Source organism: Betta splendens, chromosome 8 (genome assembly GCF_900634795.4).
Source record: "Betta splendens chromosome 8, fBetSpl5.4, whole genome shotgun sequence".
Classification (NCBI taxonomy): domain Eukaryota; kingdom Metazoa; phylum Chordata; class Actinopteri; order Anabantiformes; family Osphronemidae; genus Betta; species Betta splendens.
Genome location: NC_040888.2, coordinates 5,701,984 through 5,980,682, shown reverse-complemented (window position 1 = coordinate 5,980,682; position 278,699 = coordinate 5,701,984). Strand labels below are relative to the sequence as shown.

Below are 278,699 nucleotides of genomic sequence, written 5' to 3'. Positions count from 1 at the left end.
GAACACAGGCCTGACACAACCATTAATTCAATTAGTGAGGAACACGCAGGAATTTAATGTTCTTTCTTGCTGCAGTAGTTTTTCAATGACGAGAGTCCACAGTTCTTGTGACACACCGCCCCCTGCTGGACACGCGTGGAACACGAGAGCTTGGAATTTAATCAGTCACAGCGATTTTGACAAACCTGTCTTTATTTTAGCTCGATTAAATGACAATGACAGAAACCTCGAAATCAAACACTTTAGAACAGAACAACAAAATGAAACGGCACAACTAATAAGAAACTAAATATCCACTATACATTTAAGTATGTACAACTTTGATAAATAAACCAATACTGTCTAGAACTGATTGTTTTGCATCTCTCGTTATTTCTCTAGGATTAGTGTAGAGGAGCAGAAGGAGAAGCAACCAACAACAGGCGGGCAGTAAAGACGACGAACAGCAGGCACAGATAAGGGAGACGACGCACAACTCAAAAACTGTACCTGTGTAGTTTTTTGCTGTTTGAACAGATCACGTATCGCTGCTGCAGCGCGACCGCTCGGCCCTGCTGCCTTTGGGTTCATCACAGCACATTCCTGATAAAAGTAGCCGCTTCGTATTGTTTACCGTCGCGCTTCCTGAGAAAGTACAACCCCGCTTCCCTCCGAGTTTAAAGCCTCTCCTGGAGTACGTCATATATTGTCTTCCACGCAAACAACCTGAAGCGCAGCACACTGTACATCAATCAGAGAGGTCGGCTGCTGAACGGTGAAACGACAATTATCTTTGCAACTAAACAGACGCCGCTCTGCTGAGAAAGTCTATTAAAAAAAAGGCAGGAAACAAAGAGAGAAGGTCAATTCTCGTCTGAGGAGCTAAAAGAAGATTGAGTTACTGTTGCCAACCAGCAGCATTTAATCTGCAGCACCAGGCAGTGCAGCTGTAAAGGTTCTAACCAATGGGGTTGAGGATGATGACAGTTTGAGATGAGAGCAAAAAAAAAAAACAAAAAACTACGACCTCACTGGGCGACGGACACTCGCGCACCTCCAGGATGTGGAGACGAGCGTCGTCTCACTGCATTAACACAAACACAGCAGGGGGCGTCCGCTCGTGAACAGGTTCCACGTCGTGGAAGGTTTGGGATCATCGCAACAATCTCCTGAGTGGCAACTTTGTTTTTGGATTATTTTTTTTTTCCTAACAGAAAAAGTGTTTTTTTTTTTTTATAAAAATCACTAACAGTCTGCAAAAATGACGCCCAGCGACCCACTGCCCCCCTCTTCCCCTGCCGCATCGGTTACAAGACCACTTCAATTTACAAAAGCAAACACAAACGAAGGAGAGAGAGCAATGAAGCTGTAAAAATAGACGGAACACGTTAAAGCACATCTTTCATAAAGCAAACATTATTTTGGTTCGATTGCCACACTTGGTTCAGACCCGCTGAGTTAAAACGCCGTGTGCTACGGGGGGATGCGTGAGTGTGTGAATGTTCTGGGGGGGGGGGTTGCAAAGTACAGTGTACGGGAAGTGAGTTCGTAAAGCGTCCGCGAAGGGGATTTTGCATCAGCAAGATTCCCTTTTGGCTTTAGAGGCCAAAAGCACGCACACAAAGCAGACAGGAGGTTGGAGGCTTCGGCCCCGACTCTCGGCCCAGCATGCATCCTGTTTTTGTGGCCCAGACTTAGTACTGTATGTATCCTAGAGAAATCTGCCCCTGGAGAGGTCCGAGGCCCCTGCACCCGCCCACACAGGGCAGACCCCCTGCTGTGACCCCCCCCCCGCTCGGTCAAGTGCAACGTTGGGGAGCGAGGAACAACTCTAGTGCCGCTTTAGGGACGACACCTTCTTCTTCCTGGCTGCCAGCATCTCGTAAAAGGGGTCTCTGCTGATGGCGGCTCTGTGGGAACAGAGAGAGAAGCGTATTACACGTCCCGTTGAATCCCACAAGCCCTCAATCGCACGGCGGCAGCGTCGACTGAGCAACGCCGCACTGGGACTGAATCAGGGAGAGTCGTTTACTTGATGCTGTTCATCCATTCGTCCTTCTCCTCCGTAGTGGGGGCGGAGATGCGGTAGAAGGTGTGGTTCCCCTCCACAACGCGACCATCGGCCTCCGTCTTGCAGGCTTTTATCACCTGGTCCTTGTTGTCGGGAATGTAGAGCTCAAAGCAGTTCTACGAGGAAATGAGTCATCATGAATACGCATGGAGTCAAAATCCAGCAATAGCCGGAGAGGTAAACAGAACTATGTCAATACTGCAAATGAACAGCTCTGGAGAATCCATGTATTTTGAGTGAAATGCTGATCCCGCTGCTGCTCAGTGAGTCGTCCCAAAAATAAACTGGGAGCTGTACTTACAGGCTTCTTATCCTCCACTTCCCTGATGCTCAGGTTCTCCAAAGGGATTATTCCTCTCGGTTCCTTGTCCTGCAGACGAACAGGAGAAATGTAAACATTATTTAATCGCCAGCGCGACGCACCGGGTGGGAACGTGGCGAGCGTCTAAACGGAGCCGTACTCACTGTGGTGTACTCAAAGTAGTAGAGACAGTTGTCGGTGAGGATGAACCACCTTCTCTTCCACGTTTTCACTCGTCCCCCTGTGGAGGAAGCAGCGCGCGTCAGAGGGGCTCGACGAGAGGCGGCGCGAGCAAGCGAGCACCGAAGCGCCGGATCAAGCAGCAGACAGGCAGACAGATGTATGTGCAGACAGACAGATGATGGCTCCACAGGACATCCCATTATTCACCCTGACCCACCGCTGCACCACATTGCATCATGCACCATCACCACAGCTACATAACCCACAGAGATCGGTCTAAAATAACCCTTCTTGCCGGCTTTTAGCTGCTTTCACGCCTTATTTTGCCCTGTTATTGTCTAGTAAGAGCGGCTTGGTTAACTCTGCTCACTCGTAAGTCGTGGTCCCCTGGCCCTCTTTGTCACCCATACTTCCTGTGACGGGAAACCCGATCACAGTAGCAGATGGCGGCCTCGCTCTGGGGCCATGAGTCTGAGTTTCCAGCAAACTGAGTGGGACAGGAAATTCGAGTTCTAGAGCTACGCTCGACTTCAATCTGCCCGTTTTAGCTTTAAGTGAACAGCAGTATCCAGTCGGTGGAGTGAGATAGACTAGATGATAACTAGTGTTAGTATGAAGCTGCACTGTTAAACCTATTTACCAAGAAAGTAGATGCTTTTACACACACATGTGCAACACACTCGTGTTATCATATGACAGCATTAGAGCTGTATATGATACCTCCTTTAACAGGTCAAACGCTTCTACGCTTGTTATTGTCTCCATGTGCCATCGTTGCGCCGCCGGACGGGCGGAGACAGACGACCTCTCGCCACATCTCGGCACAAATAAGCAGACGAACAGTAAACACAGAGACGATGGCAGAATCACACAGCCGGCGGCCTGGGGGCTGATTGGGTTGGTTCCACGGTCATGTCAGGTCAGGTCCTGTCAATCCCACAGAGGAGCTCCATGCAAGAATGTGGAGGACAAGGCGGGATGTCCCGGCACATTGTTGCAGGGGTGTATAGACAGCGCTGGGCCAGAGCGGAGAGATCCCCCATGACGCGTGGGATGATGAGAGAGCAGCTTTTCTTTCCAATAGCAATTCACAAGTACATTTAAGTCAATACAACTATGTGGAATTTAAATGTTTACTTAAGATGCATCTCCTCCGCCCACAGTCTGGCCCAGTCCTGTCTAGCACCACATGGGGCCACAGCCACATTGTTATCCTTCAGATTATTTATATCAGATAAGGAGAGGAGGGCTATGTCATTGAGAAGGTGCAATATTCCCTTTCCATGGAACCAGGGAGCCAATACGGTGAAGGTTCGTGGTCACTTTGTGTTGTGCTCGCTGGATGGAAAAAGGGTTTAATGCAGCTTCCAAAAACACAGGTCGAGAGAGTGGCCACTGCAGCAAACAGAGGAGAGAGGGTCAGGCTGCTCAGTAAAGTGGTCACAAAGCATCGGCTCCCCGAGCAGACTCCGCGGGGTGCCAAATTGCCAAACGCACCCGGTGACTGCCCGGCAACCACCCACAGAGATAAAAGAGTGCGGACGAACCCAGCGACTCAATGAGAGACTGAACAGACAAGTAAACATCTGGAGTTCAAATGAGTCGATGTGGAGACGAACAATAAAAAAAAACGAGGAGAAAATAAACAAACGTTGCAAATAAATATGAAAAGAAAAAACAAATGAGGAAGAGAACGAAAGCATGGCGCACCACCAAAAGCACCTGAGAGCGGAGAAATGGACTGGCGTTAGGGAAGAGCAGGTGTACATACCTCCTGAGGAAAGACAACAGCCAAAATCATGGGAACAAACAAACGAAGAAGAAAAGAAAACAACAAAAAATAAATTAAATGATAAGGAATTACAGCACCACAGTCTTGTTAAAGGTTCCAAGGAGGCTTTGATGCACTGCTTCACAGGTTTGAGTTTAAAGGGCAGATGTTCACCAATCTGCTGTCACCGCATCAGTCCACAAGGGGGCGCCTCGTCCCCGTGAACGTCCTGTGAAGCACTACATGAAACCTGCCTCGACTTGGCTCCACGTGTTACAAGTTGTTCCATCTTCCACCCTGATTGTTTTACTCAAATACGTCAGCTTGGAGAAACTGAAGGAAGGTTCCTTCACTCCGCTGGCTGAGCCCTGATTGTAAAGATTCACAGCGGCGGAAAGGATTGATTTCATTGCATGTACTCATGATCGTTTTAATTACATTTCCTTGTGAATCTGCACAACAGAGAGAAAGCTCAGAGGAAAAGGAGGATGACGGGTTCAGGGATCCGGGGTCGTGGTTTCCTGATGGGATCATATCCGTTCTACATTCCTTCAGTAAGAGAAGTTGGGTGCAGGCACACACTCACATTTGCCTTAACCCTGTCACAGGTCACTTAATGCACTCATATTTATTTCAGTCTTAAATAGGAGCTACCAGTGTGCTGTGATGAGGAAGCGATTCAAAGTTATTCACTGGTGATCCAGCATGTGCTCACTCACCCAGTTTTAGTAGCCAGCCCTCTCTGTCTGGGTTGAAGAAAGTGTGTGTGAGGTCGTTGCCGTCATCCTCTGGGATTTTGAAAGGCTCGTTTTTGATGCTGTCATATAGATTCTACAATAAAAGGACAAATGGCTGTGAACTCAGGCCACGGGCGGAGCGGGTGGCGGCGCGGGTGTAGAGGCCTACTCACTCTCAGCAGGTCCTCCGGTAGGTCCCCTCCGTCATTGATGCCCCTGTTCATGGAGATGAAGCGCTCCACGGTGGGCTTGTCCTTCACGTTGGGGTTGTGGAGGCTGGTGTTCAGCATGATGATGGCGAACGACAGGATGTAGCACGTATCTGGAACGCACACAGACGGAGGGGCGTGAGGGCCGGCGGCGCAAGGGGCTCCTGCTTAGCGTCAGCCGGCGTTTAATGTGGTGTTTAAATATGAATGGGAATTAGCGGCGCTGAAAGGACGGCACTTTGGAGACCGCCGTCGTCCCGCGTTAGCGAGGGGAGCGGGCGGGAGTCAAAGGCTGCGCGTGGGCCGCTAACTATGCATGCGAGGCTGACACAGCAGCACTCTATGAGGCCGTATGGCTGACGAGGACATGCATTATTCACGTCCATCTGCAGCCGCGCTCGTCTGTTCGGTGCATTATTCCCCCCAAAACCAGACGCTCGTCCATTACACACTTCACCCCCAGCAGTCTGTGCCGCTTACGCAGGCACCATGGCAGTGTCGGCGGTTCTAGTCTTTATTTCCACACATTCGCAGCTCCAGGGCCCAGGTTGAAGGCGTGACGGCGCTACCTGTGGACTGGAAAACGCCCGGGTTGCATCGGCAGTAGCGCTGCGCGAACGCCTCCATCATGCGGTCGATCTTCTGAGCTTCTCCCGGCAGTCGAAAACTCCACAGGAACTGTCTGTCCGGGGACAAAGAAAGGCACAAGGAGCTCTCATCAGCTCCACTCTCACACGTGCTTTAAACAAAGCTAGCAACTTCTGTCTTACCTCAGGGCTTGAACAAGGTTGAGGTCGGTGAACTCGTGAAGCTCCACGAAGGCATGCAGCACTTCGATATTGAAGTCATCTCTTTGGAAGACAAAACATATAAACTTTAGCACCTTGACTTCACTGATGCTACAGTGTGCTTGTAATTCACCACCCGCTTCCAAGCTGCTGAGGAATGAAGTGCTAATTGGCCAATTTTTTTCCAGACCTAATCAGGGATGTGTGAGGTCTCGGCTCAGGGGGTGGGTCTGGCTCACGTGGGCTTGAGGGGAAAAGCTGCATTCCAGTCACGCGCCGCAAAAAGAGGGCAAACATCCGACCTCGCCACCTTCCGTTTATCATCCAATCTTGGTCCTGACATCATTCCCGACCTTTTATGCCCTTTAGAGTAAATGATCTGCCCTGAGGGAGCGCGGGATGCTCTCGCTGACAGAGTTATGTCCAGCCACTGTCGTTCCCAATGGAGAAGTGACCAATCATATCACAAGGTTTCAACGCTGGCCTGGCCCCTCCTCACAAAACAAGAAACACTCAGGCGGCTTGATAACAATCAAACAGAGTGCACCCATCAACAGCACACACCCCACTTCTAGGTTGATCCTACAGACCACACCCTTAATGTAACTCTGTCTGCCCTATGGTCCTTGAGCAGTGCATCGCCATCAGATGCATCACCACTTCCTGTATTATGTGCACGGATAATCTCCTCTCTTTAATTCCCCTCACACATTCATTCCACAGTCGTGAGTCTCCCACTTATGAATGAGTAAGATAACCAAAGGCAGATGGAGGCTAGTGAGTAACGGACATCACTCTAAGAGGACGGCCTAAATGTGGAACCCATAAAGCATGTTTGGGAAAGTATGGGCGTGTGTCTGACCAAGAGGAAGGAGAGCAATAGTGAAAGCACCAAGCACTATTTGATATGCTCATCTGGCTGCCGGTGAATGGCTAAAAACTACGAGCTGCGTTTTCTCATAACCTTTCTCCGAGGTAATCTCCGATGGCGGTTTTGTTGAGGCCCTCGCCCTTGTAGAGGAATTGGGCAATGTCGTTGCTTGTGTTCTTCAGCAAGTCGTTCTCAATCAGGAACTGGATCCCCTGGGAAACAGAGAGAGCCCGGGTCACATCTCTCTTAGAGGGACAGGTTGGAAAAATCATACTCAGTTCAAACAGTTACAGAACTTACCTTTTTGGGATCCATGTTGAATTTCTTCCGCCCCATGGCCACCTGTTTATTCCTCTGCATATTTTTCCTGAGACATGAAAATATTGGTTGTTAATAAATTGTTGTTCTTGATATAACCACAATGGTGCATAATGTAGTGAAAGGCCACCTGTTAACATTATAACATGAATATTGTCACATGATACAACATATAGATATTTTTATTTTAAGCTGTCTTCCTGAACACAGAACTATGTCAAAAAGAAGATACTTTTATTTTCATTTAACATAGCATTTGTACAACACACAGCCTGAACGAACGTTGTTTCTCTCCAGCTACTGGAAGTGTAATAAAAAGATGCAGGACAGCGAATTCCTGAGGCGTTCTCTCATCTAAGAAGGTTTAACCCATTACTTTTGCACTTTAGTATTTATTTGTGTGGCAGGGCAAGGTCTGTCTCGTGTTGATAGAGTGTTAAACATCACACATATGGAAAAACCTCATTCCATACGCCTGCAGCTCCCTGGGGGTCAAATAGCGTTGCCATAGTGCAACATCACCATGACTACAACTCCATCACCACCTCACTTTTACTCACATTCCTTTGGCCGTTGTCTGCCAACATCCAACAAGCTACTAAACTATCAACTTAAAAGATAAAGCAGCAGCATGGAGCGATCCTGTACTTTCCTCAATAAAGAGATTATAGGAAACTTAGATCACACGACGCCATTAAGGGTTTGAGATGAGAGTGAGTGCTTTAGCACTATTCTGTAGCTGATGGGATCCCTATCCACTTGAGTAGACCAAACCCAAGCGCTCCCTCTCCTGGGACCATCCATTGTCTGCTCCTGTTTGTACACCCACTGCATTATTCACTGAGGCCTCCCATCATGGGGGTGTGCCTGATGAAACATTTAAACTGCCCTAAAAGCTCAGTCAATTTGGGGGGAGGGAACTCGGAGCGGCCGGCCGATCTGATTTAGCCATCAAACATGAATAATTGACAGCTTCATTTGCCAAGTTAATAGGCAGCAAACAGCAAGCTCATTTAGGCAAAACAGAGGAAAAAAGGGTCTTACCTCTCCTCGGTGGAACCCAGGTTCTCGATCTCGCTCGTCACTTCTGCTATCTCATCCTTCAGCCGCTGCAGGGAAAACAGAACCATCGATATTTGTATATGTATAAAACAAACAAACACAGCTGCTTCTCTATTAATCGGTGACGACAGAGACCATTATCTCTGAATCTGTGTGTCGTCAAAGCAAACAGCACAGAGCAGCGTCCAGCTCTACCGGTAGAATTCGCGTTCACCCTCCCTTAAAGAACCCCGTCATTCAGAATTTGATTAGGGTGGGAAGAATTAGGTAAAACCTCAATACAAACAGAGTAGGAAAGCATAAAAGTGGATTAGATTTTGTGTGGCGTATAAGGGATTAATGGCCATAAAGGCAGCTTTAGTCGATGGAGTCGGGGTTTGCTGGTGCCAGACTGGCCACAACAGAGAGCCGATGTGCAATGATAGACTCTATCAGAAGAGGAGCCATGAACACAGTCAGAGATTACTACTGCTACTATTGAACAGTCCGTAAGTAAAGGTTACAGTAAAGGCTCTCAGACGCAGAGTCCATGCATCATCCACGTCCAAAACACCACCTTCTTATTGGCCACACCACAACTGTGTCTCCAAGGCCTGTGCAATCACAACACATTCCTGAGATGCTTGTCTCAACAAACAAAGTCTGTGCACATACAGGAAGGAGGGTGGCTGTGGTGGGGAGCCATGACATGTAGGCCCGGCAGAGGTGATTGTGGGTGTTAAGTAGGAGAGGGGTCAGTGTGAGGACCACAGAGGAGGAGAAGATAAAGGCAGCGGGGGGAGGGGGTCCGTGATGGTGGTCCGAGCTCATAAAAGCCAGGGCGTTGGACCACACCCCAGCGTTTGTCTGTCAAGGTAGAAGGGCGGAAGATGACTCACCCACCGAACCAAATCTCAGCTGAGTCAGGGCAGCCCACTCCCCCCGTGGGGGGGTTGCTGGGATCTGCTTATCGACTGCACTGACCTGAGAAGCGGGCAAGATTAATCAGATGTGCTCTAGGGTTAAGGCAACAGCTGACTCAAAATGATCATGGATCAGCCATGGACAGGAATCAAATGAACCACTTTAGGGAAATTGAGCCCAGCTGTTTTGAATCCCGGCTCTCTTCGGAAATCAGAGCTTACGTGAGGGATCCTCTAATGGCAGCATGAGCACATTCCTCATAAGAGCATAATCCTATTTGGGCAGTATTGCAAAATCATTTGCTGGTCTTTCTTCTTTAATTCTCCCGGTATATTCCAAACCATATTTCTATGAAACCAACAATGGTGAGATGACGCGTAACTGAATAGAGGCCAGTGTTGGAACGGTAAAAACAACAAAACAAGAATGACTAAACAATGAACAAGTAAGTATTTTGCTAAGGAAGTGAGTATTAGGTGGGAAATACCTCACATTCCACTGTGGGTGAAACGTTCAAGGACTCCCTGGAAAAGACAGCGCTAACAAACGCTACATGCTAGTCTTTCTCGCTAGTCTTCATAGTTCTACCTGAATGTCCTCCAACAGCTCCTGCTTGCGCCGGCGGATATTTTCCAGCTCCTGCTGCTCCTCCGGGGTGAGGTCGTCCGGCACTGGAGAGTTTTTGACAGAAACAATGAAGCGTTAGGACAGCGACAATGAAATTATGTTTGTTGAAGCAAATGTGATGTGCAACGTGAGTCAAACTGAACAACACAGCCGAGCCGAGCCGAGCGGCAGCACAAGCGTGGACAGTTCTTGAAGCGCTGCCAGTTCTGCTGTCACTCAAACCACACGCTGTTATAATTAGATTTATCTGGACAATGTGTATGTGAGTATGAGGATCGCAGGACTCCACTTAAACATAACTCAAACGAGGCAATAATTTACAAATGTACTACTTCAAAGTCATTGTCACTCAAAAAGAAACAATATTGCTCCCAAAATCTGTACCGATAATTTTGTGTTCATTTCGACTAAAGATTCTTGGAGTACCACACGGCTGGTCGGCGAATGTGTGGGCCAAGCGTTAGTCTGTGGCCACACCCTGAGCCTGAACCCGTCATGAGCTGCTCAAGTCCCAGCGGTTATGTTAAAAGATCATTTCTGTAGGCCAAGAGTCCAAGGGGCCAAGCACCAGACCCCCTCCTGTGACCTCTCCTCACCTCATTACCTCAGTTACAGGGCTCAAAGGTTAAACGGGTCAACTGGTAACAAGACAGCGGTTCCAGAGTCACAGAAGTTGAGGACAGAGGAATTTTCGACATAAGGTCTTACGTAACACGTTTCCCAACAATGACCTTTAAACTGTTGTTTCTCTTGCTTCTCCTAAATGACATCACAGACTGATCTGTGGTCCTGTGGGATCTCAATTCCTGTGAATAAGCAATTTGGACATTATTCTTTTAGAAGCTAAAAAACACAATCTCACAATTAGCGAAATATAAAAATCCCTTTACTGAACGAAGGCTTTATTCCAAATATAGAGCTATACAGGAAATACCCTGGAGCCAAAATACATCCATAAAAATTTTAAAAACACTTATTTTAATAACAGCGCGCTTAGTAATGAAAACATCCTGAGGCAGATACCCATGACATTCAGTGGAATGCCTGCTAATATTCAACACGGGGATAATAGGCGAGCAACAAGTCAAGAACAAGAGTTTTAGAACCGCTGTTGAAGTGCTTTAAAGCAAAGCTTTACTGTCTACAGCATCTCTAACCGACCAGAGGAATCCATAAGAAACGCTCTGGGTAGCTGGAGTGCTAGCAGGTCTAAGTCTGAACTTAATAATGCAGAATGCTCATCGACTGGACAAGCTAACGTGTCCCTGAGCAGACGGGGTGGAACAACAGTAATAGACGATGATGGAATGAGCTCAAAGCAGCGAGTCCAGTCTTTCTAGTAACGCGATAGGCTTCCTTTCGAAAGCATAAATAAATTCCATAAGGAAAGCACACGCAAGGTTTGTACCCTACTAACGCCCACACATTCAGACAATCAGGAACATCCCTCCCTGGTTACACCCAGGACGATCGGGGCCCACACAGGGAAGGGAAAGGCCCCGCTCACGCTTGTGCCAGAGGTGTCATTTCCCAGAACACAGCAGAGGGGGGGGAACCCGTTCACTTAAGCAAACGCTGAGATCTGCGGGTTTCCTCCGTGTCTGGGAACGCTGCCTGGCCGTTTTTCAGCAAACCTCTGCCCTGCCGGGGATAATGAAACGAGGCAGTCATCAGAAAAGAAAAAAAAACAGGAAGAGGGCAAGGCAGAGAAAGCAAGTGAGGGATGAGGCAATGTCTATCCGACGCCCTAATAAGATCAACTTCTTGTTTATGTAGTACAATACCAAATAAAGATTGGAAATCAAATGACGTAAGATGAGCTGTCATCGAGTTCAGGTGCCTCTCAGAAGTAAAAGGGACCCAACAGTGATCTCACTGGGCAAAGTCTTTATCTAGACGTTCCCACGGGATGAAAGACCACAGGTCGCCCACAATTTCTTTGTTCTGGGGACAAAAAGGTCATGAAGATAAAATGATAAACGCCTCCGATGCGTCTCCTCGTTGTGTGTCAGCCAGGTAAAATCACACGAACCACCCACACAGAGACGGCCACGGTTGACAGAGCATCTTCCTCTGGGGCTGGAGCACCAGTGCTCAGCCACATGTCTTCTTGTTTCGACCTTACAAAGTTACCACACCCAACTGGACCGTCCATCCTGTCAGAGTCACATCGTTGAGCCATTTATGTATCAAAAATCTAAATATTCTCATGTTCTTCAAAAGGAGAACCACATTGCCTTCGACTGGACTGAGCTTATTTTAGATGTGCCTCCTCCTCCTTTACTAAAGAGTTCTTGGATTGGATTGTAGTGAAGGTTGGGTCAGTATAGACCGCTAGGGAGGCGACATTAAGGGAGATACCAATTATAGCTCGCTCTCCCACAGCAGCAGGGCCGCTAATACACATCGTGACTGCCATCCTCGCAGAGGAGGCACATGTCTCAATCCTGGCCAAATCTGAACTCTCCTTGGAAAAACCCGCATATTAGAATTCTGCACGCTCGTGCATCAGCCTCCCCTTCATGCAGATGTCACCCATTTCTTCCCGCGGCCATGCGAGGACCCCAAACACCACAGCAGAAGATAACTCGGCTCCAAAACCGAGCTGCACGCGCGTCCATTCCTACAGCCACGTGTTTCAATGCGCAGCGGGAGCTGAACCGACTGATGAGGGCAGATGAACGGCGGCGAAAGCAGCAATTACTGCCTGCATGAGGTCAATCATCTGTCCTATCATCATTGGTCGTGCCCCCGCTGCATGTGTGCAGGAGACTCAGCAGCCACTTGCATTAGGCCTCATTACGCTCCTTCCCTGAGCCCCAATCACATCACCACGTTTCTTTTTCGTACTTTTATTGTGGTTCACCTGCTCTTTTACCCCAGTGTTTCTATAGCTGCTGATGCTCTTAGTACCTGAATGGCTCTTTTGAACTTCCTAAAACAAACCGTCCACCTCCAACATGCTCCAAAACAACGTCTAGACCTCACTAATAAAACCATAAAGGAGAAGCAGTCGACATGATAAAATCCTGCAACTTAAAAAATAAAATGTGATTTAAATAAAGATCTTATTCACTTCAGATCTGAGAGTGAATTCCATTACTAAAGCAAAAGCCAAGGAGACTCCTCCTGATATACATAAACCACACACACAGCTTCAATTCAAACCAGGCAGTCCGCAACAAAGCAAAGTAGAGGTGTGAAGGAATGCCAGGCTCTAATGTGGCCAGTGGCCCTAAAAGAACTTCTTCACCTCTGACCTCCCGAGCCGAAGCCGCCACACACAAATAAAGAACCAATAGGTTTCAGATCATAAAGCTACCAAAGGCTCCAACCTGACTCGTCCTGAGGGAAGGGGCAGGGGAGGAGGAGAGAGAGGGGCGAGATTCCTTGAGAAGGAGCCCTGTGTTTGGCTGGGGAGGCGTGGGACAGCGCAGGGCAGGAGAACACAGACAGTGGGAAGAGCGGTGGGACGATCACAGCTCCTCCTTTGTGTCTGCCCGTGGCCTTTTGGGGAATTTCTCAACAAGGCACTGGCTGCCTCAAGCATCCTTTTCTTTACTTCTCCAGGCCCTGTTTACCTTTTGGTTTTGGTTTGGTTTGGCGATAAAGCCCCTATCGCAACCTGAACGCACATTTATTGTGCAGATATATGATCCTGAATGATCAAATTCTACCCTCCCCCCACTGACCAACCTCACCCTCCGACAGCATACGATACTCAATACTCAATCATCTCAAGTGTCAATCAAGGCAGCATCCACACTGTTGTGATGTGTCGCAGGTCAGTCACACACATACCCCCGTTCTACTTGTTTTGGAACCACGTAGAATAAACTACACCAGGCTTCACTGATTTAATGGTCAATACTGCCAAAAGTGTCCAGAGTCCACGAAAACTGGACCGTTCCCACATGACAGCAAATCCAAAAGCTTACGAGCTACAAAAAACAGGCCAGTGCAGCACAACACGGGCCGCTCGCTCAGACACACATCAGCATATTTAAGCGCTAACCTGATTGAGAAATCCTCCAAAGGATCACGTCCGTGTGTCCAGAGAGCGCCCTCGTTCTCATTCATGCGAAAAGAAGAACTCCGAACGTTCCTCCTCCCAAGTCAGATCCTGTTGCTTAATGCTACTGACGTCCACATGCGGAGAAGCCGGCTCCTGCGGCCGCGTGTCCTCAGCTGCAGACACCAGCTCCCAGGCTGCTCACAGGACTCTGACACAGTCCATTTGGGGAAGGAGCCTTAGTGAGAACCTCGCTCCCTCCTCTACCTCCCTCTCTGTCTCTACAGTTTAAATGAAGGCTCCACCCAGTGGCCATTCCCTTCTCTGCCTCATACTCACACAAACAAACACTATGATTAAGAACTGAAAGAAACTCAAATCTAATTATTATTATGATTAGTTCTCGTGTTTATATTTAACATACATAATTTACAGTGACGCCTGAGCTAATTAAATACAAAACACATAAACCCGAATTCGAACACAAACATCAAAATTACATAAATACTTATTATGATAATTTATGTGGACAAACAGAGACAGAGATTACATGGGATATTATGGGATTGGGTCTGGCCTTCTCACTCCTGAACAGTCATACGACCAGTCACACAAACCTCATCATCACCTGCAAAGTCAAGTTCAACAATGGAGTGGGTGTTGAAGACAATTGTTTATTCTCTTGCGGAGGACAGTGCGTGAGCCTTATCCAATGCGCGAATGACCGTGCACGACTCCCAGCACTGGCCTTGGGCTGTGTGACGTCTCGTGCACTCGCCTCGGGTGCGTCTGCAGCATGGGGCAGAAGCGCTACGTCGCGTCGCGTCTGCGTGGAGTCGGCTGAGTCAGGCGTGAGCGCTGGATGCTCCCTGCAGCCCCTCAGCGAGCTTCTCGCTGGCAGGGGACGCGTCACGCGCCAGCCCAGCTGCTCCCGACGATACAAATACCTCCCTGAACGCCGGGCGGGTCCCGCCTCCCCGCCCGAACCAGCTGGACAACCCTGTCGTAGGGCAGGCCAGCGCTCAATCACGCCGGGAACTGGAACAAAGCAAAGGAGACGCGGGAACGAGCGGCTCCGAGCAAACGTGAGTCGCACGGTTTCACGCGAATGAGAAGCAGGGTTTGATCCAACAGCACCTTAAAAGCAACTGCAAAACAAACTTTACCAAATGAATATTAATTAGTGGAAATGATCACAGGGCATTGTAATTCTCCCCTGAGGATTGTAAACTGTTGAACACGCTTTTTGCTGTTACTTCCTGTAACAGCAAACTTCGATATTATTTCCTCATCTCAGACACCAGATTCCAGCCCCCGCTGTCAGAACAAACAGGACCGCTCTCGTTCTGAAACTCTGCCTGAACTCGACCGTGGAGCTGCCGAGCAGGAATGCCGCCGCTCGGTGGGAACTGGGGACGGAGATCGTATAGACGAGCCCATGGCCGTGCAGGCGCGGCGTAAAGCAAACACACAGACCGAGCCACAGCATAAACATCCTGCCACGGCACAATCCGCCATTATAGACGGAAGAAAATGGGTTTTCTTTAATAATCTCCTCGGTTTTATCTGCATTTAACAATGTTAACTGTTTTCATAGGCCAACGTGGACGACTCGGATTGTTTTGCCTTCAAAAGCGGAAGTGCTATTTCTAGGCACAATGCGTAGCTTTGTCCACCGATACCAACTCTGGCTGTGATTCTTATCGGCGCTGTCCTACTGTCAACATCCTCTAACCAGTAAAAAAATGCACCAAAACACACACACACACACACACACACACACACACACACACACACACACACACATCCAGAAACCACATTATGGGAAAACTGGAGAAGAGGATTTTTTTTTACTACTCTTCTGGTTTGTGTTCTGTTTTTATTGTCGTCTTTTGCTTCTTCTTTACTAAACTTGAGAGGGACTTACCCACAAACCCACTGTGGGATCACTTCCTGTAAAGCATATTGTCAAATTCTTGGCTTCCTGTTTGTGAGCGGTTCTCGTACATCAGAGGGAGAGTGAAAGCCTTGACTAAACCCACCCTTCCTGTGGCACAACAGTAAAATACCTCCTTTCTAAATGTAATCCTTTAGCTCTTAGACAATAAAAATCTAAAAAAAGGGTACAAGACCCAGCAGCTGTTGGACTCAGCATTGCTTACCTCCCTCAGAGGATTCTTTACAGACAACTACCCATCTCAGATTAAACTTGTGCAAAGCCTATAATGTTACAGACTGATGCTTTCAGTTTGAAATCCCTTGGCGCCCTAAACAAATTATGCAGGAGTAATGTTGAGCAGACAATGTAAGCGCTACTGAAGCATAACCAATCTCTGAGCTGTGTTTGATAAGCAAATCAGCACAGTCCCTAAAAAAAAACACTGTGTGTGTGTGTGTGTGTGTGTGTGTGTGTGTGTGTGTGTGTGTGTGTGTGTGTGTGCGCGCGCGCAACAGGACTGATCAAGGACTTTCAGCCCGTGTGAAGGAAATGAAACGGTTGCAAACCTGAATGTCACTTGAATCAGTGCTGGATGAGGGAAGACAAGTTTAGCTGCACGTGTAGATAGGACTTCATGTTTGCTCAGTGATGAGAAATGTACAAGAACAAACACAGTGTTCATGCAAAAGAGCCATAACTGTCATCTATGATAACGCTTTGACTTAAAATACTCCTTTCTTCCTGTTAGGCAACGAAACAGAGAGATGTAGTGATGCTTGTGTTAATCAACTTCTCCAACCAACAAATATTAAATGTGAAATCACATAAACAGTACTTTTAGAAATAAAAAAACCTGCGGGTACTAAAATACTTAAAGTTGTTACTTTAACAAGTCAAACTGGTTAGAAAAAAAAAACGACTCCATCTTCACTTGTTTTAATGACTGATGACGAAGCTTAAAGGAATGTCATCAACGCAGCCTATCGACTGTTGCTGAACCGACAAACATTAGCCTCACAACACCACCGCACCGAACAGTGAACACATGCAGTCAAATCGCATTACGGCGGTAAGTACGGTCAGAAACCCAGGGCGGAGTGCAAAGGAGGCCTGCAACTGATGGAACAATGAGGTGGAAACAGGATTACGGAGGGAGAACGATGATTATCAAAGCACTGGGGCATTAGTGCCGGGCGGAGCAGAGCGCACGGTTCTGGAGGGTCCATTAGAGCTCTCAGCACCAGTCATTAGAGCAGCATCACTGACAACTACTTTAGCTCCCCGGACCCGGCATCTCTAAGTGGCAGAGACAAATGGACTCACACCCCCCTCGGCCCGCGCGAACAATGCAGCAGTGTGCCGCACGATCTCCATCTTCCACCTTCATCACCAGACCAAAAAGGAGCGGCCGCGCGTAACCGGATCCAGACGTTCACCAGCGTGATTAAGAGTGACGCAGGTCAGAAAGGTGCTAATCAACGCTGGCAGACAGCACAATGCAAAGCCATGGGTGCTTCCTGCTTTTACCCAATTATACGGCCCCACGCTCATTCATTTCTAACAGATGAGCTAATAAAGTAAACTGATTTACTGTGCTTCTATAATTGGGCATCCTGTTGAAAGCAGTAGACATAAAGGCGACTACATGCTGCCACCACAGAGGCAGAGGGTGAACAGACGCCTGCTCTCACACCTGTTGCTCCTGGAGGCTCAGAAATCAATGTGACAATGAGGAAGACTCTGTTAAACCGCTATAGTTGTTTATACAGACAATGATCTGTAACATGGATTCTGCTGCATAAGCAGATGATGTAATAAACTAGTACTAAAATATAAATGCATTTTTACATTTCTCGACTGTGATCTGATTTTTAAAACACACATAATGCCACACTACTTAGCATGTTTTGTTCATTTAAAAGTCGAAGCCTGAAAAATGACAAACGTGGCGCAGTCGCTACAACAAACAGAGGCGTAAACGCTTGTAAACAAGGCCACAGCGGCCGCGGCGTTCACGCGACGCTGCTTCCTGAGACTTGTTTTTACGCGCGGCCGTGAACGCAGCGTCGCCTGCCTTGAGCCCCCGTGGACACAGTTTTAGCCCCTTAAAAGTCCCCGTGGAGCCGTCCACGTACACCCACGCCGTGTAACGTCACGTCTCCGTGACTTCCCCCACTCACCCACTCCGTCTTCCGACTTCAGCACCATGTTGCCTCCGTGTCCAAGACCCGACTCCGCGAAACTTTCAAGAGGTTCCTGGCGGTCCAAACGCCGACGGGACGCGATTCGCCTGTGACTTCAGCGACGCTGTTTGTCTGTTTACGACCGAATTAATGATTCATCTGGGGCGTGACGTCCTCGGTGAGCGAAGGGCAGCTCCGTCTACAGCTCAAGGGAGTGGTTTGACGAGACGCACGACTTTAACCAATCTTTCCCTGGGCGAGGATCTGCGTCAAGACAAACGGGCTGTACGCAATAAGCTTCCGAGTCCGGTTTTCAAAATAATGGTCAAATGGAGGAAAACGGAGGCGCTTTTAGGTGATGAAAACCAAACATTCTTGCCTGCTTGCAACAGTATCAGATACTTATTATAAGAAAAGACTCATCAGATATAAGTAGCGCACCCAGTAGAAGGTATATAATATGTAAAGGTATATAAAATTTAATAGTATATACTATGTGCTCTTATTTTGAAGATAAAACGCTGTGCCCGCTTCCCTCCTTCGCATGGTTAACTTGACTTAGGCTGGTGAAGGTGCAGCCAATCGGCTGATGCGTTTTCGTCCTGTTGCCTCTGGCTCCGTCTCACTCTCGCACACATACCTTCACACACGTCGCAGTGATTGGGTGGGGGTGGGAATGGGGGCGCTGAGTGACACGCACGCACCTGACACGCACGCACAGACACGGTTCATTACTGCTGATCTTGCGCATAGTGCGCCGTTTCAAACCCCACATCCGGCGACAGCCGACGTGCGTGTGACGTGCGTTACCTCAGAAAAAACATGACACAAAATATACAGTGTGTGTGTGTGTGTGTGTGTGTGTGTGTGTGTGTGTGTGTGTGTGTGTGTGTGTGTGTGTGTGTGTGTGTGTGTGTGTGTGTGTTGAAAATAGCTACAACATCTGTTTGTGGCCAAACAAAATTACAAAACACCTGTTGAAACTCTGAGAAATCAGTCACAACCTATGTTACTTTACTTTCACACTTAATGCCTTTCACACGAAACGATTGTACATAATTTATGTCAATATTTTGAGAGCTGTCAATCTACAGACTATAACTGTAATATGGCACTAGGAATGTTTTTATTACAACACCTACAATTACTTCACACCATCTACACTGCAATAACACACCCTGGTAAGTCCTAACTGGCTCCACAAAATCTTACTCTTAGTGTTTTTGGTTTACCAGATATAAGTATCTTTGTTTCGTTTTTAACATCATGGTATATAGAAAAAGTTCCCGTTTGGAGCTGCCTGTGATGAAAGGTGCATCTGTTCTAGTAGGTCGACATGTCCTGACTGCAAATACGAGGGGAAAAAAGCTTTGAGGGCAAACAGCGGAGCTTCCTAGCTTTTCCATCCTCTTTTTAAAATGGGAATATATAACACCGCTTATATAAAGACTTCACAGCTATGCTGCTGTTGGCTCAAAACCTGTTCCTGCCTGTTGATGAATCCAGGAAATTCAAGAGGAATGTTGTGCTCGCAGCCAAAGAAAGAGGCCAGGTAGAGGGAGGAAACGGCTCCTCTCCTTTTCCCTGTCTCTTTTCTCCCCCAACTTTATTTGATGACCCAAGAGAATGAAAATATACAAAGAGCCGCTATGGACTTCTGCACAATAACTAACACAAGAATCCAATTCAGACGCAAAGACCGACCCTTAGAGAGCGGTAACAATGAAAAGTCAGCAAAGCCACTTCATCTGAGGGGTTCATGCTGTGGCACTTGAATGCCTCGTTTGTTGCGGTTCTGACTGAACAACTGACAATGTGGTCTGTGTGAAGTGAGCCCTGTTCACACAAAGTTTCAATTCACTGTTTCAGGTTCTTCCATTCCCCCCGAGCGTCGCTGCAAATCTGTGGCGAGGAACCCAGAACAAGTGAAACCAGAGCACAGTTTGTCCTTTATAGGAAAAGTTAATATCAACACATGAAGTCCTCTGTTGTCTGCAACTTCCTGATCCAACACAAAGGCCCGAGTCCTCAAACACATGTGACGCTTATGGAGTGTTTATGCAGGCAGCAAATTAAGAGCATGCTGGGCTATTATAAGTGATAATAAGAGACTGATGATGTCAAGTGATTTTACTTGCATGTGGAAAAAAACAGGAACGACTGACAAACAGCTCAAGTAGCTCATGCTTTTAAAAATCACCCTGTAAATTCACTTGTTTTCTCATATTAGCATCTAGAACAATATAACATTCAGCTTTGCACAATCCTGATTAGAACTGCAATAGAACTCCTCACATAACTGTATCTGTTATCATGCAATTGCCCTGAAGATTAACATTTGCCCTTTAAATTAAACTAGACGCAATGCAGATATCATGAGTGACCCCTACTGGACAGTTCAGGAATTACAGTTCTCCTTTAAGAAAGATTAGATGTACTGTAGAAAAAAACTGCTCCACATTTGTAAATATTTCATGAGTTCATGTGAAAACGACCATTGGTCTCATGTTTTCTGTTTTCTCTGCCACCGCATGAAAAATGTCCTTTGCACTGTGGTGGTGTTACCATTACTGCATGAAGGGCAGACATCCCTAGAATAAGCAGTGGTTCCGTGTGTGACTCGGTGCACATGCTGATTATGAAACCACTCCTTTCCCTTCTGCAGGTGCAGCAGAGGTAATAAGACCTCTGGATCAATGCAGCCTATAATTTTCTAGGCGTCACAGTGTAGCCACGGGTTATTAATGACTGGCACAATTCGAATACGAGAATAGACTGGGCTCATGCGTCGTGTTTTTAATGTAGGTGCATGCGGCCGCTGCTCATTCTGAACAAACAGGAAGTGAAGAAGAAGAAGAAGTGAACGAACGCTGATGTCGGTGACATCGCTGATCAGTTTTAGGCACAGGGTGAAACATGGTGGATCACAGCTTGTGTCACCCCGTGGAAACAGACATTGCTTCTAAGTTTCGAGGAAGTGAGACTTTACTTTGTTTCCCTTGAATCTTGTGATTTCTTTCAAGAATTTCCACTTTCTGTTTGTTGAATTCAAAACCTAAAAAGTTAAAATATCAACGTAAACAGTTTCACGCTGCATTTTTTTCAGTCTGTATTTGCTATAAAACCCAAATAATGGAAATATATTGTTATTGAATTGAAGAATACATAACCTTAGTTTTTACCTCGTATGAGGCATTTCAACATCACAGCCTCGTCATATCACCATCATCAACGCCTGACACCACTACTACTCATCACTCCCTTTCCCAACAAGCTGATCTGGCAAGAATCCGTGGACACCTGCTGCTGCTGCTGACGACCTGGTTTCTCGAGGCCAGACCAGCTCGCCGCGGCCCCCGGAGCAAACCCGAGTCAACGCTCGCATCAAGCAACTTCATATCAGAAGTGATTGTTAATGTTGCTGCAGAAACAACGGGAACTTGTTAGACAACCGCGGGATGAGTCACGGCTGAATCACTGCCGTGATTCATGATTAAAAACCGATCCGCCGACGCTCCTAGTTCACCGCCTCATCGCGCTCCGCGCCCGAAATGGAACGCTTGCCATCGAAACACCACTGCTTGCGCTGCGGGTCAAGCGAAGAGGTGGCGCTCGCAGGCGGGCGACAGCTGAAGCGAGGGCTTTGGGAAACACGCCGCTCCGCGTTCGGCCCACAAACCCGGCCGGAACGATGCATATTTAAATCTTTAGACAAAGCACAACTGTGAATGTCAGTCGTTTTGATTGGCCTCAACTCCCTGCTGTCACCAGAACAATTCCAGCAATCTGAATACGTGAAATGACTGAAAGGCCCCTCTTCCCGCACTCGTCCCCGCTGCTGATTCAGGGCTTTTGAAATCACTGAGACAGCACCGCTTCCCCTTGACACGGACTCAAGTCAGCTGATTCACCGCGAGCCGGCGCCGCCGCCGCTCCAGTCGTGTCGACACAGCGTGCGAACAGTCCCCGCGGGAGCCGGGCGCGAGGCTCCACCACCTGACGACCGCGAGCGAAACAGCGCACGGCTCCCGTCCTGCCGTTTCTACAGGGCAACGCTGCGGACGCGCAGGCAGATGGCGAGCAAAGCCTCGAAGAGAGCGCCGCGTTACAGTGAACGCCGCGTCCTTCACTTCCAATTAACCGCGAGGCGCCGAGAGCCGCTCAGCCAGGTTTAGGAGGTTTAAGCAGCGGCACAACAAGGTGTGTGTTCACCTGGGGCCTCAGCGTCGCCATGCGCCACTGTGTGTGGGTGTGGAGCTGCTCCCGTGAATAATAATGTTAGCGCAAACCCTCAGTGTGTGTGTGTGTGTGTGTGTGTGTGTGTGTGTGTGTGTGTGTGTGTGTGTGTGTGTGTGAGCTCAGGGAAGAGGTTTATGCTAAATCACAGAGGCTCCTTAAGCCTCAAGAAACTCCCTCTCTCTATTTCTGTCCAACTGTGTTTTCATCTCTGCTGGACCACACACACACACACACACACGCTGAAAACCAACAGGTTGTATCGAGAAAAGTCAAAGCTGATTGGTTCATTGCAAAAGTACCCTGATTGAGGCGATTGAGGTAAAAGTACACACGCGCCAGCCCCCGGATGCCCGAACCGCTGTGACTCTACCTGCAGCCTGCTGGGGGGTCTTCACAGCTGGACACAGGAACGTCTGGAGACTGGACACACACAGCTCACTCACTGTCCCCATAGCTCCAGCGTGTCCCGCGTGCGCTCCCTCCGTGTCCGAGGCAGAGTTATGAACGCTCCCTCCTGAAGATTCAGACTAAAACGTTAAAAAAAAAAGGGGGAAGGGCCGGTTCCCTCTCCGGCGGCTGCTGGGAGTCACTGTGAGCTCCAGGCCGTTCAGTCCGTGCAGAGACTCCAGCTGGGAGCCTGACTCTGTCACTGTGCTTCACCTAATCCCCAGTCGGGCAGATCCTCTGCGTCGCCGCGGGGCCGGGCTCTCGCTCCCACCTACTTTCTCCTGATACCTGCTTCGAATGTGCAACTGGCGAGGATGCTGAAACCACTTCTGCTTTCTCCCTGTTCCCCTTTTGCGCTAGTGTCTCAGCCTGCCTCCATCCTCTGCTCTCTCTCTCTCTCTCTCTCGCTCTCTCATTTTCTCTCCTACTTACTACATGCTCCTGCTACTTAATCAAGCAGATATTCTTAGGCTGAACAGGCTGCACGCTCACATATAAAAGCCAGGTTGTACTTGAAATTATACATTAATGTGCTTTCAGGTTAAATGTGTGAAACCACACATGTCTCATGAATTTTAAAATGGAAGCACCACTGGAGAAATAAAGCATATAGTGGAATTAAGAAGTTTTACTCAGAGTGACTGTGTTGCTGAACAACCAGCTGGTGCAGTTGTTGTGTCCTGTCAACCAACATCTATTGCTTTTGTTTTTTAGCCACTTAGCAATTTTGGCTCGAAAAGCTTTATACATAAAATCAAGATGTCATTGTTGCTTGGCAACAGGGAAGGAGAAGTGATTTAGTCCTGAGAAAAACTACTGAGAGCCAGCTGATTTGATTAGATTATTTCTGTGCCAATCAAAAGTTATAGTAAGCCACAAAACACACACACACACACGCACACACACACGCACACACACACGCACACACACACGCACACACACACACACACACACACACACACACACACACACACACACACACACACACAAACAGTACAACTGTAAGTCATTAATTCATTATTCAACTCTGCCCTCGCTGTCAATCACGGCATCAAGGGCGGCGCGGCGGCGTTCGGGGCCGCGGGCGAGTCACCGAACGGGATGAGGTATGACATCACGTTTGAACGCTGGAAAGAAGGACTGGTGCTGAAGTGCAAAGTCAGTCCTGGCCGCTTGAAAACGCTGCGACTGCAAATCACCCGCTGGAACAGGCATGACACGAGGGGACGGGCAGCACGGCACAGTGCAGTCAGCGCCCATGAGCCCCTTGTGCTTTCTAGTCACTTTCTAAATGACTCAGAAACACAAAGAGCAACTGGGAACAGTATTAAAACGGAAAACAAGCAGACGAGAGACAGACAGACAGACACTGTTTGTATTAAGAAGTGCTTCTAAGGTTTTGGCCGGCGTATTTACAATCAACGACGGGGGCCAAAGCTGTGAATAAATACAGCTCATCTTCATTTAGCAGCGATTTTATGTGCACGGCGCTTCTACGACGGTTCTGGCCTTGACCTGGGCATTCCTCAGGAGTTACGGACGCCCCCCGGTGGACACAGTGTGCAACTACAGGCCGCCGGCCACAAGCAGCAGACTTCTATCCTGCAGATATGAGGCTGTCAATCACGTATTCACCTTCAGACGGTGAGCGGGTTTTCCCCGGTTTGACACAGTCTATAGAAAAGATTAGATCTATATACAGATGACCTGTGTTGGTGGAACTCCCACGTAACGGCCTAATGTGAGCAGGTGCAGGCAGAGAAACTCAACTAAAGTTACTCATCGAAAGCGCGTTTCACTGTGTGTTTGATGGATTCCTGCACCGTGCAGCCTGGTTTTCATTTAAACTGCGATGAAGACTGAACATCAACGCGTGTCTGTATTAAAAGTCAGTTTATTTGTGGACTGAACTCATGCACGGTTGGGTAACAACCGGAGCACAAGCAGAGCTTTGAAGCGACAGATTTCACCCCCGCCGGTTTTGATTTTCACTTTATCTGGAACAAGGCGCGTCTGCGCGCGTCCGCCGAGATTTCGCCGTCTTCGACAGTTTCCTACGACTCTGCTTTGAACGCGGGAGGAGCTCAGCGACGGCGCAGATCTGTCATCATCACACGGGGAGAGGGTGACAGTTAGAAAACAACATATTGCAGGCCAGTAGCGGTAACGGTATCTCTGGGTGATCAAGGACTAAGCCGAAGGGGGAGAGAGAGAGAGAGAGAGAGAGAGAGAGAGAGAGAGAGAGAGAGAGAGAGAGAGAGAGAGCGCACGAGCTGACGCCCGCAACCGCAGCGACCACACGTACCTGGCGCTGTGATGCGCCACACCTGTTCCTTTGTGTGCGCACATAGTGCAAACCGAAACCGAGCTGCACTGGCAGGTGCAGGTACTGTACTTGGCAAACGTGCACACAGAGACCGAGCTCAAACGTAAAAGGTATCGCGATGGCCTGGCGCTCGAAGCCTTTGAAGTAGGTCTTGAAACAGAGCTGCACCCAATGAATCCCCCACACAGCTGGTTTTGGGTGGCGGCTCCTAACTGGGACACAGTGAAATTAGTTATCAAGTTTACACATCGTGCTCACAAGCCCGGCAACGCTCCACACCAATATCAGTATTACAGCGTGGGTCTAGAATCACAGCCGAACCAAAGACTCCTAATAACACAGTGTGCAGGTGAAGTCGGGTCCTGGCGGTGGAGGGATTACCTCCCCTCAGACGTCAGTTATGGGGGCGGTGAAGTGCTATTCAGGCCTCGGCTGAAGAATAAGTCCAACAATGGGCCGTTATTTGCTGGACTGGAGGAACAATGGATGAGGGTTCCACTCTGGGAGTTGTGTGTGTTCCCTTGAGCAAGCCTAAAATAAAGGCTTCAGGTAAATGAGAGCCGAAATGAATCCATTGTCCTAAACTTTTGTTCGACCCCCCCAAATGAACGAGCATCAATTGAAATCCTGCAATGAGGCCATTGCTGGTGGTGCTATTTTGAGATGCACTGAACTCACAGAAGAACCAAACTGCTAAATTATTGAAATGAAGCTTGTATCATAGCCTTAGATGAGCCATCAACCAAGTCCTCATAGCCTGACATCATCAGAGCAAGAGGGGAAAATCTATACATGATGTCAGGCTATGAATTTACTGCAAAGACGGTTCCTTTGAGCAATGAGGGCATCTTGACAAACAGGCACAATGTGCGTGTAAAGAGTGAGACCGAGAAAAGATCAATAGGTAGTTCAGATGGAAAACTTTCTGGCGGTTCTTTTTCGGGTACATGTGGATCTGTACAGTACAGAGTCCATCATGCTGCCATAGCTGCAGTCAGATGCTCAATAATTCATCATACAGGTCTTTTTATATCTTTTTGGGTTGCGAGTAACACAGGGGCAACTACATGACACGTCTGTTCCCGTTCTGCATTCGAACTGCATGAACACATGGTCGAATATGACATCAAAAAACCTCGGGCATGAGTCTGCAGCAATGTCACGCTGTTATTAAGCAAGCGGGACTGGCATCGAGTATTCAGATTGGCGTTTCCCGTCGTCTGGGCCAGAACAACGCGGACCAACCAGCCAGCAGCGTTATAAAAAGCCCCACGCAGCGTGGGCGGCCCGTGGCTCGGATCGGATCGGCCACTAAGCGCCAAACACGCTGAGGACTGACCGTAATTCTCCCCCTCCATGCCGGCGGTCCTGATGCTGCCGCAGGCGGCGCCGCGCGGGAGGGCGAGCTGTGCCGGGCGCCCGCCGCAGTCCGGATCCCCTGCCTCCGTCCTCCCCCCCGCTCGTCTGCTCCCGGACCGACTCCGCGACGCGCAGCTCGCTCCGGCTCGACGGACTTCTCCGCCTTGTTGCGCTGTAGTTTGTAGTTTGTCCCCAGTTGCCGTTCAGGGTGCGTGCGCGCCGTCGACGCCGACTGGCGGCTGACGCGCATCCAGCCGGGCCGGCGCACATGTCGGCCCCGCCCACACCAGATGTGACGTCACGCGCAACTCTACTTTTAAACCAAACTACTAAAATCTAATAAAATAATGTAGAGCTAAAACTGAGTAACTACTTTAAAATCAGAGCAAAAAATCTAAATTAATTTGTAACTTGCTTTTCCAAAGGTGCTAATTAGCTACTGGATTCTAATTAGGCTCACAAAGCCAGCAGATTAGGTTTAAAACCAGCTTCACTGCGTAATCTGATTTTACTAAATGGAAAAGAACTGCTGTGCATTAACCAGGAAGACAGTTCTAATACATGGGTCTTCTTTTTGCTTCTTCCATGCAGATATTAGCCTTAGAAAGGACCACAGTTGAATTCATGGTGTTGCACACATGAAATAAATGATGCTGAAGCAGCGCTAGCTCAGATTTAAAGTCTACTTTGCTTGACTCTAAATCTGTAATGAAAAACACTACAAAAAGGCAAGAGGACATAGAAAAATGCAACGCTCACAAAAGTCACACCTTTATTGCACCTTTATAGTTAATGTGTGGCAAGATCCGCTTTCATTATGAAAGGTCTCTCTCATGGTCAGAAAAGGTGGCGCAAAGTACAGATCAACCAATGCAAACGTGTGGACCGTCCGTCCGAACTGGTAAAAGTTCCCCCCCTGCAGCTGGAGAGTCGCAACCTACGTCGAGTTCACAGCTAACGAACAGCACATAGAGGAATCAGACCGCAGCCGTTTTACGCAGCCGTACACGCTACAGTGACACAGGGAAGGTCTGGCTGGGAAAAACACGACCCTCTACACAAATGAACAAACACATTTGCAGACAAAGGTTTCAAGTTAACACCCACCAACTGATCCAAGTATTAGTAGCACATTAAAGATCTGCCTTTTCTTTAAATTATATATCGATAACATTAATTCCTATAGTTTTTTTTATAGCCAATTCAAGGCAACATGTCTAGAATGAAAAGAATTGCACGGGCCAGTCTTTACAGCATTGGAGGGAAACACAGGTAGCACAAGACGTACTGTACAGTCTTCTACATCGGCAAAGCATCTTGTTATAACATTAGTTTCTATGCATCTGTGCCCAGATTGGTGCAAGATGATCCCATTGACTCCACACCTGAAATACTTAGTATAAAACCATTTCTACAGGATGTACAGGATGCAAGACATTGGTCCGGGGTGGGGTTTTACTCTGATAGAGTTTGATCGATGATGGGATACGGGGTTTCTGGGTTCCTGAGGCTCAGCCCAGTTTCTAGGTGACAAGCATGTTCATCAGGAGAAATTGCATAGAGATAAAACGGAGGGGGAGGGGGGTGCTAGCACGTGGCAGTCTTATTCTAACACAGTGCCTTGAGCAGCGAGTGTAACCCTTATATTTCAGTACGGAGAACGGTTTGCTATGGGGAATGGAAAGGTCCGATATCTACTGAATGCTGAACGGAGATGAGCTACGTGTTGTAGCGGTTGCACGGCAGAAAACAACACTCTCAGCTGCTCCACTCAACACAAAGTGTTCTGCTAATGCGCGCCAAGCTGTCTGAATGTTTTCCAAGAAAACCAGCGGTAAAATGAAAGGCAGACAGTCAACGGTGTTGTTTACCAATTCATAAACAGTCTGTTTAGAGAAAAAGGAGCACTTTATGTATTGGCATTAAAAGGCAGAACTAAAAACGTTGAGGCCAATTTGAGCCAATTTGGGAACATGGTGGTTTAAAGCCTAATTTTACCAACTGTACGCAGGCAAAATGTGGTCCTTAAAAACAGACACCGGAGCAAAATGAAACAACAGTGAATACAGCATTAAAATAATACAGAAATCTAAAATAATAACAGTTTGGGGTATCTGCAGTTAAGAACTACTGCAGACAGACGTTTTAAAAGGTCACTTTTTTATCTCCTACTTACTGAGCCCTGATGTCTGCAAAAGCAGCATCATCTGCCCTAAGACCGCGTCCAGTTCACAGCTGCAGATAATCAGCTCATTCCCTCGCAAGTATGCTAAAACTATACTTCATTTCCTAATAGGTCAGAAAAGGGTATTGAATTTTTGGGGCATTGCCCAAGTAGCAAAAAAAGGACAACACAGTATTTCATTAGACATAAGTGTGTAGAGTTTCCTATTAAATACTGCATGCATAGAAAAGCTGAAGCCATTTGCTGGATCAAAGGGGATATGAGGGTAAAATCCAGCTGGCCAATGAGGAAACATTTCATTCTGGATAGTTCATCAGATTGCTTGGGTTCGCCAGATAACGCACACTCCTGTGCTGCTTCTAATCCTTGAACTGAACAAGACAAAAAAGTTAAAGGTCTGGCAAAATTTTGTCTTGGTTTCCAGTCTGCACAACCTTAGGCTTTGATATTGGACTCTCAGCGACGGACCCCAAAGCCTCTCTTCCCACCCGGGGTTACAGACCACTTGTTCCTCCTGTCCTGGATCTTCTGAAACATGCTGATGCCACTTGTCCATTTCTCTCTTTTATAGGCTTTTATTTTCTTTACCTGTGAGCAAAGAGATGAGGTTTAATATCTCAGAAGGATAAATATTAACATTGCCTTTTTCAAATTATATTTAATAAGTTCGCGCTCACTTTTCCTCGGTCAAAGTCTTCATCCCACTCGTCAATCACAGTGTCAGTCCTGGAGCGGCGGGCGTCCCTCATTGCATCTCTACTAATAGTAGAGACTTCTCCATCCCAACTAAGAACTAAGATTGGACAAACAACACCTGTTATGTGCATTTACAAAAATTAAAGACAATACACCTGCTCAGCTGTAAACAACAGGCAGCATCTCACCATTGGCGCCGTAAGCTTTATCTGTGGCGTTCCTGAGTAGCTCCTCTACCACACCACTCGTCCTCTTTCCATCCCAGGCTAACGGAGCAGCACGGGTTGAGGCGTTGTCTCCTAATGCACTTCCATTAGCTGCTGGCGCTTTACTGCGCTTGTAGCCGTCCCTCACTTGGCTGTCCCACACCACCACCGCAGCTAGATTTGGAAAACAAGTCAGGCTCTTGCTGTTTAATTGCAATCTTAGAGGCTTTGGTGGTAATTGTCAACAAATCGCTCTGATCAATATATAAGGGGTTGCATGTTCTCAGCCACAGTCTGCATAGAATAAACAAGTGAACTTCATGCATTTAGGTCCAGATTCACGTACCCGTCCTTTGTTCGCTCTTGCCGTTCTCTGTGGTGCTCTTTTTTGAAGGAGGCTCTGATGCTTTGGGCTCATCATTCTGTCCATTTGAACACTCCCTGCTCTCCTGTTCTTTTAGTCTCTTCTTCTTCTTTAATTTCTTTTTTAACAGTATTACTTCGTCTGTGTCATTCTGAACGACTGTGGACCTCATCTCTGAATTGCTGTTGGGACATAATAAGATTCATGTAAAGGGCAATGCTTGATGCAAACAGGTATACGTCTACATGAGTGCGTTCATAGATGAAAGCTAAGCAACGTCTCAAAGCAGAAGCACCTTCTCACCACATTTTTCCACAGGAGGCAGAGCAAATAATTACCAGTGAAAAATTGAAAAACATTTACAATTCTTACAAATAGTGTGAGACCCATATAGAAAACCTAAAGCACCTTTGTGATGCAGAGCGTGCTGGAGTCGGTTCCTGTTGATCCTCGACTTGGTGAATTTTCTTTTTCTTCTTACGCTTCTTCTTGACCACTGGCTGCACTGAGTCCCTTCCCTGGTCCTCGCTTGGCTCGAGTAACTGGCTTTGTTTCTCGACTGGCCCTGCTAACGGTGGCTTTTGCTTAGACTCTTCTGCATCTGGCCGAGGTGTTAGGCTCCACATGCCACCCTGACACCAATCCTCTTCCTGAGCTGATGTGTCCAGATGAGACTGGACACACTTGCGCTGTTTTACTTTCTCTCCATCCTCATTCTCTCTCTTTCGTTTTTTCTTTTTCTTCTTATGTTTCTTCTCGCCAGCTGGTTCCTCGAGTGTGGACTGCGTCACTGCTGCTGGGGACAAAACTGGCTCTGCGTCACCTTCAACCTCACTATGGCGTCTTTTCTTTTTCCTCTTCTTCTTTTGGTTGAACTTTTCTGCTGAAAGTATGTTATTGTCTAGATCTTGGACCTCAGAGCTAAGGTTGTTGGAAGACTTGGGGCTCTTTGGACTGGAACTGTGAAGCCTATTGGTTTTAAGACAAAGGCTGGCGCTTGGTTTTTGCAATGTGGAGGAAAAAGACTTTTGGGGGGGGCTCTGCTCTTTGAAAGATCCACTTGAGTGAACAAAAGGCAATGGCTGGACTTGAGGTGAATGGAATGAATTGGCTCTGAATAGAGAACAGACACCTTGATTATTAACCTGCAGTTGTCACAATACATCGACCAATCTGCATTTCTTAGTCATACCTGTGAGCATGACAGGGTGAGGCAACGGCGAGGTGGTTAAGTTGATTTTGATGTGTGGACAGCTGGCGTGGCAAAGTGGGCAGAGCATCAGTGTTGCTCGGACTCCGGCTGCGAGCCTGCAGTTATCGACATAAATAAAAACTTGGTGGTCTAAAGAAAATAGTTATGAATGTGACAAAAATAAGGAAGAGAATCAAATAAGGAAATGGGGGCAATTAAGGGGTGGCAGGAAAAGATGAGGGGAAGAAAACAAAGAAGGCATGGTAGAGAAGAATTAGAAATGGTTAGAAGAAAGAACAAAATAAAGGAAAAGAAGACAAACTCTAAATAGGTGCTACCATGTGACTGGTTAGACAGGCACAACAGAATTACATGTAGTACAAAAACAAACTAGAGGGAGAGTTCACTAGCTTTTGATAAGTGCTTAATAAACAGCGCACTAAGACACGTGTTGCTGCTGCTCTGGATGAAAGTTCACCTTCTTGGCTGACAGGGCCAGTTTCTTGGCAGGTGGTGGAGACATGGTGCTGGTGGCTTCAGATGTGATGTTGTTGAGAACTGGGGGTTTTATTTTTGCCATCTTTTGCTCATCTGTGCTCTGAGAGCGCTCCACACTCTTGGCCGGAGACGCCAGGCCGTTGCAGCCTTTCCGAGGAGTGGAGGGAGTCTCTCCTACCGGTGCGCTTTTAGGACCCGCCGAGTCCTGGCAAGTAGATTCATAGACTGGTTACCTGAGGTTTGGACTGAAAGGGCTGTTGTAGAAATAAGGTCAAAGTTTCTCACAACAAATATTACCTTTGAGTCAGAGGTGTCGGCAGAGGAAGAGTCAGACAAAGACTTAAATGAGGTAGACGCTGCCATGCTTCTGCCCTCGCCACCCTGCTTCTTATCTCCCTCCGTCCTGCCGACCCCGTTGTTGGAAGGGGCCGGGGTGCTGCTGCGGGACTGCGTTTGGCTTTGAGGAGAGGGCTTTTTGAGCTTCTTCAATGGTTCCTCAATAACCGTGGGTCCACCTGGCAGCTTTAAGGGTCCGTTGGAAGATAAGGTCCAGTTGGATGGTCGTGGTTGAGGCTGGCTGCTCACTCCATTCCTGGAAATGGGCAAACCCAAACCACCATCCACTGACTGGATCTTACGCAGCTGTGCAGGCTCAAGTTTCTGTAAAGCATAGGTGAACTTTCAGCAAACCAAATACTTAGCCAAACGTAAGAACATGTAAAACAGAAGAATAGTATTTGTCTTCTACCTTTGTGACCTGCGGGGATGAGAGGGGTCCATTCAGGTTGGCCCTCTTTATTTGTTCAGACGACACGCTGTTCTTCCCAGAATTCAACACGGCCTGCTTGGTGGTCTGCCCATCAGCATTCTTTTTGGTTTCAGGGATCCTTTAACATAAAAATAAAAATGTTGCTTTATTAAAATACACCCAGAGGAATATGGCACAGCTACTTTGATCTCTGATGAGAGCTCTTGAACCACTTACCTCAGGTAGAAAAGCACATAAGCCTGTTGGTTCAAGACCACTTTGATGTTGCTAGAATGCACCATTGAATCATTCATTTGGTACCATTGCCCATTGCTTGCCTAAAACAAAAGGATGAGATAAACATTTTACATAAAACAGGCCATACATATATCCACATACAGATTATGTTCAAGGTCATCTCACCTTGACATAGCAGTAGTAGTGGCCAGCATGACAACTGTAGCCAGAGTGCACTAGAACGGCATAAAGGCCATACATAACAGGATCGCCTGAGCTCTGAGACATGTAGGGGCGGATGTTCAGAAATTCTGGATACCCAACATCCTAGACGAAGGTGACAGACAACAGCATTAGAAGCGTTTGGTTAAAAATTACAAAAATCTTCGAAGCTACAGGAAGTGCGAGACTTGCGCTAACCTTTGTTATTTTCCCTCCGCTGAAGTTGGCGAACCTCTTCAGCGAGAGGGTGAGGACATTAGATGTTCGATGGACTGTGAACCGCTTGGTTGCTGGCACCTTCTTTTTGCACCTTGAGTGAGAACGGCATGCGTGACGAAAATGAATATGATGTATGTGTTCGACTGTAACTAAAGGACGCTGCCGGAACAGCGGTACTCACTTGGCACACATGTAAGCATTTTCTCCACTTAACACGTCTGGTTTGACGAAGAGCTCCAGGGCTCGTACAATGTTTGCAGCTTGCTGTAAATGAAGAACAGACAACTCCTTTATAGCATTATATAGTAAGTTTAGAGTAAGAACTATATAATGTATATAATATTTTTGTGCAAAAACACAAACTTGCAAACCTTACCCGAATCTCCACAGCTATGTCCAGGTATGGATCATATGTGTCTGACACACTTTTACAAATGGAGCATTTCACTGCAACATAAAAACGTAAAAACAAAAAGGTGGCTGATGTGCATTGATTGATTGAAAAAAAATCTGTTGTCTCAGAGGCTGGTTACTGGAAAGTTTTAAACACAGCTCGGCTTCACTTCCTGTAAACACAAGACACTCAAGAACCACAAAAAAGGATGCCATGTACTTCTGCTGCTCAGGGGAGCAGGGGAAATTCACATTAATCTCTGTTTTAAAATTTCCATCTCAGATGCAGGGGTCAAGGAGTATTTGGTTTGGTAGCAATAAAAGCAAACACCACGGTTTAGAGAACAGCTCCTAGTATTATTTCAAAGCATTAGTAGGATTTTCACTGGGGTATTTTAAAATAGATAAGCCAGAAGAACGCAGCTGTTGAATACCTCTTGACCTGAGGTAACCTCCAAAGATCTGGTGAACCAATGTTGTGGCCTGTGTCTGTCTGTCTAACCTAAAGAAATAGAGAAAAAGAAAAGAATTATTAAAAGATATTATTACACTCAAGTTTAACTAACCCAACACACAATAGTAAAGTCTTACTTGGGATATCCGTTGAGACAGGCTTTCTGCATGGCATCGATCGTGTATCGCAAAAATTCATGAGCGTCCTCCTGGCTTCCGAAGCGAAAATGTCTGGCGATTTCTGTGAGACAGAGAAGGGGAACATTACAGTAGGTGGTTTTAGTGTTTTAACAACATTAAGTTCTTCATTAGACAACACCAGAATAAAATACTTTCCCCGTAATAACAAAAATAAGTAAAAACTAGTGCTGGGCAGCAATTAAACTCCTTAATAGCGTTAACTGAGTTTTCTGCATGAATCGCGATTAACACACTAATATGAGAAGCATTCAGTAACAAATTCAAAAGTAGTATATTGCTCATTTTAATTTTAAAACTACTACTGAGCAACAGTGAGAGCAGCAGTTGGTGCATGTTGTAACGCTGTTGATTTTACAGTCCTCTGCTTTTCATACAACTCGTGTATTCATCTTGTGATGGTGCATCTTGATGCAGGCTCACGAGTGCCATCGTTTGTTGCGATTCTAATAGATCGATCTTTAGATCTTCCACAACACTGATCAGCCTGCAGTTGTAGCTTACTACTTAGCTATGGCATGTGTTCTTTTGCCTTGTTTTTGTTTATACTTCTCCCACACCCTAAATCCAATGTAGTCTGCCGAAGTCTCCCTCTGCTGTTTATTTAGGTGGATGATTTGAGGACATCAACAGTGTGTATTCCATTTAAGTAATACTTCAGACAAGTGCTACAGTGATTCAGATTCAGCTTTGCCATGAATGACTTGTTTCAACGTCCTCCGCCTTTCGGAAGAGATTTAAATTGATAATGTTCAAGTAAGAAACCTTCTATTCAGTTCCAGTTCACTGAGCGGTGGTGATCTTAGGCCCCGCCCTCAAAGGCTCTGATTGGTTGACAAGCATATCTCAGACCAATACTCCTCCTGTGACCCTTTGTTTGTCTGAGTATTCAGAGCCAGTGACTTTCCAAACATTAATAACAAAAATAAACTGCATTTACTGTCGGCGTTAACAAAGTGTAGTGCAAGATTAACGTGTTAACTATCCAGCTCTAATAAAAACACAGATCAAGTCATGTTTACAGCTGTTACTTAAAAAGCCATCCAATGCATATAGTAGCTATAATGTTTAACACAAGGTCCTTCCCTAATTTTGATACATCATTCATCACAGACAAGCACTTTTGCAACGACCCAATAAAAAGCTTAATGATTTCTGATGTCTCACATTAGAGCTAAAAAGGCCCCAAACCCTTCACCACAACAGTTATTTGCTAATGGAAAAGAAGGGGAAAGTATGAGCTCGTAGAAATCTAATGTACTTATTACAACATTCCCAGCATAGCATCCCAGCACATTTACGACAATGAGTCACCTCTGAGTGGAAATGGGAATGAGACACTACACACTAATGACCTGCTCGGGTTATTATCAGAGACAACACCTTGAATATATGAAATGTGTAGCCATTAGCTCACGGTTTTAATTTGTGTACTCTGCTTTAAGATGGAGAATTTTCAGAAACAGTTGTTTTGATTTTCATTTGAACTACATTTAAATTTCTGCTGTGGGAGTATAACGCATGCTAAAGTATATACATCTAGCAGCATCTGCAGTAAATGTAAACTCAAAGTCACACCTGAAAAGAAGGGAAAATGTAGGACTGCACATTTTTTGCGCTAAAACTGCTCCTCTCCTGCCTGCAGTCACAAGGAGACAGGGAGGGCATCTGGGAAAGAGGGAGGGAGTAGCAGGGGAAGGGAGGTGGAGGCATGACTGCAGCAGCACGTAAGGGAGTAAAAGGCAGGTGGGGAGGGTGAGACTACAGCGCAGCACCTCATCATGTCAAAGTACAACTCTGACCTCATCCCCACTCTCTGCGGTGTGTTCATTCACAGCCTACAGCCTTGTCACTCATCTTGTGTGCTGCAGTTACTGGCTATCGTCAAGTCATGGGACAGAACAACCAATGCTCGGTCATCATGCACCAATGCCTCTGGCAATATTCAGTAAGAAAGAAAAACCAAACACAGAAGGTCTGAAGGAAGATAAAAGACTCACTTTTCAGGTCTCTGATGAAGGAGACAGGCTTGATGGCGTTGCCTGTGTTGGCAAAGGCTTGGATGATGTGGTTCTGCATAATACAGATCATACAAAAGCCTGACTGGTGACCTGTGGACAAGAGCAAATGGAATCAGACTCATTCATACAGAAAATAAAAGTACAAGAAGGTTCTATGTTCACAGAAGGGAATATAATTACTTAATCTAACTAAGAAGTCAGTATTCAGAAGGCAACACTAATGGGTGTTTGATGTGGCTCCTTCACAAAAATGATTAAAAAAAAAAAAGAATTACAGGAAAAACATACGGGTTAAAAGAAAAAGTCATTATCAGGCTATTCATGGGAATACTGATACCTCTAATGAAGCACTAAATCTGACTTACGTGCTAAAAATCCTTTACGGTCTCACTGAAGCAAGTATACAAACACATTTGTATGATAGCGATTTAAACTGGGTGAAAACAATCAACTAACTGCTTTATTGAAAAAAAGCTGTGTTGTCAGTAAGAACTGGTGATAAGTGAAAGTGCCTCTACAATTTCTTTATATAATAGAGAATGTGACTAAAATACCATTTGTTTTTCCTTTCACCCACGTGTGTCCAGACAGTTATACAGATATTTACAGTACTCCTGTCAGAGGCATGTCCAAAGCTTAAACCTTTGTGGGTGTGTGTAGGGTTTAGAACAGAGGTTTGTGGATGAAACTGCTGCAAGTCTGGCAGCATTAAGAGCGTGATACTCACAGGCACGGCTGTGCTCCTTTGAGAGCAAGTAGTTGGCAAGCGGAGGGGTGTAGGTGAGACATTGCACTGTGGAGTTCAGGAAGCAGGTGTTTCCCAGGTTGTGGAGGCCGGCTCCCACCCTGTACACACGCTCCCATTTAAGGGTAAGCTTGTTGCCTGGAAAGAGCATCTTCTGTGGGGCAGGGATCCCATCGCTCTGGCCGCCGACTACATTCTCCGAGACTGATATAAGCAGAATACAGTAATGTACACAAGACAATATTTGTGCTTCTGCTGACATGAATGAAACCAAAAAGCTCATTCGGAAAGGGTTTGGGAGCATACCTTGCCTCTTTATTTGCACAGACTCTGTGGCCTTCTGGCCAGTAGCACCCTCGTTTCTTGGATTGAGGATCACATACTTGTTCTTTAGGCTGTCCAGCTGATAGGAGAAGCCCTTACTGGCAGGCTCAAACTCTATCTTTTGCAAAAGCACCTTCTTGGCAGAGGAAGCCAACAGCTTGTTGAGGTCACCCTCATCGCCTGTCTCCTTTCGGCCGGGTTTTAGTGCCTCCTTGAGTTTATCCACTATCGGCATTGTTGGAACATCACTGTAGAGGAAAAACAGTCAGTGCTGTAAATTGTTCTGAGTCATCCTTACACAAAAAGCTGCACAAAAAGAAAACAAAGCTTGTCTTTTGATTTCCCAACGGGAGCAAACATGTCATCCTATTATATCTTGTTTGTTAAGCCTGTTTCTAGGCTTAATGAGACCACAAGCAAAGCATCTGTTAAAACAATTGTTTTTTTTAAATTGTTTCTCATCAAAGTGCTCACTTATGCCACTTCACATTTGTGCTTCAGTAGGTGCCTCTCCAGGTCCCATAACCTGCAATATAAGTGCATCTCGGGAGCCAGCTGGGTCTTGGCAGCTGTCCCCCCCAGTTATGCAAGACTTGGGGAGCATAGATTGGGGTGTGTGTACGAGGTAGTAACATAAGGTGGAGGCAGCTGCTGTCGACTCCCACATCAGGGTCCTGCTCGAAATATTTTTGCTTGCATCAATATTTTCCTTGTTATCTGCCACATGGCATGTTACATCAGTGCAGAACCTTGTTTTATCCATCTGGACTGTCAGTTGACAAGACAACAAATGTGACTGAAGAAACACATTTTACAAGCTTTTTGCGGAAAATGGAAATGTAGAGGCACTGTTTGAGCGGATAAATGCATGCACGGTCCTACAACAACCATCTGCTAGACTCAGCCTAGTGAATGACTTCTGACGCATTATTTTCTACAAAAGGCAGCAGGCTGGCAAAGCGTGCTGAGTGCTGACAGAGTAGTGAGTAAACCAATCACGGTCTGTTATTGCTCAGGATGCAGCCAACACAACAAACAGTCCTGAAAGTGTGAGCGTTACATCATGTAAATGATGCCGAAGCGTCGTGCTCATCAGAGTGGGCAGTGACGTCACGGGGAGGAGGAGGGCTCCACATGAATTATACGCGCAAGGGCACAATGACCTTCACGTTGGTGCTGATACCGATACAACTAATGACACAGCCCGCAGGGACTGAGTTAACCGCAGTGATGCCACTGCTCGACCAGGCAGCAATGTTAAACAATCCCCGCAATGATATGTCTAATTGTCACACAAACACATTGTAATATTTGTGTTTGTTTAATAAATGTCCCAGTTGTAGAACACCATCTGAAATCTAGTCACTAAAAGCCAGTGAGTTATTATATAACCTGTCCTGGTACATATGCACCGACATTAGTGGAGGCCTAAATTGGCAATATTTATGTATGCATAGATGGATAATAATGGCACTGCAGTGTGACTGGTTGAACAAGCAAATGTATCGACATTACTTTGTATTCAGTATAACATTAAATCGGGTGATGGAAGCTAATGAGAAGATGAGACAACTGGCACATCACAGCTGTAAATGTTTCAGGTGTGTATAAAATATAGCATATTATTATATATTGTGGCACATCTTATTGCTTTTTTGATCATTTAGTGACAGTTTCATTATAATAAACAGTTCATCAGGCACATAAACTTGTGACAACCACACAGAAAAGGATTGAAAACTTTGTGGAAATCATCAGCACACAAACTCTCTCAAACGCTCTTCAAACCTGTGTTCTGATACATGTCTACCTGGACAGCACCACCCAGACACACTTGCTGTCGGCCAGTTTTTAGAGGGAGACGTTTACGTGACAATGTATCTCACATAACAGGCTCCATAGAAAAGACCAATAGAACAGTACATTTGTACGGTCGAATACTTTATGGGTTACACTAATATAACTCAAGCACATGTCCAAGAAACAGCAAACGGCTATTTCAGCAACCCGATTTTTTATAATAATAAAAATCAAACATGGATCAAATCGCAAGCTTCAAATCAAGGATCAGAAATACGGGTAATGGACTTTAGGGGGAGCCCCTCAAAGGCGGCAGCAGCTCCCACTACTGCTACCATCTCTTTTTAAACCAAACCAGCCGTTTCATTTGATTTCCGAGTTGCCTTATAATTGGTTTGCCTGCTTAGCCATCATCGTCTCGCCTCCACGGAGCAGCCGGTACCGTCTGACTCTCGTGGTCTCTCGTCTTCGAGTCAGCCACTATAGCATTTAAGCTAATCTCGATCACAGCTAATGTCGACCGAAACGTTCGCGCGCTCAGAGATACAACGTCGACGTGAAGTCAGAAAATGCGTAATTCCTTCGATATGTAATCAGCACTTGCTTGCCGCTGTCGTCTGTATCGTGTTTTACGTTTTTATGCTTGACAACAGCAGATTAGCCAGAGAGCTAACTTAACGTGGCGAGAGCCTCCAGCCTTCCTCAATGCTGCAATGTGGTTAGCATCAGCGTCCAGGTGGCTAGCATCCCCTAGCCGCCGCGTCCTACCTGTCTGTAAACAACGTCGTCCTGAAGTTATAAATATACACACAATTCATGCGTCCAATCGACATTTATTCGCCCACCTTTCGTTCAATCACCCGAAATCGTTGACAATGCAAGGGTCTGCTTCCTCAGCTGTAGCTCTTGGGTCTGGTATTTTCGTCCATGCTGCATTATCCGAGGGCGGCCGCATCGATTACTGGCATCGACCAAGGACCAATCAGAGAACAGGTCACGCAGTCGCTGCAAGGTTCAACCAATCAGCGTTTAGACTGACGTAGCGCTGTAGGGAGATAATCACACGTGACTTACAGCCAGCGCTGTTTACCATTGATGCAGTGAGAATTGATAGAGTCCTGTCATATCATTTATTTTATTATACATTTATAGAAGACGCATATCACATTAATCACATTAGTTTATATAAAAAATCCGAAAAACCGAACTGCTTTTCGTTTACTTATTGCTGCTCATTTTTAGGCTTGTTATAACCGTCAGCAGGTTTAATCGAGCAGACAAAACCGTTTACATACAGGTTTACAGCAATATCAGCACTACTAAAATTTTTGATTATTTCATGTAGTTTTGTGTCCTGTGGCAGTATACGGTGACCAGCTCGCTATTAATTCATATTCATAAATCGTGGGAGTAGCGTTTGATAACTGCACGTGTATTCACGTGGCTAGACCCCTGAATGAATGTCTTTGATGTCAGTCACGTGCTCCGTCCACTAGATGGCAGCAGGTCGCTGTTATTTGGGACAGCACAGTGTACGTCAATATACGTCATTGGTTTAAAATGTTCATAATCCTGTATATTAGTAGGAGGATGTTTTTATGTTAAGTATCTATAATTTCCTGTAGTAAGTAGAAGCTTAAGAATATTATTCCATTTGGGATTCATTTTTCATATACTTTATATTTTCTGCAGTGATGCATCAAAAACAAAGTGCACAGCACATTAAAACTGGTTTGGCTTTTAATATGACAGTCAAATGTACAGTATTGTTTCAGTCAGACATGCATGCAAAACTCATTTTATCCCAAAGGTCATGTGTGAAACCAGCACAAGACATTTTAACTTTTATTAGTTATAAAAGTCACATGACAAATGACAAACACCTTTTTGTTCTGTTGTGTTTTTGAATAAATGGATGATTGGTTAAAATATGTTCATTAATCAACAACCAATGAGCCAGTCAGACGTGTCTATGAGTCAACCTTTAATGAATGACAAATGTGTAACCTTGCTTGTGAACATATAAAAATTGTATTATTTTCCACAGAGTATAAAAACCATAACCTCTTTAAATAAAAAGTGTCATTACATTTACTTCAATCTCTCAAACATTTTTCATTAGAGACAATATGGCGGATGCGACAGTTGTGTTCAAAGTGCATTAAAAAGCATCTATGACGTGAGATCACTCAACAAGCCACACTCTGACTGTGAACAGATGTGGCACAGCCTTAAAAAAGGATGCTGGGTAAGACGTGCCCCTCATTCCCTGCGATGCTGCCACAGACCAGAACGCCGCCCATGTGCCCTGCCGCACTCTGAGTGGCCACACGTGTGTCGCTGGTCACGTTAAACAATCTCTTTGGGCTAAATGAAGAAAGGTGCAATAACAAAAAAAAAAAATACTATTTACAGGAAGACTGAATTGGGATGACTATTCCTTTATTTCAGCTGAAGCTGAAGTGGTTTTGGGGAAGCGCTCTGGTTTTGGGGAGTTCGGGAGCTAAAAAGTGCTGAATTCATAAGACTGGTGGATAAAAACATAATAAGTCCTGCAATAAAAAAAAACATAATTCCACATTTGTTCAACCTCACTATGGAGCACACATGCTAAGGCTTTGTTTAAAAGAACAATAACCATTTGACTTGTGTGTTGTTGTTTTTTTGGTATTTATATCTTTGGCAGCGGTGGAGTTACGGGTCCTCGATGTCTAGGAAGTCCTTTTTCGGCGGCTCGGCGCCTCTGTACCAGGCACAGGACTCGTCACTCCTCTTAATGCAGGAGAAGTGCTTGGCCTGGTTGCCCCGGGCCGTCTTCTCCACTATCCAGTCCGTCCACAGGCACTCCGCCGGGCCGCCGATGACGCAGGGGATGGAGGTGCAGCGGTTGATCTGAGAGGAGACAGCGGGGAGATGAGTCTCCGCGGTTCAGTTCGGGGCTCACCCTACTTTATTTCTATCCGTACCTTGCAGTCGCAGCCCGTTTCATAGCGCTGAACCAGATTCTTCTGCTGGGTCGCCGTCAGGGCCTCCCAGTGCTCAATGAAGTTACACAGGCTGATGTGCATCTTCCCATCGTCGTTCAGTCTGCCTGCGGTGAACAGAAAGTGTGGTCAAGTGATGGAGCGAGTCGCACACACAGTAGATGTATTAACACAATGCTATATATATTTAATATCTATATAGACATGTAGTTGGGGTGATACCTGTGATAAGATACTCCTGGCCATTAGTCTTCAGAGTCACTCCACACACTGAAGATAAGGAAGGAGTGTAGATGGCATCAATATTCTGGCTTGGCCCTTTAAACATCTGGAATTTCAAACAGACAAATAATCTTTTAAATGATGTTTATTCACAACACAAACTGATGCTGAAGACGGCAGTACAGTAGATAACGTACCTTGATCTGTTTAACGTTGTACTTGAAGTGTGTGACTAAGCTGCCGTAGATGTTGTTGTCGACTTTAATGTCTTCTTTTCCAACCACTTTTGCCCTGATAACTGGGGAAAAAGAGACAAAAAAGACACCGTGTTTCAAAAAACACTGCAAAGGAGGCGAAGTAGAGCGCGGCCTGTTGCTCGCCGAGGCCCTGCCCCGGTTTGGCATGCGGCGCTGTGGCTTGGATCCGCGGGGCTCCGCGCGTGCCAGGTGCTGGGAAGACGGGGGCACGTGACTGTTTCATCGGCTGCAATCGGAGGGAGGAATGCGCAGGAGGAAGCCAGTCAGCGCTGTTCAAGAAGCTGAACCGGAACGCCTCGCTCGTACCCGGGCCCCCCGCCGGCCCGTCTCTGCGTCTGGGCAGAGGCGCTGACGTGCAAATCGAGCGCTGCGCGTCCATGTGCTTGGGGAAAATGGACCAGCGCAAGTGGAAAAGTATTATCGGAGCCACACGGGTGAAGATCGGATGCTGAGTGTTCAGCAGAAATGTGACTCACGCTTTTCGAAAACACTGCTTGTTTTAAGTCCATTCAAGTCGAAGTGCATTGGAACGCGCCTCCGCAGTGAACGGGGCTAATGCGAAGCAGATGTTCCCTCTGAAGTCCCCACGGTGGCAGCTACCGACCGCCTCAAATGAGATCAAGCCCCTCTGTTTGCGTTTTCACATGGCGGAGGTGGGAAGCTGAAGCCACGTGTGCCCTGGTTTAACGACAGTGGAGGCTCCGGGAACGTGTCCTTTTAAGGCTGAGGAGTCAAAGGAAAACGGGGAAAAAAGGAGAGAGCGATGGAGCGACGAGTGAGCGGAGCCGCGGCCTTCGAAGACGGGCCTTCACGCGCCGAGGGTCTCCATCTCCGAAATCTCGAGGAAGATGCAGCCATATCACAACACATCAGTCAAATATGATTCAAAACAAGCGCTCCCCGGTCCAAACCCCAAACCAGCGGGTTACTGCTTGAGGTCGGAACAGTGTGTTTCGTGTGTTTTACTGGTTCAACGGCGGCTGTTTGTGAAATTACGGCTTCAGCCTCGCTCCCGGTGTAATTATCGCGGGGCCACGATGGTGATTTACGGAAAGCGGCTGACAAAGTGAGAGAGCGTTCCCATTTTCTAGTGGCTCAAACAATAAACACATGCCGTGTCGCATTGTGGTGTGTGGAGTGATTTAAAAAGAGAAGAAAGCAACAGCATGTCATGTAATTGCTGGATCTCAACATCCATTTTCCTCTATAAATGCCACTAAGCGGACAAAAGGTCCTCTGCAGATCCTTTCTACAGTAAGTAAATCATCCTTCCTTATTTATTGTTCCTTTTGCTGGACTCAAATTTACAACATTAAAATCCATTCCTGACATTTTCATGTTTTGTTGTCAGTTCTGTTGACGCTGTTCACAGCCAAAGGCACATTAAAGCCAGATTTCTTTTCTCAAGCTCCCAAATTTCACTTTTCTCCTCCACATTGCGACACAAGTGCACAGAACAGCTTGGACTGTGAAATAAGCCTGACTCATAGCACCGAGCAGCATTCCTCTGCAGCCAAAGGCCCAAGGGATGCGGTTCAGTTCGTGAGGAAAGTTTGGTTCCTCCTTCGACAAGATAAACGGGACACTGTGTGTTTATAACTAAACCCGATGGGGTTTTAAACTTCTGCATCGTCACCTGACACCTGACTCTGACGTCGGCCTCCGTTGGAGCGTCTCTCCATGGTGCTGAACTAAGAGGGGGGGGGGGGGGGGGGGGGGGGGGGGGTCAGGGTCAGGCTACCCTCACATCTGTCACGAGTAACGAACCAAAGGCTTCTCAGACCTGCTCACACCACCTGAGAGTACGTTTGTCTTTAAAAGCTCATCTCCCAAATTTCCTATTACAAAATTTGGAAACAAACGAGCACTGTGATACAGTAAACCAAAGAAGAAGACAAACATCAGAGTTTCCTTTGCACTTAACATTCCATCCGGATAACGCGGCTCCTTCACCCTCCTGCGCCGTGGAATCTAAAGGTGAAGTGAAACCTTAGAATAAGTCGGCCTCTGTGCGCCCGCCGCCTCGGCCAACAGCAACGACCCCCCAGCAGACCTCCAGTGGAACGGCTCCACAGGCCGGCTACTGTTGGGATCCCTGCGGCCGAGGCGGCAACAAGCAGCGCGTTGTAATACGCAAAAAAAGAGGAACTCTGTGGTCACGACCTCTGAAAAGGCAGAAAACGAAATTGGTGCATGTGAGGAAACAACTCGCTGGCACAATCCTAACTGGAATCACTGTATGTTAGACGACAAACTGCCTAATGATGATAATATTAAACAACATGAGCAGATGATTCTAGAAAAAGAGGACGGCACCACGCTCCAGCCTCCTCCTCTCACTGTAAACACATCTGTAAACGCAAGTGCGCGGATTTCTCCCTCTGCGTATTTGCAGCTGCTCCAGTTGGTTGCGGACTGAAACGGGCACTTACCGACGTCTGCGTTGCAGAACGCCTGCTGAGGATGCGCGGGGACGCAGCTGCAGGCTTCTGCCAGTTCCTCCATTTGCCAAACAAGCAGGACGGCCAGAGTGAGAAAACAGCTGTTCAGCGCCCAGGTCATCTTGGAAAGTGCGCAAAGTAAGACGCTAAAAGGAAAAAAAAAAGCGCTAAAGTAGATCCCGGTTCTAAGTGGATACGATGTGGATGCGCAGCGCAGGAGAGGGAGCTCGTTCCTCGGACACCTCTCGGTCTGTTTTCCTCCGTCGTCCACGGTCACGCGTATTTATGCGCGCAGGCTGCGGGCTCCTCCCCGTCGCGCGCTCGGCCGGGGGCTCCCGAACTTTACGCACGTTCCAACCGCAAGCCTCGTCAGCCTCTGTCACAACGCCGTCGCACCGAATGGGTGGCGAATTTGTTTTTTGACGAAAACAACGGGTCGCACACGCTCGCACACGTGCGTGCGCCCTGCTCCTCTGCAGCTCCTCCCTATAAAACACGCACTGCCACTTAAACAACACATTCACTCACTTATGAGAAAATGACCTAAAACTAGTGCAAACTCATATGTGACGTCATTGCCAAGATATCTTATCTTATTGACTTGGTGAGCAAATATGTGTCCAAAAAAGGAGGCACACAACTATTTTGTGCTTTTGTCACTCGCTAAATAAAGGAAAAATACTAAACTAAACTAAACCATCTCTCATCGTAGCTCAATTTACTGAAGATTTAACCTCACACCAGCCAGAGGCGACCTCCCTGTCCACTCATACAGAATACAGAAAAAAAATACAGAAGTCGTACTAATCTGTCTGATGTTCCTCTAGTTTGTACCTTTACTTCACTCCTGACCCTCCGACCTCTAGTTGATCTCTGTCTACTGCAATACTAGTACTTCTACTGCAAAAATGGCTAAATTTCTTGGGCTCCATTATTGCAATACTTGTTGTATCACTAGAGGTTGGACAGATTTTGTTTATTGTTGTGATACAAGGTTACGGGTCTAAGTGAGTAATTTCAGCGTAATTCAGTGTTTTTACACAAAAGGGGTCACTTTCCGTAACAATTTAAAGGCAATAAGTGATGAAAAAAGTGCAAACGAGGAGCAGCAGGGTGGAGAAGAGTGACATCATCCACTTAATAGATCCAGTCTGGCAGCGTTTTCCAGCAGCGTGGGCTCTTCTGCTGGAAAGTTCACCACTACCAGCTCAGGAAGCCGAGCAGTTCAACAGGTCTGCGTTCGCGGCCTCCTGCGTTGCTGCTGATCACAGCGAGGTCACGGTTGTTCGATGCAGAGGTGACGATAATTCATTAAAGCGCAGAGGAGCGAGAGGTGGCTCCTCGCGCTCCCTGACATCATATTTGGCTACTGACAGGCTTCTGGCCACTCTGGCAAATATTTCCACTCATTTCCACAGTTGAGCATTTTTGCCTGGTTGCATTTCCACAGGTCTCCGGTGTCTGTGTAAGATCAGGCAGCGAGAGACAGAGCAGAGCGGAAACTGGGACGGCTGACTTAATATCAGGCCTGTAATGACTAAAGCCACTTGCGTCTTTACTGAAAAGTGTTTTGACATAATTTCTCTTTTTTTTTAATTTTCTATCTAAGATTTAGGAATGTCAGCAGTTAGAGAAAGCAGAAACTTCCCGCATTGTTGTAAATTATGCAATTACGACTCGTAGGAAAGTGGAAGTTATGCGACGCAGCAGACGTAGCCCGGACATCTGGCCAGATGTTGGACAGACGCACGACAGGAAGTGACACATCGGAGGTGAAAACGGGAAAGCGGCGCTTCCCTCTTCTCACCGAGAGCTCCGACGGGACGGCGGACGCCTGTTTCCGGGCAGAGCCCCCCTCCTCCACGGCCCAGCCCTCTGCGCCCCGTGCTGCTGACTCATGTGGTGGGCTCCGAACGGGCTCACGGCCGTGACCTCATAGCTCCACCATTCGCTGCTCCTGCTCCCACGCTGCAGCTTTCCCCTTCTGATATTGTATCAACATTTGGTTTTAATTTGGTGAAAGAAAGGGGTGGACCTGTCCGAGAAGGGCACCGTCAGCAGCCCCCTGTCTACATTACCCACTTCAAACGCAAAAAAGGGGCTTAGGGGCGACCTAAACCTCCATCGCTTAAATTACAGACCCGTGAGGCCAGGAATAATCTCCCAAGTCAGTGCCCGGTCGGACAGAAAAACAGGGTCTCATTGTGGGAACTGGTGGGTGCTGTGGCAGCGGCCCACATCCTCCGGCATGCCGGCTCTCGTCCCACGCGGGCTGACCGACCGTCCGTGCCCAGCCCAGGGGTAATTCCCGTCGGTTCCGGGCGGGTCGGGGACGGACGGAGCGGGAGGTTTAAAGAGTTCGGCTGTTAAAAGCGTCCCCTTTTGTGGCGCGACGACGTCACAATTAGTCACCGTGAGACTGGGCGTGATGTCTACACGGTGCCCTGCGGTAATTGTCTCGGCTTCATTAGAACTGTTTACTCTACTCACCGCTTTCACATGAACGGTCACTTTTACCTAACCACCGCAAGACGCTCAGACACTCATTTCCTCTGCTCCACAACAATGGCACCAGCGCGTGACTCGTGCGTCTGGCACCAGGCTTGAACCAACAGCAGACAGGTGTTGCGCAAGTATTTATCCTTCTCATCTCCACACGCACAGAGCATCTGGTCTATATTGGCTAAAGATGCTTCAGTTCATATAATACATGCTCTCATTCACCAGCTCCAAGTTTTGATTCTACCTGTGGTCTTTCTGTGGTGACAACGCTCTGAGGTTTTACTAACATTAAGGGGGAACTGGGAAATTTGGAGTCCAACCAGTCTAATCAGATTGCTTAAGTCACATGACTAATTGCTCATGAACTCACTTAGGAGAATTTCAAAATCTTGGGGCAATCCAGCAAAAAAACAACATGCCATGACCTGAAGGTTAGTTATTTTGCGGGTGAAATGACACAGCAGTGAAGATGCAGCCTGATATTAGTCACAGAAGACAAGTCGCCCCTGTGAGGACATACTTTTCCTCCCCGCTCCTCTTCACACGGACGCTCGAAGGGATGCACGGCCCGGAGGCCGACCCGTGGCCGCCTGCGGATGAGTCACCGTCACACAGACGCGGCGTCGCCCCGTTTTCGCGAGCGATCGGCTATTTATTGTCACAGTCGGGCGCCGCCGCGGACAGACGCTGTTCTCAGAAGCCCGTGACTCACCCACGCGGCCCACCTGTGCAGGCACGCAGGTCGCACAGGCACCAGCGGTGAGCCGGACCGGCGGGAAGACGTGTGACGCCTCACACCTGCCTGGGAAGGTTCCGTGATTCACGGTCAGGTCCCGTAAAAGGCCCTCATCCCTCATCGACTCACGCTTCGGGCCTTGTTGGATTTCACTTTTTAGGGAAAGGAGCGAGGACAGTGAAACGCTGGGGGGCGTCCGGTGAAAGCACCGTCCTCGTACCTCGTCTGGACCCTGAGGGACACGTCGCGTGGCTCCGGGGACATAAACACATCTGCCCACCAGCAGCTCCAAACACCAGCGGGCACATGTTTAGTCTGGAAGGTAGAAATGAAGTCCATGTGGGTGCAGGTGGCGTTTAGGTTCACTGTCATTACCCAGGAATTAGGAAACTCAGTAATTCCGTACACATGCAAGTACTAAAAAGTACTCGACTACAATTAGAAGTGCCAAATCACACCACTCTGCTCTTGTTGAAGGAGTTTTGGAAGCAGTCAAAGTCAGACACAGGAAGTGATGCAGAAATCAATTTATTAGCTGGAAACGATACACGATATGATTCAGCTCACAGTCTGATGATACACATGTTAATTAACTAATTCGGAGAAACGTATGAAAAAGACAAATCACCAGCAAATGATTTAGGATCAGCCTGAGCGGATGAGGGACGCTAGACGTACTCCGGTCTCACCACGAACACGTAGGTGTACTTATCATCGGGGCAGGGATAGGAGGCGGCCTCGGTGCCGTTCACTCTGACGTGGGCCTGGTTGTTCTTGAAGTCCTGAACCTGGAAGACGTAGGAGTCCCGGCACTTCAGCAGCAGGCGGTTGCGGTAGAGGACGCTGTTCTGTGGGTTGTTGTAGGTGGACAGCCTCGCCATGGGGAGCGAGTCGCAGCGGATGCCTCGGTTCGAACATTCGTACTGGTTCGAGAAGACAGTCACCTCCCACTGAACCCTATTGTCCTTGAACAGCAGGCTGTTGTGGGCCGGGGTGTTTAAGGACCTAGGCGACCCATATGAAACCCCACCACGGCGTGAATCATAATATTGATTATAACCGCGGTTATACTGCGAAGTCGAAGGAGAGAAAGCGATGCTCCATGGCGCGGCGGTGTAGATCCTTGGCTGGAAGTCGTCGTCTTCCCTGGTGAACTTTGGGTTGGACGACAGATTGGTGAAGAGCAGAACGTTAAACTGGAAGGCCTTCAACATGTTCTCATAGAACAGGTCCTTGTGGGCGCCGAAGAGAGAACTGGACTCAAGCTGATACAGTCTCTCCGCAGGGACCATAGGGAAGCGGATGAGATTGAGGAGCTCGGCCTGGATTCCTGTGCCGACGGCGTCGCCCCTCTGCCCGATCCAGCTCTCCACTGTCTGGAACAGGAAGTACTCGTCTGGCACCACCAGGTCCGAGCGAGCCAACAGGGCCTTGAGCAGCTCCACCGGCAGCCGGCTCCAAGCTGGGGACAGCGTCATGTTTTGGAAATTCCAGGCCAGGTACTGAACGCAGTTCTCCTGGAGAACCAGGTCCTCGCTGTCGCTGGCGTACTTGTAAATGGACACCTGCGTTTGGAAAGAAGAGTCCTCCGGGAGCATTTTAACGAAAAGCCGCCCGGCGTCCTCCATCAGCTGCCTCATCCCAAATTCAGAAGCCATCGAGTGGATGCACTCGGCAGACGAGAAGGTCACCTCGATCTTGCGAGTGTAAATGTACCTATTGAAAGACAGAGTATTACATTTAACATTATATTCAAAACATAATATTAGAGCACAAAGTCCCTCTGCACTGAACCTGAGGAAGGAGGTGAAGTAGGGTTGGCACGACTGGCTGATGTTGACCGTGATGCTACTCTTCGCCGAGGCGTTGAAGAGCGGGACTTGAGAGAGGATCATTTTATGAGCACAGATCACCTCCTCCGTCCCGTTCTCCTGTTTGTCGTCGTTGACGGAGATGGTGAAGTCGCAGCCAACTCCGCTGTCGAAGATTCGGCCCAGGTCATCGGACAGGGTGTAGCTGTGGTCCAGCGAGTATCCAGAAGCATCGGAAGTGGAATTAGTCAAGCCTGGAGACAAATTATTGCATTTTAGGTGAGTGTGAAAAGCAGTGAAAGCACATCTGGACCAGACGTTTGTGCGTCCTGCCTTGTAGGAGCCTGCTTCCTGTATCACAAACGACCCCAACATCCTCTTTGTGGGTGCAGTCAGATGATCCCCAGCCTTTGAAGGCGCAGCTGATCAGACGGGTCTCGGTGCCTTTGCAGTTGGTGTCGTCCATCCAGATGGGCCCCGTCGCCGCTAGATGCCAAAAAGGGAACATGTTGAACATGAACACAGCTCCCAGCTGCCCCCTGGTGGTGGGCGAGAAGAAGGCGCAGTCACCTGGCCCGTAGTTCTGCCCAAAGACGACCTCCTTCGCTCCGGGGAACTTAAGCTGGCGACACAGCACCCGCGCCTCAGCGATGTCCCAGCCGTCGTCACACACCGTTCCCCACCTCCCGTTGTGGTAGATCTCCACGCGGCCCTCTGAGGCCCTGCTGGAGCCAACCAGCCTCACGTCCCCTTCCTGCAAGCGCCCTGGATGCAAACACGCAACTATAATTTGTATTTTTCTTTTACAGTATTGCTACAATAAAAGACTTATTTTTCTCACAAATGACACGAGAAAATGCTTCAGACTCACTGAACAGCTGAAATTTGGTCGCTTCCCCATTCGCATGCAGAAGTAGCAGAAGCCACAGTGTCTGTAGGTTTTGGTGTGTTAGCATTTTTAAACCGCCAGCAGAAAAGTCTAAAACAGAAAATGGCAAAATATATATGTTCAATTTGCTTTTCTTTCCATTGTTGTTTAAATGCATTCTTTAAGTTGGAAAATGAAACTAGAGACTAGTTTTAAGGTGGGAAATGAAACCATCAGTTTCACATTTTCATTAAGCTGGAAAATAATATTACACAACAGCTTTGCGCAATATTAACTAGATAAAATCACACAAAAAGCGCTGAGGTTACATTACATTACATAGAAAGTTACATTACCTTCCTTCCGTTGGTTCCAAAGTGCTGTCGTCCTACGTTGCAACGTTCTGTCTGGTTTAAAGGTGAAACTGCTGCTTCTTTCCCTAAGTTTCGTTTTTCATTTGAAGGAGAAAGGTTGCACAACCCTTGTCTGACTCTGTCTAAAGCTGGGCGAGGACACCGACGCCCCCCTCACATGTAAGTTAATTCACAGGACTCGTGATTGGAAGAACAACTTTACTCAGCTCACCAAAAAAACATTACAAACACTTTGATTCATTAAATCAATTCCCCCCCAAAAAATATTGATCCTGATGAACATGAAAACCTAAATTTTAGCCACTCAAAGAGATGTGGTGTGTGCCTGAATGTTGCTTCTTTAGAATGGGGCAAAGGGGAATAAATGACCTTTGACCTTTTGAGAGTGTACTTTCACATGTAAGCTTCACACCGGCGCTGTCCTGCCGGTTCCTGCACAAACCTGATCTAAAAAGCCGGCAGTAGGTGGAGCGTTAAAACAAGCAGGACGGTGGTCCTCGGGACCTGGATTGGAGAAGCTTTGTTTAGACAAACCCAAAAAAAAAAAATCACAGTCTGGTAAATCAATCTACTGTACATTCATTATTAGAAAGGCTACAGTGTTGCTGAGGGCTGCGTTCTGGTATTGTTCGGTCTGCCTGGCACTTCCCAAGACCCTCATAGCCTTCATTTCTTCTATGTTTAACAAGGGTGATCCCTTAGTGAGTAGAGTTACTTCAACAGTGACTGGATTGTAAACACAGACGAACCACAGCGAGGTGGCCTTGACAGCGAGTCCCTCAGTCCCCGAACCTCCTAGATGAACTCCAGGCCTTCGTATTTCACGTCCCCAATCTTGCTCTCAGGCAAAAGCACGCGTCCGTCGAGCGTGAAGGCCGTGATGTACGTCGCGACCTTCCCGGCGTCTTCTTCCGACTTGAGCGCCAGGATGATCTGGTCGTCTGTGTTGGGGACGAACTTGAAGGAGGAGAAGCCGTGGGTGGGCTTGAGCGGGCCCACCTGGCTCACGAGGATGTTCCTAAAGTCGGGCGAGCAGCTGAGCGCGAGGTTGGTGCCCCGGCGCTCGTCGGCGACCTCCTCGTAGCGCTCCTTGCTGGCGCGGCGCGGCAGGAAGAACCAGCGCTTCAGGGTGTCGCTCCACGCCGCCGACTCGTGGATCAGGTAGCCTGCGCACATGGGGGGGGGGGGGTGGTAAACAGGGGCAGATACTGTGGGAGCAGGCGCGTGTGGGGTAAATGCCTCACCTGGCGGCTCGATCCCGGCGGCAGTCTTCAGAAACTTGTACTTGGGAACCCAGTTCTCGTGGCGGACGTCCCCTCTGAAGCCCACCACCTTCACCCACTCTGGGTTGTTGTTGACGAACTCGCCTTCGGTGGTGGTCCACTCCTTCCCCAGACCACCCACGTACAGGTGCTCGTCCTTCACTGCCATCCACTCGGCTTTGAAACCTGCAGGGAAGACGTGAATTCTCTATTACAAATCCAAACTGAGGTATAAACATGAAAATACTTGAATGAATGCATGCGCAGCCTTTATAACCGACCTTTGGGAACGCTGCCATCGCCGTCGGGTAGGATGACCCAGGGCACGGCCTTGTCTCCGTCGATGTGGTAGACTACGCCCGTTCTGTCATCCACACTGTAGAGCTTCCCGTTGAACACCACCAGCTCAGACAGCTCCATCCCCCTCCCCTTCTCCGACAGGTGGCTCTCCAGCGCCACCCTGTCCGCGTCCCACTCCACCTCCACCCTGTCGCCGCTCTGGGACACCAGCAGGTACCCCCGGCGCATATAGCTGACCCACGTCATCTGCTTCTCGCTGCGAGAGTTCGTGTCCAGGTCGGAGATGACGCCGATGCGGTAGCGGGTGCCCTGCGGCGTGCGCTCCGGGGCGCTGAGCGGGTACGTGTCGTTGTAGCGGGAGCCGGGCTCCTGGGGGCCGCCGGGGCCGCCTCTCCAGCTGGACGCGCTGTAGGAGTGCGGGTGCAGGCCAGAGCTCAGGTGCATGAAGAGCATGAGGAGCAGGAGTACAGAGAGGGCCACGGCCACGATGGGCTTCCACTTGAGGCGGAAACGGGGGTCGGTGGGGCTGGCCATGGAAGCCAACATGGGGAGGCCTCCTACGGAGATACGCAGAGGGTTTACAGGCTCATTCTGCTCTAGTCGGGTGTAGCCTGGGGGAGCAGGCATGGAGGACGGGGGACTGGTTCGACCTGTAGACAAACAAATAGTGAATCAACGTGGGCATATAATGTTCGTCTGCTGATCATTTTAACAGCAGAACTAGAAGAAAGCAAATGAGCTCCTAAAAATTGTTTAACATGTGCTTTTAGCAGTAAACTGTGAGTAAATGTGGTTGGTGATGGGTTTAAGTGTTTAATAAAATAAAGTTATTAATCAACATTGAATGTCTTAGAACCTTTGCCTTTTAAAGCTTTTGTATTTTAAAGGCTTTAGAGTATTTCAACTCTGCTGCTTTGTCTAAGTGTCCTTTAACCCTGTACAACATACAGATTTCATAGAAAAACCCATAACTGCTCGACTTGTCGAAAAAGAAATTTACTGAATGAAAATATTGCTAACCAGTGTTTAAATAGAGTAGGTTGTCTTACAAAAATACTTCTTTAAGCATTTCCTCCTCAGTCAGACAGGACCAACCACATTTAGATCACACAACACTCAACCCTACTCACATACTCTCCATAGGAAAATTCTCTTTCTTCTAAATCAGATCTTTATTCCCGAAGGCAGGTGGGTCATTCATTAAAGCCTTTGTTTTAAATACGGTTGCAAATGAATGGTGAGATGTCACACAGGTAAGTGTGCACCAGGTTAAACATTACACGATAAGCAGCAGGAAGTGGTTCAGCTCTATCGAATAACATGGAGGATGGGAGGAGTCCGTTCCCAGCAGAGAGGCAGTTGTGAACAGGTAAAGCAAGAAATGTGTGTCCAGCAACGTGAAGCAGCACCTGCTGTCACAATGGACAATATTTATAGTATCAAAGTCACAAGGCACAGATGCACGACACAAGTGACGCACAAAAGGTGAAATGAGGCCAAAGTCCAGCGTCTCTGACTGGATCATAGTTTTATTTTCAAACATGCAAAGTTAGAATGTTCTTGAACTAGAGAAGAACCTGTATCCGGTAAAAACTGAGTGGACCCGCGCACCCCCACCTACACCACCAAACACCGCCCACCCATAAAAAAAAAAAAACAAGAACGTGACCTTTGAGTCGGATCAACAATGTGAGATTTCTGCTGCCTCTATACTTAAAGGGTCACCGTCAGAGTCTATAGAGTAAAACCCGAGGAAATTCCACAGACATGTGGCCTCAGGAGCCTCACCCTGAGGCCTGAACCTGGCTGGGGAGCCGGGCCTGAAAGACTCTTTCATTGGGGGCCGGGAGCCAAACAGCGGTCCATTCTGTCAGCACCAGGAGGGCCCTGATTCTGAGGTAAGAAACCCCACCAACAAGTCACTGATGGTTTATTGACTTAGACAGAGTCTGTTTTTTAAAGGGATCAGATGTTAATTTTCAGTTCACCTTCACTGAATCAAAAATAAGAGAACACTCTTACCCCTTCGTCTCCTCCTGGCAGAACGCTCAACCCGGCTCATTAAATTTAACGGACTATAAACGCCACAATAAATCTGAGCTGTCACTTTTCCTCAGCGACGACTACTAGCAAATCAGCCATCAGTACGGGTAGTTACAGCGCTACAATGGACTAGACCCAGATTTGGAGGATTATGGTCCAGTCCAAAGGGACAAACCCTGCAGCAGGTCTTCGTGTCAGCTTTCATCCTTCAAACCTTTGAACGGGCTCGGTAAACAACTAGGTTACACAATGATCCTACCTGTATAAAGGTGAAACGCTGAAAAATCCTGAAGATTCAAAACCAACGCTGCAGCAACCTACAGCACATGTCAGAGGTGACTCGGTGATGCAATCAATAGATTATGGCAGCGGGTTAAGACAGTAAGTGGGAAACAGAACCTTTGACTTGACAAATACAAATATCAGATACTGTAGTTGTTGTACAGTGTGACTGAGGGAGACACATCTAATCTGCAGGGTTGCATCAGTTCACTGGAGCCTGGAGCCAGTCTGATCAAGTTAAGGAAGCTTAACCTGAGATGCTATCACCCACCGAAGGCTCACTTCACCACAGACCTTTGCCTTTTACTGGGATTCTGCTTTTTCTAGCAGAGAATGAGCCTTTGCTTCGTAGTATAAGACGAGACAACGTCATCGCAGATCATCATGGAGATGACGCCAAGTCATGGAGGATCAGACTGACCAACAAAGACTACTATAATATTTGTTAGGAATTTTTAATATGACACATGGAATGACAACTACCATCGGTGTCACCTGGAGGAGTGGAACATAAGGTTCAATATAGCAAAAGCAGATGAAAGGTCTAGCTCCATTCACATGCACATACTCTCATACAAAATGGTTAAAATGCAGCTTGAAGATCTATTATTTTTTAAAGACATTTAGCTTACAATTAAAAAATGGGATAAATCTACAAATCAGAACCAAAAGGGTGAATACATCCATCAATAATTCACTTAATCCCAAACATCTGCACAAGTATTGTCATTAAACAGATGTGAAGGTAAGTGAATGTGATTTACTTCATGGATTAATTGAGGACTATGACAGATACAGGATTCCAGACTAGTCATATTTACGTTATTCTCATGTAGCTAACACAACTTTTCTATTTGCAGGCCTTCGGGTCATGACCTAAACGCCCGCTGCTCCACTACACCTCAGGCTACTGTAACTACCACTAGCTGGATCTGTCATGAACTGTGAGGATAAACTGTGCTTTGTCGTTGCTGATGCCGTCTCTCGACCACATAGGCTCCCGTTGTCGCCAGCAGCGCAGAGGTTAACGCACACATGCCATCACACACTGAGGAGGCTGAGGAGAAACCGCAAACGCCGCATCCCGCAGCGTCGCCCCTCGAACTCACCGCCGCTGTTGAATCTCCAGGTCAAGGTCCGACTGATGCCTGGCGATCGGATGTCATCACGGTGTCGCCTCCTTGCTCGATTCCTTCTCCTCCATTTGCATTGAGCAGACGGTGGGACATGACTTCCTGTATGGAGTGGTGACGTCAGCAGCAGCTATGCGTGCGCGGCCTGCGCTGAGCAAACGCTGCGTTCCAGTGGCATCGGAAATATCATAATCATAAACAAAAATGGCAACCCAGCGTTGTTTAATTGAACAATTATTTATTTAAATAAAACCAAATGAATCTAATATAGCACCTCATCTCATATGCTGCATTGTGCACTCTTTGCTTCATTTTGTAAACATGCGTAGTATGTCCTCTACAAAGAATTATAATCACGTTTTGGCCATGATGACTAATAAAGTTAATTCTATTTTAAAGCATGTGCATAAAGCACTAAGCGGCTTTAAATGATCATGATGTTGGCTACACTTCCCACAAATTCCTCCACACCTATTCACTACTCAAATATTTACCAAGGGAGAACAAGCCTGCACGAAGCCCGGATCCTTCTCTGTAGGAGGATGTAAATCATGAGCTGACCCAGAGTTTCTGACCAGTTTTTATTTGGCAAACCCTGTGTGATACAGAATACTGTAAAAGGCACTTTAATGAGAACCAACCATATACCAGTAAAACTGCAACACGTGTAAAAGCCACAGTATGAAAATACAATGTAGGAAATATATGGTTCGATTGTCATTTGGAATAATAAATATGTAAATTCTGTGAAATCACCAAATTATTAAAATCAAACGTGCGGAATTTGAGGCTTGAAAATATTTTTCTCAGTAAAGGCACATTACACATCTACAGCAGCGAATGCAAATAAATGGTTTGGCTATCTCAAAGCAAAATAGAGTCAAATACTAAACTGTAGTAGTATTACATTCTGAATATTAGCCATTGTAGATCAGCTACTGCTGAAATAGGAAGCTGCTTTCAAAAAAAAGGTTCTCTCAGTGCACAAAAGCCATTCAGTGGTTGATTATTTAAAAAGGACACACAGACCTGACATTGCAGTAGATACAAAGGGAACATTTTCAATGCACCCATTAATTATTAAGTAAATGGGTTTGTTTTCTGTGGAAAAAAGAAGGTAACAAATCATTTCAGAAGTGGTTGTTTGATTATTGCTCCTAAACTACTAAGTTGTATTTGTGCTGAACAGTAACAATAAAACAGTTTGTCCATCTTACCAACAAAACACACAAGTAAATCCCAACCTGCTGATTATTGCCTCGACAGTAAAAGCTCTTAAATTGCATAAAAACAAAAAGGGGCACTGGAGAAACCACGAGTGTGTAGGTGAAAGGAAAATGGCACACAGTCTCTCACTTATTAAAACAATCTTCAACTAACAAAACAATTTCTTTTTTTAAAGTTCAGCTGCTTTATATGGCACTTCCAACAGTGGAACTAACACATCAGTGCACCCAAAACTGTAAAACAAAAAAAAGAAACACTTTCTGCAGGAAGAAAAGAATTGTAGTGCCAAGGACTATCCCAGTTCAAACCATTAGCACATCTTTTTAAAAGAAAGCTCCCGTTGGATTCATGTGTTTGAATCCTAGTTCTTCAATAAGTCGGAGGCTGGTACTCCCCTGCTTGCTGCTGGTTGGAGAAAGGGGACTGCTGGTAACCCGTGGGGCCGCTGTCGTATGGAGCGTGAGGGTATGGAGTAGTGCGGTCGTTGGCAGGGTCTCTGTAGTCCTGATCAAATTCACTGACACCCTCACGATACCTTGCATATGCAAAGTAAGTCAAACACGCCTGTTGAGAGAAGCTTGAATCAGTAAGTCATTACAAGGCAAACTGACAGTCACATGGTTGTCACTGAAATGCACAGTCACATGTTGGGGCGGAGAGTCTCACCCAGGTGATGATTGAGAAAAAGGAGAAGGCCACGACAGCTCGGGGAGCATCCGCATGGAGAAACTCTTTTGTGTTGGACCACTGGTTGGCCAGGAAACAGAAGCAGATGAACCACAGTATTGTCCAAGAACCTGCCATATAGAATATATATAGAAAATAAGCAAAGTCATAAAGAGCGAACATAACAACCAAATGCAATGTAAGATCGGTTGTTCCTGAAGCCCGACTCTCACCTGCGAATGCCAGGTCGCTTATAACGATGTATCTTCTCTCTTTGGCATTGCTGATCTGTGGGAAGTAGGCGTCCAGAATCAGAAAGGCGACGCAAGCCAAGAAGGCCAGGATTCCGATCCCGACTCCAAAGCTGCAGGCGCTGTCATTGCCGTTGAACACGCACGTCGTAGTGGCCTCTTTGCTGGTGTTAATGTAGCCTTCTGCTGTGATGGTCGCAAACACCACAATAGAGAAGATCTGCAAAGAAAGAACGCATGAAGTTATTGCTGTGAAACAGCAGCGAAGCTCGGTGACTCTCATTACACCACACAGTCAGACAACAGGTGGCAGAGACATTTTCAGTTCCTGATCTGTTATGACACTCTAAAACACGTCTTTGATCTTTGTTCTTATCTTCTCTAAATATTTATTATGCCTTATCCAAGCATAACATGAACACACACATTCTCTGATTCAACCTACGCCCCAAATTTAATATAATAGGGTGTTTAAATGCAAAAATCTTTTGTGTCCAATGATGACATTACTTTTTTAACAAAATTAATTTGTTTGATGCCTTTTAGTGTTTTATTACACTCCCTACAAATCTCACGTGTTGCCTGGAGCACAAAGAGGAAAACAAATCCTCTGATGTCAGCACCGTCACTCATTTGGGAAAAATGTCCCTAAAAGGGCCAATATACACCCATTTAGAGCAGTCAGTCAGTTTTAATTTATGTTACTGTAAATGCATGATGCATCAAAAGAGCGACACAAACAGGCTTTGTATATTATGACATGAGGAATCAGACACAATTAACTTTAAGCGGAAGAGAAAGTAATTCAGCACTTGGGAAATTACCTAAACGAAAAACAAATTCCTGCATCTTTACTAACACCGCGAACACACCAGCAACGTTCCTTTAACTGCTGCTTATTCCGTCTTTAAACGGCAAAACATGTTAAATAAACGAATAAATACACTAGAACCCGAATTAACGCATGATTTGCAGGTGTTGAAGTGACGGTGCGGTGACACAGCACTGGACATGCTAACAAGCTAACGCCGCGAAAGCATCATTAAAGCGCATGATTTCACATTTATTTGCAGTTTGCTCTCAGACCTGGCTTCGTGTTCGCTGCTGGCAGCTCATTGCGCTGACGGCCCCGGGCAGAGGCTCATTAGTTCCGACCCTGACAGCGAACATCTGTTAGCAGACCGTGACAGCGGGGCTAACGTCGGCGCTAACGGCTGCACCGCGTCGGGTCACTCACCCAGCTCAGGAAGCGGAGGATCGTCTGCGGCCGCTTGACGAAGCCCTCGCAGTCAAACGTGCCGCCGGCCAGCGAGGCCCCGTAAGCGCTGCCCTGCATTTTTTTAAGCACTTCACAGCGGCTGTCGCGCAGTTTTCAAGCAATGCGACGAGTCCCAGGAAAGTTTCGATTGTCACACAACTTCCTGAAAACTTTCAGAGCCCCGCCCCCCGCTGCGGTGCGTTCACGTGCGCCTGGTAAACTGTTACAGAGCGATGTGGAACGCGTCTCGAACAGCTCACGTTAAAACAAAAATAAATTAAAAATAAATAAATGATATTTAGTTTTTTTGGCTGATGTTATTCATAAATTAGCTTGTCTGTATTATACGATTCCTCTAATTCTACAACTATAATATAATGCACTAATAATACATATGTTCTTTTTTATCAACCAAAAACAATAGACAGTATAGAATCCGAGAGTTAAGAAAAATATGCCTGTTTATATATATATATATATATATATATATAAACAGGTGATTATTTACCAAAAGTACATATATTAGTTAAATTATGAAGAAGCATCCATTATCCATCAGCACAGATTTAAAAGATTAGTTCTTCTTTGTGGCCACTGGAGGACAGTATATAGTTAAATGTTCTTCAATCAAACACAATACTTACTGTGAAACGCTTGAAAACAATAATGACAGACAAGGAACTAAAAACAATATATAATAAAATAATACAACACATTATTATGTTTACATGTGCTTTTTTCTTCTTTACTCAGTGAAATCCAAGCCATTGTTGGGGCCGACGGGCGCCTCTGTGCCAGTGGGTAATAGGACACAGCTGCGGCGACTGAGACACAGTGAGAGGAAGTGTGCTTGAAGGGCTTTGATAGTTACTCAGAAATAGACTGTCCGTCATTTGCATCGTCTCGTACTCTACTTGTGAGGAAGTTGACTGATGTGCAGCATAAACTTCAGCATTTCACAAGAAGCAGCGCTGCACTTCTTCCACCGCGCGTGATGGTGTGGTTGTGGTGCGTGGGATCACCCGCCGTCTCCTTGGGCGGGTTCTGATCAGGACTGGTTGACGCTGAGCCGTGGCTGCAGGCCCTCGAGGACCATGGCGCGGAGCGTGACCGTCAGTGATCACATCTGTGAGGTGGACTCTGACTATGAGTATGTGTCACTTTGTTGCTCGGCAGTGCTGTGTCTGGACCGGCCGCGATTGTGTCCTGTTATTTGTTTGTTTCTCTGCAGGAATATGGGAGATGAGCCAGGTCAGAGGTGCATGGTCCAGTTTGAAAGTGAATCGACGGCAAGCGGCCAGACGTCCCCCGAATCCTTGGAAATGGAGGTTTTAGAAAGCGCAGGTGCAAATACAGAATATCTGCCATTTACTGTGACAGGAGACTTTGAGGCAAATGCTGTAATTATACTAAAAACATGTTTTTGAGGAAGTCAGTGAGACAGAGACGTTTCTTTCAGACAATGCTCCGATACAGAGGCACCGCTGGTCAGCTGCTACCCTCAGGGTCATGTCTTCAATGCCAAGTTCCACCGCCGGTGGGAGGAAATATAAGCTGCTGTTGTGATTAACGCCTTGAGATTCTACCTTGAGTCAAACGTCTCCACCGCACACAGGGAGAAGCAGCGCGGCAGCTGTTGCCCTCCGCTCCAGACGCTCATCTCTGCACCGACGCACCGATCCGGTCTCGTCCCGTGACCCTTCGCGGCCCCTGAGGCGGCTCCGCGAGGACGCGGGGGAGGCCGGCGGCGAGGGGGACGCGCTGGCGTCCGGCCTGCGGGGCCTCTCCGTCGGCGACGGCATGCGGAGGCTGCGGGCGATGCCGCTCAGCCTGGCCGACAAGATGGAGCTCAGGTACCGAACACGCGGCACAGGCAAATAGAGGCCGCAGCCGGGCGCGAGCTCAAGCCGCTTGTGTGTTGTTTGTCAGGAGACTTGCCTTCAGCGACGTAACTGGGAGCTCGCTCATGAGCAGAAGCCGGTGTAGAGGCAGACAGGTAGTGCTCCGGCTCAGATTCCATCCTTTTTACTCATTTATTTACTCATTCATTTATTTCTCTCTCTCTCTCTCGCCTCAGACTTGGTGTCACCCCCCCTCCGGCTGCTCCTCGCTCCTCGGCTCCCTGCAGCTGTGGCAGGTGCCCTTGAAAAGGCTGAGCGGACGCTTCGGGACGGGGGTCCTCTCCTACTTCCTGTTCCTGCGAACCCTCCTGCGCATGAACCTCTTCCTGTTCATCGTTCTGGGCCTGTTCGTGGCCGCCCCTCAGCTGCTCAACCCTCCACCGCACGGCCCTAAAAATGACCCCTTTACTGGCCTGGAGCTTCTCACGGGCGCGGTGAGACTCAACGTTTACCTCAGAGCAGCTTTAGCCTCTTTATCCCAGTGACTTCTTCCTTCACGATTCTCCTTTTGATCCATTTCGCAGGGTTACATCACACATAGTGTGATATTTTATGGCTACTATACAAACACAAACACAAACGCAAGCGATCGATGTCAAGCCCATGACCCACTTGGCTGTTTGAAGTACAACATACCTGCCGCCTACTTCCTCACCATCGCCATCACCTTCTTCGTCATCTGCGTTCGTCTGGTCTACAGGTTGGAATATAACTGAGCCTTGCACGGGTTCACGCGCTCCTATTCCTCCTTAACCTCTTTTTCTTGTTGCCCTGCAGCGTGTCCAAGGCCTTGGGGAAGAGTCTCCATGTCAAGTCCAACAGGAACCTGGCGGTGAAGGTCTTCTGCTCCTGGGACTTTAAAGTCTGCAAGAAGTCCTCCATCAGGCTTCAGTCTGAGAAGATCAGCACTCAGCTCAAAGTATGGGTTCATCTAAATACCTCTCAGACTCACTGTTATTTTCTTAAATTAAATCAGCATTTCCGCTTGAGGTTGTAAAACACGAACGTGCTCGATCACAGTTCCGCTCAGTTCTGCACCTGGGGGGCTAAAAACAGAAGGAAAAGCTCTGTTCGAGGTCTTGTCTAATTATAGCTGCTGTCGCGGTCGAGTGTCCCGTTAGCGGTTCAAACACACATTAAACGAGCCGTTTCCAACAGGAGCTGCTGTCGGACATGATCCTGGGGAAGGAGGAGAAGAGCTGCGCTCAGAAATGCGGCTCTGTCCTGGTGCATCTGCTGACGTGGGCCGTGTGTGTGGCCTGCATCGCCGGCAGCGCCTGGGGCATCCACAGCCTGTCAGAGGTGAGCGGATGCTGAGCACCAAACCGTCTTCCATCTGTCCCCCTTTTAGCAGTAAAAAGGAGGCTTTAACGTCCTCAGGCCAGAATCAAGAATCCCCCCAAGGACACGGAGCTGCTGTACTTTCCCGTTGTGGTGTCGGGCGTGAACCTGCTGCTTCCTGGCGTCTTCAACCTGAGTGCCTGGGCAGAGAGCAGCCACTCGCCCAGCGTTCGCGTCTACGTCTCCGTCTTCAGGTGAGAAACTGGGTGATATCTCACTTTGGTCGCAGAGATTAAAAAAAGGAAGCTCTAAGAAACACTGTGTAAATAAAGCACATAAACCCAAAGGCCAAAACATTAGAACCAACTAGTGGAGCTCATTGTGTGAAAGTGCAGTTGATGACATGTGGTTAGTGTTAGTTCAGTAAGAGGATAATTTAGGCGGATGTTGCATCATCTCTGCTCTTCACAGCCTTTTGCTCCTCTTAGTGTCATGTGTTTTTCCATTTCCTTGTCGCTTCACGTGGAAAAGTCAGTGACGTCATCTTTCTTAGGAACCTGCTGCTGAAGGTCAGCATTTTTGGCGTGTTGTGGTACCGCTGGTTGAAGGGAATCGCTTGGGAATCGGGCCTAGAGGTGAGGAACGTGCTCACATTTAAACGTGGGAACCTCCCGTCCACTCCACTCATGCACTTGATGTGCGTTTCAACCAGTGTTGGGAAAACGCCGTCGGGCAAGAGCTGTATTCTTTGCTCGTGATGGACTTCATTTTCACGGTGCTCTACACTCTGATGGGCGAGTTCCTGTGGAGGCGAGTTTTTACCCACAATCCATTGCAACACGCACCCTAAACTGGAAACCGTGACAAACTGCGCTGCCTCTTCCTTGGTAGGCTGTTTACTAAGCATATGCTGATAAGGAAGAGGAAGCCGGTGTTCGACATTGCTCGTAATGTGCTGGAACTCATATACGGACAAACTCTTACTTGGTAATTGCACAACTCACAAGTTGCACTTAAGAAGCTAAGTGAATCCACTAACGGACGCCTCCTTCTGCCGTTTCCAGGCTGGGGGTGCTGTTCGCCCCGCTGCTCCCCGCCGTCCAACTCCTGAAGCTCTTCCTGCTGTTCTACATAAAGAAGGTTGGAGCAGCAGCCGGGCGCGGTGCTGCGTGACTGCGTGCATGTGTGACATTGGTGTGGTTTCCCCAACAGAACAGCGTGATGCTCAACTGCCAGGCCTCCACCAAGCCCTGGAGGGCCACTCAGATGTCCACGCTGTTCCTCACGCTCCTCTGCTTCCCCTCGTTCTTCGGCGCTGCCGTTTCTGTCGCTTATACGTTGTGGACGTGAGTACAACAGAACGTCCCCCGCCTCGATCACCATGAAGCTCACTAGCGAGTCTATGGATGGAGGAGCTGGTGCGGGTCCAAATGTTGTTCTGCGTCTACTGCACGCTGTCGTCCACAGGATTCAGCCCTCGCGAGTATGTGGCCCTTTCAGGAATCGCACTAAGATGTTTGAGTCCGTGAAGGAGTCAGAGAACTCCCACACGGTCCTGTCTTGGCTCGACAAGGTGTACAGCTTCCTGGTGGACTATCCACTGCTGCCATTTCTCACCTCTGGAGTCTTTCTGTGAGTTGTTGTCTTTTCTGTCCGATTTGCATCATTTATCGTTGGCATTCAAATGAATTCCCCCTGATTTCTGTTGGGTTTTTTTTCAGATTTGTGATTTATTTTCACTCTCAAGTCGTTGATGGTCAAAGGAAAATCATCTCTCAATTGGAAAAGCAAATTGAAAATGTATGAACTTTTTAATGACAAGGCTTACTTTACGTCACAGCACTGAACAGATAAACAATATATATATATACAGTATATATTAGATTTTAACGTGGTTGTTTCTTTTTTCTAAATATAGGAGGGAAACGACAAACTCTTTCTCATCACCAAACTGCAAGAAATGCATGAACGAGAAGGTTTGGCTCCTTCACACAGATGAGCTCTTTGCACTGTTTTCTCTTCTGTGGATGTAACAAACTTTACCACTTCAGCGTTTTATTGAGGGTTCTCTATTTAAGAGTATTTAACTAAATTTCCTCCTTGTTATGTGGCTGAATTAAGCTCACTACATGCTGTAGTGAGCTTGATGTTGAAGATGTTATCATCAGAGACGAGCATGTAGATTAGGGCCAGGATGGATGTAGCAGCATCAGGAATGTGTGTTTCCTGCCAAGAAGAAAACCTGTCATAAAAAAATGTGAGTGTGTGCATGAGTGAGACGCTTGCGTTACATACTGGATGTTTATATGGGTATAATTTTGTATTTGTAATTATAGTATTTGTCATTTTAATTTAATAGAAAAATACAAATAAATGTGAGTTTTTCTTCTGTAATAATGAAAGAGGAACCTTGTTTCTTTTATTTTTAACCCTCTACAGTTGTTTTGTACTTTTGCTTAACTTACAAATTACAAAGAATAGTAATGTGTGCATTCCAGTTTATTGTGAAGCACTGTCCCGTATTTATTTTTTGCCCAGCTCAACCTGACCTGCTGAATGTTATTATATAATTAGTGAGAAATGCAGAGCCTGTGTGTGTTGGCTTTGCTCCAGAAAACACGCGACCATGACTTCCGAGAACACGTCGAAGTTACAGAGAAGCGTTTGCAAAGTGCTTCATCATCATCGGCGCTCTAAGAATACTGCCTAAAGATGTTATCTGTAAGAAGTCACACGGGGAAGGAAGTTATGTTAAACAGTTTCATCAGGGCAACTGTCCTATATATTTTTTTTTTTATCCTGATAAGTGCAGCAAACACAATCTGCTTAATTAAACACAGACAAAATGTACTTAAAGTTGGAATAGGATGAATTTAAGCCTTGCAACTATTGTGACTGCAGCATTTCATTCACATGTGCACAGCTAAAACTTAAATCTGTTAAAATTAAAACCACACTTGTTGCTGCATATCTGCACATGCAGTAATGCCACACATTTGAGACTCTTGTTATTTAAGCCAAACGGTCAATATACTCAGTTCCTTGCCTGGCTTCTAAACAGGTTGAGTAAGTTATTTTTTTCCTCATGCTTCCAATGAATTTCATGAAAAAATCCAGAATGAGATTTCCTGGTGTGACGTAAGGAAAACAAATGCACGTATATGTACCTGTACTCACGCCACGGTTCTCTATTCACCTCTGTTTGCCTCCTGTGAGTTCATTTCACACACAAGACGTCTGCAAGAACTGCCTCTGGTGAGCAACCGTCGGCTCGAAGATCTGTTTAACATTTATCACGTTGGTATAATCTTTTTTTTTTTCATAATCATTTGACTTCCTCCCACAACGCAGTGCTTTACAAAACGATATCTACTCATCATGGATGTGAAACCAGCAACTAAAGGAAGAGTGTATATCACTCTGCCAAAGGAATATATGGAAAGTTTAATGAAGCACTATGACCTGGTAAATAGTTCCTTTCCTGTCTATAGCTGCAAATATTTTTCATCCACAGTTTATTTTTTTAGCCTACGGTACAACATCAACAGCGTTGATCAACATTTTCTCATTTAACAGGACCACGGGTTGTTTTTAAGGAATCTAAACCCCAGTTTAAATAGGAGAAGCATACAAGATTATTTTGAAACATGGGGAACCGTCACAGCATGTGAGGTAAGCACTGAAAATCCAAATATGAGCCTCTGTTTATGCATAGTTTTATAATTAATAAACTAATCTGCTGTCACCTGTTCAACCGGATCTCAGATTACATTGAACCCAAACCCTGAGATCCAAAATGCAGTGGCCTATTTGAGGTTCTCTTCAGAGGATGAAGCAGACAGAGCGGATTCGGCTGGACCTCATACTATCGAAAACATTGAAGTGGAAGTGAAAAGAGTTGTTCATCTAAAGGTGAGTACGTGTCATCATACCCCCAGTTGTAAGTGGAGATAAAAATTGTTTAGTTGTAGAATATCAGATTTTAAAAGAGACTGTTTGCTCCCTGCAACTCCACTGGCTAAATAAGACATGCTATTTTTCAGATGAAGCATACAGTTGATGAGGTGTCCACAGTCCCAGCTGTAACTTCATAACAAGCATGTGTTTTTTATAACCTGCTGTGTAAACTGTGTTCATATTATATGCTGACCAATTTGTTATTGTGTTGATTTATCATAAAAAGCTTCTGTCTTAGATGGAAAATTAATTATAAGAATGTTCTGCCATGGGGGCTGTATTAGTGCTGTGCCTCTACTGTGCAGCCTCTGTTGGTAGATGTATTATGATTTAACTTAAAACACTCTGTAATGTGAAAAATAATCCTAACGACTGACTCACATCATTATCGTCTTTGTATTCACCTCTTTGTATACAATTATTTATTAATAAAGCAATGCATTATCATAGCAGCTTCACTGTCCATCTGAATTCTTTTTAAATGCCCAAAATAAAGCAGCCTGTCAATGACTGTAATTATCAATGTATTCAAACGAACTTAAAATTCGAGTTAGACTGACAAAGATAAGCATCAATCATTAAATGTGGTATGCAGGGGCTCTTCTCTGACAGGAAAAAGTTAGAAATAGAAACTACTGAGTAAAGAGGGGAGGAAGGGGGGTGACGTCATGACGCATTATGACGCCAAATGCGTGTGACCAATCCCAAGCCAGAGCGCCAAATCTTGTCATAGAATCAAAAACATGGCGGAACAGCAAGACGTCGAAATTAGCTTCAGAAAGGTAGGAGCGGAAACACAACGTTGTGGGTTATTACCGTCCGAAGTATCTACGTCGTCGTTCATTTAAACGATGCTTGGGATCGTGGGAGCTAAGAAATTATGTTATTCAGTATAATAACAATTTCTGGACGTCGAATGGAAAAGTGAAATGTTGTGGCAATACATGTGTATTATAAGTGCAAAAATACATCATCTTAACGCGTTTTCTGTTTTCCTTTACACTGTGACGTCAATGTTCTTTATTTCCCACGTTAACAGGACACGGTCGGCAAACTGTTGTGTAGTTTCTTCAGGGAGGACAAAACCAGACGTGAGTTTGACAGGCGCTGTCCTGAAGTCACGTGTTGTTCCAACGTGTGTTTTTAACGTATTTCCGTGTATTTCCGTCCCCGTGTCGCAGTTAGCGGCGATGCTGCGCTGCTCATGGCAGAGATGCTGAACGTGTTCGTCCAAGGTAAGACGCCTGTTGGGTTCCGCCGTCTGAGACGCAATAGATTGATGTTTTATGATTAATAAGCTTTTATTATTATTCAGAGGCTGCACTGAGATCACAGAAACAAGCTGAATCCGAGGACTGTGACCGAGTAGACATCGAGCACTTTGAGAAGGTCCTTCCTCAGCTGGTGCGTACAGTTTCTTAACCATCAGCCATCATTTTACACGTTTCAGTACCAGTAGGGAAACGTCATCAGTGCTTTATTAGTACCTAATATCACGTCTCTTCCAATGCAGCTGCTGGACTTTTAGCACAGCTTCAACACAAGATGGCGCCAGAGAGCTGTCTGCTCGTCCCTACGTGAGACCTACTACCTCGGTTCTTAACGCACGTTGATTCGAGCTGATGTTTATTTTTTTTCCCGTTTAACTGCAGTTTAATTATCACCCAGATGTAAGATTCACGTTGTGTATTTATTCAAGTCGTGGGATTTAAGTAGAAAGCAGCAGCGGTGCTGTTCGCACGCCTCCGTGCCACCACCAACACGGCCCACCTGTGCTCCTCTTTGCAACAACAGGTGCTTCCAGTATGCTCCATGGCTCCCTTCATCAAAGCCTCCTGGAGCAGTTGGAAGCAATTAGAGTAATAAGGGGAGCAGCCAGTCCCTTAGATGATGACAAGTGCTAGGAAAAAAGGAGTACCCCCTCCGGCCACTTTGAAGTTCCCTTTTGCTGTCCTGCGATGTTTAGTTAGAGGTGGGGGGGGGCAAAGGGGACCTCTGGCACATGGGGAAAGTTGAATGGGAGTGTGTGTGTGCACGAAGGGCGTGCATGTGTTAGCTAAACATGACCAGGGACCACACGCATAGATGCTCTGTTTGAAAGGACGCAAAACAAAACACATTGGAACATGGTCCAAGAAGAGCGGGGTGTAATTCTGAAGGTAAATAAACAGAAGGGGTGAGTAGCAGAGGTGCTTTCTCCCCTTTCATCACGGCATATGAGGAAGTTGAGCAAGGTTAATGCAGGGTGTTTTAACCCAAGTGCCTCTGATGGGTCTCCAGCGGTGGTGTGTTTGACCAACGTGTCTTCAGAGTGAGTCAGCATCGCTGTACAACACCTCACACTGTTTATTTGTGTGGCTCGTTGCGAGTACAAATGCTGCTCACGTACAGCTGGAAGCAACTTAGAGCGAAGTCAAGAGTCCAGGCTCAGGTGGCTGCTCAAGGACGCAGCGCTTGGAATTTGACCTTTTTTTTTTTTTTTTTTTTTTTTTTTTGTAGGGCACGTTTTAGCAGTGTCCAGACTGGATTTCTGTTTCACAGGAGTAAATTTCACAGCAGGCCATAAGTGAAAGGCCTTTCAGTTTAATGGGCCACATAAGGAAGAAACCTAATGATAGAGAAGCAAATGGCTCATTAGGGTAACGATTATAAACTTAAAGCAACTCCTGCTCCCTCGTTTTGTAAAGAGGTGTAAACGGCAAAATTTGTTTCTTTATTGCGACCAAACTGATCAGTACATTTTGTAGCTATTTTTTTTGAATATGGCATTAGTTTTATAAACCCTTACTCGGTTTACTAGCGTTAAAATGAATCTTTTCCAATTCCTAATCACTGTAGATGAAATAAAATTATTTTCCTTTCTCTCTGTGACTGTTTTCCTTTTTTATTTGAGCTGATGGAAGCTCTGTGGAGCACTACTGTACAACATTTCTCCTTAATCATCGTAGTGGATCAAATTACATGTGAAGGCTTTAGTATTAAACATGCGAAAGCAGTTAGTACAAGAATGGGGAGGGGCATTGAAGAGAGTAATGAGTTAAAGCTTTTCTTGATCATACTTTAAAGGCAGGGAGTGTCGACAGCCGCTCCAGACACTTTGGAGAAGCTCCGGAGTGAGAAGCTTTTCCCATCAAACAGACTGATCTGCATCCAGCTTTTGGCTGGACAGGCCTTCGCCTTCTCCCAAGATATGTGCTTGATTGTAGCGATTACTATTAAATGAGATTTTACAGAAGCAGCCGTCTTTATTTCCTACTGGTACGCAGTAACGTTTGGCTAATAGCATTTCTTTTGCGTCGTCACATTGACAGAGTTTTTTAAGAAAACCCCTAACTTTCCAGTTACGTTAACCCTCCGCTGTAATTATGTGACTGTGTTGTGCTCTGTAGCCCTGTGAAACACATTAATGAAACGAGAGCCGCGTGTAAATCAGAGGATTTGTGTTGAAGGTGATCGTGGTCTTGGGTGGAGTCGTCCAGCTTGAAAGTCCCTCTGAGGGGATATTCAGATTATTTCACTCCTTAATTCATCACTGACATGTCCATGTTTTTTGTTCTGTCGAGAGGACAACTTCTTTCCTCTTTCCAACTTTATGTCATCTCAAAGCCTTTATTTTTGGATCCGAACTGGGGTCTTGTCTGACAAATGAACATACCAACATACACCCATTTCCCAGACTCCTGACCTTTTAATTACTGTAGCACCAAGCAGGCGAAATGTGAAATGGAGAAGTTTTCATAGCTTTTATTTGTGTGTGTCACCTTAACGTACATCTTTACTGTGATTAACAAATCTGATTATTACAGTCAGATTATTTTATACTGTGTGAAAAATAGAGACTGCTGTAAAATCTCTTTTAATAATAACTCACCAGGAGACCCCATCAGTCCATCTATAAGAAGGTGCCATCTGCCATTGTGCCCTATGTTTGTCAGAACTGACGCGTGATTGCCTTTCTGTGTGCATGTATGTGCTTGCATGCATGTTATGCTTGATGCGGGGCTGCGATGCATTAGTGCTCAGGAGACAAGGGGCCCCGGTGGGCCCCTCATGGGCACCCAGCGCTCTAACCATGAAGGAATGCTGCAGGGGACACAGCGCATTCCTCCGAGATGCTCCACACGCAACTCGCACATGAAAGGTTTACGGCGCCGTCGAAAGGAGCACAAACAAAACACCGGCGGAGGACGCTTCGTGCGCTCGCACGTGTGGAGAGAATGCAAACACGGAGGCAGCATCTCTGTCTCGCTGTCTGCATCCCACCGCGACGTGCGAGCTTCCTGGATGCCCCGGGCCTCTCTGAGGGTCCCGGGGTCCTCGAGGTGAGCTTTGTTAAGGAGCCACGGGGCTACTTGCGTGCTCTGGCGGCATCACTCCTAACTGGCTGTGGCGCTTGGCTGTTAGTCTGAGGCTGGAGGTGGTCTGCTGCTGTGCTGTGTGCATTGACTGGGGCTTTGGCAGCCACAGGGGGCGGAAGGGATTCTTCCGGAACCAGCGAGGTGGATGATAAGGTCAGAGACCTTGGCATGCAGCTGAAGAGGGAAACATGGAGCAGGAGAGATGTACAATTAGGCCTGCAGCGGGGCTATTTCTGGAGCCCTGTACTCGCACCTTAACTGCATTACCCCAGGTCCCCTCTACTCTCGCCCACCTCCCTCCCCCGCGTAGTGGCCTACATGGTCAAAACACAGGCAATAATAGAGTAATCCGCTTACGTAACGCCGCACGATCTCATCGAAACAAGGCCGTTCAATTAATTTTGGGAGCATCTAAAAATAAAGCAGCTCTGCTGAGGCGACGGTGGGGGGGGGGGGGGGGGGGGGATACTCGTACCCCAAACGAGCCGCTGAGGACTGGAGCCCAGCGGCGCCTTCTATTTTTAGGCGCCATCAAAAGCGGCCATATAAAAATACTCCACCACTTAACCTCACCAGATCTGTCAGTCATGCTTAGAGGAGTCGCGACCACGGAGGTCACGCACTCAGGAGGATGAAAGGGCCGATGTTTGGTGATATTTAAAAAGGAGCTAGTAATGACTGAAATCTCTTTAGCTGGTGGCAGGTGGCACAGTGTGAGCTTGGCCTTTGTTAGGTTTGTTGAAGGGCGTCATCTGTGGACATGTGAAGCCTCTCGGCAATGGGCTAATAACCGCTAGCGTAACATCAGAAGTAGGGATTTGGGCAAATGTGAGCAGGTTTCATGTCTAGCTGGAGAAATCACAGGTAAACAAGAGGTAACGCTGGCCACGGAACTGTTTTTCACTGGGTCAAATCAGTTCTCCCCACATGTTTGAAGGCCAGCATGTTGACTGTCTGTCCTCACAGTCGTCGGGGGGCACCGGAACTCTAAATTAGCCCTGGCGAGTCAACAGGACAGCTTTCATGTAGACAAGGGCTCATGTCAGATTGCAGGAGAGGTCAGGATGTTAGGGTCAGAGGTCAGGCTGCAGTGTTGGTCCGTGTCTTTAACAGCTTCCTGTCTGCTGTGTTGTGCACGTTTGAGCAGTAATCCCCAGTGATGCCGGTTCAAAGCGAGGAGATTTCCTCGCTCTCTGCTCCAGGTACCAGGCTCCACACTCCCCTCGAACTCTGTCGCGTAGCTGCCGCTGATCTGTGACACGGAAGCAGTTGAATGAGTGCAAGGCCGAGGTCCAGTATCTGGAACAAAACATTTTAGGGCATCAACTTTTCAGACTATCCAGTAATTTAGATTTTGAGTCAAAGTAGCTCACACTAGCAAACGTTCAGATTGATGAAACCTCCTACATCCATGCGGCTCAAAGTGGCTTTTTAGTACACGCACTCCCATATCGTTAACTTTCAATAATATCTAGGCAAATACAAGAATCAAATGAGCTCTGCTTGCTGTTGCCACTGTCCAGACTTGCCTTTACACTGTATGGGTGGAATGTGCATGTGCGCTCCCCCACCTGAAGTGCTTGCACATCTGTAACGCAAGCATCTGTCTGTCAGGGCTGTTGTACCTGCTGAGCATCAGCGTGATAATGTGATTGTTCTGAACAGACTGAAGCTGCCGGGCTTCACTTCAAACCAGCTTTAAACCCCTCGCCTTTAAGATTTCACACACTAAAAGCCCGATCTGATCTTTGACGCGAGTGTTTCTCGTCAAAATACGGAATGACTTGCACTGACGCTGCAGCTCAGACTCAGACTTTGAAGGTGCACCTGCTTCGCGTTTTTAGGGCAGAGGGAGGGTGAAAGCGCGGGGACACAACAGGTGGCCGCCTTTCCCTTTGAGAGCGAGTGTGGCCCTTTGTTTTTTCCTTAGTGACCAGGAGAGTGATTTACCGGCATCTCCTCACATGAGGCTGAAATAGTAAAGTGCTAGAAATATTGTGGAGGAAGAGAACGATGGCGGCGGTGCTGAGATTGCTCTGAAACACAGGTTTAAATCACATTGTGATTTTTGTTCATACAAATCCAAACAAAATGAGCAGAGGCCGACGCCAAATGACCTTTGACCTTTGTAGCACAGTACTGCACACCGCTCTCTCCCAGGGTTGGTCCACTTTCATCTGAGGAAAGGACAAGACATGGTTCCCGACATAAAACGCTAACGCTGTCCAAAAACAGCAAAACAGAGCAGATTCACTCCTGATGAGCCATAATTAAAAAAAAAATTGCCTTTCCTAGAAAAACAACAATAAATTTGAGAGGGCTTCAAAGGGATCACGGCTGCTCTCGCTTTTTTGTGCATAAACCAAAGGACCCGTAATGTTCTCAATCCACTGAGCTGCTCGCCCAGTGATGAAACGCGCGTCCGAGAGCATATTGAGAAAGAGACGGAGGGTTTGGTGAGGCCGGCAAAGAAAAGACAAGGCCCCTTTGAATTCGACTTTTATGGGGCCCAAGGAAAGGACTGTTTGCTAAACAGTTAATCTCGTTTCTCTCTGTCGAAGGATTCTCAGTCAGCCTTAATATGGTTATATTATCTGAGCTACACCAAAACACTGCCATTAACGTGGGAAATGACCCGGAAGCACAGCTCCTGTTGGACAAGACGGGCCGAGGAGCTCAGGATGCACATCAGTGGGAGGGCAATATCCTGCATCCTGATTCTGTGGAGAGGCACGGCCGTGACACGTCTGAGCGGCCAAAGATAAAAGGCCAGGTGTCGCCCCGGTCCTCTCCTGTTTGCCCCCCCTTCCCACCCCATCCCCTGCCACAGGAACCCAGATCACTGGACTGTGGAGCTATGTGGGAATAAGGCCAGTGTGACATATACATGCCCTGGTTTCTCCTTTGTGAAGTAATCAATTAATAGGTTTTCTGGGCTTAATGAAGAAAAGGCATTTAACATAATCCACAAAAGACACCAAGAGACACCAGAACAATGTCTTTAGCCCATACTGGTTTTACTGGTGTGTTCACCTTGCTAGTGTTGGTAACCAAACTGATACTAACAGCCCACTTTTCAGCCGGCTACTTGGTTCAGGACGTCTCGCTGCTGAGCCAGAGAGGACAGGGTGTGACACGCTCAGTGCCTTTGAGCTCATGAAACTGAAACCCCCGTATTTGCTGACGGCCGTCGTATCTGCCGCTTTCATCGCTCCTCGGTTGGAGAAATATTGTCACAATATAAAAAGGAAGGTCTGATGCTCAGCAACAATTTAAGAACACAGCCACCGCAGCAGTTTTTTTCGCCTTCCACTGCATCTCTGATGCTGAGAGTGGAAGCAGAGCATGTCCATCCGCAGCTGAGTAAACTGTTTAAGTCCATCTTAAAAGTCTACGGGCTGAGTTTTGAGATGGCAAAACATGGAAACGCGGTAACAGAGACAGACAAACACGGCCGCGTTTGATTGCCCGACTTCCTTTTGTTATTTCACTGCGTGTTTGAAGTCGCGAGAGGAGCGCGTGGAGTTTTAGCGACGTCTCTTGAGTTTCTCCGAAGCCAAAGGCGGCGGTAAAATCTGCTGGGCCGCTCGGGCGGCGCGCGGCGCGGCTCCCGCCGTGAATGCTGCGCAGGCGGCGAGAGAGCGGCGCAGCTGCGTTAAAGCTGGCGGCAGCGAGACGAGGCGCGGGCCTGTTTCCTCTGCTGCTTGTAAATAGGACTTAACCACTCCTGAGTGCGGCGGGCCCCACAGATGTCACAGTCGCACCCTCCACCTTTGCCGAAGCCCATATTGATGGTCCACAGACTGTTTACACAGTTTTCACTCATCTGTGCTATGATCATTCCCCACTTGGATCCATTTGCCAACCTGAGTCTGGCGGTTTGCACAGCAGCCTCCCAGCGCTCTTCACCCTCTGCTTGTTCCCTGACTGCACACAGGCCAAGATGCCCGTCTGATGACTCTGACGACTGCATATGTGTGGAGGAAATTAGGCAAGTGACACAGAACGTTATGCTTTGATCTGCTAATTATCATAAACCGCTGTGAAACAGACGGACAAGATGTAGCTGTTATGCTCCCACAGGTAAAGCTCTGATTACAGAGCATGAACTGCCCGTCTGAATTATTGTTTACAATGCAGAACATTGTATTGTATATTGTGAGAACAAATTGGCCCATTTTGAGTTTTTTTTTAGCTTTTACAGCTGCAGCAAAACACATAATAGCAAATAATTTGGCCATCTGAGGGCAGTGCAGCATCACACTGACATATAGTCAAATATTAGTTACATGTGATGACCAAATATCATCAGATGGATCATATTATATAATTAGAGCTGGGCCGTTATAATGTTGCTATTGATCCCTTCACTACTGTTACTCTGCTCTCCCACTCTCTTGGTCAGGGTGACCAACAGCCAAGCAGCCTGTTTAGCCGTCATTTTTATCCTTCGTGCTCCTCAAAGACATTTAATTCGCGCACCTTGGTGATGCCTTTAATTGCCATTTAACATTAAGCTGGCTGAACAATGAAGCCCAGGCCGAGAGGATGTTGTCAGGTTTAATGAGGCCCTCGGTGAAAGAGCGCTGCTGTGTCGGCACCACCAAAGGCTGCTCCCCGAATTCACCTCCAGTGGACCGGCGTGGTCCTGCAGGGGTTTGACGGGCTGAGAGAGAGCTCACTGTCGGGGGGTGGGGTGGGGGGGCTGCAGTGGCATCAGTAGCCCTCGCTGTGCATGGCTAGGTGAATAAGGTTAGAAGGCGCCGAGTCGTGGAGGAGCTGTGACGATGTGCTCATCGGCACAGAGCGGGGAAGCAGCAGCTGGCAGCCGTTCAAACCACCCCGATGGCCGAACTGAGACGCAACCTTTTAATGTACAGTGCCAACAAGCTCAGCCACAAATAAACATATGGATCCAATGACAAGTCACACAAAGCCGAACTGAAAGAAAAAAGCAATGACAACTGTGAACTCATGGCCCGTTTTTAAGAGGGGGACATAGTTCACAGTTTCACATGGAGTCCTCCGCCTCCAAACCCCATTGCAGTTACTTTGATTCTTTATGCATCCCTTTCTCCATACCCCCCACCATCCCGTCCTTAAGTCCAGCTGATGGAGGCTCCTTTGTCCACCGACACCCAGGCAACGACATCAAAGGGCTGCTGGGTGTAAATGCAGAGTGCCTGAAAAACAACGCGAAACTGAAAAATAAAGAACTCCCAGAGGGAACGGGAGATATTCAAAACAGCACCCTGGAGAGGGAAGGGAAAGACCTAGTCTGTACAGGAGGACATAAAGAAACAGAGAGGGAGAAAGAAAGGAAAGAAAGAAAGAAATACACCCTCTCGCCCACTAGCCATTTGTCAGACATCTATCATCTGCTTAATACACAAAGGTATGGGTTGACTCACTGTCAGTTTGATGGCAACAACAAACAAATGGCATTAGAACCAACATTAGACTTTGTATGAGACCATTATGACACTTTCTTTGTACTCAATCATCAAAGCCCATTGGGGGACAGTGAAAAGGCTTCCATGGCTGTTCGTGACCACTTCCTCATTCTCTGACAGCTGAATTGGAGGCTAGATGGATTGTTGAGCAAGACAATGTCATGCTTTTGGCCTGAATGCGCCGCTTTGATCTCACTGGATGCCCTTGAAGGTTCAACAAGGACTGATATGTTAACAACCAGTTTGGTTATTCTAGTTCCATCCTCCACCTACAGCCCTGCCAGTCAGACCTCCGAAGGGAAGGAGACGGAGAAGAAGGGGAGTAAGGGGGAGATAAAAACCTTTTCATCTCTGCCCCCATATGTGACTAGCGTGGAGTCGCTTTCGGGGCGGCGGCGTGCCTCGTCTCGTACCCACAAAGTACCCGGCAGTGACATGCCGACTCCAGATCCTGGCACCAGGTCCCCAGCCAGTGCCGAGCAAACCCTCTATTCAGCATGATTGAGAAAACACAACTACACTGGACCTACAGCTTATAATTAAAAGTCCTCGGTCTCAAAGAGCATCTCCATCTTAATGGTAGGCTTCCATCTCAGGCCCCGCTTTAATACTCTGCGTCCCATCAGATAGTGATGTGGACAGAGTAGGAAAAGAGACATTAGGACTACAAAGAGCACGTGCCCCATCCAGGATTAGAGCCTCACTCTTCCCTCAGTAGCCTAATTGCTGCATTTGCCAGATCAAAATCACTTCATCGACATCAAGGCCGCGGTCTTCCTCCTGTCTCACTGCTCACGTTGCGCAATAACTCTACAAAAGCAGCGACGCATCGGCAAGGGGGAGTCTAGAAGTCGCAGGGAGAGGATGAATGTAGGCCATGTTTAGAGAGCATGTTGTGTGATTAAGCGGAGCCCACATCAAACCCTGTGGTTTGAGGAAACCACCAGTTGAAAAACAAGATGCTTCTTCTGTGCGGAGCGGCGCAGACTGGGGATGCTGTTGTTCAGAAGGCGGACCAGCCCAGGCCGAGCCGCCTGTCTGTCTGCCGAGACAAACAGGCACATTAGAGACATCGCAGATCTGCACGAGGGCCTTTGGAAGTCGCAGGGCAGAACGAGCTGCGGGGCCCTCGTTCAAAGCGGCGACGCGTAAACACGCACATGTTTATATCGCTGTAAAATTCGTGGAGGGGCGTGTTACTGTGTCGGGCGCGGTGTCACCCCCCCCCCCCCCCCCAACCCCCCTCGTTCCACGGGTTCCCTTTTGCAATAATTCATGACTCTGAATTGCCCATAGGTGTGAACGGTTGTCTGTCACTCTATCGGCCCAGTGGGAGCTGGGATTGGCTCCAGCTCGTCTCTAGCACGTCACAGGGAGGTGGAAATAATGGATGAAAGGATCAGCGGACATTACTTAGCATGAAAAACTGCCTAATGTGACACATGTTGGCAGATATGTTTCAAGTTATATATTTGGCATGTTTCTATACATGCTCTCGTGGATTCTGTCATACATCAGTGGAAAAACGCTAAATGGAAATGGATGGCTAACACCCCCTTTTCCCACAGAGAGAACTCCTCTGGACAGAGGAACAGCAATATTGTGGCCACATGTGTGAGCTTGTTTACTTACGCTTGGCTTTTAACTGAAGGAATTTCGTGATTTAAACCACAACATAACAGACTAAATTATTAGCATGTTACCGCACTACACACTCGTTCGCCCTTTGATTGGATGGGGAGAAAGTGTGCATGTGTCGAGCAACATCAATAGGCATCCCGGTGGACTCGCGCCCGCCAGACGTTGCTCTCCTGCTGTCTTTTACACTCACACATATAGAAACTGGCTCAGCGGTCTCCTAGGTAAAGACGTGGAAAGTTTATTTCTAAAGCCCTAATCATGGAAATCTCCCCTTTAAACAATAAACCTTCAACTTTATTTCATCTCTGTCCTTGCCAGAGACCACATCAAACAAATCATAAGGTCAACGTGGGTCAGCAGAAGGATTTGGATAATGATGAAGCTCCAAGAAAAAAGACTGGGGGTGGTGAAAGAGAAATGGTAAAAGGAGGGGAGTGAAGTGGATGGAAGCCCAGGGAGCGACGGGCCTGGTGGAGCGAGGGAAGGTGCAAAGGCTAGGCCTTACAACAACAGACCCCCTGATTACGTTGTTGCACAAATAAACAGGCCCTCTACAGGCTCCCCAGAGTCCAGCTGCGGTGCAGGGGAGGAAAGCTCCCATTTCAGGGGGGGGCTGAGGTTGAGCCAGGCAAGTGATAGGATGGGGCCTGGCCGTCTACCCTCACATCTCCATCAGCAAGTCGGTGAACAGGGCAACGGGCGACATCTCATCTGCGAGGCTTGTTGATTGCGTGCCATTTCCTCCACTTACAGGCCGCCTTGAAAGTGCGCCTGAGTTCGGATTAATAACTGTCCGTCTGAGGCTGAAGGAAGAAAAGAGGAGAGGGAGGATGCTGGATATCGGGGGTTTTTGATCGTGATGAGGGGCCATCTGTCCAGGGTCAGATAAGTGCTGAGGAGACAAGGTTCAGATGCCCTCCAGACACATCTGTAAGCGCATTTCCTTCACCTCAGACCATTACTGCGCTGGTCTTCTCTTCTCTCCGTGTCCCGCAGCTATAAAGGCCCACATCAAGGCATGTCCTTGGCAAATGTATGCCCCCCATTAAGGGGCCATCATCAGATAAACAAGATAAACAAGTCCAATTCCTGGCAGGACTGATCAAAGGGGCCAATGTTAACCCCATGGCCAATTTCAAGTAGGCAAAAATCAAAGGCAGATGAGGTCACATGGAAATGAGAAAGGCTAATCCATTGTCCCGTTCTGGGCACAAAAAGCAAAGGGGACAGTGGCGCAGGAGAATGATGCTGTTCACCTTTCCGTGTACTTTGGGGAACTATGTTATCCAGACCGAGCACTTACATACTTAGTTTCATCTTTCTTCTATGTGTGTGACCTCCTTCCGCAAATGCTCAACCTCAACCCATGTCAAACAAACCAGCTCAGTGACACAACCTCTAAGTATGAATACATTCATTTTCATGTTTTACATTCATACCACAGTCACAAACCCCTATAAGGCCACCCAGATATTCAACTGATGCTAATGTCACGATTTCACACCACGCTGTGTCATGGTTTGGGTTGCTGGTTTGTCATTGGACCAATGTTTAGCTCCGGTCTCTCTGACCTCTGGCTGGTAGTTGAGACAGAGAGTCGTAAACAAACAGGAAGTCCTCATACTGTACATGCTGCAGACTCTGCCTCAAGCTCGGCGCTTTGACTAACAGCTTGCAGGATGCCAGGGTCCATGCTTAGCTCTGTTTTGATCACGACCAATCAATGTGTCTCTGATTGAACAGATATAGTCCAAAAGGACAAAATCAAGAATCAAGAATACAAATAGTCTGTATTTACTCTCCTTCCCTGTATATTCTTGGCTATAATTGCCATATGGAGCGCCACAATCAATTTCTTCAGTCAAGGCCAATTAATGTTGTGTAATGTCAACTATCCTAATTTCTATTATTAAGTAAACATCTTAGCTGCCTTTGAAGAATACTGCCGACTATTAAACCGCTATAACCAGGAAGACATAATGTCTAGAGCAAAAGAGCTTCGATTCATCGTCTCCTCTGATTCAGACATTCCCGAAAAATCAGCAGCCCGCGTCCTATTGTATCATTATTACTTCGGTGCCTGGGCTTTTGAGCCAAACGCGCCGCTCTGACGTCAGCCCATCATTGTCATTTCATAAGGAGCCTTGGAAGCGGAGCAGGGCTTGTGATTGAACTCTGCGAGCTGCCCCGGAGCTGTACTTTGAGGAAGAAACCACGGAACCACAGATAATGCTTTACAGTCCACTAGTCTCAACTACTGTCATCAGATTTTCACTTTGTAAGATACTTGAAAAAGATTGTCATTCCGGTTTCCTCCAGAGCAAAGGCCACTGCTCTGATTTCAGTCTGAAGACCAGCTATGAGGCGTGTATAAAAAATCACAGATGATCACTTTGCAGGAGAAATCATAAAGACTGATTGATGCAGTCAGTGTGGACGCTCCGCTGTGTGTCTGACAGGATGAATAACACATTTCTTCAAAATGTCTATATAGAAACAAGAATCAGACAGAGACATGAAGACGTCCACACAAACAGACACTTCTCACACTGTCCTCGCTGATGGGGTCATCTAGAGTCATCTGGGCCCAGTTTATGGACCCAAAACAAAAGCGTCAATGGGAAACACACAATAAAAACCAAACCACCTCTGTTGACTGGTCGAAGACGAGGAAAGGCACGAGACGCGAGTTCAAACGCTGCGGAGCCTCTTCCTCGTCGACTTTCCACTGGGGTAGAGGCTTCTCAGGAGACAGGGGAAGGCATCTCCCTTTCATCCTTCACCACAGACAAACATAGACATATAAAAACATCCATGTTGAAAAGTGGCAATAGTCCTTTTAATTCCAGACAAACCCAATGTGAAGAACTTAATTACAGAACGGGGGCAACCCAGCCCTTTTGAAAATTACACTTACAGTAAGACCTTTGAAGCAAATACATCCTTTATCCTATTTTTTCTTTTGTTCGATGTTTTGCCTCTTGTAAAGCATACCATCGACTACTGTGGTTTCCAGCGGGTCTCTGTCTTTTTTCGTCTGTCTCCATCGCTGTCAGGCATTTGCTCATTAAAGAGCTATCTGTTGGACACACATGCGAATGAAGAATGATTTAAATCTAGTTAGCCTGTTAAAGTAAAAAAAGAAAATCTGCCTAATAAATACATGAGTCAATGACGGTAAAAGCCTCGATTCCCAGGATGAGGCTTCGCTGTTGCCAGTGCCTTGATTCAGTGTCAGGTCGTCCTCGCTAGGAATCTTTCAGGAACAACATTTGGTGGGAATAAAAATCGGCCGTAATGGTTTCATGGCCGTCGGTTGACTTACGCTACAACAATGCTCCGCGCTAATTAAGCACCCACGACGGCCGACAATGAGCCAGGTGCTCCTCCGCAAAATGCCAGCTACCAACGAAAAAAACGCAGCCCATCTATAAACTGTGTAATTAACACAAGCATGTGGAATATTTTCCCCATTCAGCTTCAAAGGTGCAGCGTGATCCCTTGAAAGGATGCCCAGAAGAGAAAAAACAGACTTTTCCATTTGGTTCGACGAGAACGCTTCTAATTCCTTTCTGTCGTACGTGGACGTCTGAAACAAATTAAAGATTTCCTCTGTATTAGCTGATTAGTTCGTCCTAATATTTCCTCGAAGCCACTGAAGTAAAGGGAAAGCGGTGCACTGTGGGCCACGGTGGACTCTCATCCTTCTCTAAGGCAGACGCAGTAGATGTGCTGCCAAGCCTAAGCTGAGGTGTTGGGTCCGGCAGTAAATCTCGGTGTCTGACGATCAAACGCTCGTTATTATTTTTGCACACAGACCTCTCTGAGCCTGTCGGCCTTCCAGGCTGACTCCCAGCCAAACACAGGTGATGCATATGGGTCATCCCAAAGCAGTGAGTGTGTGCGGTTGACTAGCTGGGATCCTGTGATCTCTTTTTGATGTCCCTGATCTTCTTTTGCGCGACTGTAACACACAAACTGTGTAAAAAACGGCTGCAAGTGAAGTGCGGTGGCAGAAGGCTAATAAATTGTATGAAACGGCCGTAACTTGAATGAAAGAGACAAACATCAAAGTCAATAGACGAGTTGTTTGATCTCCTCAAGTTCCCTCTCTCTTCCTGACATCGTTTGCTCGCCGGTCTTCATCGTCTCCCAGAACCAGTCTCGCCTCGTCTCCCTCCAAATCACACGTCCTCTGTGGGATCTCGTCGTTTTGAACGTGAGACCCGGTCGTCATAAAGGATGTTCTGTTCCTAGGTTTACGGCTCACGTTTTCTGACAAATAGGCAAAAGGGGGATAAAACGCTTACACACACAGTGACCCTCCCTCCTCAAATAAAATAAATCAATAACCATAAAAAGAGCTTTTTAAAGCGTTGGACGGCTGCACGTTGGGAGTAAAAGTGGAGGATTCTGGCTGCGGCGCAAAGGCTTTGAGGGAGAGCGAAGGCCGCACATGAGACTGAAAGCGAATGGAGGCGCTTGTGTGGTCGTCACGTATCAAACACGCGGCGGTGAAGCCCGTAAACGGAGCGGGCGGCTCGGTGGGACCGAGGGGGGAACACGAGGCCGGCGGACGGGTTCGAGCTGGCCTTTTGTGTTGTCGTACTGTGCGTCTGGCGGGGGCCTCAGAGACACAGGGCCACTTGTGCCCGTGGCGTCTGGTGGAGCTCGTGACTGCGCCTGTTTAACTCCACTAACAGAGCGCTGCTCCACAAAGCCCATCACGCAAGCCACAGATGTCCCACAGAACAGACAGGGTTGTGCCGCAACCAGCAAGAAGCAGTAAACGCGCGCACACACACACACACACACACACAAGCAAACAAAACAAACACACACAGACGCACACGCAGGGGGCTCTCGCTGCCTGGACTCAATCCTCTTCGCTTTTCTCACGTATTTCCAGACACAAGAATTGAACAGTTGGTTGAAGGAGGTCCACCCAGGCCTGGACGTTCATCCCGTTTTGCGGTTGGAGCGTATTTTTGTTTTGAGCCCGCGGTGAAATCCGCCTCCTGTATCTCCCATTTGCCCCGGGGCTCACACGCGACTTCAAAGCCCCCAAAAGTAAATCTGTAAATACGAAACCATTAGTCGGCTTGTTTTCTTTAGTTAGCATTTCAAACACGGAGGGGATCGTGTTTTCAGTCCCTGTCTCTGTGACTCGGATGTTTGTTCTGACGGTTATTTAAAAGAAAAAAAAACATGGCTGCACAAACACACCCAGGTCACACGGCGCTCAGGCTGGACTCTGGGTCCGCTCTGGACCCGTCAGCACAGGGTCCAGCGTCAGGAGCAGCTTGAACGTACAGTACACGGGAGAAGAGGGAGCCACAGCTGAGAAGTATCAGGCGTGCCGGCTTCAAGTAAAGAGTGGGAGCCACTTTTATTAGCGACGCTCGGAGCCACTTGACACAGTGAACTAAAGATCCAAGGGCGATCCTCTGTGTAGACAGATTACCACTTCGTTAAACAAACCGAGACCTCAGAGCAACAGGCAACAAGCCCTCGGACACGCACGCCGCAAGGCGACCCGGCTCCTCCGGCCACATGAGACGCAACGGGCCGTCTGTCCTCGGAGCTTATTACAATTCCAAACATTTATTGGAGGGGAATCAAAAAAAATAAAAATGCACGCCTTTTCGTCGTCCTTCGCGTTTCTGCCCGCGAAATTACACGCGGGCCGTAAAAATGTTTACGCGTGAGCTTCATAGTGACCTGGGAATAGAAGTGTGTGGCTATTTTTAAAACTGTTCAAAGCTAAAATAACAACATAAAGGAAGAACCGGTAAAAGGGAAGCCCAGAAGGAAAATATAACCTCCTGTTTCATGGAGCTGTTACAAAGGCACAGGCGGCTGTGAAACAAGTGGACGTGGAACAGGTCTTTAGGTAAAAGACAGGATGGTTTATATTACAGTTATTAATGAAGGTTTCTGTGACTATTCCTTGGCTAAAATTCCCTCCAAAATAAAATAAAACAATATTTTTCACTTGAATCTCTTTCTGCTGGAGGTTTTATCTCCAAGGATGTTTGTTCCCTCTCCTGTCGACCTGTGTTTGCTCTTTCTTTAATATTAGCCTTTCAGATGATTACTTTGTGATTTGACTGTAATCCCTGACGTGGAGGTCATAGTTTGGTCAGATCAGTCGGGACAGATTCAATCAGAGACGAGACACAGACGAGCGGTGACACGGCGGCGCCGCTGCGGAGGTGAAGCAGACACGTTCTCAGATCCTTTTGAAAAATCACCTCTCTTCTTTAACATGAAAGGACTTTTCAACTCCAGACAAAGTTCATATCAGTGGAGGGGTGGTGACGCTTGGCTTATTTACATAGAAGGTGTTAACAAGAGGTTGTGTGTGTGTGTGCGTGCGTGCGTGCGTGCGTGCGTGCGTGCGTGCTTGTGTGTGTGTGTGTGTGTGCGTGTGTGTGTGCGTGTGTGTGTGCGTGTGTGTGTGTGTGTGTGTGTGCGTGTGTGTGTGTGTGTGTGTGTGTGTGTGTGTGTGTGTGTGTGTGTGTGTGCACGCGTAAAGAAGAACAGGTGTTAATAATACTTAGACAACCTACTGAGCTTCTGTTTTCCTGTTGCCCCTAAATTGAAATGAAAATGAAATATATGCCACAGGCACTTGTAAGCAACCAAAATTACATCTCAGAGCCAGCATCTGAAACCCTCCTCCCTCAAATGACTAATTGAAGTAATTACAGAAAGGGCATGATGGAAGCGCCCTGCCCTGCATTATATCAACTCTTCACTTACGCCAACAAGATAAATATAAAACAAAGGCTGGCCTCAAAGCATTACACTTTTCAACCCAGATGCCGTTTAAGCCGGGCATCAAGTCAGTGACGCCTGGATTAGGGAATGATCAGCTCCGATCTACTGATTCCCTGAAGGGAATCGACACGTGGGCGTCAGGAAGCAGGGAAAAAGGCTACAAACAGGAGCAGGTGGAGACGGCGACAGGTGCTGCAGTTACAGCAGGATCCTGAGCGGTGGCAGCTCCCTCCTGAGGTAAGCGCCTGAAACAGCACGCTTTGCTTCATCCTACTTCCCATATGGGAAAATATGTAGCGTCACAGACCGAAGAGATTAGAAAATCACTAAACTTGTTTGATTAGAGACCTGCTGGAGCGCTTGCTGAGACTTTATTGCCTTTTCAAAGCATCCACACTCGTGCATCTTGCTGTGAATGTGCCATGAAGCCTGGCTGAGACGTCTTCCTCACCACAAACTACACACCAAGTGATTTCACTGATTATAGTCATGCTGGTATGATGAGTAATATATGTCTGAAACCACAAGAAGAAAATCACCTGCTGCGGCGACATGTTGGAATTAAAACACTTCCTCATGGGGAGACTCCAACAAGCATTAGGAGTCTATTACCCAGATGTTGGCTAATTTGCATCATGACCCATGTGATGCAGATTATTTAATTCTAGGGATATTTGAGCAGGAGAATTGAGGCCTCATTCAGTTCCAGAGCTGACTTAAACTGACTTTTTTAACCAGTTTACTATGAAATGCTGTGAACTGGCGATCATGTGATGTGAAATGAAGCGCGGTAGCACATACAGTATAGAGCAGTGGTCATCCGTGCCCTGACACATTCCACAGCTTCCTTTGATTCCCGCTCTTCATATGCGGCGCTCAGACTGCGCTGAAAGAGAAATTAGAAGCGGGATGACAAAGGCGTTCGGCAAATTACAAGGCTCAGTGTTTACTATTCTGAGCTGGAACATGACATTTGTTTCAGCAGCATGTTAGTCTTTCACGGACCGGGGGGGTATTTTAGTTTTTCAGGGAAAGAAGAAAATCCCACAGTCGACTGGAAGCGCAGATCGAAAAGACGCCGGGCAGTAATTACAGCCGAGGACGAAAAGAGAGAGAGAGAGAGCGAGTGCCCATCAGGACGAGTCGTCTGCTTCAGCAGAACATGTCAAGAGTCGTTCCAGTAATGACTAAATACGCTGATGTCACAGTGTCGGGTCCCTAATTCCGCTCTCTGGGCACTTAGATCCGCTCTTCAGCCCGATTATGATTTTCTTCATGTACGTTTTTGTGGATGTAAAACTCTGCCATGAAGACTCGGATTAAAACTAAATACTTATTTTAGAGATAAAAGAGCAACTACAAAAAAGGACATCTGTACCGTGGAAAGACATCTACTGAATAACAAAACAGACCAACTTTCCCATCCCTGATGTACATGTCGACTGGAGACTGTTCTCCTCTGATTCATCCCACATTTTGTCGTACAAACCTCAACAAGTGACTAAAACATCATCTCATTTGTGTTTTTATCTCCATCTCCCTGTTTCTCCATCACTAACCAGCCTGAATCGGCCTACAACAGTAGAAACAGATTAAACACTGAGTGTTCCCATTGAGTTTATTATTTCCAAACTGGACAATAAATGTACATGAAATTAGGAGTTTTGTATTTATCGCCTCCCATTCTTCTTTCTTCTAGAGTCACACAGACGTACTTCAGCAGCACAGTTCAGCACGAAGACTGGGAACAGGAGTCCAAGGGAAACTTGTATCTCATTTGTTTATGTGTCAGGCTTTTTTTTCAACAGAGCTGTTGCTAAGCAACCTGAGACTCCCTGAAGCTGCTGCTCCCAGCCAAGAAATGGTCATAAGCCACCAACACAGCCCACAACACCGCAACATGTCATTTTTACAGCTCAGCTTTTACGCAGATTTGGCAAACATTACAACATCATCTGGGAGCGTTGGTGCTGACTGCAACGTCACAGAGTAGTGGCATCAGTGCTCCCATATGCCCTCCAGAAATAAATAAATACTTCTATTTGTTTTTAATAAATCTTATTTAATTTATATGGGTCAGAGTTAAATTAGCTCGGTATCTGCGATCACCACAAGCTTGATTGCAAAATTTATTGTTTGTGTGTGTGTGTGTGTGTGTGTGTGTGTGTGTGTGTGTGTGTGTGTGTGTGTGTGTGTGTGTGTGTGTGTGTGTGTGTGTGTGTGTGTGTGCTGCCAAGCTGCCTGGACGTCACTTTATTTTACTTTGGGCTCTACCTCCTTCTCCCAAGTGCATATCAAAAGCCTGCATTTACAGTTATCTCTGCTTGGCTGCATCACGGAAGTAATCACCGCAGGTCAGGGATCAGCGATCTGGCCCAAGACAGAAAGACGAGCGACTGACGTCGACTTCAAAGGAGAAGCGATCCTCCGACAGAATGTTGATTCAGTCGGGAGCCTCGCTTTCATAATCAGAAAGGTGGAAAGGACCAGTAGGAGAGAGCGATGGGGTGAGCAGTGGGGATAGTGGAGGTGGAGGTGGGGGGGTTTATGTGCCTCTGAAGAGGAATAGAAGAGAGAAAAGCTACCTCTGAATAATTAGAGCCAACAAGATCAAAGAACAGGCTCAAGTTTGGTCTGCCTAACCTCTGTAACACAGAAACAGAGCAACAACAAAAAAAGTGCATCGTTTTATTCCTGTTGTTATTCCTCTGGTTGGCGAAACCCAAAACCATGTCAAACATAATGGAAAATATTTGAGGTCTTCTTTTATTAACCGAGAACGGCTTTGATGTTTGACGTCTTTATTTGTTTTAAGAGAAGAAAGGAAAAGGGGCAACGTGCGAGCGGTCCTCTTTTGGAGAGAGCCTCCAGCACAAAGAGGGAAGGAGTGAATGATACGAGAGCAAAGCGAGCTCGTTCATTCCCCGTGATCAATTAGACATCATCGCTGGCCCCCTCTTCGAAAGTGCCGAGATCAAAGGGCGGTAGGAGATGATCAAAGTGACGGAGCTGCCAGGTCAGCGACACTGCAGCCTGTGATTCTGTTTGCACTGATGGAGGATAAAAGGACGTCTGGGCAATGCTGGAAGTTGCAGATTTGGAGAAATTTGCGGAATTGGTGGACAGACTGTTTTTGATGCTACTCAGGAGGATCATGAAAGGTCATTTCTGCCAGAGCCGCCGATGCTCCGTGGAGGAGGCCCGGTGGCTGCCGCCCTCACGAGCCCGAACCATACAGGTGTCATCAGCGCTTCACTGGAAAGGCTGTTTCATCAGCACCAATTCACACGCTCCCCGCTCCCCAGCACAAAAGGGCAGATCAGCAGTATCATGGCATCCGCTGAGCGCAGGCCGACCCCCCCCCCCCCCCCCCAGTAAAAACATTTCTGTGTGAGCGGGCTTGACCTGCCTCTTGTCTCGTATATAAACACAAAGCCGAGCGTATTCTGACAGCTGCTGCCCGGGTGCCCCGCCGAGAACAGAAGGAAAGCTTTGAAGATCTTGACCTTCTGGAACAATAAAACGCCATCATCAAACGCTCCCCCAAGACAGACTGCTGACCCGCGGATCCGAGCGTCTGCTCCAGATAACTCACACCCGAGCGCGGGGATCGTGTTAGCATGTGTGTGCCTGCGCCGCTCGCCGCCCGCCGCGCCTGACTGACAGCACGTCCAGCGAAGTTCAGCGCGACTGCGGCTAACGGCGCGCGTTCATTAGCATTTCGTAGCATTTTCATTAGCTTGAGAAATGTGCGTCTGCTCCGCGTCAGCTCGTCATTGCACACAGCTCGAAGCTCATTTCTGTAATCTGACGATGATTAGAAACCATTGCGCCTCCTTTAAGACCGAGGCTTTCATCAAGTTGAGTGAAGACCGACGCTGAGTAAGTTTGACATTGTGGGAAGCACAGTATTTGCTAACGTAGCTTAGCCCAAAGAGCGGAATGAAGGGAAACCAGCTGGCGTGACAACAGGATCTGGCCTCCAGCTTAATCAGAGCAAATAGCACGTGAATGAGTGAGTGCTTAGCATTCGGGCCAACTGGAAGGTTGAATTATTATTTTTGTCTTAGAAATCCACATATTGATGGCTGGAAATACTGATGCCTTATATATGGAAACTTCTGTGGCTTCTAGGTCCAGGTCCTTCCCTGATATCTAAGTCTGCAGAATTTGATGAGCCCCAAGGCACCTTGCCCACCCCCAGCTACCCATCTCCTACAGTATTCACAAACTGATGTTGCAGGGCTTTGAAAAAAACGTACGAAACGAGCCTTTGATGTTATATAACCTGGCATTAGCATAACTGGCCAAAGGTGTTGATGCCAGCGGGGTCCTCTTGATCATCCAGCGGACGGCTGAAGGCCTCCCGTCCTCGTCCACATGTTCATCTTTAAGGGGCGGCCGGGCAAGTGGCACTGACAGCCAAGGGCTGAGGTCAAGCGAGAGTGTGTGGGGGGGGGGGTCAAGCGCTTCCTGCTGACATAAAAGCGCGTCCGCGCACACCTTTACTCGCGGTATCTCTCGTCTGCCCTCTGACCATCTGTACCTGCGTGATCCGGGGCTCTTCGGGCCCAAACAAAAGCCATGTGTTAATTACCTTTGAAGGTGTAATGACTTCAGGGCCGCGGCCGATCTTCATCTGGTTTCAAAGCGAGGGCCAGACAACGGGTTACGCTTCAGACGCGATGCAGTTGTCCTCTTCCCCCTTGTTACCTGCCTACTGTGCTTTCATTTCAGAGCCCTGATTTTTGCTTTCCCAGAAAGTCAGATCCTCTCTGGCATCAATTCCAGAGGTACGTAACCCACTTGACTCTCGCTCTTGCGGGCTCTTAAGTAAATGAGAGTGAAAGTTCTGACACGTGAGAATTAGGCCTACACCTGTCCTCCAGATGTGAGGCCATTCACTTTGATGGAATGTCATCCTATTCTCCCGATGTTTGGGCCTAATTGTCTTCGTGCTGCTCGTTATTGATGGTGTCTCCATTCTTCCGTATTTATGTCTAACACACAGACTGTGTGACGGCAAAAACAAGTGCATGCTCATAGTTTGAGGTTTATTCCACAACTGACGGATCTGTAACATTAACAGATTAAAACCAGAAATGGACGGTCCTGTGAGCAATCAGCTCCTTAGTCATCACAAACAACATTATGTGCCTTGATGACGGCTCTTCTTGCTTTTATATGACTAAAGACTGAGTAACACTTTCTTCTTCCCACAAATGACCTCCTCCTTCCTGCCAGCGGAGAACAGAGAGTGAGTGCTGTACATTCCTGAGCAGATACTTTACCTTGTGTTAAATGTTTCCGCCGACGCACCACAGGTGACCTGGAAGGCAGAGTGACACCATTACGGGAAGACTCTCAGAAGAAGTGTATCCGACCTGAGTCAACCTGTCTTCTGGAGGGTCTGTCCCACTTCAGCCTCATGAGGTTATGTACAGTACAGTAGCCATCCTTTACATCCTCTGTGCTAAGTATAAGTAAACACACCTCTAATGCTTTGAACAGTGCTGGTTTGTTTCATCCTAAACTCTGGTTTTCCTTTCAGGGGAGTGTCAGGGCTTGATCCTCAGGGTGGGAGACCTGGTTTGGGCTCCTGACCTACAGGTAAGGACACACAGGGGTCCTGTGGAGCTGGCGTTGTGCAGAGAGACGCCGCCGCCAGTCAGGGAGGTGGTTATAAATACCCACCCCACACAGGAGCTTCCTCGGTTTCCTCCAAAGGCAAACACTTAGGATTCTACCTTGTAATTTATCACTGCTCTCGCGCCGGTGGTGGGGAAATCAAGAGAAGGGAAACGTGGAGTTTGAAAGATTGCAGTGTTGTGCGGTTGTTTTTATTTTTTTCATACACACGTTTAAACACCCTCCAAAAAGTTGTTTTTTTGGCGAACGAGTCTTCGGTTTGACCAAATTGTAAGGCAGCTGCCCTCGCAGCGAGCCTGCTGTTAGTTTTACGGATGCCAAACGACGTGGGCCTCAGATGTGTGTAACTTTAATTATGACGCCGATGATGTCAAGGCTCCGACGATGATTTCGGATTCATGGGAGAAAATTCCCAGGCCTGGAAGAGCCTGTGGAAAGTAATCAAGTAGCAGAGTGATGTCACTCTGATGAAAGGCCGCCTGTCAGACGCTTGGCGGCCGTGGGTGCTCTTTGGTATGGGCCACGGCCAGTTATACACCAAAATATGACATCAAAGCAGGTACCGGGCCCGGCCAACACGCTGGCATTGATCATTGTCTTCTTTGATTACAGTAGTCTCATCTTCTGGCGGAGGGGATCAAAGGAAACGGCTGCTTGGTGTTAAGAGAGTGTCGGAAATAATGGGGCGCATGCCATGGACTAATGGGTGTCCCAGTGGCTCGTACTGAGTGCTCGCAGCGATATGGGCCAGTTTCCTGGATTAAGTCAGACTACCGTGTTTTTCCAGTGAATCTCAGACTAATCCACATCTAAAACATAGTGGTACAAAGTGTTTGAAATGCTGTCCACTCCTTTTTTCCAAAGTCAAAATAAGACAGAGCATCGTAACAACCCTTGTTGTGAAAGGCCTGAGTGAGGATCAGGTGCGAGAGCTGCCGACTTTCTGATGACAATAACAGCGGCCTGTCCACACTCCTCCGTCGCTCTACGGGCTGTGATTGAATGGAAAACTCAGCCAGCTCCACCGCGCCCACCGTCCCGTACGGCCTGACAGATGCAAGCATCCGTCTCGCTTAGCTTGACGGACGCGACGTGACTGTTTACAGGTAACGGCCGCGATTCGGCGACGCGCGTTTAGATGAAAGATCAACAACAAACAGCTGAGCTGTCAGCTGGAGTATTGAGTTACCCCTCGGTGCCAGAGAGACCCCGAACGCGAGCTGTCCTATCTTGAAAGAGTTCATTTTTATCAAACAGGGCATCATCTGCAACCAATAGACGGCCTCCTCTTACGAAATGAGAGCCTGCTCGACAGATGTCTCCTGCTCCTCTTACTCTCTCTCTTGCTCCCCATTTACATCCACGTCTTAGATGGCACCTCTAGACTTCAGTCAGGATCAAGGTTGTTTATAGATTCCCTGCGTAGCATCAGGAACATGTGGCGGGAGCACATGAAAGCGAGTCCACGGCGCATTAACGCCCCCGAAAAACCCTCGCGCACGTTTGCTTTTTGGAGTTCGAACAACGGCTTCAGCACGAAATTAAGGGGACCCACTTCCGCCAGGCTCGCCTGGAGGTGACGCAGAACAGGAGCGGAAGCTCGGAGCGCGTCTCGGGTGGAAAGCGTCAAGTGTCAAAGCTGCCCGGCATCAGTCAGATCACATGTCCTTATAAATAAGGTCTGCCCTGCACTTTATAATAATCATAAACCAAATGCTCAAGTCTGGAGCGTTGGACGCATTCGATTGTTAAGTCTCAGGCTCTGCTGCTGTGACCTTTATGAGGTTTAGACCTGCGGTTGAGTCCCTGTGTAGTTTGCATGAGCTAAGAAGTAGAGGGTGGCAATTTAAAGGAATTTAAAGAATCTCCTCTGAAAATAAAGCAAAATATAAAAGTTTTATAGATGGTGATCTCCCCTTTGTTCTTCCGTTGAGGACCTCCACCTGTTTCTGATGATGTGAGCCAGAGCCTGTCCCTTTCAAGAGGCTGATCCCTCCTGATCTCTTTGATGTAACCTGACCTAACAGTTCCAACGAGCCGGATTTGACGATCATGGATGAGCCCCCCGACATCAACACGAGCGAGTCCGAGCCGAAGACGCACCGGGAGATGGACGTCGCCGCCGCGCGAGCAGAGCTGGCAGGCCGCGGAAACGGAGAGCTCTCGCAGAGCTACGATGTGTCTGAGCGCCAGGCAGGCAACGGTCACGTGGTCGACGCTGCCAGCCCAGACTTAAGCAGTAAAACCTGTGGATCTGTGAGGGCACATGCAACTGATCGGAGATGAAAGACAGGCTTTGACTTTCACAGGAGGCCTGGAGTTGGGGCGAGGGGGGGGGGGGCGGCGGGGGCGTCCACGGGGGCACTTCTGAGAGACTGCCATCAGAACAGCTGGGTCATTTCAAATGACCTAATTCTAGGAATAATCCAGGCAGACTCGGGGGGTTAGATTTGTGTCGAGGCTACACACAGACGACGGGGCGCATCGAGGGAGCGGGAGCGAGAGTTTAACGTGGAAATCCAGACTGACTTAGCACCCGGAGTTCAAACGGTGGCACCAGTAGCTAAGCCGGCAAATGTTTCTACCTCCGCCTCCAGCCTCATACTGTCGGGTCACTCAAACACAGGATCCTTCATGTTCTCCCTCCCTTGAAGTCGGAGCATCTGCGGCTCACACTTCTCGCTCGCTTGGGTCAAAGGACCTTTCGACACGCCACCGGGGCATCTCTTCATGATGGTGAGTGTGTCAGAGGCCAGCGTCCATCTGCGAGTGATTCACGTTTCGGAGGATGACGTGTGATTAAACAGGGAAGTATGGTTCGAAATGACTAGACCCAACCTGTGACAGAGCTTCTCCTCCTGGACCCTACCACATGTTTGAATCTCTGCAACATCTGTTTGAAGTTTCCAGTGGAGCTCTGCTGGCCTGCTGGCGACTCCATATCCATCTTACCTGGCTCCAAATAATCCAACATCCTTTAGGCCTGTTTAACCACAGGGGGTGCAGGCAGGTAGGGACTGTTCCTCAAAACAGGAAACTTTTTGTTTTGGTTTCAGTTCAGTATTTGAGTTCAGGAATTCATGCAGGTACTGATGCTGATTTGGAAGCAATGAGGCTGATCAATTCTGCTGAGGAGCAGAGGAAGGTAGAAGAAGAAGAAGAAGAAGAAGAAGAAGAAGAAGAAGAAGAAGAAGAAGAAGAAGAAGAAGAAGAAGAAGAAGAAGAAGAAGAAGAAGAAGAAGAAGAAGACATTATATATAGTTGTGATGAGCTGTATAAATTTGTCTTTAATCTCTGCTGATACATATTGATTTTAATAATAATACATGTTCTTGGAAGTGAGATGAGTCTAAAGGCACCAAAATAGTGCCATGAACCTGAGAAAAAAATAATTTATCTTTAACATGTGGTCAAATTGCGAACTTGATTCGGAGAGAGCTGACGTCAGCTGTTGAGAAGCATTGGGTTGTTAGAGCGCTGACTGCCCATCAGGATGCTCTGTTCAACTCACAGTACGAGTGGAAGAGACTGAAGTGGGAGGAAGGAGGGGGGGGGGCAAAAGAGTGATGGCTGCTTTGATCTTTGGAGCCTCTGTCTTGAGATTAAACAAGTCCCCTCTTTTCTAAACCGTAAGAAAACATGAAACATGAGCACGTCAGCGAGAAAGACCTGGATGCGACTCTAAGAGAGGTGTTACTTTGTGTAATAAGAACGGGAATACTCGTGCGCTGCATTGGGAATACACGCAGTGTCTTTTCCTGGCCAAATATTGTTCTCTCTGCGCGAGGTCTGATCATGTTTTGTTTTCTTTTTCCCAGTTGATTTTTTTTAGGGAAGTGTGTAACAAGATGCGCATTCTCACTTCATAAATTTGTGGTGGAATGGGAAATGAGCATTTCAAGGCCAATAAAAGCCACCACATCAAATAAAACATCGCGGATCAAAAGGACCAACCCCTGGACATTTTTTCCCTCTATAAATTAAAGAAGGGGTAGTCTGCCACGCTTGATCATGCCCCGAGACCTGCCCCGCTGCTGCGATTGGCTGCGCTTTCACACAAGGGGGGAAAGTTTGAATAAAATACAAGAGGATGGCACCAGTGTCGTCGTGTGAGCTTGTGCGCTTGGTCCAGCTGCGCTTGACTTGTGCCACAGAGGCCGGCGGCTGCACGCGCACTGGTTGACTCTTTGAACGGCATCGGTGTGATTGGCTCCAGGGGACGTCTTAGTTGGCGTTAGGTGCGCGCGTTTCTGGACGACAAGTGCCTTGGAATTGAGAGAGTCGCTCTTCTCTGAGTTCCCTCGGTAAATGTGACGCTGCATTCGGACGTCCAGCGTTAGTGTAAGATGACAGCGATCCGAGCGCTCGCGTCCGTCCTGCTGCTGGTGCTGATGCAGTCCGCCGGGGCGCTGTGCGCGCAGAGGTTCCGCGGCGGCCGCAACCCGCAGCCGAGGCGCGCGCCGCACCGGGCGGAGCGCGGCGACGCCACGGAGAGCTTCCCCCTGGATTTCACCGCCGTGGAGGAGAACATGGATAACTTCATGACGCAGGTCAAGAACCTGGCGCAGTCCCTGTATCCGTGCTCGGCGCAGAAGCTCGACTACGACATGAAGCTGAACTTTTTGGAGAACGCGTCCGTCACCTGCAACGACGGAAGTCCGGCGGGGTACGTACGGCGGCTACAGTGGCATCGGTCATGCTTTTCATATCTTTAGGATCAAATTAGGAACAGATCAAATGAAATTGTGCAATAGTTTTGAATTACAAGCCAAGACACGAACAGCCCGTCTGGCCTACGGACAACAATGCGTAAAACACATCGGGTTTATTCTTTTTTTCCCCGTTGATTTGTTGTCATTTAATATATTACATAAATTGAATAGGGAACTAACAAATAACACATGCACCGAGTACACACACAGACATTTCTAAAGGCATTTCCCAGGAGCAGATACGCTTCAGTCGCGCTGAGATGGACAGCTGCTTTGCGTCAACAAAGCGTGAAATTTGCGGATAGCCGCGTGGCCTCCGCTTCATTTCCGTTGCTTCAAAACGCGAGAGTCGCCCCGCAGAAACGTTAGATTTGGCATCTCTGGCCTCCGCCCGTCCCCGTGCGTCTGATGGGTGCAGTCAGCGCGTGCAGCTCTGTCTGTGTCTGATGAAGCAAGCGAGACCCGAGCAGCAGCATTTGGTGGGGAAAGACCTCCGATGACTTGGCTGGAGCCCCACGCACCTTCTCTCCTCATCACATGAACAGTGTTCCGTCATGTCTGTCATATTCTACCGGAGCTTACACTTGCTTACACTTGAAACCAGTCCATTTCCCTCAATAGAATAGGGTTTGCACATTGGAAACCTTTTTTAGTACCCTTCAGTTTAGGATTTGCTGAGTAAATTTCCACACACCTTTTTCTTTATGGATTCTAATTGTAGTTAAATCCATCGGCTCTAGTAGAGGGAGCAGTGTGTTTAATAAACCTCTTTAGAGACGCAGCCTGAGGACAAGCGCTTCAGGGGACGGTCGCTTCATTCTCCACCTGAGAGTCTCGTCCAGAGGTAGATACAAATGAAGAGAGGTTGAAAGAGAAGCGGCCGTGCAGGAAGGTGGGACTGACTGTTTCTTCCTCGGGCCTTGCCCTTGTTGGAGTGAGCACCTTTTTCTGACTCCGCTCGCCAAACCGGCCCCGGCTGTGTTATTTGCACCGTCCACAGCCCTCGTCCTAGACTGCAACACGCAACGCTAGCATTAACGGCGGCCAAAACGTCTGCACAAACAGCTCGGGAGCCTTGAGCCAAGTGTGTTTCCTTCAAAGTCAATGAAAGGTTTTTGGCAGTCGCCGGTAACGCTGGGTGGATTCTCATTCAATAAAACAACACACCTTGGTCCTGTGACTGGAGCTGCTTCACATAGACATGTTTTATTAGCCCCATCTGTTAGAATAAACTAAAACGCTTCACACAACTCTCACATTCTAGCACGTATCAGCATCTTTGTTGTGCAACTGGCATAAAAATTCATTTTATCTCACCCAAGGTCCATTCAAGGGCCACTGCTGTGGTCACATGAGGGTCCCACGCAACAGAGTGTTGCCAAATGCTTATGTCTTATATATTTATGAGGGCATGAGCCACGATTTCTATCCTTGTGATGACACCGCTAAAGAACGATGAGCTCACGGTGAGGGTGCATCACCTAGAACGGACACACTCTCTGTTGTTCCCCCTCAGCGATAGGAATCAGGAAGATATCGCGACATCGCTGTTTAGAGAAACAGGTGATGTCATACAGTGTGTGTCCTTGTTTCACGCTTGGAAAACCACCTGAATCTTTGTAACATACCACGAGAGAGGACGGGGATGAAGCTTAATCTGATCTCAGTTTGAGGATTGTGGAGATAAATAACCATCTTCCTTTCTCTCTTTAAGGTATTACCTGAAAGAATCTCGAGGCAGCAGACGGTGGTTAATATTCTTAGAAGGTAGGTAAATTTAATTAAAATTGAATTTAATTACACTGAGCAACTTTCTATAACTTGTGAGAACTTATGATGTGTTTGTCTCCAGGTGGGTGGTACTGCTTCAACAAAGAGAACTGCGACAGCCGATACGAGACCATGAGGCGACTGATGAGCTCCTCCAACTGGCCTCAAACGAAGACAGGTCAGCATCACTCAGACTGCACACTGTTGTGTTATTATCTCTACAGTCTCATTGGAGCCCCCGTGATTAGAAGGGTCGGATCGGTGTGTAGCGACGCGCGAGGCTGACACCCGCTAGCCGGCGCCCGCCGCTCTCTCGCCGCGGCGTAATGACTGTAATCGGCGCGGTAATGACGATGCGGGCGGGGGATCTGAGCGGCTAATGACACGCGCTCGTCTGTCTGTGCAGGCGCGGGGATCCTGTCGCCGCTGCCCGAGGAGAACCCCCACTGGTGGAACGCCAACATGGTGTAAGTGCGACTCGCGTCTGTGCGCCCGCGCGCCCCGACCGCGGCCCCTTTAACCCGTGTGATGCCCGTGCAGGTTCGTCCCGTACTGCTCCAGCGACGTGTGGAGCGGCGCCGCGGCCAAGACGGAGCAGAGTAAGAAATAAAGAAATCAGGCAGCGGTGACGGTTGGAGGGTGGTGTTGTGGAGGTTGACTGGGCCTGTCTCCTGCTTAGGTGGCTACGCCTTCATGGGCTCTCTGATCATCCAGGAGGTGGTGAAGGACCTGCTCAACAAGGGTCTGGACAACGCTAAGGTCCTGCTGTTGGCAGGAAGCAGGTGGGTGCTCTCCTGAAAACGCAGCCCGTGTTCCCATGTTGCACCTGTGCTAACGCCCCGCCGCCGGCGCCCACAGCGCGGGGGGTACCGGGGTCCTGCTGAACGTGGACCGGGTGGCGGGCCTGCTGGAGGGACTGGGCCACGCTGCGATACAGGTGCGCGGCCTGTCGGACTCCGGCTGGTTCCTGGACAACAAGCAGTACCACTGCGCGGACTGCGCGGACGCCGCCGGCTGCTCCCCCACCGAGACCATAAAGAGAGGCATCAAGTAAGAGCGGCGGCAAAGGCGCTCGTAGCGCGGCGCCGACGACGTCAGACTGACATCCTGCCTGTCTTTTCTACCCGCCCGGGCAGGTACTGGGGCGGGCTGGTGCCAGAGAGGTGCAGGCAGACCTACCCGGGCGAGGAGTGGAACTGCTTCTTCGGATACAGAGTGTTCCCGTCGATAAAAAGTGAGTGAACGCACCCCCCCCCCGCGCGCCAACACGAGCCCGCGATCGCACATTAACCGCGCGCCGTCCGTTCAGGCCCTTTGTTCGTGGTGCAGTGGCTCTTCGACGAGGCCCAGCTGACGGTGGACAACATCCAGCTGACGGGCCAACCCGTGCAGGAAGGCCAGTGGCGCTACATCCAGAACCTGGGCATAGAGCTGAGGAACACGCTCAAAGACGTCCCGTAAGTGCACGTCCGTCGGTATCAGGAAGGGAACTTAAGCAAGGATGCGCCTTGACTTGTGTTTTTGTGCTCCGTGTTCAGAGCTATGTTCGCTCCCGCGTGCCTCTCGCATGAAGTTATCACCAGAAAGTGAGTACGGCGTCATTTGCTAGTCGCTAGTTGCTTCGCTGTGTCCGTGCGCTGACAGCGCCCCCTTGTGTTCGCCTCCAGCTACTGGACCGACGTGCAGGTGAAGGGCACCTCCCTGCCGCGGGCGCTGCACTGCTGGGACCGGAGCCTCCACGACAGCAGGAGCAACAAGGCGCCGCCCAAGGGCTGCCCCGTGCACCTGGTGGACAGCTGCCCCTGGCCGCACTGCAACCCCACCTGCCCCACCATCCGCGACCAGTTCACGGGGCAGGAGATGAACGTGATCCAGTTCCTCATGCACATGGGCTTCGACGTGCAGAAGATGGCCCAGCAGCAGGGCATGGACCCCAGCAAGCTACTGAGCATGCTCAGCAGCGGCAGCTAAAGGGCCGCGCCCCGCGCTCAGTGTCGTTAAGCTAAGCCCAGGCGGGGCTTGCTGCCCCTCCGGCCGCTCTCCCAGGCCCGATGCCTCCAACTACACACCCACTCACGCAAGCCGGTTTATGTTCCTCTGCCTTCTGCTTTAGTCCGAACCTCAGACACACAACGGGTCCAACGTTGGCACCACAATCAGTAATTGTGACAAGTACAGAGGCAACGATATGACAAGGCACCACTCTGCTACTCTGCTAAATTATCTTTTGCTTTTTAAAAGAAAATTATATCATGAATGTAATCCAGTTTTAAGGATGCTCCATGTTATGTTGTTCCTCATCATCATTATCTTCATCATGTAGATGATATTTAGCCATTGTTATCAAAAAGAACTGATGTAAGGATGCTGTTGCGTTTAGAGACTATGGGGTGAAACAACCCAAAACAAGGGAGGAACAGGGAGAGATGACGGGCAGGGGGATGCACTGGATCAGGAGGACGTCTCAAACAATGACAGGATCTCTTCACACACAAATATCAGATTCAATGCTAATGGGAGCGACGTCCAGATGCCGCGTTTGTGGTGGTTGTGGTGCTGAAGGGGACCCACATTCACAATTCGGATCTATCAGCCGTTACATCTAGACTTAGGTCACCTGAGTAGTTCAGCGACCCTCAAATCAATGCAAAGAACATTTAAAGGGAGACAACTATTGTGTATTATATATATTTTTGAGTATTTGTATAGGGTCTTTTAAATGTTCACTAACTCCCTTCTTATATTTCATGATAGAGATCACTGTTTAATATAATGACAATGATGTATGTAATGATGTCTTTATAAATGCTGTTTTTAAAGGACCTCTATTTTGCATCACACCAGAGAAGAAAAAGTTTTACTAATTTTATTATGTAACATATTTTTTAAACAGAAAAAACTCAAGCTACATTGGTAATTTACATATTTATTTTGCTATGTAAATCATATTTATAAGTGCTATTTTCACAGGGAAATGATTCTTTGTAAATTGTAAATACATTGCTGTTTTTGTTCCTCCGCGTGTTGACTGCATGTCTTTGTACCGGACCTAAAAGGAGAAAGACACATTATACTGTACTACAAGGTGGTTGCGCCTGTGCTGTCTGGTTATTTTTGTTTCATGCTTTAGACTAGTACTACATCAACACATACTGTAGCATGTCTTTATTTTAGAATAACAGTGACTCAAATAACATCATCTTTCAGATTCCTACTTGGAAAAACGCACTTAACATAAACATAACCTCATGTAGAGTAAAGGATAAAGGCCCTTCAGAATAATCTATAATGTCTATACTTCGAATAAGCAGGAATGATGAGAAAAATAAATCAAAGCCTACTAATAAAACAGGTTGAAGTATTTTAAGTAACTGCTAATCCCTCTCACATGGACACTGGAGCTCAAATCTGTCATCGCTCGTGTATAATCATCCGTCCTGACCTGTGTGCAGTTTCTGTCTCTAATGGGAGTCTTATCCTCTCTCCCTGTCATTATGCTGCACATAAATGCCAGTTTCTTACTGAGGGAGCTCTGACTCAGCCTCTCCGAGTGCTCCCTAGAAATACGACTCCCATGCCGCCTGCCACATGTAGCCTCCCACCCCTCTGTGGAATATAGACCCCCTATTTATAGCCCCAGCCAGGCCTGCAGCCCTGGGCTTGGCACCAACTTTCATTGAGACGCCCCCCCCAGCAGCCCATGGAGGGCGAACTAACACTTACAGGACACGGGAGGGACAGGGTGTGTGTCTGTGGGAGCTAGGAAGGGTGGAAGAGCAGAGCCGAGAGGCAAAAGGAGACTGGGAACACTGGGACAAAGAGCAACGACTGGGAGCCAGCAGAGAAAGGACCAGTCGGAAAAAAAGAGCAAGTCATAGAGTGACGGACCTCGACTGGCAGGACAAGAACCGAGTCCACCTGTGCTGCACTTGCTGTGGTTGGAAGGCTGATCCCTGGGCGGAATTCCCTTTGAAATTGTGATACACTGGAAAATAAAGGGAAAACAGCGTTTCTGAGGATTCACACTACAGACCTGAGTAAGAGCAGGAGCCTCATTCTCTAAAGCCTTTCACAAACAATATGGAGGACACACATCGGGTTATATTATGTGTGTCCGTAGTTTATAGATCGATACTTTACTTCTTAGTTCTAACTAAATGTTCTTTTTTGCCTCAAAGTGCTGCACAAACGCCTGTATTACAGTTTGTGAATGTAACTGGAGCTTAAATACAACGCTGTAATCACAACGTGCGCTTGGAGAAAAAAGGCGTTCGTAATTAAGGAGCATCTATAAAAAGCTGCCCAGGAAAGGGTGAGGTCTGCGACTGGGCCACAAGGACCCAAGGACAGAAGGCAGCACGCTTAGAACCTCGCCGCCGGTTCCAGGGGGAAAGCATGGACGCTCACGGAGGACACTACCTGAACAAAGAAGCCGTGCTGTCGCCGCTGGGCGCCGCCCGCATGTGCCAGCTGCTGCTGGGCTGCACCATCATGGCCCTGGTGTCGCACAGCGCGGGCTACAGCGCCAGCTACGGCACCTTCTGCATGTTCGTGTGGTGCTTCTGCTTCGCCGTCACGCTGCTGGTGTTCGCGCTGGACGTCACGCGGCTGCACGCGTGCATGCCCGTCTCCTGGGACAACTTCACCGTGGCCTTCGCCATGCTGGCCACCCTCATGTACGTCACGGCGTCCGTGGTCTACGCCGTCTACTTCCTGCAGGGCGCGTGCGCGGACGAGGCCTGCGAGGCGCACGTGTACCGCATCGCGGTCACCGTGTGCTCCAGCGTCTGCTGCTTCCCCTACGGGGCCGAGGTCTTCCTCACCCGGGCCAAGCCGGGGGCCGTGGTGGGCTACATGGCCACGGTGTCGGGCCTGCTGAAGGTGGTCCAGAGCTTCGTGGCCTGCATCATCTTCGGGGCCCTGGCCAATGACAGCGAGTACAACCAGCACATCGCCTCCCAGTACTGCGTGGTGGTGTACAGCCTGTGCTTCTCCGTCACCGTCATCGTGGTCGTACTCACGGTTTCCGGGAGGACGTCGGCGCTCCGGTTCCCCTTCGACCGCTTCGTGGTCGTCTACACCTTCTTCGCTCTGATCCTCTACCTCAGCACCGCACTGATCTGGCCCATCTTCAGCTTCGACAGGAAGTACGGCAACACTACGCGCCCTGAGGACTGCCCGCCCGGGAAATGCCCCTGGGACAGCAAGCTGGTGGTGGCGGTGTTCACTAATGTGAACCTGGTCTTGTACTTTGTTGATCTGGTTTATTCGCAGAGGATCCGCTTTGTCTCCAGTTCGGCTGTCTGAGCAAAGTCAGCCCCCTGAGAAGAGCCATAATGTATGGAGACAAATAGTATTCATATTGATGGTGTTATTTTTCTTGTGACCGTTTTTATCATCAGTATTCAGCCACAGCAGGGACTCAAAAGTCCAGTTCTGCAGGGCCCTGCCAGTGGAGCTGATGTCAGCGGTTCTGTTCACACGACAGTCCACATCTCAGCTCCAAACGCACCGGAACCCTGACTTCTTAAACTAGATGGACCTGGGAGTGTATTATGGAAGATGGGAGCAGTGTTAGAGTTCAGACTACACAACTTATTTAACCGCACAAAAAGGCATCGTGTGAAGTGTGCACTGAACAAAGCTTATACAAATGTTTTGCATTTCTTTCCTATTTTTAATATATTGCTCATGTGTATTGGCAAACAATCAGGTTGTATTTGTTATTCACTGAATGTTTAATGTTACAGGATTATTTTGTAGCAACAGTATTAAATATTATTTGACCCAACAAAGTTATGTAGGTAAATGTTTTATTTACTCGTGTCTAGCATTTTCCAGTGTTGATAAAATTAGTGAAAATAAATAAAATGTTATGTTTTGTTCGTCTGACTATATCTGACTGGCACCTGGGAAATTAGAATATAACTTAAATGAAATATGAAATTAATTAAATTAATTGTTAGATCATAAAAAGTGAATGATGGGCAAAATTGAATGTAACGTCGGTATTTGAGGGGGCCCAAACTGGACAATACGACTGTCTCCGCTGTGCTTCACACGCTGTCGCCAGTAGGTGGCAGTGTAGCGCCGACCTTACACAGCCCAACCTGATGCAACTTGCTGTACTAGTATAGCTGCCGCCTGAAGGCATCGCCACGACAGCGGTGATTGGTCGAGAAAATTTGCCGTTGGAAAAAGGTGCAAGCTGATTGGCTCGCTTGCTTATCAGTCAGAAGTGTCCACGTAGTTTACGGAACATCTTAACTGAGCCACAGTTTTACTCTCAGGTATTTATGAAGAGGTATTGGGTTATTGCTCGGTGCGTGGGTAAACTTGTGACTTTTTTGTATAATATTAATATGTTTTCTCTGTAAAACCTTTTAAGTTGATATAATTAGACTTTCGCTAGCATGTATTCAGTAATATCGCTTCGATAAGGAAGTGGGTTTGTTTGCCGAGCACCACGCAGCGCCAGATTCAGACGTCCACGTTAGTTCTGTCCCGTTTGTAAAGCTGCTTGACACTGTGCCGTCACAGGTAGGATGAGCGTGGGCTTCATAGGAGCGGGCCAACTGGCTCACGCTCTGGTGAGAGGCTTCGCAGCCTCAGGTGAGCTTTGAATCATCCTTTTGCCACGTGTGTGCTGCGTGTGTTGTGGCGTTAATGTGTGTTGATTGCGGTGAGACACTCACGCTGATACCTCGGCTTTTTCCTCCTCTAAGGCGTGATTGCCACCCACAGAATCACAGCCAGCTCCCCAGACACGGACCTCCCCACGGTGCAGGCGCTACGGGTGGGTGACAGGCGCAGGATGCAGCTTCACCCACAGTGCATTTGTGTCCGGTGTAATGCTAAAAGACGGGTCATTTGTTCAGAAACTGGGTGTGAGTTTGACCACCAGCAACAAGGAGACGGTGAACAAGAGTGACGTCCTCTTCCTGGCTGTGAAGCCCCACATCATTCCCTTTGTGCTGGATGAGATTGGACCGGATATCGAGGATCGGCACCTTATTGTGTCCTGTGCTGCAGGAGTTACCATCAGCTCAATAGAGAAGGCAAGTTATGGCAGAGGAGCATAGTCAAGACAAAGATGTGATTATAAATAAGAACGTTTTTATTTATTATGCTTTTATTACTGAGGATGTAATGTATTTCTCTGTGTTTAAGGAAAATTCATACACATTTCTTTCCACTTCCAGTCCACATTATGATCATACCCGTGTGTCTTCCTTGTGTAGGTGGACGATAATGCTGGTGATGCCTCTTTTTTTGCTTCCCACTTTGTGTGATCTCAGCAGGCCCTGAGGCGAAACAGCCGCGTGTTTTAACCCAGAACGATGACTTGGCGTTTTATCCTCCATAATTGCACGCTTGACAGGGAGTGGTTGAATTGCATGGGCAAAAGTAGTGACCTAAGTTCTGTCTTCTTACAGAGACCCTTCTTGCTGAATTTTACATCTGTCCATTAAAGATACTTTGCCTTGAAGCGTCGAAGCGGTTCATGAAATGCTGCTTTGTTTCCCCCCATTGCAGAAGCTGCAGTATTTTCGTGATTCTCCCAAGGTCATGAGATGCATGACCAACACCCCGGTGGTGGTGCGTGAGGGGGCGACCGTGTACGCCACCGGCACCCATGCCGACGTGGAGGACGGGAGGCTCCTGGAGCAGCTGATGGCCAGTGTAGGATACTGCACGGAGGTGGAGGAGGACCTGATCGATGCTGTGACTGGCCTGAGTGGCAGTGGCCCTGCTTATGTGAGTTGATGATACTGTTCTGCCTTTTGCCATGTTGAAATACCTGTTCCAGCTGTAATTACCGTTGTCCTACATACTGGCTGTGGCCTTCCAGGCATTCACAGCTGTCGATGCTCTGGCTGATGGTGGAGTGAAAATGGGTCTGCCCCGGAGACTGGCTGTGCGCCTTGGAGCTCAAGCCCTGCTGGTACCACCCTTATGTTTTTATTCCACCAAGATCATCTCTTCAAACAGACGAATGATCTGACACTCACTGGAGCACATTTCTGTTCCTCTCTCGCCTGCCACTACTCTGTCTCTGCAAAGTACACAATCTTAATAGTGTTCTACTTAATGTGGGTCTCCCTTTGCGTTCCTTCAAAAGGGGGCAGCACGAATGCTGTTGGATTCAGAGCAGCACCCCGGGCAGCTCAAGGATAATGTGTGTTCACCAGGGGGCGCCACCATTCACGCCCTACACGTCATGGAGAGTGGTGGTTTCCGCAGCCTCCTGATCAATGCCGTGGAGGCCTCCTGTGTCAGGACCAGGTTGGTTGATAAGCAACAAGTCATATTTCTATTGGGTAATGCACAAGGTTTTTGAGGATCATTATAATTAAGTGGCATGTTGACAAGTTCAGATTTTAGGCAGTAGATGGAGCTATGTGCAAATTATTTAGTTTTTCTAGTTACTGATTACCCTGAGAGAACATTTCTATAATGGTATTGTACTGTGTTAAATATGTATTTTGCATGATTTTTCTAACAATATCGCTATGTCCCCTCTCTCATACAAGGGAACTTCAGTTTTTGGCCGACCAAGAGAAGATTTCTCCAGCCGCCATAAAGAAAACGACTCTGGACCAAGTGCTGCAGCAGCCGGGAGTGACCGCTGAGGCCGTTGGAGTCAGACCCCGTGGGATCAGTATGTTCAGCAATGCACCCAGGACCAAGAAGAACTGATCGGAGAAACTGAACACGTGATTTGGCTTCACTGACCATTAAAATGTCTGCTGTCGATGAAGCACTACTGGCAGAGAATTGTTCATATATAACTTAAACTATAGCTCACAATATAAAAGCAGAAATGGTTTTGGGGGAAAACTATATAAGCATAATTTCTTTTATTCTGTTGGTTTCTACTTCTAACTTGGTTGAGTTCTATTTACTATCGCTTCTTCACTCGTAACAACACCTGGGTTCATATGGCTTTATAAATATTCTATATATTTTATAAAACTTTTTTCTGAGCAATATGTATATTGTTTTAACAGCATCATGTTTGTAACTGGCAGATGTCATGATGATGGAGTCTGTGACTCTAGGACCACATGAAAAGGTCGCCCTTATATGACATGCACATGATATGGTGGAGAGTGACCACTTACATTTGCTGTGCCTTGCTGTATAAAAATTGCACCTTAATAAACTGCAGCCAATTGTTTTTAAAACTTAATGAGTAAAGATAATATAACTAGAGGTATAATCCTTTAAATTCGGAAGAGTAATTGTAGTTTTGAAAGTGGAATAATTATCCTTCTTTGCTGATGTGTTACTTTACCTGTGCAACAGATTATTTTCTTTTGTGATGTGCAGGACATTAACAGGATGTCAGCATGACAACACCTTCCTGAAATATCCACTTATCTCTTGGGAAAGGATGTTATCTTAATGGCAGCACCAGTGTCTTTCAATTCCCAGTATAGATAGTCCTTGAGTCCATGGTACCTTCACGTGCGTCCGTACCAGCAGTGGATGTGCTTCCACTGTGTGGTCCGTCTGACAGGAGCTCAGGCCCAGAAAACTCTGTTGGAAACTGTGTAAAGTCAGAGCCTTTGCACATCTTTTCTTTGTGCTACACGAGTGCTTGAAAGTCACACTTGTTTAACCGTTCTTTTTGTCCTTGGCCTTTAAATTTCTCTGAGTTCTCAAATCTCATCACGATATTTTAAGCAGCAGATGGTAAAATATTTTTTTACAGTCTTTGCTGCACCTACTTTGTAAAGAAATATTTATTTCTCGTCTTACTATAATTTTTGTCAGTTATGGAGGTATCATCCTCTAATTTACCGTATGCTCATAATTAAGATTTTATCAGATTTTTTTTCAATATTTGTTTGGTAAAACGGTTCGAACAAATTGACCAATCATTCTTTTTCGATTGCATTTTAGAGGTTAGCAGAAGGAAGAAGAAGGTTCAACTTTTCTGCAAACATTTTAAAAGGATGTACAATGGGGAAAATGTTAAAGCCGTATATTAATGATGCATTAAACTATTTCAAAACGTTATTAACACACATTTATGGACGTGATCGGTGCGTGTAAAACAGAGGGGACGCCAGCAGGGCTCCTTCCCACTCACTCACAGGCTCTCGCAGCCACACTGACAAGCGTTGACGTGTTTTTGGTTAAAATGTTTTCTTCTGGGAGGAAAGACGGGCCTGCATGAATGAAGGCACGTGACCAAACACGATGACGTGTGGCTTCGTTACAAGAGAAAGGAGTCAACAAGGAGAGCACGAGCTGACGTCTGGAACCGCGGCTGTCAGTGAAACCCGAATTCGGCTGTGCATGTAATGTTCGGTCGCGCGCATGCTGGCATAGGAAGGGTGCGTTGACGAGCTCCAGTTCCACAGACCGTCATTTCGAAGTCAGGTGGGTCTGTGCGGCACACAGAGTCGGTGTTGTTATGCTGAGTGTGCACGCTGCCGCCTCGCTGCTAGCTTTGTGTGTTAGCATGCCTAGCTATCCTCGTCTAGTTAGCCTCGCTCGTGCCAGAACGGCTTTTCAAAGTAAGAGCGCCCGCTTAGTTGAAGCGCCTAACTCAGGCACGTTTTTAAAAGTCGGAGGTTTACTTTGAAGTGTCGGACCGGAAGTCGCTGTGAAGCCCGTGCCAACCGACAAATGTCGACCTCCTACTATGCTGAGATGGCAGCTAATCTTTTGTACATTCCCATGAGCTGAGAATAAACATGTCATTCGGATTAAGGGGCTTGTTGTAGCGCAGCTCCCGGTGTCTTGCGCCTGTAAAAGGGACTTTTTACAGTGGTGAAATTGCCCGTAGTTGCCGTATTGCTTCAGTTCTAGTAGGGAGGCTGAGCACGGGGATTTCCTCGCTTGCTTGTTTTGTAGGCGGGGAGTTGTTTGCCACTTTCACGAGCGGGCGTTGAGGGGCTGGAGACAGAGTCGAGGAATGTCAAAACTGTCTAAGTGGGCTGCGTCGGTCCGACACTTTCCCGAGGCGCACTGGGTCCAGTGTAACGCGGCGCTCCTCGGTGCCTCGTCAACTCGTGCGCTTCTCGCGGTTCAAACCTGCTGCTTCATCACCTCGCTGTGAACGGGCGCAAGAGCGAGCCGAGGCAGCGCTGCGAGGCGAGATCAGGTCGGTTGCAACGTTTTTCTCATGGCATTTCTGCCACGGATGGACGAGGCGAGTACGGGAAACGTGCCTTAGCGCAGGGGTGAATGCGTGCACGGGTTCGGTCCTTTAAACGCTCCTTAGACCATCGTTTCGCGCGGAATTGGTTAACCTGAGGTGACAATTCATTTAACCACCGGTTACATTGTAACAATGGCAGTGCCAAACCTAAGCCCGCCGTCCTTGTCGTTAGTATCGCGGCCGGGCAGCCACTGTGCTGTCTTTATTATCAGCTCCATCAAACAAGCAGCGGTATTTTTATCATGCTGAATCATCACAATGATGTATTTAGACGTTCTGAGAACCCACCCCGCAACATGGCACCACTGGACAAAGGTCCGCGCGGCGGACAAGGGTCGATGTTTATCACCAAGCCGCCCGCTATTAAGCAGATGAGTCGAAATGGTGCTGATCTGTCGCGCAAGTCAGTCATGAAGCCACGAGCATCAAGTGTTGACCGTCATGCATTTATCAATAGCATCATCTATATGCAGCCCGAGAATGTGCATTTTATTGCAGCGCTGTCATGATGTGTATCAACAAGCAAGGTGCGAGTACATTTAGACTAAGTGCTTAGGTGTCAACTGCGATGTCAAATCCATTTAAAAAAATGCATGATAAGCAATATATTATGCCCGTGTTATAATGGAGGCCTGCGCTGAGTGGTTGTTTTAAAATGGGTCATGTGTGTAACGGATGTATGGAACTTATTTTAGGTTGGATATTCTTAGTGCACTGGTATTAAATGGTAATGCTTTGTCTTACATTATTTACCACAGTGAAACGCTTCTATTTTCTTATTACGGGTTGACTGATGCTCTTGTTGCCCCGTGTGTGACATGATGAAATTTGCTGCCTATTAGAGTGCACGCGCATGGAGGCCAGGTAATGAATTATCCATGGAGAATCTCTGTGCAATTCGAAAAGTCACCTTGGAAACTGTTGAGCATATACAGGCAGCAGAGAGAAGTTGCTCGTTCTTGCTCAGATATCCAACTTATTTCATCATCTCTGTTCATGCGAGCAGGGCATTGAAGTGTGTTTAGCACACAGACCAGCCGCACATCAGAAGCTCGGATTTGCAATAAAGCGTAATGCCCATCCCCGCCGTTCTCCGCAGGTAACAAGAACAGATGAGGGCACATATAGGAGTCAGATGGGGATGGCAGTGGTGTGTGGATGGAGACGGGGAGCTTGGAGATTTATCGCCCCTCGCACTGAGGTAGCCAAGATAGAATGAGGCAGGATGCCACGGAGGTGAACCGGGTGCACAACTCGCAGCCATTGGCGTTGCTTAGAATGGCCAGACGTTGGAGGGTGGAAGAGGATATGCGAGGTTGATGAAACGCGAGGCAAGACTTTACGAAGCGCAGCGTGCACGCTGGCCACCAGCACCTCTGCACAGCCAAAACAGCTGCGCCTTGGGAGTAGTTACGCCTATTCAGGACAATTAATAGCCTCCAGAAAGGAACACAAATGTGGGATTTGTCCACAAAAGTGCTGCTTAAGCTGCACAGGGAAATGGGAATGCCTTGAAGGAAGGGAGAAAAAGATCAATATAGTTTTTCCCCCTTTCTGCAACGAAAGGGGTGGGGGGGTGTTGGTGATGAAACCTCTTGCAAGTGTATTGCGGATTATGATTGCTTAGCGTTGCGATACGCCCGCACCACTTCTCAAAGTGATACTTTCATCCAGACAGAGTAGCGAGTGTATTTGATGAATTTCTGTTTGGGGCTCGAGTTAGACTTGGCATGTTCATTACTGCCCTCTGTGTGTTTATAATATAGATTAGCCAATATTGGACAGAGCATGGTGAGCGTAGGCAAAGAGCTTCTCACTGGCTGCTGTTTTTCATCTAACCTACTTTTATCTTGGCTGATTTATGTCTAGGACGTGTTGGTGATAAACCAACATTAAAAACAAGGGTTTTTTACTATGCCGGCGTGTGTGAGAGGCACAGTCAAAATGAAACTAATGAATCACATCAGCAAGAAATTGCTTATTTACTTGTAGAAACCAAATAACAGCTCTCAGTATATTCTCCTAAATTGCATGCTGGATATGTATAAACTTTTTAAAATGGGTAAAAACGGTGAAACCTGTTTGTAAACCAAGCAATGCGATGCCCACGGGCTGATCTTGAGACAGCCACAGTATAAGTGCTGCATTTATTGAGTCTTTGTAAATGACATAAATATGTTTATGTCCAGCATTCAAGACTAGAACAAATACCAAATGCTGTAAATGTGACATTTATTAATGCAAAATGTTCCTAATTTACACATAGAAAAGTGACAATAATAAATTGAGAAAATATGCTCCCGGGCAGTTTTGCTTGCTAATTACGTTTTTCAGGGGTTTATCATTGAGATAAAGTTCTCATTGTACAAAGTGTGAGCTTGTTTCAGGTCGCTTTGTTGCTGTTTTTTATGTGACGATTTCAGCTCCACTGTGGGCAGATAAACTGGTTGATGTGGGACACAATTGTGCAATCTTACTGTTCCAATCTAAAAAAGGTGTTTTCCACCATTGCACATTTTCCGCTTGCACCGTCTTTGATGCGACTGTTAGTATTTTATTCTAAAACACCGCATATTAATACAGACAGTATTGTGTAATGATGTAACTGTTTGTTTAATTATTGGACAATCACAGTAAGTATGAAGCTCTGTCAACATCCTGCATTCAGACATCATCAATCACTTGCCATAATTTGAACTGAGTGGTGGCAGTGTTATTAATAGAAATTAGCATCTTTGTTACTTTCAGATATTAATTCTGCTGGTGCTCAAAGGACGCTGCGGTGGAAACACAACACATTTGGTTTCTTATCTCATTCTGTTTGCTTGGTGATGCTGCAGAGCTCTGTTTGATGGCCTTGTGATAAAGGGTTTGTTTCAATTGAGGGAAGTTTCAGTTAAATCATAGCTTTGCAGTGGTACCAATCAAATATGTGGATTATTTTGCTGTAATTGCATTCAGATCTGTTGAATTGCACTGTTTTACCCCTAGAGGCTATGTTGTATCTCTTAGGCCAATGAAAAATGCATTTAATATGAATGCAACCAGTGTAGTAAAGCTCCTGGATATTTTGCCACTGTGTGGGTTGCCTGCAACCCTTACTTCCTCTGCCAGTACAAGGCTAAAGTAAAAAGAGCGATTGTCTTCCTCTTTAATCAAGTCCTCGGGGTAGAGGTTTCAGAAGGCCAGAAAAGTCCCTTCTCCTGCTCTAGTGTGTGCTGTATGCTGCCATATACTGTAGTCTCTGAGTGTCAACAGCAGCTACTGAGCTTCAAAATGCATTCTGTATGTATGGGAAAAATTGGTTAATGCAAATCAGGCGATCCCAAGTCTCTTTAAATAAGCCTCACATTATCAGTGACTTCAGAAAACATAAAATCCCTTCAGGGCAGTGATTCATTTTTTTTTCTTCAATGTAAACCACATGAACTGGATGCAAATTTCACATAAATGTCCCACATGTTCTTCTGCATGATGTAACCTACTGGTTTCCATATGGGGCTTTTTGAAGCCATCATAAAAAAAGACTGGTCTTAAACTTTTAACAGTCTTCTTCTTAAAATGCTATGTTTTTAAATGTTATGGTTGTAAACATGAAAATTCCAGACATTTTCAAAGTCAGCTGGCACAATTTTGAACATTCTGCACATGAGAAAATATTTTTTCTCTGTGAATACTGTTTTTATTAAATTCAAATATTTTTTTTTAAGTTTTTGCAATATGTTACTGGTTTCAACATACATTAACTAATAATTATTCATTAGTTTCCTGCATAAGTCTTTTTTTTTTTTTTTTTCAGACAATTTAAAGCCTTGAAGAATCTCAGTAGTGTTTGGTGTGAGACAATGTTGAATTGTAGTATTTGCCCAAATCTCCGCTGGTCGTAAGTATTTAATACATAGTATTTCCCCTCCACTACAAGCGTATCACATTTCCCTCTGAAAGCTGCTGAATGATTTCTCCTCTCCCTCTTTTTGTCACTCTTATTTCACGCTCTGAATACTTAGTAGTTAATAGCATCCCTCCCCTCTCCCCATCGTACCTTTCTCTCACACAGACACTGTTGTCTCCATACATGAGTTTACACCAGTCTTCCAGTAACTCTTCCAGAACTATCAGAGGAGTCTGATTTTTAATTTGCAGTTAAATGGCGCCCTACACACACAGCTTGCTCGATAATTGACTTCACTCAGCTGTAGGGAGGAACGATTAGATCTTAATATCTAGACAATCTTTTTAACTGTGCGGACGGAGGGAGTAAAAGTTGCGTTGAAGTTTGGAGCGTGGCTATTTATGGCACGCAGGGTGAAAATGTTGGCCGGCTGCATTAAGCATCTCAAACACGAAAGAGCAAGTGGACCGGATAGCAAATAAGCACAGGGTACAAATTAATGACCCGGAGTGTAATGAGAAAGCGCTGGCATTTCTGGCTCTTTTTATTTTTTCACACCCTTATTTTCTCGTGTACTTTTCAGTATCTTTGTGGTTCATCATTCTGTTTCCTGTGGAAAGTCCATGATAATAGAGCGAGAGGCTAGAAGTCTCATGCATTATTGATCAGGGAAACTGAATAGGTGATCATACTGTCTTCACGTCCAGCTCTCTGCTTTTATGTTGTGTTAATTATCTAAGACGTGCTGCTTTTTCACAGACACGGAGCAGAAAACAGTGCTAAACTATTTTATCGTCTGAGGCCAGAAAAGGAAAATTTACATTCATTGTCTTTGTTGCCGTAGACCTTTTGTTTCACGAGCCTGAACTGGTCCTAGCAGGATAAAGACATTACTAGAGATTAAAGCACTGTGAGCCACATTGTGTTTCTTTTTTCCCTTGGAGTGGAATGTATTGTTTGGTGTGAGATGATATTGTGCTGTTAGTTTCACAGCACTGAGTTGCCTTTGTTGGATGCCGCCCGTGCTTCCCTGAAAACGCTCTTTCATCAGCATTCACCTCCACTGTCTAGTTTTATTCACTTCATTAGCAGGCTGCCAGTGCCAAGTGCTCGGATGCTTCTTCAAGAATTGATCGCGACAAGTTAAATTTATGTGCGCTTATGCGGTTTTGTTAATCTGCCCTTGTGTGGATACATGTGCGCGTGATTACTTAACATGATATGCAATCCGCTGTCAAGTCGCGGCAAAGCCGGCCCCGTTGCTTCTCCCCAGCCGCGTTTAGTATTCACAGAGCAGGTGCTGCCGTAATCTGGATTCTGAGGCAGGTTGCTGGGGTTTTTGTTTGCTCTTATGGCCCTGATAATCTTGTTACACTGCTGTCAAGTGGAGCCGGCTCTCCCTGCAGCCCTGAACCACCATGCATGCCACCTTCAGCACCAGAAATCCACCCCCCCCCCCCTCCTTACACACACACACGCACACACACACGCACACACACAACCCCCACCAGCCCACCGCCATTTTGAGACAGCAGTTGATGGAAGAGCCTTGGATGTATCCTTGAAGAATCACCTCCTGAGCATCTTTATTCAGCCTCCCACCCCCACTGCTGTCCCCGACCCCCACCTTGGGTGGTGTATGACAGTGATAAATATTCATCAGGGGATGCGGTGCGTGGATGCTGTAGCCCTGGTTATCACTCAACAAAGGGTCCCCCAGCTAATGGTGTCCATCCTTTGCGGCCCCCTGGAGTGATCCTGTGGAGAGGATGAGATGATTAAAGCATGACATGGGCTCAAGGCTGGACCTATCATGTCACATCAGCATTTATCCGACCAGAGTTTTGTCCCCCCCCCCCAACACCACCCCCCCCCCCCCACCCCTTGAGTCTTAGCCGACCTAAGCCGACCCCACCTTTTTGCGAGCTGCCCTCTACAGACTTAAGTGAACACGGAAAGCTTTTGAAGGTTGGCTGGGTTGCTCTCATCGTGTTAGTTCAGCTTCACAACTTTCTAATTGGCACCTTGGTTTTTGGTCCTTGCTGAGATCAGGATTTTTTTTTTCCAACCTGTTCTTCTCGAGCTCCTCTAAATGTGTCGAGCGTGCATTTTTCACGAGGCTGTTTCCTCTCTGTCTCTTCCTTTCTTTTATTCTCACCCCCTCTTTCTCTCTCTCCGTCTCTCTCACCCACTCCCTTCCCTCTTTCCCGGTGACCACACTCAGCGCTTTCTATTTCCTGTGGGTTTGATGTCTCTCCACCACAAGCAATCAGCTCTGATTTGTCAGCGTTCTTCCAGGCGATTCATAAAAATTCAGCAGGCACCTAGAAAAGACGTCTGTCCCTGCGGTGGCGTCCTACCTCCGGCGCCCCGTGCTCCACGCTGCAGCCCTCGCCTCCTGCTCCTCACGCTAGCTTTGGCCGAACAACCTCAAATCCTCCATATGAGGCAGTATATCGGAAACCATCCACTATCTATTGTCATCGATTGTGACTGCGAGGCTGCCTGGTTGTGATCAAATCAGTGCAGCAGGAGTGAAATTTCCTTGTCACGTCACTGGTGGAAATTATAGGTGTGTTTTCCTTCTGTGCGGTGCCGTGTGTGTCTGCGAGTGTCCCTCTTTGTCTCCGTGAGGTATGACATGCCGGGTAGTGGAGGGGAGCAGCTGTGCGTTGGACCCTGTCTGTGTTGTGCTGCCATGCCCTGTCAGTGGTAGCCGTCTGTTGGCAGCAGCCTGCGCTGGAGGCTCGCTGGAGCCTGGGCGCCGCTCCCTCCGCCGTGTCATATGCCGAGCGCTCGGCGCCAAGCCGTGCCCACTACGCCGGCCCGCACAGCTGTGTGGCAGAACCCGCCTCCTCGACCTGGACGACGTGCCGTCTCTGTGCATTTTCAAGATTCCGACTGGCTTTTTGAACAGTGTTGGGTCTGGGCTGCAGAGGGGAGAATGATGGGCTTAATATGAAATTTGGAAGATGCAGCCTTTTTCTGCTCTCATCCCAGTAGCTATTAGTGGAGTACTTTCCTGTCTATTTGTCCATTATCTGTGCATCATCAGGCAGACCATTATCCCATTATGTTTTGCATCTGTGGTCCAAATGCTTACTGGAAATGAGTCACCAGAAAGGCTGGTGAAAGGTAGGTGTTACTATCAGTCAGCTATTCATAGCCCGCCCAACAGGGATGAAAGTATCACATTTAAAAAGTCCTCTACAGAACATGGAAGGCTTTTAATACTGGCATCTGCAGCACAGGGAAACGTGGCTGTTTTGTGAGGGGCCAGAGGACTTTTTTTTTTTTTTTTTGAAGACAAAGCATCAAGAATGCAAGTCACAATCTGACCTCATGTTCCGTCCCCAGCCTGTGTGATAGTGTCGTATCCAGGTCATTTTTAACAAGCGTCTGTCTCTCCCTGTTTGGCTCAGGTGACCGGTCCACCTGTAGCACCCTTTGTTGCCATGGAAATATCCTGGCCATCTTAGTGCACATCAGAGCTGTGACTCGTGTTTTCTTCCCTTTCCTCACAAAGCGCCTGCGCGCACACACGCGCCGTGCTTTCTACACACGCGTGATGATGGTGTAGTGGCCGTGTAGTTGTTTCTTTCGGCGTTGCCTTTTTAAAATTGCATTCTCCTGTGTGATATCTTGATGCTGCGAACGCGTCCGCGCCCACATGCGTTTGTTTATGTGCTCGGTGCAAACGCATACCGCTGGACTGTGTAAATCAGCTTAGCGAGGCGATGTGCTGGCTTGGCTGACTGTGGTGGGTGCCTGTGTTGCTGATTCAGCGTTGGCGCTGTGTAGTGTAAAGCACCCAGGGCCACAACTGTGTCTGTGTGTGTGTTTATGTGTCCGTGCTGACACGGTGGAAGGCAACCAGCCCTCTGTGTCTTAACTCCAATACTGTAGATTTCATACAGATGTGCCGCGCGTCTTCCTGTGGCCCCTCAGTAATGATGTGACATAATAAAGTGCAGTGCAGCCCTTTTATCCAGAGTGGTAGCCCGGGCTCTGCAGTAGTTACAGCAGATCAGTTTTCATTGATTTATAGGATTAAAGTCACGCACAGGCCAAAGCTAGACAGGTGTGACTGTCTAGACTGAATAGCTTGTACAGTAGATGAAAGCCCACCCTGCGTCCCCGTGTGAATGGGTTTTTGGCTTGCATGTAAATCGGAGAGGCTGGGGTCTGCGCTCGCAGCCTGCACTTAAAGCGAGGGGCTTTGTTCAAATTTTGGTTTTTAAGAAATTGTTGCTTCCAGCCGCCTTTCGAATGCCGAGCTGCTGTTTGGATGCAGCGCCGAGATCTGTAAAGCACTGAACCCAACGCACGCTTCATAGGGGAACGGCTACTCAGACGTGTTTCAGGCGCAGCATTAGTCCAGGTAGCGCTCACAGTCCTGGCATCACTTACAACCAAGTCTGAAGTCCTTGACCTACTTAACGCATTTTTGTCTTCAAGGACTTTGTGGTGCTTTTATGCCAGGAGATGTTTTGCTCTTCGTCTGGTAATATTGTGATTTTTTTTTTTTTCTACCCACAGACCAGCCGGCAGTACACGTGGACGTGGCTCTCGTGGCATGACTACCACAAACAAGGGAAACAAGGCTTTGAAGGTGACTAGCGTACACAACCAGAAGTGCCAGTAATTGTATGTTGGCGTAAAAACACCAGCGCTAACGAACACTCATTCACAGGTGAAGCGGGAGCCGGGGGAAAATGGCACCAGCCTGACGGACGATGAACTGGTGTCAATGTCAGTGCGGGAGTTAAACCAGCATCTACGGGGGCTGTCGAAGGAGGAGATCCTGCAGCTGAAGCAGCGGCGGCGCACCCTGAAGAACCGCGGCTACGCCGCCAGCTGCCGCGTCAAGCGCGTCACCCAGAAGGAGGAGCTGGAGAAGCAGAAGGCGCAGCTCCAGCAGGAGGTGGACAAGCTGGCCACGGAGAACGCCAGCATGAAGGTGGAGCTGGACGCTCTGCGTTCCAAGTACGAGGCCCTGCAGAGCTTTGCCCGGACTGTGGCTCGCAACCCCGTCACCTCAGGCAGGGGCCCCATGGCCTCTGTCATAGGGCCCCTCATCCCTGGTAAAGTAGCCGCCACCAGCGTCATCACCATCGTCAAATCCAAAACGGAGGCTAGGTCGTAGTAGCAGATACGGCAGGAGGAACATTTGAAACTAGTCAGTGCATTGTAACATGGCGCAGGTTCACCTGTGTACGTTCTCACTTTCGCCCCCGTCACCAACACTAACGAGACCCTCGAAGCATGACTCAGCAGTCTGTACTTGTCAACAGGCACGTCATGCTGTGGAGCGACGCAATTGTATGCGAGCGTACAAATACGTTGGTCATCAAACGATGGGGAGGCCTCACTTTATTTGAAAAGCAAACGGTGCTGACAGGTGTGGGAGGAGGTTTTCCGTCCCAGGAATTTAAATTGGAACGTTCACATTTAATCCGAATTAGTAAAGAACACGCTACTTGACGCCCGTTTTACAGAAACTGAAGCAAGAGCTGCAACATATCACACAAAACACCTTGCTTGTTATCGTGCACTGACTTAAATTAGAAGAAGTAACAAATGGTCAGAAACTCTTAGTGTGGATGTCTTCTAAATGTCCTGACTAACCCAAAACTAGTAAATCAGTCCGTGACTTTGTTGGTTGTCTGTCGAGAACATAAGCTTGAAATGATGCTCCTGAATCCAGCATTCGTTTCCGTTTATGCATCTGTGGCAGGCATTAATGAACTCGTCATTATCAATATGACTGGTAGATGCAATAATATATGTATGCACTGAAAATACGAAGAGGTCTTGCATATTTATGGTTAAGTGGAAATGTTAAAAGTGATCCGCAGTTCTTTAGCAGTTCAGTAATGATATTGTTCCAGAGCTGAGTGCCATTCCTGAATGTTATTACAGTAATATCCTTGTATTTTGTGGGGACAGTGAAATCCACGAACATTTTGAAACATACTTTTTGCTCTTAGAGAAACTACGTTCAAAGTCGTTTTGTTTTAAAAAAGGAAAAAAAAAATCTATATTGCATTTTTTTGTAATTACTTGTCGACAGGGCCGTCAGATATTTCCAAAAGAAGATCTTTACATAAGCTTTACTGTTTGAATTGTTAAGGTGTAGAAAACTTTGTCTAATGTTGAGTTCTTGGTTTTTATTACTAGGTAGATTACCTTCCATCGTTTATAGAAATACACAAAAAAAACCCTTGGAAAAAAAAAAAATCCTGTGACATCTTTTTTGCAATTGTACCGAAAGTGGCTTACTATTGAAGTCTGATAGCTTTTTCTAGTGACTAGGCGCGTACTGTGGGGTAGCGCGTGATGTGACGTGTAAGTGACAAGTTGGCAGTGTCGTTCACTGTATAGATGTCAATGCTGTGCTATTTAAAACAAATCTGTAGAGCTAAACTAGGTGGTGTAAACAAGGTCAATTGTCTTCGTGCGTATTGGCATCTGTGATATCCTCCGCTTCCTCGGTGTTAGTTCCAAACCATGCATCATTCGGCGTTCACCGCGTCGAGCCGCGCGAGGCGGAATTGGGTTAAATGGCGTTGGCGCACGTCGTCGGGCGACGCCGTTTTCCCCCCCGTGACCCGACAGGAGGCGACTCCATCGCCACGTTCATCTCAGCCACCTGGTCTGAATTAGACTGTAGCAATAGAACCCGGCGCCGTTAGCGACAGCGGCGCGGCGTCACGCGTTCAAGTTCCTCCACCGGCCTCAGATTGTCGGGTGTCGAGCGGCCGAAGGTTTGTTTGCACTAAGCACCTGCTCGTTTTGCTCAGGACAAAACAGGCTCCTCTGAAAAATGAACAAACCGTTGTGCGCGAGAGGCGGGGACGGCAGCTCTTTCCTCCGTTCTCTTTTGTTTTTAATGTTTTAATAATAAGCATGTCACAAAGGGCTTCGATCCACGCACTCCGGAGGAGACACAGCACCACCACGTAGAATTACAATCAACAACAGCCGCGTCGCTCTCCCGGTCGCCCAAACGGAATTTAACAGTGAAGCAGTTTTACGCCTCAAGGTGAAAGCAGTCGCGTGATGACATTAACAGAGCGCTCTTCATCCAGATCTCATTCTCCTGCTGGTCAGAACGCGCCTCAGCAAAACTCCAAGCCAGAGACCTGGGTCCTACCCTCATTTTAACATGCTTAGCTATACATTGACTGGTTAACTGTGGGAAAATATATATCTGACTCTTGACATAGCCCAGTATTGATGTTGGCGTCCTTATTGCTGTGGCCGTCTTGTGGAGTGAATCTTTTTCGTGTCAAGTGTCTTTAAGGTGTTCGAGCGGCACCACCGACCAATCTCTCGATCTCCGCTAGAGATGGCGACTCTCTCTCTCTCTCTCTCTCTCTCTCTCTCTCTCTCTCTCTCTCTCACACATACAGGTGTATAGTGTGTAGCTACAGTAGGCATTAATGACCATTGTGAAAAAGTGACCCTTAATATGCAACTCAGTGGAAAGGTGTGAAAGAGTAGATATAAGAATAATCAGTATTGTAAAGTGACTCTGGTCTGTTATTTAGTCATTCTTGGATGTTTTGTAACTTTTTCTTTTGTGAGTTTTTCTGTTGCCCTCAGATTTCGCATCACTAACCAGACGTGCAGTCGGCCCTTGTTTACAGCAGGTACCTGTAACAGCGTAGAGACGTCGGAGCCCCCATGTTAAATCAGATTCATGATATGACTGGAAACGGCTCTACTACAAACACACTATGTTCGGTCTAGTGCACTGAGTGAAACGGTTGCTGCAACACATGCTGTCAAGGGCCACTTGCAATATTTTTGTTTGTTTGTTTGTTTCCTGTTTTGCGGCGCGTCTGTACGATGGAGGCTCTTCTGCTGCTACACCAGTCATTAATGCTCGCTGTTTGCTGTAGCATCTTCAGCATTTCTCTCTCCTCATCACGTGTTGAGTGTGTATTTGAAATTGATCTTAACACTGTAATTTGTTCTGCAGATCGGTTGTGTGTTTTTTTTTTAATATATCTTGTTTTTATTTGGTTTTATTTGTTTTTTACAAGCAACATGATAGAGCAGCACTTGTGTGACAGCTGAATTTAATATCTGTCAAGATATCGGCTTTTTTCATGGAATTCTGCTTTGTAAACAGTTGACTGTGCAGGTTTTTTCCTCTTACTCCATGGAGTGAGTCTGTGTTTAAAAGGTATAAGAATCTGACTAAAGCAAGTAATACAAAGCTAATAATCTGTTTTGTTATTTTTCTGTATGGGTTGTAATAAAATATTGCAGTAATTTGTATGAAAACAGACAATAGTTAATTGTAACTATTTATAAATTAAATTATTGTACTTTTTGCAATCTGTAGATAAGTACTATGTATTGATATATACAGTAACAACTGTGGATTTAAATGTGATTCTCTGACGTGTCTAAGTTATTGATGTATATATTGTATGTTTGTTGATACAGCTTACTTTATTTTCTATAAGACCAATAAAATGTTTTGAAAAAGCATTTCGGGCGCCGCGACCGTCTTTGGAGGCTTTTAGGCACCATCGAAATTGGGTTTTGTCATATTCTGTGGCGTCATTGACCCAGTTTGGTACTTGTAAAAATAAACTGGCGGGGAAGGCTCGCTGCCGTCCAGGGTGGGTTTTAGGAGACAGCGATCATTTAGATGGCACGATTTCTTTTTCTGTGATCCAAAAAAAGCCGCTGGGCGACCCACTTTGGCTAACCTCAGCGGACGTATTTTTGGCCCGACAAGAGTAAAACATTAGAGTCATGAAGGATGTCTAGGTGTGCTTGTCCTAGATTAGGAGGAGTAGTGAGTTAGTCATCTGTGCCCCCCGCGGGGCGCCTGCACCCCCTCTGTCTCCGCGCACCTCATCAAACATCACCCTCCTCAGCGGCGGCTCAACCCCAGCGCGTTCGCGGCGCATCTCCTGAGAGAACGTGCAGAGACAAGGAGACAGATGGCTGGAGACGAGCCGCGTCCTAGCGCTCCGTGCTGCAGGGCAACTCTGCACCTCGGCGCCGGCGCCATTGTTCTCCCCCTCCCTTAAATGGAGGAGGCTCCTACAGGTCTGCGTGACCTGTGCCTTAAAGCAGACGCCCCTCTCTCTCCTCGGACGCCCGCCCCAGACAACCTGACGGCCTCTGAAGAGTTGATTAATTTGGTGGGTTGGGTTGAGGTGAGCCGTTGGCCAATGTAGGCCAGCATTCTTCATCCTCGCCCACTTCTGCAGCAGGTGCCTGGCCCAGATCTCACACCGCAGCCTCTACAAGTAACGCTGTCATCCTCGTTTGCCTCATCGGTCCTGCCGGAGCTTGGCTTCGGGCTTGACAACACGGCAGCGGCAGCGTTTCCCTGTTCATGACAAACACCGCGCTCGGGCAGGTGCTTCCATTCTAAACGGCATTGGCAATGATGGGATAGAACCCTAAACGTTCTCAAATCCCACATTGTTTCTGGGAGAGTGGCTGCTTTTGCCGCTCCGTGAGCCGCCTCCAATTTCAGATGCAGAAGGAGACAAAGGTGCAGCTGCCAGTTCAGCCAGCTGTGCCGTGGACCAGGAAGCGCCGGCGTGGCGATGCGTGGGCCTGGGCTTCCACCTGCTGGTGCTGTGGGGTACGGACCTCGCGTGATTTAACGGGGTGTTTCCGCAAGATGACGCCACATGGTCTCAACAGAAGGATTCCCCAGCAGCGCCGCTTGTCTTCAGTCCTGCGACTGAGCTGCTCTCATATGTTGCAGTAGATGCACGTGCTGTGACTAAGAAGAACCAAGTTACAATGTATCCTGTAAAGTGCTTTCATCTGTGTCTGTACCTGTAATGAAAACATACCACTAGTAAAATGATTCTTCAGACTTTTTTTATATATATATTTTCATCAGACATGTGGTTGAACAGCTTTAAGAGCCCGCTTTTTCCCTGAGATGTGGTCACGTGACGGCGGAGAGCGCCGCGGTTATGTAACAACGTTGCGGCTGCGCGAACCGGCGCTCGGTCGTACGATCGAATCCACCGTTCAACCTCCGTCAAGTTCGCCGCAATAAACGGCGCACGGACGTTCCACAATAAAAGCAGAGGCTGCGGCGCGTAGCGGTGCGCGGGCGGCGCTTCCTTTCTCCGTGGCTCCTCTGCGCTCTTTGCGCACTTGACGCACCGAGCGTCTTGCGTCGCCGGTGGAGGAGGCGTTGGCGCATCGCGCTGCCGCCGCCGCCGCTGACACACGGATCGAGTGTCCTGCGCTGAAAGAGGAGGGGGGGGGGGGCCACGGCACTGACACGGGGCCGCTCGCGCTCAGAGGACGGAGTCTGTGTGCAGCTGTAGGTTCGGCTTTTTTAGCGATCTCCTCGGCAGCTTCGGAATGATCAAGAACGGACATCATCACCACCAGACGGGACCCGCGGCCGGGAAAGACGCGGAGACGACCCCGGGCGCCGCAGCCTGCAGTCCCGAGAAGAGGAGGCGGAGGATCCGGGTGTGGTGCGACGGCTGGTGAGTGTGGCACCGGGCGACTTACCGGGATGAAGCGGACGCGGCTCGGTGTGCGTCGCTCCCGTCGAGGGTTTGAATGGACGCTATCAGCACGTCGCCGTCCGGACGGACGGACGGCGGGCCGGGCCGGGCCGGGCCGGGCCGGGCCGGGCCTGCTGCAGGGCACGGGGCTCCGTCCTCGCTGCTGCTCCACGGTGTCAGTGCCGTCACTGAATTTTCTCCTGAGTGTTGTGTAGATGTGTAATTGCCCAACGCGGAAGGGCTGTGATCCAGGACTGATGCATCCCAGCGCCTCGGGTTTCCTTCTCAATGAACGCGTCATTACATAATGGCACGAGGACACATTTAGAGTCATAATATGTTTGTTAATGCCTTGATCAGCCTGGAGTGACTGAAGTCTATGCAGGACTCCAAAAAAACATACTGGCACTAAACCCTTATATAGTATAAACCCTTTCTGTCTAATTATTATTTAAAAAGCTAAACTCTGATGTAAATTAGCGTTTTGTTCATATACTTCCTGTAAATTACATCATACGATCATAAACTGTGGACTCCAAAGAGACTATGAGTCGAGGCCCAATCCTCATAATGTATTGAAATGCGTGGCAGTGACCACGAGGTGAGCTGACAACGTTCACTGATAAATGCTTCCATCCATTTGACCCGGTTCCTCACAGGCAGAACTATATACTGTAACTGCCTATATGTCCGACACGCCTACATTACAGCAGCGCCTGGAAGCTCGGATGGAGAGACTCTGGATCCACAGGAGAGCAGACGCTTTCATGCCCGACAGCCGGGATTACGGCGGCTTTCTCTGCTCGAATTCCTGATATTTAGGTGCGGCTGCGCGTCCCCTGTTTGATGGCGTGTTGCAGAATATTTGGGATGCCTGAATATTAGCCGGTGGGGTGAGTTCGCAAAGGGGGCCGGTGTCAACAGGGCTCATGTCATTAACCTCCCTAACCCCCGCCGGCCCACACCTGCACGGGCCGTCACTGAGCCCTTTGTTCGGCCCGAGCCCGGCTGGACGTCGGCACCGGGTCCCAGGGAGGACGTGCGCCGCCGCACAAGGCTCGTCCCTGTGCTGTTTGTTCGGCGACGGGGGTCAAAGTTCGGCCGCCGGAGAAGCATCATCGGGGAAGCGGGTAAAGTCCGCTTCCACTGTGTTTCTGCTGAGGCGGCGCGTACACGCTGTCCCGGCCCATAAACGCGTGAGGCCACGAGCGCTGAGCTCATGTTGTTGTCACGCTGAGCATTAAACAGACAGGATCCCGTGAAGTCAATGAGCGTCAGAGTCCGGCCTCCGGGCTCCAGGTTCACGTCCTCTTCTACACTTTCACTGCGCCGCTGTGGGACTGGCGCTTTTCCCCTGCGGGTGCTGTTTGGGTATCTGCTAGCCGACCGCCCCCCCGTTAATATTTCATCGTCCCACAGCGATACGGCCGCCATCCGTCCCTGTTAAAAAATACAACAGGAACACGGTGGCGCCGGGCGTCGGGCCGGGACGAGGACCGGCCTCCGGCTCTTATGTGACCGCGTCTGGGCCTCACGGTCGTCTCCTCTTCTCCTTCACCTCCCAACGCTCCCCGCTGCGACATCCCTGCGACCCCTTCACCGGATCCACCGGATCCACAGGATCCGGATCACTGCTGAACGGGCCTGAGAGATGCTCTGTTTGCTCCCAGGTTGTTTCCACTCTGTGCAGACGTTGGGTTTCGTTAGAATGACCCGTCGCCCCGGCGCTTTGGCAGCTGTTTGCCCATTGATTCTTGAGGAGACGCCTCGCTCACATTCGAGCACGTCATTAAAGCCTCATTACGGCGAATCCTCACATCGTCACCGAATGGCTTCACGCAGATCGGATAAGTTACTAATAACCTCGACGTAATCTGCAGTCGCTTCCGTCCGCTCACATCATTCTTATCATTCCTCAGAAATTACCAGACTGATGCGAGCCCTCGGCAGTAGTCATGGCGATGGATGGCTAATTCCCATCTGTTCCCTGTTACTATGCGAGATTAGCAGGTTGCGATCGGAGTCTCCAGTCTGTGCTAATGTGATTATCTGCAAATGGTATCAAAGTCTGGGGGGGAGTGGGGGAGGTGGGAGGGAGGGAGGGAGGGAGGGAGGACACGCGGCAGCATTAGCTTCTTTAAAGTTGAGATGTGACCCGAGACGTGTAGAAGATTGTATCGAATGTGTGCGAATAAGACCATTCATCTATTATTCAGTGGATTCATGAGAGGTCATCGGCCTGTCACAAGGGCAACGCAGCAGTTTCTACAACATGGGAATTAAAACAGCCCCGTCTTTTAGTCACTTCATGTTCTTGTTGCTATATGTGGAACTCAAGCAGCATGTTCTGACTCCAGTGCACTTTGCCAAATCTTTTTTTTATTTCTTTGTCTTTATTCTCACACTTTTAAAATATCGCCTCCCACATCTCCCGTGTGCCTTTTCTTCTTCTTCTTCTTCTTCTCGCCTCCAGCTACGACATGGTCCACTACGGCCACTCCAACCAGCTGCGGCAGGCCAAGGCCATGGGCGATTACCTCATCGTGGGCGTGCACACGGACAGTAAGCATCCGCGTCACCGCGCCAGGCGTCCGCTGTCGCGCTCACTGCACAAGGCCTTGTTGTGTTCGTCCGGGCGTCTGTGCCGCAGCCCCGGTGCACTCTGGGGGGGCCGCGCTGACACCGCGCTGACCTTTTGCCGCGTTCGCTGCAAAGCTTATCAGGGAGCAGCGGCCCCGCTTTCATCCGCGCGCCTTTCTGCCCTCAAGGTGAAATCGCGAGGCACAAAGGGCCGCCGGTGTTCACCCAGGAGGAGAGATACAAGATGGTGCGAGCCATCAAGTGGGTGGACGAGGTGGTGGAGGGAGCGCCGTACGTCACCACGCTGGAGACCCTGGACAAGTACAACTGCGACTTCTGCGTCCACGGAGGTACCGAACTTTTATTATGACGCATCATGCATGCATCAGCCCGCGTGTAGGTCACGGCGAGCGACACGTGTGTTCCAGATGACATCACGCTAACGGTGGACGGGAAGGATACGTACGAAGCCGTGAAGAAGTCGGGCCGGTACAGGTGAGCGCTGCTTTTGAAACGGGCGGAGGACGACAGGGGCCGCTGAGACGTCAGAGGCGTCACTCGTGTTTCCTCTGATGCGCAGGGAGTGTAAGAGAACCCAGGGCGTGTCCACCACGGACCTGGTCGGCAGGATGCTGCTGATGACCAAAGCGCATCACAGCAACATTGTGAGTACAGCCCCGCGCGGCCTCAGTCGCTCCAGCTGTGAGCAGACGCCTGATTTAGTCCCGTCTCCTCCACAGGATAGTTCAGACTATCAGCAGCACACAGACAACTTCGGAAAGGTGAGTAACAAACAGGTCCTTGTCCTTTTGATGCCTGGTTAAATAATAATAAATACGGTAAACTTTAGAAAAGCATTGATCCACTGTTCAGTCGTGACTGAGCCACTCCTGCCACTAGGGGGCGACGTTGCAGCATTCTTTGGTCATGTGCTTGTGGAGCTTTGTTCTCACTGTTTCTGGGTTTCTCCTAAACCAACCAGAAGGGCCACAGCCCCTGGACGGGCGTGTCTCAGTTCCTGCAGACCTCGCAGAAGATCATCCAGTTCGCTTCGGGCCAAGAGCCGCAGCCCGGGGACACTGTGATCTACGCGGCCGGGGCCTTTGACCTCTTCCGTATCCTTAAACCGAGGCGCTGCACCGGAAATGTGCATTTGAATGAACCAAGCGCGGGTGTAATTGGTAGAATGGTGTGAATAATTAATCATTCTGGGAACCGCTGTCATCCCTGACCCGCCTCCTGTCAGACATCGGCCACGTGGACTTCCTGGAGGCAGTGCACAAGCTCGCAGACAAGCCATACATCATAGTGGGGCTGCACTTTGATCAGGTGACGCTGTCTTTGCTGCTTTTGGTCATTGTTGTCTGCGAGTGACATCTTGTCATCTGTGGATTTCCTTACGTCGCCCTAATGTATATTTCAGGAGGTGAATCGTTACAAAGGGAAGAACTACCCGATCATGAACGTCCACGAGAGGACGCTCAGCGTGCTGGCTTGTCGAGTACGCCTTCATCGGTCCTCAGCTCCACTCTTACACTACTGTTCTGTATGCATGAGAGGCTGACGTGTGGCCCTTTTGTTCCACAGTACGTGTCAGAGGTGGTGATCGGCGCGCCGTTTGCTGTCACCAAAGATTTGCTGGACCACTTCAAGGTGAGCGAATCCATTTGTCCGTCCGCTCTCACCAGCGGGTCACAGGGACCTGAGCCGTCAACTGAACCCCTGTGTTTATAGGTGGACCTCGTTTGCCATGGGAAGACAGAAATATACCCGGACAAGGACGGCTCTGACCCTTACGCCGTAAGGCTAAACACTGTCACACTGCAGCCATTTATAGGAAACAAATGAGTCATTATTTCATTTTTTCACACCAAGGAACCGAGGAGGAAAGGAATCCTTCGTACCGTTGACAGTGGGAACAGCCTCACTACTGATGCTATTGTACAGAGGATAATCAAAAACAGGTATTAACATGTATAACAGCTGGGGAAAAGAACATTTCAAACAAATATATTCCACTTGACCTGTTCCAATGTTCTAACGTGCTACACAGGCTGCTGTTTGAGGCGAGGAACCAGAAGAAGGAGGCCAAAGAGATCGCTGTCATCCAGGCCATGAAGCGAAAAGAGGAGGAGAAGACTAAGGAGAGAGCTCAGGCGGTGCTGTAGGACCGTGACCCCCCTCCTTCCCCCCCCCCCGTTAACCCGAGCACTGACGAGCTCAATGAATCCCGTGTCGCGTGCAGTAAAATGAACACTTACATAAGCACCGGGACGCCCTGCACACACATTCCTGCGCAACTAGCAGCAGCCTGTGTCTCGTCGGAGCAGCGCCGCCTGCCGTGGGCTCGCCAGGTGCGATGTATGTGTGCGTTGGGCGTCTGCTGCGTATTAATATGCATATGCAACAACAGGTTCGTGCCAGTCTCATGTGTAAAAATATTTAACTACTAGGCTATGGTACGAACAATCAAAATGTTGGACTAAGGAGAATCTCTTTAACTGTCTGGTGTTATTAATTTAACTACCTTCATGTTTAGATGATTAATATACAGATAATTGTATGTGAATAGACAGAGACAGATTTTATGATATATCTGTCTGAGATTGTTGGGCCCAGAGATTCATTGGGCGTTAATTCTAACAAGGAAGCGACGTGATGTGTCATTTCTTTGGGACTCTTGCTGCTTTCTGCCCAGCAATGGGATGATCTTTGTACATACTGTATGTATTTTACTTTATTTTGGTAACATTCTTTTTCACAGTACTGGCGGAGTCAGGAAGCCACAGGTTCCCACCGTGGACCTCTGACACCCACTGTGACCTCAATGATAAACATCTAGTAGAACTACTATATCTTCTTTCTGACACCTCCAACGCAGAGACATTAAAACATAGTAAAAGTAGAACTGAGGGCAGAGCTGCTGACTTTTAGGTGTACCTAATAAAGTGGCCAGGGAGTGTGTACTTGTATATTAAACATATCTGTTATTTACTGATCTTATAATTAATTTACTTTTGCAGTACATAGCGTTAATAAAGTTTAAAAGCTCATCAGATCAAACAAAAATCAATCTTAGATAAATGCACAAGTATTTTAAAGTAGGAAAGGCTCTAAATCCTTCTGCTTTTAACCTGTTGCTTTGAAGCTTGATGATGTTGAATCTTTGATAGTGACCTTTTCTGGGGACCTGCTGTTCCCAGAAGCATCTGTGCTGTTTTTTAATTGGTGGAGCAAATTTGTAACTCTGAAAGTACAACTGTTGAGCCTGTTTGGCATTTCGAGTGCATTGTTTTTTTTTTAGACCAACACTCCTAATACGAAGACTTCAGAGGCTTTTTTTTAACCGCTATGTTTCATAGTGAATATCTACAGAGGTCACTTTTGAGTCCTGAACAATTTAAGCACTGTATATCAAATGGGATTAAATATATTTTTTGTAGATGTATATTTTACTCACCTCCTCCATCTACTACTGTACAGACATTGTTTATAAGCATAATAATAAGTCTGTATGTAAAGTTGTAATGTATTAATCTATGTTATTGACAACTTCTGCTTGAAGATAATGAGACTGCAGTGTATTATTGTTGATAATAATAACAGTTTTATTCCATTGATATTTGTTGTGTTATTCTTTGTGCGTTTGGTCTACAATATCTTATTTTCTCATTATCAATTACATAAATATTGTATAAAGACAAATGAGATGTTTCCAGATTGGTTGCATTTTACAATATTCTCAGAATGTTAAAACATAATGTCCTCATACCGCAGTGAAATATTTATCCCATAACGACCATAGCTAAATATAAAAAAATAGGCAAACATTTATTCAACACAAACAAATAATTTTTGATGCGTTGTAACTTTACACCTTAAACGTTTGTCTTGAAGGAATTTTTAAATAAAGTTTTTTTTCCTTCTAAAAGTACAGACGGACCTGAAGGCAGCACATTATTAAAACAGACACTCGCACGTGCCTCTAATTAAGCCAACGAGCGACTCTTCCTGTCGTCGACGCAACTTTGAATTCTTTCAGCAGCTTTGGTTGTAAAGTAAACGGAGACTGAAAACAACTATGTTTTGTTGCCTTCATATTCTTCCAGCGCCACTGCAGGTACGTTGCATTTATGAAGGAATGAGTGACAGCGGCGTTGTTTAACTCGGGTAAACTATAATGGAAGTTAAAATAAAAATAATCTAAATCTAAATTGAAAGTAATAATTTTAAAGAGATGGCATCATTTACCAGATTGTACGTAGCTGTGTAAACATTGTCTTGGAGGATAATGGTTGTACTTCCTCAGTTGTGCATGGGAATGTGTCTCCATCGTGACGTCACGGAGGCGAGCAAAAAGGCCAAAATCCAAAACAGTAAAATAGAAGAAGACCTGAGCGAACAGGCCAAAAGTGAGAGGAATGTGGTGAAAATGCTCATGCTTGGTAAGTTATTAAGCGCAGTTTAGAACACAAGGGTTGTCGCATGTAAGACCTTCTGTGACCTGTGCCTCAGGATCTGCCGAGACTGGGAAGAGCACCCTGATCAAGCAGGTCAAGATCATTCACAGCCAGGGCTTCTCCACACAGGAGCTCCTCAGCTTCAAGGTGCTGACGTGAAGCCAGTTAAGCGTCTCTCAACCTAAAGCCCTGATTCTGACTGATTCCAACGTCTCCCCTCCAGCCTGCTGTGATGGACAACCTGCAGACCTCCATGAAGTTTGTTCTTCACGGGATGGGGATGCTGAGGATAAACCTCGCCAACAAGAACAACAAGGTGAGGAATGAGCCCGGTGCACACGGTAACATGGCCGACGCGGGCGCCTCGAGGCGCCCGCTGCTCGAGGCGCTCGCTGACTTCCTGTCCCGTGCAGGCGCACGCGCGCTCCGTCCTGTCCTGCGGCCGGTGTTTGGGCGACGACCAGGAGCTGCTCCCGTTCGTGGCGCACGCGTTCTACGCGCTGTGGGCCGACCAAGGGGTGCGGGCGGCGGCGGCCAGGGGCCACGAGTTCGGCCTCAACGACTCTGCGCTGTAGTGAGTAGAACGACCTTCAGTGGTGGAACATCACCCCCACCCCACCCCCCCCACCCCCCCCCCCCCCCCCCCCCCCCCCCCCGGGTCTGTCACCACCGACTGCGCAAATGTCACGGGGAAATTGCCCAGTAAGACACGTGTCGTCGTATCTGCTGAACAGCAAAGCAAGTGCTGCCATCGGCAAATGAGTCCTGTGACATTTGGAGAATGAGACGCCTAATTGGCACCAAATTAAACAGCGCTATTTCCAGAAAGCCAGGGAGATGTGGAAACGGGTGGAGGGCAGTCCGTCATCGCTGCCTTCGCTGCGATTAAGGCTTATTGAATGTAATCTGAGCGAATAAAACGCGCTAACTTCCAAATGCGCGTCATTATTCAGTTCAGCCTCGTCCCGTCTCTTGGCTCCGCAGTTTCTTTGACAACATAAGCCGAATCATCGCTCCCGGATACGTTCCCTCCGAGACCGATGTTCTGAGAGTCAGGGTGAGGACGTCCGGCATCATCGAGACGCAGTTTCAAGTTGATGAAGTAATCTATCGGTAAGAATTGCTAAACTGTCACCGGTGGTTGTGCTGCAAGAATCTCTCACACACTGATGACATATTTATATCATAAAGCATTAATGAATCAATACGGGGCCGGAACAACGATCTTGATCTCGAACCCACCCCCTGAAAAAGCAGCTTGTGAGTGGTGGATTTCCTTTCTCATGGCAAGTACCTCCACTTAGTGCTCATTGTTCCCCCGTTTGCCCCAAGTGGCTGACGACCCTGGGAGGTAAACGCTCCACTGCCTCTGACATGACGCGTGCAATCACGCACCTCAACGCTGTCCGGCCAAATGGGAACTCATTACCCGTGTCGCCGAGACCCCCAGGTTCCCCCTGCTGCACATTGGGTGGCGAAATGGATTTAACCCAGTGTTTGACAGTGGCTCAGTCGTCAGTATCTCTGTCATGTGTTTGTGGTTTTGCTCTCGCTTTGCTTTGATGGCAGGTTGTATGATGTCGGCGGGCAGCGGAGCCAGAGGAGGAAGTGGCTTCGCTGCTTTGACGGCGTCCAGGCCGTGCTGTTTGTTGTGGCCCTCAGCAGTTACGACCAGACGCTAACGGACGACCCCTCAGTGGTGCGTGCTAAAAGGAGCCCCCGTGGCCGCTGGGTTCTGCACGTGGCACGGTTCGCACCGTGGTTTGTTCCGTCTGAGTTTGTTGCAAACCTGCCAAATTTCTTGGTCCCCGTTTAGAATCGTCTGCAGGAAAGCCTTGAACTCTTCTCATCGATCTGCAGCAACGCTGTGTTTGAGAGCAGCTCCTTGGTAAGTTTGAAGACAGGCACGAGCCAAACATACAGGACACACCTGCATCAGGACACAGTCAGGAGCTTTTGAGGAGAACGACGAGATAACGTGGTACAACAGAACTAAAGCTGTCATGTGTTTAAATCCATTGTTCATTTGTTTATTACAGATTTTATTCATGAACAAAACTGATCTTTTCCGGGAGAAGGTCCTTCACTCTGGAAGACACGTGAGATTTTACATCTGTAGTTATACAGGTAGGCTGGAGATAATATATTTGATCTACATTAAATCCAATTGGTCACAAGTTCTGTGTACAGTTTTCTTTGCCAGAGCATAATTTGTGTGAAGTTGGATTTTCCTTTTTCCCATGATGCCTCTCAGGAGCCGATGCAGATGTGGATGCTGCAGCTCACCACATCACAGCCATGTTCTCGGCATGTAACCGCCGTCCCGACAAGCCGGTGTACCATCACTTCACCACAGCGACAGACACCGCCAACGTCCAGGTGGTGCTTCACATGGTCATCGAGCAGATTGTCAGGCAGAATCTAGCAGACGTTGAGCTGCTGTGAGAGTCTCCTGAAAAATGTTTTTATGTTGAATTTTAACATGTGACTAATAAGGTTATGTCTAATTTTATTTTTTAAGTATTTTAAATAAAAATATTTGATATAAAGAGAAAGAGGTGAGTTTTGGTTTTCTCAAATGTATTTTATTTCACACTCATTTGTAAAGTGGCTGCAGTTTATTAAGGTCAGGTCCATTATGTGCAATAATAGTTCTACACATTGTTTCCATTCATTGTTTCATGAAGTCACATTTAAGTAAAATGGCAAATGAAGGTAGTGCATCTTCCACCATCAGCGTTAAACTGGAGGAATAAGGAACGTTGTCAACATTTTACACCTTCAGGGTTCAGGCGCCAGCTTCGCTGCTCTGCTCCTCTCACAGTCCGAGTCCAGAGAGACGAGGACGTCGGCTTTGCACAGGAATGAGCCTTTGGTTTCAGGGAGAATCCTGCACCGCTGCAGGTTTGGTGTCATCTGTTTGATGCAAAAAGGCTGTTTGGGAAGAAACACAAACATCCTGAGCGCCTACATGTAAAACATAAAACAGGCTTGTTTAGTATCTTTAAGAAGTTTCATTCTCAAGTGAGCAATCAATTTACAATAATCGATACCTTTAAACAATAATAATAATTAGTCCAACTCATAACGCCTTGATGAGTTAATAACCACTAACCGTAGTCTTCAACAGAGCGTATAGTGGATTTATAGCAGAAAGAACGCTGTTGCTCGTCGACTCCCCGCTGTCCGGCGGCTCCAGCGCGGCCCTTGTGACGTACGGTGACCTGCGGATCCCGGACAACAAGCCGGACGCTCTGCCCACCGAGTAGTAGATCGGACCGGACGCCTGCTTGTACCACGCCTCTGCCGGAGCGCAGGCGACCAGCACCAACATGCCCACGACGGGGACAAGGACTCTCCGAGGAATCTCCATGTCCGGCGCAGCTTCACCTCCGGCGGCGGCGCCTCGTCCTGGTCTCCGTTCGCCGCGGGTGCGCGCTACTTAAAGGGCCGCGGGAGCGCGCGTCTCGCCGACAGTCACGCGTAATGCAATCCTCGGGAAATAAAGCATTAAAGTAGAGGTTTAAAATGTATCTAGTTTGTAAGAAATTGCAATGTTATATGCTATAAAATAAATGATATAAATAAAAAAAGAGACTTAAACTTAAACAAATTAAAAGGTCCTAATTTACCTAATTTGCATTTTATTTTTGGGAAGTGAAAGAATTAAGATGAATAGAGTGAACATGGTTAAAACAATAGCAGCATAGCAGCAGGTTCAGTGCATTGTCTCAAATTGAGTGACCACGTACAGCACATAGGTTTCTAAGAAGAGCTTGGTTTTGTGACGTTCACACAGAAACAGCTCAAGCTTCTATTGGGTCTGTGGTCTCTACGACCTGGTTCGTGGCCTGAGAACCTGGGTGTATGGGCCAATGGAGGCGTTATTCTTTCATTACCGGAACCGTGTAGATAAAGAAGCAGATAAATTACTTTGCTCAGAGCTCTGGGTGACAAACAGGCGTCTGGAGCCCGTTAGACGTTGACCATGAGTGTTGATCAGGGACGTGTGACGCGGACGATGCTGCTGCTGTTTCTGCCCGGTGAGTCCCGACCAGCGCTCACCTCTCAGTTTGAGGTGGTAACAGGATGTGAAGGCATCCGTCCTTCAGGTGCGCTCTGGGCCGCGTGGACAGTGGAGTACCGGGAGCAGCGCATCTGTGCCGCGACGGGCTCGTCCGTCGTCATCCTCTGCTCTTTCTTCCACCCGGACAAGCTGAGGATGAAGCGGGTGACGTGGGGCCACGTGAAGCCCCGTCACCCCGAAGGGCCGAGTCGTTTTTGACAGCGGTTCGAGGACGGCGACCGTGTTGGTCGCCGTACGTCGGCGACCAACACGGCAGCTGCTCCTTGAAGATACACAGGGTGACACAAGGCGATGCAGGAAAATACATCATCAGCTTTAATAATAACAGAATGGACGCGTGGGCTGGAAATGCGGGGCCAAGGTTAAAGGTCGTCGGTATGTTTTCTTACCGATGTCGATGGGTTTTCATTTACCCACCGCCTCAGAGCTCAGCTGCCCGTTTCCCTTTTAGACCTGAACATTCTGGTGGCAAAGACCAACCGCACTGAAGCGACGACGGAAGGAGATGCTGTGAATCTAACCTGCGTCAACAGATGTGAAGCCCATGGCCTGTCGCCTGCTCTCAGCTGGTTTAAGGACGGAAAAGCCATAAATGAGGGCCGCGTTCTGTCTTTACGCAACATTTCCTCCGCAGACTCCGGGAACTACACGTGTTCTCTGAAGACACAGTCGGCAGCGACCTCGGGAGCCGTAAACATCGATGTTGAATGTGAGCATTTCACCTGATTCAATTATTTGATGAATCCTAACATACTGAAGCCTCCGTTTCCTTCCAGATGCCCCTCGGAACACCACGGTGTCCGTCATCGGACCGTCCGCTGACGTAGACGCCGGCGCCAACCTCACGCTGGTCTGCAGCAGCCGCTCAACCCCCCCCGTGGAGCGCTACGCCTGGTTCCGAATGGGCCGCGCTGTGGAGGAGGTCGGACACCGGCCCGACTTCACCCCCCGGGACAGAGGGCGGTATTTATGCAGCGCCAGCAACAGACATGGGAGTCAGAACTCCTCCGCTGTAACCTTAAGTGTCAGATGTAAGTATGTGCAATAGATAAATAATTATAATAATAAATAATAAAAACAGAATTATGGTCTAAGTTGGTGCAATTATAACAAAGAGGTTACATTGAGGTGTAAGGGGCTTCTTTATTAAACACTTGTAATATACAGTAATTTAAAGAAATATTATAAGTAGAAAATACGCAAATGACAGTCAGCAGGTTTGGTTGTGTAACATCTGTATATAAAAAATGTAAAATCATTGTTGTCCACACACAACACTTCGTTCATTCTCTTCTCATGATGCTGCCATGCAGAGGTACAGCACAGCAGCCTTTCCCTTTGTTATAAACCAGCAACTAAACAAAAAGTCTAGGTTAAAGTACTTCCTGTGCCTCACGACGGCGTCCTGTTGCGTCCACAGCTCGCTGGGCAGCTTTGACCAGGGATGTTCTCACCGCTGTCACTCTTGCTCTGATCGCCGTGACTGTGGTTGCCGTCAGAAGGTACGGTGAGCTGCACAGACACATGCGAATGAAGAGGATGGATGCTGCGTTTCCAGACTCAGCCAATAGGGTTTAAGGACAGCATCCTGACTGATACTGGCCACTTCAGCTTGTGTCTGTCTGTCCATCGCAGGCTTAAGGAAGCGAGCGTGAGGGCTCCACAGACTGACGGTGGGACGGACACACAGGTTGTACTGTCATTTCTGCATCATCAGCAGCTCAGGGCTATTTTCCGACTGTATCAGAATTCAGAATGTGTCCGGTTCATCTTATAATAATGATCGACTGCAGGAGGAGAAATCTGAGCAGGTTGTGGAAACACCAGAGGTCGTCTACGCCACCCTCAACTTCAATAACACCAGGAAGTCGGACACGTGAGAAATGTTTTCTGGATTTTAAACGTGAATGTAAGTTTCTGGGAGTGATGACGTGTCACCTGCAGGGGGCAGCACGTGGACAGAGGTGAAGAGGCGACTTACAGCACAGTGCGCCAGCAACGCTCAGCACCAGATGGCTCATCGGTGACTGTTTAAGACAATATGATACAGTATGAGCTTTTTTTTTTTTTTTGAATCAGACCTTTTCTCTCGTAGCACAGGTCAGTCATGACGTGAAACGAATCACATCAACCTAAAGGATTCATCACTGAAGAATGAGTCAGTTTCTCTGACCCATTTCCACTTTCTTGTCTTTGCTTTGCTAAAGTTTACAAGAATGAAGCAGGTTTATTGACTTTTAGTCTAGTTTCAAGGTTATTTGCATGTGAATCTATTTACTCCCAGCTACTGTTAATAAACGCTATAAAGTGTGCTAAACTCTGATACACGTACTTTAATAAGACTGTATATACTGTATAACTTGTGTAAAACATGTGTAAAATAAACAACTCCCATTTTGCCTTTGCATTTTTGTTTTTCTGCCTTTTACAATTTTTTTGCCCAGGAGAACAGCATCGTGAGCCTATGTGGTGAGTTTCCTCCAAGCGGGGCCTAGTTTCATAGCATTGCCATGTTAAGACTGAGCTCTGTGGTTAGCATGACCTGAAAGTTGTGCCAGTACCAAGAACGCAAAAAAGAACCATAGAGAAACCGCATGCGCTGACTAGAAAATGACAACAGATGTGCAGCGTCTTCACAAGTATTGTGCACCGGGTTAGAGGTTATATTAGCAGCGTTCTCTGCAGCTGGACAGCACACCAACATGTGCATTCAACACGTACAACTGTCATGGACGGTGATGCTGCTGCTTCTTCCTGGTGAGTACGAGAAGACACCTGACAGTGGAAAAGATGAAGTAAAGTACTGACGCGTAGCTGTGTTTCAGGTGTCTGCAGCCAGTGGAGAGTGGAATATGAGCAGCAGCAGATCTGTGCCTTAAAAGGCTCGTCGGTGCTCGTCCCCTGTTCCTTTTACTATCCCAGTAGAATGAAGGTACAAAGTGTGAAGTGGGGTCACGGGGATCACATTTATTTGGGTCCTTTCATGTATGACAGTGAGTCAAACAACACCTCCCCAAGATACCAGTATGTGGGTGATGCGCTTCACAACTGCTCATTAAAAATCCAAGAAGTGGAGCAGAGCGACGCTGGGAAACATGCCTTCAGATTTACAGCCGGCCGCGCAGGCGGCCCAGTGGACGGCTATACTGGTAGCGCTGGCTCACGACTGGAGGTTGCAGGCGAGTCCCCGCTTCAGTTTCCGCCTGCACGTGAATCTGCAGAGTTTCACGCTTTGCTCTTTACAGATTTAACGATCACGGTGGAGGGAACCGACGGGGATGAGACGCCTAAGGAAGGCGACGCTGTGAAGCTGACCTGCTCCAATCAATGCGACGTAAATGGACTGTCGTCTTTTACGTGGTGGAAGGACGGACAGCTTGTGCACGAAGGACCCGTCCTGCATTTGAGCAACATTTCCTACACAGACTCTGGAAACTACTCCTGTTCTCCAAACGCTCAGAGGCGACCTACTTCAGAGGTCATCGCCATCGATGTTGAATGTGAGTACTGGAAACCCACACTGCAGCTACAGTAAAACCACATGAGAATCAAGGTGTATTCTGCGGTTTCTGTTTTAAGATGGACCTAAGAACATATGGGTGTCCGTCAGACCGTCGACAGACGTGGACGCCGGCGGCAGCTTCGGCCTGGTCTGCAGCAGCACAGCAAAGCCCGCGGTGGAGGATTACACGTGGTTCAAACGAGGCGATAGCGAAGTGATTGTGGGAAACGGACCGGAGCTGAACGTTGTGGATGTTCATCTCCAAGATGGAGGCCAGTACATATGCAGGGTCACCAACAAACACGGACGCCTGAACTCCTCTGTTGTGACTATAAAGGTTAAAGGTTAGTGGTTAATATGCTCTTAAAAATAGTCACTAAACTTCATTCTCATTAAATACGTTTTTGTAAATAAACTGACTTGACACCTGTGGTCTAACATTTAGAAAAGCATTCTTAGATGAAAAACATGAAAAAATTACACTTACGTTGACTGATGTGAAGTCACATCTAACACGCTGCTTTTCTTACGCAGCCTATTGGCCGACATTCACCAGAGATGCTCTGATCATCGCTGCTGTTGCTACGCTAACGGTCACAGTAACAATCCTTTTTATCACGAGAAGGTAAACTGCATGTTCACTATGTCACTTTTATGGACCACACAGAACCGACATGTGATCACATGAGTGTTACAGATGCTGTAAAAGAAAAACAAGAGCACCAAGGATCATACGGGAGACTGAGCGCGTGGAGGACGCAGAGGTACGACTGTGATACCGACTGAGCTTTATTAGCCGTGTTCATGTTCTGCCTGTGAATCAGAGCTGATATTTAGCGTTTCAAGGCCAATTTATATGTGACCGCTACGAAAAACAATATGTAGATTTATTGCACTTTGGGCGTCGGCAATTCTACAAGAAGTTATTTCGTGCAAGTCAAACCAAAACCAGTTCTCTGATACCGTGTTGGGGAATCAGATAAGAGAATAAACCGGGTGCTTTTGTAGTGTGGGTGCTGGTAAAGGGGTCACACGGTATCACAGGATCAAAACATGATGTTAGATTTTTAGATACAAAAAGCACTGATTCCGCATTCATCCTTTCATTTGCTACTCATTCCTTCCAGAACGCCATCTACTTGCCCGTGTTTGCGAATGTACAATCAGAAGCAGAGGGAAGCACAACGGAGATCGTCTACGCAGCTCTTGATTTCAACCAGAAAAAGTCAAACATGTGAGATGGGTTTTACAGATTGTACTAGTCAAACAACTGATGACATATTAGTGGCACATTCATTCATTCAGACTTTCACGTGCAGGCAGCAGCAGGCAGACATTGAAGAAGATGAAGATGATGATGGTGTGATTTATAGCACAGTGTTAAAGTGAGGCCCAGAAACCTCCCACACATTTTATAAACAATCGCCGTCACTTCTACTACTATGTGGAAATTTACACATTTTTCTTTTTTTTTTCAGGAAACCTGCATATATGAAACAGAAGTAATGCAATGCTGTTACACTAACATATTCATTTGATGATTGATTCTTTATTAGCCTATAGAGTCATAAAAAATATATATAGCGGCAAAGAGGTTGTAAAACTTAGAACATGTGATATAATAGTGTGGAATCTGATGTAGGAGAATAGAAGAGCATAATAAAACTGGACTGTTAAAGAAGGAAGAAAATGCACTCACAGTGGATGTGAAGGTTTATCTCTTATACCGTTGTAGGCCACCCACTATTTTATTCATATTGCCGTCATTAGCATCAACAAAAAATATTTTTACAGTACACAGCTAGGATGTACTGTACAATACCGTGGTTCTGTGAGCTCTTAGCGCACTGCAAACCCTACTGCTTACACATCTACGTATGAGTTCAGTCCAAGTTGCCATGGTAACATGCCTGGATGTAGTAAAACTGAGAATTCAAAGCAGAGTTGACACCAGACTTGGCTGTTTCTGACTTGTAACAATCCTTCATGGAACGGTAACGGAAAGTATTTCATTTCCAGCTTATGCTGCCCCCTGGTGGATGTTTGCAAGTATAACAGCCTCAACAAAATGTGCTGGATACAACACAACTCTCCTCAATACTGTAAATGTCATGTGAGAGCTGTAGAGACGAGCCGATTTAAAGCATCATAGAAGACTTTATAGCAATAACCTACACTGAGTAGTCCAGGTGTGGCATTGGCAACTCTTTTACTATACGTTGATTCTAGGAAATCCTTGTTTTTCCTAGCGTTGTCTTGCCTCAGAGTTCCACAGTTAAACGGTTCACGAGGGAATTCCAGTATTGTATAACCACTTATCTGACTACTGAATAAATCTATTGATCTGCTCCTGGCTCAGTCACATTTATAGTACGTACAGGAAAGCGTCTGATGGTCACATGTAAATTATAGCTGATCACTTAATTCAATTCAAAAGCAGAAACGACCCAAAACAAATCAAAAACTACCTTAAAAAATATGTACTTTAGTGGACTATAATAAAGCCTTTCATAACCAAACATTGCTGTATTACCATGTAACTGTTTTATGCACTTTTAAGGTTATTTAGGTTGAAGGTTAATTTTATTCATATGCTCTTATCACTGGGATCTAAACGTTGGGACACGTTGTATTGGAAAGGATCCCATTTGGATTGTGTGAACCTGTTTTTTCCTTGGTGTCGCTACTAGTGCAATAAATCATAATAGAAGATGAAAGGCAGAAATGATAACATGACTCTGAGAAACTAACTGCAGAAATACGCCCATTTCTGCTAAAACGAAAGTTTAGACACGGAAACGCAGCGACCGCGCCGGTCGGACGCAGGTCCGCACTGATGACTTGTGCGCGTTTGCATTAGCAGAACAGTAGAAGAAGACAAAGGAGAAGAAGAAGAAGTGGAGCGACGAGCTCAGGTTAGACCTCTGAAACGTTCACCTGTTCAATGATATCCTGACGTTGTCATACAACGACGGGATACAGTATGGTAATTTTGTTAAGTCTGTGACTCCAATGCAGTTTAATCCCGTTTAAAGCGGCTGACACATGCACGTGCAGCTGCCTTTTATGCATATGCTTTCCTACAAACTGAGTCATGAGCGAACCGGCTAATGACAGCGCTTTATTTGTTAGCTACAGTTTAATAGACATAGCAAGCACTGCCACGGTGAGCTAGCATGCCAGCTAGTTAGCTAGCTAGTTAGCACCCAACCAAGAGCGCGTCTCCGGCGGCATCTTATAGAAATGTACAGGCTGCGAATACACGCGTTGCTACACTACAGTAGTAATCGTAGCATCGTGTTTAGTTTAGTTGTTGTTGTTGCTGTGTCAAATACGTGCAGGACAGGAAGTCACATCTTTTTCTGTATGCTGTTATTTCATTGGCTGTGCGTCAAAGCCAAAGAAGGTTAGTTTAAAAGAGGTGTCACTCAGCGCTCATGTCCAAATTACTACAGAAATATAGAAACACTTCTATCTATATCTGAGGGTGGTCATATAGCTAAGCTGTAAGTAATTATTTTCTTATAATAATCTGTATATTAATCTTTTTACAATTAATTTAATGCAAGATTTTGTATATGTTTTTGAAACTGTAGTATTGCGGTGCGGAGTGAGACGCTTCATCTTTTCATATCTTCGGCTGTTCTCTTTGATTTTACTAAATGTGGGCGATGACGGACACACAGATGTTTACTTTAGGGAACGTAACGAGTTGTTTATATGTGGTTCTGTCTCTATACGGTTCAAAGTCCAAACGAAACGACCTGCGTCAATTTGGTGGTAGTTTGGCTGAATAAAGCACAACCTAGGAAGGCCTCAACTGGCAGAACAGAAAGTGAAAGGAATCTGCTTCATAGCGGGAATTCCAGTAGTTTCCAACATTTCCTATTTCAGTTTTACAGACAGTTATTTTTCACATTGCAGACATCAGGGAAGCCTGAGGATGAAGTGTCCTAAGTGCTCCCATAATATTGTGGAGAAGACAGCCAGGTTCTGCAGCCAGTGTGGAAAGACACTGGTCCAAACCTCAAACACACAGGGTAAGTACAAACAATCAGTTAAATTTTATATAGGTACTTATATATGTGTTATAGATAAACTGTACCATAATCTGTATTTGTTTGATAAACAATGCCATAAAATAAATACTAAGGTGGTTAAGGCATAGTCCCTCATCACAAGATGCTTCAGTTGGAAGACAGTCGCACAGCCCGGCCTTCATGCATTTTTTCTTCATAGTTCAGCTACCGTAGGAGTCACATTTACTCATTGCAAAGTCTCCTGCAGTTTTTTATTGAAGAAATCTGATATTAATGTATGTCACAGTGTGGTTTTTAATCATTCTTAACAGCGTCACTTCTTTAGCTGTGGTCCAATATTTTCATTGCACATGTTTCTGTCCAGATGTGGACAATGAACCCAAACCCTTGGTTGCAGACATGGAAATTACAACAGAGAAATCAGTGTCTCAGAAAAATGATGCCACTGGGGACAACAAAGAGTCCAGTAAATTCCCCAAACGACCAAATGAAGAGGTGATTCCTAATGTAAAGAAAAAGGTGAGTCTGTGTATTATGCATCACTTTATTCTCTAAATGACAGCAAGGCTCAAACTTTTTTCTCTCCTTAGTTGCTCAGATGCTTAGACCGCATAGTTAAGTTGAGAAGAACTTAATTTGAAGACCTGTTTTAGCACAAGTAAGAAAATAACCTTAACTGCAATTTCTGGTTTTATAGAAAAAAAAGAAGAGGAAAAACAAAAAAAAGAAAGATGGCAACTTGTTAGAAGATGAAAGTCACTCTGACCTGTCACATGTCTCATTGGGTGACAACCTGGGTAACAAGACGCAGAGTGGAAGAGACTCCTCTGACTGTGAAAGCTCAGACAATGCAATGGATGAAACACCAGAATCACTCCAAGATGACGTCTCCTCACTGGAGAGCCGTCCCAGCCCTTTATTAGCAATGGATACAGCTGCACCACCAGGAGACGCAGCTGCCATTCAGAATGAAGGGAGACAATCCAGTAACACTCCAGAGAACTCTACCAAGGAAAAGAGCAATGCACAGACAACCACTAAGAACGAGACACTGAAAGAAACGCCAGCTGACGCTCCAGCTCAACATCCCACCACCGAAGACACCAAGAGCACTTCTCAGTCAGGTTCAGGGAAAGGAACACAGGCAAAGGATCCTGAAAGTCAAAAACCTGACAGACAAAACTCAAAGAACAAGAAGGATACAGCGATTGAAAATACAAATGTGAAAGAGACAGAACAAACCAAATCAAAAAACAAGAAAGAACAAGAAAAGAACAAGAAAGATACAACAGCAAAGCAGCCTACACTGGACCAAAATACCAACGTGAAAGAGACGGAACAAACAAACAAATCAAAGGGAAAACATCAGCAGAACCAAAAGGAGAATGAGGCAACTACACAACAAATGGTTTTTGGCCAAAAAACATCATTAAAGGTAAAACTAAAAGTCATTATGGAGAGACGGAGTTCTTCATTGGGTTATTAGTGCAGCTATAACTCTAATTCCAGTTTATCATAGTGTATATTTGCCATTCAATACACATTTAATTTTACAGGCTGACAGCAAAGGATCCAGTGTGGACCCAAAAGTAGAGCAGACGAAGAATCAGAGGTCTGGAAATGTTCAGGACTCGACTTCAGCCCAAACCTCAGCTGGTGACAAAGGAAGTGATGTCGACAAAGACGACAGTAACTCCAACACCAGAACAGAGCCACCGCCTAAAAGGTGACGAAAAAATTTCATTTCTTTTATCGCTATAAACATTTATTATCTGCCTTATGTTTGTAATTTCTTAACATACTTTGTGTTTTGGGTTTTTTAGGCCAACAAGAAGCCAGACCATTGCTGCACGTGAAAGACTCACAATTTACTTCCATGCAGTTCTCTCAAAGGATTTTAAATTTGTTCCAAATGAAGATCGTATCTTTATCAGAGCTGGGCCCCCCATTGGAACATGGGACGATAATGTAGCTGAGCTCGATGTGACCAGGTACTTAATATTGAGTGTGTATTCAGTGAAAACCATAACTTGGCAAATGAGTAATGGCTTTGAATTTTCATGTATGCGCTGAGCTCAGCTGAGCTGCTGTCATATATTTCATTGAACACATGCACTTGACTTTTGTTCCTTTGTTCTCACAGGGACCTTGAAGAACATGGATTTCTGGTCGAAGGCAGTCTGCCAACAACCAGAGCCAAAGCTGTGTCTGAATCCATACCATATAAATATGTGATTTATAGAACTAAGAAACGCACGTACGAATATGAGCATATATACAAACTGGATTCTGCCACTACAACAAACCGATGTTTGTTTGTGAAATCCCACCTCGTCAGCGATGATGGTATGTTGAGCCTTAATTATTTTCGTTTATATGTAATAACATCTGATTTTATATTGTAAGGTTTTTCGCAACCAAACAAATGTTGTAATTTTGTTTCTGAAAGGGGACTGGCATCAATATGATGACATCATCTGTACTGAACCATCAAAGATTGCACGCATTAAAGAAATATTTTGGAATGAACAAAGGAGGAGTCTTATTAAAGGCAGAGAGATTGCAGGAAAAGTAATGCTGGACACCATATTTGATCTTCTGAGGACCTGGACTGTTAAAAATCTAAGCAGCTTTCTCCTCCAGCTGAATCAGTTCTTTCAGGTTTTTGCTGAGCCTTTTGTTTATGAAGAGAGACAAAAGAAATGGCACTCCTTAGACTATGGGGCTAACGATGTAAGTTTATGATTGTTGTCTATAATGTTAGGATCCACCCCAGTACAGTACAGCCAACTCAATTTACCATCTCTGTGTCTCTTGTATAATTATTGTAGGTGAGGAAGATGCTGAAAGAGTTCATGCTCACAAACGTGATTCCTCAGTTGCAGAAGGATGGTGATGGGAGGAGTCAGTATATTCAAGACCCTCTCAGAGCAGCTGTAATAATGCTCTATGTGCAGAGACAACATGGTTTCAGACTAGCTGATGCTGAGTTAAATCGACTCTGCAATGCACTGTGCTTACCCAACTTAGATGAAAGTCAGTTCTTAGAGTACTGGACAGCTTTTTCACAGGATGTACTACTTCTCAAAAGGTGGGTGTCTGAAAGTTCTTAAAGCACAGTACCGCATTACAGTATCACTAACTTGGAATAGATGATTAATTAAACAAACTCTGTCGCAGTTTACCAGAAATGCTGGGGACTCTGATAAAGATTGTTAGAAGAACAGGAATGATGAGATGGATTCTGGCACTACCACTCCTCCATCTCTTGAAGGGCAACACAAAGCCGTTTGAAGTATCAACTTTGAGTAAATTGAAGTATGGCCAGTCCTGGGCAGGTCTGCAATGCCTAGAAATGGACAGCTCATCGTACATGAACGGTCAAGACAGGACGTAAGACTTGCCCTACTGTAAATTTGCCAAAACTCACCTGCTGCATCTGTTTGCAAATAGGCAAATATTGCTGTGCATATTTTAATATCTTTACTCTGATCCATTTTCAGGTCACTGATGAAGATACTGAAAATCCACAGTCACTTGATGGTGGTGGACACACTCTTGGTGCGGTCCTGCTTGTATCTGATGCCACTGGATAATCTAATGGAGTGTCTCATCAGCATTAAGACTGAGCTTCTGGACATACTTCATGTTTTCATTAATAAGGCTCCTCAGGAGATTTCTTACAGTAACTTTCAGGTGATGTAGAAATGATATCCTTAAAATATAGATTGCTGTGTTGAAAACTTAAATTAAGTGTAAATTAACTGGTTTTCCTCCTTCATTGTTTTACAGACAGTGTCTGAAATTCTCTCACATATCCATGTGAATCTCATTGAGGAAAAATACAGGTGATTGTTTTTGTAAATGTCAGCCTACATCCAATAAACTATGAAATCATAAAGTTACAAACACAGACAGATCACTTTGTTATTGTATCACTTTGTTAGTTCACAGTTAGTGTCTTTTATTTTAATTTTCTACTATTATTATGAAAAGACATCTCCACATGGGTAACACTTAAAGACACTGTGTTTTTTAATTTTTTTGTTTCATAGCCATTTTACTGAGGCGTACAGGAGAGACTGTCTGGCAACAGGAGTGAAACTGTTGGACAAGATCTGCAAAGGAGTCAAATATAATGAGAACAATGCTGATATTCCTGTAGCTTGCATGAATATGGTTGCATTAATTGCAGACTTTGTTCACTGTGAAAAGCAACAGGTATGTGACAATTTACATTCTCTGAGTATTTGACAAATACATTTACAAATACAATACTAAGTGTGTTATTCTTGTTCAGGGGCCAGGAGAAAGCAAAGAGCAGCAATATGCAAAAGACTTGGTGATCTGTCAGGCAATGATCACAGTAAGACACTGGATCAATTCTTTTTTTAGACAGCACTTGCTCAACAGGGGTCTGACGTCCCTCTATCAAGTTGAGGCCACAAAGGAGATTGAAGTGAGAAATTTTATAATCACTTGTAACTGAAACACAAAATACTTGTAGTCCATAATTAGATAAGTAGAATATGTTGGTCAAACGTTTTTTCTTTTGGGTGTAGATATGGAACAACATCATCTCCATCCAATTCAAAGATGAAGAGTGCACAACAGAGTGGAAACTGGTGTTTACCAAGGATTTTGAGGGCAAGTACAAAAAGGTATGTGGTGTACAGTATGTTTTGTGGAGGGGAATAATCGCGACACATTCAGCACATTTGAGATAATATAAGTATTATGTTTGCTTCTAGGAATCTGCTTTGGATCAGATTGAATTCTACTGTACAAAGATAGAGGAACTTAGTGGTTCCCAGCCTCATGTTGCTGCAAGTATTGAGAAGTGTGCTCTTGAGGCTGTTACGTCTTTGTGCCAGGTAAGACACTATACCTTTGCAAAGGTTAAGCCAAAAAAGTGAGTTGATAGTTCATAAGGTTTTTGGTCTTTGCAATATTGCAGTATTTATTTAGGACCAGTCTGAGTTCAGTTCTTTTTTTTCATTGTGAAGAATCTAAACATTTAAATGAAGTGACTTAAAGCATAACACTTTTTGTACTGTATACAGACCAAGTCCGAAGGCAAACTGTTTGAAAGGTTCAAAATCAACTGGAAGTTTGGGAATCTCATCTCAGCCATTATCCAGAAATCCTGGCCAAGAGACAATCAAGGAAATTATCAGGACGTTGAAGAGGTCGTCCTTCAGCACCTTCTGTCCTGGTCTGCTGCCAAGGAAATCTTCCAACTACATGGTACATTTTACATTACTGATCAGTGAAAACATTCACACTTTGAATAGAACTTGTCTATAGTTTAGATATGTAAAAGATGACAGTAAAAAAAACAAGCTTTGTAATAACTGATGGTTTCAAATGAGCGGCTGTTTATTACATTGCAGGTGCAGAAGAGAAGCTGATTGAAAAACTTTCACAAGATGCCATAAACAGAATTGCTATAGCAATATCCTCCTTCACGAACATTAACAATCAGCTGGTCAATGGAAACATTAGGATCAGCCTGCTCAAGATAATCCTGGAAAGAAAAGATTCCTTCTTAGAACTCCTGAAGATTGGTAATAACCATATTATTAACTTACAGTAAAGCATTTAAATTGCTTTTTTTTAAATCATAGTATTCATGGAGCCTGTAATAATATTTAAGGACGTATTTGTTTGATGTTTACAGATTGCCTCTCTGAGAAACAACAGTACAAAGAAACTGGTAAAATGAGGAGGCTATTGCAGTGGAGACAGGATGAAATGAAGGCTGTGTATCACGAAAAGCAGCTCCTGGATGTTTTCTTAACCATGAGCCATAAACTTGAAGAGCATATGACAGGTATGTGGTTGTACGAGAGGAGTCAAAGTCTAGTTTAGTTCTGCAGTTATAAAAAAATACATAGCAACATTAATGTCTACTTATTCCATTTTCATGATAGTTGATGTTTCCGACATGGAGAGGAGGCAGCGTGTCCACCTCGAGGCAATGCCTCTAAACGAGTTCATGGAGGTTCATGAGTTTGATCAGATGTCCACTCCCATGGCTGGTAATGTCACATACTTCCAACTGGATGAGGAAATCCGAGATATGGCCGAGGTCCTGTACACTTTCAAAGACAGCTATTTATTTAAATTGTGTTGGGAAAATCAAGCAACAATTCTGGCCTCTGAAGAAAAGGAGGATGAGGAACAGAATGAGAATGAAGTGGTGGACATCCAGGCAACACCGCAAATTATACATGATAAGATTTTTGTGCCTTGCTTTGATGAGTACAAAAACATCTATACTAAGTTGAAGAATGGCAGTATCCTGCTTGAGGATGTCAACGAACTCTTCAAAGCTTTCAAGGGAAAGTATGAAGAACTTGCTCAGGACCTCGACATCATGTGCAGGGTTGATAAATCTGTTGACAAACAGTGGATCCATACCAGGGTTCAACAGATCGAGCAGTATCATGAGCTTCATCTAGCTGTGGTTTCTGCTCAAATTATCATGAAAGTCAAAGAGACGCTTTGTCTTCAAGGAGATTTCAGGGTCCTGGAGACACTCACTGAAGTTGTAAGTATTATTATGATTATAATTATTATTACATGACAGTGTATGGGGAAATGTTACATTATACTTTTCCTTTTTTTCTTTTAGAGCCGTGAAGACTTTCAGAAAGAGCAACTAAATCGAATTGACAATGACTTGATGCAGGCAAAGAAGGTTCTGGTGGACATCACTGAGCAACGCAGGCTTTGCCTTCAGGAACTGGAACTCAGGAGAAACTTTGTAATGTGGGTTAAGGATTCACTTGAAGGTAAAGCTAGTAATCTGTTGTAGTAAAAGCGATGGATAATTGTACTGTTTGTTCATGCAAATTAGTCCTAAAAACATTGTTTACATTATAGATATCAATGAGCTGAAGGTGTTTGTTGACCTGGCCTCGATCTCTGCGGGGGAGAATGACATGGATGTGGATCGTGTCGCTTGCTTCCATGATGCTGTCCTCGGCTACGCCTCAATGCTCTATGAGCTCAAACCAGACTCTGGTTTTGCCACCTTCAAAGAGGTGCTTGAGAAGCTGTGGAAGGCTTTGGAAAATGATGCCAATCTACCAAAGAAACTGGTAAATGGACAAAACCTTATTGACTGTAATTATGGGCTTTACCCTAATCACAGTAAGACTCTGTATAGATCTGTGCACTCATGGTAATTAAGTTAACCCTGACAATGTTCATCGAAACAATAAAGACTGGTATCTGCTGTTGCAGCGGGACAGTGCACGACATTTGGAATGGCTGAAGACTGTGAAGGACAGTCATGGATCAGTGGAGCTGTCGTCTCTTTCGTTAGCATCAGCCATCAACAATAAGGGAATCTACCTGATCAGTGCTCGTGGAGTGAAAACGGTAAATAATTAAATGCATCTCCATGTACTTATAGCACAGGAATTGACAAATTTACAATAACTATGAAAAATACATTTTGTTTTCTATCCAGTTGAGTCTTGACACCGCATTGAAGCTGCAGATCCCAGAGGAGCATGATGATGGTCACCAAATGCGCTACTATGCTCTTGAGGAACTCCGGGAACTGCAGAACAAACTCATGCTCATGTCTGGGAAAGGGGATCAAGGACAGAATGAAGTTGATTATTTTGCAGAGGTAAACTAAAAACCTACCTTTTTTGTGCAGTAGTTGTAAATTTAATAATATATTCTGATAGGTTTGTGTTTGTCTTTTAGGTTTTTGCAAGTGTTCAGAGACTAGCTGAGGCATTCATTGCCCTCCACACAGCTGGGAATCCTCTGTTCAGACAATGGGAAGTGCAAATCAATTGCTGTTTGAATAGTGAAGCACCTGGCATTACCATGGACTTCAACCTGGACAGTGTTTCCAGCGCTGTCATTGTTGAGGGCAGCATAGAGACGCAGCTTCCAGAGCTCTGCAGGAAAATAGAGAAATGCCTAGACTTCTGGATGAATTTTGTAGACAAACAGAGATCCCAGCATTACTATCTGAACTACTACACAGCCGAACAGATTGTGTACCTTTGCAGCAAGCTGACTCAGCAAAATGTTACCAAGCTGGAGGACCAAGCTCTTATGATGCTGTCGTTCGTCAAACCAAACTGCACATCCCCAGACCTGAGGCAAGTATGGCATGAACTCCAGTATGAAATCATTAAGGAACCAGAAGAAGCAAATGAGGACATTGAGTTTCAGACTTTTGTTCTGGTGCCAAGTAATGATCTGGGAGAGCTAGATTTCGCCAGCGATCTGGGTCCCCTTCCAAGTCTCCTGGAACAAGCTATTGGTTTGCACAAATTTGACCTGATGTGGAATTCTTACATGAAGGACATGAAGACCTTTCTCCCCAATATTCTTGATTTAAAAAGCCTTGGGAAACTTCTGGCTATACTGGCCAACAAAGAAGATGAGTCAGAGGATGATGACAGTGAAGAAGACATTTCTGATGATAGAACTCGCCACTTGATTAAGAGGCAGCTGCCACAGGGCCTAGTCAGTGGAAGGCCTAACCTCATCATTTGTCCACAAGAAGAGGTCTTGACTTCTTGCATCTCCATTTACATGAGCAGCAAAGAAGAGATGCTACCCACCTATGATGAAGTCCTCTTATGCAACTCCTCAACCCCATATGAGCAGGTGGAGTTATTTTTCAGGCGCTGTCTTAACACAGGCTACAGGGGCCAGAAGATATATTCACTGGTCTACGGAGATCTGCTCACCTATGATGTGAGCTGTAAAGTTGAGAGCTTCTTCCAGCGGACGAAGATGCAGACCACAAAAGACTATAGACTTGTTATCATCTGCAGTTCAGAAAGAGAACACACCTATCTTCCATCAGCCTTCAGCCAGTACAGACTGCACATGGTTCCCCAGGAGCCACTGGTTAGAATCCAGTGCTACCTTCACAAACACTACACTGTCCCAGTAGAAAAGTGTACCGCTGCTGCTGTGTTCAAAGACCGTCTGTGCGTTGGAGTGGTCTCATCCAAACGAGCTGGTGTCGGTGAGTATATAAATACACTGTTTCAGACTGACATATTATTGTGATGTCTAATATCTGAGGTTCTTTTGTTTTTATTGCAGGTAAATCTCTGTACATCAAGAGGCTTTATGAAAAACTGAAGCACGTGACCAAAAAGCAAACAATGATGAAATGCATTCGCTTGATTGAACCTAACGTTGATGAGAATGTCATTCTTCAGTGTCTGTTGGACGCTCCCAGAAGGAAAGAACTCACAATGTTCCATTTTGACGTCACATCATCGGTAATAATGAAGGAGTCTAAAGTTAGTTTAGTTTAATGCTGCCAAAGCATTTCAAATGTTTAGTTTTAATGGGTTGTGTTTTGTGTTTTTGTATTAAAGGTGCAGAAAGGACTTCACGAGTTTCTTTTCAAGTTGTTGATTCTGCGCTATTTGATGGACTCTGAAGGGAAGATGTGGAAGTGCAGTGACAACCAGCTGTATCTCATAGAGATTTTAGAGTCATCTGCCAAGTCAACAAAAAGTGTTTTGCAGCAGGTAAGAGCTTTGCCAGTTATTTGTAAATGAGCTGATTTCAAACCATTGTTGAGGTTAAAACTAAAAACATTTTCTTTTTTGTTTTTTTTGCATATGCTCACAATTTGTAGAGCACATTCATAGATGTATTTCCCAACATCTTCTGCCGACCACCCAAAGAGGTGCTGATGGTCGAAATGAGTAACGACCCCAATACTGTGAGTCCTGACGACCCACTGATGGATGATGAAGAATTCAGGAGTGCAGCCTTTCAGCGACCATACCAGTATCTCACACGGTTTCATAACCACGTTGATCTTGATGCGTTCACATATCAAGCTCAAAGTGTTGAGGGCTCATATGTGGAATGTCTGCAGATGCTTCTGATGTACTGCGGCATTATTGAACCGTCTTGGGCAGAACTGAGAAATTTTGCTTGGTTTCTTAACCTTCAGCTGCAAGACTGTGAGACCTCTGTTTTTTGTGATGCGTCCTTCACTGGGGACACACTGACTGGATTCAAAACCTTTGTGGTGGACTTCATGATCTTGATGGCAAAGGACTTTGCCACTCCGTCACTCAGCATCTCTGACCAAAGTCCTGGCAGGCTGCAGGTGGACCTGACTGGTGTCAGGGATGAAGACTTGGCTCCTTTCCTGATTAGGAAGAGATGGGAAAGTGAACCACATCCATATATTTTCTTCAATGATGACCACGTGTCCATGACCTTTGTTGGTTTTCATCTTCAGCCCAATGAACAGAACTCTGTTGATGCCATTGAACCCAGATCTGGAAGGGTGATAAAAAAGAACGTCATGACAAGGGCTTTATATGATGGCCTACGGTTGCAGAGAGTCCCCTTTAACATTGATTTTGATAGCCTTCCAAGAGGAGAGAAAATAGAGAGGATCTGTAATGTTCTCGGTATTCAGTGGCCTCTTGACCCTGATGAAACATTTGAACTTACAACTGACAACATACTTAAAATGCTGGCGATCCATATGAGATTCAGATGCGGCATCCCTGTCATTATAATGGGTGAGACAGGATGTGGTAAGACCAGGCTCATCAAATTCCTTTGTGAGTTGCGGAGAAGTGGAGTGGCTACTGAAAACATGAAGTTGGTGAAGGTGCACGGTGGGACGACATCAGAGATGATTTACACTAAAGTCAGAGAAGCAGAAGACATTGCTTCCATCAACAAACTGGACTATGGATTTGACTCAGTTCTTTTCTTTGATGAGGCCAACACTACAGAATCCATCAGCAGTATTAAGGAGGTTCTTTGTGACAAGACAGTCAGGGGTGAAGGTTTGAGTACAAACAGTGGGTTGCAGATTGTTGCAGCATGTAACCCCTACAAAAAGCACACAGATGAGATGATTGAAAGGTTAGAGTCAGCTGGCCTTGGGTACAGAGTTCGAGCTGAAGAGACAGATGAAAAACTTGGGGCCATACCTCTTCGTCAGTTAGTGTATAGAGTTCAAGCATTGCCCCCAAGCATGATCCCTCTGGTGTGGGACTTTGGGCAATTAAATGATCACACAGAGAAAATATACATCCAGCAGATTGTCCAACGAGTTGTTGAGAACAAAGCTATAAATCACACCTACATCCAGTGTATCACTGATGTCCTTTCAGCATCACAAAAGTACATGCGCAAGCGTAAAGATGAATGCAGCTTTGTCAGCCTAAGAGATGTTGAGCGCTGCATGCAGGCTCTTGTTTGGTTTTTTGACAACCACACCATGTTTTTTGCAGAGCTTGAAACATTCGAGGATGAACTAAATGCTGATATGAATGAAAGGGGTCCAAGACCCTCAGAGGAGAGAGACCCTGTTCTCTGGTCGCTAGTTATGGCCATTGGAGTGTGCTACCATGGCTGCCTAGAAAACAAGGATGAATATAGGAAGACGATCAGTAAAAATCTGCCACAACTATACACCGCAGCAAAGGTACAGCAGGAAATCTCACTCATGCAGGATTTACTTCTGAGTGGAGTGCCAATGGGAGAAACTATTGCAAGGAACAGTGCCCTGAAAGAAAATGTCTTCATGATGGTTCTCTGCATTGAACTAAGAATCCCTCTGTTTTTAGTTGGCAAACCAGGAAGTTCAAAATCTCTGTCTAAAACCTTGGTGGCAGATGCAATGCAGGGCCAGGCAGCTCATTCTGACCTCTACAAAAGGCTGAAACAGATCCATTTGGTGTCCTTCCAGTGTAGTCCTCACTCAACACCAGAAGGTATCATCAATACATTCAAGCAATGTGGACGCTTCCAGGAAGGAAAAAACCTAGATGAGTACATTTCAGTTGTTGTCCTTGATGAGATCGGGCTGGCCGAGGATTCTCCAAAGATGCCCCTGAAAACTCTTCATCCACTGCTGGAAGAGGGATGCATAGATGATGAGCCACTGCCACACAAAAAGGTTGGATTCATTGGAATCTCCAACTGGGCTTTGGATCCTGCAAAGATGAACAGAGGCATCTTTGTCTCCCGTGGTGATCCTGATGAGAAGGAACTCATTGAGAGTGCTAAAGGCATATGCTCATCTGATGCAATGGTTTTAGAGAAGGTCAGGGAATTCTTCCAACCCTTTGCAAGGGCCTATTTGAGAATCAGCAAAAAAGGCAAGGGCAAAGGATTTTTTGGACTTCGTGACTATTACAGCTTGATCAAAATGATTTTTGCTGTGGCCAAAGCCTCTCAACAGAAGCCCACAGCAGAGGAAACTGCAAAAGCAGTGTTGAGAAACTTCAGTGGCAAGGATGATGTGGATGCTGTTACAGTTTTTACCCAAAGACTAAACATTACACCTAATTTGGAGAACATCACTGCTGTTGAGTTCGTCAAGGAAAATATTGAGGCAGTAGGACAGGAAGAAGAATGTCGGTACTTGCTAGTCTTGACTAAAAACTATGCAGCCCTACAGATCCTACAGCAAACGTTCTTTTCAGAACGAAGTCAACCAGAAATAATCTTTGGGTCCAGTTTCCCCAAGGACCAAGAGTATACCCAAATTTGCCGAAACATCAACAGAGTGAAAATCTGCATGGAGACAGGACAAACTGTTGTTCTCCTAAACTTGCAGAATCTCTATGAAAGTCTTTATGATGCTTTGAATCAATACTATGTCTGCTTAGGTGGACAAAAGTACGTTGACCTGGGCCTGGGGACACATCGTGTCAAATGCAGGGTGCACAAAGACTTCCGGCTGATTGTCATTGAGGAAAGAGAGGTGGTCTACAAACAGTTCCCAATACCTCTCATCAACAGACTGGAGAAACATTACCTGGACATCCACACTGTCCTCAGAACCGAGCATAAGAGGATTGTGGATGATTTGAAGAAATGGGTGCAGAGTTTTGTTTCTCTCAGCAGTCAACACGCACCGGGTCAACTGTATGAGTACAAACCACCAGATGTCTTCATTGGCTACCACTCAGACACATGTGCATCTGTTCTTCTTCAAGTAATCGACAAACTGAATGGCAGTGTGGAAGACTCTGATCGTGAGAGAAGAGTACTTGATGAAGCTAAAGACATGCTGCTCAAATGTGCCACACCAGACTCAGTTGTGCGCTTAGACTGCACAGTTCTCCCCAAAGTGGAGAGTGATCATCTGGCCAGGGTCTATTTTGAACAGCTGAATAACAGCTGTTTGGCTGACTATGTACTCGCTCACACAAGGCAGGAAGTTCATTGCATCGCTTCCTTCACAGAGGTAATTCTGTTTATTTTACTATCTTCTACAAGCTATACTAAGGACCTACTAATTGTAATTTTGAATCATCCATCTAGGTCACAACATTCTCCAGACTTCTAACAGCATCTGACTTGGAACCACTGGAAAGAATGTTGCATAGTGTTGACCTTCTCTCACTCCAGCAATTTGACACAGAGAATTCTTTCCTGAAGAAGATTAGGTTTGTTCTATGTATATTTATATGTTTATGTATATATTTACTGGAGCTTTGGTACATTACATTTCATGTAGCCTCTTCAAACAATAATGTATCTTACATTATGTTTTTGCAGGAGCTTTGTCACATCTGACAATGGACACAGTAACAGCAAGATCCTCATCATTCAGTGTGATTTTGTTGAAGCCTCTCATAGTGCGAATCTCATAGCATCTGCAAAGTAGGTTCAGAAAGTCTTTTCTGTTCTGCATGCACCACAGGTATATGTGTTATATTGAGTTTGGCTTCTCATTTGTAGGTATTCATCTATCAATGAAATCAACAAGATAACTCAGGAGAGGGACAAAACCAAGGTGTTTGTCTACTTTATCACCAGACTGCCAAGGATGGAAGGAGGAACCTCATACGTCGGCTTTCATGGAGGTCAAGCCACTACAGCCCATGAATTTAGTTTGAATTACATGAATCTCATGAATCATCTTTATCGTGTTATCATATCGTAACATATCAGTCATGTTATTAATCATATTTACAGGACCCTGGAGATCTGTTCACATTGATGACCTCAGACAGTCCAAAGACATTATTTCAGACATCAAAGCCTTGCAAAACATGACAATTAGTCAGATGTTTGAAACAAAGATGAATCAGCCTGAAGGTAAAGGGTTGATAATAACTCAACACTTACAACTTCAACTACAGTAGCATTTTTTTTCTTGTACACAACAGTTTTTAGTGTAAAATTTCACACTTATTTTCAAACTTATCAAATATTGTATTTAATTTTTTCATATTATTACAGCTATGGAGGTGGATGACATGTATACTGAAAATGAGGAGGAGGAGTCAGAGGAAAATGTGGGTATATTTCAAATGTCTTTTCCTGTCTGTGGTGACTACAGTGAAATGTCATTCAATAATCTTTGATCTGTGTCTTCCTCCTGCAGGACCTTTCCAGTGTTCTGGACACTACAGCACTCCTGCAGAGCTGTGTGCACAGTGCAGTGAGCATGCTGAGGGATCAGGTAGAGAGCGGCCCTCGCAGTACTCAGAGAATTGAGCTGTTACTGAAACTGCTGAGTGACGAAGAATTTGGAGGTACAGCACAAACAGCACCTTCGGTTCATGACCTGTTTGTTAAGGTTGTTAATGAGTTCATCATGTTACTGTATGTGATTCTTGTCAGGTGAGTTTATGCTGACTGTAAAGAGGCGCCTTCACTCGCTGCTTGTGACACATGATCACAATACCTTCCAAAGCAACTGGGTCATTAAGGAGGCTTCAAACATTGATGCCCTGCAAGAAGGAGGAACCTTCAGGTGAGGGCTTCATCTGCAGACTCTAACATTTGAACCCACCAGGATTGAACAGTTGTCTTACATACAGTATGTTTGGTTCCACAACAGGCAAACCTTATGGAAACGTGTACAGGCTGTGGTTGTCCCCCTCCTGGCTCAACTGGTTTCAGTCATTGACCGTGACCACAACATGGACATTCTACTAGACAGAAATTGTGGTGAATCTGTTAAGAGGCTGTGGTTGGATATCTTCAGTGACGAAAAGCTACTGGAAATCTCACAACTAGCACCAGACCACAAGTAAGTATTGGTAGTATTACAGATTTCTATTACATTTACACTTACACAGAGTTTACATATAATCCATCACTTGCTGTTTCCCTTTCTTAAGCTCTGAGACAAGAACAATCCTTGTACAGAACTTCATTACCCAAGGAAAGAACATGAGCTGCAGCATGCCCTTCAGTTGGAGGATCAAGGACTTCTTGGAGGAGCTCTGGGTTCATACACTTCAACATGAAGGTAATGGCTAGTTACAGTACCTGTACTGTATATTTACCATGTTATGGTGTGTTTTGGCTAGTGCATTGCAATAATTGTATTTGTGTCAGGCCAAACACAAGAGGAGTTTGATAAGTTTGTTTCGAAGACTCCACTGGGGCGATACATCAAGAAAACAGACCCAGAGATGCAGACTGAGCTTTTTCATCGCTACCTTCAGGATTTCGTCTCGATGACGATGAATGTGACTTGCCAGGAAGACCTGCAGGTTGTTTTTCTTATAAACTTTGAAAGCCCTTCATTTAATATATAGTATGAATATTAACAATCCTATCTTCTTTTCTAGCTCCTGTGCGGTGCTTTAAATTGCTGTGTCAATGAGTTACGATTGCAGCTCAACAGACAGGAAGCAGTGACATCACTTTCATGGGTCCATGCTGCTTATCACGAGTTTAAGAACAGGCTGCAGAACCTCTTCAGAATGATTTGCATTGAGCCACAGGTCACTCAGAAACTCCTGACACTTACCAGTGATTGTGATGAACTGGTGAGTCTACAGACTTTATTTAATGCTTTGTTTAAAGTGTTACGATGATACTCATAGTATTTGCATTGCCTCTCCACCTTCTCAAAGATACTTGACGTGTATGCTGCTTTTGCGTGCGTGGAGTACTTGGAGCCGACAGACCTGCGCTCAGATGCGCAGAGACAGTCCTGGCTGAGGCAGGTTAAAAAGCTTCAGGTTCCCATTGAGTCGATCTGCTCAGAGGACAACGTGAGACGATATGGAGAGAGGAGCAAGGCCATCGTCGCTAGAGTCCAGTCAGTAAAAACTATTCCACATGAACATTCTTTTCTCTTTAGTTGTATAATAGTTTGCTTTTTGCCACTAGAATCACCAGACACAGAGTCAGTGTTTGAGCTGAACTCTCCGATCACATAAGGAAAGGACTAAATAAAACAAGTGTGCACCTATTTTTAATTTATTAATTTATTTTTATTTTACTATTTTTATGCTAATAACTTATGTATATTAGTGTATATAACTGTAAATAATATGTAAACAATTAATTTTTTGCATGAGGGTATAAAAAGACAGAGTCACACTGGATGCAATTCCATGTTTGTCTTGTGCAAACCTGGCAAATAAAACTGATTCTGATTCATGTTTGCTTGTTCTTAGATCTGGATGGAGCCGGATATTTTCTGTGTCTCTGTTTGTGGAACACATGTTGTTGGGCATTGAAGAGGTGGAGAAGAAGCTGACGCCTCTTGTATTGGAGCATACCAGGGGACTTAGCCGGGTTGGTCTAAGTTTTAATATTAACCAAAATTTAAATATTATCCTAAAATTCCACCCAAAATATCTCCTTCGTCCATAATTAACTGTTACGTCTTGCTTTTCCATCAAGATACTGGAAAAAAACAGTGACCTAAAAACTCAGGAAGCATTTGAGGCATTTATTATATTGCTCAAAACCTGCAAAGATGGAGCAGTTGGACGCATCTTCAGGTAAAACGTCACTTATGTGACCTTTGACTGGTGTCTGCCCTTTTGCTTTGCTTGACCTGTTTGTATTCTATCCAGGTTTGGTGTTCCACTGTGCCCGGTGTGTATGGGGGACCCCCAGGATCCACTCTGCCTGCCATGTGAACACGTTTACTGTTTAGCCTGTATCAAACAGTGGTTGGGCCCCGGCCAGATGTACTGTCCCCTCTGCATACAGCCAGTTCCTGATGACATTCCCATGGTTCCTTCTGATGACATAAGGTTAATGAGAACCTAATGAACTAGTGCAATACTGCTTTTATTTGTTTCTCATAACATGCAATGTTAAGAATGTTTTGACACAATAATATGACATATAGTTGTACTTTCTATTTCTTGGTATGTTTCCTGTGTAGGATTCTGATCAGCCAGCATTCTCAGTTCAGGAAGCAGTGCAATGCATTCTTCATAGACCTGGTGTCCACCGTGTGCTTCAAAGACAACTCTCCCCCCTCTAAAGCTGTCATTCTTTATTTGTTGTCGTTTCTCATGGTGGAAGTCGAACCTGTTTCGATTGTGAGAGGTAAAAAAGTTTTTTTTTTTTCTTAGTGTTCAACAGTGTCTTTGCTAAAACATATTGTGTTTGTTGATCTTTTTTTGCAGCTGAACGAGAAACGCGGACAAAGGTTCTCTCTCCATTTGATGAATCTGTGGATAAAAATCCAGTCATTCGGTCGGTAGTGCTCAAACTTCTGCTAAAGTACAGGTGAGGTTCTGCAGATACACACTGTAAGGTCCCCCTGCTGTACCTACTATATTCCTACTGCTATTATATATGCTGGTATCACTTCTAACTCTATCTTTACAGTACGTACAATATGAATCTGTATGATTAACAATATACACTTATTTTGCTTTAAAGCTTTGTTGAGGTTAAAGATTATCTGCAGAAGCATCTTGAAGGAGTGGAACAGAGCAGAATCTTGGAAGAGACAGACAAGACAGAACTGTACTGTATGTACATTAACTGCCTGGAGGTACAATTTAATCCCACAATTTACATTACAGTTGGGTACATTGTCATGTATATTGGTTTTATTGGGTGAATACACTTTTTTTCTTTAGGACTCCATGTTTGAGAGTTTGCAGTTCAGGTCGATCTCAGACCAGCAGATGTGGCTGAAAGGAGAAATGGCCTTTCTGACTGACTACTTCCAATCACGTGGTCAGTCTGCTGAAGCAGCCACTGTCGAGTACCTACAGCAGCTGGCCAGAGTTCGCATAGACCTGGAAATGGCTGCTAGCCTCATCGTTGAAGGACTGACAGCCAATGGTGGGTAACAAGGACAGTACTGTGTCCTTTACACCAATCATATGTCAACACAAATGCGATTAATATCATTCTTTTTTCTCATTTTAACCCAGAGTCCCAGGAAGGTGGTCAAGATGTAACCTCAGAATTTTTGACCAGTGTGGTGACCTTGTGTAAGGACAGTGGAAATGACTGGTATCGAGTCTATCTGATCCGTAAAATCTGTAGCCAACACGGCATGGAGCTTGTCCTGAAACTTCTCAAAGAGGATACAATGCACTGGCTCTTCCCTGAGGAAGTTCTTCAAAAGGTTAGAGTTTATATACTTATAAACACTTATATAGGTTATATACTAATAATAATATTATAATATATATATATATTCCCCCCAGACTAATGAAGCTTCAGCAGTAGACCAGTATCTTGTGTGCGGGGAAGATTACAAGACCATCAGAAATGCTGTTGCTCAGGTGATTGTGGAAGGCAGATCAGATGGACTGGAGGAGGCATGTGAGGTGAGGCTTGTTGATAATAAAGCTGGATCTCCTTGAGTTTGCTTCTTCTCGTCTTATATTTGTTGTTTTTCTTGTCATCGTAGGGCTGCAGATGGACAACAGTTTGCCTTCTGTTGGCACTCTACAGGGAATTCACCACTCTCTACAGGGAAACCAATGCCAGCTTCCATCCTAAGCCTGAAGTACATTCCTACAGTAAAGATAAACATCTGTCATAGTTGTTTATATTCAATTTGAGTATGTAAATAACAGTATGATGGTTGTGTTTCAACAGCAGTTGCAAGTTGTGGAGACCTTCATTCAGTCCTCCAAATTCCTTGGCAGACCAGGGGAGAAGGCCTTTGCCCAGTCCTTGGTGACCAACCGACTGGGCCCCATGACTCTTCATCCCGATGCTCCTGTATCTCACTGTGTTATAGTGGAGTTAACTATTCACCTGGCTGCTGTCTTGCTCTGTGGGAACCAGGGGATTTTAGGTCCGCTGCAGCAGCTGGCGTTTACCCCTGCCAGCATGCAGGTACAGTGTGTACGATGTCATCTGCTTTCAGTGACGTCAACTCGTTGTCTAAAGTCTCAATGTAATATATTTATTTGTTGGTGCAGGCAGCGTTTTTGCCTACTATGCCAGAAGACATGGTAGCTGTGGCTCAACAAGCCCTGGGACAACTGCAGTGGTACTGTAAGTAAGAACAGCAAAGGAATTAGTCTCTCACATACAGCAATGCATCCAATGTGATGCATTTTTACTATTTGATTTTACTTTTATGTAGATTGTCCGAATGGTCACCCCTGCACCATTGGAGAGGTATGTTATTTTCAACTGGGTACAAACTGTCTTTTTTTGGTGTACTGTTATATTTAGTGTCTTTTCTTCACATTTCCTTGTTCAAGTGTGGCCAGCCAATGGAAATAAGTCATTGTTTGGACTGTGGTGCTGTGATTGGAGGAGAAAACCATCGCCCTGTCACAGGATTTCATGTTGTCCAGTTGCAGTAAGTTACCTACTTAACAATTCAGCTAGAAAAGCGCAGTACCTTACTGAATTTATTTGTATTGTATTGTTTTTTAATAGGGGTGACCGCACTCAGACAGGCCACATTCTTGGTGAACCCAGTCGCAGGAACAACCCAGACATGCAAGACACGAAGAGCCTTTCCCCTGTTCCCTTCACTATCGTTCGCATGCTCACTCACATGGCCATGCTGCTCGGAGCCTGCAGTCACCCTCAGGTAACAAACAACACGTGTAGGGGTACTTATTTCCAAGTGCAAACTTGATGTTATGGTGTATAAAGACCACGAGAAGAGTCATTCACTGGGTTTATATTTGTAGATGATTTCTGCCATCATCAAGCCTGCCGTCGCTGACCCTGGAAGGTTCCTCCTTGACCACCTGCAAAAGGACCTGGAACATCTTATCAGATCTCTGGGCAAAGGGAAAGATGATACAGTCACAACTGTACACCTGCTTATCAGAACTCTGTTGCCACCTCACCAGCAACAACAATGTAAGACAAACACCCCTGTACTATGAGAAGCACTACAGTACAGTACCATGAAACTGTGTGATGAGTGACTAGAGAGACATGAACAGATGTTACACCTAGTTTGTTTCTCCTTTAAGGGCCTGCTCCTAATTATGCTCAGCTGTCCACCAAAGAGGCCAGAAATCAGCATGAGATGGACATGAGCAATGTGATCACACCTCAGCTGAAGGTGAAACTGGAAAACTGTTTCATTATAATGAGATTAAATTGGAAGAAATAAAGTAACTAACACTGACATTGTTTTCTTTCATCTTCTCCGCAGAGTCTGGATAAACAACTAAACACCGTTAACACATTTATCCGGACTGACTCGCGCATCTCTGCCAATCCAATCGCAAAGCTCATGTTTGGCAATCCTCGTCTCTTCTTGGCTTCGCTTCCCCAGAATTCTCTGATCCATGGTTCTGCCGTGTGGAGCTGCAGAGAGAAGGTGTCTCTGATGAGCCTCACCCACATTGTAGAGCAGAATGATGGCAAAGAAACCCTGCCTGTCCTCTGGAGGTTTCTGCACAGGGTACGAAAGCAGCGAGCAAACATCCACCTGTAAAGGACTGTGTCTGTAAAAACTAATGTTTTTAGAGTTGTAGTAAAGAGTGGTTTTCTTGTTATTAGGAAGCCGAGCTTCGACTGGTGAAGCACCTCCCTGACATCCTCACACTGCAGAGGGATCTGGTCAGAAAATTTCAAAACATTACTGAGCTGACTTTTGACACCATTGGTGAATTCCTCCAAAACCAGAAAACAGGTACTAAAATTCAGTGGATCTCACTTAGTGCACACAGGAGATACGAGGTTCCCTTTAAACCCAAATAACTGTACACTTTAAGTATCCTTTTGGTTTCTTCCTGTCTGCAGATTCACTGAAACTCCGGTATCGTCACTACATTGATGTCTTCCTGATCACATGGAATCAGCTCAGACTGTCTCTGGCTACAAATGGTGAATTATATTCAGCACATTCTGTTATTCTGTTGCTGACCTGACCTGGATCTAACTAGAATTTAAATGTCATCCAGGTGAGATTAAGATCCCAGCTGAGTACTGCCAGATGGACCTGACTGTAGAAAGTGACTTCAAGGTGCTGTTGCCTCAACGTCAGGGTCCAGGCCTGTGCTCCACAGCCCTTATCAGCTACCTCATTGCTCTGCACAATGATCTGATCTACTGTGTGGAAAAACACACGGGAGACGAGACCAGGTGGGGGCGCTCATGCCACATGTTGCTCACTTGAATATGTCTGACTGGACCTTGAACTTCCCCACATGCATAGTATTTGTCTGCTAGGTCACAGGATTAGTACTGATCAGTGTATAGGCGCACTGTCCTTCACTGTCCCTGTTTATTTCTTTCCCAGCTACAAAGTGAGCCCTGCAGATCTGACCGAGCTGCATGTAATTCGGTACGAGGTGGAGAGAGACCTGATGCCTCTGGTGCTGTCCAACACTCAGTACAGTGTTGAGAAGGGACAGGAGACCATTCATGAGTACGACCTGCCCAAAATCCAGCAGCAGATTGTCTCCCGGTTCCTGATGGGCAAACCTATCATCACTCTGACTGTGAGTAAACCATAAACACAGAACAGGGGCTTTACCCACACATGGGCACGTGTTTTCATGTATACTGTAACGTCCATGTTTTTACACAGGGCATTCCAACATTAGTGAACAGACATGACCGCAACTATGAGATCATCCTGAGGGATGTAAAAGCAAAAGTCCAGCAAGTAAGTTCTACAGTAAGAAACACCAAGTAGCCCCCCGTTAATCTGTTCATTTACGACTTATCCCACCCTGATGTGTCTGCGCCAACAGGAGCCCCTTCAGACCCTCACTCTGCTCGCTGTGGCTGGCGAACTGCAGTCCTACAGCGAAGTGTGCGAGGCCTTTTCCACACTGGAAGTGGCCCTTGGGTTCCTGGCCATGACTGGGGGAGAGCCTCATGTGCAGTTGTCCGTCTACCTGGAGGAGGTGCTGCAGATGGGAAGCCAGATGGCTCCACACATCCTCAAGGTCGCTTTATCAGAGACATTGGTTACTTTATCCTGTTGCACTTTCTTTCACTTCCACGAAAGTCTGGGCAGTTTTTACTTTCTATATGAACAACTTTGAGATAAGACTGTATTAATCCCAACGTTAGGGAAATTATTATTTCTGAATATGTTTGTTCTACAACTCTGTAGTTTCGTGCAGATATTCTCTGAATCTGATGTTAATAACAAAAACATTTTATGTTCTGACTCCAGGCTTTAAGCAAGTGCTACCTAAAACACTGTGTGGCTCTGTGGCAGCTGCTGGCCTCACTCAAATCAGAAAACATGCTGCGTCTCAAGAGGGTAAGTCACTGCGCTGCTCTAATGTACAAAGGTGAAAATTAGTACTTTAGCTGCAAAGTATCTGTAGTAACAGATCTAGAAGTTCAGCTTGTTTGTTTCATATGTTTCCAATTCTCTCCAGGATCCATTTGCAGGAGTCTCGGACCAATACAAACAGGCTCTCACTGAGGAAGAGCAACGGCTGCTGACAGTTTTCTTCTCCAGGAGCAGTGCTGACAGCTTCATGTTGGAAATGCACGAGTTCCTGGTGCTGGTTCTTAAAAAGCCTGATGCACCAAATACCTTCAGGCCTGACTGGAGGTAAAGATGGATGTTGTTTTATTATGAACTGGATAAAGATGAGTTTGGTCAGTGTTGGCGCTCTGTGATTGAGAGCTGGTTGTTTGAATTCAGCCGATGATGATTTAAGATTGAACACTTTCCATTTAAAATCATGGTTCTCTTACAGCCTGAAAGTTACACTGGTGTCGTACATGGAGCGCAAGGACCTGGACGCCCCCCCTGATGTGGAGGAACACTTCCCAGATGAGATCTGCTTGTCTCATTACGTCGAGGCCTGGAGGTTCATAGTGAACTTCAGACAGGAACGCGCTCAAAAACAATAACAGCGTTATTATGTGTTTTTTTTCTCTTATGTTGCTCAGAGAAGGTTTACTGTCATGACAAGCTGCCTGTGATGAGGAGGGGCAGGTTTGTGTCTTACATGTTTTTGCTGAGATGTGCCTTTTTAAAATCTGTGATATAAAGATGATTAGCGGTGCCACAGAGTAGACTTCACCTTGACCTGTCTGGATATTCTAGATTCTTAATTTGTTTCTAAACACAAATCTCTTGCACTTGTCATGTTCCTTCATTTGTTAAGAAAACAGACAACAATCTCAACCAAACTCAGGTATAAATAGTAGAATAATTATGTGGACTTAAAATCCAAACTCTTAAACCACTCAAGCATGAACACTTTGTATGTTTACTTTCTTTTACATTTTTTACAGTTAACTTGTTTACTGTCGTTGTTGCACCTTTTTCATTCACATCTTTAAATGACCAATTTATTTTAGATTTACAGTTTATTTTCTTCACTGTTAAAGATGTTTACGCAATAGTTCAATCAAATGATCCTTGTTTCTGTATTTTCTGTATCAAAAGCAGCTTCAGATGCCATTACCTATAGTAAACGAGTAGTCATCATTGTCGTTGGCTTTATACTCTTCATACACTTAGAGTTTGTGTCACTTCACCAGGCCTCAAGTGCAGTTCACTAGAAGGTTTGTGAACAATTAATGCGACCTAAGCACAAAAATACACCTTTTTCCTATATGGATTCATGTGAACCTGGGAAGATGATTACAATTTGATGCTAAATCTAATCTAAGCATTTTATCACTGATAAACTATGAAAAGTCTTCTGCTAATCCAATAGAAAGGCTTTGAAGGATGTAGAGCAGGAATAAGCTGAAATGTGCTGGGCCGATAAACAAGCAGGTGAACTTGAGGCTAGTTCCTTTCATCTGGTTGACTTGAAAATGAGCCGACAGTGTAAAGTTCCAATAAGCTTCAGATCATATTTGTGCAAGAATTACGGAAAGTCTAAAGGCTCCCAAGGAGTTAAAGCGCCGCCGTGCCATCGCTGCCAAAAGCCAACAGAGGCTGCTGGTGATGGAGTGCTCAGGAAATGGCTGCCTGCCTAAGGTTGCATGACTTTCTGACCCTCTGTTGGTGGGAGCTCAATGTGTTTCTGATCAGGCTGATGGAAATGATAAGGACAAGACGGCTGCTGGACGGCTCCTTAATTCAATTTCCTCTCTACCAAAGCGGTGTTTAGCATAACAATGACAAATGGAAGCATGCGCCTGTGAGAGCGGAGCGCGCCAGCGACCACCCTCTGGGAGTCTGCGCTCCGTGTACATGATATCCATAAAAGCCGCTGCGGACGGAGGCTTTTACCTGGTTCCACTCACCCGGCCGCTCTAATAGCTGTGCTGGATTTCATTTTCAGATGACAGTCTGAGAGACGGAGCAGGTCCCACGGGGCTGCGTGGATCCAGACGCCCCGGCCCGTCCGGCCTCGTCTCCGCCGCTCTTTACCAAACCCAAATGTGCAACCGGTGCGCTTTGCGCAACCCGGCCCTGTAAAAACAAGCCTGGATGAGCAAGTTCAATCGCTTTCGCTTCCAGTTCTGTAGGTTTCAAAGCCCCACAAAGCTGGAGGGGGGGGGGCGAAAAGAGGCCAAATCCTCCTCGCTGCCGTCGCTCGATTGTCTTTGTCCTCCATGAGAGGAATTGGGGGCGAAATTACTGTGCATCATGGCTCACTATCAATGATATTCATAGTTTGGGAGAGGTCACAAGCAGGAAGCTGTTATGAGCAGACCTGTTTCTGCTTGCAGCCACAGTTTGAGTCATGGTGTTGCTGTAGCGTCGGTATGAGCCACGTTTTCCTGCTGTGCTGCTGGTTGAAGGCCTTTCACATGCGTCCTCTTAAAGACAACACCGGCCCAAACCGATCGAATCCGACACGATCCTCTCTTTGGACTCTTTAACCCTTCAGAGCTGGGACTCCAGAATCCCTTCAGAACCTTACAAAGTTAACAGAGAGTCCAGCAGTGAGTTGTCGCTGTTTCTCCACGTGTGGAGGAGCTTCAAACGCAGCCCTCTGCAAAAACCGCCTCAGATATTCATCAGGTTTTCACCTTGGGGATCCAGTATCATTCACAGACGCTGTCGCCAGTCAGACGCTGCGAGCTCAGAGGGAGTAGAGATTTGAATGATTGTGCTATGAAATCAGTACCCTGGAATCCCCCCGGGAGCCTCAGGAGCGCAGCTACTGTATTCTCTGCTGGGCATCACATCTGCTGCACTGGCGGTCTGCGAAAATGTTTTCTTTAAATTACCCTCTCAGGCCGCTGCTGTTATTGCGTTATTATCAAATTAGTGTCTTTTAATTACGACGTCATCCCCAATGCATGTGCCAGCGGGTCAGGCCGGGGTGAGAGCCGAGAGCGTGTCCGAACTTGGAGGTTGCACACATCTGCGAATTATATCCACTAATGGCGCGCACTTCTGCTCGCACTCAACAACTGGGTCGTCCTCCAAGTGCATGGAAGGAGTTACAGTGCTGCACGGACGCCGCTGCTGTTCCATTAAATACGCAGGGAGAAACATGCAATCGCCCAAGTGGGAACATGCAGCGAGGGATTATGGGAAGTTAGCGACTTTACGCTCGTCTCAGGACGAGAAATGCGAAAGAAACTGCACAACAAGGTGGTCGAGGTGGAGCCTGTTGCAAAAGTCACCGCAGGCGGAGAAACCTTCAATTCGCCCGATTCATTTCTGCGGCTCGGATTTCGACACCAAACCGTCTGCCACGCTCAGACAGCCCGGCCTTTGTGTTGCACAGCAATAATAGCACATATTGAATCAGACTGTTATGGTAAGAGGAGAGTGTGTTTGAAATGGAGAAATATTTCTAGCATTTCCTAAATAATAGGCTGAAGCTAGTGGGGGGGGTTACTGTACTGATGCTGTACATTTTGCTCAGCCCCGAGTCTCGACTGGCAGGCAAATCTAATAACCTGCTGTTTACTGGAAGCTGAGCAACAACACTGTTCTCACCTTGTGTTTAATGCTTTCTATAAACATGCTGAGGACGTCCGCTCTCTGGCTTCAGCTCTGCTCAGCTCCTGTGCAGAGCATTGTTTCCTTTTATTCATATTAGGTCCCGGCAAACACAAGCTGCATGTTTTTCCTCTGCTTTTCCTCTGTTCTTCAGGAATCAGCTCTTCACATCTGTGAAGTGTGTGCACCACCCAACCACAGATTAAGGGATTAGGAGCGGTGATAAGCGCCACCCAGCTTTCTGGCCTTTGGCAACTTGCTCCACATTTGACTTGAGAAGCCTTAGCGGGTCTGAGAGGCTCACGCTTTGCATATCTGCTCTGATCGCGCTGATATCCATCAGCCCCTAAAAGCCCCCTTCACTCTGCTCAGTGATCGATGGCAGCTTTTTTTTTAAAAGCACCGATTGTTATCTGCTTTAAGTTTTAACCACGCTCCGTCAGAAAAATCTCACCATGGAGGATTTTAAATAAGTCACTGGGTTAAACATCTTGGAGGGTTTGGCTTGTGTTGCACAGATAAAACAACAAGGTATCGGTTTGCACGGAGGCTCGGGGACGTCTGGAGCTTCTACGGCAGAAATGCATCCTGTCGCTGCCTGGCACAGGCCACAGAGTTACATAACACAATTAAATCCTGTCCTCTCTATCTCCGTTGTCTCCGCGTCGTTTCCCCAGTTGCATCACTCGCACTCATCTCGCTTCCTTTCACTCCGGCTTTCTTGCAACTCCCATCCTCCGTTCTCCTCCCTCCGCCTTTGTTATCTGGCTGTGAATAGATAATGGCTTGTGTTTACCATGGATACCGGAGGATTAGCGTGATTGCTACTGGTGCCAGTAGCGGTAACAAGCTGGGGACGGCCTCCGCGGCGTATGGAGGCGCTGACAGTTACCCCGCGCCAGATTAGAGGACTTGGACTGTGGGCTGTTTTTCTCCACCCGGTGATGAGAGACTCGGAAAAAGAACGCGAAGGCCACAATAGCAAACCCAGAGGAAGCGGGATCGCAGTATTTGTTATGAAGGCCACGATGCTGCCTGTCTGAAACTCAAATGAACCTCCTTCATTGTCCACCTGTGGACTCTCTGGTGCCAGTGGTGCTCCTTCTTATGCTCGTACGCGTCCACGGCCTGAACCAGGTTCCCATTTCGCAGCTTGGCCCCAGTACAAATACACAACACCCTCTCCGGTTGCACTTGATAATATTTGTCCTCAATTATAATCCACAGATAGGGATTCTTGACGTACAGTGGCGGCAGACGGAGCGGAGCAGCCTTGAGCTACCGGGCCTGAAGCGCCGAGCAACTCACGTGCGAGAGGTGGCGACAGCCTGAATAAATGGGTCCGGCAGCGGGCGGTTGTGTTTTAAAGAGGCAGGGGAGAGGGAAACCACAAGAGCATCGAGGTTTTCACTGGAACAAACCGTCTCAGTAAAGAAACAGGTAGAAGTCTCAGAAAAGAAGGACATTTACCATTTGAACTGCTTCTATGTATAAGATGAATTTATCATATAAAAACCCTGAAGCACGTGTTTCATTACACTCCTGACCATACGTGGTCATAACAAGCCAGACAAAAGTACCTGTGACTGCATGTATGTCTTATGTTGTACATAAGGACCAATATTTACCTTGGCCAGAATGAAATAAATCAAATCCCATTACCTCTGGTGAGGCTCATTGCCTTGAGCTGTGCCACTCCATACGTCTTGAGGTCACCCGCCTCCGGTTCGGCCACGGGGCGTCCAGAACCAGCCGGAGCGCTTACCCGGGATCAGCCCCGCGATCCGCTGTTTGTCTTCCCCATTAGAGATGGCATCCGAGGATCGAGGCCTGTCGAGCGCGGGGGGAGGAAATAGATGGAAATAATGAGGGGAAGGAGCGGCTGCCAGCCCCCTGCTTTTCTAACCTGCGCACACATAGAGATCTGTGTGTAATGTTGTTGTTACTGGCAGGGCTTATTTTGGGCCAGTCAGCGCCGCGCCGCGATGCCCAGGAACGACATGTGTGTCATTTCCTGCCAGGCTCGTTGGGTTATTACTGCTGCTCACTGGCGAGCGCCGCTCTCTGTCTCTGATTTCGACAATGAAACATGTATATTTTTCTTCTGTTGACAGCCACAATATTTCCAGGCGAATCAAGATTGCGGTTGAAGAAGGTTTGGAGTCTCATAATGAAATGTCTGAATCAGGCCATTTATGAATATGCTGCAGAAGTGCTCCTGGCTTTGAATAATAGCCTGTTTACTCTACCTTGTAATGCCTCATAGGATGGATTTCCAAACTGTATACATAAAGCTTGCACCCACAATACAGACTAATTAGGAGGTATCTTAAATTACACGACACTGAGCTGGTGATAACAGGAAGGTCACATGCAATTAAATGTTATTAATGAGCGCACTGACTAAAATGAATGTTGTTTGTTCAGTATCTAAAGTTTAACTTCGAGCGCGATTTGATGGGGTCAGTGTCTCGTTAGAGGAATTCACGCCGCGTCTGAGGCTCATTTGAGCCCATGTGCGCTGCTGAAAAGGCATTTCATATTAGTTGAAAGCAGCAACAGAAGGAAGCGGCGCGTAAACAAAGCGGGCGCTGGTTCACGCTGGTGACATCACGACCGCCGGGTGAATGGAGACGTCCGGAGACGCCGGTGATACGGGAGCGATGATGTCAGAGGGGAGGAAGGCGTGGTGACCTCTTGACCTCAGGGTCAGGGTTCAGCTGAAGGGATAACGCTGACGAGCTCACAGAACGCAGGCATCGGACATAGAGGAAGCAGCCTAATGCAGCGGTGCTGTCTAACGTGTGGACTTTCTGATGATTCCCCATTTTTAAATCACTCACCTCATTTCGTTTTAACTACATCTAAGCCGCATCCTGACTCGGAGCAAACAGAAAAACTGTCCGCGCTCTATTGCTGCTTCCGTCTAATCGAAGCGATACCAGTGCCTGATGCGAGGCGTCGGGCTTTCCTGGGTCGGAGGCGGGGAAGCGATAACCCGCGCCCACGCAGATAACGCGCCGTGAGATAGTCAAGGTCAGCTCAGCTGAGGGAAGGGAGCGCCACCTTAAAGCTGGTCCTCAGCAGTGACTCATGAAGGACATGTGGGAGGTGCTGCAGCTTTGTAACAATAAGAAATATGGAATGTCTGGACTGATCATCATAATAAATAAGTTAGGCCTAGTTGTGGCCAGTAGAGCAGGTTTTGTCACTAGTGTCTCTCATAGATCATAAACACAGAGATATTATGAATTATGTTGAACCTTATATTACACTAAAACAGACAGAATGTCAAACTGGATTTAATTTAGCCAAACAATATGACTTATAATATTTTTCTCATCTTGGAAAGTAAATGTAAGTATTGGTTTATGCAAATCTCGCGTGATAATTCACTTCCAGTCCTCTGGGTCAAACTAAGGACTCGGGTTATTCTAATGTCAGATCTTGACACCGGACCAAAACCTGGTCGACCGCGTAAATCTCTGACATAGCGTTCGCTATGCGGACAATCTGAAGAATAACATTCATAAATTTGGGACCAGACAGGACGGGAGGGGAGGAGGCTGCTCTGGGAGAAAATAGCGAAAGTAAAAAAAAAAAAAAAAAAAAATCAAATAAGTATTTCATTTCCTTTTGAACCGGTGCGCGGCTGCTTTACATCGTGGTGTGATGACTTTACCACGCGGCCCTCGTCTCCCCTTTGGACTCATCCATCTGGAGGTCTTTAGTGCAGATAAGCAGACAATAAGGGGTCAGGGTTCATCCCTGGTGGTGTTTAACGCACCGTCTGCCTGGCTGCAGAGTGAGAGGGCCCGATTCATCACCTGTCGGGGAATATGAGGCAGGAATCTCTCATACAAACGATGCTGTGCACATATTCCACCTTGCAAACATGTAAATATGTCATTTAGAGTTTTGCATGAAAAAACAGGAGGCCCCAGTAATTTATCAGCATCGTCCCCTTCGGGAAGCTCATATAACATGTAACGGGTCTGAGCTGCGGGCGCGAGCGGAGATTTATACCCGTACGTCTCCTCTCCTCACTCCTCCCGATCCTGTTTTACGATAACAGAGACGGGACCTCTCCGCGTCTCCCACCTGACAGGACCCGCTCCTCCCGGAACATTAGCCCCAACCTCACGGCGAGCGAAAACAAACAAGGCGTGTGTGCGCGTCTCTGTGACCGGCGCAGCGAATTCCACCCGGGTCCGCAGTCTATCACTACCCTGTTTGTTTTTATCCGAGCCCGAATCTTAACTTCCACTCGGCATCCGTCCGACCGCGCGAACCCGCGTGTTCCCATCTGGTGGCTCCCACTCCAGCCTTTATTAAAAGACTTTCTGTGCTGCGCTTTTGTGCGTCCGTGTCCAGCAATCAGCCGGGACGCGGAGAGGCGGGTGATACTAATGCCGTGTGGCAGAGCGCTCCGATGCGCCGCTGATGGATTGTTTGCTTGGACGGCGCTCCCGTGATTGAGAGGTGATGAAGGCCAGAGGGAAGTCGTCAGTCAGAGTTGGCCGGTGCTGCTGGTGCTAACAGGTGTGACTGAGACCCCCCCCCCATGCACATGTTCCGCAGCTGCAGCCATGGAGCGTGCGTGTGTGTGTGTGTGTGTGTGTGTGTGTGTGTGTGTGTGTGTCGCTGGGAAGAAGGCCCTCGTCCACTATCGTCACCCTCCTCTCGCTCCGGCTCAGGGTCTAGAGGTGACGGGAGCTGCTCCTGGAGCAGCCAACTCCACTTCCTCGGCTGAGGCTTGCGGTCGCGCGGTGCCTGGCCGCATTATCTGCTGCGCCGGCTGAGCTCACAGAGCAGCAACGTGAGCCGCGTTCTGCGCACATTGTGGTCTGTGGCCCTTTGCTTGTTAGTCCAGCGCTCCTCGTGAGCGAGCATAGATGCGCTAACGGCACATTTTCTCTCATTGTGTAATGGCACAGATGTGAAGGTCGTCCTGTAATTGTTACCCAGCGCGCTGTTGCGTAACACTGGGCCTCGTCGTCAGAAGGTGATGTTTGCCCACTGCAGCTCACTTTAGTTTGGACACAGCAACACTTACCATAATTGCATGTGCGCTGCTTTTGCCACGGAGGCTGCCAGCGGCGTATTGACACAGCGCCTCGGTCGGCAGGCGGATCCCAGAGGCCTGCGTGGTCCCGGCGATGTCAGGCCTCCTGATGATCACGCCCTGGAGACGCCAGGAGATGATGGCATCGCAGCGCGGGACCGCACGAGGCAGGAGCTGCTCAGAAGTGTCACAGAATGACTGATGATGAAGGGCCTTCATCATCGCGTGCTCGCGTGGAAACCGCCTTCGTTTCCGTCCAGGCGTCGCCGTCGGCAACGGCCAAGTCCTGCATCTGTGACGTCAATATTTGTTTCTCTCGTTGATGCTATAAACGGCTCCGTTGCTTTTTGTGCGTTCTGCTTGGTCGCATGGGAGAAGCACTGTACGCTCAGCGCGTACTGTGGGTCTGGTTGCTTAAAATAAGGCCTGTGCCAGAGGTTTCATAACGCATTGGCCAGCCACACGCCTGGTCAGTAAATTGCATGGTGGGTAGATTTACTGTATCCTCCGATCCAGTCCCCACAGAATTGTCTGTTGTTTCCTCGCTATTGAACACGACACGGGTATTTACAGAGAAAAGCTCTATTTATCTGATGTTTTAATCTTAATCTTCCATGGACCTTGAAATTCCAAAGGCTTTTATTGACAGAAGTTCTGCTCCTTTCCCCAAACATCTGGGAAGCTTTCGTAGCATTGACTATTGATTGCATTTACATATTTTGTGATTACCCCAGGGAATTCGGGGCCAGTCTTCGATTTGCTGTTCTAATTGCTGGAATCTATTTTGATGGACACAACAAACGTGGGAACTTTTATTCATAGCTGTAGCGTCACAAATTGCACTCACTGTGCTTTCATCCGTGAACTGGAAAGAAAAACAGACACAGACGTATCTTGCTTTAAAACAAATCAAGACATGCGAATGGTGGTTTATTTGAAAGGCACACATTCAGTTATTCAAACTTATAATAATATATATATATATATATATATATATATATATATATATATATATATATATATATATATATATATATATATATATAATTATTATTATTATTATTATTATAAGTATATATATATATATATATATATTTAAACAATGTTTAAAATGCAACAAACAGTCTAATATAGTCTTTAAGTTCTAGCAACAATAAACATGTTTCCCTGAAACTGCTAAATGTTGATCAGTGAAATATGAAATATCTGTATTAACAAGTAGACCCACACACATTGTATAGTTCAATTCATATGAGGAGCTTTAATGCAACTTTGCAAAAAAAAAAAAAAAGGACGAAAAACCCCTCTGCAATACCTTGGATGATCTAGTGATGGCAATCTGGCTCCATTTGTACAGGTACAGCTGAGACGAGCTGCTAAAGGCTTCTCTGTCTCAGCGTGTTCAGTGCAGGAAGAGGAGAATTACAATGAGTTGTTAAGAAGCCCTGACACCAGATGTTCCCTGGCCCTGCTCTGCAGACAGGGCGAAGGGCCGGACGCCGTTCACGAGCAGCTGTCGACTCACGTGAAGAAGCCTGATGCGTGTGTAAATTCCCAAAACCCAAACAATGCAGAAAATCTAAATCTATCTATACATATCTATATGTATATTATTAATAGTTATTAATAGAATGATGAAACTCGGGTAGAGGCCCATCTTTTGATCTGCTATAAATCAGATGCCATGTATGAAGTGAAGGTTTAGACAGTGGCTTGAAATAAGCGGTGTGTATTGGAGTTCGCCTCCACTGTACTCAATGCACCACCGCTGGCTGTTGCTACAGTGTGAGCGAGGTCAAAGGTTATCTTCCTGAGATGATGCTGCAGATAGCTCCCAACAGACCCAGTGGGCTCGTACAGTTCCTGTCAAAGCATCCTCTTCACCGTCGGCCCCATCGGCGGCTCAACCGCTTCTCCAACGCGTCGAACAAAACCCCTGATTGTTCAAAGTGCGCGTGTTTCAGTTGCTCATCGCCAGATTACCGGAAACAAACAGGAGCAAACAATGGGTGTCTGACCATTTTTAACCGACTGACACCTTTTTTGTGAAACAAGGTTTTGTGTCTTTGGCGTCTTTACCCAGCAGGCCATCGAGTACTGAGCTGAGACCACTGACACGTTATCACTGGATCACTCTGCCGGTGTGAGCTTTCCTTCAACCCATGACGATGGTACACATTAAACTACTGCTAACCTACTGCAGTATCTGCGCGAGCACAACATGCGGGACCCTCAGCAGGACGCCCTTTTTATTGCTCGTAATATGGGCTAAAATCATTTGTTTAACAGCATTTGAAAACCTCCTCGGCTTCTAGCAGGCAGGATGGGGGCTGAGACTTGGCCTGTGTTAAAACAGCAATGTGGGCCCAAGGTGCCATTAGTGGCTGTGGAGCAGCTGGAAGTGATTCCAAAAACATGGCGAGGAGGAGGCTGTTTAAAACCACATGGCTTCAGCGGGGTTTTCACACTGTTCTTGGCAATTTACAACTAATGGCTTCACGCAGCCTCTGCGTGACTTTGTGTAGGACATGAAAAAAGACAACGACGATGACTGAAATAAAGCGTGCGGGCTCGAGCGCACGCGGCAGCGTGGCTACCGTATCATAGGTGTTAATGGGCACGCGGAGGGTATGTAATCCCTCATGGAGAGTCAAGGAAGGCCATCTGCTTCCTGCCTCTGACCCGACCACGGCCTTCTCTGGCTTTGTCTTATTGTAGCTGAGGCACAGGCCTGACTTCTCATCCTTTCTACTGTCCTTCAGTATGTAACATCTGATAAAAGCTTGCAAAGTAACACCTAATTACACGGGGTACTTGACATATTTGTATATTTTTGCATATATTAGATAAACCAGCTCGAGTTGATGGCGGATGGGTTTGCTTATTGTGAGGGATGAGACAGACGCGTCTCAGCACGGAATGGGATTCTTATCAATAATCTCACACTCTTGTGCCAGTGGAAAGTACCTGAGCAGGCTCATTTCCATTCTTTTGTGCTCGGCTGTCTCCCGTCGTACAGTAGAGTCGATGGACACGTCTGTTTAAAAAGCCCACCTGAATAAACGCCCTGTGCTATCTACCGTAATTATGGGATTATCCCTCTGGAATTCTTACTAACGCAGCAGAACACACACACACACACACACACACACACACACACACACACACACACACACACACACACACACACACACACACACACACACAGAGTTTTATAAGGAATTTCTAACATGTTGTAACAGTAAACGGGCAACATAAAAATAATAATAGTCCTAAAACAGTTTATTGTTGTGAAGTGCTTTAAATTAGGCAGCATCTTGTTTTCCCTGTTTAAAAAAAGTCTGCAAACTACAGTTTATGAAATGTCAAATGATTTTGGACTCATCCTCTGACTTGCTATGCACAACCTCTCAATGCACCCCACCCTGCTGGTCACAACTAAATGAATTAGTGTTAAATTCACCAGATCTAATAGGCTATGAGTAAGATTCATTCTATCTGATTTGCAATGTTGTTATCCAATCTGAAACAAGAATATGTTGCTCTCAGTTTGGCCCAGCGTGCAAACAGACTCCCACTGTAGGCTGTAATAAGGGGCGGCGTGATGTCAACCTAATCAGCTTGTTGTTTCCATCTCTTTTAAACTAAACGGCCCTAATAGCACATAAACGTATCCTGTTTTGTTAATAGCTGACTCGGCTTTTTCATCTGCAGGTCCGAGAATTTGTTCGATATCTCTGCGATGTCTATCTCGACCGGTTGCAGTCCATTTGCACAAGGTTACTGCGGCTGAGGCTTCGGAGTTGCACGTTTTAAACATTGTTCTCTGTGAATCAAGAGCTCAAACCGCGCCAGCAACTGTGACACCTACAACCACTATCTGATCTAAGATCCCAAACACTTCAGGGATTTCAACCTAGGACCTTAGGCCTTTTAATTCCCAACGGATCACTCTGGATTACTTATTGAGGGGACAATAAAGTTATTATGTGTATCATTTGCCAGATATGCATGAGAGCACACATGCCCACACATGTACAGTACAAGTACATGCCCAACCCAAGCACACATACAGTATATATGTAGAGCCATTTCTGGTTCATTTATTTCAGTCCCAGGACCACTGTGAACTGTTATTTTCCTTTGAGCCTTTAAGGCTAAGGCTCTGTGTGTTTCTGTAGGGGTGATTCTCAGGTGGGCTCAGAACCAATGACTTTCTGTATGAAAGCACTTTACTGTAGGAACTCAACCAGAGGAAAAAATAACTTTGAACCAAACTTTTCTCAAACGATATCAGGATTTTTGTACTTTTCGAGCCACGAGCTGCCATAATGACCCCGTCGCATCATTTTGAAGGATGCTGCTGGTGTGAAGCTCGTCCTCAGAGGACCGAGCTCCAACCAGAGCGTATATTTCTCCCTCAGAAACGACATGCTGATTTACATTTATGGACCATAGCAGTCTTACTGTATACAATCCCACTGCATCACTAAAAAGCACAAGTCTCCTCCAAATGTGCAAATCTCTACTCAATGCTTTTATTGTGTCCTTGGCAGCACATATGAGAGAGAAAAGGACATATATTCTGAAACAACACCTCAAAGCTTTGAATATTATTATTTTGAAATTTACTTTTCCATCAAATTTCATAGCAATAGTCATTTATTGTATGTATGTCATATACAGTAGATAGATTTTAAAAGCAATGTTGGATATATTAGAGTTCTTTCAAGAAAATACATTTTACAAAAATGCTCATTGATTAATATTGTGCCAGTCAGCACAAGTTAAATACTATGACTCAAATTACAATATTATTAGTAGTATTATTTCATTTTGACATTTTGAACCTAAATATTTTTAAGAAAGTCAAATAGGTTTTCTCTACATTATGTTTTGTTTCTTTCGAATGGTGTCCTCCTAATAAAGACATTTCTTGCTCCTGGTTTTCCTACACTGATGTTGTGGCACATTTATGAATATGAATGTAAAACGAACGAACTAGTTACTTTATCGGTCCAAAAATAAGAGGGTGAGACACTTGTCTTTCATGCTGGCAGTTTACCTGCGTTGACCGGTGTCTCCAACACCTGGGGATGATGGGGATATTTACAGAGCGTGTGGGGTGGATAAAGTGAGACGGGAGGGTGGCCACGTCCCCTGGCTCCTTCCTCCGACACGCATGTGCAAGACCGTCTGTATTTTTAACATGCGATGTGTTTGGGGGAGCGTATGAGCGTCCAAATATTTTCCTAACTGATTTTCTGTCAGCAGCTTTCCCCAAATTATGCATCTGATTCATTCTGTCATGGATGAAAAGGTCCTTTCACTATAAGAGCAGCCTGGCCCTGAACAAGCTGAACTCCAGCCGAGAGGCTTTACTTTACTGTTGCTCTAAAATGTTACTGATTCTTATGCAATATTGGACAGTTTCTGAAGTGGATGATCTTAGTGCCAAAAAAAGTGAACTTTAGCCCATGTAACCCCCCTTACACACACACACACACACACACACACACACACACACACACACACACACACACACACACACACACACACACACACACACACACACACACACACACACAGTCTCTGTATTCCCAGTTTCGTGCATATTGTTGTTTCTAAGCAGGACTCTATTTAAGCTTAAATATATTCAGCTGCATGAAAAAAACATATGTGCAAGCTGTAAATACGACAATCAGAGAAGTGCTTTATGGGTGTGTGAAATGCACGAGCCAGGCAGCGAGATGTATTTCACTTTAATTTCCTCCACAGACAACGGCCCTCTGCAGCAGCTGCAGCGCTGGCAAGTCACACACGAGGATGTTATTGCTCCGCTTTCACATTCTGATGCAGTACAAAATAAGAAAAACAGGGAGAGTATCTTGGCACGGTGGATGAAATTTATGGCACTTTAACAGATATTTTTACTTGTAACATTATATCTTACAAGTGCTTGTGTTTATCATTTACTGTACTGTAAAAACAAAACGTCTGGTTTTCCGAGTAATATAAATTTCCCCCTAAGAAAAATAGAAAATTTAAATTGATAAAATAATTTAAATTAAGGCCTGACTATTCTAACCTATATGATACAAGTCACATGGGAGCCTGACTTTGATTTGATTATTAATAAAACTTTCAGAAGGTTCAGTTTCTCTGTTAGACAAATATAGGAAGGATCATACTCCTCCTGTATTGATGTGTAGTAGCCTGTTGGTTTGTTTACTTTAAGTGAAATCCTAAAATATCCTATGTTCAGAGTGGTCCTTGAATGGATCGTTGATCGTTTTCCTATTTGTAACTGGGCCAGACAGGTGTCAATCTTTAAAGTTGGCCAATTAGTCACCCTGAGACGTTTACCTGAAAAGAGGCGGGACGAGAACAGAGAAAAAAGTACAGGAAAAAAGTGTAAATACTCATAGTTATTATGTTACGTATTTTATTGTTTGTGGCCACGTAAAAGATATTAAGAACACTCTAAATGGAAACGCAAGTAAACGCACATGTTTTAGGGTCTTTTCATTTAAACTTGGCTCAGTTTGTGAGCTACTTAGCGTGCTAGCTAGTTGGGAGCTAAATGCTAGCGCAACGACAGACTGTTACAGGTGGACAGTGGAAACATACATGTTGCAGTTTCTGACTGAATTAGGTCGTTTTATTCAAAGCGCACAATTACGATATGTGCATTCATACTTTGGATAGAAGATGCTTATTTCTTTTCATATGTTTATTTTATTTATAGTGTGTTTCGGCGGCCGCAGCTCAAACGGTTTGAAAGCGGTGGCTAACAGCGTTCTGGACCCCAAAAAGCTGTGAGTAAACTGGATTAAATTAGGTCTATGCTCAACAAAGATTTCCTGTGAATATTGTTTAGTTCGAGGTTATTTATGTGTGATACGTCCTGCTAAAATACCAATTGTATTGAGTGGGTGGGCTTCGTCTACTGGGCACAATTGCTTCTTTTCTCCTTTGCAACTTCACCTGAATTTCCCACCGAGTTGTTCACAAGCAGCAGGACACAAATGACATATTGTTTTTGCCCTTGAGAACATTTTTTACAAGCATTATTCAGCAAACCTGGCAACCTGTTTTTTTTTTCAATGAAAAGAAGTGTTTAGTAAATAGGTGTAAGTAAAAAGATCAGCGTACGTTTAAAGCGGGGGCACACGTTTTACCAGTCATCTAGGATTATTAGCCAGGACATTCAGTAGTGAATGTAGCAATTAACACCCGGTGGAGTGGTGTTGTCAATGTTATGAGGTGAGTGACATGAGGCAGACCATGACTTTAACAGGTGGAAGCAAAGGTCAAGGGGGGAGCAGGTTTCTGGAACAGGCCATTATCAAACATGCAGAGTGGGAAAGGAAATTGAATTTCCTCACTGGCCACTGTTAAACCTGTATTAGCTACTTACACAGTAGCTAAAAACGACCAGGCTATCAGGGTGGGTTCGAGTGGAGGAGCTGCACTGCTTCATATTGGGGCACTCCCGAAGTCTGTGGCAGTTTCCACCGATAATTACCAAAAAACAGGACATTGGCGAACTTTGCAGGGCCTCCATTTGTGTAATTCGGGTCAGAAAAGTCCAAAATGTGGAATTAGTCTTGGTCTCACAGCTCTCTCGAGACCTGTATGGCGCTTTTGTCCAGTATGTAAGCTGTGGTCCTGCCCTGCATGTCTAGACAGAGGAAAAGGGAGAAATATCCGCCAGCGTGTACTGTAAAAGGGCTCATTCTGAGAGGAGGGAGTTTAATTACTTTTCCCTTGCAGATAACCTCTTATTAAGTCTGACATTTACACTTTACTGCCAAAAAATTAAATACAGGACATACTAAAAATATATCATTTTGTGGAAAATACAACAATTGTGGGCTGGTTTTGATTTATGTTAGACGTTTGTCGACATGCCGTAGCAACGGTGTACACCGAGTGTGACTAAGGTTGCTTGTTTGGAACAGGACAGCGAATGTGTCATCAAAACATGGCGGTTTGCTAAATGTTTTTAATAATAACAATTTGAAAAAAAGCTGTTGAAACCTCACATTGTGCTTATATGACTATTGAGTTATTTATTTTTAAGTAAATATTTCCATTCATTTCATAGAGCAGAAATTCATCTCTGTCATGGTATGGACATAATCTGTGCATCAGTAATGTGCCTGTGTTTCATTGAAGGTAAATTAATGCTATATGGCACATGTTGAAGCTTCTGTTAGTTGAGTGATCTGGTTGTGTGGCTTGAGAATATTGTCGGAAGACAAATTAAATAAGAATAAGTTGTAAAAATCAGGTGAAAGACTGTTTATTCATCGTGTCAGTAACATACAGGTCACTCAGCCAATCCAGACAGATAGATTTCACTAATTACAGCATTTCGGGTGACTGACAGACTGAACAGGCCTTGTCTCGCTTCCTCCCTCCATCTCACTGGCTACTGAGCATCTCCTGTCACCAGGCCTTGCAGTGTTAAACCACCGGCTCGGCCAAGGCGTCACGACTGGCAGCGGAGAAAAAATAAACAGCCTCGGATTATGATAATTGGTTGGTCAGCTCCAGCTTGAGTGCAGGACTGAAAACATGCTCAATTAATCAAGTGTTCTGCCGAAACCTTTTATACCGAGCACAACAATAACGTCTTAACAGATGGGAATCATTTTCTTTAATTAAAAACAGAAATAAATACGGCCTTATGACAACAAAAGGAAGCTGGTTGTTATACACTCAACCGTACCTAGATTTTTCTAGCTAAGCCACACGCACAATTTGTGTGATTTTAGGCCCGTTGCAGCACAATTGTTTTATTTGAATTCTGAGGTGTGTGTGTGTGTGTGTGTATGTAAATGTATTTGTATGTGTATGCAGCTTTTCTTGATACAAATATTTCTCTTGCAGATGAGCAATACGTTTGTTTGCACATACTGATACATAAAACACCCTGTTTCTGAATGTAACACAGGCTGAGGAGGAGCATTAGCACTGTACAGTACTAGAACTTGTGGGCTGTTACGTTATAATGAAAGTTATTTTTTTGGATCATTATGATTGAGCATTATGTTCACTTTGTCACAACTTTTTGGCTTTGCCTGAATTTGTTTTCAGTTTGTGAACATTAGTCGCTATAGCTACAAGCCAGGGACACTCTGCCAATCAACATTTCTCCTCCTCCTTCTAACAACCGTTCGCCTCTTGTGGTCCAATAAAAAAAGAGCCACGGAAATCCCACTTTTCAGACTGGGGAAGCTTGTTTGAAAGGGTTTCTCTCACTGAACCTATTTCTCTTCAGACTGACCTGGACCTGCTGGTTCTTGGCTGCTTTAGAGTGGACTTTGGGAGGAGACAGACTGTAATCTCAGCCTTAATCCATTTTAATCAACAATAACACTCTACCTCCAGTCCCAAGGTGGGGCTGCACTGGCTTTCTGAGCCCCAGATTTACATCTCAGTGAGGCAAACCTGAAATATGGCTTTGATTTATTCAGGTTTTATTTGGCACAACTCTACTGAGTCACAGATCACATAGCACAGCCCTTTTTCCCCAGGCATTCATAGATGTTTTTTTTTTAACTGTACTTAATTGCAAAAAGTAGGTTGGTGCAGCAAAAGCAGTTCAGCTATCACTGTTTTCTGTGTAACCTTTTTAAACAATCCTAAATAAATAAATTACGATAACAGAATCAATAATCAAACCGATTTTGGACTTTGTGTACTGTACGGTAATGGATTTCAATCAGTCCATGATATTATTGTATGGTAATGCTTTACATGCATAAAGTCCCTAAAATTTGGGTAAAATGGATATAATTCAAGAACTGACACATGTATTCTATTTTTAAGAACAGACACAGCATGGGTCTCTCAATAGAGTAAACTGTTCTTGCTGAGGTTGTATTCTTCCCCATTACACCCCTGTTAAAGGTCCCAGCAAACCCTGACAAATACCCTCTTTGTTCTGCACGTCTCCTAAGTGATTGGATGTGTTAATATCACTTGCTTGACTGGACGTGATAAGTCCTAGTAGTGTCCAGCAGAAAGCTCTGCCTGCATCCACATCTGTCCACTGGCTATGAATTGACCCCTTTGTCTGTCCCCGCAGATCCAAATCATCAAGACCAATGCTGTGCCTCTTGTGCACTGTCACCATGGGAACAGGGATAGTGGCTGCCAGCAGTTTGCTGTTTGCTTTGGCTGGAAATCAAAGTGCGACTGGGGGTGGGGATGGATATGGTGAAGTGGGAGATGATGTGGCCTGACGTGGGATGGTAGAGGTGATACCGCGTCTTGAAGTACAGCCTGGCTTTGTCCCACAAGCAGGAAGCCACCGTACAGTGGACCTCTCTGAGGAAAGGGATCGAGTTTTCTTGACGACCTTCGGCTTGTCATCAGACTAATAGGTGGCTCCTGATCCTGACAGCGTCCCCGTGTGTCACAGCGTATAACACCGCCCCACCCCCTGCGAGCCTTAGCGTGCCCCTTCTTAGTAAAATTGTTTACTTTGGCGCACATGGCTGTAACCCTGGAAAAAAGTTCCTATAGGCTGTTTTAAATGTGACAATATCAACCACCTCCGAAAAATCAATAAAGCGGCTGTTCACAGCTCCTAGGCTTTAGAAGATTGTGTTACATGAGCATAGCATGATCGTGTTGCAAATGACAGAAATGCTTTTGTTGTTGAGCTAATCATATGTGGAGCAGCTAAAAGCAAACAGCCTATTATGCACTGTAAAAACCACACTGTTGCTCTTTAACTCACCACAGTATCACAGGAGAATTTATTACGGCGCTCAGGTCCTTAATGTGCCCAGTCATCTGGTGTTCAAAATGAATTTCTATTTACCACCGGTTTCATTGTACAAATAAAGTTATCATGACTTGTAATTTTTGCGGTTGCAATTTCATATTCGATGGACAAGGCCATTCATCAATGTCAGAATCACAACTCGCCGAGAACTCCTTCGCAGAAAGAAATCCCTGTTTTGACAGGCAGCCACAGCTGAGGCTGGGACAGGCACCGTAGGGGGTCTTCTGGCTTACAGAACTTCGATGGCCCCAGGCCCTCTCACATTCAGGTGTAAAACCTGTCGGGCCCGCACAGCCAGGCTAGCGCTGCTTTGGAGCTCGCAGCGCCACACTGTCTGCTGCAGCCCCCTAGCCGGCCCAGCTGCTGCTAAAATAGGAGCAACCTCACACCAAGATGCCTTCACAGCTAGCATATAAAATCTGAATATTTAAAGGATTTGCAGCTCATCCATCATTTATTCATGCTGAACAAACCTGACTTGGCTTTTTTTTTTTGCTATGTGCAATAGCTCTGCTTGAAGCTGTGCATTGAATTAAATATATTTGGTGGGAGAAGTCGGTCATGATGATGATGATGGTTTGAGTAATCTAAAAGTCTGTTCAAAAGTGTTTTGTTCACATAGTTGAGATCTTTTTCTATAGGGTAGAGGGGAAGCAGTTTTACAGGCCCAGTATCCCTGATGATCAATAGATGATTCCCTGGACCATTCACTTCTGTTTCCTGTTAGGCAACACGGGGAATATCAAAACACACATGTTCCTTCAGCTCTCTTCATTCCTTGTCTGGGAATGACCCCCTGAGGATAAAACCTTGAGTTCTCTTGAGTGCTCTTCTCTTCCTGCTATTTGCAGGTCAAAGGCGATGGCCTGCTGCAGAGGTGTTTCCCACTGCAGGATTCACACTGCAGCCTCCATGATGGCAGACCAGTAGCGACATCTGTGCGTCAGAAGACGCCAAACTGCTTTCTGTCTTGTGGGGACGGGTTCATGCACACAGCGGAGGGTGGTTTCCTTATTTTAGTAAACACAATCCTCAAACAAACGGGCTGAGACACATACAGTATAGAAAAAGTATCCGTTGACCCCAGGAGGAAATAGGTACATTTGAAAAGAGGCCAGATTGGAGGTCAGATAGTGAGATCTAGCTATCTATCAGCCCTTATCAGAGGGTCCAGCATGCAAAGCAGATGAGTTCCTCTTGACAGTCTGTATGTGTTAAGTAAGTCACATTCTTTGAAAAGGCCTTTGGATAGAATGTTTGACAGATGAAATCAATCTGAAATGAAACCTTTCAGAATATTCTGAATAAGGAGAAGTTGACTGGATCTCAAGGCGTTTTTCTTTGGCCTCATTAGTGTCACCATTAATTTCCCCTAAAAAAAACTGAGCTCCGGTCTCCTTGAGGGACCCGTGTACCATGGAAGCGGATCTGTCAAGCGGGGTGATTATGATGGGAGCCTTTTGACACGTGTGTACCTTTACAGTGGCGGGGCATGCATAATGCATGTGGCTTTAACCAAACATCCAGCACCTGACTCGACTGGGGTGTTATCTGCCGTGTGATTTGGGCTCTCTTCCTGAGTGGGATGGTATATCAAATTCCTGGAGGCCCCGCTTCCTTTAGTGCTCAGAAGCAGCAAGCATGCATACAGTGAAACGCTCAGACTGTCGTGCAGAGCATTTCCCATCGGATCAAGACCCAGATTTTGTGTTGCAGTGTCTACATTTTGAGGTTTTACTGAAGTATTAATTAAGGACCAGTGTTTGTTTTTGTGCATTGGAAGGATTGCTAGTAGTGTGACTTGGCACTAACAATTGATGAAGGAAAAGGGATTTTCAGCTCCACAATTGTCCGTCTTGTAGTCATAACAGGTCCATCTCTAGTCTCTTCCCTTCGTCCCAGTGAAGACTGTGTGGGCTAACTCCGTGACGTCTGGCATATTAGTCTATCTGCAGTTTCAGATTGGGTCACAAGCACAAACACAGATACTGGCTTTTTGTTAGGAATAGTAACAAAAACTTAATAACCCCCCTAAATTTTTTGCCACTCTAAGATTTATGGGAAATGTTGCACAAAAAAGGACAGACAAAAAAGCAAAACAACTGCCGGTACCAGCTGAATGGCGTCTCTCGTACTTTCTTGATTTCATACTTGAAAAGTGTGACTATAGCAAACTGGGTATACAGCCAGAGGTCTGTCACCAGGACCTCTTATAAAATCAGGTTAGGTCCACAGTTAGCATGATTACAGTAGGAGTTTTCTAAGCTTCAGCTGAAAGGGAATCGTACCCAAGGTGCCTTCTAGGGTCCATTTGATCGACTTTTACGCTCCGTGTACATTATATGACTGCTTTGTGGTTTCAGCCTACCGCGGGCCTCCCCTGAAAATGAACCCCTGACTGTGAGGACCCAGCTTATATCTGTGTGTTTATACCTGTCAGAAAACAGCCAGGGTCAGGCTCCTCCGCTGATTCATGAGCGTAGCCATCCATCTAGCCTGCACCAGTCCACAGGGCGTGTGGATCTCAAGATAATTGATCTGTGTTGCAAATACTTTACATTTCTACAGCAAGATCACAGCCTGTGCTGCGATTTATAAAAAGCTCCTGAAGCCACAGTATTGTCATCCTAATTTCCTGATTCTATTGGTTGTATTCATTTTTACTAATCAGCATAAATTGCTAATCATTATTAATAGTAAGAAGTTAGGCAAGTGACTCTAAATAAAAAATGAAATATTGTGTAACACAGTAAGTGTGGCAGGGTGAGAGTCTGTGAAGTGCTCGGCTGGGATGGTTTCTCCTCTCATTTACAGTAGACTGTGTGAGACTGTGCAGAGCGCATGTCCAGGACTGCTGCTGCTTGTTTATTATGGAGCAGCCGCAGCAATAGACAAGAGCAAGAGCAGCAGCCGTGAGCGGTCCCCTCGGGGACCGGGCCTGGGGGCCAGCACAGTGTCTGACTGAAGCATAAACACAGGGGAACTCCAAAGCCACAGGGCTGCACCGCTGCCAAACAACGCCCACCATGCTCACCACCATCACACCCGTTGCTTCAGGACCATTCAAAAACCCACTTTCCCACTAACAGTTTGTTTTAGAAGCTAGCGTTGTGGGCAGCGGAAACCTGATGCCCATATGTTATGATTTTGAAGTCGTATACTAATTAAGCATAGCGTGAACTGTGCAGTTTTGGCCCTGATGAAACACTGAGCAAAGTGTCCATTCAGGCCTTACATCAGCAGCAGCAGTCCTCATTTATCGCTATACTCTCTCCAACCATGCCAATGAACACAAAGCAGTCAATATGTCTCATATTCTGTCTTTGGGCAGTGATGTTTACGCATTTAAATATTGTTTGACCTTAAAACTGAATGGAGGAAGCAATCTGTAGTGGCCCCTGGAGCTGCTGATATGGTAACAGTTGGGCTGTTGGAACAGTCTTATCATTGTAAACAGTTCCTGTGGCATTGCTGTAGCTTGTGGCTGTGTGTGTGTGGGTGTGGGTGGACAGTCAGAAGTCTGCGACCTGGCTTTATTTAGATCAGTGTTTCCAGGTTTGAGCACTGCACTAGCTCAGACAGCGTTTCAACACGGCAGAGCCTGTCTCTGCTGCAGTCCGGCCGGCTTCCACCCCCTCCTTCCCCTGTCGCTTCCGGAAAAGAGAATGAGAGATGTCTCAGCTGCAGTGGGATCAAAAGGAAAGGAAAAAGAGAAACGGAAGAGCTTTGACAGTTCCTGACCTACTCGTGTGGAATCACTTCAAAGACAGATCTGCACCGAAAGAAAAAGTCTTGGAGGTTTACTTTTTGACCTCCTGCTCTGATTGAGCATCTTTGAACAATATGCCTTCATCTGTTTCTGACCAGTGTTTGACCACAGTTTAGTTTCACTATTGTTTAGTTCAGAAACCGTACCTGGGAGTCCTGTCATATGTTTGGACGTTCTGAATATTCCTCTCCTCCTTTGGTGGCCTACTCATGCTTTAACAAAAGCAGAGGGCTCATTGACTCTAAGATACATAAACTGGTGGTGGAATGTGTCTCGTGATGTGGTGGGTTTTCTACGGAGAGCGAGCAGCCTGAGAGGTGTCATGTTATTTAATTACATTCAGCCTGCAACTCCAGTCCACGCGGTGGGCCTCCTTTTGCCTGCATCTAGTTTAATATGGTTAACTTTGCTAACAAAATATGAACATGAGCTTTTGTTTGCATAGTTTTAATTAGCCCTTAATTAATATTGTCATCTCAAGACCAGGCCTCAAATCAGGCTGGCAAATTAAGGAGACAGTGTATGTGGAATGCGGCTCCATTTCAACACAAACTGAAGCAAGAGACAGTGGAGAGTGAAGGTGAAATCCTCCCATTATGAAAACAGAATGAAATCGATCCCGGCCTCATGTGCGCTTTTGCTAACATGACAAGACAACATCTGTTTTCGTAGGCGCTCCGGGCTCAGCCTCCAGACGAAATTATGTTTTATTAGGGAACTAATATTTCCTCCTCAGTGGTGTTCAAGATGGAGGTAGTTTTGTGTTGCTGAAATGTGAAACAATACACGTTGAGATTGAGCGGTGCCTTGACGATGTCCTTGTCCTCGTCATTATGGAATTTACGGAAAGCTGAAACTATATCCTACTGGGGGGACATCAATATTTGCTTGTTGGATCGTACCTTTTGCAATTATCTCATCTCGATTTGGGAGAATGAGGACACGTACGCATGCACCCTGGAGCAGGGGTGGAAAAGAAGGACAGCGCAAACTTCTGTAAATGTCATGTGTTTGGGTCAGCGGCGTCTCGCTGCCACCTCACATTCTCATTTCCAGACACACAAAACCAGAGGTAGTCTCCAGGGCTGAGTGAACACCACATGAAGGCCGTCTTTGTCCTGTGTGGCAGTGGTACTGTAGCCCGCTAACACTGCAGCCCTGGCCTGCGAACAGCAGCGTGTCACCAGAGAGGTGTCAGCGCAAACATGCTGGCCTTTTTTTTTTTTTTTTTTAACCTCTGTGTTTGTATTTTCTCGCTTGCGGGTGTGTGCGCTGCTCCTTGTTTGTGTTGACTCTGCGTGGACGTGGATTGTAAGCGCTTTGCCTCTGTCCGTGTCCTGTGTGTGTGTGTGTGGTTATGGGCTTGCCCTGCTATTAGCTCACAGAAAGGCAAGGTGCTATTGTATTTATGAAGAGAGCATGACACCCTCTGCCACTGCCACTCTCCCCACCTGAAGGTATAAACAGCTCCTAATCATTCACTCTGCTGACACTATATGAACAGAGACATTGCTTTCTCCAGGCCAAGCGGTTTGCATTTATATGGTTACAAGTATATAGAAGATCGAGACTGTGTATTTGTTTGGCAAATTGTGCCGCACATGTACACGTACGTTGCAACACACGGCAGCAAACGGTATTTGCTAAAGGAATCATTATTTGCTAAGGTGTATGTTGTCTTAGTGCTTTTATGGCTTCGGCCCCGCTGGTGTTGTGCCTCTATAAAACTGTCAGTGTCACTGTAATCCTGTGAAAATGTGCTGGTTTAAATCCCTCTTAAGCCAACAGACCTGTGTTTCTGTGGACCTTTGCAGCTCATGTGAACCGCCACCTAGCAGGGTCACGTAAATGCTGTGGGCCTGTAAACACCTTGTTTATCAGAGATGCTTTAATACATGCGATGCTCACATGTATTTATTGTAGGCAGATGGCTCAAAGATGCAAATAATCATAACCAATGGCTGTCAGGAGCTACACTATCTGCCTGTATAATACTTTGTTTTGCTGCTTATAATAGACACTGTCTGTGTACATTGTAGTGCCCATGTCCCATGTTGGCAGCTAGACATGTGGCTGGTGGGAACCTCTTTTTCCAGAAGTCACATGACATGTTTCCAGACTACGACCAATGCCAAACCAAACTGCCAACGCACATACAGTCTATGAAGTACATGCAGCTGGTTCACATCCAACACAGTCTGGGAAAGGATCCACCAGTGGTGGTGTGGGTCTGACGGTGTGTGTGTGTGGTTGGTGTAGCCGGTGTGTGCGTCCTCATAATGAGCACGTGGGTAGAGTAACTTGCCAACTTCCAGTGCTTCTTTCCACCGGCCCAGCTTGCTCGAGTGCAGTACACGAGCTCCGTCTGAGCCGGGCCAAGTAGCTGCTTGCCCTCCTGTCCTGCAGCCTCTGCGCCAGCACACGCAGACAGGCACACTCCACCTCTTAGAAAAACTAGAGGCCAGATACCACAGCACACCTTGTTCTCAGTACATAGTCATGTACCACAGTGTGCTGGAATCTTGGGGTATTTGCCATTTGGTGAGTGGATTTATAAAACAAATATGGCCACTGAATTTCTGTTTCTTTTTTTTCCATAGGCAGCTTAAATAGATGCTATGTACAAAACTGCTTAACTTTATTAAATGTAATATTTCTGGGCCTCATGTTTGGTCAGTCTTAAATCTACAGTATTACATTGCATTGAGTTGTGGTCACAACCAAAACATTTACATTTATACTTAATATTTCTTCTCTTTATTGAGTAGTAGCCTACAGCTTAGCGAGTAAAGTCACTTGGTTTTCTATGCAGCTGGAGGTCAAGAGTTTGTAGAGTTTGAGCTCCTTCCGCAGTAACAGGGCAGCACAGGACACCCCTGGCCTCCAAAAGAGCAGCAAACAGGTGACCTTCCCACAATCGTCAGTGGGAGTTCAGATTGTAAGGATTTATGAGAGAAGGTGAGAGGGTCTGGCACAGACCCTGCCCCATGACCGGGCCTTGGGGGTCCTGCTCTCCCTTGTGTGTTGACAGCGTTACTGCGCATGTGGACCTCTGAAAGATTGGGTGTGCTTTTCTCCCAATTGTTCTGACCTCTATAAATTGTGGCCTGGCTACCAGTAGGCTTTTCCGCTTTTAATATCTCACTCTTAAATGGATCTCTCACATTTAGGGGCCTCTCAATGTGTGCCTCGAGTGGGCTACAGGAGCCCCAGGACTGGGTTCATTAACTTTGCCTTGATTGCTCAAGCTTTGAAAATGTCTGGCAACAGCAGGTATAATGTGACTCAATGAAAAGGCCCTGGGAGTCCCCAGAGGCTAATTACAGCACAGACAAGTCAGTTTGTAAAGGTGTAATATGTCGTATATAAAATCCACATTTCTCTAATTTGAGTTATGAGAAGTTGTGTTTGAGTAACAGCGACTAATGACTTTGATTTATTATCACAACAGAGAGGTGTTTATTTTTCATTAGGTCAAGTTTTCATTATTTCTTGGGTAATAGACACAATAAAAACTACAGCACAGCAGTGCAGCCAAACATTTACTCTGGTACACAGTTGCTAAAATCCTACTGGAACTGAACTGCACTTTCTTGAGTATCACTTGTTTGTCTGATTTGTTTCAGACCCATATCTAACCTACTTGCTATTGTACTGCAGGGCTCCCCCTCCTCTCAATTCTCGGTTAAATCCTTGCAAATGCAAGCTACACCAAGAAGCTAGACGTGATTAATGGATGCCCCTGCGTTCTGGGCCCTCCCAGCTGAATGGCTGTCCAGTGTGTGGTGCTGCGAGGTGCTGTGCGATAACACTAGATCTGTCCTCCACGCCATCGTCCTGCTAGAAGCCTCATTCATCAATCAGGGCATACCGTTCACTTCACAGTGGGGCTTCTAAATGGCTGAACCCTGTTTCCATAAGTGTTGCAAAAGACATGACACTCCTTACATGAGTCAAAAGAATGTTACTGGGTTTTTATAATGAGGATTCAGTGATGGTCATGATTTTTGACTTCTGAGCTTTAAAAAGACAAACCCACTCTTTCAGGTACTTCTTTCTTTACTTTATGTGCCTTTCTGCATTTTTAAACTTTCAGATCTGCTTTCAAAAAAATTGCCAGGAAGTCATATTTGTTGCCATCTTCAAATGACATGTTGTCGCATCCGGCAACCACTAAGTGTTACGTACAGTACATTGAGTGACTGACTGGCCTATTATTGGTTAAAGCAACGTCAGTCAGTTCTTTAAATATGTTAAGACACAGCAAAGGTTTAACCCATGTCCTAGAAATATAATTTATAGGTACTTGAATCTGGACTTTATAATTGATCAATTTTAAAAAGATTAGCTTTGTTTCTTTTTCATAATGCACGGCCCTCTGTGAACAATGTGATGTATGTTGGTTGCGTGTGGGTTCCACGACCCTTTGTGAGCACAGGGCACGTGTTTCATTTTTCTCCCCCCACCTAATTAGACCGGACTGGAAAAGCTGACCACGCTCCTTGTTTTTTTGGTGTGGGCCTGTGGAAAGGTGTGTGGCGGGCCTGAAAAAATGAGTACACGCAGGGCATCTTGCTACCTGAGAGATTTATAACCAAGCATGCTGGACACGCCGCAGTGGTCAGACTTTTAAAAAAGCATGTAAAGCAAGGCTCGATTTCAACATCTGACAGTTGGTTACTAAGCCAGTTACCACCAATACACAGACTCTCTGCTTTTCTTTAACTATTTAAAAGGTCTTGAAAATGAATCAAAACATTTTTTGTGGTAAATGCCTGAGTTTGAACGAGGCGGTTTATGTTGAACCACCATCTACATTTCACCGGGACTGAGCCTAAATTTGTACGGCATTTATTAACAGAGCAGATATTCACGGAGTACTTCCAAATAAGTGGGTGGTTGAATCATGTGGGTTTCACCAGTTTAGTGCCATAGTGGACTGACGTACAGTAAGATGAAGAACGTCTGGTAGAATCTGGTATTAATAAATACTGTATGCATCAAACCTGGCTATAATATTGTCAAATGAGTCAACATTTACAATGCAGCAACAGAACAGTTCCAGTAAAAGTTAGGAAGGGCAGAGCTTCCCGTTCACAAGAAGAAAATACACAGAATGACCCTTGACGTTTTTCTATTAAAAGAAATGTTGAGAATAAGTCCGTCTTATTTGACCTTGTTTGTTTTCCCTAAAAACTCAACAAAAGTCTGGCCGTTGAATAAACGAAAGAGGAAAAATAGCAGGTAGTAGACAATCAAGGGCAATCAGCTGATTCACATTGCACATCGCAGCTGCATTGATACTTCTCACACAGAGCTGGTTAATTATTAGTTAATTATTGGATTAACTGTAGTATCTTCCATACTAGTCCAGAGATGCTACAGGTTATAGTGTATAATGTTCAGTAGATCAAATAGTAACTAAGAGGCTTAAATAGGGTCAGTGTAGTGGCGCATGTGCTGCCTAAGTCAGCCATGCACTATTGTTTATTTTAAAAGTGATGTCTGAATATTGTTTTATATTATATTTAGCAGAGTTGGCTCAGCTGGTCTGACTTTCTGCAAGAACATGGCTTCAGTTAACAAACTATAGGACTTCATACCAGTTCTATATGAGTACGAGGGAAAGCGTGATAAGAGAGTCTGTGTCAGTTCTTCCAAGTAAAATAAATAAAAAGCCTGGCATACTTTAGTTTCTAACGTGACCATGGAATATTGGTCCTGCTCAGTGGAAAAGTACCACAGGTAGAAGAAAAACGTCTTCAGCACTTCTGCAAGCTTTTGAGTCCAATTTCTGTTTTTTTTTATTGTTTGTGCAAGATTCAATCGGTTGCACCATAAAATAAAAGCTTAAAGAGAAGGATTTTAAATCAATACTTCTGGTGCTTGTGTTCCTTTTAACTTCATCAACATATCAAAACCCACTTAACTGCACTTTTCAAATGAAGACAAACGCCCGTATTAATGTTTTATAATGAATGATATATCATGATATGAATGATATGACACTGATGGGGCTAATTAGTGCCATATAAATGTCTGAGTGTGTCTTAGGTGAGTAAGAAAAGTGGACTTGTGTCTGGACAATTTTCTAATGATCCTAAGTAAATACTACATATGCAGAGGGTATTAGGCTCCATCACAATCCCTGGTTATTTGGCAGGCTGTGGCTAATGGAAGCATGGTCTTGAGTGGACGTCACAAGCGCACAGCTGAACAAAGAGGCCCTTTCTGTGGGCCAGAAGGTGCTGAAAGGCAGGGTGAGGGTGGCAGGCCTGTACGGAAGACCACTATCATGCTGGGCTTCACATGCTGGAGCTCACGGACAACGGCGGGGGCAACATGTTGTAACCGCTCCCTGGCTTAGGATCTTTACCGTGGGGTCAGGTCAGTTTCCGAATGTTGCTACAGGACATTTGGAGAGGGGGGGACAGCAGGTCTTGTGGTGAAGAAGGCAACAAACCGTGCGACTGAATGATGTGATCGGACGGCAGACACGACAGATCTTCATACCTCATTGATTTTCCTGTGCCACGGTGCTTTTGCCCCATATAAAATAATTCAGACCACATGTGCCCACGTATGCCGCCTCGAATGGGAAGAAGTAAATGTCAGAGACAGTTAGTAGCGAGCGTAAGGCACGGTCCTTCAAAACATGTAAGAATGGAGAGAAAAGCAGGGGTGACTCAGCGTCAGAAAAGCCTTAACAAACCTAATCACATGATACTGTTCTGCTGAGCTTTGCAATGATTCACACAAAGGTGCACTGTGCAATACATTTCTTAACGTCCTCTAGTTTGCTGCTTTCAGCACTAAAGAAACTAGAGAGCAGATGCTGTGGACGTCACCTTTAAAGACTGCATGTGTTTAAATAAAGAAGCCTAACTCATCACACAGGTAAACTTGTAATTCCTCTCCATGGATGTTTGACAGGCAGAGCGATGGGTGGCCGTGCACGGCGTGAATCTGGAGCGTGCTAACCAAAGGAAAGCCTCAGGGCCACGCGAGAGGACCCGTGGAGCCACTCAAGTGATCCCCGAGCCGCCGCATACAGTCTGCCTTTTACCTCCTTGTGTGTACACAAAGGGGAACTTATCCGAACACACCACCCTCCCGTTCACCCCCTCTCTGCCGTCTCCCCTCCGTCCCTCATAATGAGATGAAGTCAGGTTCTGCCACTGCATGATAAAAAAAAAAAAAGAAAATACAGCCTATGCTGCTTAACATTTACAGGATCTGAGGGCGAAACCTTTGGTCAGGGAAGACTTTTGTTTCCCACATACAGCACAGTTACCAAATACATATCCAAAGGCTTTGGATATTCATAATTAGAAAAGCCCTGATCTGTGGCCGCCTCCGTGCGTCTCATTGTGTCTGAGCTTCGTCGGCCACATGTGCGGGATCTGTCACCAGCAGAGAGTACTGTAAAATGTTATGTTTCCTCTGGTAAGACCTTTACAACAAAAGGGCCACGGAGGCCACACACAGCTCCCAGAGATCCAGCGATGAGAGCAAATAAACCGGAGGAGTCATCCCTGACACCATGTGTGCCCGCGTACAGTGCAGACTGGTGGGAAAACAAAGTTAGGTCAAGCATGATTAGCTCCTCACCTTTTCCAGGGATGCTCTGTTACGCTGATGTGTCATTGAACCTGACGTTTGATTAATGACTTCCCTTTGTCACAGAGCTTGACAAGAGCGACATCAGACATCTTATTTTTATCAAACTGGATTACAATGCTTAGAGCATTTCATCCTCATACAGTAATGTGTGTGAAGTCTAATTTGTTTTACTAGCTAGTAATACATTGCTGAAGCTTCAATGACCTGCCTGTGGCTCAGAACCATCTCCGATGCTTTAAGGGCAAGTGACAATCAAGCCATGTTGTTTCTCCACGGTTCTCCTGTAAACACGCCATGGCCGTCGCTGGGCCTCTGTGCAGGTTCTCTAAGCGCTGCTGCGTCCTGCACGGCATTCACCTTGCAGTATTCCAGAGCAAAGCAAGCCACCGTCACCAGGATTGAGGGTGACAATGCTGACGTCTCTGAAGCGGCGCGCTCTGAAACGCACAGGCCTAATCTGTATTCTTAGGCAGGATTTGCCTTCAAATTGCTCCACTGCATGCAGCCCTTGTAGTTGTTGTCGTCCGCTGTGGCGCATAGACTTTAAATAAACACAGCTTTGATAAGCCAGGGGCCAGACAGTAACCTCTGACCCATAGCAGTTCCGATTTAGGTCGCGGGGCCTGAGGTTCACCAGGTGACACCAGCATAGCTCTGAATTAGTGGCCCTTTTCTACTAAAGGGGGTTTATAAACATTGTGAGTGGATGACGGAGGGTCTATAGGAAATTGACTTTGTCCAGAGTGTGTTAACTGGGAGGGGAGCAGAGGTTAAGAGGCACAAGGCCTAAGGAGGCTTTGGGGTGATCTGATTCATGATCCAAAAGACAACACCTTTCACCAAACAATGTCTGTAAAACACATCTACGAAAAATGATCATTGTGAAGCTTTTTAGCAATTTTGCTTTTTTAACATTGAGTCAGTTTGTTCCAAGCAGTAACTTTATTCTTCCCTCCTTTGAAGTGTCCATACACAATTTTTCATAATTAAACGTGTTTAACAACACATCCCAAAGTAAATTTAGGAAAATTATATTATATAAATATTTCCTTGCAAAAAATAAGGGCCCTTGGCTTATTTGTAGTGGACGTGACCATGGGTGCAGCCAGCCAGTGGCAGTCTAAGGCCTCTTTGTAGGCTGTCGAACATGCACCAAACCACAAATTATCATTGGAGCAGGACAGGCCTCCCGCACCATAACTAAGTCCTCCCCTACCTCCCCGAAAGCTTTGGGATTTATGGCATGTGTCCAAATAAACATTCCGAATACTGGGGCAGAGTGTGGCCACGGGTGAGCATGTACCGAGGGAATCAGATGTCACGATGTATTCTGCCGTCATCAGGCGCTCGCTCAGATAAATCTTTTATTTTGTTTATGCCCCGTGTTTCTCTGTATCTCTGTTGGATGTTTTTTTTATTAGGCACTTCTGCTGCTTCCAACTCTCCCAGTGTCTCGACGTAGCTTTTTTTCCTCTCTCATTGTAAATGAGGTGTGCTGCAAAGTAAACAGGACTTAGAAGTGTTGACTTTTGTATAATTATTCTTCAGTATAATTTCTCCCCTGTACAGTAGTTGCTCATATTCAGGTGAAGTGCTGAGCGAAAGTCTTTCCAGTGGTTTTTCATCATTTGTAACCATCTACCAGGGTGGAGCTGCTCATTTTCATATTTCCTTGGCTGCTGTAGGAAAGAGGTGCATTTCTGCTTAATAGTCATTTGCACTGACCATTAGCAGCAGGATGTCAGAGGGCTCTGTGCTGTGTATCAATGACAGGTTTAGCTTCAGTGCTGCTGCTCACTGTCTCACTGTGTGTCCGTGCTTTTAACGTCTGCTCTCGTCTGCCCACTGTACGCTGGGAGCCAGCGCTCACCAGCCACCACCAGGCTTCTGCCGCTGGCACGCCGTGTTGATGACATCAGTAATTTGTCACTCTGCAGACATGCTGTGATTTATGGCGTTTCCCATGCTGCAGAACTTGCCCTTGGTGTTTCTTTATTGCATTTAAAACCTATTACTGTAAAACAGGGAGATTACAGCATAATGCATGCCTGGAAAAAACCCGCAGCTTGGGCAAATAGTGGGTTTTCTACTAATAAAGTAGCTGGATTATGGCTAAATGTTTATATTATTTTACAGCTTGCCTTGAGGAGGGAAAACTATTTCCATTAATAACCAGAGTGATGAATGTGAGTAATTACCTTGTATTGTAAGCAATATAGCTCACCCCCTGAAGCTTCACACTGTTTTATAATTTGGGTTCCTCACACCTAGACAAATGGTAATAACTTTAGTTTACTGGAGCGTGTCCTTCAGTTAGATTTTTAGTCATGTTGTAAATGTTTTATTATATTTGAGGATGGTGGTATTTAGCCTATTTTTAGGTTTGCTGTTTGACAGCAGTGGGTTAGATATGGCCTCAACCTGGTTGATGTGCCTTGTGCTGATGAGTACAATACACAAATGCAATTTTAATATCAGATCAGCCTTTTAAGCTCCGTAATTATCCAAACTGACACTCGGGGACTTTGAGCACTGATGGATAAGCTGTTCGCTGGGCACCGGGCAGTTCTGTATATTTGTCCAGCGAGTGATTTGCAGAAAGACACGGTTGTAAAGGCCACCGGCATTGCTCTCTGAGGGCACGCTGAGTGCTGACATGTCACGTCCATCAACTCCAGCGTGGCTGTCAGCTAGGAGCGCGCCATTGCTGGTCACCAGCCCTCTGCTACGCGCTCACAAGGTGCATTTTAGGTGGAGACAAACAAAGATGCCTTTTAGCTGATATTGACACACATTCAGTTTGATTGCATTTAAGTAAAGTGCTGAAGGATCATCATCATCAGGTGAAGAAGTCAAATAAATAATATACGCTGGTACATATGGGTTCGTCTCAAGGATATTTATCTGTGGAAACTGATTATTTATGTGTTAGCTTGCTTCCATGTTAAGGTAAGGATCAGTTAACAACAACATGAAAAATAATCTTTAGGGTGTGGGTCATCTTAATAACATCCCTTATGGAGGATGTAGAAAATCACCACTCAGGCATTTTAAAACCATGCCAACTTTTTTCCATGTGTTTTTTTATACAGAGGACAGCGAATGAAGCCCATAAAACGTCCGATAGGGAGAAGGAACTGTCCGCTTGTCAGCAACAGGCTGAGGGGAGTCAGGGGAACATCGGTGTTGATGCTAGAGGGGTTACCATCAGCTCTGATGTCAGAATGCTGTCTTTACTGGCTGTCCCTTCGCTGTGGTGAGTCTGGGAGTCGTTAGAAGTGTCCATTAATCATAGTCCTAATTTGTTTATACATCATGGGTCCTGATGGGAGTGGTGGAGAGTTGGGAATACCAGTAGTCAGTGTTAGTTACTCTAAGCCCTTCTACCAGGCAAATCACAGACCAGAGATGAGACAAGAGAGGGTCAGTGGTGAACCTGAATTCTGAGTTTTGTTCTTTCCTGCGTTATTTTGCAAACACAGGCGCATCAGAATAATGAATACAGTTCACAGGATGAGATGCTGTTTTACTAGCTGTGCTTCGGCGACTGGTTTTATTACTTAATGGGACGATCTGGAGGACTTTTTTCCTTGTTTGGTTAATTATGACGTTTTGCACTCAAAAAACTGGACTGATCTATGAGTCAAGCACAGAAAAACACTTCACCTCTCCTCCCCTATGTGTCTTAGGACTTGGCTGGGCTCCCCGATGAAAATCCACAGCTTCATCCATCAGAGCAGCTATACATTATGTCACTGAGTCATTACGGCATCTCAGGACATGTCCTCTTCTGAACCCGGCTCCAGAAAGAGCAACTCGATGGAGAGGTTAAGAGCAACAAATTATCAGATTTCACATACAGTAAGAAATCTAATTTTGCTCTCCTTTAGTTGTATGTTTTTGCATTATTTTCTGAAAGTCAAATAACTTAATTTAGTTAACCCTAACCCTACCCCCCAACCCTAACCCTACTTATGTACAGTATACAGTAGATATTGCATGTTTATGTAGTCATAAGTCATGCCAGCTTGAAAATGTTTAAACTGTAGCAGATGGTATTAAATTATAATATATTATTCATATATAAAATTGAAAATATTGACATTTTTGTGAGTAAGCATTGATTAATGTATGTTAGGGTTCTGTCTAAATATTCAAATAATTTAATATTTGAATGACCATAGTATAGTATTCAGAAGTGTCAGCTTTTTGTAACATCGTTTTTACACAGAGTTGAAATTCACTCAGCTCTTTCACCTAAAACTTAAAAAAAGAGAGACTTGTGAAAGACTGGCTTGTTCGCCTTCACCAGTAGCAGATAAGGCTAAAGGTTGCTATGGAGACTCAGCCACCTGGAGCCAGAGTCAAATTTAGTGAAACCACAAAGTCAACATGAGCGCGTGCTACGGCCGGGCGAGAATGAAAAGAAGTTGTGATTGTACGGGCCACAATCAGAAGTCAAAATATATCAAGCGAAACGTCCTTGGATACAGTGACACATCACGATTCATTTCCATCAGTCGAGGTAAACTATCATTCTGGGGCACGACCGGAGGCACGATGACACATTTGCAATATATATAATGTAGGACTGTCACTGCTGCAGAAACCATATCCCTTTATTTATTCAAGGCCAAATGCTGCTATGGTAGCGTGATTCCTTTAACTGTTTTAACTCAACCACATCATTGTGCGTGGAGACATGGAGCTAATATCTTCACAGTCCCACCGACTGACGTCTGACGCGAGAACTGAGGGTCAGTGTGTGTTAGACTGTGAAAACACTAAAGGGAGGTGGGCTTTATTCATGCTTTACGTGACTGTAGCCAACACATCACTTTACACCAAATTCAAAATTCACTTACATGCAACGCAGGCTTCACAAATATGACTTTGAATGGCGTAGTTGTAGTTTCTTATTCTAAACAGCCTTTTATAAATCGGCTTCTTGTACTAGATGTGCAGATATTTTTAACTCAAATCCAATAAATGAAATCTAATACATGTGCGGTTTCATGTTATGTCGTCAGGTTTCACACACTGCACAGTAGAACCTGTAGCAGTGTTTTTACAACTTTCTTTTCCAGGTTGAGAATAGAAAGCTCAGCACAAAATACTGATCCAAATGATACTATTCTGAAACACATGAAATTAGCTTTGACGCTCAGCACGTCGTACGTTCGTGGGTATATATGAAAATGTATTCTAATGTGTGCAGCTCTGTGTGAGACCCCCTGTGTTATTCTTACCTGGCTGTGATTAGGCTGCAGTGAGCTGACGTGGTTCAGAGCGCTGTAGCCAAATTACATCTACCGGAGCAGCAGAGAGTGATTTCCTTGGATGCATCACGATGTAAATACCTCATCCAGGGCAAAAACCGCTAAACGTCATGCTGTCATAGCTACGATAGCTTCATTCATAGCGAGTCTGACAAGAGACTAAAATATTTCCCATCTCACTCCCGTCTCCGTCGTACTTGCCCTGAAGCGCGGGTTCAGACAAACAGTCGTGAAGCAAACCACAGTCGCTGTGTTATTGTCATTATCGGTACTGGTCCTCAAGGTTTGATAGAGGCTCAGTGAATTAGAAATCTGGTGTGGGGAATTCAAAAAAGAATGGAGTAGTTTACCAAATGACAATTGATAACAACGGGATCTTTTACTCATCATCATATATGAAGAGAAGTCCTTTATCCTGCCAGGTTTAGCACGAGTCGGTCCCGCCGCTGGTGCGGTACCTGTCCAAGAACAACTTGTCTGAGGTCGCTGCAGAGTCGGAGTCTGACACAGTGATTATAGGTGGTGCTCCGGGTGAGGAAAGCTGCGGTTTTTGTGCTGAATATCTGAGAAATCCATTGTGAGCTTCACCTTCTCTGAGGTAGTGCTCGACTGAATTATTTGCCGTGGGGAGGAAGTGCCGCGAGCCCTCGCTCTGAGGTATACCTGCAGCATGATGCAGTGCGTCTAGGCCTGGGTGTGAGGGATATACAGGACATTCACATGTGTGATAGCCATTTGGGGTCTTAACAGAGGTTACTGGAATAAAACAAGATGAAGAGCTGAATCTCTTTATTAAAGAGTCATAATGTCGGGCATTGAGTCTGTCAATGACGCACACACGTATCACAAATCGTACTTGATTTGTACAGTAGCATCACTGGGGTGCGAAGGTGGGCCGACACGCGCGTGGCCTGTTTTGGAGAGGGGAAACCCTCAAGCGTGATGCATGTACGGACTGTCATGACGTGTCTTGTGCTTCTCAAGGCACGTTGTAAACTCCATCAGTCACTCCATAAATCCCGCCGGAGGTTGAAAACGCAGCACGAGATATACGGGCGTCTAATGAACGCGAGGTGAGGCGGAGGTGTCGGGACCGGACCCGCGCTGCACGGGCGCGCGTGCGTGTGTGTGCGATCCGCTGGGGCCGCGCTCGGGCTGCATGTGGACCGACACAAGGACCCACAGTCACAAGGGGTTAATTGTAGGTGTTTAAAGAGCACATGTCGTTAAAGGGCTGCTGGGTGGAAAGACTTCTATTTATACATGGCAGAGGTAATGAGGTGAAATTATTCTGTCCGACAGAGATGGGATGTGACCACAGCGGGCTGGTGCAGACTCTCCTGCCCTGGCTCCGGCTCCTGAGAATGTTTTCAGTCCAAATACGGCCGCTGAAACGTAAGCTCGCTAATTAATTCCCATTTACATACGGCCAGCTGTGGTTTCCATTGCGCCCCACACCCCAGGCGCCCTGTCACACCAGCAGGCGATTGATTGACTAATTAATGATTCCCCTGATGCAACAATTAAATTGAAATTAACGTAATAGGCCTCGGACGGCGTAACACCAAGGTGGTGTTTTTATTCCCTCTGCTTACCGGATAACGCACATAAACAAATGGTGAGGAGACGCAGGAGTTGTATTTTTACCACCAAGCGCCTTCTTACCCCAAAACAGAGATGTGTGTTTGAAGCCCTGTAGCTGTACTGAGAACAGCAATCAAGTCTCCCAGGAGTGATGGACCTGACCCCTGTTGCTCCACTAGGGGGAGCAGCTCCATAGGGATGGGCTCAGACCGCGTGCATGAAACACTTAAATATTTATCCATCTACTGAGCAAGACATTGTGTAATTGTTACATGTTATCACAGGACATACTGTTTCCCTTGAATTTCCAGGGTTTGATTGATACATATTTGAAGATGTTATTGCCAAAGCATTTGTGAAACTAGTTTGTCAGATTAATCGTTAATAGTTTCATAATCAGCTGTAGGACATGAAGGCTTAGGTTTCTGTGTATCTACTGTATATCACAACTCTATTAACTTACTGTCATATATAATATATATAATCCATTCATTGATGTTTGGGGGCTATTATTAGCTACATGTTCTCTATTTAGTTCAAAGAAACAAAGCAGGTGCTGTGTGCAGCACTTTACTGGTCACTAAGGTGTGGTTCCTGCTTCATGGCTCATTGTGTACAGAGCCTTAATGGACACTGGATAGAACAGCCTGAGGATCAACAGAAAACACTGATCACCGCAAAGGTGCACGTGACTGCAGGCATAAGAAAAAAGGGCAAACCATGCAAAGCTGCCAAAATCATCATTAAATATCTGGATCAGTCCAAAATGCCAAGGGAAGCTGGATCTTCTCCTCTCGCTTGATAGTTTCCCTTAAATGACTGCACAGTTTCTTCTAAACCCCTGTTAAGCCAAATTTTCCAAAAGATTTTTATACATTTGGAGGCATTAAAAAAAAAAACTAGCCAAAGACCAGAGCAACGTTTGCTGTGGTCGTGATTAATAGGCGCGTACGGCGCTGAAATGACATTCATGGAGTCTTTTCCCCTGACGCTCAGGTTACTCGGACTGAAGCAGCTTTTGTCTGTATTAGTGAGGGCCGGGTTTTTACCCTTCCTGTCTGCCTGCTGGTGCAGGAGGGAGGCCAGAGTGCCGTGGCATGGACGGTCATTAGTACAGTACCCGCCCTGCCTTTCCTTCAGCGGCCAGGCATCCGTGCCAGGGCTGAAAAAGGTGAGACGGCAGATATATGACGTCTTTACGAGCCCATCGCATGCACAGTGAGTGGCCGTCGCAGGCTGAACCCGTGCGGCTTCACAGACACGTGGCCTCAGCGTTGTCTTGTACGAAGTGCAGAATGTGAAATGCCTGAAATGCTTCCGCTCGGTGCTCGGCTCCTCACACACACCACAGCAGCCCATTAGTAGAGCTCATCAGCGCTGGTGAGAGGCCTGCACTTGGCCCAAACGCCATGAGATGGATATGTATCTCATTATGTGTGCTTTTGATTTAAGCTCAAGAAGAGCGGCCTGCCTCACGCAGACCCACGAAATGCAGTGATTTACCTCCTTTGTGTAAATATTCCTTTTGGCTCTTTGTCTCCGTATGACTTTTCCAGAGTTAGCGTGACCTATGCTGGTCATATCGGGCCGGCGCGGGCCTCGTTTCGGCTGAACAGAAGTTAATAGTAAATAGGAAGTGTAGGTTTATGCTGATCGTAATTGCAGATTGAGAAAAGGCGCAGCCTTTGTAGGTTTATGGTGGAATGATGCGACCGCTTTGTTAGGGACACCTGTACCGTGTCGTTCAATCCAAACCAGCAGCTTTGCCATCAACTCTACAGTGCTACAGAGGCCACGCTCATCATCATCCCCCTCAATTTAGCCACGTTTCATCAGCATCAATCCCAAAAGGAGCAATAGAACTATATTTGCTGTGTTTTGTTTTGGAAACCCGACTGTGGCCTTTTGATGGGAATCGCAGGTTGGTCCCGGTTCCGCAGCTGCTGGAGCCATCACCGCATGCGTTTGCATGGCACCCGCTGAGAGGCCTGAGCATCACGGGAGAAGCTCCCTCAGATCATTTCCATAAATGTGAGTAATGTGCTCCTTCTTTCCACTTTGGTGGAGGTCCCTCAGGGAGGACATGGGGATAAATGCATACATCACGGCATCCGCAGACCAATAAGTTATCTGCAAATGTGTTTTAGGCTTTACAGACGTTTGTTTATTGCTGTTTAGTAGCAGAGACCAACAGTTTAATGAGGGCAGGATTTGACCCCCCCGACTGACAACGGGGAAAAAGACACAGGCGAGAAACGAACAGAATTTCAAATCTCTTGTTCCTCCACATCGTCAGATGTGAGGATGCAGGACCTGGAGCTGAACTCTTACTGTACTGGGTTTTATGCATCCAGTGGGTCTTTATCCCTGACAAACTGGCCAATGTCTCAGAACAGAAGCCCAGAACCTGAACCTGAAACCCTTTGTGCGTTTTGTCCTTAATTCTATTGAATTCTGTGAGGTCCTAACTCTATGTAATGTGATTGGCTGAAAAATATAGTGTAAATAGACCAGCTTCAGAAAAGTGAACTTTATTTTTGAAAGTAATAATTTCCCTGAACTCTGAAACGCCACATGCTTCTGTTCTGCATATGTGCTGTGCTGTAGGTGCATCTTTATGGTTTTATTTTTTCTAAACAGCAGTAAATATGTTAATGTATAATGGGTGGAATATCCTTACGTCATGGTCCATTTAGGTTATGACATGATTCATCCGAATCGTATTTTCTGTTTTGCAGTGGTTGCGCTGTAAATCCTACAGTACCTTCCTCTAAGCCAATTACATTCATTCAGAAAAGTTGTGACGGGCCAGCGCCGAGCTCGTACAGAACCTAGAGGTTCTAACTGGATGGACAGAGATGAACTCACTGTAGAAAACACACAAACACTACACATACAATGGGCAGTTTTTGTTTGTTTCTTTAGGTAATATTCAGGCTTTATGTTGAAAATAATTACAGGAAGGATTTAAATAAAATTAAAATTTTACTTAAATAAAATTCAAAATATTTCGTCTTCATATGCATCATCAACATATTCAGCTCCCAAAAGCTGTGGTTTTCTTCATGCTGAGGTCAGAGGGCAAGGTCTCTGCTTCGGTTTCTTAGATGTGAAAGTACTTGATTAGATTTTTAGTTTTTTTCCTTTCAAATCTTGAGCTCTGTGCTGATCCAGTTCATGAATCCGCTGTACCCCCCTCCACATGCAGTACTACACACTGAGTTCAACCTTGCTCGGGACAGTAAATCAGACTCCTCTGAGGAAACTATTTATAAAAGCCTGACATTCAACTTCCTTTTTCTGATTGCTGATTACACCTCTGAGTTTTTGAATGCAGCGTTGCTACTCACCGTAGGAGCAGCACGGGACAAGGTTAAGAAACCTCCAAGCTGTAAATTAACCAGATACATTTATCTGCGGCCCCAAATTTGATTCGCTGATCACCGCCTCCTCCTCGCAGCAGGCCTCCTAGACTCCAAATGATGAAAGAGAAGAAGCTCTTAATGGCTTTACCAGGGTGCTGAATCCCTGCCTTGTCTAATATTAAATCACCCCCATATTTCTTGCAGCTGGCTGAGACTTGAATGGCATCTCAGACAGGAATCACCAAGCGCTCCAACAAAAAGACAAATTATGCCTTAGAATAACTTAAGAGTGGGCATTAGTGTGTCTAAATCCTTATAAACGTTTTGATCATTTCAATACAACTAAGGACACAACAACACATTCAACCCCTGGGTCAAGGCTTTTTTTACTTTAATCCCAGGCCCTGTAGAGGTCAACCTTTAAGCATGACAGGCAAAGAACAAAAAGGAATAGTTCCATCGCTGTTTTAAGACTTAGGCTCTGCAAATGAAGTGTATCCATAGCAACATAAATAAGATGGACTGAATTTTAATAGAGGCAGCTGCTTTCATCAAGTTAAAGATGAATCCATATGCAGGTTTTTGTGTCAGTAGGTCAGTGGACGCACATGAGATAAATGAAGGACATGTTACACAACTTCATTAGAAATTGTACAGTACAGTACGTCTTGTCCTGGAGGATCAGCTATTTGAACTACTGATGTGTTCAGGTGCCAAATCCACGTTCCCTGTAGCAACGTGAAATACAGCGTACGGGTAATAATGTTTTCTTCAAAACACATTTTCTGCTACTTCACTACAGCTGTGACACATCTGTCAACCCCATCCACGTCAAACCCTGAACCCGTAGCAAAAATGGCTAAAAGGCCTCTTTCATCAGTAATTGATAGGTGCTTGTTTTGGTTCAGTGGACTTGTGTCACTCTTGCCATTATGTGTTAGGAATATATCAGAGCTGGAGCGGTGCGGAGAGATGGTGGAAACAAGTGTGTCATGACCAGAGAGAGTGGCATACAAGCCGTGCTTGTCAGGATGACTAATAGCCTGGGGCAACAGGTCTCACTGTGGGGTGTTAACAATCAGCCAGGCCTCAGGTTGTAGCCTGACAGCAGCCACATGACTCGTACACGGCTGCTCACCTGCACGCCGTCGGCCTCGGCATGGGTTACTCAACTGGTTCACTGTAGAACCTCGAATGGTAGCACATTTCTTTAGTGTTATTAATAATACTAATAATGTCAGATCAAATGAGGGGTCCGTGAAATTGGCCTTAAATGCATTTCACCAATGCCGTGAAATGAAGGACACTTCTACTAACACGGGATCGGATCGCATGCGTGCGTCACTTGGTCTGCTGGTTAAAACTGAGAATCTTTATTTGACAAGTCGTCTCAGAAAGCACTTCATCAATTCAATGTGACATTTACACTCCCACTCACCCATAGGGGGTAAAACGTGAAACCCCAAAATACTGCAACACTATCCCTTTTATGTTTGCAGAAATTCACGGTCGCACTCTGCTCACGGTAGCCAGCACATTCTGATGTATAATACCATTATGTGCTACGTGGCTAAATTAAATCCATCTTTTAGAGTTGTACATTCTAGGCCGTTAAACAACGTGTTGTGTAATATGTCAGATAATTAGGCAATATATCCACAGCAGAGAGCCAGTTGCCGAGTAATCGCCCTGTCACATTGGAGTGCAGACAGCCACCGCTTACGTGTTTTGATGAAGCTTGTCCTTTGGCCAACTTCCTGTATGTGTTGAATTTCCTTTTTGTAAATGTGACTTATTCTTTTTTTTCCCCAGAACTTGTTCTTTCACTGCAAATATATAGAAGAACACCTTGACAGCAATAGCATGAGCTTGTGTTCTTTACAATGCCCTAAAAGCAGCCTTATGATAAAATTATCATTATTTTGGCTTTTTCTCTTTTTTTTTACTAAAATGATTGTTAAAAGCCACAGACTGATTGTTTACTGCAGACAGGTCCGTCTCCAGCAGGGCTCTGGGGACCGGTTCTCCTCTAGGCTTAGCATTGTATGCTGGATATTATATACATCTGTGCCTCCAGTGTCTCAGAGAGTCATATAAAAGGATATAAATTCAAATTTTCAGGTTTTTTGTTGAATTTGAATCACCATTTCTTACCTGAATCGCTTTTACTTTCAGTCACAGCCACAGGTTGTTGTCATTTAATCTCCAATGAGAAATAACATGCAATATTCGGTTACGCCAGTGCTGGAATACGATACATGCTTTCCACCGTTGCATGTTCAGCCATCTATAGTTTTAAGAGTTGTCTAGACTGTAGCGACGTCATCCACATACAATAAACACAACACCGCTCCACACCCACACTCAACTGACTACTGGTTTCCATTTTGCCAACAATGGTGGACGTCTCTTCTAGTTATGCTCGTTCATTTACACGTCGGTGCAGCGCTGGAGCTCAGGTTTGTTAAAGCAGTGTTAACAGCCAATTAGTCATGAGTGGAGGTGACGGATTTTATGTTGCCCCGGAAGACAAGCGCTTTCCAACAGGATTTTATTTTGCAGGTGTGCTAAGTCGTTTTTATATGGTGTGGGCAGACAGCCTTGCCCGCCCTGTAAACAGCAATGGAGAAAGTGTCAAGACAATAAAACGGGACCACCAGAAATTTGTTGTGAGATTTCACCGACACCTATTCACAAGACAATCGGTTCAGTGAGTGGTGATTAGCGGATGATGTGGGTTGTTACGGAAAGTGTTGCTGTTCTAATAATTCAATGTGTAACATATCGCGTCACATGCCAACTTGAACAATGACAGTCCAGAGTTTGGAATCGTCATTTTATTGTCTTTCCTGGAAAAGACAATACATTTGGCTAATGAATTAGGACTGAGACGAATATGTGACACGTGATTTCAATAACGATGCCTCTCCTCCAAATACTGTACATGTCACAGGTCAGAAATGAGTGAGGAGCGAATCATGACCTGCTAATTAATGAACTGCTAATGAATACATTTGTGGACAACTTCAAATCAAATACTACAACGCAGATAACAATCGTTTGACTGTTCATGAGGGAGAATAGAAATCAAAATGAATAAATGACTGAAGGTAAGAAATATTATTATTCACAAGTATCTTTAAGACAAAGCAAACTACAGCAGCGATGGCCCATTGACCTTATGCAATGCTACTCGTTACGCTGGGAATCCACATTATTACAGTAATAACGTGATTTACCGCATTGTTTTGGTCTTTGCTCACCATGATGCTGCAGTTCTCGTGCATTTCTGGCTTGTATTCAAAAAAATACAATGAAATGATGTACTCTTCCAGTAAATAATAGGAACTGCACACACAGTACTGGACAGCCACGGAGATCTTTGTTCACATCAAATCCATGTACTGCATTTGTACTGTCAAGTGGAGTCATCAGATTAAAAACCACACCTGATATTGCATATTGCACATAAATGATACAGTTCATACGTCATACTTCAGTTTCTTCATAGTAACTGTGACCTTTGACCCTATGATCTAATCATTTCACACATGAGTCTAAGAAAGGTTTACAGTCGGATATAATGTAGTCATGAACATACCAGCGTCTAGTATAGTGTGTGTGTGTGTGTGTGTGTGTGTGTGTGTGTGTGTGTGTGTGTGTGTGTGTGTGTGTGTGTGTGTGTGTGTGTGTGTGCGTGTGTGTGTGCGTGCGTGTGTGTAGTCATGAAAATGCTGATTCTGTCCTTAACGCACGCCGTAAAGTGTGACGTGTGCTTGACTACGATCTGGCATAAGCGCTGTGTTATGTTAAAATCTAAATCATGTCGGTGTCATATTTCTCTCAGGCCAGTTGTTTTTGTGAGTCATTCAGTAATCTGAGGGGAGCGTTTTTCCTCCAATGCAGAGATGTTGACTGCCTGAGGTCTTGGCACGGCCCCGCACAGTCCGGGAAAAACTCCACCGAGCGCTTGTGATTAAGTGTCTTTATTTAAGCCCATGAACTCCAACGAGCAATCGGCGCCAAACCGAGGTTCCAAACTTCCTTAAAATCATGTTGCTGGAAGCGCTGAGGAGTGTTAGTGACCGACTATCATCATTTCTCTCCTGTCAGCTGGTACTGCACAGTATACTTTAGTTGTTAGACTCACCAAAGGTTCATCGCTTGCAATTAAACAGGAGACATTTGAAGCTTTGCTTTTAGGCGGAGTAAAACAAGTTAATACTTTCTGCCTAAACATGAAACGCAGCCCTCACTGAACCACATCTAGACAAAGAGATGATGTAAAATCAAGGCGATGTCTTGTCCTGGTGAGCCGTATTCTGTATCTGGGACACTTTCCTGGTCTCTGTCCAGACGCCTGCAGTGGCCTCATTTCATTGTTCGTCTGTGCTTTTGTGATAGTGGGGCTGTGTATGTGCGTTGCACAGTACAGTAAACATCTCATCCCACTCTGTAAATTTATTAAACCTGAAAAAAATCGAAGCTGCTTCACGGAGAAGACAAAAAAAAGTCCACAAGGCTCGAAAATAAAGCCTGTTTTGTTTTCTGCGGCTTTTGTGAATGAACCTTTCCCGTCGACTGGCAGTTTGGTCCTGGCTCAACATGTTCGACGGTGGAATTCCCACATTCTCCCTGTGTTGCGCGAACCACCGGCCCCCGATGAGCTGATAAACTCAAGGAAGTTGTGTCATGTGCCGGGCGCGTTCTCATTCGGTCCGCGTGCGGCGCAGTCTGATTTATCGGGCCCCGGCTCGGTTTCGCTCACTGTCCTTTTCTAAACAGACAATTAACTGCTCCATTAAGCTGCGTAAATTACAGTAAGCCTTTAATGCGCGCGGATCAAGTGGGATTGGAGAGACGCGGTTCCTTGTGCCTCCGTGTGACACACAGGTATGACACCGGCTGGGTGTGGAGGCCCAAGTGAATGTGAATGGGCGGACTGGCTTAAAGCCTCTATTTTTAGAAGCATTTGAAGGAATGAGGTCAGTTTTTACCTCTGGGTGACTCAGTGGCACAGACCTGCGAGAGCCGGCCCGGCAGGTCGGTCCAGACGCTGGGGCAGGATCAGACACCCGTACGGAGACAAAGGATCTTTGGCTGGAGTTTTGTTTTCAAGTCCGCGCTGTGCCGTCTTTCACCACTGGTGGCAGCGTGGAGCAGATTCCTGTAGATGCCTGTAGCTGTAATAATTAGTTAATTGTGTAGGAGAGCTGACCTGTAGACACTGTAACTGTTCAACCATATTGTAGTCGCTTCATGTAAATTGAGTCTTTGTTATTCAGAAAAATCTGCTTTTTTTGGACTTTCCATTCAATCAAACACCAACTCTTTGGTTTTAAACTTTCAAAATACTGGGCTCAGCTTTCAAGCCATGTTTCTGAAACTTCCAGACGCATTAATCAATATTTTATCAGTGCCTTAGAAAACAATCTGAACTGTTTCCTTACTGTTCGTGCGTGTGTGTGACGCAGCAGGTTCAGAACCAACACACTGACCCGTTTAACTCACTCGGCGCCTGATCCGCCGACGGGGGCCCCGCGCCGCTGCCGACCGGTCCAGCCCCTAAAACAAGCTCTCAGGCCGCGGTGGTGGTTAGAACCAAACCAAGCCTCCATTCACCCCATCAGCCCAGCTGTTTATTTTCAGAGGCATTAGGGGAAACACTCGACGAGGCTTATCAGATCCAAACAGTCGCACGTCTTTGTTGTTTTACACACAGGCCTCCTCTCAACTCGGCCTCATTTTCACTAATTGTTTTCTTTCTTGCTTGGTAGAATAACACGGAGGGCTACATTTAACACAAGTGGTAAGGGAATCCGTCAGTGTAAACAGGACAGATACAATGCACACTGGGATTTTATCTGAGGCTTTTCTGTTATTTTCTGTTGATGTTGTTTAAGGGCAGGGCTGGAGCAAATATTGGAGCGTGCGTATGATGAAGTGAGATCGGTGAAGAGAAATACAGACCGTCTGACGTCTCCAGGCCCCGTAGAGACCCCTGCTTCATTATGGCTTCAAGCATCGTCAAGGTGTCAAACGTCTAGATCTAAAAAGAGGCCGATGTGAGAAGCTCTTTCCAGCCTCGTGTTAACAGTCCGGTGTTAACACACAATGTGCTGTGATGCTCCAGACACTGTAGTACACAGGATCAACATGGTGGCAGTGTTGCACTGTCTGTGGGACAAATGGATCCCTCTGTGCCCCTCAGTACCACGCGGCGGCAGACAATGCCGAGCATTACGCAGCAGCCAACAGCGTGGCTGTAAATGGTGCTTTAACACACGCTGAGCGATGTCACCCCATCTTCAGCAGAGTTCTCACAGCGCGACGCGTTGGCGGCTGACGCGCTCAGCGCCGAGGTGCTCGCCGGAGCCCGGCATCGAGCCACGGTCCAAATCTCCCCCGGTCCAGCTCCCCGCGCCGCCAGCAGGAGCCCGCGTCCATGGGCCGAGCGCCGCGCTGCCAACTGCGCCGTAGAATAAACACACAGTAAATCCAGCATGATTAACATTAATCACGATCACGTCACTGCTAATGCACCGACTGAGGGCCACGCGGTGAAATAATAACAGTGACTGAGACGCCTGTCTGCACGGGAGGAGGGGGTTGATGAGGGAGGGGGGGTACAGTCGTAACGATAACGACTAACAATTCATTATATGTGGAGCTCAAAAGTGGGTTAGTGCAGATAATGTGACCCAATGCACTCAGATCGTGGTGCTGTAGGTGTCTGACGCACTGCGCTTCAGTATATTAGAGTGACCCCTGTATCTCCAGCGAGCAGCACTTTGAAAACATGTAATTTTGGGGAAAAGTCATTTATTTAAAAGGCTCTTTTCAACTGTGGCAGTGCCAGACACAGTTTGACTAAAAGGTCCCCGAAGGCTTGTAACTCATTGTTGGGTATTGGATTTCAGCTAAAATTAGCCATCGGGCCCAATTTATGGCTCTGATTGAGGCGTCTGAAAACTGGCTTCCACCAGCTGAGGATCCACATAACGCTGCAGTTTCATGTAACCCGCATCACTTGTGTAAAAGTGGTGGTAATAGTTACTTAGGTCTCCCCAATGTATTGAACTGGCCTGAGAGGCTTGGGAGAAAAGTTCCCCGCCTTTTTTATAGAGGTGGCAGAACAAGCGTTTTTCCTTCGCTGGATCGGCCTCATTAAAGCGCGGCCCCCACTTCGTTAGCAGAGTAAGAAAAGCCGGAGAGCTGCAGAAGTGCATTTTCTGGCGTTATCTGCCCGCGCACGTACAAGGCGGCAGTGTTCCTCCAGAGGTTTGCACACGAGCTCACCTGGAGACAAATGTCCTTTTGATGGGGAAGTCGTTTCTCCCTCGCTGTTCAAACACAGGTGTTGATTCTGGTGAAAATTATCCCCGCCGCGTCCCTCCCTGCGTTTGCTCAGGTCTTGTGGACACTCGAGTAATGATCGCAGATTATGTTTGAACCCCTGCGCGCCCCCTCCCTCGCGCACAGACTCCCCCTTTTGTAGTTTTTCCGCTCTCTTAGCGCAGGCGAGGCGGCATCGTATTCGCCCGCAGTCGCAGCAGGTTTGCAGCAGGGCCGGCGCTGACCCGCCTCCAGACACGTATGAGGCCGTCCTCCCCCACATCGCGTGTCTTGCTTTGCAGCGTCTGCGTCATTGAAGTAGAAAACTAGAGAATATAGTTTCACATTTCCTGCATCCTTTTTGCGATCCGTGCAGACAACAACAAGGAAGCACTGAGGTCTTACTTTGACGAGAGGCGCCAAACTGTAGCAGCGGCTTTCTGTGCCGCCTTTGTTGGTGCTCGGATTATTTGAAAAGGTCCCGCGTCTCAGGCTGCATGGATTCCTGTGCATCTGCGCTTGGCACCAGCGCGTGTCCTGTGGTGCAGATTCTGGCCGGTGCCACTGGCATCCCCCGGGCCCACACCCAGTGCCATGCTGCTCTGCCTCCACCGCTGACATCCTCCACTCTGACCAGCGACTATAAACACCAGTGGAATGGACCACACACACTTCCAGGGTTTGGGTGAACTGCTTAGAGCGGGACGCGTAGGTGAACACACACAAATAACTCTCACTTGAAAAAAAATCATCCATAGTATTAAAATTAAATATATCTCATACCATAACTATGTTCCATATCCCAGTAAACATTTAGTTGCTCATCACCATAAACCCTCATTCATTTTTTAATTATGAAAATGTGCAGGTTTGATTGATAATATGTATGATATGTTAATACTAATGCAATTAGTACAGAAAATAGTAGTTTCAACTTATTAAAGCTCTGGAAGAATTCTTAATATTAAAACAAAATAATGTGAATTTCAGCATTGGCGAAACCTCCTAAGTGGCCTAAACGTGGACTTTACAGACGTCTGTTGGTTAAAGCGGTGTGTGCTCAATGAACAAGCTGAGAATTAGCTGATTGCTACAGATGCCAGTACACGTGTTATGTCACAACGCCTCCTCTAAATCCTCACACTCAGCAGCCACAGACTAATTTCTAAGTGCTTGACACAAGTCAAATATCCCAGATATGTTTTAATTTGTGTGGAATTCAACCCTCGCCCCGTCTCAGTCATCATACTGTACTGTAGCAGCTCTTTGTCTGTGAACCCCATTGAACCAAAGCTTCTATCCAACATGCAGAGTCCAGTTAACGCCGCCCCCGCTCCATCCAAAACGGACGGGAAACGCAACGCGGGAGGAGCGACGTCGGAACCGACACGGTCACAACTCAAAGGACCTTTCACGCGGTCTGAGGCAGTCGCGTTTCACGCTCCGTTCAAGGGGAGTCGCCAGGCTGAGCGTGTTTGCTCACCAGCTTTAAGTCAACAAGCCCGACTCCTCATTTAATGAACTGGAATCGATGCGTGTAAGCACTGGTGCCACATCATAAGCAGCCCTACATTCTTCAGTGGTTTTTATAGTGTTTACTAGTGTTTTAGGTCACACATTTAAATGGAATGCGTTTCACAGAAATGATTCAGTGTTGCCACTGTAGCACAGACGCAGCGATAGGGAGGAGATCACGGCTATCTCTCGGCCATGAAAGGGCTTTTGTTTGCTGGCTTGCGGTCCTGTACCTGAACCGAGTGGACTCCCCCTCCTCAGCCAGGGCAACATTTGCATAAAAGCCACAAAACGACACAGATCCCCAATAATAAACAGCTGCCCAGCCCACATGATCTATTGACTCTGTGAGCAAATGAGCGGAGTCGACGCGGAGCGCTACGAGGTCCGAAGCGTGAAAACCCGGAGCAGTTAGAGAGTAAACAAGTCGGTGTCAGAACAGCTGTGATGAGCTGAAATACAAGTCACTCGGGGTGAGCAACAGCAGCGGGTCTGAATGTTTAAGGCCTTTGTCTGGCTCGAACGGGAGTTGCTGCAAAGCTGCATGTTCGTATAATATAATGGGCCTCTGTGTGTGTGTGTGTGTGTGTGTGTGTGTGTGTGTGTGTGTGTGTGTGTGTGTGTGTGTGTGTGTGTGTGTGTGTGTGTGTGTTGCTAATATATGGACCCACATTAACTCGTTGTAGATCGGTATCAGTGTAAATGTTCTGACAAGTCATAGAAATAGACGTCACGGAATTTAAATTGTTCACTTGTATTTGGCAATTGTACGGATTTAATAAATCTTTATGACGTTAGAATATTTACCGGTTGTGCTTCTGCAGGTCAACTTCGCTGACACACATCAAACTTAAACACGTCATAAAAAAATAATGTCTCCGTGTTTGCAGCGAAGGTTTCAAGAGAACGACATAAAATAATAATCGATGGCAGAATGCGAGGCTGACTTCCATATCAGATGCTGCGAGTGTTTATCATCCAGCGAGGTCAGCAGGGTCAGAAGGATAAGTAAGTGTGTGAGTGTGTGTGTGTGTGGGGGGGGGGGGGCGTCTACCTCGGTGGATCAAGTGGGTTTCAGGTTCCTCTGCTGTGGACCTGTAGCCCTCTGCTCTCATGGGTGCACTTAGCATCTACAACAAGAATGAGTGATGACCTGCGGTAGGGAGCATCAGCTCATAACTCTCTGCTGTTGTGGAGATTGAATTAGGGGAAACCAGCGGCAGCAGTAACGCTCCTGCGGTGTCTGTGTGACTCAGTGTAGAAACAGGTGCATGGTTTGTCTGTGTAAATACATCCTCCTCTTTTTCCCAGAGTTAATGTGTAAACTCGCAGGCGACATCATTTATCCAAATCTTTTTAACAGTTATGATAAAATGATATCTGTTTGGCAGCGCTTAAATCTCTCCCGGTGCCCTTTGTGGTTTGCTTGTCAGACGCTGTCATCGTTGATATCATCTTTACATCTAATGACTTTAATGGAAGCTATAGACATTATGTGATCTCTCTGAAACACAAGGTGTGAACCAGAGCCGCAGTGTAAACACAGACACGGCCCTTATGTCATTTGTACCTAAGCAAATATATTCCAATAGTTTACTCAACGATGCGACACTAACAGTTGGCATTTCACTGCACCTGTGTTTTATGACTCTGCCTTTTATGATCTGAGTACAATATACTTCATGGTGAGATATGATGTGATTTTCATACGTTTCTATGTACGTTTCTACGTTTTTATGTAACAGAGCAACTACAGTAAAGCTTATTTGCGTATTTCTTTTAATCAAAGTCTGTTCATCATATATTTCTGCCTCTGCCTATTTCTGCCTTTTATAATTAGTTGGACCTTTTTGTTATTTAGCTTTTGACAAATAAATTTATGGAGATAGAAAATCTCAGAGAGACATGCAACAAAACGTCCAGGTTTCATTCATTTCTATAAAACAGCCAGTGGCTGAACTCTGTTAGCTTGTCGCTCCGAAGCACTTAGTCAGCTTGACTTTCCTGGAATGCTCCTCTTTGATCTGTGTATTACGGTTTCATCATTTGGGCCGGGCTCATCTGTTCCTCTCTGATCCACAGGCAGCCTCGGATCCTTTTGATCTGCTACCTGTCAGTTGAGGCAGATCGTATCACCTGCACGGATCCTTAGCGAGGCCCCACCCAAACTAAAATACGTTTTATTAATTGTCAGCATGAAGGACTTGCTGCTGTGGTGCACATGCATTTCACAACAATATTGCCCCAGTAAAGCGGCCTGTGACGGGCTAAGCAATCACTGAGCATTTTTATATGAGGCACATTCCTTTGCAGCAGGAATGCCAACTGAGCGGCCTCGAAATGAGCTGGGCTCAGTGGACTGTGCACCGAAGCAGCGGGTCCTAGCTTCCCTCTGTTGGTTCTTCTTCATGGCTGATTGTGCTTCAGCTGCGAATGCACCAACATACACCGATGGTTCATCATGATTTCAACTGTGAGTCAGCAACACAAAGAAAGCACATGTACTTACTGTACCCTGACCTAACGAGCCCTCCTCCACTCACACAGGGTCACTGCCAAATCATAATTACAGTATGTGTAGACTATATTGTGTAACAGCAAATTTTTTGATAAATAAATATAAAATTAAATAGTGCGGTTTTAGGTTTAGGGCTCTTAAAATAGCTTTTTGCTTGCATAAGAGAGATATAACCCTACAGCCGCTACCGGTTAACAGGCTGTAAGTCACCATCCCTGGAGTTCAGCACGTTGGCCCCGCAGTAAATGAAACATCCTTCAGCACCAACACAGAGAGCACCAAAGCCAACCTCACCACAGCCAGACAATAATTGCGGCCTTTTAATGTTTCGTGTGTTTTACATTTCCTCTTTTGTACGACCGTGCAGCGAAGCGTTCCTCCACAAGTCCCACAAAATTTACCCAAGTGCGGTTTGGAGACGAAACCCATCATCTGAGCCTGTTGTGATCAGACATTAGGAAGGCGGCAGCTAGAAGTTCCTCTCTGTGGTACTGGCTTCATTTGGACGCAGGTTTACTGTATTTTATTTTATTTTTACCTAATGCATGATTTCCTGCTACGAATGCTTCCTGTAACACATCATTTAAAAAAAAAGAGTGGAGGTCCTTCTATTTGCATAGCGTGCGACTCAGTAGAGGTTTTTCTGCTTGTAACCTATACATCCTTGCACACGCCTCCGTCTGCTTCTGTGCAGCAGTGGGTGCAATTAGTTCACACAACTGTCAGCTTCTATTGTGAAGGCTCGGGATTAGGATGCCGCTGCAGATGACTCATGTGAATTGTCTGGTTTGAACTCTGGCGGACGCCGTTCCAGTGAAGAGGACTTTCAAGTTAGCGCTGATCGGCTCAGGGAGACATAGTCAGACGCACGGTTATCAAATGTTTGCCTTTCCTTCCTGAGTTTTGTCCTCAACACAGGAGAGCAGTGGGCAGGAGGCCAACAATCTCAGACACAGACAGTATTAGGCTGCCTTCTATGTTAATACTTAGACAAGTCATCCTCCAGACAGCCACCAGCTATTCATTACTGGGCTGTCTCACAGACCCTTTAGTGTTTATCGGCCAGATTTATGCATAACCATGACACATAATTACAATTAATCATGCAAACCCAAAGCAGGTTTTTTAAAATGCTATCCAAAATGTTTTCTTAACCTGCTAACACTAAGTAAAATTGATGAATAGCTTTTAAAGTCATACAAAGTAATGATCCAGACTTGTGGATTTAATAAAACCAGTCGGACACCTGCTCAGACCGACGCGCGTCAGCAGACGCTATCAGACGAAACATTTGATACAACTCAGTCTGTGCCGGGAGTGATGGTGAACATCAGGAGAAAACAGACAGCAGCGAGTGTGTCAATTCATAATACTACAGGGAGAGAACTTTTATATTAGAGCTTTATTTTTAGTCTAAAATGCACCTGAGGGATTTAATCATTTGCCCTTTTAATGCTAATTCAACCCGGGTGAAGCCAAACGTGACTACAAATATAATTAATGTTGGGAGTCGAGCACAGACACAGAGTTTTGTTGGTCAGTGGGAAAAAAAAAGTCTTTCTCATTAACCATAAAACGCACCTACTTCCTGTTTCACCACACCCTCCCACTCATTTGACCTCTGACAACTGGGGCCCCCGTGTCACATCCTATTGATTCGTTGGCATTGAACTTGAATCTCGGGGCCCAGAGACTACAATCAAAGAGGCATTGTCACTCTCACAGACAGATTGCACGCCAAACAATACTTGTTCACTTTCCCTCATTTCTCCATTAATAGAATGAACCACTTATCCTTGCGCTGCCCTGGACGCTCCGTCCATTCAGTCCTCGTGGAATGCCTGCATTTCCTGTGCATAGAACTTGTCCTATTTATTCTGACGGATCACCGGATGATAACGATCTTCATGCGCCTCTACCAGTGTTGATGGCAGGAAGTCAGAGGTCCCCTAGAGCTGCGCACAAAGAAATCAGCAACAAATCAAAGTCTGTGATAGCTTTATTATAAGATAAAATAAAACCCATGTTGTCTATCAGGACATTGAGACACATTTACAGCACTGTTATACCTGAGCACAGTCATTTCATTGTCACCAGCTCGCTGCCTTTAATTAGTTGCACTTTGCTGTCATCGCCCTCAGTTGTATGAGATTTACTGTAGGAGAGCGTGGCATGATTGCAAACGTATTTTTCCAGCTTAATTACAGGAAAAAGCCCTAATGATTCAAATTAAACAACAGCGCAAGCAGGTACGATGGACTTTACCCCGAGCTCCGCTGTGAAGCGAATTAGCGGGACGCTCCGTGGCTCCCGCTGATGTAAACACGGGGCATCTGAGTTTCATTACAATGCCGGAATTAAATAAACAGTAGCCTGAATAACACTGGCGCACGCTCGCTTCATTGAAAAGCAATGTTATTGTAAGTGGCTCATTAAGGTGAGCCGCTCCTCTGGTTTGCTTACTGGAGATATACAACCCAGTGACTATACTTGCTGAACAGAGCACTGCACTACAAAAGCTGCCCAATGGAAAAAATTCACTTTGTTGCATTTATATGTAATGATTGTGTCTTTTTTTCTGAATGCGATGGCACCAAAGTGAAGAATCCACGCTTCTACTGCAGTTTTGCAACAACAAGCGAATGTTGTTTCAACTGTTCCTCTATCACTCCCGTGACCTTGCACGTGTTCGCGGCACAGGACGCTACTTTCATTGCCTTCAGCGGCTGAGCTGAAGGTCCGAGCAGGTTGACGAGACTGGACCTGGTGATCTAGCGCTGAATCTCACCAACTGTATTTAGATGAGTGCACAAGAAGGTGTCGGTACAGTAGGACGAATGTTGTAACGCCCTGTGGAGGAACGTGAGATTTCTGCCCCCCCCCTTTACACTTCATCAATCCAACAATCACAATCCACATCACGCTTTTGAAAAATTTGTTTTCTTTATCATTGGGGGGAAAAAAGTATTAACAGAACATTAGCCCAACTTTGCACTGTCCTTGTTCCAATTCTGACTGTCAAATTAAAAGGTGTCCGTGCTGGCGACTGGATTATGTCCAAAGACCAGAGACGTGTATTTCCACATTCCATCTGCTTCAACAGGAAATATCAGTGTATTACATGTCGGGGGGCACCACCCGTGAGCAGAGACAAACGTTGCCAGTCTTAATGGCAGCAGAGGCGGCACCTGCAGACAGGTCCGGCCGCCTGACGGCACGCGATGGCTCCGTTTCTCCCACCGCTCGGAGTGATACACTTGTTATTCTCGGGCAGTATCTGTTTCCTCCTCGAAAACAACCGCGGCAACAGATATATTGTTAATCAATAGCCTCCAAGGCTGAACGCTCAAACCTAATGTGATAACATTTAGGGTTTAGAGAGTGAGAGATGGAGGAGCGTGGAAGCGAATCTGCGATCCTGCTGTGACAGCATCATAGAACGTTACTGTGACCCGCCATTTCCTGCCATTACAGTTTGTTGGCGTATCATTTAGAGGTTGCTTTTAAAGGCTTTGCTGCCAAACGCATGCGGTTCATTGGCTGTTGTCTGTCAGCAGCTTTGACGGCAGGTAGACAAAACCTGTCCGTCATGCGCCAGACTTAACAGTAAAATGCGTCCAGACAAACCAGCTCAGTCTCCCAGGTCCTCAGTAGCACTGATCATATCTAAATGTCATAATAATACCTGATATGAATAAAGATTAATAGTCTCGTTTAAAGTCCTGATTAAACACTAAGACAAGCATCATGTCAGACAGAGGATTTCATGTAGCTCACATGAATTGATTTTTTTCCCCTAATGTTTCACGCTGCAGTGTGAAACAGTCGATTCGTCCCCTCGCATGTCAACCTTTTGCACACTTCCCTGTCCAAATAGCCAATCAGGACCCATTTAGGCAGCGGTGGCCTGGAACAAAAGCTGACAGGCCTGGCAGAGGTGTTCTGCGCCACATGTGGGCCATGGAAGTCCTCAGCCGGCCTGGCTTGAAATCCATCCTGCGGTTCGTTCAGACACTGCTGATTAACACACCGCCGGGGCAGACGCGCGGGACAAGGTTGTCAAGTCCAATCGTCTAATGGGCAGAGAGCAAAGTCACCCAGGTTACTGTAGGAAGGATTCTTAGCAAGTTGGATTCGAGTCAGCCTTTTATTACATTGTCACTACTCGTATTGGGTTTCTTTTTATTAGAGGAAGTATTATTAAGTTATATCTGTAATCCCAAACTCCCATTTCTCCCATTTTTTTTTTGCCTTTATAGTATAAGCAGTATAATCAATTTCAGTTCTAAGATAAAAGCACGATGACGGTGAGCAGCCTCCGATAGATGCTGAGTTCCTCGGCGCCCAGCTCTGCTTTTTTCTTCTTCATTATTTTTATTTAGCTTATGTAAACGCCAGCCCTCGCGCCGTGGCTCTGCCGCCGGATCGCCTTTCAGGAGGCCTGCAATTTCAGTGTCCTGCCTCCACGCTTGGATTAGTTTGGCTTAAACAAACTGGCTCTGGGCTTTGTGACGACCTCGGGAACACAATCGTTGTTGAGAGGCCAATCAGACGCTTCTGTTGCCTCTCTGCTTTTACACTTCTGTGGGCAGCGACACTACGTTTAATACATTCTACAATGTCATCATTCATTATTACAGTCACTTTAAATGGCTGTTATGATTTGGTCAATACTTCTACTACTCAACATTGTATAGCACCAAAAAATATGTGTTTATTAGACTGTATATACATAAAATCTGCTCCGTGTGACAAGTGTTCAATGTACAATTAGTCATTTAATGTTGCTGAAAGGGTGGTGTGACCTGAAATACATTTTTCATAATGCTCATTCCTAAGATTTCTTCTTGCGCAAAAAACACCGCAAGCCCGAGTTTTAATGTGAGACCATTCATTTACAGAAAACTAGTCTGGTCGGCAATGAACAGATTTAAAATTAAAAACAACAAGAAAATGTCCTCCCGACTCTCTCGTGTTTATTTTATGAACTTCGCCCCAATTAGTCTCAATTGCTCGCTCGTGTCACTGAAACTGTATATGTCTGTGTCAAAACGGAGCGAAATATGACGGATGGCTGCAACGCGATTCATCTAAAACGTGACATGTTTTGAAGCCGTGTACTCATCCATGGTGCCTAACATTTAATCAATTTCTTTTTATTTACACTTGGTCTTTGCTTCTCTCTAAAAACACAAAGGGAGTCTATGTAGAGGGTCAGACTTTTAATTATCAGTCACACAAAAACATTATCCACATACATTCCATTCATTACCAGTTGCTAATCTACTTTTTTTAATTCATAACTGATCAAGGACTCAGAATAGTTTTAATTTTACAGTGATGACTTTAAAATCAATTATAATGCATTTAAACCAAAGCACCAGTTAAATGTCAAAACGCGCATGGGCCTCATTTAAGACTTCTGCAGAATATTCTCCAGGCTCTAAGTTGTTTATTAAAACCGAAAGCCATGACTGTTTGTGCAAACTAACCACAATCCATCCATCATCCGATAGCAAGGAACCAAATTAGTCTTCTTCCACCCAGGGACCTGAAGGCAGCGTGTACTGGGCTTCTGGGTGGAGAAAGGTGTTCATAGAGCCGCGTTGTGATGTTGCACAGATACTGTGTAAACACCAGCAGCGTCACATAGGGGGAAAATACAATCCTACTTGCTTTACATCAAATTTGGAACCAGCAACAGGCTGTTACCCAGATAGTAGACTTCATCCACTTCTGTCCCAGGATCTGTTTTATTGTAAATAAAAGTAGCTTTGGCTTGTTTAAAACAAGAACATATAGAAATGTGTTGTTAGTCCTGTTTAAAAAGTTAGATTAAAGCAGATTTATTACTTTGGTATAACTTTTACAGGCTTGTAAGACGGGACAGAATCAGTGCCAGGGCTTCCTTTGCCTCAGCACAGCATCCTGCGTAGTTTGCAAATCAAGCCATCAGCATGAAGACGGGTTGATGACGTCATTCACGCTCAATTTCCAGCGGCCGCCAGGGCTTTGATTGGAGCAGTAAATCTCGCCCTGGTTGTCTGTCCTGAGCGAACAGGCAGCTTAAAGCTCAGCTCCCCACATGCTGCAAACCATTCTTCCTCTAGTGAGCGTTGGTTGTGTTTAAATTCCAACGAGTTATGATTTTCCTGAAGCTGTGGTCATTTAAAGGTAATCTAAAAAAAAGATAATTGGGATGAAATTTGTGCCTGTACTGCACCGAATCCTGGGTAACGCTGCATCCCAACACACGTTTCACTGTTGTCCACGCCGGCGTTGCTCAGCGAGCCCGTCGTCCTAAGTGCTCGGCCGTAAACAAATCAGGGTTTATTAAATACACACCCGTCACTCTCCACCAGCCACGCACGGGGAAATTTATTTTGACAAATGTTGCCCCTCAAGACTCGAGTGTGTCCCACTGACGCCAACAGATAAATACCACCGAATAAGGAAATGGATTGAATTTAGCCGAGGCAGGCTTTTAAAATGGATTTGTCCGTATCCATGTGGTCCATCTAAAGTCAATAAGCAGTCAATGAGTGACGCAGCTAATTGCTTAATCTAATTGTGTTGCAAATGTCCTCCTACTGTACAGTGTCAGAACCTATAGAAAGAAAAATGCCGTCAAATGTTAGACATTTCTGCATCGGGATGACTTTGTGTGCGTGCATTCAAATGAAGCCGCTGCGGTGGCGGAGAGGTCAGATAGAAGAATGAAAAGTGCGTATGCGCCACATTTGGGCGCATATATTATGAGTTGGGGTCAGAAAGCGGCGCTTTGTCGCCATCCCGGCATCTGGCAGCGGCCGAGGAGCCGCACGGAAGGAGGCGTGTTCCGTCCCGGAATCTGTCTGATCGAGGTGACGGGGCAGAAATCCAAGATGGCGACGAGTGAAATGAGCGACGCCGGTTTACGCGTTTTACACACAGACGTCGGTTGTGGCAGGTCCCGCTGAGCAGAGGGACCAGAGCTGGAACAGATCGGCAGTCCATCGCAGGGCCAGCGCACATTTCACTTTGGCTAAATTGTAACGAAATTGTATGCAACATCCTGGACTTTGTCACAGAAAGACAACGTGATCGACTTTTGTTTGGGTTTTCCACACTTTCTCTGGTGACTGAGGCCATATGGCCTGTGTCAGGCGTTACTGTTGAACGGGTCCACGGAACCGCAGACCATAGAAGTAGAGAAGAACACAATTACATAATGAATTCACACCAGGACTATTAGCATCTAAAACAGGGCCAGTCTTCATGTAAGCCAAACAGCAAGAAAGGCTTTTATTTTTTGTATGCCCGCGTGCTAATGCTAGTGCGCTAGCTTTTGTCCGGCAGCGGTGACTTTCTGAGCGAGACACAATCATTAATTAAGGATTCTTTTATATTGTCCCCGCCCTTTGTCTCCTATTGGTTTTCCCTCTTTCAATTTTGCCTGTAATCAACTTTTAACATCTCTCCTTTTTACTTCTCTCCTGTGGGCCGAGTCATTTCCATAAGAACAGAGTCAGGCACAAAAGCCCTATGGGCATGTGACAGAGTTGTGGGACTGGGGCACATGGATTGAGTGAAGGAGGCCGAGCGAGCGAGCGAGTGAGTGAGAGAGTGAGTGAGAGACTGCCCATGCTAATATCTGCAGCTGGGCCTTTGGTTTTGTTCTCTATGCAGCTGGGCTGGATGAGGGAGCCTGGATTCCAACACACCCCCATCAGCATAAATCTTGCCGTGCTCAAGGCTGCAAACACTGCAACAATGCCACTGGGTCATTCTATGCCAAGTCATCTGGCTCTGCACATACGCACACACATGCACATGCTCACAAATAAATTGTTGTTGTGTGGGGTTGTTTGTCGCTACCGAGGCTTCTTTTTTTTTGTCTTGCGGGATGCATATATTAATCATTCATCATCCGTTCAGACTGATGTGAAGCGAAAGCCCAGACGATGCAAATTCTTCCTTTCAAGCTCGTGGACATTGTCTGTGGGACAAGACGAGACAAGATTGTGTCATGTGCAGGGGTCAGCTCCTAGAGCCTTCCAGAATCCCTCCTTGTGCTGCATCTTTATTTGTGGTAAAGTTGTCAAGACGTCACAGTGGCGGTTAAAATCCTAACCTCTCCGACACTCTGTGCCCAATACGACGACTCAGCAGCAGCAGTGGAGGAGCCACAAAGAGACGCTCGGCCACAGTAACAAACTTGTTCCCTAAACATTTGTCCACAGCTTTCGCCCATCATTAATAACCCCATAAAGAGCTCTTTATGTGCGACTGGACAGTGTCACTTTTTGGAGTCAACTTTGATGGGATGAATGTGCGTGGCGAGCCTGAATGCCTCGCAGCTGGGCGCGAGCCAGGCGCTGGTGACAGCGGGTACCAGGGCACAAATCCCATGGCAGAAAGGGCATCTTTGTTTGGCCCAGGTGCTCCCTGGATGCACTGCCCTCACATCCTGTGCAGCCTCATTCATTATGCATGAGTCGTACATTTAAAATCATGAGCTTCCTGTCAAAAGCCAGAATGGGCCAGTCTGGCCAAGTGCGCTCTCTGTGGCTTCAGAGGGAGAATAGAAGCGTAACATTTTCAAGGCATTGAAAAGGCCTAAGAACAAAGTCCATTGTCACAGGGCGAAGCGTTATAAAAACACATTATGACTCGAAGCATCTGAGATTCAACAAGGTCTCTTTCAGCTCCCTTGACATGGATTTTCATGGGTTCTTTCCAGCTCAGCCTCCAAAGACTCTGTATAGTCCATAAAAATATGCATTGTTGGAGTGACGTAATGTAACTTATGCAGCTTCAGCTGAAAGTTGGGTTGCAGCAGTCACCGCCTTAACAAATTCAGCAGAGTCTGCTCCCATGAGAAGCTGTGGCTCGGTAATTACTGCAGGATTACAATAATCTACATTTGGGAGCGTAACCTCCCACCGGCCTTTGTGGCTCAGCACGGGATGAATCCTGTACAATTAAGCCATTTTGTTTCACTGCATGACCGTCCATTAGCATTATCTACACCAGTGGCTGCGACTCTCAGGCCGGCTCCCCCTGAGGTTCTCATCGCCGCAGCGGTTCCCCTGGTTACGGCTCAGTCTCCCAGAGGCTGGGGTCACAGGGGTCAACACCTAATGATGTGATCGGACTCCCAAAGTTTCGGCGAGCATCAGATCTGCATCTACAGATGCCATTCAAACGTTGGTATTCTCATCCCGTGGAACCGTCTCCAGAGGACGACGCAGATCACTGGCGCGGCTCACTTTCGTGTGATGCCCCCAGTATTAAATTGATAAGTGTCTGTGCTTGGAACAGCGGGGTGCCGCGCCTCGTGAAAAGGAGATCTAACCCGCAGTGACAGTCGTGGCCCCGGGCAGCTCCCCGCACCAGCCAACCAGTCAATATCAGCAGGACCTGAGCAATTAGAGCATGCAGAGGCACTGCAGGTGGGCACATTAGGCATAAAAGGTAGACTTCTGCTGACCGTCTGGGGACGGCGAGGACCCCGCGGCTCCCTCAGGGCTTGAAATGATCATCCGGGGCAACCGGGCCCAGCTCGGCTTAACCGGGCTTTGGGGAGTGAGGCTCCTTTATCGGGGCTTACGAGGATGAGACCTTATAGCTGCTTAAGCTGATCCCTGAGCTGCGATCCTGCTGGGAGGAATTCTCATAGAAGTAAAGACGTTACAAAATAATAGGCGGTCAACTTAGCGCTGCCTGAAATAATGAATTTCAAGGTACTTTAAGTTAATACTGTTTAAAAAGAAGAGAATGGTTTATAGTAGTCATGCTCATATTTTTCTGTTTATTATTATTAATAGTATAATAAGACATGTACCACTCCAGCCAAGCTTCCTAATCTGCTCACCGAAGGCAAGATTTGGGTTTAGCGTAATTCATTTTCTGTTTAAAGTCTTTTCTTTCAAGGACATGGCCAGATAAGTTTCCAAGAGGTCTTCGGACTTTCCTAGATATTATTCTCTGTCTCAGCAGGTCTTATCCTGATTCCTGTCACTTCTCAGAGACAGAATATTGGCTGGTGTTGAAAGGTGGGGTATACCACCCACATGACAGATTAAATCATAGCTGGTCACAGTAGAAGCAACGGCCTGAGTGGACCCTGTTGGTTCACATTAAAATACATGTCATTTTGGAGCCGATACAATTCTGAGGAAGGCTTCATTCTAGATAACTAGAGTTTTTGAGAATGCACAGACTCAGACACAAACACACCGGCTCATAAGATGGGTGTGTCAGTGTTTGATTGAAGGACTTTCATTTGCTGCCCTGACAAGCTGTCACATTAAATATGTTATTGGTATACACTGACATCACCCATTAGTGAAATGGAGAAAAAATATTTGGCAGCGAGCTAGATTCCACTGTGAGGTCAGTGTCTGAGGGCTGGGATCTGAATCACAAGCAGCCTGCTGTGGGTCTGTCTGTCCCTGTCCAGTGTTGGAAGTCAGCTTTGCCTCGGGCTGCTTCAGGCCAGATACCCAGTCATGACACCCCAGGGAGAATGGCATCAGTTACACTTTAAAGGCTCCTGGACTGCCGTGCCCTCATCCCTCCACCCCGCAGAGCCGAGTGGTGGGTGGTTGGCTCCGCTGCAGTCTCCAGGATCTGCCTGCATCTGTCCTTGTGACCCTCACCGCTGCCTGTGGGCAAAATCAGCAGGGCGCCTGCCCAGAGGCCCATATCCATCTGTGTCGTGCTACTTGCTGCTCTCGGTTTTGTCAAATTAGTAACTAATCTCCACTTTTGTTCTTTGACAGTACCTATAATCATGGTGGGAGCGCAGAGGGGCCGGCTTTGCCCACTGCAGGTGGAAACACCAGAACAAAAGCACTCCCACTCCATCCTGCTGATAACATTCCTTTGCTTTGAGACTGGGAGGAAGTGGCTCAGGATGCTTTGCGCATCCACATCAAGATACCAGTGGCCTCCAGTTCTCTTTCATATCATGCAGAAACACAAAACAAATGCAGTTAATAAACACAGCCTCCTGTGTTCGTCTCCTTTTGGGACTGCATCGAATCAAGAAGCTGGGCTGCAAAAAGAAACCAGAGTAGCAATAATATAAATGTGCAAATGCATTAAGTTATTATACACTATTAATAAATTATACATATTATGCATTAGATATGCCAGTTGCACAATTTAGATTCTTACTGATAATAGTTATATCGCTTTAATGTTTCAGAGGATTTTATGAAAGCTGATTTCAGTAAATCAACAGTGCAAACTTATCAGTTGCTCAGCAAAGTAACAAGAATTAACTCCGGCGAGAGCAGCTCCTCAGACCCACAGGCCGCTATCTGATCACTGGTACCACTTAGTGGGGACCTGCTGAGACCTCTGTTTATGCATTAACTGGGCAGCAATAATGAGCAGCGGCCTCTCATAGCGCATGAGTCAAATCAAATTCCCTTGCCAATTAGAAGGAGATTTACACGAGGCCCCGTAGCACTGAGGCTAATCTTCTTGGGTGATCTACGGTGTTCCCGCACTAAAACAGCCTCTTATATTCTCATGGACCACTGGTGCTAGCCCTCGTTGTGGGATTTGTTTCTGTTTTCATATGTTTCTGCAGGATTGGAAGGCTGGAGCCAGCCTGTGTGTGAGCATCCTGCCTGTGGAACAGACCTGGCAAATGGCCCACTCAGGACATTTGACCCTTGTGGATTTTTCGTTCTTCTGCGTGTGTGTGTGTGTGTGTGTGTGTGTGTGTGTGTGTGTGTGCGCGTGTGTGCGTGTGTGTGTGTGTGCGTGTGTGTGTGTGTTTTGAGCTAGCACTTTTCCTTTAGCAGGGGCTAAAAGGCTCGAAAGGGTGGAAAGCAAAATATTTGTGTAAGTCTCCTGGACGCCAGGTTGCATAAAAGGTTCCACAGGCGTTTGCATCAAACCTGGACTGTTAAGACCACAGATTCTGTTTTTGTTGCCATAAAACTGCCCTTTCCGAAAAAGTACATATATGTATATTCCATTTGCTTGACACTTATAAATTTAAATTGACTGCAAAATCAAGTTTGCTCCCCAAAGAAAAACTGAAAGCTAAATATATTAACCTTATGAATTTAAAGATCTATCCTGTGGGTGTGTTACATATATATGCTCTTCAATCAATGGGTAGCTTATACTAAGGAGGCATCATTCATGGTATGAGATTATGTTTAAGTTTCTTCAGGATTTCCTCTTTTATCATAATAACTGTGGATGTGACAGGTGTATGGACAGTGTCGCAGGCGAATTGAAGGAGTCTCTGCCTTGCTGCAGTGGCATCCGTGAGCCGAGCGTTTGAGAGCTACTAACCTGTTTTGGAAATCAGGAGGCAGCCCTGCTCACAGAGCCGGAGGACCTCCCCTGTTTACTGATGCAGGATACTTTTAGCAACTCTCCTTCAGTCTTAGGGGGTGGTGGGCAAATAGAGATCCTTCCCTTTTTCCTCTTTTTTTGCCTCCCTTCCCACTGTGGCTGATAGCGGTGATTATAGCTTGTTGTGGTTGTCTGGTCACAGTAATTGCAAGTTAGTTGCCCATCACTCCGTGGTCTGCTGGCAGTGAAAGGAAAGAAGGAGGAAACTGGAAAGAAAGGACCCATTTAAAAGGGTAGATTAAAATTGTACAAATGACCTTTTTTTGCTTTACAACAAAAGACAGGAAATATATAAAATTTTGCTACAATAGTGTCTTGGTGGTTGCACTATAAAATCCATGTTCACTGCTGGGTCTTTCAGAGGTTGCCTCAGTTGGAAAAGCTATGAATAATCTTTACCACATTCCCAGTCTTATAAAGAAAGGAATAAATGATTTTGGGGGAACAGGCGACACAGTGTATCTGTCGCCTGACCCTTAATGATTTATTGGTACTTCAGTAGCAGCATTTTTAACTTGGCTCAGCGTGTTTTCCTCGAACGAGCTGCCATGGCAACTTTATCAGTGTCCAGGATTAAGTCTGTTTGCTTATGGACAAGAATGCAATTAGTTGAGTCACACACACTGATCAATGCTGGCATATCACCGGCAGTCACCCATGAGCAAACATGTTTTTCTTTTGAACAGATAGCAGCGGAATGTCAAATACGACCTGATGTCCAAATAGCTGCTCGCACGTTGGGTTAATGTTATGTAAGAGTGAGGAATTTATTATTTCCCATGAAGTCACTTGTCTAATGTGTGTGCACAAAAGGCCTCAGGGACTTTTTGTCACCCACCCCAGTTCTCATCCCACTGTTTCAGGTGAACAATAGATAAGGGACCCCTGCTGCCTTGCCAGGTGACCTCATCACAACGCTCACTCACTCCCACTCACGGACACAAAGGTGGGCCCAGTGAAAATGCCAGCGCCGGTCCCACAGTCACCCCGATAATATCTCTGTCGCCTCAGCTCCGCATGCATTTACATGGGGCAGTCTCTCAGATAGAGTTGCACACGGGCACTTCTCTGAGTCAAAGCATGAGAGGGTGGGACACTGGACATCCCCCCAGCGGACGCCTTGTTCCTCCATTAATTGATCGCTACTTGATCTTGGATAGTGATTCAGGGGTACTCTCTAGGGCAAGCCACCATTCTCTGTGATATGTGTGGGAACTGTGTGGAGGCCATGAGGGTGCACCTGCTAAATGGCCGTTTTGGCCTATTCCCCCAGCACCTTGCCTATTGTTGGGGATTTATATTCAGTTTCCTTCTCAGATGGCCTCACAGTGGATGACTACTGAATTGGGCTTCTCCCTTTTCAGAAAAGGACTTGCTTAAAAGACGGACTTGCTAAGGTGGGGAGTACTGAAACCGTGACACAGGAAGAAATGGGATAGTAATGGGCTCCGATGAGGTCTTATGACACAGTGATGTCAAAGGTAGGAGTAGACTATGCAATGAAAAAATAGCACCACGAGGTAATAACTAAATAGCATCTTCAGAGGAAGGAGGATGATCACAAGCCAACAATTAGCCCTAATGACAGCCTGATGTCCTGTGGCCTCCTGGTTGACCCATGACCCTCATTTCAATCAGGGCTGTAATAAGGGACATTACTCTGTCAGTGTGGGGTCTCGGTCGAAGGAGGATGGTGAGATGAAAGCTACCCACTGAAGTGTGGGCTTCAGGTGAGATGGACAATAAAAGGCAGGTGTACTCATCATTTGGAACGGCAGGGTTGTGAAAAAAACACTCATTTTGTCTTTGCTTTAGATGAGTAGTTAGTATTTAATTTATTTACTGAGACATATGTAAACTAGGTCCAGATTGCATTTGCATGCAGGTAACAGAAAACGGCCTGTCTTCTTTACCCTCATTGTCCGTGACTGTTGGACTTCCTAATCCCTTCTGCGGGGGCATGTCATCACTGTGTCATTCACTGTTCACTCTAAGCTGAGGCTGTTACACACTGGCACCAGCGCTGCCACGGCTTCCAGAGAGAAGATAGGGAGGTGGAAAAGTGGTGGAGTGGAAGGGAGGAGGAGAGGGAGGGGGGAGGGGGTCGAGCCGGAATTACCAGATTTAAATAAAGTCAACTTTCCGGCCATCTGGCCAGTGTTTAGGATAGAAGGAGAAGCCTTGAAGGCTCGTGGAAGCAGAGTGATAAAGCTTTCTGCGTAAACTCCTGTTCCACAGTGCAGAATCAATAAAGGTTCTGAAAAACGAAATATTTTATATGTAGAGACTGCAAGTGTCACACATAAATCATGAGAACCGCTTCGGTTCTGAGACTGATGAATCGCGCGACGCCCCGGAGTCACTGTAAGTGGATCTAGGGACACGCACCGCGGCCTAAGAAAAGTGACATATGGTCGGTGGAAGGAAATCACATCGTTCGAACTGTGAGTAAGATGAGCAGGATGACATATCTCTAAACCGAGCACTCTGAAATTAAGGACAAAACACTGTGTCAGGCAATGATTGATCAGTCTGGAGTGTTTTGTCAAAATTCAGTCGTCTTCGCAGCCCCACCCTCAGGCATTTCCTATAATCAAAGGCCATGCCCACCCATGGCTAATTAGACATAAAGCAAGTCAGCGGGGCCTGATTTAAAGCAGCCACCCTAGGACAGAACAAAACAAAGACGGGGCAGCGGAGGAACGGGACAAATCAGGATCAATATTGCGCCGAACTTTTGTTTGCTAAAATGCCATAGAGCCTGAAATAAATCAGATAGAGGAGGGAGAGAAGGGCCGAGAGATTGCGTTCTCACGGCTCCCCGGGCACTGCACTGAGAATAGGCACACCTGGCCTAACAAAGCCCAGGAAGAGGGGAGGGATGAGCGCGCACACAGGCAGGCAGGCAGGCAGGGACACACACACACACACACACACACACACACACACACACACACACACACACACACACACACACACACACACACACACACCTTACTCTTAATAGTTAAGGATTAAATAACAATGAGAGTATTTAGACTTTTATTGCAGCCTAATAATATGAATAAGGAGACTAGTATGTTTTGAACTATGTTGTGAAGTGTCAGTCAGTAACAATACAAGAAGTACAGCCAGCCAGTGAAACATGTAAGGACATCTGCAACCAGTATCGAGACCAAACACACAGTCTTCTTTATGGAAAACTAACTGGGTTGCTCATGTGTAGGGCAGAAAACCTGTGAAGAGAGAGAGAGAGAGGAAAACGATTAGTGTTGCAGCCATGACTTTATTTTAGATGAGAATGCTCATGCCAGTAGTGTCACGTTGTTATGGCGACCCACAGGAGGCTGCAACCCCTTTTATTGTACGCCTCCATGCACCTTGTCGTCAGTTGTAGGGATTCATTTTTCAAAATCTTGCGCTGGAGGAAGAAACCCTGAGTAACAGAGCCATTTCCTGCCTCCGCTCGGTCCCTCCCTCACGAGCGGTTCTCGCGCCGCGGCATCTGCAGCAGCGCTCCCCCTGTAAATCATACTGTCACTTCTGACACTCAGCACCTCTGGAGCGTGAGCGCCCGAGCTGGTTTCAATTTGAGCCCCGAGCAGAGTTAATAAGTTTGAGATAAATTCAGCTGGCCTGGCTGGAGCTGATTTGGAGCGGTGTACGCTTTCGCCCCCCTGATTAGCCCTGATTCTAAACTTCATTGGCAAAGCACAAAGGCAGAGTCTGTTTCACCCTGACCCATAATGCACTGTGACCCCATGCAGGGAAGCCTGTTATCATTGCTATTTAGAGAGTTCAGGTTACAGGTGAGAGTCAGGTACTACAAAGATAATACTGACATGGCGACGGCAGACTCCTAGCTAAGGGTGGTCACTTTCCAAGGAGTATCGCGGACATCCAATACTGTGAGGTGCGTAGAAGAAGAAATGCTGCTGTTTAAATGCAGGCTAGGTGCCGTCGTCCGACGGAAGAGCAGCTCAGACAAGTCGGCATTGTACCGACTGAAATTACTCATTGAAAGTGGCTGCTTGTGCCATTTAGTAAAATAAACCTCGCGCTGAGCTAATATTCATCTCTGGTAACCTTCAGAAACCGGCGTGATGTTGGTAAGCACTCGTTCGGCCATCATTAACCAGCTGGAAGTGACTATAGCCCTTGTTGCTTCCCACCACATGATTGGAGGCTACCCCCAGTAACCCAACGCAGGGATCAATTATAGATAATTTAAGACTTAAGCAATTTGGACAGATTTCTGGAAATTACTGTAGAGGTCTTGTTGCTGTCGCGGAGCCGAAACGAGAGTGGGATATTTTGACAGGTTTTTACCACAGACCAGTTCTCAAATACACAAAGGCAGAGGTTACGCGGTGCCTAATATCCATGTGTTGATTGGGGCTAAAGTCGGGGGGTTAAGCAAGGTCTAGTTAGCCGGGCCCTGAATTACCATAGAGGAGGTTAAGCAAAACAGCAGCCTCCATCCCACCTGTCCACCAATTACCGCTACATAAACACAATGGCCGGCCGGCTGCATGCACACGCATAAGGTAAATTTACGTAGGTGGTCGGACTTCCCCAATTAAGGAATCTGACAACTGGAGACAGACAGAAGAAAAATGTTCTATTGGCGCCAATACTACGAGTATAGCATGTTGTGGAGGGACCGATCACACAGTAAAGGTCCTTTTCTCTTCTTACACCATGTATCTCCCTTTTTCCCCCCTTGCTGTCTTCAGCCTCTGTGGCCTGGGTGTGTTAACAGAAGGATGCGCCCGTGTTTGCCGTCGGTCCCTGGGTCAGACAGGAAGTTGGCCAGACTGCGGTCAGTCCGAGACCTTTCGACTGGGTGCGAGGAAGACCTGCTGACATCACCGTTGCAGAATTGGAGGTGAGAAGGAGGAGGCTGTCTTTGAAACTATTTGTGTGCTTGTATACACACACACGCCCTTAAATATGAATCACTACTGTTCAACCAAGTGTTTGCTTTCTACTAGATCCTTGCATGTATTAGGGACCTGCTGCAAATGCACATATCCAAAAATAGCCATGTCTCATTACTGCTGTAATGTTCACTTATTCTGACCATGGGATTGCAGCATTTGTGTAAACGTCCACATGTCTGAACGCGTGCGATGGTGTGTGTGGTCTTATTCACATCACACACATGTTTCCCTCCCTCCCCACTGCCGGGGCCACCGCCGCTCCATCCAGAGACACAATTAGAAGCCCTGGCCGGAAAGCAGGTCTGACCGGCTGGACGCTGAGACGAGACAGGCTCGCCGGGCGGTTCCTCTCCCTCCTCGTCTCTGAAGGCCCCTTGGCGAGACGCAGGCGGCCCGGGACGTCAGGCCCAGGCGGAGAGGCAATCTGTCTCAGCGCAGTTGGCTGACGGAACGATCCAAACACGTGGCATCTCTCTGCGCTGAGCCGCGCGTGCTCCCACAGGGAGAAACAGGAAGGTTGGCAGCAGGTACGGTGGTCTGAAATCGGGACGCGGCCGCCCAGCATTGTTGCTGCGTTCTTAGTAGTAGTGGGAAAAGTCTGGAGACTTTACTTACTGTACATCTTTTGCATTTCTACTGGCTTAAAAAGGAATGAAACGAGCTGAGCTGTCAGTCAGAGTGAGCGTTGTGAGATCTGACAAAGCAGCACCGGCTGAAATTACAAAACGAGCCCCAGCCTCCTCTGTCAACAGATTGAGACAAATAGACGCAAATGTGTTTTCCACAATCCATGGGGTCAAACGACAGTCCTGACTGCGTATAAATGCCTATATTTAGGACAGTGCCTTGTACTGCCTCTAGCACCACATTAACCTGTGACCTCTAACTAGGCACTAAGCTCCTGGTGGTTTACAGCTGGGACGACTACCTTGTGGCCTCAGAGCGGTGATAATATATCAGTTGGAAATACTTAACACATGACTCAGGAGGGAGATACTCTAATCAGAAAACCACTGCAGTGGAGTTGAAACACTGTAGTCATCAACAGCTCTTTGCTTTAAAGTGATGTCTTCCTACTGAATTAACAATAAATGTAAGTAAATAAATAAAACCAAGCCGCTTCCCTAAATCTGGTTCAAATCTGGTTTCATGTGCTTTATTTCTATGAGCGTCTAATTGGGCGACTGGTGTTTGACACCCACGCGACAGGTGTTTGTATTTGCCATCCGGAAAACCCGCAGTAGGTTTATTTAGGTTTTCACACCCGGGCGACATCCGCCATCTACGCAAGTCCTCTCCAACAGGAGGAAGGCGTCACGGCAGCGACTCGCGCTTCTGTCGGCCCGGCCGAGGCCCTGGACGAGACCCGGCCCAGCTGTAAAACGACACAACGCCTCAAGTAGCTCCTCACCAGCCATCAAACCCCAAGTGCCCGTTAAAGTCCACTCCGCTGAACACCACCCCCCACCCCCCACCGCCCTCCCACCCTCGCCTTGTAAAACCAGGCGCCGTAAAACTGCCACGAGGCTCGCTCCCACTCTCCGTGTGTCCGCGGCGTGGAGACGGACGCACGGACAGCTCACGGCGTCACGCTGCTCTGAACTTGGGAAAGGATTTTAGGCGATTTATCTACGGAATACCAGAGGTCAGACAGCAGATGCTGCTCCATCCAACGCTATTCACGCCAGTCACTTTCAGTCCAAGTTAATTATTCTATTGTCACAGTCAGTGTGAGGCTGAAATCAAACTTGAAGAGATACTGTAGTGGGTAATGAGTTAAAGGCTTTTAGCTGCCTTCACATTCAACCTATAATATTCCTATTGCACAGGAGGATAACCCCAAGCATTCATTATTAACAGTTTATGCACCTTAAAGGTCGGTAAATAATGTATTCATGCTGCTTTTGAACTGATTTGCAGTTCGCCATAGAAGAAGCTGTTGGGTTTTACATCTTCAAGAGCTACATGGAAACAATTACTTCCTGGCAAATGCAGATTTGTTGGCAGATTTCTTTGTGTGTGTGTGTGTGTGTGTAGCCACACTTGAGCACAAAGAGAATAATTGCCACTGAAACGTCACTGGGTTTCATTTGACAAGTGTGCTGTGCATCAGCCAAGCAACATCTGGACGCAAACGGGGCCGTGGCTGCCAAGCGCTTGTATTACAGCTCGGCCCTCCGCTGGAGGATGCCTGCGAGCCTGAGAATTAGCTGAGAAAGTCGTGTAAAAGTTGTGAAGCGGGAGTGTCTGCCACTCGCTGCTTCCACGCAGCGCGGCTCAGTAATTAAGTCAGAAAAGGAGCAGCACACACAATGGTGCAGGGTGTTGGGAGAAGACAAGGGATAGCTGGTGGTAAAAGCTGCTCAAATACAAATAAAAAGTACCCTAAAAATAAAGCTAAAGGTTATAGTTACCCCAAGGAAGCATAAAGTCCCAGTAAAATAGGGTCTTCTAATGCGTAAAGATGTAATAAATATCCCTTTCAGCGTTTTTACTGGACATATTAACTTCACAAGTGGCTGCTATGACCACATCCATCCACAATCCTCTCTGCAGTGGCCTTTTCTTTGACTCCAACACACAGCTTACGATCAGCTCTGGCATATTATACGTTGGTCGCCATTATGGAAAAGTTCAAACTCGAGTAAGACATCGCTGCAAAGCAAAACAGGAAAAAAAACTGAGCGTCCGAAACAAGGCCCGACGGCGTAGTCCACTCTGCATCGCAGCATCGGAATCGGGTGAACTCTGACCCGGTTAGTTGTGCTGCTTCATTGCAGAACGGAGGCCTCCTGCGTTGTGCATATGTAATGAGAGCGTCTGACAAACTGAATCTACGCGCGCCCAAGAAAAAAGGCGGCTAGTGGAGGAGGCGCAGGTGGGTTTGATGACGATATTAGCTGCTGGGGCCTGTTCTTTGTTAGCTTTAATTGCTTATGAATATCTCAGCCTGTGTGTGTGTGTGTGTGTGTGTGTGTGTGTGTGTGTGTGTGTGTGTGTGTGTGTGTGTGTGTGTGTGTGTGTGTGTGTGTGTGTGTGTGTGATTTCCCTGCAGTGATGTCAAATCGCTCCAATCCTACACAAACACTTTCTCATTGATGCATTTGTTTCAAGCTTAGTGTAAATCAACGTCTCGGGCGTCATTAACTCCGCTGACCTGTCTCGAGCCAGCCGGCCTCCGCTCGCACATCTGTTGCTGGTTTCGGAGCGTGGCGCTCTTTTTTTATTTTTTTTCTTTCTCCCGCATGCAATCGCACACATTTTGCGAAAGGATAAGTAGAAATTGATGAGACAACTGTAAAAGGCCGATCGGTTGCTGAGTGTTACAGAAGCGGCGTGACAGCATGATGGGGCGCGAGGGCCGTCCAGCCTGCAGTTGTTTGGATGAGTGACTGCCTGTGAGCTCGTGGAGCCTGGGTTTTCCCTCGGAGGGAGCAGCGGCTGACAGCTCGAGGGTGGGGAGGGTGGAGGGAGAACAGGAAAGGAGTGGAGCTTTTCATTACTTTGATTTGGGACACTACATCACTTATTATATAGTGATGCTTGCTGAATAAAAAAAGAGGAGAAATGGAGCAGGGGTCCAACAAACGAGGGGACCAGCAGAGGTGGTCCTGATGAGGCTCGGCTTGCGTGCGCTTCAGCTGCTCCTCCTGTGTAAACTCCACCTGGCTTTGATGTGCTGCTCATAGTTGTCCTGTTGTTCTGCTCTCTGCTTTGTTTGCGCTGTTCCTGGCTCTGAACATCGGACTATTCCCTTTGATTACACACCGCTGTGGATCCAGGCCCTTCAGTCAAAAGGGTTTGATCATTGCATTTTCTTTTTCATTTGCTGTATATTCATAGATAAGCGGCTTCATTGAACATGCAGACTGCATCGTGCCAACCCGCTCCCTGACTCCCGAGGTGATAATAACAGCTGGCTGTCATGTGGGGAGGCTACAGCTGGATGAGATCATTATTATGTAATTGGCTATGCTATTGCAGTCTCTCCCAATATGTGAGTACAGGCATCACCCACACTGGCATCTTGCAGATCAGCCAAAACCTCAGTGTCTGGAGAAAAGCCCTCAGATTCACTGAATCCAGACTGATCCTGTGATCTAAGGATCCCAGCCTCCAATGAAAGAGCTTCTTATTCGTTAATTATTGCAGTGTTCTTGTAGAAAAGAATATGTATTACTACTAATTCTTAGTATATCGTCCTCTTGCAAGTGTTTTTTTTTTTTTTTCAAAACAATACCTTTAGCGACATTATCAAAGCGTTCACTCCTGCTGATGGATTTGGACCGAGCCAATATCCAGTTACCTGTTAACATTCAATAAGCTATTTATGTTAAACCCCCGAGAGCTCAGAGGCGGCAGTAACCGGGTCTGTTTTCAAAAGTCATAAAACTCAGCTGGCACCTTCTGAGGAGGTGGATGTGTACGTCCCGTCACTGGCAAAGAGAGAGAGAGAGAGAGTGTGCAGCCATGCCTGAAAACAAGGGTTTCCACCGAAACTGCTCCCGACCTCGCCAGAAGTGCTTGAAGTGATCACGCTGCATAAAGTACGAGCGGATCAACATGTGGAAAACAGCTGGTCGCCTCCGAAAGTGCAACCCGTGCTCACAAACAGAAGTTTTAAATGGCCGCCGTTTAGACTGCGGTGTTTTTTGCCCGCGTGACGCAAGGAGCGCTGCTTTTCTAGCGCTTCAGGTTCGTTTTCCCGAGTTGTTGTTTTTCTGTACCATTAACCTACACCTCCGACTGTAAATTTTAGCCCCTCGCGGGACCGTGCGCGCCTTCGGTCGCGCCGCCTCGCTCCCCGGGGTTTGTGATCTTTAGGCTGGTGAGAAACACGCCAAGGTGTTTTCCTTCCTGTCCCGTGCACCACTGTACTGTAAGTGGTGGCCCAGGAGACTGGGATCGGGTTTGCCGACCGCCACACACACACACACACACACACACACACACACACACACACACACACACACACACACACACACACACACACACACACACACACACACACACCTTCCTGAGTCCCCATTGTGCTTCATCTGCTGCTTCTCGGGGGCCTGCTGCCATCTGCACGTCCTCCTGCAGAGACACCCATTATTAGGGAGTCAGGCCTCAGCGAGCACCTTCAACTACACTATACGGTGCGCTGAAGCAACAGTTTCAGGTCATAGGAGCGTGCTGGGTAACTCTAGAGTTTGAATTACAGAGTGCGCACGGTGCGATGAGAGGGTCACGGCTTCCTGATAACCTGTTTGGTGACTCAGAGCCTGTGTCGCCCAGACGGAGCGATTGTCTCTCCTACAGACGCCGCCGGTTTTCACCTCTGACAGATAAAACCGCCCGAGTCGTTCTTTGAATGGATCTGTGATGGGGTTTAAAGGTAGTGTGACTGTCAGCGATGCAGCGAGGTCGTCGTATTTAGGAGCAGTCAGACCTGAAGGCATCGCACTACGTGTGTTACTAGACTATTACAGAGAGGCTGTAACATAATCCAGGAAGTCCTGTTCAAGTGACACTAAAACACTGAACCACAGGTAATAATTCTAGTGCAACTATGCAGCAGGTACATCTTTACATGTCATGTCCCTGGATCAGTCTACTGCATGGAGACACTCTATCAGTTCCTCCATAACAGTTCTCTCCACTCCAGGAACTAGCGGAGGACAATTTCCTCCCATCGTAACACTAGAACGCACGGGCCCGGTTCCCGGGGGTTCGGGGCCGCCACCGCTGGGCCGCCGCAATTAGACGGAGCCTCCCCGCGGCGTCCGAGGCGGCGGGAGCGAGCCCCCGACAGGAGCAGCAGGAAGAAGTGGGGGAGCGGCTCGGAGCCCGGTGTTGTGCTTGGCACGCGCCGCGCTCTATGTCCTCACCGTCTCCGGTTCTGGGCCCGCGGTCGCGCTGCAACGCGGCGAAAAGGAAAACCTACGGAGGGGGAAATGCTGAGGTGGAAACATGGAGGAGTGGGGAGCACAAAGAGAAAGACGCTGTTTACTTCACTGGTATAGGATCTGATCGTGGGAAGTGGAAATAAATAGAGGTCGATGTGTTTTTCTGCAGAATATCCTGCTCCGGTTTCCTTATTTGCACTGGTCCTGGAGTCAGACGGGGACATTTTGATTCTGTAAATATGTGTGGGTGTAAGTTCATTGACCTTCTCCTTTTCCTTTGCCCTGAAGTGGGATTTATCAAGAATAAACTTGGCTGTCTGCATTGTAATCAGACACTGTTTTAAAGCCCTCAAAGTATGCCATTGTTCACCTCACCCCTGGCCTTTCAGAACGTATTAATCCCATTGCCGCGGTCCAATGTTGAAATCCCCAGTGAAAACACCTAAGAGGACCGGCTCTGCTTGACCACACAAGCTAGGCCTATTCCTCCAGCGATATCAAAGGCATCGGCATCGCTGGCGAACAGCTAGGAGGAAGTACATCTGTACGGACCCGTCCGTGAGCGCTGGGCTCCGGCACCGGGTCCGACGCAGGTGCTATCCCCTGGAAGGTGATTAGGTATCATCACTCTTTCATTAACTGAGCATTTCTGGTATTGCGGTGACTGTGTGGGAAGAATGGGCCTTTTCATGGGTCGTCCCAGTAAATGAGTCCCGCTGAAAAGGCCGGGACGAGGTGGGAGGATGATGGAACCAAAGGAAAGCGGGAGACGGATCTGGAGGGGGAAAACAGCACCGGCGCGTTCTGAAGCCGGCGTGTGAGAATCAGCGACGCGTGGAGACGCAAATAAAGACATAAACACGGCCAGTTGACGGAAACGAGAAGGGGAAGTGGGGGAAAACACGCTGGGGTCTATTTTTAGCTGCGAGCGCCCGCAGGCGACGGCGGTCTCGTTCTCACCTGAGCGCAGACACACGTAGAGGGTGGGAGGGGCCCAAAATTCCATTACGCGTGTGTGTGTGTGCGCGTGTGCACGTGCACTGACATCATCAAGGCCGGCCGATGGGACTTTTCAGCCGCGGCCGTGCCAGCAGGCTGAGTCAGCGCAGCGCCAGACACAAACACGCGAGGATCCTCGAAGGAAGCGAGTTCCGCAGCGAGCGCCACATACCTGCCCCAGAACCTGAGAAGTCGCAGCCGCGTGTGATGAGGGCGTTTGTCTGGAACAAAGGCGCCCAGTAATCAGGGCTGAGGTCTGAGGCGTCTCAGCCGGCGGATAAAGTCAGTTCGATTAAATGCGGTCTCATGTGATGTCATGGCGGTTCCTCTGCACTGCGACAATGAGCCATTGTCATTCAGACATAATTACAGGTCAACGGCCGTTAATGGAGGTGACCTGAAGAAGTCGCACTCTTCTGTTACAGCGTTTCATTGTCTGTTGAAGCGACTCCGAGGTCACGTCACCTGAAGGCATCCTCTCCCCGTGGTCACTCATCAGAGTTCAATATTGAATTCGCTTTTTCCAAAAGGTTGGAAGGTGAAAGTCCGGGTATCAGGTGGGCCGGATCTGGATTAGGAGCTATTGTTGTGAATATCCAACGTTGCTGTTCTTCATGATTAATACGACTCCTTGCGTATTCCTGATGAATAGGTTGTTTGCATGTGTCCACATGCTTTTCCCCTCCGTCCTGCTGCTGGAAACTGTTGTGGTTGCGTGTGGGATATCGGGGAGGTGTGAGGGAGTCAGAGCAGAGGCCAGAAGCCCGTCCTTCTGAGGGTGTCAGGCCCTTGATAAGTCCTGTTCAAACTTCACCCTTTGCAAAATGTCATGTGTCAACAGTTGCCCGTGGCCGGAGCGCTTTACGTTGGCTGCTCAAACACCCGGAGACGCTCATGCAGCCGCACGGAGGCCGATGGCACGGTCCCCGCAGCCCGCCGGGTCTGTGGATGCAGCGGACATTTTTAGGGATTAGCGAGTAAACGGAGGAGCCGGGAGTGGAAGCGGCTCAGATTGTTGGGATTTTCTCAGCACACACACACACACACACACACACACACACACACACACACACACACACACACACACACACACACACACACACACGGCGCAGATCTCCACCGTGTCCGGGGCCGCCGGCACTAGTTGTGGAAAGTCTCAAACGTGTGTTATGTCAGCCGTGAGTGGCCACATCTGCCTTTGCTGCCGGTGCCAAAGTATTTATCACATAGTAAAACAGAATTCTTTTCAGGTCTGACACCGGATCATTCGAGCAGTTCGCAAGAAATGGCAGCTCCTGAACGGCTTCCTGTGTGAGATCCCGAAATCCGACCCGAGCGTTTGGGTGAAATCCTGGACGCGCTTCATGCAAACGCGAGGACGTGGGGACTCGTGCTAATACAGGACCAAAAGGCTGGAAGAGCGGTTTGCTCAAAGGTCGGCGGTGGGATCTGGTGCAGCTGGGAGAGGTGGAGGACATGATCTGGCAGTTTACCCTCAGTGTTTGCCTCAAAATTCTGACGCCATCGCTCGAAGTCAAGCTGAGAAGTTTCCCAAGACCCGCTTGGCCTGCGGGGAGGTGTTGCTTGCAAACGGTGAGCGCGGCCTCCGAGGGTCTGCGCCCCCCCCCCCCACACACACACACACACACATCCGTTACCTCCTTCCAGTCGGTGCGCAGGGCACCACAAACCCTCCGGCCTCGCCTCCGATACCGCCGCGTCGGCCATCGATGGGGTTTCTCCGCCCGTTGAGGCCGGAGGCCTGACGGCACCTCCCACTACGTCCCCTCTATGAGCTGTAGGTTTGCTGTGATACATGTCGCGTTGAGACAATAAAGCGAGCGGAGTGCGAGGTTATCATTTGTCGGTGGGTAACGTGAGCTGCGGCGCCTCAGTCACTGCGCTTTATTGAGGAGAGCGGCTCAAGGCTTCGCGTCCAAGGCTGCAGAATCGAGTTACTTTGAACTGTTATTAAATCTGGAATAATTACAGGCTGCCGATCAAGTGGTGATGAAACCAAAATAACTGACCTCACCGGAGTTTTCCTAACCCTGCTGTTCGTCTCCGACGTGGGCTGCGTTTTCACGTTGTGTGTCGTCGGGTTGCAATGAGACGAGGAGCAGGAGCAGAACAGACATCAGAGTTTTAATAAAAATGTCAAACTCAAAGGCTTTAATGCATCTTTTAAACACAGAAATGTGATTTTAGAGGGGAATGTTGAGTCACATTGTTAAAAGGCCCTATTTAAGGTAAATATGTAACAAATATAGAGAATAATTTGAATTTGCTGTGGTCAGTCATTAAATGTATGTTGTGGTGAATTTAGATGAACTCAGTGAAGTGATGTTAGTCCACAGAAAACAAATGAGCAAATCCAGCGAGTCTTAGTGTTGCAGTGTGTTTTTCCATTTTTCTTTTGACTTGGAAAAACGTTCATATGGTTCATATGAATAATTATAATAACATTGTCAACTTCACCTCTGCTCATATTATTCTCATCATCCTTTGTATTAATATTTTACTTATTCAAACTAAACTTATTTGTGGTTTAAAAACTATGTTGAGCGACAAACTTTCTTCTTTTTGTTTTCGTTTTGCTGTTTATCCGAAGCTTTCACGGATGACGACCTGGAATATAAAACGTGGAGCCGCAGCTCAGATGGTTCCACTGTTTTGTGGCCGCATCTTCACACAGTCTGAGTCATTGGAGCCAAGGGCGATATGCTGCGCGGCTTCGTCTCAAGTTTCTGGACGGTTGTCTCCCTCTATTGGCCGATGTTCGGACCTGAGGTCTACACACACACACACACACACACACACACACACACACACATACAGACACACACACACACACACACACACGGACGGATCTGTCTTTTCGCAGCAGACATCATAACCAGCCTTTCTTTATTTACCCACATATAAGCGCTCGTGTGTCGTTAACGTAGATAAATGTGAGTTTTTAAATTATCTGGTATGAACATAAACAGTATAAACAGTAGACATTTTGGATAATACACAGTAATAAAGTTGCATGGCCTCATTCCAATAAGCCGGGGTGAGAATTCAACTTATTGATGGTTATTGAAAAAAATAAGAAGGTTTTACATTTTTATTTTAATATTATAGCCTATTTATGTTCAAATAACTCATAAATGCGAACAGACTGACTTTTATTCTCGTTTTTTTATTAGCCTGACTTTAAGTAAACTTTACATTTGAATTTAAACCAAAGCTTATATGAGCAAAAAACACTTTACGTAAACGGGCCTGGCTCTCGCTGCTGTTAACTCTAACGTGACTTCTCCGGAGCAGAGTCACGTTACGTCTCCTCCCACAGAGAGTTTGCGCCAATCAGCGCCTCGCCGTCAAACATAAATCCAGGCATCGCCTCCTCAGCTTCTAGACCCTTTAGACATCCACCAAGAGAGCACTTCTCAGTCTCATTTCTCTGTAAAGTCACTCTCTCAGATTGACGCAATAGAAAGTGATTATTTGCAAGTTGCGTTTTTTGTCTGCGGCATTTTAAAAACTCCAGGGAGCGTCAAAACTTGTGATTTTTGCGCCTTTCCCCACCTTTCAAGGATTCAACTGCGCCATTCAAGCTGTGCGCCCTCTTAGGCTGTCGCTGCAGTCTTTGGGCACAGCGCTTGGATCTAGAAAGAAGGATTTCCTCCTTTTCTTTCCTGCGAGACGCCGATCTTTAATTTTCTCGCATGAATCTCCTCGACCCCTACCTGAAGATGACAGAAGAACAGGAGAAGTGTCACTCCGACGCTCCCAGCCCCAGCATGTCTGAGGACTCCGCGGGCTCGCCGTGCCCGTCCGGCTCCGGTTCGGACACCGAGAACACCCGGCCGTCCGACAACCACCTCCTCGGGGGACCGGACTACAAGAAAGAGGGCGAAGAAGAGAAGTTCCCCGTGTGCATTCGCGACGCCGTGTCCCAGGTGTTGAAGGGCTACGACTGGACGCTGGTGCCGATGCCGGTGCGCGTCAACGGCTCGAGCAAAAGCAAGCCGCACGTCAAGCGACCCATGAACGCGTTCATGGTGTGGGCGCAGGCGGCGCGCAGGAAGCTGGCGGATCAGTACCCGCACCTGCACAACGCGGAGCTGAGCAAGACGCTGGGGAAACTCTGGCGGTAGGTCTCGGCCGCTTTTGCGCCTTTACGCGCCGCCGTGCGCACGTTTTTCCCGCAGCGCGCGTGGAAAAGTTCGCGAGCGTGCGCGTTTGAATTCAAATCGCGTTTTTAGGCCGTGTGTTTGTTTTTTGCGATTTTGTTTTTTTTTTTTTTTAATTTCCTCTAATAACGAGTGAATAACCCTGCGCTTTGAAGTGCGATGTCTTTAATCCTCATTCAATCACGTTACCTGCAGATTGCTCAACGAAGTAGAGAAGCGCCCGTTCGTGGAAGAAGCGGAGCGTTTGAGGGTGCAGCATAAGAAGGATCACCCCGACTACAAGTATCAGCCGAGGCGGAGGAAGTCGGTGAAGAACGGACAGAACGAGCCGGAGGACGGCGAGCAAACCCACATCTCCCCCAACGCGATCTTCAAGGCGCTGCAGCAGGCCGACTCCCCGGCGTCCAGCATGGGCGAGGTGCACTCCCCCGGAGAGCATTCAGGTACGACTCCTATAAAAGGAGAGACAGCAGAGAAAAACAGCTTTTTAACGCTGGGCCCTGAACAGACACCTGTTAATGATTCATCTGTAATGAATGCAAATACACCTGTCATTTACGGCACCAATAAACTCGTCCGGAAAGCGTGTTTACTGGTATTTTAGTGGATGTATCTAACTATAGCTCTCCTCTATGCAGGTCAGTCCCAGGGCCCACCGACTCCCCCCACCACCCCCAAGACAGACCTGCCCGCCAGCAAGGCCGACATGAAGCGCGAGGGGCGCCCCATGCAGGAGGGCACCAGCCGTCAGCTCAACATCGACTTCGGAGCCGTGGACATCGGCGAGCTGAGCAGCGAGGTCATCTCCAACATGGGCAGCTTCGACGTCGACGAGTTCGACCAGTACCTGCCGCCCCACAGCCACGCCGGGCTCACCGGCGCGGCCCAGGCAGCCTACGCCGGCGGCTACGGCCTCAGCGGCTCCTCGGCCGCCCAGGCGCCCAGCGTGGGCGCCCACGCCTGGATGTCCAAGCAGCAGCAGCAGCAGCACTCTCTCACCACCCTGGGTGGAGCGGCAGAGCAAGGCCAGCAGGCTCAACAGAGAACCACCCAGATCAAGACGGAGCAGCTGAGCCCCAGCCACTACAGCGAGCAGCAGGGCTCCCCCCAGCACGTCACCTACGGCTCCTTCAACCTGCAGCACTACAGCGCCTCCTCCTACCCCTCCATCACCCGAGCCCAGTATGACTATTCAGACCACCAAGGCGGTGCCAACTCCTACTACAGCCACGCCACGGGCCAGGGCTCCGGCCTCTACTCCACCTTCAGCTACATGAGCCCCAGCCAGAGGCCCATGTACACGCCCATCGCCGACACCGCCGGGGTGCCGTCTGTGCCGCAGACCCACAGTCCACAGCACTGGGACCAGCAGCCCATTTACACGCAGCTGTCCCGGCCCTGAGCGGGCGGCCTCGGCTCTGACTGTACAACACCCACGGCGTCCATAGACCTCTGTCCTCCCGGTGGCCTTGGTGCCACCGTGTCACACACTTCTCACTGCCAACAGAAAAACACCATAAAGGACTTTTTTTTTATAGTACTGAAAATATATCCTCGGATTGGCTCACGACAGTGCCTTTTGTATTGGTTGGAATTGTGATTATATTTTTTTAGATATGTTTAAAAAAATCCTCTGTGAGGACATACTGGGTATAAATATTTTAGTATGTACTGTGTATGTGTTCTGCTCTTGTCGCCACCATTATATTCAGTGTCATCACCATCGTCGTTCATTCGTCATGATTTGAAGGTTCAGCGCGTTCTACGGAGCAGGAAAGCCGGGTACAAACACCCTCAGTGGCCTTACTTCAACTAATGTATTTTTGTACAGGAAGTAAGAAACATGAGTTTACTGACACTGCCGTCTTATAATAGCCTACCTTCTGCTTTGAATTTTTGTACTGTACATATTCTATTGTAAGTCCTTTTGAGATGAACAACGCAGGCTGGAGGTAGATTCGAATGTTTGGCCGTGATGGGAGTTCGTCAGACATCCTGCTACTTGCTCTCGGCTCGTGTTGGAAAACGCTACAGCAGGTGCCATGTAACTCTAGGGGCCTTAAGGCGTTGCTGGACGTAACTGAGCAACGCTTGCTTTCATCCGGGTACTGCCTTGATACCGTTTGTGCCTGTGGAGCCACGGCGGAGGCTCGGCCCGCTGGCGCCGTGGCTTCTCGCTCCAGGAGATCCAGGAAGTAACCTCTGACCCGGTTCTCCTCTCAGCGGCGGGCAGGTTTGCGTCTGGTGTGCTTCTATATTTCCTACAGCCTCATACTTTTCCTAACCTCCTTTTTTCTTAATTTATTCTTTAGCGTTAATTTTATTTGAAAATAACTATTTGCAATTATCTTTTTGAATTCAGCAGCAGCTATCTGAGATGAAAGGTTTTCAGTGCAATAGTTTGCTGCCATATGTGGTACAAAATTGTTTATTTATCATTTGTAAATGTTTCCATATAAAAGTTTTGTTTATTCGTGATCTAGTTATGTGCAGATTACTTATAATTACAGGATACGTCCTTTCTTTTCTCTCTCTAACAAATGAATTAATGGATATGGAAGCAGCGGCTGTTTTGTAAAGAATTTGCTGGAATCAACAGGACACTTTTTGTTTTGAAAAAGTTGTGTTGCTCATGTTATATTCTGTATCATTAGTTCTCATGTTGTCATCTCCTTAATGCAGTTTCCTTAGGTAAACACAGCATTGTCTTAAACGCTTTTTTTCTTTTGTATGATATTGTTTGCAATAAAAACAAAACACTGAGGAGCCGCGCCGTTATTCTGACCCTCTAAGAACCTGTTGCTCTGAAGCCACATGTGCAGCTCTGCAGTCGGACACTATTGGTGCAGAGGTCAGGCTGGAACCAGGGGTATTCATGCTCTGCTAATGCTTATTTACCACATCTGAGCATCTTATTTTTCTGCTCCAAAAGGCAACACGTTGGTTTAATGTGACACAGGTAGTTTGATTTCTGCATTAATCGCTGTCGGCCTCTTGGTTCCGGCTGCAGCAGTTGAGCAGAGCAAAGCTTTTGCTTCTGGCTTCTCAGACCATGAGGTCATAGGTCCATTTTTTACCATGCACTACTGAGAAGACGTATGTCCACACCCCTCCCCCCCGCCTGTATACACCACGGCTTAAAGAAACAAACTAGACATTGAATATTGTTTATTCATTACTGGCCAAGTACTATAGGAGTGGGGCGAACCTTAATAAATCAGTGACAGTGTAAACACAATCAGGTACTATAGCTTTCTGTTGAAATTCGAGGCGCATTCACAGATGACGTGTGTTTCCTCACATCCACAGGGCTGAAGTCTGCCACCCACTGCTCGGCAGCCGCCGCCATGACGGGGCGGTTTTGTTTGTTTGTGTGTTTGCTCGCCTCGTATTGGTATCGCTGTGCGTGGGTGCATAAAAACGGGGAAAGCAAAGCTTAAAAGTTGTGTAGAACTCAACTATTTGTCCGCTGGTGTTTGTTCTCATCTCGTTGGCAAACAAACGCCCCGTTTACGCTTCAATGATCTGTTTAGCATCAGGCGAGTTTAACGTTGGGATATTGTTTATGATATTAATGCAGTGATAGAACCTCAGCGCTGGCTCGCATGTTGTGGGATTTGTTGAAAGTGCAAATCAGTAACTGTAATAAGCAGCTGGAACGCCGGTGCCACTGAAAGGGAAATTACACCGTTTCAACACACAATAGCTCATGAAACCAGCAGTAATCACAGACTGCCGACACGCATCTGTAAAAGTATACAACAGTTAGAGCTATGGTTGAAAGTTGGCATCTGCAGCGCGACTTTGTTGTTGTAAATGTTGGCACTATCACTGATGTGGTGCAGTTAAAACAAACTACACAAGTAGTCGATTTAGTGTGGCGAGAAGTCCGACGCTGTTTATTGTGCGCGTGTGCTGCTTGTGATCTCAGCTCCAGCTTCTTTCTTCACTGACTCCGTGTCTCGTCTCCTCGCGCCCCTTTCAGCGTCGAGCTGCGGAAACGCGTCGAAACGCCGCCAGTCAACGAGACAGTGATGGTCCTGTAGGTTTGACTGGGCTGTCTCTGATTAAATGTGAAGCCTGACATCTTCCCCTCTGACTGTGAGGAGAAGCCGGAGTGTGTGAAGCCCCGGGCCGCCTCCCACCGAGCGCCCCCGAGGCACATCCATCACTGGATCTCCAATGGTCGGACCTGGAGCGCGAGGCAGCGGGGTAGCAGGGCCTCAGGGCCTAACGGGAGGCTGGTAAGTGATGGATTGGGGGGAGAACAGGAAAATGGATCAGGAGATCACAAGGAAAGGACAAAAGAGCTTCACTAAATCACTGTTTTGCCCACAAACAAGGCATTGTGTTCACCGCTGACTTGAAAGTAATATATTTTTTTTTTACAAGAGCAAAAAAAACCCGAGCCTCCAGAAAAACAAAGCGTTCGAGGGGAACGAAGGAACACAATTAACACAAACTTCAATATTGCAGTTGTTAAGAAAGACAAATCCTGGCTGAACGACTGCTGGCAAGCGGAGGAACCGAGTCATGATGCAGTTTGAGCAGGTCCAAACAGGCACGAAGTAACAGTACACAGAGCGTGATTGGCTCCTGATGGTGGATGTTGCCTGAAAGTGGAGCTGCAGCCAGTGTTTCTGTTCAGCAAACAAGTCAACTCCGGTAAACAAAGGTCCGTGTTCCTCTGGTTTGAGAGACAAAGCAGAACATTTTGCTGAATTGTGTTATTCTCAGGTTATTGGCAGCGTGGACGCGCATGGGAAAAGTTGATTGTTTACATTTGTGTCGCCAACTCCTTAAAAAACAATCATGACTTCAGATAAACTGAAATCAGGCAATCACATTATCACTTTTGGAAAATATTATTCATGTGTAATAAGAGAAGAGGAAGAGAATACACGTCAACGTCTCTAGACGCGACATTAGCGAAAGTAATTGACTTAACGTCCATTTAAAAACGAACAGGCCCAGCAGCCGGTTGGACCAAGCGCTCTGCGCCTAATCGAACGTAAAATCCAGTGAATCGGGGTCGTCGCTTGCAGTGCGTTGCATCAGAAGGCCGCGTCATGTGCTGTTGCCACAGAGCAGCACTGTCAGGAAATGACATCAGGACCGAGGCTTTCCCTGCGCGAAACCACCGTGACTCATTGGGCACCGGCGGCCTTGCCCAGTAGCGAACACTTGGAGCCTCATGATAAATGCAATAAGCTGATGCTGGGTGATAATGTCACACATCGAATCCCGCGCTCTCACTGTGGGTTTGGTTGAGTCAAAACCTCTAGTGCGTCACTTTTTTTTATACGTCTCCTTACTGCAAGTCTGAATAAGGAACGAACTGAGGGCGAAGCACATACAAGTCGCCTTCCTCAACCACGGTGACCTCAGAAAGTCTTGGCAGAAGAAGGGCGACCCAGCCAGCGAGAGCACTGGCTGCTCCGAACAGCAGGAGTGCCCTGATGAATGTATCCGAGAAGGATCGGAAACAACACCAACTTTTTCTTTCTCTCTCCTCCCTTTTTCTTTTTTTTTTTCTTAGACAGGCCTTTCCGTGGGCAACTTTCCCAGGACGACCCCATTATTATTCTAGAGAGACGTCTGGCCCCTCCGAACCCTTTTGGTGGTCTTTCTGAAGGCAAAAGGAAGAGGAAGAGAAAAGGACTCGGGGGGGAAAGAAGGAAAAAAATCTGGTGATACACCCCTGGAGACTGGACAACAATAAAATACAGCACAAAGAGTTAAACTGCTCGTCTAATCAGGGCAGATATAGTAAACACCGTTAGCTTCTTTGGGTTTTTTTTTTTTTGGGAGCATATGCTTCACAACGTGACGTCCTCTTATATTTGAGCCCCTTTAAATTGTGCAGTCCATAAAACGGCCACTCTCGAAGCAATAAGACGCATCCAGTGGAGGAAATCACATGAAAAGCTGAGAAGACCACAAGGCCGTTTCCATGGAAGCTGCACTGTCTGCCGAAGAACTAGCATGTGCCGATTCCAGTTGGGAGCGAAGGGAGGGCACATGTTCTATTACGTTAAAGAGTTACACAAACGGCGCAAATCAGTGCACTATAACAATGTTTGTCCGTGGTTCTGTCATTGTCGTGGCTTCTTGGGACGTAGCATTAGCGGCCGTGAAGCCCCGCGAAGACGTCGGCCGATCCGGGCCCGGCCGGGCCGGACCGGATCGCCGGAGCCCTCGGTGAGCTCCCTGCCTTTTGTCTGCGGATGTGGAAGAAACCTGGCACCGGCCCGAGGTCAGCGGCACAAAATTATATTACCATAATCCCATTAAGCGTGTCTGAGGCCTCATGATCTCCGGCTCAGCCTGGGAGGAACGCCGGCAGTGGGTGGGTTTTGCCCCGTCGCTGGATGAGCGCAGGGCTTTACCTGCACGTTTCAGCATTTGCGCCTTTTATCCCAGAGTGCCGTTCGAACCTATGTAACCTGAATTCTCTATCCTCTCCTGCTACACTACACTAACATTTATTTCAGATGGGAGGAACGACAGGAGGAACATTGTTTTTTTTTTTTCCCGAGTAGTTCATGCGGTGACTACAATGAGCCAGGTTTCTGAGTATTATCAGCAGCCATGTCTTTACTTAAAGGGCCCACTATCGCAAACATACCTCCCCTATGTTTGTCCATTCCATCTGCGGGGCAACCAGTAAGACTTAATCCTTTGTTCAAATAAGTTAATACCTCAACTAACATGTAAAAGTAAAGTTCAGGGACAAATGTGGATTCCCGAGAGACGGACAGTGGCGAACTTGGCAGTAAACCAATTAATTACACAGACGGTGACATAAAGTGACACACACACACAGCCCTGCAGACGCTGTCTCATGGACTCATGGAGTTTTTAAACAGTGTTTTGGTTCGGCATCAGATTGAAATGTCTTCTTTTTAAAGCTCTTCTCCGCTAACGTCTCTCTGCTCCTTCCTGCTTTACACCCTCCTCTCTTTGGCCCCGGCGCGTCTTCTGTCTCCGTGCCCCGTCTCCTCGGGGAGAGGAGCTTAGTGAAATATGGGCAGAATGCCTCACGGTCAATGGGGGTCTTCACCAGCCTCATTTCCTCCATGTGGAGCGCTGTCACACGGCGCTAAGCGGAGGCCCCAGGCCTGATGCTGACATCACAGGAGGAAGCAGACAGTATTGGGTTTCCCTGGAATCAAAGCAAACGTCAATCCACTGTAAAAAACAGAAGCAGTAACCGAGTTTGACCGAAGAAGCTAACAAGGCGCGAGTGATCTGACTGTGGGCCGACGCCGCTCCGCTCACAGCTGGGCGACGGTAAAGTGTGAAATGGCTGCAAATGTCTTGCAATAGAGCTGGAAAGGGCAACGCGAAACCCGAGCGTCCCCGATCCGCAGCCTCCAGAGTGCTGCGTGCAGCCTCTTTAGCGCATTAATTGGTAGGCGTTGGGAGAAGGGGCTCGGGTTTGTTCTGCTCTGTGCCCCTATTATTTTCTCCGCAGGCAGTTTAGTGCTTTCCAACGACCTCTGACGCATCAGCAGTTTCGGCTTCAGCCCGTGCAAAGAGCAGCGCTTTGAAACTGGGTTTCAGGGAGCGCTTCCGCCACGTACCTCTAACGTCAGGGAACACTCGCATGTCAGTGTGTCGTTCACAAGCCCGCCTCGCGACCGGGCTCCGTCCTAAACCAGCAGCTGCGTTTCCAACTAAAACCAAACCTCCGGAGATGTTTTTCCAGCGCCCTTTTTTCCACCAGGGGCTCAGAAAACACGGAATTAGCATAGTCTCCCAGAGTGCCTTGCAGCAGCAGCTGGGGGGAACAGGTGTGTGCGGTGAGCACATGGTGAGGGTGACGAGGTCGGCCACATGTTAAACACATAATACGCAACATTGCTGCTTAAGTAGTGCAGAGAAGCAGCGGAAGAGATGCTAATGTGGCCCGGACCCGTGTTTTTGTCTCGTTTTCAGACTCTGGGAGCGGAGCTGAGCCGCCGATGCATCTGGAGCAGGAGACAGTGGGAACAGAAGTGTCCTTTTGACGTGGGCTGCATGAAGGGGACGTCTGAGTGTGGTGCTTTGGAGCGTGGCCGCTTAGTGGGATTTCACTAAATGAGCGAGGACAGGGCCGAAGCTGCCAGACGCCGCATCTCGGCCTTTTTTTTCCTCAAGCTGCTTTCTGTAGCGTGCTGTGAAATTCCAGGGAGACATCAGGACGTGTAAAGTCAAGAGGCAGACACTTGGAAATGCAAAACAAGCTTGACGTTTTAATGGCGTTGCATTTGTTATTCTGGTGTTTGGGGTATTTTCCCGGTGAACCACCAGCACGTGGGCTCGTGGGCACGCGGGTGCCTGGACTCCAGCTCCGCGGCGGCCGTCGCCGCGCTCTATTACGGCACCGAAGCCGAGCCGGCGCTCGCGGGCCTCGGTCCAAAGCCAGCGGGACGGGTTTCCGAACCCTGGGAAAAATCGTGGCCCGGTCTGATTTATGAAGCTGTGAGGGCTTCAGAATTCTCTCCCAGACGTGTCAACAAACATCACAGGACGGGCTCAGCTATGCGCGCGCCGGTGCAGAGATCCGACGGGCCTGTTTGACACCTTGTTAAGGCTTCGCTCTCCTTCCTGCCGCCCTCTCCACCCATGCCCCCGGGGCCCTTTGGGCTTTGGGCATTGACCCCAAAGCCCTGAAGATTACTCAAAGGAGGCTCCAAAGCACCATGACAATCTGGGAACATTTGGCCCTCAGATCGATGCCCTCAGGTTTCCCCTTGAACCTCTATTTAAAGCTGCTCTTGTCAATTGTCCCAGCAAATGGACATGATGATGTTTCAGCTGTGCTCGGTTGTTGACCATAATATGGAACGATAGCAAACACATGCAACGGCCACAGAATCTAAACTCTTTCTCCGGTTACTTCATATTTACATGAACAAACCTTTGTGTTTATTCATGAAACTTTACATTCAGCCCAGCGTCTCACAATCAAATCAGCTTTTGTGTCCGACCTAGACTTCAAGGTGCTGTGACCCCGAGTCAAACCTGCCAAAGTGCTCAACGACAACCATGAGAACCGACTCTCCTGTAAAATCCGGGAATGCGCTGTTGCATATCAACGACCCGCATCCACCGAGAGAGAGAGAGAGAGAGAGAGACAACAAAAAGAGGATGAAAGGGCCCCTCACCCACACGGACGCGCACACAAACACGAGCACGTCCGTGAAATATGACAGTCCTACGGTGAAGAAGGTGGGGGTGAGCGAAGCCATATTGTAACAATCTTATTCTGTGGTCATTAATCGTATCCTGCTGCTACAGCCTCCCCGACCGCGTGCACCGAGCGTATGTCAAACACATTTCCCCTCTCTCGGTGGGCGCGCTCCCAGCCGGCCCCGGCGCTGCACAAAGACGCCGACCCCGAGAGCTCCCGAAGGCAGACAGGCTCCATAATCTCCCCCTCGGACTCCAGCGCCAAGTCCAAAGCCGGCCATAAAGACACAAAGGGACGCATGCCCGCGGGGAACGTCCTCTGGCCTCCGCCGCTGCCAAGCTGTGGTCCCAGCGAACGCCACCGCCCATCGTACAGGCACGAAAAGCACGGCTCAGCGTCATCCGCTCCGCTATTGGAGGGTGTGAGGTGCTACCGTTCATGTGTGTCACCGTGGCCTTTTGGCCACACGCTTTTCCACACGTGGAGTCCAAAGGAGGCTCCGCTCGCTGTCCTCAGCAGACCCACACCGTCACGAGTCCAACATGACACAGCGTTGGAAGCGAGAATTCGGGGAGAATGATTCGGGACACTTACGTTAAATAGAGGATTACAGTGGGCAGCCATGAAATCTCCTCATTGACGAACACAGACAATCTCTGGGCAACTCGAGCCCGGCCGTTTGGCACCGGCTCGTCCCGCTCCTCCTTTTCATCCATCTCTGTTCCATACGGCCTGTCCTGGTCCCTCCGTCCCCCTCCTGCTGTGAAGCTGCCTCATTAGGGAAGTGATGATGTAACCCCTCTGTTTCATCCTGCGCTGCCATTTGTCATTATGACTGACAAGCGCCGGTGCGCCAGCTGAGTGACGGGAGCGGGGGGACCTCTCTTTAGCCCCTGCAAGCAGCTCCGTTTGTTGTCTCGGCAGAAGCTACAGCGTCATTGTTGTTAAATGTAAATGTATTGTGGACATTCATATACATTTTTCCATATGTCTTAAAATCCGCATCCACAGGCCCATTGCCAGAAAGCCGAGAAGGCCGCTGACGCCGTGTCTCCTGAGCAAAGGAGGATCAGTCTGAAACCCCATCAATCATGACACAGGAGATTGGTTGAAAGACCTGCTTTTATCCGACCGTCTGCTCCAAGATGCTGACAAGATAATAGATTGTGACGCTGCCATAATGGCTTGATTGAGAAGATGTTCTAATCATCCGGCCTGCAGCTACTGGACAGTTAGTCATATATTCGTTTTTATGACTTTTGGAGACGGGGTTCATTTACCAAGTTAAAAAAGTTACCATGAATGATGCACAGAATGGGTTAAGTGGGAGACAAAGGAAGCAAAGGAAACAAGGACTCCACATTAAAATCAAGGTAAGGAGTGAAGGAGACAGCAGCAAGTGGGTGCACAATGCACACTCCTAGTATGAAAACACACTGGATAGAATGATCAAATTAGTTTTCCTGTGATCAAGGGACGGGTTTAAGGTGCCGCGATAGGACCCTTGACCTGGAGGTCTTGGCTGTGGTGGGCTCCCGTCACTGGGGAAAGGAGGGAGTGATTGATTGGGCCCGTGGCGGCCATCTCAGCTGGACATCCTACAGGGGTCTCCCCATCCATCAGATAGCCGGGCGGCATTGTTACCGGGGCCACCCTGGCAGATGTCAGGAGTACCCGGCGTAACCCCGGCAGCCAGCGCCCGCATCTGCGCCTGTCTGTCAGCACACTTCAGCCTAATCAATAACCCGCGCTAGCCGGGGCGGCCGGGAAACAATGCTTGTCATTGCAATCAGTGGCCGCCGCTCGCCGGCCACGGCAGCGCGGGGGCAAGACGTGGCAGCGGTGGGGCGCTGCCAGCCATTACTGTGTCTAGTGCCTAGTGGGGCGTGACATGGGGACTTAATTGTGGTGCAAAGCCTAATTGCGTGGTCAGGACTGGGTGTAATGAGTTAATCCCAAGCCAGTCATCCGTGAAGAGAAGAAGCAGGTCCTCAAAACAGTAATTACATGGCTACTCGTTAACCTCTCTCTCTCTCTCTCTCTCTATATATATATATATATATATATATATATGTGCATATTTTCTATTTTTTTTAATAATAAAGAGGCTTCAGTGCAAGTGCGTGCCGAGGGGCTGCTGCCTGATTTAAATGTACTTACTGGGGGAGGGGGGGGGGGGGGGGCGATACACGTGAACCCTCGGCCCCGTTATGACAGGCGTCACGCTGCTCTCTCCATGATGATCTGTTCCATATGAACCCAGGCACGGCGGCGCTGTGTTTACACGAGCCGATCCCCGCGACGTGTCCCACAAGCCGCTCTCTGACGCTGCCGCGCAGGAGGGGAGCAGACGGAAGGCGCTGGGGCGATCAGGACGCCCCCCGCCGCAGCTCCATTAGCGCGCTGCTGCACAGTGGCACCAAACAGGGCCGCGGCCTGCCAAAACACCCGCGTCCCGAATGCACTTACAGAGATTGCACTCGTCATATTTTCATAATTGTTGGAGGCACCTGAAGGCAGCGCCAAGTCAACACATTTTGTCTGGCAGCCCATGAAAAGCGCCGTTTGTGTGGAATGCATATCAAAAGCACTTCATCTGTGTTTGCTCCGGCAAATTGGAGAAAATCTCAGGGTGTCACATTCTTTGCGCCCGTACAGGATCTGAGCTCCTCTGTCGGCTCCGCACTGATGGAGGTGTCGAGGAGGTTTGACGAGGTGGAACTCTGAGGCGTCCTAAGTTTGGCTGCCAAGCCAAACCCTGGCAGCGGGGCTCCGAACTGGTTCTTGAGCAACGCTGAGCGCCGCCATATCTGGAAGCGTGGCTCCAACGGCCTGTGACGCTCATTATCAATACGGGATCTCAGGCAGGCGGCGATCGGTTCCCTGATATCCCCATCAGCTGATCTTAAGAGGTTCTGACCCGAACCTCCTCTCATCCGTCGCCCTGATAGCCTCTCCTCTATTCAAAACATCAATTCAGCCTGTGTATAAACTGCTCTATGGATGTTTGGAGAAGGGGGCTCACCCCATAGTCTACTTAAATAACCACTTCCCCTGGAATGAAAACAGATTCATTATAGGACACTGGTGTCTTCTCTCCCTCTGAGGCACCTCTCTCAGTCTCTCCTGGCTGAGTTCAGGGCCTGTGCTTAGCGATGGGCGCTGTGATGTCGGAAAACTGCCCCCTTCTCTGTTGACCCAGAGCTGGAAGTGAGTAAGCTGAACTCAGGCCTTTTCTCACCAGGGACCGGCCGCACCCCACTAATGACATCCAGCCCTTGACATTCTTAAAAAGTCTCTGGTTATTAAGGAAAACAAACAAGGACATCAGACACACTCACTCCCTCAGCTAACAAATACCATCCCCGGGCAATCCAGTGGTTGGTGCAACTCAATCGTCCCCTGTCGAAAATCAAATCAGCTTACAGTGATTTGGAATGCATGTAGCCCGGCGTTTATACTGTGAAGTGAATGGAGGAGACAGCCAGAGATGTGATAACTCACCGCCTGCCCCGCGAAGGACGGCATTTTCCAGCTACTACTCTGCAAAGGATACGCGCACGTGCACGCGCACGCTCACGGTTTCTAGCGGTGGCCTCGTTGGACTGGACTCTCATCGCATTCGAGGGAGCCTCTTCCAACCCCCCCAACCCCCTCTGTTTCCCTCCCCTCCCTCCCCATCTCGCCACACATCACTGCGCCACTAAACGCTGACAATCGGTGACAAATGGACTACACTGCGTCAGTTGCCCCGGGAGATTGGTGGCAGACACGGTGCAGGGAAGAGGAAGATGAGTGGGTGGGGGTGGGGGGAGGTATGTGCAGCAGCAAGGCGCCTGGCACAGGTGGCTGGAAATCAATACAGATCCGGCCTCTGACTAGGCCTGATAGGACAAGATCAGTGGAGTGTGGGAATTCACAGCGTACCACACACAGCTACATAGGATGATGAGGGTGAGAGTGCAGAGGAAGAGCGCAGGGACGGGGGGGAAGCTGCAGAGACACGTTTCTCCACATTATTACAATGGCATGTTGACAGGCTGACAAGGACACACTTCACACTTTAACAGACGGCACGTCAACACTTATTTCGGATTTCATATTTTGCGTGTTTCTGTAGCTCATCTAATTAACCGCCCGCCAAATCGCATTGCACAACGGTAACAATGCGGCTGCAGACTGCTGGCATGTCGCACACTCCTCCAGCAACAATGGCGCATACATTCACGCGCACAGACGCACACTCGCGGGATTGTTGCTTTTCCGTGCCGTGCTAATTTCTCCCCATATGCGAGAGAGCGAAGACACGAGCAGCCGTTCATTCGCCGAGAGGAAGAGGGGAGACGCAAGAAAGTGGACAGTGATAGAAAGTGAGACATAAATCCATTTCTAAAAGAAGAAATATTTTTTAAATATGATACTACTTTTATCTTGAATGTTGACCTTGACAACACATGTATGGAATTAAACAAATTCTTCCAATCGTTCAATCATATGACAATATAATATAAATAGCTCAGTATATTGTCATGGTATCACTCTCTAGTTGAGGAAACAGAGAAATAAAATATCACTGACACAAGGGAAGTGGTTCAATCAAATGTTTATGGAAAATAATTTCCCCAAGTACATTTTAGCCTTTGGTGGAAAGTGTGATGTTTTGATGAATGGATGAATTTACCATGACTAAATATTCCATTTGACACAAACCTACATGCTGTAGCTTCTGGCTGAGGATGAGTCAGTTGCTGAGTTGAGTTTTGAATTCAGTGCTAAATTACTTTGGCTCGAGCCAAACGTTTCTTAATCACATAGTTGGAAGCCGCTGACGGAGACCCCGGTTGGCTGTCAGTCTGTTTGACAGGGAGGAACCTAGAGTTGGGTAAGTGACGTTCCCACCCTGCACCCACTAATGAAAGTTCCCTCCCACAAATGACAGTACAAATTAATCTAGATCGCAGGCAAACCCTCAACAAAAGGATTTTCGCCTGCACTCCGTGGCCCCACGGGCAATGAAACTGCATGTGCACGTCGTCGTGCATGTGTGCATGCATCTATATCAATGAGTGTCTCCCATGTCATGAAATCTCTTTACTGCGACGAACGTGACTAAATGTTTCTTAAACTGGCAATGCATGACTATGAGTTTGTGAGTGTTTGTACATGCGTGTTTTGGTAAGGGGGGGGGGGGGTCACAGAAGGGGACCTCAATCAGCTGTGTGCAGGTCTGGGCTGCCTTTGGGGGTGGCTGCGTGGGGGTGAGGACATGTCGGGCCTGTGTGTGGGAACCCCGCGCTCCTCACTTCTCATACATTGTTCTCCTTCTCCTACAAACCGTTAATGCCACAAAAGATGCTCAGCCTATTGTGGCCTGGGACAGATGAGGGGGGAGGGCAATGGGGCGGAGGCAGGCGACGAAGGAGGGGTCTGAAATACAGACTGGTCTGGCTGCCTTGGCCGACTCCCCTCTCGGCTCCCATCTCCTCTTCTCCCTTTTCCTCCCTCATCACTCAGTTCTACTACACACTGTACTGGACTGTATTATACTCGGGCATAGTTTTGTCAACATAATATACAACATCATAACTTTTGACAATAAAAACTACACTAATGCATGTTTTTGTTGACATCCTAAAGATTAGGGCATATTTTTGATGACAAGCTGTACTAACCCATACTTAAAAGACATAAATGTCTGAAAGGCCAAGGAGTTGATGGTGGACTTCAGGACAGGGCAGCAGGTCTGCCAGTACACACAGAGTTCTGGTGGAGAGAGTGACCAGTTACAAATATTAGTCTTTCTCTATGCACTAAATTTTAGACATGCTCTAGTAGGAATACTGTACTAATGCATATTGTTGATAACATACTACATTATGGCATAGTCTTGGATGACTTAGTAGCCACAGTACAATATTTTGTAAAAAAAAAAAAACACATGACACATGATATAGCAGGTCATCAAAAATATACAGTACCTACATTAAATCAAGTGACTAGAACAGGACTTGAACCCAAGTGACCCACACCAACAAGCAGTATTCTAACCTCTGAGCCAATGAATCACTTGAGTTGATGTATGTTTTTAAAAATACACCTAATACACCATCATTAAACAAAATGCCATAGTTATAGTATGCTGTCAAAAGTCATATTTTTAACAAAATACTATACCAAGGAATATTTTTTGACAAAGTAAAATCATGATATAAAGAAAGAAAGCCTTTTTTATTTAATAAATAAATAATAGTTAAATTATAGTACAGTGTGTTGTGAAAAATATGCCTTACAAGCTAGAACCATGACGTCCATTTCCTGCCGCCCACCTGGTGTTGTTTTGGCCGTCTTCCACACCATATAACAGCAGCTGAACCATGGAGCACATGCAACCTTAGGCACATGCAGTAGTTCATACTGTAAACGTCCAGCTTTATGTATGTTGTCCAAAAATATGTCATAATATAGTAAATGTTGTGAATAATAGTATTTAGCTAGTGTAGTAATTAGTACAGTATCTTGTGAAAAATATGTATGCATAGTACATATTTTTCACAATGTACATAGTACATTGTAAAAAAAGGCGTTAGTCCAAAATATTGTGAAACATAGGCCTTTGCACGCTATACAGTAAGACAAAAAGTTCTTTATTGATCTCATTGATGAAATCGTTCTCTGCATGTGACCCATACCCTCACTGGGGGAATCGTCTCAGTTCAAACTGATGAGCTTTTGCTTCCCAGACAAACCTACTTGCTGAGCCACCAGGTCCCGGTGTCATGCAAAATACACCTTAGAATATAATATGTCATCAAAACTATGTCATACAGTAGTATAGTATGTGGTCAAAAATATGCCATAGAATATGCAATAGTATAATTTGTTGTGAAAATATATCATTGTAAAGTGTGTCTTCAAAAAGTAACCTTAGGAACTTTTAGGAAGTCAGTAAAAAGAGGCCTTAGTACAGTAATGGCATAAAAAATAGGCCGTGAATTAAAAGGTTCTAAGGTGAAAAAAAATCACCTTAGTACAGTATGTTGTGAAAAATACAGCTTGATACAGTATGTTGTGAAAATATGCCTCATCACAGTATTTGTGAAGCATATGCTTTAGTATAGGCTGTCATATTTTTCAGGACATGTTGTAGCCCCTGTCAAGAGGATTTGGCCTGGCTGGATTTAGCAGCCGATGCTTACCATACAAAAAGAATGAAAGCAACTAAGGTTCAAGCTCTCTCTACTCGTTCGCTGCAGCTAATCTCAGAATCGGTGAAGGACGGCTTAGGTGATGTTACATTTTCATTAGACCTCTGATGGCAAACGGGCCACTAATAGTAAGAGCCCTGGAGGCCATTGTGATGCAAATTATGATTATTTCTTTAATTAAAGCATCAGAGGGGGTGAGAGGGAAGGGGTGGAGCTGACACTGACAGAAGTGCATGTCTTTACCCACACTAGACAAGGATTCTCACGTCCATCCCAGACTGGAGATCTGGGTCTCAGAGGGATTTGGCTGGTTTGTGCAGGGTTTGTTGGGTTAGGGATTGAGGCTGAGCCTCTGAAACTGTGACACAGGTCACTTGTTTTGCCAGAGAGCATATAATTTCATAAGCCTCAACAGGTTACAAGACATTGTCCCAACTACTGTATGAAACGTAATATATGGCACCTTTTAAAACCAGCACATATTTGTCAAACTGCCGCACCTGCAATACTGTAATCAGTGCCTACCATCTGTTCCTCTGCCACATTTTTGGTGTCACAAGTCACAATATGTAAGAGGGACAAAATGTCCTTAACACTGGTCATATCAAGTTCTGTTTATTGCCTCAGCACTAGTTCTCAGAAAACCCAACCAGAGAACATGGATTCAGTAGCTGGACTTCAACCGTTAATAACAAACAAGCAAACCTATTGATAGCTGCGATGGCAGGTCTGGTAAAGCACCATGAAAATTAAGGTGGCCGCCCCCCCTCCCCGAGATAATGTGGACCGCAAACGAGAAAGGCCGAAAGATGAGCGATCCCCCCTTAGGATCCCTGTTGTTTGTCCGTTGTGGTTATGCTACTCGTAGCAAGACTCTGTGTACCCAGTACGGCTGCGGACCAGATGTGGAGCATGGCAGGGACCACTGTAGGCACCGGAGACAGGGGGAGGGGGGGGGGAGGGAGGGAGAGAGAGAGGTGGGTACCTCTCAAAATACTGTAAATGTGATCATCATCCAGCAATGGGTGACAACTATGAGTGCATGTGTGTCATATTCTTGATTTTTGTGTACTGCTGGATGTGGATGGAGTTTTGGGGGGAGAGGGGGGAAAAAGAGGAAGGGGTGTGTGTGTGTGTGTGTGTAAAATCCTGAGAACTTTTTTTTTTTCCTTGGCGTAGCTGCGTAGCTCTCCAAGACCACGGAGTGTTGCCCCCCTGTAGCTTAAGCCTCTGTCTCTTTTTGTCCCCAGCACAACAGCCTGTGGCATTCCATGGCAGCAAATCTGGCTGTGCTGTCACATGGGGCAGATTAGCCAAACTAAGACCTCAATAGAATGCTCACTTTACTCACCCATTCCAGCAGTGGCAGACCCCCCCCCCCCCCCCCCCCCCCCCCCCCCCCCCCCCACCCCACCCCCCACGTCCCAGGACCCTCGCACACACCCAGTTTAACCATTCCTTGTCTAGACAGAGTGCAAAGCCATTATTGTTGACATTAATAAGAAATGCTTGTTTTTGCCATTGTCACATTCGCAGCGGTGCACATGAGCTGCCAAGCAATCAGGCCCGTTCCGCCCACCGTGGAGGGCACTTCCTCATAGGCTGAGGCTGGGCGGTGCGCTACCAGCCAAACTGCAGCTTCTGGGACCAGACGCAAAGTATCTTGCAGTGGATTTACATTTATTTCCTATCCACTTTCTTCTGTAACTGTGGTTTCTCCTGCCTCCTGGCGCCTCCGGTCCACCTCCCCTTCATAATGTAGTTATTCTGGGCTTGGTCACAGATATTTAGAGCCGTTCTGGCCACACTGCCTCTACCCACACACACATACAGTACAGTACACCATCCTTATCTGGCTGGGGACACTTAGAGGAGGATCTTCCAGGAAACCAAGCTCCAGCAGCCTAAAGGGCCCTGGGATGAACAGGGAAGGGGACGCGGGGGAAACGGAGATCTGGGTTGAACAGAACCATCTCTTATGGGGTACTGCTAGAACAAAGCCATCTGAGTGCATTTACAGACAAAGAGGAAAACACATATGGTTCATGTTTGTAGCATGTCAGGCTTACACCGTTTGCCCTTTTTACGCAACCCCTCCGGTCTCATTTACATATGTATTCATGCCCAAATGGGAATTATTAAATTAAGATTTACCAGATATATTCCCCTGTTGCGTTTTATGTAAATCCGCTTACATCAGGTTGGAGTTAATGCTCTGAAAGAGGACACTTAACAGGTTATTACTGAAGACAGAATCTGATGATAGTTATGATTTCGGAGTTAAGGCCATTGTTTGAGTTATTGGTTAAGTGAATCAATCTTTCTCTTTGGGCTAGCTTGGGACAAACGGCGCGGCCTGAACCTCATGAGGCCCAGCACCTGAAGCCAGAGCATGAGCCTGCACTTGCAGCTGGAGACCGGGGGCCACTGTTGCAGCAGCACAGAAAATAATTGGGTTTATTTTCATGTAATGGTCTACTGCCGTGAGCAGCACCATTGCTAAGCATAGGCAAAAAGCTATTTTATCGCTGCCACATGAAAAGGACCCTTCCTGCCTGTAATGGACCAGGTCTGGTTGAAAGGTTGAAAAGGGGTGAGGCTAGGGACACTGAGCAGGGGGAGGGTCATACATTAAGGAAGGGTATACGGGTACAAGCTGCCCTCCTCGAATTGTGAGCCTCTCAGGCCGTGACTCATGAGCATTGTCTCACTCACCTGTTTTGTATTACAGGCAAACCAGAAGTAGCATTAAACTGCGAACCATGAAGCGTTACCGCTAAACATAGCACAATAATTGCAGCTAATGGTATAGTTGATCTAACGTCACAGGCTAAATTGACACATTCAGTGGAATAACAACATAACAAATCTACTGCTACCGAAATACAACCCCACCTACAACGTGGGCCACAGTCTCCAATGAATACGACAGCAGGTTTGACAGATCACTGAAATGAAACATGACAAATAGCTATGTGCTTGTTTACCTCCATCCGCCTATGATATACTGCAGCAGTGTAGTATCTGTAGCCAATTCACACACTGCAGCCCAGCGTAGTCGGGGCCAAGTTTAGCCCAGGCCTGCTCTGGTCCCGGGCCCGCTGGCCTGCGCTGGACAGATTAGGCCACGAATTTTAGACCTGGGAGACATCGTGGGACGCAGAGATAATGGAAACCACCAGTGAGCTAACACAAACAGCGGAGGGGAGCACCAGTGACGTCCGTAAAGCACATCATCATCCACCATCACGTGAAACCACAGGACCGTATCACCGCCCATGGATACCACTGAGAGGCAAAGCTTTTTGCAGTAAGGAGGGGTTGATATGCTACATGAATATGTCCAATTTGAAAGTGAGAGCTTTGGATCACTGAAGAGATGGAGGTTATGGGTATGTAAATGAAAACACCCCCCACCCTCCTTGGGTCAATGAGTTTCGGAATCCCTGTTTCATAAGAAATAAGGAGCCCGAGCTGAGGTTACCTCTCTTTGTCAGGCTTTGGGTGCCTGTCAGACAGACAAACCTTAATCACCTCCTCTTGGCAGTTGACCCAGTTCTTATAAGCTTTGCTACATGGAAGCTCTGAGCATATCTAGCATATATCCATTAAGTATGGATTAATGCGAAGTGGTTACATCCCCAGGGGCCTGGAATTACCAAGAGAAACCTAGTAAAATAAGAAGTTGATTATTTAGGAGGCGAATGAACGTTTTCGACAGAGATGACCTTTGGAACGTGATACACAAAGAAATACACACAGTCGGGAAGTGGAGTGAAGTCAGTGCTTGGCAATGAGAAGCAGCGTGGGTACCTGAGATGTCAGGCTTCACAGGCTTCATATTCTTTCCATCCTTCCCAATTTCTGTCTCCGTCGCACACAATGCCGTATTGTCCCCAATACGTTAACATTTGCCTTTGAAACAAGTAACTTTCAGATTTGCTGGAGCCTTGTTCAACAACTCAACCCTCAACCTTTTGCCTATTAGCACCAAATTAGCATTCATGACGTGTCCCACACTTCCCTGCTTGTTTGCTCTCCGCTGTGTTCTCACCATAAATTTGGCTCCCGGAAGAGCAACTTAACAATAGTTGAAAACTTTGCCTTGTGTGTGTGTGTGTGTGTGTGTGTGTGTGTGTGTGTGTGTGTGTGTGTGTGTGTGTGTGTGTGTGTGTGTGTGTGTGTGTGTGTGTGTGTGTGTGTGTGCATGAGAACGTGTGGTATTATCCGGACGCTGTCAACAAAAATATGCAACCTAAAATGTGGAATTTCCATAATAACACATGACCTTTTGAATTATTTATTTATTTAACTTCACAGGAATCGTCTTTCAGTTCTCTTCTTGTCACATTTGTCACCTTTTTTTTTTCCTCTCAGACACGCAAACACTTTTTTCTTTTAGCGACTTTGAGAAACATATCAACTTCAGCTGTGAGGATCAAATGGGAAATTTCAACCTATGGTCTGGGTGCAAAAATATGCGACCGCAGCGGCAGCGGCGGAGCACACATGCCACTAGAAAAGCTGCGAAGCTCCACTCCCGCGGCCACGACAGCTGGGAACTTGTGAAGTTTTGTACAGCCCATGGCAAAGGGAATGCACCTCTGGAAGCCACAGAACGCTCCCGGCCAGCTCTGCAGAAAAGAGAAGCACGAACCACAGAGGTTTTAAAATACTACTCAGGAAAAGAAGTCACAATCAACACATCAAAACACGCTGACAGAACACAATAACACACGTAGGCCTTCCCCTTTAAAGGCTGGTAAAATGTATGTGTCATATCACTCCTGTCAGACAAACATGAGAAAGCAGAGAGAAGTGAAAGTGCATATTGACTGTGTTCAGCCCACAATGATGTCAAAGCGTCTCATGCTGATCAGCCATTTGATCACGCTGACAATGTCTCCACCACCTAAACCAGCAGGGAAACTAAACAGAATCTGAGCTTCAATAAATCAACAAGATGAAGTTACCGACATCGGAGTTTAAAAAAAAAAGAATGAGATCAGTTCCTGAATCGCAGAGTTTAATGTGAAGTGTAGCACAGTGAGCTAAGTGTTTTCTGACACACAGTGACTCACTTTGTGCCTCTTAATACGTAATATGAAACAGAATTAATCCCTAACTTCTGTGTAACCGCGTCACTTTTCTTTCTATTTATAGGCAACTCCAGTTTCAAAAAACAGAGACACAAAGCATTGGTAAACTCATCATTTATTCACAGAAGAATATAGAAAACACATTAAAATGTACATACTAAAGTACATACTGTAGTAGGTAAATTAGAAATTTATGGCAGCACTTAACAAGAAATGGGGAATAGCTGGAAGAATAACTATATAGTTAATAAAAATATGTTTAGGTTTTGAGCATCTATACATTTTAAAATTGCTTAATTCCTGAAATGGTCCATTTTTCAGTTTAAGCATTTGACCTTTTTTATTATATTCTTTTTCCAGCATTGTCGCGTCAACATGATAAATTGCACAACAGATGTGTCCTTAAGCAAAGGTGACTGTTCTATGACAGCAATGCAGCGATTGTATAGTGCAAAAAGTTTTCCAGCAGCCGCTCCTGAATGCAGTGGAACTAAAGTCTCATACCAGGTATCAGTTTCCACTTTCCAGCTCCCTATAATTGAACAAATTGCTTTGAATCAGATTTACTTGCATGGTCTGTTCTTTGTTATATGGTTTCAGAGTGATTACAGGATCATGACTGAGCTTTCCCTCAAACGATGACAAACTACGCGGACTCTCCAAGTAACATGTCGGCCGTGGGCCAGCGCTGCGCTGCCGCGTTGCTGGGTCATCGCCGCCGTGCAAAGAGACCCGCCGACTGGTTCGGGTCATCGAACGCATCAGGTCCGTGTTGATGTACAGAAACTAATGATTAAAACCATTCATCTGCATGCGTTTGGGAAAATGGCCTCCTCGCTCCAAGGAGCTGAGCTTGGATCGAGAACAAACGATTTGCAAAGTGAAATTATTTGGAAAGTCTTTTTCAGCCAGGCTGCTGCATTTATTTATTGCCCACTCGCTGATAGTTACTAACTTATAGCTTCCCCCAAAAATGTGCATTTATGTGAAGGGCTGGCTTGAAATGATCTCTGATTCGTGCATATGTTGAAGGTGACTACAGTCACTACATTTTATGCCCTTAGAGGAGCACGATGAGTGCACTTCATGGTCGCGGCTGTTGAGCTAAGAGCAACGTGAAGACAGGCGCTGACAGATTTATGCTGCGGTAATCACAGCATTGTTTGTGTGGAGGTGAGTAAATCTTTTCCGTCCGCTATCGCGCTCATCTCGAGGCGGCGCGAGGCCGCGGCGTTCGCCAACGTGCGTCGGAAGTCAGGAAAATCCCGCGACGAAGGGGGCGAGCGGGCGCCGCAGGAGACGGAGCCTCGCTGTGTCGCAAACGGACGCGGGCACAGAGACGCGGCCGAGCCTCCCTGATGGTGCACATCACGTCCCGGTGAGATACCATCAGGCGGCGGCGATAGCATCGGATGCGGGCCTCCAAACAGCCCTCAGCGAACAATACGCCTGATTTGTTCTGCGTCTCACTTCCTCAGAGTTCCACTGAACGTACGTAAGGTTTTGTTTTGTCAAGCGGAGACAGCGAGAATTATTCCTTGTCAAAGCTCCTTTTCCTCGAGGTCATGAAGAGTCTGACTTCTGATCTGTTGACTGCACGGACGACTCCGCTCCGTGCGTGTGTGTGTGTGTGTGTGTGTGCGTGCGCGCACGTCCGTATTTCCCTGCAGTAGCTGTTGAGCTCATCATGTTTTGGAGGCAACGGCTGCCATGACAGGTGTCGTTAAAGTATGAGTAAGTGTATCTGTGCACACGGACGCTCACGGGCTCACAGTTGCCTATTATTAAGGAAAACACTGCCGTCTCCATGGCGACGGCGGGGCTGTGAGATGGCTGCTGGGATTGCTGACAGGTCTGTGTCAGAGCCGAATTTCCACCCTGCCATTTCGGATCGCGCCGTCGCTCCACCCCTCCTTTCATTTCTTTTGTCAATCCACGAAAGCTTTCTCAAATCTGACTTTTCTTTGTTCTTCCTTTCTGTCCCACTGTTTTTTTCTCCTCTTTTCATTTTCTCCTGTCTTTGGCAGCCTCCCAGTCTCTAAGCCTCACACACACACCTGTATTAGTTGTCAGACAGACAGACAGCAGCAGGTAGTTTTTACACTCTGGACAACTGTCTTCCAGGTTTAGACCCATTACATCACATTAAAAAGGCTTGCGCCTCTTTTAGCATCACACATGCAAAAGCATATACATAAACACACAGACTATAGTATATACAGTATCTATGACCCGCTACAGACACCAAAAGGTTTGAATATTTTATGATGAAATGCATCATCCACTATTTACACTGTAATTACGCTCTGATACGCGATACGCAGGCAAATGCAGTAACAGTGACTGAAGTGGGGCACAAAGTAGCACACGCCGGTTCGTGAGTCTCACCCACCCAGCACAGTCCACCGGGTACAAGCTGTCAGCTTATGGGTTCTGCATGACTCAGATTTTCTGATTAGTGGCCTGTTTGCATAGATACAGCACAACAAGAAACACCCGGGCCTGCAGAATAACTAAATGTCAAATAATTCAATAAGTAAAGGTGAGAACGAACAGCTTTTACTTCAGCTTTCAAGTGAGAGCCAGATATTTTTGAGTCTCTTTCTGTGTAAACACTGAGTCATGTGAAGTATGCGCAAACCTGACTTCAAATATACTGATACCCACTGATAAAATGAATATGCATTCAAAGATAAATGAGGCTAAAGCTGCAGGCTCAAAGCAGCGGCTGAGGTTTGTTGTAGTTACAACATTGAGGAGAAAAACACTGCTGATTTATTGCACCTGTAGACGTGTTGACTTGTCAGAGCGCTGAGCGATGGCGCGTCTCCAGCTTCTCCCAGTGGCCAGCGTTGTCAACCGTTCCACTCAGATGTGTTCGAAAGAGGAAGAAAAGCTCAATGGGCTCAGGGTGACATGTAAAATATGACACTGTGTGAGGCTTCCGTTAACACAGGCAGCGTCGCATTCTGATTGAATGTGGATGTGCATGTGCAGTAAAGGGGATTAAGCACTGAGCTGCGACTCACTGTAAACACAACCTGAACAAACACTGCAGCGCCGTAAGCTGCTTATCTACACTTGATCTGTTGTGACTGATCACATCACCTGAGGAAGTTACAGTGTCGGACAGGTAGCCGCGCTCGCTGACGGTCTCTACACAACATCCATCGGGGCACCCAATCGCATTGTTGTGATGCAGCTGTGCACCTTTTACAGTTGAAGGTGCCTTAAAACGCCGGCCCCTCCGCCTCTGCATAACCTGCTCGCTTTGCATAGTTTTATTTTATTACTGCACATCCTGATATCCTGGTTTATTTGCATGTCATGGTCATGCAAAAGAGATTTGTCACAATGTTGCTATGTGTTTCATGAAGGCTTTTTCCCCCTAATAAGAAACCATACCCAGTCAGAGTTTACAGGCAGGATAATATCATAAAACCTTTTGCAACCCCACCCACGTCCTTTCATCTCGTTCTCTGCCCCCTCTTTAATTTTGCTCTTAATTTTTAAGATGCCTGGTACTAAAGTAGCTAGTGAGAACTGGAATGTCTGCGATCTGATGACAGTTTAATGTTGAATTCATGCGGAGGCTTTCATGTGACGCCAGAGCACCAAGTTAGAGTTTGGAGAACAGAATGTGGAAGCTTTGCTGGATACAATCAGTTAATGCGCCACCACTGTCAAAACACGCGTCCAGCGCTTCCTTTAACTGCTCGCCCTCGCTTCACGACCCGGTCCGCGCTTCAAACAACACGGTGCGCCGAGCAACCGGATCCCGGCGGAGCTGCAGACGGTTCCTCGGGCCTGACACTTTCCAGGTACGGTGACAGGCCGAACAAGTCTGAGCGCCGTACATTCATCCGCGTTTCATTAGCCTTGGACACGGTGGCAGTCGCTACAGGGTGCGGCTCACGTTCCTATTAAAGTGGCATCTCACCTGTCGGGCAGCACAATACGTCTAATACCGTGTGGCAGCGAAGTGTTTATCAGATTTAAGACACACATAAGCGACTTAGCTCTGTCTTATCAATGAATATGCACTGATTACAGTGTGTGCTTTGAGAGGTGAGGGTTAAGTTGCTCCATTCTGCACAACAATACTACATGAATCTCACATATCCTCGTAGCTCAAGTCTCTCTTGCTGACTATGGCCACCGATGCCATCCCATAATTTGAACCCTGTCTTACTCTCGAGCGGCTGCGTGTCACCAAGACAACATCTACATAGGCCTGTCCTCCCAGTGAACTGTGCTCTGACAATGCGAGGGGGAACAACAGCCCTCATGGCTATGAGACAGGTAAATTGCAGAGCGAGACAAGGGCCTGTTTGTGTGGGATAGAAACATGACACTTTCTGATGCAGGAAGTGAGTTTTTTTTTCTTCTCCCGCTGTAAAATAAAGAATTAAACCCTGGGAAGAGAAAGCATTATCGCAACAATACTGGGACCTTTGTGTCTGCGAAGGTGTTGGAACAGGGCAGCGTATGATTGACAAGCAATATGTTCCTAAGTCATGCGTGCCTCGTCTTGTGTTAAAAGTGCAGCATAGTTAGTACATCAGGGGGATATTACCATTCAGCACTGTGGCACAGCTAAATTGCCCTTGGAGCTTGCCCAGGCAGTAACTGAGCCGTGGAGTGTGCAAGTCGGTGCAGAGCACATATCGAAGCAGCTCGGAGGTTCTCTCCTTTCCTGTTTACAGTTGCTTGACATATGCTGTTGCGTTAGGAGCATTCGAAAACGAACACTCAAAGGCAGGATCTACTGTGTAAATGCAGGACCTTTTACAGCATCCAGGCTTTTTTATTTCTATAGGCTAAAATATCGAGAGCTCGGCTAAACCTCAGGACACGTCTGTGATGTGTAACAATAACTGAATATTGTATGCTCGCACATACTGTAATGCTACGGCACCATTTCGTAACGCCAAGATGCACGGATACTAATGATCTGTGCTGTGTGAGAAAGCTGGTGAGGCATGCATGGATGGGATCTTGAGAGATTCAAGGATGAGTAATATATTACCGTGATATGGATACCATATGTTCCACTGCCTCTCTCTGAGACTGCGAGGCTGAGCCATGATGAGGTGCTATAGGATGTCAGATCCCTGAAACCCAGAAAGCTGCGCGATATAGGAGGGGAGAGAGACGTCAAAGAAGAGGGGATCGGAGGCAGGGGTGCCGAGAGCGATTCAAAGACAGTTCCCATGCGTCATGCCAAGAACTGGGCCGGGGCATCCAGTCGATGACCTCACCGCTCTGTGGCGGGCTGGAGCTGTTCGTAAAACTTCACTGCATCAGCCCTCCACTTTTGTGGTTTTGTTTGGGATGGATCAAGAAAGCCCAAATGGAGCACAGAACATGCAAGCGGGCCGGCAGCCCAAACCTGAGTGCGAGTCAGCCAAGTGCTTGTGGTCGTCTAGTCAGGTCGACCCTGGTCAGTGCGAAACCTCGCCCCATCTATCCAGCACCGAAGGCTCCCTCTGGCTTCTGTGTCGCAAGCAACAGAACCCGGTTTCTGACCCAGACCCTGTGGCCACAGCTGCCAGTCTGCCGTACACATGCAGGAGCTGGAGTCGATACCCGGGATCACAGCCAACTGGCTTGGAGGGGGAACCGCCGCCTCAGTAAGAGCGAGGGGAAGGGATTTTTGGATTATGGTGCGATACCTCTTAGTGGGCAAATCAAAGCATCAATGCAATACATCCTGCTGACATAGAAAAGGACTCATACTGAAGGTGCTTTACATCTTGGCATCTCAACAAGTAGCTATGGTGTGCTGACAAGTACTGGCTGTACTGTACATGATGTACAGAGAAAAAGAATGTGTGAATTGGTTTGCAGGTTGGAGAAAGAATGAGTCGTGCTGCTAGAGCCGCATCACGCTTCCATTAGGGCGCTTGTTCTCTCTTTGTACCTTTTATTCCTCTCCCACAGAGCTGAGCTTGGTCCAGCGGCTCTACTCTACCTAGCTCTCACCAGGATGCTAACCGGTCCCAGGTGCTGTCAGAGCACTGAAAGCCCACCTGGACAGCGAGGCCTTGGGTTTCGCCTCAAACCACAGACAGCCACCGCTCGCAGACACAAACCATACCATAAAAGCGCTGCGGCTGCATCGGGTTAGAAGAGAATCCCGTCAAGAGTGCATCATAAATCCATCTACATACCCATCATGCACTTTAAATCTCCATCACGTTTTTTGGTTACACCTACCGAGTATGTTTGCTCTCCCTAAATCCCCTATAAGCCGTGGAAGAAAAGGTTTGCTCGGTGCTCTGGGCCGACCGGTGGGGCCGCATCAAAAGATGCCAAACTGGTACCGGAGCAGGCTCCGTCGGACCCAGATTTGGTGTCTCCTGCAAATTCAAGTCCTGCTGAAGTCCTTTTTGTATGAACCACAGCACTTCCTGTTTCTATTTCAGTTGTGTTGCATACTAGATAAATTGGGCAGAACTGACAAAGTGCATGAGGGCTGACTGACACATATCGCCTATGCAGCACAGGCTCAGCCACCATGATGTGCATATAGATATACATACACATACCACGTACAGTACAAGCTGAATAACACGTAATCCTTTCTTTATCGGCTCCATCAGTCCTATCTGCGTGCACACGCTCATATAAACTCCTTCGCGCATCGCCTACAACCTCCTGAGCACCTTTCAGCCCTTATCTCTCACCCCCACGTCTCGTATTCTCCTGTACATGTAGCTAGGGCTGCCACCTTCCATGAAAGCAGTGGGTCCAGATAGCCAAAACGCCTAGATGACATCATTGTTTCCACAGCTACTATCGCCCCCATTACCCAAAATCCTGTTCGACAGTGTCATTATCTCACCTGGCATCAGGCCCGTGATTTGTTGTCGGTGCTCCTTGCCACTTCCCCCATTCCAAATTAAATTGCACAAGCCTTGGGTACACACACACACACACACACACACACACACACACACACACACACACACACACACACACACACACACACACACACACACACAACCACCTCTACGCGGGAGTCGGAGCCAAGTCCTGCAGCAGGCAGCGCTGCGAGAACATGTCGCCACACATCTACTTTTTTGGAGGCCATTTTATCTGTTTAGCATGTGTAAACCTGAGCAGAGGAGACCGTGTAAAAGTTGCTCACATATCCTCGTAGCTCGTTGCTAAAGGTTGCAGGTTTCTCCTCCGACTCCACCGGGTTCCTTTCAATTGTTGCACAGAAATGCACGGGGGGGGGGTGACGGCGCACGTCTCCCCCAAGTTCAGCGTTAGCACAAAAACGGTGTCACGGTGCCAAGTTGTTCCCACCCCACAGCTGCAACAGTCCAGATTCTGGCCTGAAATGGAGGCATAGACACATTTAAGAGGCGCGAATGGGAAATAAAAGCCCATTGAAAAAATACTATGCAGAACCATTAAACCCCTGCAAGCAACAAATGTATGTACACCAACGCACTGTAACACGAACTGCACGAGCTGCATCACCTCATCCTCAACAAATCTGCTTTTATCTTTCTAGACCTTTGTAGCTACATGACAGGGTCTGATGTCATCTGATTGCGAGGATAGATCAGTAGTCATTTTATTGAGCTACTGTTTGTTTTGCAGCCCACACAGAGACGCGATCCTTGTCAGCACTCACACATGACATCATGAGCGAGAGGCATCTCGCTGGAGACTGAGAGGTCGGCGTCACAGAGCTGCGTCTTACAATGGAAAGAGAAAAAAAGGTGCAGAGCCCTGAAAACAGGTTTGGGCCCCTGTCATCTCTTTTTGAAGGAAACCTGTCCCTAACAAACACAAAGGTCTGATCATCAGACTACATTAAAATGTTAGGCTGCTAATGTCTACACACGTTGTTTTAAGATAACGATGTTTGCACATGCAGGAATGAACCTGTCGCAGGTAAAGTCATATTCATGCTGTGCTGGTCTGTGAAACAAGCGTCAATGCAGATGTGTTGACACGTTAATCTTACATTGCATCTCATTACAAACACAGCCTCATTTGCTTGGTGGTGAGTGACAGTGTCGGTGAGTAAGGAGGAATGTGACAGTAGCGTTGCCCGAGTGACACTAGAACAGCAGAGCACTTCCTTCCATGCACCTTGGGCAAACACCGCTTCATGTCACGTCAAGTGTTCGGCTCCGGGGGCTTTGAGAGTCAGGTGACCGGCGTTTGCTGTTTGCTGGAGAGAAAGTCAAACACTGCGCCTTGTTTGTGCGAACGTACCACGAAGTCGCTGACTGGCCTGCGCAACACAAGTGGATGCATTTGAGCGTGTGTGTGTGTGTGTGTGTGTGTGTGTGTGTGTGTGTGTGTCCCACTAAGCAAACGCAGGGGAATACAGGGGGAGCGGAGGTTCTGCATGGCGTTGTGTTGTAAGGAAGCAGTGGGTGGTAAGAGGTGGAAGTGCAGTGGAGATAATCCCCAGCTTTTGCCCTAAGTCTTGTGCACGCTGGGCAGATCAGGGGCTGAGGGAGGAGTGGTGCTACCCTGTGGCAGTCACCCGGGCCCCGAGCCTTCCACCTGACCAGCCTGGCAGCCCTGCAGCCTGCAGGCCGGCAGCCTCAGCCTTCAGCTTTGATCTGTGGCTGCTAAACGTAATGGCTAAATTTGGCTGAACAGATTTTGATCCTGCTGCTCTCTCTCTCTCTCTCTCTCTCTCTCTCTCTCTCTCGCTCAGTATGTTTAATAACAGCCATTCCTCATACCAAGTGAAGATGAGGAGTCCAGTGTATCAATATGCAGGGCAGGACAGAGGGGGTCAGTGGGCTAATGTGTTCAGTATGGCCGTGCATTCGGCCCTGGGGATGGATGAAGTTGAGAGGTTAACCCGGAGGTCAAGGGGTCAGGTAACCCCGGAGCAATGATCCAGGCCAAGCACTGACTCAGCTGGAGGCAGAGCAGGGTCCCCTCCGACCCACACATCGCTCCGCATGCAGTCGGGAGCACCAGCTGTTAAAAGGTGCAACTGAGGGAAGAAAGGAGGGGCAGAGTGGGAGCTCAGCTGACAGGATGTGCTACAGTCCCAAGACACGCTTTCACTCCCATCCATCATATGTTGACCCAAAACTATTTTTTATTTATCCTTGAGCCCATGAATAATGTCTTTAAATGGCTTTAAATTACACCAATTTCTGAATAAGTTCTGAATGTGAAAAAAGATTGCGGTGTCACAGTTAATCTGTCCCCCCAGTGGTGATAAACTGTGGATGTCTTAACCTCCCGGTAACCCCACCACCACCACCACCACCACTGTCATTATGGCCATCACAAGAGCTCCAACCATGTGATATGCGACGCTTGGCTCCAGCTGTGAAGCCACAGCTTCACACCCATGTCCATCGACTTGCTGACTGCCTGCAGCCCGGCCTGGTTGTAAACATATAAACAAGACACTCGCTCCCCGCTACAGTATGCTGCTGGGATATGGGCTTTAGATAGCCAAGCTGACTGTTTCCCCAGCCTGTACCACAAAGTCACTTCCCCATTTCCATTAGTGCGAACAGCACCCTCTCTTGCTTTCCTCTCTTCAGGGACTTCCCGCGAATGCAGAGGGTGAAACACCATAAGGCTGCATGAAAACAGGAAGGACGGCTCGACTCGACTAAAGAGCAGTAAATGCTTTCGTTCTCCGCCTCTGTGGAGTCAGAGCAGATGGGATCGGAGGCGGGTCTGGGCGCAGTTTTAATAGGTGGCAAAGCATTCAGCCTCCGTGCGTACAGGAAGTAGCTTCTTACTCTCGTTGTAATAACAAATTAGAATGAAATCCCATGAGAAACCAGCTGATCCCAACAGTTGCCACATTATAATCACCTGCAAAAGCACCACTTTAGCCGCCTCAGTCTCGTCCTTCTGGTCGTTGTGCCTCACCGTCGGCCGGTGAAAACAATGAAACGATTCACGCTTGGTTGGTGGAAAGAGCAGAATGGTGCGGTACCATGTGAGAAACACACCTGACAGAGGCGCACAAACACAACACAGGCCTGGTGAGTTCCTGCGTTTTCTCAAGGGGAACAATACGAGGAGGAGGCGGCGCGTTGGCACGACTGGACTCGAGGAAGAAACCCTCAACCCCGACTGCTAATTGAAATCACAGTCAGTTTGCTTCGTCCACGTCGTAAGTAGTCATGGGGTCTGGCTGTTTTGGACTGGAACTCTGCTTCACGCTCCACGTTGCCTGATCGGCTCGTGTTACGGCTCATGCAGGACTGTACCGTGTACTGTAGGTGATAGATGCTAGTGCTGCAGTTTGCACCAGACCTCTGACTGGCTGGACAGAGGCCAGCGCAACGCCTTTCATGCAGTGCATGCAAATAAAATCCCTTCAAATGAGTCATTTCGTGTTTGTTTCTGAGCACAGTGGAAGTCATCTCTGGGGAGCAGCTCAGCTCAATTACCGTGTTGTTTTAGCAAATGGACTTGCTGAGCTGGGTCCAGAAACTGCTAAAATGCACAAAGCCTAGCTTCTAGAAATACAGTACAGATGTTTTAAGAACACACGTGACATTATTCATTATTTTATTGGCTTTGAAATTAGTGTAATGGGTTGAATGAAGACATTAATGTGTCACAGTTGAGGAAATGGTCAAAAAGTCTTTTGTAATTTTACTGCCTTCCAAATCCGTTGCTACTGTAAGATCTCAGCACTAACTTTTATATATGACGCATTCTCATATCAACTTGCATTTTATTTTGAAATGCAAATTTCTGATTCCCTAAATAAAACAAAATGAACGTGTAAATGTAATAACTAAGTAATGCACAGACAAATTTTGAAAAAGTGCTGACCTCTGAGCTTCTGAAAAATAAAAGCGCCCCAAACTCCTGGCAAGAACGAGAACATTGTGGGCTCATAGATAAGATCACGCTTCGACTTTCTGGGCTTCATTTCAAGCATGATGAACAGGAAGACAAAGCTGCCTTTGAAATACAAACACGAGCGGAGAATAACCCTGAGTCTGCAGTATTTCGATCATCCTCTGTTTCAGGATAAAGAGCAGCATAATTTGTGGGATTCCTCAGATTTCAGCTGCACAATGTCAATTAAGCCAGAATAATTACACACCCAGTGGATTCTTTTTCATCATATCATATGAACAATGGGTTTAGTGAAACTATTACATGGCCCACAACAGAAACGGGGAACTAATAAAATCACCTGAGCTTTTCAGCTGCATTAAAGCTGCAACAGGAGTGAGTTATGTGAATCAGTGCTTGCTGGCGATGAGGGCTTCGCTGGCCCTGACTACCCTGAGCGCTGATGGCTATCAACCCGCCCAGACACAGGAATGACAGGTCTTATCTAAACCTGGTCCTGGCTGGCTGGTACAGATACTCAAATCTCTGCAGGAGGAGGTGCAAACTTTGCGCAGGACGAGTCAGACGAAAGCAGGCTGGACACGGGTGACGCGCCGCCACCATGTTGTTTGTGCTATGGTGATAGATGCTCCTCATCCCGGTGCCAGTTCTACGCGCCGGGGAACGAAATTCGAGTGCTGCATGTAAAAAGGAACCGTGTGTGTGTTTGCTCAAGCAGTGCATGCCATCATGTGCACGAAAAGCCAGCATGATTACATCTTTATATATATAGTTTTATTTTTTTCACATCTGCTTTTTGGAGGAAAAGTGTTGCTTAAAATTTTTTTTGTTTAAATTGCATGAGGTGTAGTTGTAGCAAACAGGAGGTAAATGTGCATGTGTGTCCAGAGTGTGTGATGCATGTGTATTGCCTGATTGAGACATTTCTTCCTGGCAGCTTCACATGACATGATAATCTATCCTTGCACTTGACAAACTGACACCCTCTGTCTAAATTCATCAGAGGCATAATGAGACGTCTCCATCGGAGCATGTTTCCCAAGGTAAAGTCCAGGGCATCACCAGGCGTTGTAATGAACAGGACGAGCGCTGACCCGACCTTTGACTTGACCTTTTCCTTTCACAGAGAGATGAAATTAGCAGCCAACAGTGTTGGGGAAAACGTGCCTCTAGAAAAGTTGGTGTCTTCCATTTAACTCTTATCCTTCCCCTTTTGCCAGTGAGTAAAGGTCACGCCACTGAAAGCTCCTGTGTTGAATCACCCTCTGCTGGAAAATTTTCAGATTTCAAGCAAAAAGAAGAAAAAAAGAATTTGTCATAATTTCCCCCCCATCTGACAGATCTGGCATCGCCGCCGGTCGGCAGAGGTTCAAATGCGGCGCTCAGCGGGCTGGAAGTGACGAGACGGGCTGGAGTGTGTGAGGTGGTCTCTGGGCCGAAATTCTGAATCCAGGAGTGAAATGGGCTGTCAGAGTGATGTATGAGGCCGAGGGGACGGAGGGGGGTGGGGGGGGGTGGGGGGAGCAAGAAGAGCATATGAATTTAAAATATGCTCCTATCTGACTCAGTGGATCATTCAGCAGCGATGCTTTAAATTGAGATGGAATTTAACTGACATCAAATGCATGCAGTCACTCTGTGTCACCATGAACCACCGACCTTCAGATCCAAGTGACGAATGATCAGAAATAACCCCCCCCCCCCCCCCCTCAAAAAAAAACAGATCGAATCCTCCAGATAACTGGCAGTTGTGATGATGCTTTTAGTTCCTCTGCCTATAAATATGTGCTTTCTTAGAATCACTTCTCCAGAGACCAGACACATAGGAAAGGGAAATGAATCAAAATGTGCTTGCTCATAAGGTCAAGCTCACATCATCTTTACCATCTGGGCCATAATTA

The 278,699-nt window shown here is 46.7% G+C and overlaps 19 protein-coding genes and 3 long non-coding RNA genes across 42 annotated transcripts; 15 read left to right on the top strand and 7 right to left on the bottom strand.

Annotated features, from left to right (window-relative positions):
* Window positions 1–174: 174 nt before the first annotated feature.
* On the bottom strand, window positions 175–26,522 carry cyth1a (cytohesin 1a). Of its 4 annotated transcripts, none has more exons than XM_055510623.1 (13): window positions 26,306–26,522; window positions 9,782–9,864; window positions 8,273–8,337; window positions 7,211–7,277; window positions 7,004–7,122; window positions 6,022–6,102; window positions 5,821–5,933; window positions 5,216–5,364; window positions 5,024–5,136; window positions 2,516–2,594; window positions 2,352–2,420; window positions 2,012–2,166; window positions 175–1,889 (listed from the first exon to the last, which is right to left on the bottom strand). In XM_055510623.1, exons 1-13 carry the CDS (start codon window positions 26,322–26,324, stop codon window positions 1,811–1,813), a joined length of 1,191 nt encoding a protein of 396 aa, XP_055366598.1. In that variant the 5' UTR covers window positions 26,325–26,522; the 3' UTR covers window positions 175–1,810. The 4 variants fall into 4 exon arrangements, with proteins under 4 accessions (XP_055366598.1, XP_029014675.1, XP_029014678.1 ...); XM_029158842.3 differs by lacking the exon at window positions 26,306–26,522 and adding an exon at window positions 22,564–22,920 and having other exon boundaries at window positions 2,516–2,592; window positions 5,025–5,136; XM_029158845.3 differs by lacking the exon at window positions 26,306–26,522 and adding an exon at window positions 17,952–18,221 and having other exon boundaries at window positions 2,516–2,592; window positions 5,025–5,136.
* LOC129604413 (uncharacterized) lies at window positions 14,678–15,630 on the top strand. Its single transcript, XR_008695241.1, has 2 exons — window positions 14,678–14,917; window positions 15,130–15,630. It is a non-coding gene; the product is annotated as an uncharacterized LOC129604413 (long non-coding RNA).
* Window positions 26,523–27,083: 561 nt separating the features above from the next.
* On the bottom strand, window positions 27,084–39,808 carry usp36 (ubiquitin specific peptidase 36). Its single transcript, XM_029159310.2, has 20 exons — window positions 39,672–39,808; window positions 37,009–37,274; window positions 36,685–36,906; window positions 35,937–36,047; window positions 33,877–33,979; window positions 33,720–33,787; window positions 33,269–33,339; window positions 33,074–33,156; window positions 32,872–32,983; window positions 32,638–32,778; window positions 32,452–32,552; window positions 32,215–32,353; window positions 31,764–32,126; window positions 31,447–31,671; window positions 30,969–31,084; window positions 30,185–30,889; window positions 29,759–29,958; window positions 29,395–29,586; window positions 29,188–29,303; window positions 27,084–29,098 (listed from the first exon to the last, which is right to left on the bottom strand). Exons 2-20 carry the CDS (start codon window positions 37,259–37,261, stop codon window positions 28,967–28,969), a joined length of 3,453 nt encoding a protein of 1,150 aa, XP_029015143.1. The 5' UTR covers window positions 37,262–37,274; window positions 39,672–39,808; the 3' UTR covers window positions 27,084–28,966.
* Window positions 39,809–40,548: 740 nt separating this feature from the next.
* Window positions 40,549–45,085, bottom strand: timp2b (TIMP metallopeptidase inhibitor 2b). Its single transcript, XM_029159859.3, has 5 exons — window positions 44,722–45,085; window positions 42,230–42,330; window positions 42,033–42,138; window positions 41,793–41,917; window positions 40,549–41,718 (listed from the first exon to the last, which is right to left on the bottom strand). Exons 1-5 carry the CDS (start codon window positions 44,849–44,851, stop codon window positions 41,521–41,523), a joined length of 660 nt encoding a protein of 219 aa, XP_029015692.1. The 5' UTR covers window positions 44,852–45,085; the 3' UTR covers window positions 40,549–41,520.
* A 3,395-nt stretch (window positions 45,086–48,480) lies between these two features.
* On the bottom strand, window positions 48,481–255,427 carry LOC114860517 (galectin-3-binding protein A-like). 2 transcript variants are annotated; one of them, XM_055510872.1, is made up of 7 exons: window positions 255,424–255,427; window positions 51,004–51,066; window positions 50,651–50,758; window positions 50,350–50,544; window positions 50,113–50,265; window positions 49,763–50,033; window positions 48,481–49,684 (listed from the first exon to the last, which is right to left on the bottom strand). In XM_055510872.1, exons 3-7 carry the CDS (start codon window positions 50,733–50,735, stop codon window positions 48,637–48,639), a joined length of 1,752 nt encoding a protein of 583 aa, XP_055366847.1. In that variant the 5' UTR covers window positions 50,736–50,758; window positions 51,004–51,066; window positions 255,424–255,427; the 3' UTR covers window positions 48,481–48,636. The 2 variants fall into 2 exon arrangements, with proteins under 2 accessions (XP_055366847.1, XP_029015003.1); XM_029159170.3 differs by lacking the exon at window positions 255,424–255,427 and having other exon boundaries at window positions 51,004–51,135.
* On the bottom strand, window positions 51,206–56,473 carry cant1a (calcium activated nucleotidase 1a). Of its 4 annotated transcripts, none has more exons than XM_029159173.3 (4): window positions 56,018–56,473; window positions 52,565–53,233; window positions 52,266–52,469; window positions 51,206–52,187 (listed from the first exon to the last, which is right to left on the bottom strand). In XM_029159173.3, the coding sequence occupies exons 2-4, from the start codon at window positions 53,208–53,210 to the stop codon at window positions 51,817–51,819; spliced, it is 1,221 nt and encodes a 406-aa protein (XP_029015006.1). In that variant the 5' UTR covers window positions 53,211–53,233; window positions 56,018–56,473; the 3' UTR covers window positions 51,206–51,816. The 4 variants fall into 4 exon arrangements, with proteins under 4 accessions (XP_029015006.1, XP_029015004.1, XP_029015007.1 ...); XM_029159171.3 differs by lacking the exon at window positions 56,018–56,473 and adding an exon at window positions 54,606–54,745; XM_029159174.3 differs by lacking the exon at window positions 56,018–56,473 and adding an exon at window positions 53,714–53,860.
* On the top strand, window positions 54,253–56,666 carry LOC114860520 (uncharacterized). Of its 2 annotated transcripts, XR_003786626.2 has the most exons (4): window positions 54,256–54,481; window positions 54,627–55,007; window positions 55,104–55,820; window positions 55,905–56,666. It is a non-coding gene; the product is annotated as an uncharacterized LOC114860520 (long non-coding RNA). The 2 variants fall into 2 exon arrangements; XR_008695379.1 differs by having other exon boundaries at window positions 54,253–54,481; window positions 55,104–56,666.
* On the bottom strand, window positions 56,609–59,634 carry syngr2a (synaptogyrin 2a). Of its 2 annotated transcripts, none has more exons than XM_029159177.3 (4): window positions 59,423–59,634; window positions 58,168–58,405; window positions 57,935–58,065; window positions 56,609–57,832 (listed from the first exon to the last, which is right to left on the bottom strand). In XM_029159177.3, the coding sequence occupies exons 1-4, from the start codon at window positions 59,519–59,521 to the stop codon at window positions 57,638–57,640; spliced, it is 663 nt and encodes a 220-aa protein (XP_029015010.1). In that variant the 5' UTR covers window positions 59,522–59,634; the 3' UTR covers window positions 56,609–57,637. The 2 variants fall into 2 exon arrangements, with proteins under 2 accessions (XP_029015010.1, XP_029015012.1); XM_029159179.3 differs by lacking the exon at window positions 59,423–59,634 and adding an exon at window positions 59,272–59,409.
* Window positions 60,241–64,995, top strand: LOC114861063 (transmembrane channel-like protein 6). Of its 2 annotated transcripts, XM_029160051.2 has the most exons (18): window positions 60,243–60,593; window positions 60,675–60,787; window positions 60,903–60,980; window positions 61,059–61,296; window positions 61,373–61,439; window positions 61,521–61,778; window positions 61,869–62,044; window positions 62,122–62,263; window positions 62,503–62,646; window positions 62,725–62,879; window positions 63,179–63,260; window positions 63,338–63,435; window positions 63,517–63,612; window positions 63,690–63,765; window positions 63,838–63,971; window positions 64,093–64,257; window positions 64,347–64,425; window positions 64,544–64,995. In XM_029160051.2, exons 1-18 carry the CDS (start codon window positions 60,538–60,540, stop codon window positions 64,622–64,624), a joined length of 2,238 nt encoding a protein of 745 aa, XP_029015884.1. In that variant the 5' UTR covers window positions 60,243–60,537; the 3' UTR covers window positions 64,625–64,995. The 2 variants fall into 2 exon arrangements, with proteins under 2 accessions (XP_029015882.1, XP_029015884.1); XM_029160049.2 differs by having other exon boundaries at window positions 60,241–60,593; window positions 61,373–61,778.
* Window positions 65,383–66,807, top strand: LOC114861064 (heterogeneous nuclear ribonucleoproteins A1 homolog). The gene is made up of 5 exons (XM_029160052.3): window positions 65,383–65,880; window positions 65,977–66,090; window positions 66,202–66,297; window positions 66,391–66,537; window positions 66,669–66,807. The coding sequence occupies exons 2-5, from the start codon at window positions 66,004–66,006 to the stop codon at window positions 66,717–66,719; spliced, it is 381 nt and encodes a 126-aa protein (XP_029015885.1). The 5' UTR covers window positions 65,383–65,880; window positions 65,977–66,003; the 3' UTR covers window positions 66,720–66,807.
* cenpx (centromere protein X) lies at window positions 67,269–69,450 on the top strand. The gene is made up of 5 exons (XM_029160053.3): window positions 67,269–67,364; window positions 67,622–67,673; window positions 67,764–67,817; window positions 67,898–67,986; window positions 68,096–69,450. Exons 1-5 carry the CDS (start codon window positions 67,326–67,328, stop codon window positions 68,108–68,110), a joined length of 249 nt encoding a protein of 82 aa, XP_029015886.1. The 5' UTR covers window positions 67,269–67,325; the 3' UTR covers window positions 68,111–69,450.
* notum1a (notum, palmitoleoyl-protein carboxylesterase a) lies at window positions 94,553–100,036 on the top strand. The gene is made up of 11 exons (XM_029160012.2): window positions 94,553–95,132; window positions 96,893–96,945; window positions 97,031–97,126; window positions 97,355–97,415; window positions 97,489–97,547; window positions 97,628–97,730; window positions 97,807–97,998; window positions 98,085–98,182; window positions 98,258–98,405; window positions 98,487–98,534; window positions 98,616–100,036. The coding sequence occupies exons 1-11, from the start codon at window positions 94,813–94,815 to the stop codon at window positions 98,917–98,919; spliced, it is 1,482 nt and encodes a 493-aa protein (XP_029015845.1). The 5' UTR covers window positions 94,553–94,812; the 3' UTR covers window positions 98,920–100,036.
* Window positions 100,596–102,833, top strand: LOC114861035 (myeloid-associated differentiation marker-like protein 2). The gene is made up of 2 exons (XM_029160013.3): window positions 100,596–100,985; window positions 101,127–102,833. The coding sequence occupies exon 2, from the start codon at window positions 101,344–101,346 to the stop codon at window positions 102,253–102,255; it is 912 nt and encodes a 303-aa protein (XP_029015846.1). The 5' UTR covers window positions 100,596–100,985; window positions 101,127–101,343; the 3' UTR covers window positions 102,256–102,833.
* Window positions 103,129–106,141, top strand: pycr1a (pyrroline-5-carboxylate reductase 1a). 2 transcript variants are annotated; one of them, XM_029158110.3, is made up of 8 exons: window positions 103,129–103,238; window positions 103,489–103,560; window positions 103,674–103,744; window positions 103,827–104,006; window positions 104,485–104,706; window positions 104,801–104,893; window positions 105,071–105,234; window positions 105,483–106,141. In XM_029158110.3, the coding sequence occupies exons 2-8, from the start codon at window positions 103,494–103,496 to the stop codon at window positions 105,646–105,648; spliced, it is 963 nt and encodes a 320-aa protein (XP_029013943.1). In that variant the 5' UTR covers window positions 103,129–103,238; window positions 103,489–103,493; the 3' UTR covers window positions 105,649–106,141. The 2 variants fall into 2 exon arrangements, with proteins under 2 accessions (XP_029013943.1, XP_029013944.1); XM_029158111.2 differs by having other exon boundaries at window positions 103,180–103,270.
* Window positions 107,067–120,521, top strand: LOC114859958 (transcription factor MafG). 5 transcript variants are annotated; one of them, XM_055510875.1, is made up of 4 exons: window positions 107,490–108,067; window positions 116,275–116,397; window positions 116,556–116,628; window positions 116,710–120,521. In XM_055510875.1, exons 3-4 carry the CDS (start codon window positions 116,593–116,595, stop codon window positions 117,160–117,162), a joined length of 489 nt encoding a protein of 162 aa, XP_055366850.1. In that variant the 5' UTR covers window positions 107,490–108,067; window positions 116,275–116,397; window positions 116,556–116,592; the 3' UTR covers window positions 117,163–120,521. The 5 variants fall into 5 exon arrangements, with proteins under 5 accessions (XP_055366852.1, XP_029013945.1, XP_055366850.1 ...); XM_055510877.1 differs by lacking the exons at window positions 107,490–108,067; window positions 116,275–116,397 and adding an exon at window positions 107,067–107,229; XM_029158112.3 differs by lacking the exons at window positions 107,490–108,067; window positions 116,275–116,397 and adding an exon at window positions 107,070–107,340.
* Window positions 122,022–128,733, top strand: LOC114859956 (ethanolamine-phosphate cytidylyltransferase-like). 2 transcript variants are annotated; one of them, XM_055510874.1, is made up of 13 exons: window positions 122,022–122,512; window positions 125,007–125,095; window positions 125,302–125,463; window positions 125,542–125,608; window positions 125,694–125,778; window positions 125,854–125,895; window positions 126,099–126,228; window positions 126,360–126,442; window positions 126,537–126,614; window positions 126,701–126,766; window positions 126,848–126,913; window positions 126,989–127,077; window positions 127,167–128,733. In XM_055510874.1, exons 1-13 carry the CDS (start codon window positions 122,382–122,384, stop codon window positions 127,279–127,281), a joined length of 1,203 nt encoding a protein of 400 aa, XP_055366849.1. In that variant the 5' UTR covers window positions 122,022–122,381; the 3' UTR covers window positions 127,282–128,733. The 2 variants fall into 2 exon arrangements, with proteins under 2 accessions (XP_055366849.1, XP_029013940.1); XM_029158107.3 differs by having other exon boundaries at window positions 122,026–122,512; window positions 126,096–126,228.
* LOC114861068 (guanine nucleotide-binding protein G(o) subunit alpha-like) lies at window positions 129,066–132,142 on the top strand. Its single transcript, XM_029160057.3, has 10 exons — window positions 129,066–129,233; window positions 129,423–129,558; window positions 129,629–129,720; window positions 129,797–129,889; window positions 129,987–130,147; window positions 130,558–130,686; window positions 131,143–131,272; window positions 131,390–131,461; window positions 131,613–131,700; window positions 131,828–132,142. The coding sequence occupies exons 1-10, from the start codon at window positions 129,195–129,197 to the stop codon at window positions 132,016–132,018; spliced, it is 1,131 nt and encodes a 376-aa protein (XP_029015890.1). The 5' UTR covers window positions 129,066–129,194; the 3' UTR covers window positions 132,019–132,142.
* LOC114861069 (neuropeptide B-like) lies at window positions 132,155–133,148 on the bottom strand. 2 transcript variants are annotated; one of them, XM_029160059.3, is made up of 2 exons: window positions 132,689–133,036; window positions 132,155–132,507 (listed from the first exon to the last, which is right to left on the bottom strand). In XM_029160059.3, the coding sequence occupies exons 1-2, from the start codon at window positions 132,944–132,946 to the stop codon at window positions 132,355–132,357; spliced, it is 411 nt and encodes a 136-aa protein (XP_029015892.1). In that variant the 5' UTR covers window positions 132,947–133,036; the 3' UTR covers window positions 132,155–132,354. The 2 variants fall into 2 exon arrangements, with proteins under 2 accessions (XP_029015892.1, XP_029015891.1); XM_029160058.3 differs by having other exon boundaries at window positions 132,348–132,540; window positions 132,689–133,148.
* Window positions 135,882–139,510, top strand: LOC114859996 (sialoadhesin-like). Its single transcript, XM_055510873.1, has 9 exons — window positions 135,882–136,417; window positions 136,486–136,839; window positions 136,906–137,160; window positions 137,240–137,506; window positions 137,697–137,787; window positions 137,860–137,926; window positions 138,290–138,396; window positions 138,482–138,547; window positions 138,641–139,510. The coding sequence occupies exons 1-9, from the start codon at window positions 136,363–136,365 to the stop codon at window positions 138,666–138,668; spliced, it is 1,290 nt and encodes a 429-aa protein (XP_055366848.1). The 5' UTR covers window positions 135,882–136,362; the 3' UTR covers window positions 138,669–139,510.
* Window positions 139,919–164,816, top strand: rnf213a (ring finger protein 213a). 2 transcript variants are annotated; one of them, XM_029158183.3, is made up of 67 exons: window positions 139,919–140,077; window positions 141,087–141,202; window positions 141,600–141,721; window positions 141,900–142,637; window positions 142,759–142,928; window positions 143,026–143,193; window positions 143,346–143,548; window positions 143,652–143,935; window positions 144,034–144,293; window positions 144,383–144,595; window positions 144,706–144,898; window positions 144,995–145,050; window positions 145,258–145,423; window positions 145,503–145,661; window positions 145,765–145,863; window positions 145,954–146,076; window positions 146,266–146,449; window positions 146,596–146,769; window positions 146,883–147,035; window positions 147,136–147,755; window positions 147,840–147,999; window positions 148,091–148,308; window positions 148,454–148,591; window positions 148,683–148,847; window positions 148,928–150,215; window positions 150,296–150,477; window positions 150,577–150,732; window positions 150,843–154,436; window positions 154,514–154,638; window positions 154,751–154,855; window positions 154,934–155,058; window positions 155,171–155,293; window positions 155,438–155,493; window positions 155,583–155,733; window positions 155,822–155,954; window positions 156,042–156,233; window positions 156,325–156,455; window positions 156,545–156,702; window positions 156,781–156,981; window positions 157,069–157,256; window positions 157,618–157,738; window positions 157,847–157,947; window positions 158,023–158,205; window positions 158,340–158,506; window positions 158,587–158,689; window positions 158,846–158,960; window positions 159,049–159,256; window positions 159,349–159,545; window positions 159,628–159,750; window positions 159,834–159,932; window positions 160,025–160,267; window positions 160,354–160,429; window positions 160,521–160,555; window positions 160,642–160,742; window positions 160,823–160,979; window positions 161,083–161,257; window positions 161,374–161,465; window positions 161,559–161,810; window positions 161,909–162,041; window positions 162,152–162,235; window positions 162,313–162,493; window positions 162,651–162,852; window positions 162,942–163,019; window positions 163,108–163,305; window positions 163,539–163,628; window positions 163,750–163,928; window positions 164,077–164,816. In XM_029158183.3, exons 2-67 carry the CDS (start codon window positions 141,106–141,108, stop codon window positions 164,231–164,233), a joined length of 15,621 nt encoding a protein of 5,206 aa, XP_029014016.1. In that variant the 5' UTR covers window positions 139,919–140,077; window positions 141,087–141,105; the 3' UTR covers window positions 164,234–164,816. The 2 variants fall into 2 exon arrangements, with proteins under 2 accessions (XP_029014016.1, XP_029014014.1); XM_029158181.3 differs by having other exon boundaries at window positions 141,567–141,721.
* Window positions 178,626–234,830, top strand: LOC114860561 (uncharacterized). Of its 3 annotated transcripts, XR_008695380.1 has the most exons (6): window positions 178,729–178,963; window positions 179,057–179,126; window positions 197,597–197,760; window positions 198,194–198,365; window positions 233,203–233,354; window positions 233,678–234,830. It is a non-coding gene; the product is annotated as an uncharacterized LOC114860561 (long non-coding RNA). The 3 variants fall into 3 exon arrangements; XR_008695381.1 differs by lacking the exons at window positions 178,729–178,963; window positions 197,597–197,760; window positions 198,194–198,365; window positions 233,203–233,354; window positions 233,678–234,830 and adding exons at window positions 178,626–178,722; window positions 182,408–183,189; XR_003786632.3 differs by lacking the exons at window positions 197,597–197,760; window positions 198,194–198,365; window positions 233,203–233,354; window positions 233,678–234,830 and adding an exon at window positions 182,408–183,189.
* LOC114860560 (transcription factor Sox-9-like) lies at window positions 243,409–247,246 on the top strand. Its single transcript, XM_029159235.3, has 3 exons — window positions 243,409–244,443; window positions 244,679–244,926; window positions 245,122–247,246. Exons 1-3 carry the CDS (start codon window positions 244,016–244,018, stop codon window positions 245,883–245,885), a joined length of 1,440 nt encoding a protein of 479 aa, XP_029015068.1. The 5' UTR covers window positions 243,409–244,015; the 3' UTR covers window positions 245,886–247,246.
* Window positions 255,428–278,699: the final 23,272 nt, after the last annotated feature.

What these genes read in the sequence shown, in the direction of transcription:
- cyth1a (XM_029158842.3), bottom strand. Translation starts at nt 22,645, where the DNA reads ATGGGGACAGTGAGTGAGCTGTGTGTGTCCAGTCTCCAGACGTTCCTG. An exon ending in CTGGGTTCCACCGAGGAGAG is followed by an intron (nt 7,278 to 8,272) that starts GTAAGACCCTTT and finishes TTCATGTCTCAG; the next exon opens with GAAAAATATGCAGAGGAATA. An exon ending in TCAACATGGATCCCAAAAAG is followed by an intron (nt 7,123 to 7,210) that starts GTAAGTTCTGTA and finishes TCTGTTTCCCAG; the next exon opens with GGGATCCAGTTCCTGATTGA.
- usp36 (XM_029159310.2), bottom strand. Translation starts at nt 37,261, where the DNA reads ATGCCGATAGTGGATAAACTCAAGGAGGCACTAAAACCCGGCCGAAAG. An exon ending in AAAGGAGCACAGCCGTGCCT is followed by an intron (nt 36,048 to 36,684) that starts GTGAGTATCACG and finishes TCTTGTCCACAG; the next exon opens with GTCACCAGTCAGGCTTTTGT. An exon ending in TCACCCTGTCATGCTCACAG is followed by an intron (nt 30,890 to 30,968) that starts GTATGACTAAGA and finishes TTCTCTATTCAG; the next exon opens with AGCCAATTCATTCCATTCAC.
- timp2b (XM_029159859.3), bottom strand. Translation starts at nt 44,851, where the DNA reads ATGACCTGGGCGCTGAACAGCTGTTTTCTCACTCTGGCCGTCCTGCTT. An exon ending in GTTCTGCAACGCAGACGTCG is followed by an intron (nt 42,331 to 44,721) that starts GTAAGTGCCCGT and finishes CTTTTTCCCCAG; the next exon opens with TTATCAGGGCAAAAGTGGTT. An exon ending in CCAGGAGTATCTTATCACAG is followed by an intron (nt 41,918 to 42,032) that starts GTATCACCCCAA and finishes TGTTCACCGCAG; the next exon opens with GCAGACTGAACGACGATGGG.
- LOC114860517 (XM_055510872.1), bottom strand. Translation starts at nt 50,735, where the DNA reads ATGCTAACACACCAAAACCTACAGACACTGTGGCTTCTGCTACTTCTG. An exon ending in GACCAAATTTCAGCTGTTCA is followed by an intron (nt 50,545 to 50,650) that starts GTGAGTCTGAAG and finishes GTTTGCATCCAG; the next exon opens with GGCGCTTGCAGGAAGGGGAC. An exon ending in TACTTCACCTCCTTCCTCAG is followed by an intron (nt 49,685 to 49,762) that starts GTTCAGTGCAGA and finishes GTCTTTCAATAG; the next exon opens with GTACATTTACACTCGCAAGA.
- cant1a (XM_029159171.3), bottom strand. Translation starts at nt 54,645, where the DNA reads ATGAGCCGGGTTGAGCGTTCTGCCAGGAGGAGACGAAGGG. An exon ending in TGCCAGGAGGAGACGAAGGG is followed by an intron (nt 53,234 to 54,605) that starts GTAAGAGTGTTC and finishes GTTTGTCTACAG; the next exon opens with GTCGAACCAGTCCCCCGTCC. An exon ending in CGATGGCAGCGTTCCCAAAG is followed by an intron (nt 52,470 to 52,564) that starts GTCGGTTATAAA and finishes TCTTCCCTGCAG; the next exon opens with GTTTCAAAGCCGAGTGGATG.
- syngr2a (XM_029159177.3), bottom strand. Translation starts at nt 59,521, where the DNA reads ATGCAGGGCAGCGCTTACGGGGCCTCGCTGGCCGGCGGCACGTTTGAC. An exon ending in TCCTCCGCTTCCTGAGCTGG is followed by an intron (nt 58,406 to 59,422) that starts GTGAGTGACCCG and finishes CTTTCTTTGCAG; the next exon opens with ATCTTCTCTATTGTGGTGTT. An exon ending in TTTTCTCAATCATCACCTGG is followed by an intron (nt 57,833 to 57,934) that starts GTGAGACTCTCC and finishes TTCTCTCAACAG; the next exon opens with GCGTGTTTGACTTACTTTGC.
- LOC114861063 (XM_029160049.2), top strand. Translation starts at nt 60,538, where the DNA reads ATGGCGCGGAGCGTGACCGTCAGTGATCACATCTGTGAGGTGGACTCT. An exon ending in GGAGGTTTTAGAAAGCGCAG is followed by an intron (nt 60,788 to 60,902) that starts GTGCAAATACAG and finishes CGTTTCTTTCAG; the next exon opens with ACAATGCTCCGATACAGAGG. An exon ending in TGCTGTTCTACATAAAGAAG is followed by an intron (nt 63,766 to 63,837) that starts GTTGGAGCAGCA and finishes TTTCCCCAACAG; the next exon opens with AACAGCGTGATGCTCAACTG.
- LOC114861064 (XM_029160052.3), top strand. Translation starts at nt 66,004, where the DNA reads ATGGATGTGAAACCAGCAACTAAAGGAAGAGTGTATATCACTCTGCCA. An exon ending in TAATGAAGCACTATGACCTG is followed by an intron (nt 66,091 to 66,201) that starts GTAAATAGTTCC and finishes CTCATTTAACAG; the next exon opens with GACCACGGGTTGTTTTTAAG. An exon ending in AAAGAGTTGTTCATCTAAAG is followed by an intron (nt 66,538 to 66,668) that starts GTGAGTACGTGT and finishes GCTATTTTTCAG; the next exon opens with ATGAAGCATACAGTTGATGA.
- cenpx (XM_029160053.3), top strand. Translation starts at nt 67,326, where the DNA reads ATGGCGGAACAGCAAGACGTCGAAATTAGCTTCAGAAAG. An exon ending in CAGGGAGGACAAAACCAGAC is followed by an intron (nt 67,674 to 67,763) that starts GTGAGTTTGACA and finishes CCCGTGTCGCAG; the next exon opens with TTAGCGGCGATGCTGCGCTG. An exon ending in GCTGAACGTGTTCGTCCAAG is followed by an intron (nt 67,818 to 67,897) that starts GTAAGACGCCTG and finishes ATTATTATTCAG; the next exon opens with AGGCTGCACTGAGATCACAG.
- notum1a (XM_029160012.2), top strand. Translation starts at nt 94,813, where the DNA reads ATGACAGCGATCCGAGCGCTCGCGTCCGTCCTGCTGCTGGTGCTGATG. An exon ending in AACGACGGAAGTCCGGCGGG is followed by an intron (nt 95,133 to 96,892) that starts GTACGTACGGCG and finishes TCTCTCTTTAAG; the next exon opens with GTATTACCTGAAAGAATCTC. An exon ending in CTGCTGTTGGCAGGAAGCAG is followed by an intron (nt 97,731 to 97,806) that starts GTGGGTGCTCTC and finishes CGGCGCCCACAG; the next exon opens with CGCGGGGGGTACCGGGGTCC.
- LOC114861035 (XM_029160013.3), top strand. Translation starts at nt 101,344, where the DNA reads ATGGACGCTCACGGAGGACACTACCTGAACAAAGAAGCCGTGCTGTCG.
- pycr1a (XM_029158110.3), top strand. Translation starts at nt 103,494, where the DNA reads ATGAGCGTGGGCTTCATAGGAGCGGGCCAACTGGCTCACGCTCTGGTG. An exon ending in CCATCAGCTCAATAGAGAAG is followed by an intron (nt 104,007 to 104,484) that starts GCAAGTTATGGC and finishes CCCCCATTGCAG; the next exon opens with AAGCTGCAGTATTTTCGTGA. An exon ending in TTGGAGCTCAAGCCCTGCTG is followed by an intron (nt 104,894 to 105,070) that starts GTACCACCCTTA and finishes TTCCTTCAAAAG; the next exon opens with GGGGCAGCACGAATGCTGTT.
- LOC114859958 (XM_055510877.1), top strand. Translation starts at nt 116,593, where the DNA reads ATGACTACCACAAACAAGGGAAACAAGGCTTTGAAG. An exon ending in AGGGAAACAAGGCTTTGAAG is followed by an intron (nt 116,629 to 116,709) that starts GTGACTAGCGTA and finishes ACTCATTCACAG; the next exon opens with GTGAAGCGGGAGCCGGGGGA.
- LOC114859956 (XM_029158107.3), top strand. Translation starts at nt 122,382, where the DNA reads ATGATCAAGAACGGACATCATCACCACCAGACGGGACCCGCGGCCGGG. An exon ending in AAGAAGTCGGGCCGGTACAG is followed by an intron (nt 125,609 to 125,693) that starts GTGAGCGCTGCT and finishes TCTGATGCGCAG; the next exon opens with GGAGTGTAAGAGAACCCAGG. An exon ending in TGGGGCTGCACTTTGATCAG is followed by an intron (nt 126,443 to 126,536) that starts GTGACGCTGTCT and finishes TGTATATTTCAG; the next exon opens with GAGGTGAATCGTTACAAAGG.
- LOC114861068 (XM_029160057.3), top strand. Translation starts at nt 129,195, where the DNA reads ATGTTTTGTTGCCTTCATATTCTTCCAGCGCCACTGCAG. An exon ending in AGGAGCTCCTCAGCTTCAAG is followed by an intron (nt 129,721 to 129,796) that starts GTGCTGACGTGA and finishes TCTCCCCTCCAG; the next exon opens with CCTGCTGTGATGGACAACCT. An exon ending in CTCAACGACTCTGCGCTGTA is followed by an intron (nt 130,148 to 130,557) that starts GTGAGTAGAACG and finishes TTGGCTCCGCAG; the next exon opens with TTTCTTTGACAACATAAGCC.
- LOC114861069 (XM_029160058.3), bottom strand. Translation starts at nt 132,946, where the DNA reads ATGGAGATTCCTCGGAGAGTCCTTGTCCCCGTCGTGGGCATGTTGGTG. An exon ending in ACGCTCTGTTGAAGACTACG is followed by an intron (nt 132,541 to 132,688) that starts GTTAGTGGTTAT and finishes TTTTACATGTAG; the next exon opens with GCGCTCAGGATGTTTGTGTT.
- LOC114859996 (XM_055510873.1), top strand. Translation starts at nt 136,363, where the DNA reads ATGTGCATTCAACACGTACAACTGTCATGGACGGTGATGCTGCTGCTT. An exon ending in ATCCTTTTTATCACGAGAAG is followed by an intron (nt 137,788 to 137,859) that starts GTAAACTGCATG and finishes TGAGTGTTACAG; the next exon opens with ATGCTGTAAAAGAAAAACAA. An exon ending in AGCGCGTGGAGGACGCAGAG is followed by an intron (nt 137,927 to 138,289) that starts GTACGACTGTGA and finishes CATTCCTTCCAG; the next exon opens with AACGCCATCTACTTGCCCGT.
- rnf213a (XM_029158181.3), top strand. Translation starts at nt 141,106, where the DNA reads ATGAAGTGTCCTAAGTGCTCCCATAATATTGTGGAGAAGACAGCCAGG. An exon ending in ACTTGAAGAGCATATGACAG is followed by an intron (nt 147,036 to 147,135) that starts GTATGTGGTTGT and finishes TTTTCATGATAG; the next exon opens with TTGATGTTTCCGACATGGAG. An exon ending in GGGACAACTGCAGTGGTACT is followed by an intron (nt 160,430 to 160,520) that starts GTAAGTAAGAAC and finishes ACTTTTATGTAG; the next exon opens with ATTGTCCGAATGGTCACCCC.
- LOC114860560 (XM_029159235.3), top strand. Translation starts at nt 244,016, where the DNA reads ATGAATCTCCTCGACCCCTACCTGAAGATGACAGAAGAACAGGAGAAG. An exon ending in ACGCTGGGGAAACTCTGGCG is followed by an intron (nt 244,444 to 244,678) that starts GTAGGTCTCGGC and finishes CGTTACCTGCAG; the next exon opens with ATTGCTCAACGAAGTAGAGA. An exon ending in CTCCCCCGGAGAGCATTCAG is followed by an intron (nt 244,927 to 245,121) that starts GTACGACTCCTA and finishes TCCTCTATGCAG; the next exon opens with GTCAGTCCCAGGGCCCACCG.